A 251,129-nucleotide genomic window follows, 5' to 3' on the forward strand; every position below is an offset into this window, starting at 1 on the left:
AGCTCTCACCGCTAGTGCAAGGCTCTTCATCTCTGAATAACTGGTGCAACCTACATCGATTTGAATTTAATTATTATACTTATCCCTTGGTCTCTCTCTACAGTTCTTGCTGCTCCCCACATTTTCCTCCATACGAAACTGATGGTTCCTTGATGCTCCGAGATGTGGCTTTAAACTGATCCCTCTCAAAAGATACTCATTTTTTTTTTTTTTTTTTTTTTTTGCTGAACTTGCTTAGCGTCCTCATTTCACATATGTTTAAGGCTATGCTCCAAATACTTTTTTTTTCAGAGACACTTTTCTTGCTGTAGTCTTTGCGCGTTTTATATCTTCTGCTCTCATCAGTTACTTTGCAGCCAGTTAGTAAACTCATCTACTATTTTTACTGTCTCATTTCCTAATTCCTCAGCATCACCAGATTTAATTTGACTACATTCCACTGCTCTTGTTTTACTTTTGTTGATATTCATCTTGTAACCTCTTTTCAAAATATATCCATTCCATTCGTCTGCTCCTGCAGTTCCTTTGCTGTGCCTCATCGTATTACAAAACTGATAGTAAATATCGAAGTTTTAATTTCTTCTCCTTAACTTTTATTCAGTTTACAAATTTGTTCTTGGGTTCCTTTACTGCTTGCTCAGTATACGCATCGAATAATAGAGGAGACAGGCTACAACCTTGTCTTCCCTCCTCGAACACTGATTACCTGTCATGACCTTCGACTCTTATAACTGTAATCTGGTGATGGGCAATTTGTGAATAACCGTTCGTTCCCTGTGTTTTATCTCTGGCATCTTCACAATTTAAAAGAGTGTGTTTCGGTCAACGTTATGGAAAACTTTCTCTAAATACACAAACACTATAATCGCAAATTTGCGTTCAAACATGAAAACGTAACGAACGAACTGGTGGTAATTACTAGGTGATTCATCCGGCGTAACAGTCCAAATAATCTAGTACAGGAATGCAGCAACTGATGGATTCTGAGGTTGAGTAAACATCATGTGAAGTTTCAGTAATGCATAGAGACATAACCTAGCACGCTTTCTCAATTGAGTTCGTATAGTGTCATCCATAACCTTAATCTCAATGTAAATCACAATTCGCCATTAGTTTTAAAGGAGCACTTTATATATGTTGCGAAAACGTTTTACATATTTTTTGCTTCTTCAATCGATTAACAATAATCATTAAAAAGGGTCTGCAACAAGGTTTATGGTCTACAAAATTAAATTGTATTTAAATATGGCAGCACGATAATTTACAAATGACATCAAGTAACAGTAAATAAAAATATATACGACAATAACCAAACTGAAATGTGCTGCAGGTTGTAACAAATATCTTCCGTATCTTAATATTTATTTTGTGTTCCAATTAGTTATTTCTGGGCAATAGGACATATTACAAAGTTTGCGTTAACAGTGAGTACAAATTGGATAATCAGTCTGATTGTGATGTGTGACGCAAACTTGCCTCGTATTTTATAATTTCAAACTTTTACTCTTAATGAGTGATTGTAGTTTGAGTAACACAGTTCACAAGCGCAACTGAATAATAAGTTCACCTACACACGATGAGACAATGGCCTCAACTTACTTTTGCCCTATCTATCGGCGAATCGACTTTCCGCGAGAAATCATAACTAAGTGACACAAAGAAATCTGTATGTGACCACGGTAAACAAATGTCTCCTTGTTGCCTCAGCACTGATACTAACAGAGCAGAATACGACAGTGACCTACTTAAGAGTACGATTAAAGTGTGCTGACAGCAATATTGATGTTATTTCTGTGACATCGTTCCAAAACAAAATTTCATTTATCAAAAAACAATTGTTACACAAAAGAAACTTTTTCAGCTCTTTTTAAAATACTCGAATGTATTGTCATCTGATGATAAAGACAAAATATAAGATACAAAAAACGTGAAGTGTGGGTTTTGAGATACACATACATCTTTATCTTTTTTTGTCACGATAACTGTTAAAGTAGAGGTACAGGTATTGCACATAGATCACTGTGGCACACGAACGTCCTGTTGTGAAGCTTTCAAGCGACATCAGAATTATTAAGTGACTTCAGATCTGTGGATTCGTTGGTATAGCTTCACAAGAGTTTTGCCTCCACCGATATACAGGGTGTATCATAATTAATGGCGTAAATGCAGACAGTTGAAAGTACACAATACTAGAAGCAAAAAAGTCTCAGCAAAAAAGGTCGAAAACTCACACCTTAAGAGCCATTAAAAAATGATCATGTTCGGTACTGTGAAACAAATCTCTTCTACTGCAAGTTCTTTGCTTCCCATATAATGTGAAGTGGTATGGAGCAAAATAAGAAAAAAATGTCCAGTAAGCATGTGCTCTAAAACGCATACATTAAAAGTTACGAGCACTTTATCATTAGAAGAGTTGTGTTTCAAAGTAGCAAAGATGAACAAGTGCTCATAACTCTTAAGAAATTCATTTTAGAGCACATGTTTACTGGACTTTTTTTTTTAGGTTTTGGTCCACCACTTCCCAAAATATGGAATTCAGAGAACTTGCAGTAGAAGAGATTTGTTTCACAGTATCGAAGATGAAAAATTGCTCGTACCATTTAAGGTATGCATTTGCGACACTATGTTTACTGAAACGTTTTTGCTTCTAGTATCGTGTACTTTCAACTGTATGCATTTACGCCATTAATTATGATACATCCTGTATTTATAAAGAAATCTGGAACATTTCAGCTGCTATGCTACTACTTTTTGCACATATTTGTAAGTTGCTAGACGTGAACTATACTTCATTTACATCTACATCTACATTCATACTCCGCAAGCCACCTGACGGTGTGTGGCGGAGGGTACCTTGAGTACCTCTATCGGTTCTCCCTTCCATTGCAGTCTCGAATTGTTCGTGGAAAGAAGGATTGTCGGTATGCCTCTGTGTGGTCTCTAATCCCTCTGATTTTATCCTAATGGTCTCTTCGCGAGATATACGTAGGAGGGAGCAATATACTGCTTGAGCAATATACTGCTTGATTCTTCGGTGAAGGTATGTTCTCGAAACTTTAAGAAAAGTCCTACCGAGCTACTGAGCGTCTCTCCTGCAGAGTCTTCCACTGGAGTTTATCTATCATCTCCGTAACGCTTTCACGATTACTAAATGATCCTGTAACGAATCGCGCTGCTCTCCGTTGGATCTTCTCTATCTCTTCTATCAACCCTATCTGGTACGGATGCCACACTGCTGAGCAGTATTCAAGCAGTAGACGAGCAAGCGTACTGTAACCTACTTCCTTTGTTTTCGGCTTGCATTTCCTCAGGACTCTTCTTCAGATGTCTAAATTTGGTGGCTGTTGTTAAATATCTCTTATGGTGTGTGAATTATTCAAGTTATTCAAAATGTGTTACCCCACAAGGTGCCTCAGTACCTCGTAAGCGATTCGGCACTAACACAAAGTCGAGCAGTCTAAGGCGTTGCAGTCATGGACTGTGCGGCGGGTCCCGGCAGAGGTTCGAGTCCTCCCACGGGCGTGGGTGTGTGTGTTCGTCTTTGGAATAATTTAGGTTAAGTAGTGTGTAAGCTTAGGGACTGATGACCTTAGCAATTAAGTCCCATAAGATTTCACACACATTTGAACATTTTGAACTAACAAAGCAATGGAGAGTCAGTTTCCGTGATAAGTGTCATGCAGAATGACATGAAAGCAACCCTCATAACCAGAACAAGTGTTTTAAGAGTATGAGTTTCTTATTTGACTGCATACTGAACATCAAGCTACTTTTATGTCTCAGTGCAAGACTCATTACGCCGCTGACAATCGCTAAAAATATTCCCCTATGACTTCTTTCTTTCCTTTCGAAGGGATATCGAGCAAAACTGTCAAAATTTTTACAGTTTATCAATAACCGGTTCCTTGTTAATGGGCAACTCGTAGTAACAAATGTACTGTAACAAGGATTTTCTGTGTTCTACTTCGAGGAATGAAATAACTGTGAAATATGTTACCAGCGACGAAGAAAGAGCAATCAGTTCACAATTCTTTCGATTAGAGCGGTAACAGCGCGTCGATAGGTGAGGCGGGTCTGGGAATATCTTTCTGCGCAAGCGCACTGCCTGTCGCACGTGAGCCGCCTAGCGGGGATGAACGGAACCTGACCCTGCGTGGCCCGGCAGTCGGGCTGCAGCGGTGGTTGTCAGAGGGTGGGACAGCACAGCGTCCGTCTGCCCACGCAGCAAGACGCCGCTGTAGTCGGTCTGTCGCCAGCACACGTGTAGCTCAGGTGGGTCTCTTTCGAACACGGTGCACTCTATTCTCCTGTAGCGTGATAACTGCTATTTTTTTTTGTATTACTCCGCGCACAAAGTAGAATAGATTTTCACATAAAAACCTCTAATATTGTTTCTGCAGTACGCGTTTCTGTGCTGTTGTGTTTGTAGGTTTCTCAACATGAATATACGACAGCTGATTGATCACTGATTTACCTTTCTGCACCTTTATTGATTGTTAATTTTCAGCCTGTCATTATTTATTCGTCTCTTATCCATCCTAGTTTATCTACAGAGTTAAAATTACTTAAAGGCGAATAAAATTCTGTCGCACGCAGAAAGAGAGTGAACATTTTATTAATATTATACGTTACATTTTACTGCCCTTAGTGACATACACGTACTCGTAAAACAGATTTTCATTAAGCGCAACAATAGTTCATACAATGTATTTCCAGAATTAGTTGCAACATAAATATGCAGTACAGTAACTAACTTTAACATTAAAGCTGCATTTATGTCGTGACTCTTACAGTGTGATAGCTATATTTGCCGTAACCAGCTACTTGAATAAGAGCACATGTTCCAGCATGTAGTGCACAGAAACTTCTATCAGAATTCAGCTGCTTGGATGGACAGATAACAAGAAAGAGAACCACGTAAGTAGCGTGGGGTCTTACCGTAAGCCATCCAGTGCTTAACTGAATCCTGGTAACGCTACTATGTGCCCGTTTCGGTAGCTTTACGGTCAACAGGTTGTTTCTCTTTCACATCTGAATTCACTGACGAACGTTTCCACAGGTGCTTAGATACGCCAAACGTAAGGTTTCACATTTTTATTGTAATTAGTTTCCAACAAGCCACCATAATTTGAAACTGAATAGTTATGCACAGTTGGGTGTGAAGCGAAAATCAAATCCTTATGTACCACCTTTGTCGAGACTGATTGTAATACAAAAAATTGAAGTACTGAAGTGGTATAGAAAAGAACTTCACACCACTCTTGCGTAAGAAAAAATATATGTACATGTCGAAAGTATTTGGATATGGCGACTCCTCTGATATCTGTGTATTACACAAAAGCATTAAATCTTTTGAAAATAAATAAATTAGTATCCAGTGACTGAAAAAGTAACACTGTGACAGATCGATTTTGGAAAGTACTCTGCTGCTATTGACAAGGATATTATCAAGTGAAAATATAAATTGGCACTGAGGTTTTCGGTTCTACCCATTTGTAATTAATGATTCTGCGGAGTTTTCGTTGCACGGGGAATGATGAATTACTTATTAAGACCATTGTTATTGAATAAGCTTAGTTATAGTTGAAGCACTGAACTGTAAGTTTATTTATTGGACAAATGCACAGATCTGAAAGGTAACGCAGATGAAATGTAAATGATAATTGCTAATTATTAGTCACAGGTTTTCAAAAAGATAGAATCGTTAGCCATGATATTGTAGCAGTAGCATTGTTGGCATTTTCGGGTGACTCCTGACCACTATTACACTGCTCTGACTAAGCAACAACTGTACTTTCTTGAAAACATTTCATTACATTGTTTACAGATTCGTTAGAATTTTTTCTAGCTTGAAAAGATTCAGTCTCTCGTATATTAAAAAGACTCCTGAAGTCATTTATTGTTTCTTTCCAGGATTGTTCTCCATTTTCCTCTGATGGGGAAGCATAAGTTTGCTTTAAATTTTTGTAGGAATGCTCTTCAAAAGAAATGTACTATGAACCATTCGTCGAGCAGGAAGGCCAGAAAAGTTATTACTGAGTACTTCGTATATATCGAGCTGTAACGCTGGACAGTAAATGGAAAATTCAACTTCTGATAGTGCTCTCTTTCAACACCCTTTTATAATGCAACTCAATATGCCGAGTATACCTTCTGCCATGTTTAACATTAACTGATACAAGCTTTCCAAACAATGCTAACCTTGTGAACACGTTGGTCAAGGAGGTAGGAATGAGCCAAACGGAATGGTCTGCCTATCGGTCGGCATGAACCCCCCTGAGCATGGCTGACACCAGCTGAAACTTTGGTTTAGTTATTGTAATAATCGTCCGTACAAACTGAGTGAACCCAAGAGTATCACCTTCCAGAAGTGGGACGATTTGAGTGGCCAGTCTCGACGTACTTGTGTCAAGAATGCTGAGGAGCATCTTAGCAGCGTACTACGCTCTCGATGGTCTAACATGGTATTTCAATATTTAATAAATATTATCCCACAACAGATCATAATTTCGCTGATGTGCACTTTCGATCAGACTGCCTTTAGTTTGCTTATTAATTTGTTTTTATTTCACAGCGATGTTACATTTTTAGTGTCATGTGGCTTACATCTATACTCCATGCTCCCTCTGAATAGAAGACCACACGCATTTTTGTATTTAAAGGTGGTGCAATTGTTCTGAACAATTTACTCAATCATCAAACAAGAACAACTCTGTTTTCGTAGCAGGTAATAAATGTATTTGAGGAGAGCAAGTACCACGAGATTATGTAAGGAAACACTGGTGGACCTATTTCGTAATTTGCTGTAATTTACGCAAGAGCTTAGTGATTTATGATAAATCTGTAATACCGACATGATATGGATAAATTATTTTAGTAACAAAAGGAGGAGGGAGAAAGTTGTAGAGAGTAGATTTTGGTTTTTTGATATTATCAGCATGATACTGGAACAGGAAGATTTGTACCATATTGGAAACCAAAATGGACAAAACTGTCATAAATGGAAAACACTTGTATCAAAAAAAGCCTTCATACAGGGTGGTTAAGGATTAATTAATTGGTAATCACGGTCAAAATTGTGTTAGCAATAAAGTGGGATGAATGTGTAACTATTAACCATGTACCAAACATATATGTGCGGTAGCGTTCTCGCTTCCCGCGCCCGGGTTCCCGGGTTCGATTCCCGGCGGGTTCAGGGATTTTCTCTGCCTCGTGATGACTGGGTGTCGTGTGCTGCCCTTAGATTAGTTAGGTTTAAGTAGTTCTAAGTTCCAGGGGACTGTTGACCATAGATGTTAAGTCCCATAGGGCTCAGAGCCATTTGAACCAAACATGTACGATATTCAACTTCGCAGTATCTATGTGGTACACATGATGGTGAAGAAGTTGAGACCATTGTGTAAATTACAAATTAAGGTAAATTTATATTCATTGACCAGGTACATACCTACTATCTGAGTGGTGACGTAGTATGAATGACCCTACGTATATACCGCCTGACCAAAAAGGAGGGACACCCAGAAAGTGAGGAGGAAACGAAATGAAACTTCACTGGCTGAGAGGGTTACTGCAGCGTTTACAAAAACACGAGCCAAATTTACAAAAAAATGGCAGTCTGAATCAACTTTTTAATATGACATTGCATCCCCTCTGACTTCAATAAGTGCGACTGGAAAGGGTGTAATGAAGTCGTTACATTGTCTCCTGAAGCTAATTCACCCACATCTGTTTTAAATAGTCTTTGATATCCTGGATACCAGCACTGGGATAGGGTTGACCTCCGAGCTGGTCCCACACATGTTCTATAGGAGACAGATCTGGGGATCTCACTGGCCACGTGAGTACCTCAACATCATGTTGACGATTCACAGTGACACATGCCATGTGTGGACGAGTATTGTCCTTTTAATAAACAGCATAATGATAATTTTGGAAAGGGAGTATTACATGAATGCGCCGGATATCGGTGACGTAGTATTACACGATCAGAGATCGCTGAGTCACTACCAGCTGTGACCTGAAGTCATACCCGAAGGCTTCCCACTCCATGACGCCAAGAGCAACATCACTGTGCCTCTCCAAAATATTGGAAGAATGGGATCTCTTTCCACACCGCTGCCATATAATCATTGACGATGATCATACAGGGCAGTGCAGAACCGTGACCCATCGCTGAACACAGCGAGACGCCGGTCATCATCAGCCCATGCATCCTGGTCGTGGCACGACTCTCAAAGCAGCCACTTCTGCTGTGCTGTTAGCGGTAACCTTTCCATGGACAGGTAATTCCCAAGTCCAATTGCCACTGGTCTGCGACCAATGGTGTGCAATGAGTCAGAATGCTGCAGGTAGTCCATCATTTCTTCTTGGACGGCTGATGGAAGTATGGAGGAGTTACGATGTGCTTGGTGCAGAACACGGGTCCCATCCAAGAGTTGGTTTGCCCTCACGCTCGCAAGCAGTCCAACAATGGGCGACCATGACATCCAAATGCTCCAGAAAGCTGGACACACTTGGTGACAACATTAAACACGAACAACACTAAAGCTGGCGGGTTGCCGTTCTATCAAAGAGTCCTGCAACTGTAATCACTTACATACCTACCTATGGCTTATACGTGTGCCAAGTTACACTAACAATCCGACCATATCTTCCTAATGTTTTATTTATCTTATCAGCCAGAATATTGCAGGATATAATAAAAATACATCAACACATTTCTAGAGTTTATAGAGAGTATCGCGGGGAACTTATAAACCAACGGTAGGAACCCTTACCAGGAATGTCGTTTAACCCCGCCGCATAATGTCGCAGTTACGGAAGAAACGCCTGCCGCTAGACAACCCCTCTGGCAGAATACAAGAGTTGTCCCGCTGTCGGACCTCAGGACGAAAGCCATACATTCCGAACGGCCTCGACTTAATCCACCGTATGTCCTTTTTACCAGTATCAGCGCCAATAGCCTAAAGTCTACTATCGGCGACTGGATAGTTCGTATGTCTTGAAAATATTTTCAATGTAAAATTCAGCACAACAGCGTTACCCTTTGAAGCAGTAGGGGTCAGATTGGTAGATGCTGATGCAAGGTTCAAAGCATTACTAATGTCTCTAAAAGAACAAAATTCAATCCTACCAACCTGAGAAGAATATTTAGTCAGAAAGCCATCTAATATCCGTCAACATTGGCAAAATACTGTATATTCAATGCTCACTTTTCTCAGAACAATCAAAGACGAAAATAACTACATAACTCAGGGAGACAAATTGTACAGCGCAACGAAGTGGTACCATCATTTAAAAAAAGGTGAGGTTGTAACAGAATCGAAGCTAAAAAGCATCGTGTCAGTTGGATTGATGTCGGGATGAGCGTCCACAACTAAAGCTTATGTCTGCTGTTAGGATAACTTTTTATAAGAAATCAATGAAAGCTGTACTCTGTCCACCTTACAGATTCGCCATATTGTGAGAGATGTAATAAAGATGATGTACTTTTGCAGAGATTCACATGTGACAACGCAAACAGAATTTGGGAGTGAACACAACAGAACTTTCAATAATTTTCGGGTTTGCAACCGGATCTTATCAACATTCTGCCACGATATTTCAGCTCAGAGACGCCCAGAGACATCTATTCTCAGACGAATAGACGAAGTACTGAAGAGACCTGTTGTAGTCATGGTATTTATGGCGAATTCCGCGGCGGTTTACGGCACGTGCGTTAGCAGGTGACATGCGCAATGCAACCAAGTTGTGTGTGCTGCCCTCAGTGGTGAAGTAAGAACAAACTAATCGCTGAGTATCAACTGAGCATGTAGATTCCGTTGTGACCGCTTAATTTTAATAATTAGTTTCCAGTTTTTTATCTAGCTGAAAGCCTTTCTCACGATTCATTACATTATCAGCAAGACGTATTTCCACGGATCCTTTAATTGTGGCCGAGCTGTTCTAGGCGCTTCAGTCTGAACTGTGCGACCGCTACAGTAGCAGGTTCGAATCCTGCCTCTGGCATTGTTGTGTGTGATGTCCTTAGGTTAGTTAGGTTTTAGTAATTCTAAGTTCTAGGGGACTGATGACCTGACGTGTTAAGGCCCATAGGGCTCAGAGCCATTTCGTCTCTTTAATTGCAGAGTCCCACTAGCTGGAATCTGGTGCTAAGGTTTTGGTGTTATAGTATTCCATTGAATGTCCCATGGAATTGCAATGTTCTGGCACTGCTGATTTTAAAGGTTGCCGCAGTAAGGTGTGTCTTTCGTGTTCTACACAGCCTTCCTGGACCATTCGTGTCGCCTGACCTAGGTACGCAGAGCTACACTCACAGGGAATTTTATAAACGTCCGCCTTCTTGAATTGTAGATCGTCTTTAACGTATCCGACTAAGGCCTTGTTCTTTGCTGGTGTACGGAAGATGACATTAATATTATTCTTCCTAAGCAATCTGCCTATTTTAGAAGAGACGTTCCAGGCATACGGAAGGAACGCAGTTGATTCATAGTCGTAAATCAGTCTCCTCAGAGCGTTGCTTCTTGTTATTATAATTGTGCATTGCCTCCCGTATTCGACGCGAAGTGTAGCCATTCTCTTTAAAAACCTTCTCTAGATGCACTAATTCTTCGTGAAGGCTATCAGCATCCGATATTACATGCGCCCCTCCCTTACTTGGGATTGCATTGATGATGTAACTTGGAGCAAGACGGACTGGGTCCACAGGAATAGTACAAGTAAACAAGTTTAATCGTCTCGTAACACGTAAACGGCAAGAAGCCCTTTCTGGACTACCCGTTCTGACTCTCACGGAGAAATCGTTTGACGATTCGACGATGTCAGTGCTTGCAAAAGATTTAAACTTTGTTCCTGCACCTTCTTCATCTCCTTTAATGAATTTCATCAGTTCTATTGAGGAGGCTATTAGATCTCTTTCCGCGAATTTTGCAGACGAATGTCGCAGGGAATAGTGTCGCTTCTTGCTGAAATGTGTGCCGCAACAGAGTAACATCTCTCCAGCCGAAAAAGCTGCTCTTTTGCAATCTCCGTGAAGATTTTGGTACGGCCGGCCGGAGTGGCCGAGCGGTTCTAGGCGTTACGGTCTGGAACCGCGCGACCGCTACGGTCGCAGGTTAGAATCCTGCCTCGGGCATGTATATATGTGATGTCCTTAGGTTAGTTATGATTTAGTAGTTCTAAGCTCTAGGGGACTGATGACCTCAGAAGTTAAGTCCCATAGTGCTCACATCCATTTGAAACATTCTTTGCTTATTGGTACGTTCGTACTCCCTGCTGATAAGGCTAAAGCTGCCGTTCTTTTGACATGGGAAGCCTACCACCAAAAGATATATAGTCAATTAAGTGATATTATGTACTGCAAAATCGATGAGGACCCAACGAGCCGTATATACGGAAAAAACTGTTACTCTCTTGAACGATAGTTCTTTACCTGCACAAGTTATCAAGAGGCTGAGACCACACAATGCTGTTCCACGAAGCCTGTATGGGCTGCCCGAGATTCACAAGGATGGCGTTCCTCTACGATTGATAGTCACTAATATTGGTGGTTCTACTTATTCGACTGCAAAACACCTGGCCTCCTTACTCAAGCCGCATGTGGGTAAGTGCTTCCACCATATACGTAATTCCAAGGATTTTATCAATAGTCTGGAGACAGTTAATCTGAGCAGCTTGGATTTACTAGTGAGCTTCGATGTGGTCACACTTTTTGTCAAAGCGCCTATATTTGACTCGCTACATCTTACTGATAACTTGTTCAGTGATGATTTGACGGCTTTGTTTGAACATACTCTTTCCACAACTTATTTTTTATTTATTGACGAATTTTATAAACAAAAAATGAAATGATCTTGTAGCATTGATGGCCGGAGGGCCCCATTCGGGGAACTTCGGTCACCGTATTGCAGGTCCTTTTTAGGTGACGCCACCCCGGCGACTTGCGAGTCAATGATGATGAAAATGATGCTGAAGGACACACATCACCCAGTCCCCTTCCGGGAATCGAACCCGGGCTCCCTGCGGCAACGCTATCACTGCGCTAATGAGGCGGACTGTTGAACAAACTGGAGGTGTTGCCATTGGGAGTCCCTTATCCCCTGTGGTTGCCAATCTCTTAGTATAAGACTTTGAGGAGAAAGCACTTGAGTCTGCCGTCTTAAGTACTACGGTTTCGTGCCGTTACATAGATGATACTTTCGTTGTATGGCCTCATGGCAGACAATTACTGCAAAAATTCCTTTAACATTTAAACTCTTTGCATGAGAACATCAAGTTTACTATGCACATTGAGGAACATGGTACTTTACTCTTTTTACACGTATTAGTACTCCGTAAGAACGATGGGTCTTTGGGACATCCGGTAAACGGAAAACCCACGCATGCGTCCAGCTGCCGTCACCCCGCACAAACCGCCGGTGTTCTCAGTAATTTAATTCATTGGGCGCATGTAATATCGGATAATGATAGCCTTCACGAAGAATTAGCGCATCTGGAGAAGGTTTTTAAAGGGAATGCCTATATTTCGCGTCAAATACGGAAGGCAATGCACAATTACAATAACAAGAAGCAACGCTCTGAAGAGACTGATGACGACTATGAATCAACTGCGTTCCTTTCGTACGCCGGGAACGTCTCTTCTAAAATAGGCAGATTGCTTAGTAAGAGTAATATTAATGTCATCTTCCGCCCACCAGCAAAGAGCAAGGACTTAGTGGGATCCGTTAAAAAAAATGATTCAAATGGCTCTGAGCACTATGGGACTTAACATCTAAGATCATCAGTCCCCTAGCACTTAGAACTACTTAAGCCTAACTAACCTAAGGACATACAAGATAAGATACTGCGTGAAGAGTTTGACAGAATACTGAAAGACCTGAGTCGAAACAAGGCGCCCGGAGTAGACAACATTCCATTAGAACTACTGATGGCCTTGGGAGAGCCAGTCATGACAAAACTCTACCATCTGGTGAGCAAGACGTATGAGACAGGCGAAATACCCTCAGACTTCAAGAAGAATATAATAATTCCAATCCCAAAGAAAGCAGGTGTTGACAGATGACAAAATTACCAAACTATCAGTTTAATAAGTCACAGCTGCAAAATACTAACGCGAATTCTTTACAGACGAATGGAAAAACTAGTAGAAGCCGACCTCGGCGAAGATCAGTTTGCATTCCGTAGAAATTTTGGAACACGTGAGGCAATACTGACCCTACGACTTACCTTAGAAGCTAAATTAAGGAGAGGCAAACCTACATTTCTAGCCTCAGAGAAAGCTTTTGACAATGTTGACTGGAATACTCTCTTTCAAATTCTGAAGGTGGCAGGGGTAAAATACAGGAAGCGAAAGGCTATTTACAATTTGTACCGACACCAGATGGCAGTTATAAGAGTGGAGGGACACGAAAGGGAAGCAGTGCTTGGGAAGGGAGTGAGACAGGGTTGTTGTCTCTCCCCGATGTTATTCAATCTGTATATTGAGCAAGCAGTAAAGAAAAAAAAGAAAAATTTGGAGTAGGTATTAAAATCCATGGAGAAGAAATAAAAACTTTGAGGTTCGCCGATGACATCGTAATTCTGTCAGAGACAGCAAAGGACTGGGAAGAGCAGTTGAACGGAATGGGTAGTGTCTTGAAAGGAGGATATAAGATGAACATCAACAAAAGCAAAACGAGGATATTGGAATGTACTCGAATTAAGTCGGGTGATGCTGAGAGAATTAGATTAGGAAATGAGACACTTAAAGTAGTAAAGGAGTTTTGCTATTTGGGGGGCAGAATGACTGATGATGGTCGAAGTAGAGAGGATATAAAATGTAGACTGGCAATGGCAAGGAAAGCGTTTCTGAAGAAGGGAAATTTATTAACATCGAGTATAGATTTAAGTGTCAGGAACTCGTTACTGAAAGTATTTGTATGGAGTGTAGACATGTATGGAAGTGAAACGTGGACGATAAATAGTTTAGACAAGAAGAGAATAGAAGCTTTCGAAATGTGGTGCTGCAGAAGAATGCTGAAGATTAGGTGGGTAGATCACATAATTAATGAGGAGGTATTGAATAGAATTGGGGAGAAGAGAAACATGTGGCACAACTTGACTAGAAGAAGGGATCGCTTGGTAGGACATGTTCTGAGGCATCAAGGGGATCACCAATTCAGTATTGGAGGGCAGCGCGAAGGGTAAAAATCTTAGAGGGAGACAAAGAGATGAATACACTGAACAGATTCAGAAGGATGTAGTTTGAAGTAGGTACTGGGAGATGACGCAGCTTGCACAGGATAGAGTAGCATGGAGAGCTGCATCAAACCAGTCTCTGGACTGCAGACAACAACAACAACAACTGTAGCTATTAGGAGTAATGCAGGTTTAGGTTCGTTAGTACCTGTGCAGAGACTATGCCACCAACTGGAGTAGGCGCGCTGTCAGGGGCTCCATGTCACGGACTGCGCCGCCCCTCCCGCCGGAGGTTCGAGTCCTCCCTCGGACGTGTGTGTGTGTGTGTGTGTGTTTTTCTTAGCATAGGTTGGTTTACGTTAGTTTATGTAGTGTGTAAGTCTAGGGGCCGATGACCTCTGCGGTTTGGTCCCTTAGGAATCCACGCACACGTTTTTGATGCAGCATGCCATGAATGCTTATTTACTCCTGGGCAGCAGGTTATGTGTTGATGTTACTCTATACTGACAGGGGTAGCCCATTTAGTGGTGCAGTTATGACAGTGCATAAAACACAGGTAATAAATCACGCAAAGTGTTTGTGGGAAGACATAGAAACAGACAATAAGCAATCAACGAATTCAATTGGGCACATGTTAAGGTATCAATGATCACAGTATCTGTGCTTATATCCTAACACCCTGTATTTCTAATTGAATGTTGACGCAGCACATAGTAAGTAATATGTAAGGAGTTCTATACCACTTAAAGTAGGCACTATGTTTGGGCACCCTTTATAGAAGGTTGCAGCTCTGTTAAACTTCATCGACAAGGGATTGGTCCAATTACGTCTTAATCAAACCTTCGCTCGAAATGATGGATGTGATTAAAGGAGCACACTAGGCCATCTCATTGTTTGCAAGTATTTTCTGACAAAAAACCCTGTTACATTATACACTACTGGCGATTAAAATTGCTACACCACGAAGATGACGTGCTACGGACGCGAAATTTAACCGACAGGAAGAAGATGCTGTGATATGCAAATGGTTACCTTTTTAGAGCATTCAGTTGGCGCGGTGGCGACATCTACAACGTGCTGACATGAGGAAAGTTTCCAACCGATTTCTCATACGCAAACAGTAGTTGACCGGCGTTGCCTGGTGAAACGTTGTGATACCTCGTGTAAGGAGGAGAAATGCGTACCATCACGTTTCCCACTTTGATAAAGGTCGGATTGTAGCCTATCGCTATTGCGGTTTATCCTATCGCGACATTGCTGCTCGCGTTGGTCGAGATCCAATGACTGTTACCAGAATATGGAATCGCTGGGTTCAGGAGGGTAATACGGATCGCCGTGCTGGATCCCAACTGCCTCGTATTACTCACAGTCGAGATGACAGGCATCTTATCCGCATGATTGTAACGGATCGTCCAGCCACGTCTCGATCCCTGAGTCAACACATGGGGACGTATGCAAGACAACAACCATCTCCACGAACAGTTCGACGACGTTTGCAGCCGCATAGACTATCAACTCCGAGAACGTGGCTTCGATTACCCTTGACGCTGCATCACAGACAGGAGCGCCTGCGATGGTGAACTCAACGACAAACGTGGGTGCAAGAATGGCAAAAAGTCATTTTTTCAGATGAATCCAGGTTCTGTTTACAGCATCATGATGGTCGCATCTGTGTTTGGCGACATCGCGGCGTACGCACATTAGAAGCGTGTATTCGTCATCGCCATACTGGCGTATCACCCGGCGTGATGGTATGTGGTGCCACTGGTTACACGCCTCGGTCACCTCTTGTTCGCCTTGACTGCACTTTGTACTGTGGATGTTCCATTTCAGATGTGTTACGACCCGTAGGTCTACCCTTCATTCGATCCCTGTGAAACCCTACATTTCAGCAGGATAATGCACGACCGCCTGTTGCAGGTACTGTACGGGCCTTTCTGGACACAGAAAATGTTCGACTGCTACCCTTCATTCGATCCCTGCGAAACCCTACATTTCAGCAGGATAATGCATGACCGCCTGTTGCCGGTCCTGTACGGGCGTTTCTGGAGACAGAAAATGTTCTACTGCTGCCCTGGCCAGCGGATTCTCCAGATATCTCACCAATTGAAAACGCCTTGTCAATGGTGGGCGAGCAACTGGCTCGTCACAATACGCCAGTCACTACTCTTGATGAACTGTGGTATGGTGTTGAAGCAGCATGGGCAGCTGTACCTGTACACGCCATCTAAGCTCTGTTTGACGCAATGCCCAGGCGTATCAAGGCCGTTGTTACGGCCAGAGGTGTTTATTCTGGGTACTGATTTCTCAGTATCTATGCACTCAAATTTTGTAAAAATGTAATCACATGTCAGTTCTACTATAATATATCTGTCCAATGAATACCTGTTTATCATCTGCATTTGTTCTTGGTGCAGCAATTTTAATGGCCAGCATTGTATAATGAATGTTCTGTCCAAGACAGCTTAGAAGAAAACAGAAGAATCTCTCGTCAGTTAAACATGTTAACAAAAACGATTGCTGAGTGACTAATACCCAAGCACCTGAGAGCCAAGAGTCGTTGCGGAATACACCAGAAGGCGGGAACTTGAAGTTTAGCGTCCTATTGACGTTTTGGTGGTAAGGGACAGAAAACAAGCTGCAAGTCAACAAGAATAAGGAAGGAAATCAGCGGCCTTCCTTTACAGTCAATCATTCCGTCATTGATCTTAAGTAATTTAGGCAGACAACGTAAATTTTAAATCTTGGTGGCCGGAGAGCTCTAAAAAAATTTATTCGTTGCACGCTCACCCATTGGTTGGATCGAAACTCGACAGCCTCAGACTGCACCATTGCTGCACCGCAAAATGTTTCAGACAAGATGTTCGTTGACGACGGCGATAGATTGCTCCAACACCACAGCTAGAGACCGTAGTCAAATTCTAGCTGCATTATTGTGGATGAGGGCTGACGTAGGTACATATAGCTATGCAGGAAGAGGAGGCACATAATTAATCCAGATTGACTGCAGTCTTCTTCGAGGATGTGATTTTTATCGGAATGCACACCTGTTCAAGAAGGTAATGAACGATAGTAGCCGAAGAAATTTGGCTGGAGACACGCCGAATGCAGCCATGTCGTGTTTTGGGAGTTAGGACAACGGAGGGGTTTACATCTGGAAAACATATGGGACACGAAACAGCACTACAGAGAAACATTATTATACCATGGTGGGAGTATTACTCGCAGTTAACTTCTACACTAAAATTCATGCGATCGAATGCAGTGTTTTAGTTGATCGAAAGTGACGATAGGTTTGGCTTCAGTGAAGGTAAATGCCCCAGAGAGGCAGTTTTGACTTTGTCCTTGGTAATGAAGGAAAGGCATCAGAAAAATCAAAATACTTTCATGGTATATGTCGACGACCTAAATCGCAAGACGACGTAAAATGATGCAATATGTTTAAAATTCTCAGAAAAAATCTGTACGCTAAACTACTGGGAAAGAAGAGGCAAAAACTAAGAGAAAGTAATAAGAATCGACACCCAAGAGCGAATTGCTTGGATTAAAAGGCTGAACTGAGACAGTTCAGTAGCGATTTGGTGGTGCACTGTATTTCTGAACATGAAGACCGTCTGCAGTGTGTTGTAGAGGAACAAAGGGATACACGTAATTCGTAAAGCAGGTTTCTGTATCGTTCTGTGGTTCAAATGGCTCTAATCACTATGGGACTTAACGTCTGAGGTCATCAGTCCCCTAGACTTAGAACTATTTAAACCTAATTAACCTAAGGACGTAACACACAACCATTTCCGAGACAGGATTCGAACCTGCGACCGTAGCAGCACCTGGATCGGCTCGGCCACAGCGGCCGGCTGTCGTTCTGTGGTGAGAGAGAATGCCAAGCGTACCAGTAACCCTATTTTGTACTATGTTAAATTACCATACTTGATCACGTGGATGAGCAGTCTTTAGCTGACAAGTGGGATCTATGGTTTTCGAAGCACCCAAACCTATTTATTGGCCAAATGATATAATAATGAAAGAACCACAAAGGAAATGTCTTATTGACGTTACAATATTGCCCGTGTTAAGGACATTGGCTTGAGTTGCGTATGTAATTTATCTTGTTGAATGTGCATCATATTTCGGTTAGTTTCATGAAAAAATAGACTAATAGTGTTCATGCTTTTTCGCTATAATACAATTTTCTGATTATGATTTTTCTAGTAGAATCTGGTGGCTAAAATAGTTTTCGTTGAAGCAATAGAGTATCCTGTTAATATTTATCGGCTGTGGGGCATCACCTACATGATATTAATTTTGAACAATCGTTTTCAGCACAAACCATTTATGAGAATGCTGTAAATTCAGTGCGGAATAAGGACTCTCAAACTCGAGGTAAACAGTACAGTGTTCGCCCCTGTAATGAAAGCGCAGCGGATGCGCTCAAAACCGACTGGGCGCCGTTGTTTTTAGAACCGTGGCGTCGGCGCTCGCACTTGTTTTGTCGACGATGCAGCGCAGTGAATTGGAAGACAGCAGCCAACGAGTCGTGCTGTCTGCCGAAGGGTGTCAAACAGGTGACCAAACCGCACCGCGGCAGCCTCGTCGCAGCTTTTCTGCCCATCCTAGCGTGCTATAATCTTATCTCCCAAATCCCACGTCGAACGTAGCAAGTTGACCACTCCGGAAGATTTCCACCCGAAACTCCCTACTGCATTGGTGCCCAAAATTGAAACAACTAACGACTGCTTCCCGTCATTTGTATAATTCACGATATAATCATACACTCTGTCGACAGGTGTGCATACAATCTCGTTCTGCAAAAAAGATGCCATACAAATGCTAGGAACGTAGGTTTGCCCTTCCTTAATCTGGCTTCTAAGATACGTCGTAGGGTCAGTATTGCCTCACGTGTTCCGATATTTCTACGGATCCAAACTGATCTTTCCCGAGGTCGGCTGCTACTAGTTTTTCCATCAATGTGTACAGAATTCGTGTTAGTATTTTGCAGCGGTGACTTATTAAACTGATAGTTCGGTAATTTTCACATCTGTCAACGCCTGCTTTCTTTGGGATTGGAATTATTATACTCTTCTTGAAGTCTCAGAGAATTTCGTCTGTCTCATACATCTTGTTCACCAGATGGTAGAGTTTTGTCCTGGCTGGCTCTCTCGAGCCTGTCAGTAGTTCTAATGGAATGTTGTCTACTTCTGGAGCCTTATTTCAGTGTAGATCTTTCAGTGCTCCATCAAATTCTTTACGCAGTATCGTATCCACTTTTCATCTTCATCTACATACTCATCCATTTCTATAACATTGCCATCAAGAACATCACCCTTGTATAGACCTTTTATGTACTCCTTCCACCTTTCTGCTTTCCCTTCTTTGCTTAGAACTGTGTTTCCATTTGAGCTCTTGATATTCATACAAGTTGTTCTTTTTTCTCCAAAGGTCTCTTTAATTTTCCTGTAGGCAGTATCTATCTTAACCCTAGTGAGGTAAGCCTCTACATCCTTACATCTGTCCTCTAGCCAACCCTGCTTAGCCATTTTGCACTTCCTGTCGATCTCATTTTTGAGACGCTTTTATTCCTTTTTGCCTGCTTCACTTACTGCATTTTTATATTTTCTCCTTTCATCAATTAAATTCAATATTTCTTCTGTTACCCAAGGATTTCTAGTAGCCCTTGTCTATTGACCTACTTTATCATCTGCTGCCTTCACCACTTCATCCCTCAAGGCTACCCATTCTTCTTCTACTGTATAGCTTTCCCCCATTCTTGCTAATTGTTCCCTTATGCTCTCCCTGAAACTCTGTACAACCGCTGGTTCTTTCAGTTTATCCATGTCCCAATTCCTTAAATTGCCACCTTTTTGCAGTTTCTTCAGTTTTAATCTACAGTTCATAACCAATAAATTGTGGCCAGAGTCCATGTCTGCCCCTGGAAATGTCTTAAAATATAAAACCTGGTTCTTAATCTCTGTCTTACCATTATATAATCTATCTGAAACCTGTCAATATCTCCAGGCTTCGTCTATGTATACAATCTTCTTTTATGATTCTTGAACCAAGTGTTAGCTATGATTAGGTTGTGCTCTGTGCAAAATTCCACTAGGCGGCTTCCTCTTTCGTTTCTTACCACCAATCCATATTCATCTACTATGTTTTCTTCTCTCCCTGTTCCTACTAACGAATTCCAGTAACCCATGACTATTAAATTTTCATCTCCCTTCACTATCTGAATAATTTCTTCTATTTCATCATACATTTCTTCAATTTCTTCATCATCTGCAGAGCTAGTTGGCATATAAACTTGTACTACTGTAGTAGGTGTGGGCTTCGTATCTATCTTGGCCACAATAATGCGTTCACTATGCTGTTTGTAGTAGCTTACCCGCATTCCTATTTTCCTATTCATTATTAAACCTACTCCTGCATTACCCCTATTTTATTTTGTGTTTATAACCCTGTAGTCACCTGACCAGAAGTCTTGTTCCTCCTGCCACCGAACTTCACTAATTCCCATTATATCTAACTTTAACCTATCCATTTCCCTTTTTAAATTTTCCTAACCTACCTGCCCGATTAAGGGATCTGACATTCCACTCTCCGATCCGTAGAACACCAGTTTTATTCCTCCTGATAACGACATGCTCTTGAGTAGTCCCCGCAGTTGTAGACTGAGAGAAAGCTTTTGACAATGTTGACTGGAATACTCTCTTTCAAATTCTGAAGATGGCAGGGGTAAAATACAGGGAGTGAAAGGGTATTTACAATTTGTACAGAAACCAGATGGCAGTTATATGAGTCGAGGGACACGAAATGGATGCAGTGGTTGGCGAGTGAGTGAGACAGGGTTGTAGATTATTCCAGATGTTATTCAACTTGTATATTGAGCAACCAGTAAAGGAAACAAAAGAAAAATTCGGAGTAGGAATTAAAATCCATGGAGAAAGAGACAGCAAAGGACCTGGAAGAGCAGTTGAACGAAATGGACAGAGTCTTGAAAGGAGGATGTAAGATGAACATCAACAAAAGCAAAACGAGGATGTTGGAATGTAGTCGAATTAAATCGGGTGATGCTGAGGGAATTAGATTAGGAAATGAGATACTTAAAGTAGTAAAGGAGGTTTGTTATTTGGGGAGCAAAATAACTGATTATGGTCGAAGTAGAGAGGATATGAAATGTAGACTGCCAATGGAAAGGAAAGTGTTACTGAAGGAGAGAAATCTGTTAACATTGAGTATAGATTTAAGTGTCAGGAAGTCGTTTCTGAAACTATTTGTATGGAGTGTAGCTATGTATGGAAGTGAAACATAAATGATAAATAGTTTGGACAGAGCAGAATAGAAGCTTTCGAAGTATGGTGCTACAGAAGAATGCTGAAGATTAGTTGGGTAGATTACACAACTGACGAGGAGGTACCGAATGGAATTGGAGAGAAGAGTAATTTGTGGCACAACTTGACTAGAAGAAGGGGTCGGTTGGTACGACATGTTCTGAGGGATCAACGGATGACCAGTTTAGTATTGGAAGTCAGCGTGGATGGAAAAAATCGTATAGGGAGACCAAGAGATGAATACACTAAGCAGATTTGGAAGGATGTAGGTTGCAGTAGATACTGGGAGATGAAGAAGCTAGCACAGGATAGAGTACGGACAGCTGCATCAAACCAGTCTTTGAACTGATGACCACCCCACCAACCGTGGGCCCAGATGTCGTATTGCTGGACGATAATGCTCGATATCATAGAGCACACTCTGTTGATGTTTTCTAGGAAACTGAGGACACTGCATGGCGTGGCCTGCTGGCTGTCCCGATTTCAGTCCCATAGAGCACGCCGGATGCCCTAAGGACATGGGTTGCATCAGGTGTTGGATGCACCAACCACTCTCCATGACTTGCATGCAGCGCTGCATGAAGACTGGGCATTATTGTCTTAAAGTGACACTGATTACGTCATTCACAACATGCCCCGTAATTTGTCAGGTCTGTATTGCTGCTGGAGCTGGCCACACCCCATACTGAGCACATTAACCTGTTGTCTGACTGTGTGTGTAAATTCATTAAGTTGGAAAAACATTAGAAAAAAACCAAGATCATTTTTGTCTACCGTTATGTATGTTGCAGTTGTTTACGTTTTGGATTCTTTATATTGTTTCTGCTAGGGAGGCCCTCGTCACACGACATTTCATTTCATTTCATCTGGTTATAATGTTTTGTGGCAAAATTTCGGTTTGTTGTTTTAATTTTGGGCACCAGTGGAGTTTATAACTATGTGACGGAACAATGGTCTGGCAATTGAGCTCTCCGTGCACGAATCAAGGCTCTCACTCACGGCTTTAGTTTCTCCAGTATCTCTCATCTACTTCCCAAATTTCGCAAAAGTTGATACACTGCGGCACTAGAACTACGAGAAGAAAGGATATTGCCGTGAAACGACTTAGCCATCTACTAGCGAACTGTTTCCCGAATGAATCTCGTATTCTACCTCGGAATGTGCGCTGTAAAGTTAAGAAACTAAGGAAAAGGGACATATTGAGCTGAAGACGTGACGACAGTCCGAAAGCCGTCCATGATACACAGTGGATGGACAAAGATATGGAAACGCCGAGAGAAATACACTATGTAATCAAAAGTATACAAACACCCCCCAAAACTTATGTTTTTAGTATTTGGTGCACTGTGCTGCCACCTTCTGCCAGGTACTCCATATCAGCGACATCAGTAGTCATTAGACATGGTGAGAGAGCAGAATGGGGCGCTCTGCGGAACTCACGGACTTCGAACGTGGTCAGGCGATTAGGTATCACTTTTGTCATTCGTCTGTACGAGAGATTTCCACACTCCTAACCATCCATAGGTCCACTGTTTCCAATGTGATAGTGAAGTGGAAACGTGAAGGGACACGTACAGCACAAAAGGGTACAGGTCTACCTCGTCTGTTGACTGACAGAGACCGCCGACAGTTAAAGAGTATCGTAATGTGTAATAGGCAGACATCTATCCAGACCATCACACAGGAATTCCAGACTGCATCAGCATCCACTGCAAGAACTGTGACAGTTAGGCGGGAGGTGACAAAACTTGGATTTTATGGTCGAGCGGCTGCTCATAAGCCACAAACCACGTCAGTAAAGATGGAGGTGGGGCAGTGGTTAGCACACTGGGCTCGCATTTGGAAGGACGACGGTTCAATCCCGTCTCCAGCCATCCTGATTTAGGTTTTCCATGATTTCCCTAAATCGCTTCAGGCAAATGCTGGGATTGTTCCTTTGATAGGGCACGGCCGATTTCATTCCCCATCCTTTCCTCACCCGAGCTTGCGCCCGTCTCTAATGACCTAGTTGTCGACGGGACGTTAAACATTAATCTCCTCCTCCTCCTCCACGTCGGTAAATGCGAAACGCCGCCTCGCTTGGTGTAAGGACCGTAAGAACTGGACGATTGAACAGTGGAAAAACGTTGTGTGGGGTGACGAATCACGGTACACAATGTGGCGATCCTATGGCAGGGTGTGGGTATGGCGAATGCTCGATGGATGTCATCTGCCAGCGTGTGTAGTGCCTACAGCAAAATTCGGAGGCGGAGCTGTCATTGTGTGGTCATGTTTTTCATGGAGGGAAGTTGCACCCCTTGTTTTGCGTGATACTATCACAGCACAGGCCTACATTGATGTTTTAAGCACCTCTGGCTTCCCACTGTTGAAGAGCAATTCGGGGATGGAGATTGCATCTTTCAACACGATCGAGCACCTGTTCATAATGTACGGCCTGTGACGGAGGGGTTACACGACAGTGACATCACTGCAATGGACCTGCCTGCACAGGGACCTGATCTGAATAACAGAACACCTTTGGGATGTTTTGGAACGCTAACTTCGTGCCAGGCCTCATCGTACAACATCGATACCTCTCCTCAGTGCAGCACTACGTGAACAATGGGCTGCCATTACCCAAGAAACCTTCCAGCACCTGATTGAATGTATGCCTCCGAGAGTGGAAGGTGTCATCAAGGCTGAGGGTGTGCCAACACCATACTGAATTCTAGCATTACCGATGGAGGGCTCCACGAACTTGCGAGACTTTTCAGCCAGGTGTCCGGATATCTTTGATCACATAGTGTACGTGATGGTAGCCAAGCCTGTAGGTTGCGCTGTTGTATTTGTCCGTGAGTGGCACCTCTAAAATGCCCCCAGTACGTTGGAAATGTCAGCCGTGGTCAGAACAGCAATCCGTGCAGCTGTGAGTGCATTACATCGGAGATAAGTTAATTCCAATGTGAACAAATTGTTGGCGCTCGCAGGGGAGTGTTTCAAGAGGCGCAGTATACCGATACAGTGAAAGCGGGAAAATATCATCCGCTATGTCACAACGCGGACAAAGTGTGCGTTGAGTGATCGTGGCGGTCGCTCACTGAAGAGGATTGTGACGAAAAATAAGAGGAAGGTTGCTGTAGAAGTATCTGAAGAACAGAATGTCGGACCCGCGAACCCTCTCGGTACCAAAATAGCATGGAGGGAGCTGCATGAGCAGAGATTTGTAGGGCGAACTGGAACTCCAAAACCATTCGCGAGTGACGCAAATGCCCGAAACAGGGGAACGTGGTGCCGAAGCTATAAAACCTGAACTGTGGAGCAATGGAAGAACGTCATTTGATGAGTCTTGTTTCACATTGTTTCCGTCATATGGCTGTGTGTTATGTACCAAGAGTGATGATTTGAGCAGCCTTATGTGGTATTCCATGATCCCCATGAGTACTTCGCAATATCACATTAGTGTCATCGTTTGAATGACTGTTTTTCCTGGTCAAGCCCACACCGTGGTACAGTCTATGTTCCCCAGTGATGATGCTGTGTTCCAATACAACATTGCCCCTGTTCACACAGCTAGCGTCGTCCGTAGCTAGCTTTGTGCGTACAAGGATGAATTTTCGCATCTTCCATGGCCGTCATAGTCACAAGATCTCAATGTTATTGAGCCTTTGTGGTATGCTTTGGACGGAAGCACCCGTAATCCCTACCCACTTCCAACATTATTACCTGAACATGTCGCTGTTTTGCAGCAAGAATGATATACGATTTCGTACATAGGACCTTTTTATTCATTTCGAGGCGACTGTAAGCTGTTTTGAATGTCGATGGTTTTCAGACGCCGTATTAAGCAAACTAGTGTGCTGTGTTGCTGATATTCCCAGATTTTCTCCACCCCCTCTACATCAGTAACGTTGCTGTAATCCAATCACCACGTTGGGTACAAGCGCTTCTGTTACTGTAATCCATCTTCAAGAACCACGCAGTCGGCGTACATTTTGGACATAGCATTTATTTTTATGCAAGTTGTTTATTGTTATTACGCTTGTCAAATGGCTCGAAGTGTATATGTGGAAGACGTGTATGCATATACCACCATATATGTTTGGATTCAGGCTGCTAAGAATTACGAGTACGTAGCAGGACATCCAGACCTAAAATTTTAGAGTGGGTTTTAGCGTCCTACTGTGCTCGAAAACGACATAGTGCCGAAACTGCAGTCGCAATACATTTTTAGCACCCACAGGGGCAATGACTACATTCAGTACTTAATTTAAATATCTACTGAAACATTGTTCTAGGAAAACAGTGCTGTCAGTTATATCAATAAAATTCAGTAAGAAATACATTTTATTTAAACTGGTGACCGGTTTCTATCTATTGTACCTAGATCATCTTCAGACTTGTACTCAGCAAATAGAATAGTGAACCTGCTTGGAGGCAAAGATGATTATAATAATATAGTGAAATACTTACAAAATATGATTAGTATGAATAGTACACCCATGACGGTGAGAGGAGCTGGGCTGACTGAGCAGGATGCTCCAGAGATATGTAATCGACTGCTGACTGTGGCTCAGCTGTTCGGGGTTACACCGTGATATCCCATCCCCCTGCCACCAGCTGCCAATAGCTGTGAATTGTCAGTAAAAGTAATAAATGCTACTCCTAAAATACACTGATTTTGTCCATTAAAATAAAAATTGAGAGCAATTATCCATTCTAAACTAAATCTTCATATATAACTGTTAAAATGTGAATAAAAACTTCGTTAGCCATGATGCTAGTCGTGTGAGCGTTGTCTGCCCTCTGCAGGTGACAAACGGATGGTGGGAAGCCAGCTCCGTAACTATGGAAACGACAGTTTACGTCGAATCCTCTGTAGACCAAAGAGATCCCTAATGTCAACCAATGAACTAGCAGTCCACAACTAGCGCCAAAGTAAAATTTTAATTCATATAAAATATATAGCCTTGTGAAAACAGATAAATTGTTTTGAAACTCACTGTGGTAAGTGTGCTGATTTTAGTTTTGCTGGATATAACATGTGAAGTCGTAATTTGGTATGTATCGAAATAAGTTATATGCTTCTCAGGAGAGACATGAGTTGTTGCGGAAATTCCGCAATATTTTGTCGGCGCAACTGACCGACATCTTCAGGTGCGGAATACAGTGCTCCTGGTGTGACCGAAGCCTCCTGTTTATCACAGTCAGAGAGGAAACTTCGCAGACGTGATCGCGCCAGATTTAGACGACCAATAGTGCAGATATGCAGATCGTTAGCGAGAGAGACACCTACGCCCACCTGTTGTCCAATGTATGACATCCCGCAGTTACAGGGTTTCTTATAGACACCAGGCATTCTTAAACCAAGATCATCCTTCACTGAGCCTAAAAGAGTTCTGAGTTTCATAGGCTGACAAATGACGCATTTAACTTTATGTTTCTTCAATAATATTCCGGTTTTCGTAGAAACACCGAAGACGTATGCCAAAGCGACTATTCCTCTTTGTTCTTCAATATCTTCCAGCTTCTTACTTTGTCTAACACTCACCGGGTGTAAGGCACTGCGAATCTCCCGCTCAGAATACCCATTCGGACGAAATCTTCTGTGAGGCGAATGTGGTGCTCACATTTTTCCACTTTAGCCAGTTCGTATGCTGGGGCCCCAGTAATGCTAGCTATTGGTCGAAGAGACACAGTATCCTTGTGAATCTTAGGCTGTCCGTATATTGCGGGTGGGGGGCAAACAGATGCCACATACTCAGAAACTGTGTTCTTCTTGAGAATTTCTAAGGTTCTTCGTTGTATTTTGGTCATGGGGTCCTTGACAAACTACCTATTGGCTTCTGTCTCGTGTTCTTCGGCCGACGTTCATCTAATGATTTTACTGACGTTTCGCCAGCACGAGTGGCTGGCCTTGTCAAAGCTTCACCCTCCATGGCGAAAACCTGGGACACAGCGTGTATTGAAAACGGACACACACCGACCGATACCTGCAACAAACTATCAAACCACCACCCGAGCCAGAATAGAGGCATAATTAGTAAGCTCGTAACGCGAGCAGGACGAATATGTGAACCGCAGCACCTTAGACGCGAAATGCATCTGGAAAGTGTTCTGAGGGGCAATGGGTACTCCACAAATGATATTTAAGTGTAACAGAGCCAAACACTCGGCGAAGTAAGGAATCAGAAAAAGAAATGTCGGGTACGGCCTTTCTGCCAGACATTCCCAGAGTGCCGGAGAGAATCGGCCGTATATTGAGCAAACATGGTGTAAAGACGATTTTCAAACCGACAAGGAAGATCAAAAAGTGTCTTAGATCGACAAAAGAGAAAAGGGACCCGCTTGCAATGTCGGGAATATACCGTATACCATGCACATGCGGAAAGGTTTATGTCGGAATGACTGGACGATCAATCAGCACCAGGATCAAAGAACATAAGCGACACTGCAGGTTGGGGCAGGTGGAGAAATCGGCCGTGGCAGAGCACGCACTGAGAGACCGACCACGTAATAAAATTCGCCGACACGGAAATTCTGGCTGTAGAGAAGCACTATAACACGCGCTAGTTCAGAGAAGCTGTAGAAATAGAAAAACACGCGAGCAGGCTTCAACAAGCAAGAGGAAAGCCTTAAGGTAAACAAATTCTGGCTTCCCGTACTGCAGCGAACGACCGTCGCAGGCAGCAAGAGGAGAACTGTACCGGAAATGACCGCGGAGAAGCCCTCGGACGTTGGCGCGCCAGGTACATATAGTCTGCGGCCGCGAGCTCGGCTCCAGTTCGCCACCAGCAATGGAGGGTGAAGCTTTGACAATGCCAGCCACTCGTGCTGGCGAAACGACGGTGAAATCATTAGATGAACGTCTGCCGAAGAACCCGAGACAGAAGCCAATAGGCAGTTTGTCAACAAGTGGCCACGAAAGCCTTAACAAATTTGGGCCAAGTGGTTCAAATGGCTCTGAGCACTATGCGACTTAACTTCTGAGGTCATCAGTCGCCTAAAATTTAGAATTAATTAAGCCAAACTAACCGAAGGACATCACACACATCCATGCCCGAGGCAGGATTTGAACCTGCGACCGTAGCACCTAGAACCACACAGACACTCCGGCCCCGGCCGGCTAACAAATTTTGCATGGGGTCCTTGTTTAGAATAGAAGACGATATGCAGAGTCGTCCAACAACTGGTTTACCTTCGTTAAGTACATCTGTTTGAAGAGGATAACAGTTGCATTGCCTTTATGCGCCGTTAAGATTAAAATATTAGGATCATCATATAGAGATTGAAGCTCAGACCTCTCTGCAGACTACATATTGTTCTTGGGAGTTTGGCGCCCAAGTCACAGCGTGGCAAGTCTCCCGTAAGACTTCCTCGCAGCTTCCCTAGGCAATTTAAGAATTCCCTGTTCAACAGAGCTAATACCAAAACAAGACGTGTCTTCTGGGTGTGCGCGTGGACCAGGCTCTTCTCCAAGAACGAAACCGCCATGTCAGGCAGAGATTTTTCCGTAAGGTTGCACCCAGTCCGTCTGCGAAGTTGGGTAATCTGGTTTTTCTTCTTGCAGAAAACGGTGACTCAAGCGATGAAATTTTCCAATCTAACGAGCTGTGTCTTCACTCCCAGTCGGAGACCTACCACGTGGAGCTATCAACCCACTCCCAAGAATCGTCTGAAAGTGATCAAGAAATCTTCATTTCAGGGCCTGTAGATCTCTGGGTACGTAGTCCAGTTGCCACCGAGTATGATGAGTCTTCTCTCTCTGTTGGCGGCTGCACAGTTCATAAATTGCGTAGCCTTCGTGAAAGTCGGAATAATTCAAAGAATTTCAGCAAGGACGTAAGTACACATAACAGTCTGCTCTTCTTATTCCGAAGTCTATCAAACTCATTCACTTTTTTCACCATCTTCGCCGATTACAGGTAGTGGGTGTGTTACTTAAGTGTGCGGCCGATCTCGGCGGAGGTTCGAGTCCTGCCTCGGGCGTGGGTGTGTGTGTTTGTCCTTACGATAATTTAGGTTAAGTAGTGTGTAAGCTTAGGGACTGATGACCTTAGCTGTTAAGTCCCATAAGATTTCACACACATTAGTTACTTGAGACTTTCGCGATAGACTAGTCCGTCAGGAAAGTCTCAAGCCATACATCTTTTATGTTGTGTTTTGCAGTCAGGATCGTAAGTATCTAAAATTCTCTGTCCCAGTAAATATCGGATCCCCAACTTACAGTGGGGCACCTTGTAGCACTCCTATGGAAGGAACCGCCACGTATGATTCTTCGCTGTTGACTTTTCACGCTGATTTTCTTTGTATTTCTATGGTAGGTTCCACGCTGTTAGCACCGTCTTAACTTCAGACTCTGCCACTCCTCAGATTTCGCTTTCATAAGCGAAAATATCGATCCGCTTTCGCATTTCTGTTCCTTGCTTGGATGGCACTGTTATCCGCTGGGCTGTAAAGAGCATATACTTGTTGCTCACGTATCAGTCACTCTTCGTTTGTCCAACGTGATACAACGCAAAACGTTAATTTTAACATAGTGAGTACTTAGCTTCCTTTATATGTTCGTACCGTTAAACGTAGAACATTTTTGTCGAAAAAGAGAACTAAAATTTTGGTGGAATCCCCATACATATTCGCATTTAATATTTATTTCCTAACTTGTTAATAAGGAGCCATTGTGTTTCAATCACCTTTTCTGCTTATTATGACTGTGATTATTTCGTGCCGGACGCTGTGGCTGAGCGGTTCTAGGCGCTTCAGTCCGGGACCGTGCCACTGCTACGGTCGCAGGTTCGAGTCCTGCCTCGGGCATGGGTGTGTGTGATGCCCTTAGTTAGGTTTAAGTAGTTCTAAGTTCTAGGGGACCGATAGCTTCAGCTGTTAAGTCCCATAGTGCTCAGAGCCATTTGAACCATTTTTTTTACTATTTTGTTTGTTTATTTATTCAGTGACAGATTAAACCCTTTATAAGAGACTCTCTGTTTACCAAGGATCCGACACTGTCATTTAATACCTGGACATTTCCCTGACAGACTGACACCGTAATCAGATTATTTACGTATTTTGCAGGGTGTTAACCACAGAGTTACCGTTTTTTAAAGTTTTGCCTGCCATGTATGTGACGTATTTAAATCAACTCTGCATAAGTCAATTTAAGTCAAATTTGTCTTAGCAGGATATCCACAACTTCTGCTCATCCACATTAATGGATTCCACTGAAGTGCAAAAATTATTTATTTCTAAAAAGGAAAGCACAACATGGTTTCAGTACCTGTGTACCATTTCCAGGTGCATACTAAAATGAGTGTAAATAAATGGTTCATTTCTGAGGCTAAAATGTAGTACGTTGAAATACACTGAAGATGGTTCAAATGGCTCTGAACACTATGGGACTGAAAATGTATGGTCATCAGTCCCCTAGAACGTAGAACTACTTAAACCTAACTAACCTAAGGACATCACACACATCCATGCCCGAGGCAGGATTCGAACCTGCGACCGTAGCGGTCACGCGGTTCCAGACTGAAGAGCATAGAACCGCACGGCCACAACGGCCGGCTACACTGAAGAGCAAAAGAAACTGTTACACCTGCCTAATATCGTGTAGGGTCCCAGTGAGCACGCAGAAATGCCGCAAAAAGACGTGACATGGATTTGACTAATGCCTGAAGTAGTGATGGTGGGAAATTACACCATGAATGCTGCAGGGCTGTCCATAAATCCGTAAGAGTACGAGGGAGTGGAGATCTCTTCTGAACAGCACGTTGCAAGGCATCCCAGATATGCTCAATAATGTTCATGACTGGGGAGTTTGGTGGCCAGCAGAAGTGTTTGAACTCAGACGTGTGTTCTGGAGCCACTCTGTAGCAATTCTGGACGTACGGATCGTCGCATTGCCCTGCAGGAATTGCCCAAGTACGTCGGAATGCACAATGCACATCAATGGGTGCAGGAGATCAGACAGGATGCTTACGTACGTGTCACCTGTCAGAGTCCTATCTAGACGTATCAGGGGTCCTCATATCACTGCAACTGCACACGACCCACAGCATTACAGAGCCTCCACAATCTTGACCAGTCGTCTGCGGATATGTAGAGTCTATGGATTCATGTGGTTGTACATGTCCATCGGTTCGGTACTATCTGAAACGAGACTCGTCCGACAAGGCAAAATGCTTCCAGTCATCAACAGTCCAGTGTCGGTGTTGGGGGGCCCAAGCGAGGCGTATGCTTTGTGTTGTGAAGTCATCAAGGGCACACTAGTGGGCTTTCGGCTCCGATGTTCCATTGAATGGTTCCCACGCCAACACTAGTTGATGGTTCAGCTTTGAAATGTACAGCAATGTGTGGAAAGGTTGTACTTCTGTCACATTGGACGATTATTTTCATCGTCATTGGTCCCGTTGTTGCAGAATCTTTTTCCGGCCGCAGTTATGTCGGAGATTTGATGTTTTATCGGATCCTTGGTATTCAGGGTACACACGTGAAATGGTCGTGCGGGAAAATCCCCACTACATCGCTACCTCGGAAAGTCTGTGACTCGGGCGCCGACTATGACACGTTCAGACTCACTTAAATCTTGATAACCTGCCATTGTAGCAGCTGTAACCGCTCTAACAACTGCGCCAGATACTTGTTGTCTTATATAGGCGTTGCCGACTGCAGCTCCGTATTCTGCCTGTTTACATATCTCTTTATTTGAATACCCTACCTACACCAATTTCTTTGGCGCTTCAGTGTATATTACAATAGTGTAACGTATTGTAATCTACTATATTTCAGCCTCAGATATGCGGGATTTGTAAACTTACATTTTCATATGCACCTAAAAACGGGACACAGATCCTGAGAATGGGTTGTGGTTTCCTTTTCAAAAATAAATAATTTTTGCAACTGTAGAGGGTTTCATCATTAGTAACTGAAATTTGTGTCAATTTTGATTTAGGAACGTCCATAGTTTTGCGGTTGGATGCAGCATGCTATAACCAGTTGGCTACGTCGAGATAGGATGTTTCGGTGGCGAATGTTCGTTTATGTGAGCTGTTCAAACGAGAACCAGTTTTCCTGAATGCAAAACGGTCTGCGGACGCGATATAAAACTGCTAGTATTAGGTAGCGACAAATCGTGTTCGGGTAGATTGCAGAATATATCCTTACGTTATCGTACACGTCAGGTCGGTACCCCCAAATAAACGAAATTCAGTCTACAGCGGATCCTGAAGTGGCATAAATTTGGCTATACATCGAGCGAGTACGACGTAACGTTGTTGTTGCTCGGCAAATACTGACACGATGCCGGTGAAGCAACCGTGGTGTATGTCGTGAGATATCCTGGTCCGAAGGTCATTTACAAGGCGCTTTGTGTTGTGCATAGTGGGCACTCGTTGGAGCACCTCACTGAAATGCGCATTCCGTCACCAGTATATCCACCTGATCACAGCCAGTTACGCACATAATGTTGCTTCCATCCTCAAATTGGAGCGTTTCTGCCTTGCTATTTAAACTAATAGAAACGTTATTTAAATTGATTAGTACAGAAATGCTTAAAATACGTCAACTGCGTGAGTCCGCCCCCGGTAGCTGAGTGGTCAGAACAACACTGTGTCAGTTCTAAAGGCTCGGGTTCGATTCCCGGCTGGGTCGGACATTTTTCTCCTTTAAGGGACTGGATGTTGTGCTGTCCTCATCAGCATTTCATCCCCATCGCCACGCATGTCGCCGAAGTGGCGTCAAATCGAGAGACTTGCACCCGGCGAACGGTCTAACCGGCGGGAGGCCCTAGTCACACGACATTTTTATTTTTTATCTGTGTGATAAAAACTTGCAGCCCTTTTCAGGTTATACCTCGCTTCCGTTATTCTCTGGATCATAACTAAATAAACTATATTCGTAACTCCGCAGCTATTGAAATATTTCTTACGTTTACCTATCTACATGACCTTTACTTTCACTTACTGTTTTGTAAGAAGAACGTTATCTGCAACAGACTGTATAAAACTTTTTAGTAATCATAGTTGTCGCCTTTGAATGTTAAAATTACTACCACGCTCAACACCTCATGCACTGAAATTAACCCCAAAGAACGTTTTTCCATTCCTTTCATAGGACCCATTTCGTATCAGATTGAGCGGATGCTTCACAACAAATACAACTGCAATGTTGCCTTCTCTACTAATAATAATCTAAAGAGAAACTTCATTCATAACTTGAAATCCATTCGCTCCCCTACAGAAAGTTCTGGCGTTTATAAGATCATCTGCGATACCTGCTCCTCCTATTATATAGGGCAAACTGGACGTGCTTTCACCATCAGATATAAAGAACATCTTTTGAGAAAGAACGGCACCAGTCCCCTAAATTCATCCTTTGCCGATCATCTCTTAATTACTGGGCACGTGCGTAAAGCAATAGGCGATAACAATATTCTGCATACCGAAAAGAAGGGGCGTAGTTTAGATGTTTTAGAGGAATTGGAGATTTTGAAACATCTCTCTCGTCATGTTGGCCTCATTCTCAACGAACAGCTGCAGCTGCGAAATAAAAACTTTTTCGACTGTATAAAGCCATTGCTTGATCTTTGATTCAGATTTCCTCATGCAGTTTACCGAAATGTTGTTTTCCTGTTACATCTTTGCTGTTTTCTTGTATGTCATAACTAACGTTACAAAATGTATCTGTGTTTAAAGCAGATAAATATGTAACTTCATCCTATTATTATTATTAGTGCCTACGTTATGCCTGAATCAGCTGCATCACAATTTCATGTGTCTAATTTTGAATGTACAGTAGCCTAGTTGTTTCTGCGGCTACTAGATGGTGCTCGTAGCAACACCATGTTTACTATAACACTTTCTAACGTGGGCACCTCAGTCTTGTTGCAACTCTTGTTCACTAAAGTACGAGCAGCCTTCAGCGGCTCGCCATCTTCCTTACAACTATTCATGACGTCGCCTTTCCGGCTTAGATGTTTTTTAATATGTGACCTGTAGGTACTGCATCTTTTCCAGTCAGTACAAACTTTAATTTTATTAATGTGTTATATACCTAATATGTTTCGGAACAGTTAATCAAATTCTGAAGACGGCGCTCATAGTAGCGTCGAAACCTGGTCAATTTCGACTTAATATTTGTGACCGAGGGCATATTTGTTCTAATGTAATTCTGACACGGTCACTGAACCTTAGCAGCTATGTTCAAAGTTTAATTTTTGAAAACCCAGGATTGCAAATGCAGCCTCAAAATCTAGACAGTGTAAGCCGTTGAATGCTTGTGTTCTACTGCTATAGGCTGGAATCTGCAACCCAGGATCTTATGGCTGAATGACTGTAATACTCGCGGGTACTTCTGAAGAAACGACGCCGCAGCTCGTTCCAGCGCCCTGTAGCCCAGCGCAGCGGCGCTCCAGCCCCCCCCCCCCCCCCCTGCCGGATATTGGTGGTCTTCCCGGCGCCAGTGGCAGCTCGCGGCTTCCGCGGCTGCCGGAAATTGGCGCCAGCTTCCGGCGGCGAAGCGGTGCTGGCGCGCCAGTTGCCTTCCAGAAGGAAACTCTTCTAGGAGGGGAAATAGTGCCGGCCCCTTTCTTCCGGAGAACGGTAGTCTGTAGCAGGCCTCGTGGAAATGGGAGCTGTGCAGGTGGAGGCTTCTTCGTTCGGACTGTGTTCTCTTGGCTGTCGGCTGTGCCGGTGATCCCGTACCAGGAGCATAGGGGCACGGATAGTTGAGGGTAGAACACGAGAGAGAGAGAGAGAGAGCGAAGAAAGATATCGAGAACCACTGAACATACGAATGAAAACTAATGTCCCATGTTACTAGCCACTCCTAATATCTGTTTCTGACCAGGACTGAAGACTACTGTCAGTTGCTTCACATTGCACGCCAAGTGATGAATACACTTTATGTCCTGAAGTGCACCACCCAGCACACACCACAGGCAGTGAATGTGACATAATACAATACTGGCCATTAAAATTGCTACACCAACAAGAAATGCAGATTATAAACGGGTATTCATTGGACAAATATATTATACTAAAACTGACATGTGATTACATTTTCACGCAAATTGTGTGCATAGATGCTGAGAAATCGGTACCCAGAACAACCGCCTCTGGCCGTAATAACGGCCTTGATACGCCTGGGCATTGTGTCAAACAGAGCTTGGATGGTGTGTACAGGTACAGCTGCCCATGTAACTCCAACACGATACCACAGTTCATCAAGAGTAGTGACTTGCGTGTTGTGATGAGCCAGTTGCTCGGTCACCATTGACCAGACGTATTCAATTGATGAGAGATGTGGAGAAGGTGCTGGCCAGGGCAGCAGTCGAACGTTTTCTGTATCCAGAAAGGCCCGTACAGGACCTGCAACATGCGGTCGTGCATTATCCTGCTGAAATCTACCATTTGGCAGGGATCGAATGAAGGGTAGAGCCACGGGTTGTAACGCATCTGGAATGTAACGTCCACTGTTAAAAGTGCCGTCAATGCGAACAAGAGGTGACCGAGACGTGTAACCAATGGCACCGCATACCATCACGCCGGGTGATATGCCAGTATGGCGATGACGAATACACGCTTCTAATGTGTGTTCACCGCGATCTCGCCAAACACGGATGCCAACATCATGATGCTGTAAACTACAATTTGGATTCATCCGAAAAAATGACGTTTTGCCATTCGTGCACCCAGGTTCGTTGTTGAGTACACCATCCCGTGGCGCTCCTGTCTGTGATGCAGCGTCAAGGGTAACCTCAGCCATGGTCTCGGAGCTGATAGTTCATGCTGCAGCAGACGTCGTCGAACTGTTCGTGCAGATGGGTATTGTCTTGCCAACGTCCCCACCTGTTGACTCAGGGATCAAGACGTGGCTGCACGATGCTTTACAGCCATGCGAATAAGATGCCTGTCATATCGGCTGCTAGTGATACGAGGCCGTTGGTATTCAGCACGCCGTATCGTATTACCCTCCTGAACCCACTGATTCCATATTCTCCTAGAAATCATTGGATCCCGACCAACGCGAGCAGCAATGTCGCGAGATGATAAAGCGCAATCGTGATAGGCTACAATCCGACGTTTATCAAGGTCGGAAACGTGATGGTACGCATTTCTCCTCCTTACACGAGGCATCACAACAATGTTTCACCAGGCAACACCGGTCAACTGCTATTTGTGTATGAGAAATCGATTGGAAACATTCCTCATGTCAGCACGTTGCAGGTGTCACCACCAGCGCCAGCCTTGCGTGAATGCACTGAAAAGCTAATCATTTGCATTTCACAGCATCTTTTTCCTGTCGGTTAAATTTCGCGTCTGTAGCAGTAGTGTAACAATTTGACCTGATCGTTTGGCTAAGGAGAGGGGGAACTCATTTATGGCTTAACGCAAGGAGGTAAAGTTATTAGGAATTAATGCTATTGAATGTTGAACATCAACATGAAGTGCTAACCATATAGCACGCAACCTACAGGGATGTCAAATCTCACTTTACGGGTCCGATTTGTGCAAGGATAATTTTTTTGTCGTCTGTTACCTGCGTTCTCTAATAACCTGTGACCATTTAGCATATGTAGTGAAGACAGTGATTTGGAGTTACTTGGTCATAGCAACAAGAAATCCGGCAATTATTGCATCAGCTCCAACTTATCTCGTTTGCCGAAAATCTTTTGAAAATTACAAAATTATGAAATTCTAGAAGGGGACACGGGCAATGTCGCCCTGAATGAAGTGCATTTGAAATTCAAAAAACACGCCAGCCCTTCAAACTACGTAAGAATGCATCGATCTCATCGTGATGTCAAAGTATGCTGGTCGAATGTAGGCAAGTCCACGTTACGGAAATTCGTCATTACAATGAAGTAGGTGTCGATTAATGAGTCTGCGAAGTTGAAATGCAGCAGAAAAACGATATAACAGTATAATTTACAAGTGGAATATGCATACAACTTCGTCATGGTGTCAATGAATAAACATGGAGTCAGAGTATCTCACATTCGATCCGAACAACATTTCAGAATCACAAAAGGAATAACATTGTAAATCACAAACGCCGTCGCGAGTCGAAGAAGCTGCTTCTAAATCACTTGAATTTCCAGATGACTAGCACCTAGACGGACTCAGATCAACACCTGTCGATGTTTTGCAGGTGAAATCCGCACCCACGCAAAAACGATCACACTGTATCTAACTTGATAAGTATCGCGGTTTTACGACATGGAAAAGCTAATACAATGCTTGCGGTTTCCTGCGGTCTCACCGTGACATCAGAGTTTCCTGGTCGAATGCTTTAGGGCCAACACACGACAAATATCTGCAAAATCGTTTGCTACAACATACTGCTGCAGGCGAAGGACAAGGCTGACGTGTCTTTGTACTGGAGCTGACCAAAACACTTCCCTCTCGGTAAGGTAGGCTTACACTTCCTTGTTATGGCAAAGATACCTCGCACTAGCAGGAGGTGTTGACTCGTGATTTAATCCCTATGAGTTACGCAGAGCGTCATGCAGTTCTGCTACGCACGGGTCCTACTGAAACGGCAACCTTTCGACCTGCGAGGTGTCATAAGGTTTTAGCACCTGGAAATAATCAAGCTGCGAGCATGAAAGTTAATGGTGGTGCTAATCCTCATGTGTACAGAGTGATTCCATGATCGTTCTATAGAAGTTCAGGGATGATAGAATAGCGTAAAGGTATCAAGGTAAGGGACCATGGATCGCTAACGACAGAGCTAAAAGCTATGGGCGAAAATCGTTATGATACGTATGACAGTGAACCTCTTCCGCTACAAGTTCTTTGCTTTGTTATGGAGGCCGAAACAAGAAAAAATATGCAGTAAACTTGAGCTCTGAAATAGATAAGCTACTTTAAGAGATATAACCACTTGTTACTTTTTCCTGCTAAATAATACATCTCTTCGACTAAGCAAGTGCTCACAGCTCTAGAGATGTTTTCTAGAGACCGAGAAGCTTGCAGTATGTTTTTGGAAACCATCGCTCGTGCGAAACTCAGATTGCTGTTCTCTCACATGATATACTGCGAACTATTGATGTAGGCCAACAGGCAGATTCCATATTTCGAGATTTCCAGAAGGATTTTGACACGGTGCTCCATTGCAGGCTGTTAAAAGAGGTTCCAGAATGTGGCATAGGTTCACAAATATGTGAGTGGCTCGAAGAATTCTTAAAGATTTCGCGGCCAGAGCGGGGAACAATCTGAAGTTGTTTGCTGATGAAGCTGTGGTGTATCGTAAGGTGTCGAAGACGGGTGACTGTAGGAGGATGCAAAATGACTTAGAGGAAGTTGCTAGTTGGGTGATGAATGGCAGTTAGCTCTAAGTGCAGGAAAATTTCAGCTAATGCGGATGAGTGGGAAAAACAAGCCAGTAGTGTCCTGTTTGACGTTGCGAAGCGATGTGAAATGGACCGAGCGTGAGAGGACTGTGGTAGGGAACACGAATGGTCAATTTCGGTTTATTGGGAGGATTCTAGGAAATTGTGATTCATCTGTGAAGGAGGCAGCATATAAGACGTTAGTGCGACCTATTCTTGATTACTGCTCGAGTATCTGGGATCCGTACCAGGTCAGATTAAAGAATGACATTTGTTTCTGGTAGGTCTGAACAACAGGTAACCGCTTTGGAGATGCTTCGGAAACTCAAATGGTAATTTATGGGGGGAAGGCGACGTTCTTTTCGAATAATAATATTGAGAAAATATATAGAACAGGTATTTGAAGCTGACTACAGAACGATTCTCTTCCCTCCAACATACATTGCAAGTAAGGACCATGAAGATGAGATACGACAGATTAAGGCTCATTCGGAGGCATAAGGACAATCGTTTTCCCCTCTTTCTCTTCACGAGTGGAACAGGAAAAGAAGTGACCAATAGTGGTACAGGGTACCCTCCGCCACGCATCCTACGGTGGCTTGCTGAGTATCGATAAAGATGTAGATGAGCACGTTTTAGAGCCATGGCAGTCATATCTGTCTGAAGAACGGAGAATCTTAAGAGAAGTGTATCTTTTGGTGCTCAGAGATTGACGTCTCACAATCGAGGCAATATTGTAACAAGTGAAAATCAGTCATGGGTCAATTTAAAAACTCTTGCACGGCGTTTTGAGTGTTGCATGGGTCGCCACCCGCTAGCTTACACAACTGCTGATACACATTAATGGTGCAGCACAAATGTTGCACGTATGTCGGTCATATGCGTATGACTTCCTTAGTCGCCTAGTGACCAATGCTGACTGTTGGTGTATAACTATAACCCCATGGCAAAGGAGCAAAGCCATTAGCAAAAACATGTGCATTCACCACTACTGTTGTTGTTGTCTTCAGTCCTGAGACTGGTTTGATGCAGCTCTCCATGCTACTCTATCCTGTGCAAGCTGCTTCATCTCCCAGTACCTACTGCAACCTACATCCTTCTGAATCTGCTTAGTGTACTCATCTCTTGGTCTCCCTCTACGATTTTTACCCTCCACGCTGCCCTCCAATGCTAAATTTGTGATCCCTTGATGCCTCAAAACATGTCCTACCAACCGATCCCATCTTCTAGTCAAGTTGTGCCACAAACTTCTCTTCTCCCCAATCCTATTCAATACCTCCTCATTAGTTACGTGATCTATCCACCTTATCTTCAGTATTCTTCTGTAGCACCACATTTCGAAAGCTTCTACTCTCTTCTTGTCCAAACTAGTTATCGTCCATGTTTCACTTCCATACATGGCTACACTCCAAACAAATACTTTCAGAAACGACTTCCTGATACATAAATCTATATTCGATGTTGACAAATTTCTCTTCTTCAGAAACGCTTTCCTTGCCATTGCCAGTCTACATTTTATATCCTCTCTACTTCGACCATCATCAGTTATTTTACTTCCTAAATAGCAAAACTCCTTTACTACTTTAAGTGTCTCATTTCCTAATCTAATTCCCTCAGCATCACCCGATTTAATTTGACTACATTCCATTATCCTCGTTTTGCTTTTGTTAATGTTCATCTTATATCCTCCTTTCAAGACACTGTCCATTCCGTTCAACTGCTCTTCCAAGTCCTTTGCCGTCTCTGACAGAATTACAATGTCATCGGCGAACCTCAAAGTTTTTACTTCGTCTCCATGAATTTTAATACCTACTCCAAATTTTTCCTTTGTTTCCTTTACTGCTTGCTCAATATACAGATTGAATAACATCGGGGAGAGGCTACAACCCTGTCTCACTCCTTTCCCAACCACTGCTTCCCTTTCATGCCCCTCGACTCTTATTACTGCCATCTGGTTTCTGTACAAATTATAAATAGCCTTTCGCTCCCTGTATTTTACCCCTGCCACCTTTAGAATTTGAAAAAGACTATTCCAGTCAACATTGTCAAAAGCTTTCTCTAAGTCTACAAATGCTAGAAACGTAGGTTTGCCTTTTCTTAATCTTTGTTCTAAGATAAGTCGTAAGGTCAGTATTGCCTCACGTGTTCCAACATTTCGACGGAACCCAAACTGATCCTCCCCGAGGTCTGCATCTACCAGTTTTTCCATTCGTCTGTAAAGAATTCGCGTTAGTATTTTGCAGCCGTGGCTTATTAAACTGATAGTTCGGTAATTTTCACATCTGTCAGCACCTGCTTTCTTTGGGATTGGAATTATTATATTCTTCTTGAAGTCTGAGGGTATTTCGCCTGTCTCATACATCTTGCTCACCAGCTGGTAGAGTTTTGTCATGACTGGCTCTCCCAAGGCCGTCAGTAGTTCTAATGGAATGTTGTCTACTCCGGGGGCCTTGTTTCGACTCAGGTCTTTCAGTGCTCTGTCAAACTCTTCACGCAGTATCGTATCTCCCATTTTTTCTTCATCTACATCCTCTTCTATTTCCATAATATTGTCTTCAAGTACATCGCCCTTGTATAAACCTTCTATATACTCCTTCCACCTTTCTACCTTCCCTTCTTTGCTTAGAACTGGGCTGCCATCTGAGCTCTTGATATTCATACACGTGGTTCTCCTCTCTCCAAAGGTCTCTCTAATTTTCCTGTAGGCAGTATCTATCTTACCCTTAGTGAGATAAGCTTCTACATCCTTACATTTGTCCTCTATCCATCCCTGTTTAGCCATTTTGCACTTCCTATCGATCTCATTTTTGAGACGTTTGTATTCCTTTTTGCCTGCTTCATTTACTGCATTTTTATATTTTCCCCTTTCATCAATTAAATTCAATATTTCTTCTGTTACCCAAGGATTTCTAGCAGCCCTCGTCTTTGTACCTACTTTATCCTCTGCTGCCTTCACTACTACATCCCTCAGAGCTACCCATTCTTCTTCTACTGTATTTCTTTCCCCTATTCCTGTCAATTGTTCCCTTATGCTCTCTCTGAAGCTCTGTACAACCTCTGGTTCTTTCAGTTTATCCAGGTCCCATCTCCTTAATTTCCCACATTTTTGCAGTTTCTTCAGTTTTAATCTACAGGTCATAACCAATAGATTGTGGTCACAGTTCACATCTGCCCCTGGAAATGTCTTACAACTTAAAACCTGGTTCCTAAATCTCTGTCTTACCATTATATAATCTATCTGATACCTTTTAGTATCTCCAGGGTTCTTCCACGTATACAACCTTCTTTCATGATTCTTAAACCAAGTGTTAGCTATGATTAAGTTGTGCTCTGTGCAAAATTCTACTAGGCGGCTTCCTTTTTCGTTTCTTACCACCAATCCATATTCACCTACTATGTTTCCTTCTCTCCCTTTTCCTACACTCGAATTCCAGTCACCCATGACTATTAAATTTTCGTCTCCCTTCACTATCTGAATAATTTCTTTTATTTCATCGTACATTTCTTCAATTTCTTCATCATCTGCAGAGCTAGTTGGCATATAAACTTGTACTACTGTAGTAGGTGTGGGCTTCGTATCTATCTTGGCCACAATAATGCGTTCACTATGCTGTTTGTAGTAGCTTACCCGCATTCCTATTTTCCTATTCATTATTAAACCTACTCCTGCATTACCCCTATTTGATTTCGTGTTTATAACCCTGTAGTCACCTGACCAGAAGTCTTGTTCCTCCTGCCACCGAACTTCACTAATTCCCACTATATCTAACTTTAACCTATCCATTTCCCTTTTTAAATTTTCTAACCTACCTGCCCGATTAAGGGATCTGACATTCCACGCTCCGATCCGTAGCAAGCGCGTACTGCCGAAACCTGCTGCCGAGATCGCAGGAGACTGGCAAGACGAAGCGTTCGAGGGAATGTTTTTTCCTCCGCAACAAAGCCCCACTTCACTGTGCACAGCACACAGTCAAACATGTGGCTTCTTCATATCGCGTCCGCCCGGGTACTGCGTGTCTGTGTTGTCCCCATCATTTCATCATCATCATGATTTGTGAACGTGGCTAAAATTGGACTGTGTAAAGATTGGGACATTGTACGGGCTCAGATGACCGCGCAGTTGCTCTATCAAATTCTGCCCCACCTCTTCTCCTCCCCACACCCTCGCCCCATTAGCGTATTCTCATTACAACGCAGCTAGTGAACTTTTCCTCTATCCTCAGATGAAGAAGTCATTGCGTAGAAAGTGATTCCAGAATGAAAACGAGGTGATTCTCGAGCATGAACTTTACCTAAAGACCAAAACTACATACATCTACAACCAAAATCACCATCAAGTTATCTATAGTTGGTAAAAATGCCTCTCATTTAAGAACGAAGATACAGGGTGATTCTGTTATGCTATTACAAACTTCCAGCGATGATGTACACTAATGTCCGTTAAAATTGCTACACCACGAAGATAACGTGCTACAGACGCGAAATTTAACCGACAGGGAGAAGATGCTGTGATATGAAAATGATTAGCTTTCCAGAGTATTCACATAAGGTTGGCACCGGTGCTGACACGAGGAAAGTTTCCAACTGATTTCTCATACACAAACAACAGTTGACCGGCGTTTCCTGGTGATACGTAGTTGTGATGCCTCGTGTAAGGAGAAGAAATGTGTATCATCACGTTTTCGACTTCGATAAAGGTCGGATTGTAGCCTATCGCGATTGCGGTTTATCGTATCGCGACATTGCTGCTCGCGTTGGTCGATATCCAATGACTGTTAGCAGAATATGGAATCAGTACGTTCAGGAGGGTAATACGGAACGCCGTGCTGAATTCCGACGGCCTCTTATCACTAGCAGTCCAGATGACAGGCATCTTATCCGCATGGCTGTAACGCATCACGCAGCCACGTCTCGATGCCAGAGTCAACAGATGGGGACTTTTGCAAGGCAACAACCATCTGCACCAACAGTTCGACGACGTTTGCAACAGCTCGGAATATCAGCTCGGAGACCGTAGACGTATTGCCATTCGCTCACCCAGGTTCGGCGTTGAGTACACAATCGCAGGCGCTCCTGTCTGTGATGAAGCGTCAAGGGTAACAGGAGCCATGGTCTCCGAGCTGACAGTCTATGCTGCTGCAAACGTCGTCGAACTGTTCGTGCAGATGGTTGTTGTCTTGCAAACGTCCCCATCTGTTGACTCAGGGACCGAAACGTGGCTGCACGATCGGTTACAGCTATGCGGATAAGATGCCTGTCATCTCGACTGCTAGCGATACGAGGCCGTTGGGATCCTGCACGGCGTTACATATTACCCTCCTGAACCCACCGATTCCATATTCTCCTAGAAATCATTGGATCCCGACCAACGCGAGCACCAATGTCGCGAGATGATAAAGTGCAATCGCGATAGGCTACAATCTGACCTTTATTAAAGTCGGAAACGTGACGGTACGCATTTTTCCTCCTTACACGAGGCATCACAACAACGATTCACCAGGCAACGCCGGTCAACTGCTGTTTGTGTATGAGAAATCGGTTGGAAACTTTCTTCATGTCAGCACGTTGTAGGTGTCGCCATCGGCACCAACCTTGTGTGAATGCTCTGAAAAACTGATTATTTGCATATCACAGTATCTTCTCCCTGTCGGTTAAATTTCACGTCTGTAGCACGTCATCTTCATGGTGTAGCCAGTAGTGTATATCCCCACACATGGGAACATTTTAGTTGAAAGTCGCTTGCCTGATGTCGGCGGATAAATGCGATATTGCAGTGCCTGTGATATTACGAATTACGGTGCAAAGTTCATTCGGACATGCGTGCATAACACAGGATTCATTGCTGTCATTCCATCATACAGGTGATGGCGGCACATATCGCAACTGGGAATGCATTCTTGTATTTCATAACGGACGGATGCACGAAAAAAATTCGTAATAACACAGTCACTGTAATGTCGTATGCTCTTTTCTAGTTACTTGTACTGGTAGTTTGGTACTAAACAACATCTTCCTCAGTGAATGCTGTAGAGAGCACCGATAAACCGTGCTTAGCAAAGAATGGATGTACCATGTTGTCGATGTGGTCTTTCAATTACAAGATTCGTGCCTTGTACCTTAGGTGTTATTTGATTTGTGTCCCTATCGCATTGTACCCTTGACACAGCGTCTGCAGGAGTTCCTCTTTGGGCCAAGTATTCCTTCCATATTTACAAATATGGAAATATGGTGTTCAAAGTCGGTATTGTAAAAGACCTTTTGGACGAAACAAATTAGACGTGCAGACTTACGCGGGCAACACAACGTGAAAGTGGAGAAATACAAACAACGAAACGTATGTGTTACTGGTCGTGTTGATTACTGTAACGAGCAGGAGTTTTTAAAGTCGTTATAAAATGCTGTAGCAGTTGCTCGTTTCTGATGAGGGGAGGTTTTTGTTTCAATTTTGTATATCTGTGTATGGATAAGTTAATTCTATTTCCTTACCTGAAAATGTATATTCATTAAATTGTTTGTGTATGCTTCTGACTCGAGTAAATAAATAAAGTGTTACAGAGAGTACAGCATGATTAAAAATTATGTCATAATTTTTAGAGAAAGTGTACGTATGACGGGATATGTGGCTGAAATTGGTAGCATACAGTTAGAATGCAAGAAAAACAATGTCGATTATTTTCTTCAGAGAGGAAATCTTAGAGCAGTCCTACGTGAACTACCTACACGTTTGCTCATTGGCGCCATCGAGGGCTTTTTTTAAGGTGTCTTCAGTGAGTTGTATAACATATCGCGCTCGGTCCTTTGCCGCCTTTTGTGTCTTTAGTTAATCCAATTGCTTGAATCGCCTGTCTTGAACTTACATTTCTCAACTTCATTAGTTTTTCTAAAGTCAGTCCGAGACATTTGTGTGCATTTAAATGTTTTGTCATATACACTGCTTCATGTGGAGATTTGAATGTCATCTATATTTGTAGTTTCTCTCAAAAGATGAATCTGAATAACATCTTCATTTATGCCTTTAGCAAAAATAGCTAAGTTGAGTGAAAACTGGTCATACCATCTGCTCGCCTTTTTTACTAGCCTCCGTTCAATTTTGTCATTTATTCCTGTTTCTTGTGGAGCCCTCGCCCATCTTCGAATAATTTTCTCCTGGACGCAGTTGAAGAGCACAGGTGACAGGCCTTACCTCTGTCTCAGCGAAATTTCTATTTCGAAATATTGTCATATTTTATATTTACAAAATCATCTTTGGAGTAAGAATTTCTTAAGGGGCTGGTTGATAGACTTTAATTGTTTGTAATTTACCTTGAATTCACAGAATATGCGGATCGGTATTGAACTAACTTTAGGATTTCTATCAGAGGGCATGACAAAGTATTTCATCGGCATACAGTGTCTGCTTACTGAGTTGAAGATTTACCCGATCTGTTTTCTATTCCTCCCTTTATCGATTCCTCCTTGATTTTACTTACCTGTCCATCTACTTGCTTTTCTAATTTATGTAATATTGCACAGGTAGCATATTGTACCTTAATCATTTGAGTAGCTGTTTCTACCTGTGTCGTTCCAGTTTTAGTCAAGTTGTAGGATCAGTCCATATTTCGAATCCTTTGATATTAATTCTATTTATTTATTCCTTATTTAGTATGAACAAGTTACGACATTAAAGTGCTCTCTAACATATGAGCAGGCGTAACATAAAAATACATTGTTAATGTTCCACATAATAATAATAATAATAACAATAATGATATAATGAAAATTATAATAATAATAATGGTACTAATAACAATTATAATAATAACAATAACTGAAACTAATAACTGTATGAAAATAATAATACGAGTACTTAATATAGCAAATGGTTTGTACACCGAAGCGCCAAAGAGACTCGTATAGTCATGCATATTCAAATACAGAGATATGTAAACAGGCATAATACGGCGCTGCTGTCGGCGACGCCTATATTAGACAACAATTGCCTGGCGAGGTTGTTAGATCGGCAGTTTATCAAGATTTAAGTGAGTTTGAATGTGGTGCTATAGTTGACGCACGAGCTATGGGACTCAGTATCTCCGAGGTAGCGATGAAGTGGTATCTTCCTGTACGACCATTTCACGAGTATACCGTGAATATCAGGAATCCGGTAAAACATCAAATCGACGTCATCTCTGAGGCCAAAAAATGATCCTGCAAGAACGGGATCAACGACGACTGAATACAATCGTTCAACGTGCATCTATTCCGCAAATTGCTGCAGATATTAGTGCTGGGCCATCAGCAACATTCAACGAAACGTCATCAATATGGGCTTATGGAGCCGAAGGCCCGTTCGTGTACCCTTGATGACTGCACGACACAAAGCTTTCCGCCTCGCCTGCGCCCCTTCAATGCCGACAATGGACTGTTGACGACTGGAAACATGTTGACTGGTCGGACGAATCTCGTTTCAAATTGTATTGAACGGATGGACGTGCGCGGGTGTCCATAAAACCTCGTGAATCCATGGACCCTGCTTGTCAGAAGGGGACTATTCAAGATGGTGGAGCCCCTGTAATGATGCGAAGCGTGTGCAGATGGAGTTATATGGGACCCTTGATACGTCTAAATATGACTCTGACAGGTGAAACGTAAGTAAGCATCCTGTATGATCACCTGCGTCCATTCGTGTCCATTCTGCAATCCGACGGACTTAGGAATTTCAGCAGAACAATGCGACACCCCACACGTCCACAACTGCTACAGAGTGGCCCAGGTAGACTGGGTTAAAACACTTTCGCTGGCTAACAAACTCCCAGACATGGGCATTATTGAGCACATCTGAGATGCCTTGCAACATGTTGTTCAAGAGAGATCTGCAACCTCACGTACTATTATGGACAGCCCTGAATTATTCATGGTGTCAGTTCCCTCCAGCACTGCTTCGGACACCAGCAGAGTCCACGCCACATCACGCTGCGGCACTTCTGCGTGCTCGCGGGCGCCCTACACGATGTTAGGGAGATGTACCATTTACTTTGGCTCTGCAGTGTAGCATGGTCACATTAGCGTAACACATCTGATGTCATGTTTGGCACTGTGCCCTAAACGTTGTACAGCCCTTTGTTTAAGTTTGGACGGTCAAATTTCTACTTCTTTTCGTGTGCGCCACAAGTCGTCTGGCTGGTTTGATATGGTTAGCTAGGTTTTCCTCTCTTCCTCCAATCTCAGTATCTCATCAGAGTGACGCCTAATTTCTTAATTCTCAGTTATTTGGTGGATACATTAAAATCTGTAACTTCATCGTGACGTTTTGTTTTTTGCAGTTGCTTCAAATAGCATGGCAGTTATTCCCTGATATCTCAACATATTTTCTGTCGCTCTGCCCTTCTTCTAACTGCTATTCTCCACACATTCTGAAACTATAAGGGGCTAAGTTGGTGAGTGGTAAAGTGCTGCATCAAGTACACTGATATAATTTCAATTAGTTTCCTTCACAATAATATAAAAAATCGAAAACAGCAAGAACTTTTAGGTTTGGAAAGTTGTTTATAACCTATCAGCTTTTCCGCACTGGTAAGCACTCATTATTATGAAGGCACAAACAATAAAATGTGGTAAATAATTACTACAATTAGCTACCTTAAAAGGCAATAGAGTAAAGGAACACAGCAGTTACCCAGGCGCCCTCACGGTGACGAATGTGTTTCAGTACATTTTTAAAATAGTTACAATAAATAGCTCGCCTTACAAAGGTAAGTTAAAACAAAAAATAAAAAGTAGCATTTGGCAACTAGCCCAGTCTGACCCCCGAATATCGGTCACGTTCAGAACATAGGGTCTAATGGAGATACGTAAAGAGTGGAACATTCTGAGACTTTAGCCGTCCATGACTTAACAGGCGGTTTCCCACGCTCGTTTAAGGAAATGCGAGACTTTTCCTCAATCTCCACTTTAGGAAATACGACACAAATCGCTAAAATACGATACTACGCGTACAAAAGCTTATACGATATACAGACGGACGGTGCTCACGATCTCTCCTCTTTTAAGTTACGCTAACGGCATACCATCGCAAGTAAAAATAAAAATAAAATTTGGCAGATCATAAAGACAGAGGACGCCGTGTAACCAGATAAATGTTAGGAAAGGGAGATACGGTTTTCTTTTGAAATATCTACTGATGGAAATAATTACTATTTTCTTAACTTAAATTAATATTTTACGATAGGTAACCATAATTTTTATCTAGTATATTTTGTATTTCATGTTTCTAATATGTCGTGAATAGTAAGTTTTGCTGAGTATATTTGATGTTGCCATTGTTGTCTTTGCCATGCTGTGCGCTGTTATGGGTCAACGACACATTATCCCGCATGCACTTTGATGTTGGACTGCTTTATTTGAAGACTTCCGAACTTGTAATGATTTTGTTCTAACTCCTCGATGTTGAAGTATGCAAAAATGGTAGACTGCACTTCCAGCGTGAAAGACGTATGTGTGTGCATAGTACTGGAGCATGAAACTAGTATTAAAAAATAATTCTATGCAATCGGCAGCCATTTGCTGAAACCGCAGAGCTATCAGATAAGCACTGGAGAGCTTCTGCAAAATAATCTCCCGTTATCGCCACCTGGCAGCTAGGGGAAAGAGGACGTACGCACACTTTCTGTTCCCAGTAGAGGACGCTTCCAGATGTTTTTGCTGTTCATGGAAAGGTCACCCTGATTTTTTGCTTATTCATAGTGTAACTCTTCATAATGGGCGTAGCCTATGTTACCACGATGGTGTGGTGATTCTTATCGCATAGTTGACATAGGAGTGACTGGAAGACAAAAAATATCTCTTATTGCCTAGCCGGCTTAAAATCTTTTCACTATAACGAGGACTAGCTTAGCACCCGCTGCTTCCCTCTTGTAGCCTCTATGGTCTACACTTTTTTTTGTTTTTCCTTAATTGAATTTTTATGCACTTCACAAACAGAGAACGTTCTAAACTTTTCACGCTAGGTACGGTCGTAGAAGCATGGCCTTTTCCGAATATGCTTCTGATCAAGAAGCGATTCTGGTAACTGGAGCCCAAGGCTTTTGTTAATCACGCCTTTTGGGTTTTTGTCATGATATTTTCGTAGGAACTTCCATCCCCAAACACTTCTTTCTTTACATCTAAGAGATGAGTGAAAAACCAGTTTTAAGATATTTAGCGAATTTTTTTTAATACGAGATATTTTCTTAAAACTTTCATCCCCTTAGAGGCTGAACTTCCAGAAACGGCAAAAAGCTATTTTTTTTATTTTCAAGCGAGAAACTAAATACAGTCTTTTTTTATAGATTTAACTTTGAAAATGCTTTCATACTAAAAAATGTCATAGAACATTTTGTTCCCTGTTTAATTCCCATAGAAGGGCTTAATTTGTAAAAACAGTGAAACATGTATTTTTTTTAATTTCTGATAAGTCAAATAGCTGTGTAGCTTTAAAAATGCTTTAGTAGTTCATAACGATTTATATAAAAGAATTCACCTACTATTGTACCCCCTTGGTGACTGAATTTCCAAAAACGCTGAAGACGTATTTTGTTGTTACTGACTGAGAAACCAGATTCAAATTTTCGTAGCTCTAACTTCAAAATTGCCTTAATATCGACATATTTTCAAGAAACATTTCATTCCCTATTTCACTCCCTTACGGATGGAATTTCGAAAAATCGCTTCTTTAACGAGGACTGCTGTGTAAGATGAACAACCTCTGCAAATTTCATGTTTGTATTCTTAGCAGTTCGGGACGGACGATAATGAGTCAGGCAGGACTTTGTCTTTTATATTCACGGGGCGGACATTAATAAAACCGGAAAGCTACAGGGACGGATTCGTGAGTGGAAAAAGAGTAAGAAAGGTCCGAAGAACATGTGTCCGGAATTGCATCGTTGTCAGGGCAGATGGCGCTGACGAATGACAGTTACCCTGACCACGCACGGGTGTGTTCGTTGTGTGTTACAAAGTGTCTGACTGAGGCAGCGTAGTATAATCAGCAGAATGGTCCGGTATTCATATGGGTAACAAGCCGAGATCGTGTTTGTGTACGCTCCGTCAGATGGAAACGGTAGAGGGGGAGCTTGACTGTACCAAAACAAGTACCCTCACAGACACCAATCGCATCACACAACATTTCAACACCTCTTTGGGCATTTGTGTGATCGCGGGTACCTTCAGACAGTCGAACATGCAGGGAGGCGGCGGACTGTGTATACATCAGATGTGGAGGACAGGATGGTGCTTCTCAATCGTTTCCATGTGCTTGGCCCTATAGAAAAACCAAGTTGGCTTCTACTGCTTACAATACGTTGCGTCAATCACACAACCTGCAACACACAAGGAACACATGGACGTGGTCAGAGGAACTCCCATTCGTCATCGCCATCTAGCATGGCAACGATGCACTTCCGGACACATGTTCATAGGACCTTTTTCCCCTCAATTTCCAGTCAGAAATCCGGCACTGCTGCTTGTCGGCTACGTTAATGTTCACTTTGTATAGCTTCTAGAAGTTGTTCGGAATGCTTGGAAAAAATTTGGAAAATTGTGGTAAGGTCTTATGGGAACAAACTGCTGAGGTCATCGGTCCCTAAGCTACCTAATCTAACTTAAACTACCTTACACTATGGACAACACACATACGTGTGCCCGAGATAGGATTCAAACCGCCGACGGGGGGAGCCACGAGGGCCGTTACAGGGCGCCTCTGACCGCGCGGCTGGAATGCTTGTTGCAGTAGATAAAGTAGAGCCAAATTAATAAGTACCTCTGCGGTATCAAAATATGTGTGTGCGAGAATTATAAGACATACAGAAAATTGGCACGTACCGAGTTTGGATTCGTAATATGCTTAGTGGTGCAGTTAACGTTGAGACGTGCCATACGGTGCATACTGTGCCTGAAGATAGGCAACCCGTGGAACAGCTTAGCAAAAGCGACTGCTGCGTCACCACCACCTCGTTGTCACTCGTTCCCGGGATATGTGTTTCAGTGACTTCACACATCTAAAGACTTTTCTCGCACTACGAACGGTGCCCAGTTTGTGCCCATACTGAACACCTGCCATACGCGTTAAAACATCGAGAGGTACAATATGTGATCAAAATTATCCGGACACCCAAAAAGAAAATTTTTCGTATTAGGTGGATTGTGCTGTCACCTACTGCCAGTTACTTCATATCAGCGACCTCAGTAGTCAGTAGACATCGTGAGAGATATCAGAATGGGGCGCTCCGCGGAACTCACGGACTTCGAACGTGGTCAGGTGATTGAGTGTCACTTGTGTCATACGTCTGTTCGCAAGATTTCCACACTCTTAAACATCCCTAGGTCCACTGTTTCCGATGCGATAGTGAATTGGAAACGTGAAGGGACACGTATACCACAAAAGAGTAGAGGCCGACCTCGTTTGTTGACTGACAGAGACCGTCGACAGTTGAAGAGGGTCGTAATGTCTAATAGGCTGACATGTATCCAGACCATCACGCAGGAATTCCAAACTGCACCAGGATCCACTGCAAGTACTATGACAGTTAGGCGGGAGGAGATAATGGTCGAGAGGCTGCTCAAAAGCCACACGTCACGTCGGTAAATGCCAAACGACGCCTCTATTGGTGTAAGGAGCGTAAACATTGGACGACTGAGCAATGGAAAATCGTTGCGTGGCGTGGCGAATCACGGTAGACAATGTGACGATAAAATGGGAGGGTGGGGGTATGGCGAATGCCCGGTGAACGTCATCTGCCAGCGTGTGTAGTGCCAACAGTAAAATTCTGAGGCGGTGGTGTTAGGGTGGGGTCGCGTTTTTTCATGGAGGTCTCTTGCACTTGCGTGGCACTATCCCAGCACAGCCCTACATTGATGTTTTAAGCACCCCCTTTCTCCCACTGTTGAGGAGCAATTTGGGGATGGCGAGTGCATCCTTCAACACGATTGAGCATAATGCACGGCCTGTGGCTGAGTGATTACACGACAATAACATTCCAATAATAGACTAGCATGCACAGAGTTCTGACCTGAATCCTATAGAACTCCTTTAGGATGTTTTGGAACGCCGACTTCGTGTCAGGCCTCACCGACCGGCATCGATACCTCTCCTCGGTGGAGAACTCTGTGAAGAATGGCCTGCCATTCCCCAAGAAACATTCCAGCACCTGATTGAACGTATGCCTGCTATAGTGGAAGCTGTCGTCAAGGCCAATGGTTAGTCAGCACCATACTGAACTCCAGAATTACCAATGGATGGCGCCACGAACTTGTAAGCCATTTTCAGCCAGGTGTCGATATACTTTTGATCACATAGCGTATGTGTCTGTTTTCTGTATGGCATGTGACATGGACTTGTGTCCTGACGCCATGTAGGAAAGTCATAATATTCTCTCTGTGCCAACGTTTATTTCATTGTAAGTGTCATCAATATAGAGAGCGATATGTTTCGCAAAATTGTTACACAGTAGTTAGAGCACTTAAACAGTTTCGAGGATAGTCGCCTACGGGCTGTTAAGTAAGAGTTTGGTCGGCACTACACACAGTCAGTAAAAGACATCGTCTTAGTTCTTTCACAGACGAGTAGAGGGAACCTTTGTCCTTCATACAATGTCCATAAAGCATTAGTTTACTTTGAATTCTTCCCTGAGATACACAAGAAGAGATATGAGTACAGCTTATGTGTCGCGTTTCGATTCGGTTTTTCTCTGCAGGCAGCCCGAAGGCCCCAAAATGAGTCATGCTACGGCATCTAAATACATGGGGAAATCAAAGGCATTTGTGAGAAAGTGGGTGACATGCTATAAATTGGATAAAAGGATGACTTTGAAGACTGTGGCTCTGTCGGTAAAGCGACTTCAGAAGTGGAAAGAAATGATTATCATACCTTTTTTCGGAAAATTCATTCTTAACAAGGTGTCAAGAGTAAGCAGAGTTCACTTTTAACCAACTGTGAACAAAGATTCGACGTATTTGGAGGTCTTGTCCACGTGAATACACAGAAAACCAATATTCAAGGAAGGAAATAGGACTAACCCATTGAATTACAGACCCATATCACTGACCTCAATTTGCTCTAGGATTTTGGAGCATGTAATGTACTTGAACATTATGAATCAGCTTCAAGAAAATGACTTATTGGTACATAACCAACACGGATTCAGAAAATATCGTTCTCGACCAACACAGCTGGCTCTTTATTCCCATGAAGTAATGAGTGCTGCCGACAAGATATCTCAGTTCGCTTCCATATTCCTAGATTTCCAGAAGGCTTCCTCACAAGCGACTATTAATCAAATTGCAGTTGTGTGACTGGATTCGTGATTTCCTCTCAGAGAGGTCACAGTTCGTAGTGATAGACAGTAAATCATCGAGAAGATCAGAAGTGATATATGGCGTTCCGCAAGGTAGTGTCATAGGCCTTTGCAGTTCCTGATTTATATTAATGATCTAGGTGATAATCAGAGCAGCCCCCTTAGATTGTTTGTAGATGACGCTGTAATTTACCGTCTAGTAAAATCATCAGAGGATCAATTACAATTACAAAATTGTCTAGAGAGAATTTCTGTACGGTGCGAAAAGTGGCAGATTGCACTAAACAAAGAAAAGTGCGAGGTCATCCACATGGGTACTAAAAGAAATCCGATAAATTTCGGGTATACGAAAAATTGCACAAATCTAAGGGCTGTAAATTCGACTAAATACCTAGGAATTACAATTACGAGCAACTTAAATTGGAAAGACCACATAGATAATGTTGTGGGGGAGGCGAAACAAAGACTGCGCTTTGTTGACATAACACTTAGAAGATGCGACAAACCCACTAGAGAGCCAACCTACATAACACATGTCCGTCCTCTGCTGGAATATTGCTGCGCGGCATGCGATCCTTACCAGGTAGGATTGAAGGAGGACATCGAAAAAGTTCAAAGAAGGACAGATCGTTTCGTGCTGTCGCGCAACTGGAGTGAGAGTGTCACTGATATTATACGCGAGTTGGGGTGGCAGTCACTGAAACAAAGGCGGTTTTCATTGCGGCGAGATCGATTTATGAAATCTTAATCACCAACTTTCTCTTCAGAATGCGTAAATATTTTGTTGACACTCACCTACGGAGGGAAAAATGATCATCATAATAAAATAAGAGAAATCAGAGCTCGAACGGAAGATTTAGGTGTTCCTTTTTCCCACGCGCCATTTGAGATTGGAATGGTAGAAAAGTAGTATGAAAATGGTTCGATGAACCCCCTGCCAGGCAATTAAGTGTGAATTGCAGAGTAGTCATGTAGGTGTAGATGTAGATGTTCAAGCATGCCTCAGAGTTGCCAAGCAGTTATCTTCTACTGGTTAACGCGACCACGGTTTTATTTAAGAGCCTGTACATCGTAAGGATAATGGAGGGTCATGAACATTCTGCTATATCGCACTTTTCGCGTTCGATGAACATGGACATCGTTCGCTGCTGACTACAATATAAAAAGACAGTCAGGAAATGAAGATACGCAGCACAGTGCAGATTACGAGAAACAACTAGGGAGCAAGCAAAACGTTTGGTAGACAGAAGTGCAAAGAGTATCTAACTAGATGCCGACTGTTGTGACAATGGACCACAAGAGTGACCTACGGTAATAGAACTACGCAGAATGGCAGCAGGTTTCTTCTAGTGGTGAAACTGGTAAAAATGTAAATGTCGTGTGTCTAGGGCTTCCCGTCGGGTGGACCGTTCTCCGGGTGCAAGTCTTTCGATTTGACGCCACTTCGGCGACTTGCGCGTCGATGGGGATGAAATGAAGATGATTAGGACAACTCAAAACCGAGTCCCTAAGAGGAGAAAATCTCCGACACAGCCGTGAATCGTACCCGGGCTCTTAGGATTGACATTCTGCCCACTCAGCGACCGGGGACGGACGTGAAACTGCTATTCTTACGGGACGTGAGTCAAAGTAGACGGTTTGTTTTCAGATGTCCCGTTAGCTATATTATATACTTTGGTGCGTCATTTCGTGTGATGCTCGATCACTAGATGTTTCAGATCACAATCGTAAGTCGTCCTGAGAGACATAGATTAAGCCAGTCTGTTAGACGCAGTACTTTTTGACTTCTGCAAGCACTTGGCGCAGTATCATGTCCACGTTTTTTTTAGGGAAAGTGCGGTCATATGGAGTATCGAACGAAATTTGTAGCTCGATTGGGTATTTCTTTGAAGGTACTAAGCAGCATGTTATACTATTTCTCTGTAAGGAGAAAGCAGCAATTCATGTTGAACGGAAAATGGACGGCAGATGTAAGTGTAACTTAAGATGATGCTCATGTTTAGTATTAATGATCTGTGTACAATAATAATAGAAACTTCAACATCTTTGTATGCTGATATCTGAAATGAAGTACTATCTGAAGAAAGTAGCATAAATACACTACTTGCCATTAAAATTTCTACACCAAGAAGAAATACAGATGATAAACGGGAATTCATTGGACAAATGTATTATACTAGAACTGACATGTGATTACATTTTCACGCAACTTGGGTGCATAAATGCTGAGAAATCAGTACCCAGAACAACGACCTCTGGCCGTAATAACGGCCTCGATACGCCTGGGCGTTGAGTCAAACAGAGCTTGGATGGCGTATTCAGGTACAGCTGCCCATGCAGCATCAACACGATACCACAGTTCATCAAGAGTAGTGACTGGCGTATTGTGTCGAGCCAGTTGCTCGGCCACCATTGACCAGACGTTTTCAGTTGGTGAGAGATCTGGAGAATATGCTGGCCAGGGCAGCAGTCGTACATTTTCTGCATCCAGAAAGGTCCGTACAGGACCTGCAAAATGCGGTCGTACATTGTCCTGCTGAAATGTAGGGTTTCGCCGGGATCCACCGAAGAACAGAGCCACGGATAAAAAAAAAAAAAAAAAAAAAAAAAAAAAAAAAAAAAAATGGTTCAAATGGTTCTGAGCACTATGGGACTTAACATCTGAGGTCATCAGTCCCTTAGAAGTTAGAACTACTTAAGCCTAACTAACCTAAGGACATCACACACATCCATGCCTGAGGCAGGATTCGAACCCCAATCGTAGCAGTCACGCGGTTCCGGACTGAGCGCCTTAACCGCGAGACCACCGCGGCCTGCAGCCACGGATGGTAACACATCTGAAATGTAACGTCCACTGTTCAAAGTGCCGTCAATGCGAACAAGAGATGACCGAGACGTGTAACCAATGGCACCCATACCATCACGCCGGGTGATACGCCAGTATGGCGATGACGAATACACGCTTCCAATGTGCGTTCACCGTGATCTCGCGAGACACAGATGCGACCATCACGATGCTGTAAACAGAACCTGGATTCATCCGAAAAAATGATGTTTTGCCATTCGTGTACCCAGGTTCGTAGTTGAGTACACCATCGCAGGCGCTCCTGTCTGTGATGCAGCGTCAGGGGTAAGTGCAGCCATGGTCTCCGAGCTGATAGTCCATGCTGCTGCAAACGTCGTAGAACTGTTGGTGCAGATGGTTGTTGTCTTGCAAACGTCCCCATCTGTTGACTGAGGGATCCAGACGTGACTGCACGATCCGTTCCAGCCATGCGGATAAGGTGCCTATCATCTCGACTGCTAGTGATTAGAGGCCTTTGGGATCCAGCACGGCGTTCCGTATTACCCTCCTGAATCCACCGATTCCATATATAACAGTCAATGGATCTCGAGCAACGCGAGCAGCAATGTCGCGATACGATAAACCGAAATAGCGATAGGCTACAATCCCATCTTTATCAAAGTTGGAAACGTGATGGTACGCATTTCTCCTCCTTACACGAGGCATCACAACAACGTTTCACCAGGCAACGCCAGTCAGCTGCTGTTAGTGTATGAGAAATGAGTTGGAAACTTTCCTCATGTCAGTCCGTTGTAGGTGTCGTCACCGGCGCCAATCTTGTGTGAATGCTGTGAAAAGCTAATCATTTTCATATCACAGCATCATCTTGCTGTCGGTTAAATTTCGTGTCTGTAGCACGTCATCTTCGTGGTGTAGCAATTTCTATGGCCAGTGGTGTATTCGGTCAGATATCTACAAGGTTTCAAAGTTGTTCACGGATGACAACTAGCTTCAGAGGTATTGAAATGTACGATAGTGCTTTCTACAAGACACGGAAACGTAGTACCCTTTAACTACATTATCACATTATCAGTGAATCAGAACTGTAATTAGTTAATTCATACAAATTTGAGACTGTAATAATTTATGGGAATATGGACAGGTAAAATGTAGCCAGGACTTCGGTTCACTGATAGAATTCTAGGGAAGTGCAATCAGCCAGTAAAGAATACCGCATACAAAATATTCGTGCGACCCATCCTAGAATATTGCCCAAATCCGTGGGTCTCATACCAGACTGGACTAACAGAAGTCCACCTACGTAGATATGCGCCCTTCTCGGACTGAAGATGTCTGTATTACACTACTACATCCCATATCCCGTAACATTGTCAGACTGAAACGCCCATCGACGCGGTGGCCCACAGTTTGACATCATGTACCTCAGCCTTTCTTTCCGTCCAATGTCCGGGCGACACGGTACCTTGTAGCACGTGAAAAATTCACAACAAATCAATGTCTTCAAGCAGCTGGATTGTCCAACACTCCGCTTTGTACAACTGGTCACCACTTGTCTTGTGCTGCCACCTGCGACGTCTGGAAGCTGGGCTGACAGATCGTTGCCTGCCACCTCCGCATCCCGCCGCACTCGATAGTCCCGTTGACTTTTCACTATCCTGAGAACGCTTATCTTCCCACCACCACAAATCACGCTATTGCATGGATCAAGGAGTAGACGACCAGTTACCTGTTTACTGATGGCGATAAATCATGCCTTGATTTCTTGTAGTACTTGCAAACCGACCACAATGGAATCGAGCACTGACCGCGCTATCGGCTTTTCATTGCCAATCACCTCTGTGGGATCTTTACGTCACTCGCGTTTGGTACTGGCGCCCTTCCTGCTGGCGTCTGATACCCCCCAGTCTATATTTCTCTATTGTACCCCACAGCACGGCAGGCACGTGGCCACGCGCCAGTTTCTTTAGTCCACTGTACCAGGCCAAGCCGGGCATTCACCCAGTTGTACTGTCCCCCTTCCACTGATTTCTCCCTCCTTTAGTTGTCTCCCGTCCGGTGGTTGTTACAGAGACAATGCGACCAGGCCTCGCGTGTTGGCCACTGCCCACTCTGCCCCCACGCCCTTCCCGCCGAGCAGGTCTTGTTTACGAATAGATGTATCGATGGTAGGCAATGGAAAACTCGTAACTGCATTCTGATGAATTTTAAAGAAGCAAAAATGGTTTGTTAAAAATACATGAAGTGTTCAGATAAAGCTGCTGCATATGTAACTACACTCCTGGAAATGGAAAAAAGAACACATTGACACCGGTGTGTCAGACCCACCATACTTGCTCCGGACACTGCGAGAGGGCTGTACAAGCAATGACCACACGCACGGCACAGCGGACACACCAGGAACCGCGGTGTTGGCCGTCGAATGGCGCTAGCTGCGCAGCATTTGTGCACCGCCGCCGTCAGTGTCAGCCAGTTTGCCGTGGCATACGGAGCTCCATCGCAGTCTTTAACACTGGTAGCATGCCGCGACAGCGTGGACGTGAACCGTATGTGCAGTTGACGGACTTTGAGCGAGGGCGTATAGTGGGCATGCGGGAGGCCGGGTGGACGTACCGCCGAATTGCTCAACACGTGGGGCGTGAGGTCTCCACAGAACATCGATGTTGTCGCCAGTGGTCGGCGGAAGGTGCACGTGCCCGTCGACCTGGGACCGGACCGCAGCGACGCACGGATGCACGCCAAGACCGTAGGATCCTACGCAGTGCCGTAGGGGACCGCACCGCCACTTCCCAGCAAATTTGGGACACTGTTGCTCCTGTGGTATCGGCGAGGGCCATTCGCAACCGTCTCCATAAAGCTGGGCTACGGTCCCGCACACCGTTAGGCCGTCTTCCGCTCACGCAGTAACATCGTGCAGCCCGCCTCCAGTGGTGTCGCGACAGGCGTGAATGGAGGGACGAATAGAGACGTGTCGTCTTCAGCGATGGGAGTCGCTTCTGCCTTGGTGCCAATGATGGTCGTATGCGTGTTTGGCAACGTGCAGGTGAGCGCCACAATCAGGACTGCATACGACCGAGGCACACAGGGCCGACACCCGGCATCATGGTGTGGGGAGCGATCTCCTACACTGGCCGTACACGTCTGGTGATCGTCGAGGGGACACTGAATAGTGCACGGTACATCCAAACCGTCATCGAACCCATCGTTCTACCATTCCTAGACCGGCAAGGGAACTTGCTGTTCCAACAGGCTCTAGAAGGTGTAAATCAACTACCCTGGCCAGCAAGATCTCCGGATCTGTCCCCCATTGAGCATGTTTGGGACTGGATGAAGCGTCGTCTCACCCGGTCTGCACGTCCAGCACGAACGCTGGTCCAATTGATGCGCCAGGTGGAAATGGCATGGCAAGCCGTTCCACAGGACTACATCCAGCATCTCTACGATCGTCTCCATGGGAGAATAGGAGCCTGCATTGGTGCGAAAGGTGGATATATACTGTACTAGTGCCGACATTGTGCATGCTCTGTTGCCTGTGTCTATGTGCCTGTGGATCTGTCAGTGTGATCATGTGATGTATCTGACCCCAGGAATGTGTCAATAAAGTTTCCCCTTCCTGGGACAATGAATTCACGGTGTTCTTATTTCAATTTCCAGGAGTGTATATAGTAGAAACATAGCTATTGGCAGATTAGAGAAATCTGGGCACTTTGAGATCTCTTTCTGATAATGGAGATACTGGTTTCAGGAATCAAGGGTTTCCACGGACAGATGGAGTTATGAGGTTTTCATTGCTTACCATAGGTACGTTTATTGCACCCATACTGCGTTATTAAACATTTTTGTATGCCTCGTTCCCAATAAGAATAAAAAGAATAATGATAGTATGGTCGACTGTCATGCAGAGGATCCGGATTCGATTCCCGAAACTCCCAGAGATTTTTCCTTAATCAGAGGACTGCAACGTGCTGAACTCAGCCTCAGGATGCCAGTTCAGGATATGTTTGAGCGAGTAGTGAAGGATCGATGTCACTAAAACTGATAACGACCGGGTGAGCGGGGTGCTGACCACACGCCCCTCCGTACCACATCCAGTGACACCATTGGAGGAGGACGACACGGCGGTCAGTCGGTACCGACAAGCTCAGCAGCGTCTGTGGACGGAGTTTATGTTTTTGACGGATATTAAACGTAAACGAAGAAGAGCAGCAGGAGTGGGCACGGGGTAATTTGGGTCACGGAAGAGCATCACGGTAATGCTATTGGTTCAAACGGCTCTGACCATTACCGGACTTAACTTCTGAGGTCATCAGTCCCCAAGAACTTAGAACTAGTTAAACCTAACTAATCTAAGGACATCACACACATCCATGCCCGAGGCCGGATTCGAACCTGCGACCGTAGCGGTCGCGCGGTTGCGGACTGTAGCGCCTAGAACCCCTCGGTCACTCCGGCCGGTGGTAATGCTAAGAAACCTTATAAGCCCTCGCGGATGTTGTGTACATACATAGTGTGTGTGTGGTTGCGTAATGTTGTGTGCGCAACGCCTATAAATGATTAAACAGCCCTGCCCTTGACAAACTACACCTAGAGGAGCACATTAGATAAGGTATCTAGTCTCGATGATATCCAACTCACGGTTATTTATGAGGTCGATAATGTTGAACACATATGATACTGGAATGAATACAACTAGACACCGTCAAATTATTTATTTTCAGCCAACAAAATAACTCTTAAATATGAAATAAATACAGAATTATAGATCCTACTGTTAATCCAGTCTTGAGACTGGTCGAACATCTGTGACCTTCCTCAAAATAGGGTCACCGTTTACAGACACAATAGACTGGCTGATACTAAGTAGCCAAAAGAAACAAAAGATCTACACCCTAATTGGCATTGACAGTAAAGAGATCAGAGATCAAGAAAATGGAACTCAACACATTACCTGGGATTATTTTCGTATCTGGTGGCGCACAGTGTGTATATCACCGATTACAAATCTTGGAGGCGTGGAATTACAGCGTCGATCTACTGGGTGTCATTGGTCGCCGTGCAGAAGACGTACGCTGCACACTTATCAATTCTGTGTAAACAGTGTATATAATATACAATCCACAAACTCCAAGAGCTGAAATTACTTCAGTGCGGCACAGAACATGAGTCGAGATTTCTATTTGCTTATAATCCAGGAGCAGGAACTCAACCATTCGTTCATAAATGAGCACTTCAGTGTGACTCACACTCCACAGAGAAGCAAAGAATTGACACTCTGTTTACAGAGAAACGACTTAGCTCCCAACTAATGGCGAGAACTACACTTTGCAAAGTCTGACAGTAAGACTCTTCACTGATACTCTTGTCAGCAAGGTCTCTTAGTCGCTCGCCGTGCAATGTGTCTCCTATCAACACTCGCAGGAGAGTCCCCTTTACAGGCCGTACGCTGATTTCCAACAAGGCTCGCGGGGTCTGTGTATGCCCTTCATGCGACGAATCCCTATGCCCATTACAAAAGCAGTACTTCCCACTTAATGGGTCATGAAACTGCCAGCCAATCGCCTGCAGTTCATACCCCGTAAAGAACACTGTTCTAGAGCATGTTGAACCTCCCCTTATTATTAAGAACTCCGCCAGTCATATTCACTTCTCTGCTGATTGGCGGAAAATGTGGCTCTCTGTGTCCCATGAGAAGATCGGTGAAGGGTCAGCTTGCGCCCACCGTTCGTAGCTCCCACACATTCCCTGTACCAGAAGGATACCACTTCCTCTGGTAAGATGCTATCGCTCTCGACCGTCAGCTTCCAGCACCTCGCGTCTTTCACCGATTTTTTTCGCAGTAGGAGAGCGTCTCGCATCTGGTCACTGGCCTCACAACCATAGGGTCACCATAAGTGCTGTAAATCCGATGCCTCCACTCTGTTCTCCTTAGAGCAGCAAAACATCCCTCTCGGTCGAACACGACACACCGTCTTTTCTAACCTCCCTTCTGCCGATTGCCGCTTTCACAAGAACGCATATGAGTCACTGCTCCCTGCTATCAGCGTCCGACTCAAATTGATTCCCAGGCCTGCAACACTACAGAAAATGTTAGTACGTGGTGCTACTCATCATCAAGCAAATAAATAAGTTATCCGATCACCAAGCATAAATCGCGACCTCAAATCGAATGAAATATGCAGGGGAACAGGTATAATATTACACCTATGGAAGCAAAATATTGCCGACTTACAACTTGAGCTGTCATATGCATGAAGATAGACGTCAGTTGACCAGTGAAAGTTTTAAGAACCCTGATAGATATCAATCGAGTAGGAAACGCCAAGGACAACCAATTGCTCCACTACATCTACATATATACTCCGCTAGCCACCAAGCGGTGTGTGGCGGAGGGCACAATTCGCGCCAAAATCATATTTCCCCTTGCCCCCTTCTTCACTCACGGATCGCGCGAGGGAAAAACCGTTGTCTGAACACCTCAGTACGAGCCCTAATTTCCCTTATCTTTGAACGGTGATCATTGCGCGATTTGCAAGTTGGTGGTAACAATATATGCTCTACATCCTCGGCGAAGATCGGATTTTGGAATTTAGTGAGCAGCTCCTTCTGTTTAGCGCGTCGTCTATCTGCAAGTGTGTCCCACTTCAAACTTTCTATGAGATCTGTAACGCTCTTGCGATGGCTTAATGTTCCAGTCACGAATGTTGCCGCTCTTCTTTGGGCCTTCTCAATCTCTTGAATCACACCCAACTGGTAAGGGTCCCATACAGACGAACAATACTCTAAGATTGGAGGAACTGAAGTATTCTAAGCAATTTTCTTTGTTGAAGGACTGCATCGCTTCAGGATTCTAACAATAAACCGCAATATAGAGTTCGCCTTACCCGTTGCTTGTGATCATTCCATTTGAGATGATTTCGAATAGTCACACCCAGATACTTGACCGATGTTACCGTTTCCAAAGACTGGGCATTTATTTTGTACTCCTACATTAATGGGGATTTTCGTCTTGTTATACACAATTGGTTACAGTTACTAATACTGAGAGATAACTGCCAGTCATTACACCACGCATTTATTCTCTGCAAATCCTCGTTGATTTGTTCACAACTTTCGTGTGATACTACTTTCCTGTAGACTACAACACCTCCGGAAAACAGTCTACTGCCGCTGTCAATACCATCAACCAGATCGTTTATGTTAATCGTAGAAAGCAGTGGACTTATTACTCTTTCCTGGGGCACATCTGAAGTTACGCTTGTTTCTATTAAAGTCACCCCATTCAGGACGACATACTGCCCTCTGTCTGTTAGAAAACTTTCTATCCTACCGCATATGTCATCGGATGGACAGTAAGTGCTCACGTTTTGGAGTAAGCGACAGTGCGGAACTGAGTCGAACGCCTTTCGAAAGTCGAGAAATATGGCATCAACCTGGAAGCCGGTATCTAGAGCTTGTTGTATATCACGCACAAAGAGGGCCAGCTGTGTCTCGTAAGACCGCTGTTTCCTGAAACCGTACTGGTTTCTGCAGCAGATGACTTCTCAGAGTCTGGAAAGGTCATTATGTCTGAACACAAAATACATTAAAATTGCTACACCACGAAGATGCCGTTCTACAGACACGAAATTTAACCGACGGGAAGAAGATGCTATGATATGCAAATGATTAGCTTGTCACAGCATTCACACAATTCACGTACAACATGCTGACATGAGGAAAGTTTCCAACCGATTCCTCATACACAAACAGCAGTTGACCGGCGTTGCCTGGTGAAACGTTCTTGTGATGCCTCGTGTAAGGAGGAGAAATGCTTACCATCACGTTTTCGGATTTGATAAAGGTGAGATTGTAGCTTCTCGCGATTGCGGTTTATCGTATCGCGATATTACTGCTCTCGCCGATCGAGATCAAATGACTGTTAGCAGAATATGGAATCGGTGGCTTCAGGAGGGTAATACGGAACGCCGTGCTGGATCCCAACGGCCTTATATCACTAGCAGTCGAGATGACAAGCATCTTGCAGCCACGTCTCGATCCCTGAGTCAACAGATGGGGACGTTTGCAAGACAAAACCATCTGCACGAACAGTTAGACGACGTTTGCAGCAGCATGGACTATTAGCTCGGAGATCATGGCTGCGGTTACTCTTGACGCTGCACCACAGACAGGAGCGCCTGCGATGGTGAACGACAAACCTGACTGCACCAATGGAAAAACGTCATTTTTTCAGATGAATCCAAGTTCCGTTTACAGCATCATGATGGTCGCATCCGTGTTTGGCGACTTCGCAGTGAACGTACATTGGAAACGTGTATTCGTCATCGCCATACTGGCATATCACCCGGCGTTATGGCATAGGGTGTCATTGGTTACACGTCTCTGTCACCTCTTGTTGACATCGACGGCACTTTGAACAGTGGACGTTACATTTCAGATGTGTTACGACTAGTGGCTCTGCCCTTCATTCGATCCTCGCGAAACCTTACATTTCAGCAGGATAATGCACGACCGCATGCTGCAGCTCCTGTACTGGCCTTTCTGGACACAGAAAATGTTCGACTGCTGCCCTGGCTAGCATATTCTCTCAGATCTGTCACCAATTGACAACGTCTGGTCAATGGTGGCCGAGCAACTGGCTCGTCACAATACCGCAGTCGCTACTCTTGATGAACTACGGAATCGTTTTGAAGCTGCATGGGCAGCTATACCTGTACACGCCATCCAAGCTCAGATTGACTCAATGTCCAGGCGTACCAAGGCCGTTATTACGGCCAGAGGTGGTTGTTCTGGGAGCTGATTTCTTAGGATCTATGCACCCAAATTGCATGAAAATGTAATCACATGTCAGTTCTAGCATAATATATTTGTCCAATGAATACACGTATTTCATCTGCAATTCTTCTTGGTGTAGCAAATTTTAATGGCCAGTAGTGTATATTCCATGATTCTACAACAAATCGACGCCAGTGCAATTTGGCCGGTAATTACGTGCATCAGATTTCCTACCCTTTTTATAGATTGCTCTGACCTGCTCGATTGCTTGCGAGCACCCGCACTTGTACCCTGTTCTCCCCTATTTTTCCTGTATTTGTGGCTACTCACCCGTTACTAGAAGGCCAACGGAACGTACCACGAATGGATAATTTGTAAGACGATGTAGGACGATCGATCGTAATGCTGTTTGTAGCTACAAGTCCGTAGAAACAGTGGTAAAATGTGAGATTTAGATGTGACGAAATATCGCAGGATACCGTTAGCGATTGTCATCGACACGTGTTACGAGTGGCTGGGACACAGGCTGAGGACAGCAGGAGCGCCCGTCTCCTCGCACTCGGCTTCGCCACGCGATGCCTCGAGGCAGTTGAGGAGGCATCGCTAATGAGGAGCGACCGCAACACGATTTGTGGGTCGGCGGCCCCCGTGGGAGCAGCCGCGGCTTCCCTGATTAAGTCAGATCCGATTATTGGCTGCGGCAAACTGGCAGGTGGGGCCAATCTCATAAAGAAGGCAGAGCATCTCGAAAACAAGAAATTAATGTGCTCCTCCATCACAACTTGTTTGCGTCGAAATGTTTGCCACTCTCGCGGACTGGAGATGCGGCCGCAGTTCGAAAATCGTTGAGTCCTCTTTATCGGAAACTGATATTGCTCACATTCCATGTCACGTACAGACTAGTGCAAAACTGTGGAGCAGTGATCGTCAAACATTTGCTCAAGAGTCAATACTGACATTCCGGGAGACACAACTGGTCGCCTATGTATCGATCTTGTTATTAATTGATAACCTACATTAATTAGCGTATCATGAGTTCGCAGTAGATAAGATATACACTGAAGCCCCAAGCAAACTAGCAAACTAGTATAGGCATGTGTATTCCAAAACACTCACACTCACGCACACACACACACACACACACACACAGACACACACACACACACATATATATATATGATTAGAACCTGCGACCGTAGCGGTCTCGCGGTTCCAGACTGAAGCGCCTAGAACCGAAATATATATATATATATATATATATATATATATATATATATATATATATATATATATATACAAGCAAAATATGAACCTGCGGTCGGAAACGTCTACATAAGACAGCAAGTGTCTGTCGCAGTTGTTAGATCGGCTACTGAAGCTACAATGGCAGGTTATCAAGATTTAAGTGAGTTTCAACATGGCGTTACAGTCGGCGCATAAGCGATAGGACGCAGCATCTCCGAGGTAACGATGAAGTGGGGATTTCCCCCTACGACCATTATTCCATGAGTGTACCCTGTATATCGGTTACTCGGTAAAACATCACATCTTCGAAATCACTGCGGCCCGAAAAAGATTTTGCAAGAACGGGACCTACGGCAGCCGAAGGGAATCGTTCAATGCGGCAGCATCCATTCCGCAAATTGCTGCAGCTTTCAATGCTGGGTCATGAACAACGTCTCAGCCATTCAACGAAACATCACCGATATGGGTTTTCGGAGCCGAAGGTCCACTCGTGTACCCTTGCTGACTGCACGGCGCAAAGCTTGTCGCCTCGTCTGGGTCCGTCAACACCGACTTTGGACTATCGATGACTGGAAAGTTGTTGCTTGGTCGGACGAGTCTCGTTTCTAATTGAATCGAGTGGATGGACATGTCCGGGTATGGAGACAACCTCATGAATCCATGGACCCTGCACGTTAGCAACGGACTGTTCAAGCTGGTGGATGTTCTGTAATGGTGTGGGGTGTGTGCAGTTGGAGTGATACGGTACCCCAGATGCGTCTTCATACGACTCTGACAGGGGACACGACCTAAGCATCCTGTCTGACCACCTGAATCTATTCATGTCCATTGTGCATTCCAATGGACTTGGGCAATTCCAGCAGGACAATGCGAAACCTCCTATGTCCAGAATTGCTACACAGCGGCTCCGGGAAGACTCCTATGAGATTAAACACTGGCGCTGGTCACCAGCCACTCCAGACGTGAACGTTATTGAGCGTATCTGGGATACCTTGCAACGGGCTGTTCAGAAGAGATGTCCATCCCCTAGTACTCTTACGGATCTATGGACAGCCCTACAGTATTCATGTTGTCAGTTCCCTCCACCTCTACTTCAGGCATTAGTCGAGTCCATGATACGTCCTGTTGCGGCACTCCTGCGTACTCGCGGGGGTCCATCACGACATTAGGCAGATGCACAAATTTCTTTGGTTCTTCAAATGGCTCTGAGCACTATGGGACTTAACGTCTGTGGTCATCAGTCCCCTAGAACTTAGAACTACTCAAACCTAACTAACCTAAGGACATCACACACATCTGTGCCCAAGGGAGGATTCGAACCGGCGACCGTAGCGGTCAAGCGGTTCCAGACTGTAGCGCCTAGAACCGCTCGGCCACACAGGCCGGCGGAATAACTTCTGAGGTCATCAGTCCCCTAGAACGTAGAACTACTTAAACATAACTAACCTAAGGAAATCACACACCTCCATGTCCGATGCAGGATTCGAACTTCCACCTACGGTTGTGATCATGGTTTCCCAGAGTAAGGATGAAAGGATCGTTCGGGTGTCTCTAGTTCCTGTATAGTCATGTGGCCTGTTTTTTGAATACTTACTTGAGGGTTTGAAGACGGTATTCATTGTGAAGATCCACGGTGCGTGTGTTGCGTGGAGCGTTGTTACTCATTATTAGTACTTTGTTCTGAATGATCTGAAGGCGGCGCATGCATGTAGGAGCTGCATATCTCCAGATGGGAGCTGCGTACGTCATCAGACGTCTAAGCAGTGTCATGTATATAGTCCTCGACGCCTCCTATTCAGTGTACTTTACATCTTGAGCATTGGGTAGAGTTGTCTGAGCCTCGCGCCCGCTGTGTTGGCAACGTATTCGATGTGGTCTCCCCATTTAAGTTTCCGGTCCAGCCAGACACCGAGATATCTGACTTTCTCTCGGAAACGTATTGGCCGTGTATGTAGTGATATCTGTCTACTGTTTTGATGTATGCACAGTAGTTTCGGTCTGTGTGTAAACAGAACTGCTTCTCGCTTGTCAACGATTACTTTAATACGCTATCGTTCCAACCAAGGTTAGCCAGTTCTGAGTGCCGTCTGTATTCGTGAATTAATGTTCGAGGTTTCCACTATTGGTGACGAGAAATGCTGCCTTTATCTAACACAAGGAAAAGGAAGGGAAGGCTGAGACCAAACAAAGCAGCGCTTCCCCGTACAGACACCTGTGAACATACACATGTGACAATGCATCTGGTGGAACAGCGACTGTGTGGAGTATCACGAATTGCTTCCCCGTAGTGTAACCATCACAGCTGGCATTTGTTGTCAACAAATGAGGCCTCTTGAAGACGCAGTCCAAGAACAACGACCAGGAAGACTGCGTGAAGTGATGCTATTCCACGGTAACGACTGCCGCATTCTGCTAGACTGATAAAAAAAAAACTATACAGAAGTCGGGTTGCGAAGTCATTCCGCATCCACCTAATTCACCCCGTCTTGCTGCCTCAGATTTTCACCTTTTTCGCTCTCTATCGAACAACCTTCAAGGAACCTCCTTTCTGGATGAAAATGTTCTCCGAAAATAGTTCGACGAGTTCTTCTCCTCAATATCAACTCATTCATTAAGGCGCGGAATCGAAAAGTTACACTGTAGTTGTGACACTGTTGCAAATAGTGAAGGATAACCTTTTATTAATGACTAACGTCTCTCTTATGTGCATCTATTGTACTTATTAAACTTATGGAAAGACGCTAGGAACTTACGAAGCAAACCAATATTTCAACACTTATCGTTTATTTTCCTGTCTCAGTTGCACATTTATTCTTAAGATATGACTATTTTCGATCGAAGTTGACCGTCTTCAGATCTGTCTAGTTGCAGAAGCACCCGTCGTATCCAAACAGAACAACACTTCTGAATGCTAGTAGGAGTAGTTCTATACAGTAGTTCCATGCAGCTTCATAGATCCGAAGATGATAATCTTTTATCGCAGTTAGCAATCATTAAAATAAACCTGCAACTGAGACGGCAAAATAAACGATAAATTTTAAATAACAGCGGAGTTGCGGAATCCTTCGCGAAGAATATGTCGACAATAGTGAGTTCGGTAATCTCTATAGATATGAATCACCCGACTTCGTCTAATCACCATAACTGGTAACCAAACGTTCTTAGAACACTAGCATACGAAGCATGTCTGCTTTTGTCTTGATGCGAGAATATAATAATTTCCTTTTTTTAGTCAAAGTACGTGTTACCATAATCAAGTAAAGATAACTAACTTTTATGGTGAGAACAAAGTTTCTTAAGGAGATATACAGGGTGTGTCAAAAAAGGATGGCGCAAACTTACATGGCTGAAATACACGATAATAGGAGCACAAATGTCAAATAAACATCTGCTCTAAAACGCGTACCTTAGGAGCTATGAGATATTCTTCATTTTCAACATTGTGAAACAAATCTCTTCTAATTCAAGCGCTTTGCTTTCCATACTTTGTGAAGTGGTAGTATGGAAAAAACAAGAAAAATGTGTTCAAATAATTTACGGGATTGCTGCCGGGTGACGTCGCCGACCACCGCCTATATTTCGACAGGAGCACACCCTGCCATTCTCGAGGCACAACTACAAGGAGGAATCAATGTGCATTGTGATATGGAACTCATCCTAAGCTGAGGATGACACGGCGGTCGGAAGGTCCCAATGGGCCACTCGTGGCCTGAAGACGGGGTCCTTTAACACCGGTTAAAGAACGATGAAAGAATGTTGTTCATGTGGAAGTTACCTGGAGACACAGGCAGGTTTCAGACTGAGTATATAGAAGTAAGACAGAAATATCGGAACCACATATTAAATTGTAAGACAAGTTCATGAGCAGATGTGGAATCCGACCCCAATTTATCTCTTATGAACTGTAGATTAAAACGATATTGCAAAAAAGTAGGAAACAGGGAGACGGGATGTAGAAAGTCGAAAGAAGCAGGAGTTGTTGATAGTTACAAAGGGAACATTGGGCAGCGATTGTCTAGAACAGGGGAAACAAAATCAACAAGAAGAAGGATGGATACCTTTAATAGATGAAATAGTAAAGGCAGCAGAGAATCAAGTAGGTAAAAAGACAAGGCCTAGTAGAAGCCCTTGGATTACGCAGGAAACACAGAATTTTGTTGATGAAATGAGAAAATATGAAAATGCAGCAGATGAGGCAGGTGAAAGGGAATACGAATGTCTAAAAAATGAGCGACAGGAAGCGCAAAAAGTTTAAGTAGGAATGGCTAGATGAAAAATGTAAGAATATTTTACTAGGGAAAAATATATACCGCATATAGGAAATTAAGGAGGGCTTTGGAGAGAACAGAAGTAGCTGTATGAATATCAAGAGCTCAGATGAAAAACTAGTGCTAGTCAAAGAAGGGAAAGTTAAAAGATGGAAGGGGTATACAAAAGGTCTATACAAAGGAGATGACCTTGTAGGTAGTATTATAGAAACGGAAGAGGATGTAGATGAAGGTGAGATGAGGTACATACGGTACTGCGAGAACAATCTGACAGAGCTCTGAAACACCTAAGTCAAATAAAGGCCCTACGAGTAGACGGCATTTAGTGAGAACTGCTGATATTTTTGGGAGAGCCAGCAATGCAAAAGTCTACCACCTGGTGCACAAGAGGTATGAGACAGATGAAATACCCTTAGACTTGAAGAAGAATGTAATAGTTCCAGATTCAAAGAAAGCAGTTGCTCATAGGTGTGAAAACCATTCGAACGATTAGTTTAATAAAACATGCTAACAAAATACTAACACGACTTCTGTACAGAAGAATGGAAAAACTGGTAGTAGCTGCCCTTGGGGAAGATCGGTTTGGATCCCCGAGCAAGGTAAGGAGGTCCGAGGTAATACTAACCCTATGACTTATCTTAGAAGATAGGTTGCGGAAAGACAAATCTACTTTTATAGGTTTTGTATACTTAGAGACAGCTTTTGACAATGCTTTTCTGAAAGTAGCAGGACTAAAATACAAAGAGCGAAAGACTATTCCCAACTTGTACAGACACAAGACGGCACTTACGAGAGTCGAGTTGCATGAAAGGAAGCAGTGACTGAGAACGGAGTGAGACGTGCTCATAAACCATCCCCGATGTTATTGAGTTATTCAGTCTGTGCACTGAGGAAGCAGTGAAGGAAATGAAAGAAAAATTCGGTGTAGGAACTAAAGATCAGGAAGAAGAATTGAAAACTTTGAGGTTTGTCGATGACATAATTCTGTCAGAGACAGCAAAGGACTAGAAACAGCAGTTCAGCGGAATGGACAGTATCCTGAATGGAGGATATAAGATGAATATCAACAAAAACAAAATTAGGATAATGGAATGTAGTCGATTGAAAGCATGTGAAGCTGAGGGAATTAGATTAGGACATGAGACACTTAAAGTAGCAGCTGAGTTTTACTATTCGGGCAGCTAAGTACGACCGAAGTAGAGAGGATATTAATTGTAGATTGACAGTGGGGAGAAAAGCGTTTCTGAAGAAGAGAAATTTGTTAACATCGAGTATAGATTTAAATGTCAGGAAGTCGTTTCTGAAAGTATTTGTATGGAGTGTAGCCATGTATGGAAGTGAAACGTAGACTGTGGGGCGGCGAAGAAGTTGTCGAATGAGTTGTTTGAATGTTGATTTCACGTAACAGACTATTGCCGATGCAACATATGTGGGACGGCGAAGAAGTCGTTGTTTAATGTTGAATGAAAGTTGAACATTGCCACCTTAAATCACGCGAGCCTGGCAACTAATTTGGTGGCCAGTCAGAAAGCGAAGGGAAACTTACTGACCTTAGTTCCCAGTCTGCACGGCCACATTCCTGTACAGCCCAGCTAAACGAAAAATATCCATAGTTCTTCACGGGATTAGGGCTGCTTCAATAAAATTTAAAGTTCCAAACAAGATTTTATTATCTTAAAGGCTCACACAAATTACTCGAAACTTCTGAAAATGCTAAAGACATTAAATATTGTTAATTCAGCCAATCGTTTAATAGTTCAGAGGCGACTTCTACAGCAAGTTCCTCCCGAATAGTTCATTACTCTAACTAACGGTGCTCTATTAATAGTTCGCAATAATGTTAAAAAAAAAGATTAATGCTCGCCTTAAAAGTGGAGTTAGTCACCACTTGCCACGCGGAATTATACTTCACACGGACGGCACAATAACAGTTTGTTACCGAAGTCTAAACGATCCAGGACGGTGTACAGTCCTCGCGATTTTCAATGTCCGTTTACATTGCTAAGTACGCACATGTCACAGCCCGCTATGACGTCACCCGAGGCGAGGCGCGATCGGACGTTAAGCTCGCGTGGACTAGGCGTTGGTCTAATGCGGAGTGAGCTTCCTACTGCCTCTGCCGCTCTTTTTATATAGCTCCGGCGCGTACCGCCAAGAGAGCATCTGTTCTTTTCGTTCCTATGTAGATGCCTGCAGCCTCCAAATGATCGCTATCTCAGGCACATAATCTTAAATATCACATTTAATAATAGCTTTACAAACTTCTCAATTTTTGTATACATACATCTGAGCAGTACAGAAGCACGTAGAAAATCTCAGCCCGCTAAAATTAAAACTTTACTCTCTAGGATTTTTACAATGGAACTAACGGTAGATTGTTACCTCTGAACCATAGCTTTATCAAGACTTGTATCAGCTGTTAATTATGCTACAAGACTAAAACTTGGTGTAGCTTTGTTAATTGTCCTATCTGATCATTGGTCTTAAAGAATTTGTTTTATCATTAAAATTTAAAGTACTTAATCTATAATGCTTATGTACATTTTACTCACAAAAGTAGTTTTTACTAAATTACTAAAAAACTAGAAGAGGTAACTGATTGTGGTATTTCCATTATTATTATTAGGGTGAACTGAAGCATCCTACCAATTTTCAATATTGTAGCTCTATTATTTCGCGCCTCTGATTTTTCCGGAAAACGCGGATTCTGGAGTCAATTTTAGTTTTATGGTTTTGGAAACCAGCACCACTCATTAATGACTTCTTACTGCACCTTCTCACCAAATTTTGGCTTCCTAGCGTCATTATTTAGCGCCTCCTATTTTTCTTTCAAAACGTGATTTTTACGTTAACTACTAATTTTATAACATTAAGATTTGTTACCTGAAACATTATTACATAGAACTATACTTTAACAAAGTTTTACACACAAATCTTAATTTTTACTTTTATGTTAAATGTGGTGCAATACTATATGCAGGCGCGTTACGATGACGTGACGCTACTAGCAGTGAACTAGGGTAAGTCCCGTGCACTCGCTCGCCTCTGTGTCTTATACATGATACAGCGCTTGCTTTGCTTCATCACCCCCTTTTTAATTTTCGTGAAAATCTATTTTTGAACAAAATTAAATTTCTAAAAGAACAAACAAGCGATGGATTACTTTAGTATACCTCTTTCAACTTAAGTTGCTTCTTCTTAGGAAATTCCTTATTACTACATACACAAAATAACCATACTCATATACACATAGAAAACCTAGTACAGAAGACATTCACAAATTATTTACATACATTTACATGGAAATATAAATTTTTCAATGGTTACAAAATAGTTATTTTTTTTTCTTTAAAATCAGTCTCTTCCTGAAAAAGAAAATACACACGACTTTTATCACTGCAACGCACTCACATTTTTCTTTTACTATAATACTCGGCACTGTGGTGGGTGTCCTATTGTAACACTCATTTAATTTCACTGATTGACAAAATTGTGGGAGGAAATTGTATTCAGTGTGGTTTGCGTCTCTACTTCCAATCTCCCTACCGCTTGTTGTCAGTCATTCATGCAGCCTGCATGTCCCTGAGAAACAGACAATACAGTCTAAGTTTCTGTTTTCAACTTATATCTAAGGTAGGACAAAGTACATTTTATAGTTTATATTCTGGCACTATTTTACTAATTGTGAAGTTGTCAGAAAGACATTTAGCACTAAGTCGTATCTGATACAATAGCTCCTACTTTCTTCTTTCATAAATAATCTTTTAGGTTCCTAAATAGTGAAAATTCTTTTAGCAAATTAATATATTAAGATCTTGCTTCAACTTAGAAAATTGAGTAACCTTTTAGTTTTAATGTACTCTGGCTTAATTATCGTATGGATTAGTTCATCAAAGAAGTCATTTGCTGACCAGCACTTTGCTTTATTGTATGAATTACTAAAGAAATTAGTTATTTTCAGTATACCGATTCCAAATTTCTGCATTTTCCAATATTTGTGTGTTTCTGTTGTCTGTTTAACTATTTATTTGCCTCAAGCAAGATTTAGCGTTTTTCACCATTTCACGAGACGTGAGGGAATTATTCTTTAATCCTACATCATTTACTTCAATTTACTTACTTCACTTCTTCACCTTATTCATTTTCTCCCTTTTCTTCCAGATTCAAAATACTTCATTTCTCCACTTCTTTCTCCCTTTTCCTTTTGTCAGCCTATTGACGTCCTGTTTCTATATATTTGGTGCGATCCTCACACCACTTCCACACATCTCCATTTATTTAATTCTAAAACGCCATTGCTTGCCTCTATGAGCATTACCTTCTTACGCTGTTTTCCTTCAGACAACCTTATTTCTAGCAACATACTACCTTCTGCATAATCTCATGGATTATTCATATTCATACCGTACTTCGTATACTGCAAAGTGTCTCTCTTAGTTGTAGTTTCTAACCCTTTACAATTACATGAAATATATTAATTTATTTATTTTAGCCATGTTTGCCTCTTATTGGTACTCAGACTTTTGTTTTGCCATTCACTAGGTAGATCCTTACTAAGAATACTTAAAACCTAATAGCATATATACAACATGAAGACATATGTGATTCTTACCTGTTATGATAGACCAGAAGAAGGGAATGAAACTTGAAAAGGAAATAAAGTTTCACCCAGCTGGGACTGCACGGTACGCCAAACCGTGTATCCGCCAAAGAGTGGCAGACTCCCTACAGTAATTAATTACTGTTAATTTTAAATTCCTTTAGATCCACAATATTTCTTAGACCTAGTTCTCTCTTACTCTTTGGATATTCCAAACGATAGGCATTTGCATGAGGTTTACTTACTATTCTAAATGGTCCATGATATACATGCATAAACTTTTTAGTTTCTGCAGAAATTTTCTTTGATTTTTCTTTTGTTTTGACCAGCACTAGCTCATTCTCACTGAAAACCAAATTTTCCTGCAAGTATCCTTTATTCTTTATTATTCTAATAGGCAGTTCCCAAGTTTCATTACTACCGCCTATATGACTTCCTATAAAAGACTCTCTTATCACTTTAGAGTCAGGTAAAGTTAAAATTAAGTTGTTCTGACCAAAATTGATCTTTCCCTGGTACTTTGATAAGAAATCAGTACCAATCAACATATCAACACTTAAGCCTAGCACAATCAAACAAGGATGATCTATTACTACGTCATTTATACCAATGGGTATCAAAGCTTCGTGTTGAACTGGTCTAGAGACTTTTCCAGTAGCACCTATAATCTTTAAGCCACTTACTTTCATAACTGTTAACTTCTCTTTATTGGGTATGGTGTCAAAAAATGTTTGAGATAAAGCACTTGCTTCACTGCCACTGTCAAGCAGACAACGCACAGTGACTCCTGATATGTTTACTTTGATAACAGGGTGAGTTATTTTACATTGAACAGGTTGCTCACACACCTCGTCTAATAAATCTCGTTCTATGTTCTTCCAGCTAAAGTAATTCTGATCAGTTGCAATTACATTTACATTTACATCCTGGGGCTCATCATGCTCTATAATCTTAGCTGCTTTCTCTAATCTGTCCACTAACTTTAAATCGAAGCATCTGACGACTTTTTCTACTTTTGTTTGCTGCACATCAGCCAAACTATCCTCTACCTCTGAGCAACTGCGTCCCTGCGCAATATTGCTGTTCATAAGAATGTCGTCACCTTCAACCATTTGTGGCACGTTTACACAGCTACTAGATTCTTTCACCTCGTTACTATTTCTACCCCCTTCATTCATCATTTCCTCCTCTCTAAAGTTTTGCAGTACTGATTCTACTTCTGCTACTTCTACTTCAGCTTTTAGATTGCCATTTTCATCGAAGATGTAAGCTTTTACTTCATCATTATTCCCATCAGACTCAAACCCATTATCTATTTCTTCCCCATTATCTACCTTGAGTTCCTGTTCTTCCTTGACCCATTTTTCTAGTGTATCCAAAATACTATCCACTATTTTGTGAGAGTGGCTTAACACATCACTGGTATTATCTGTATTTATTTCGTCATCCATGTTGTCTGTCTGTGTATGTTGGCTGATTGTCTGTGTTTCCGTTACTGGCTGTGTTACTGTTACCGCCTGGTGAGCGCCAGTTTCCTCATAGACGGGATTTAGTTTCCCACACGCGGCCTGTTGTGTTCATCTGTGACACCACTAGATATAGTAGCATCATGACTCCCTTCTTGTCTTAATGGCATAGGATTTACTTCTCCACTTTCGTCATAGTAGTTGTTACGAAAGCGTGGTGAGTATCTACCCCCTCTTCCTCTGCCACGGCTTTGGTTTCGATAGTTTGTTTTGGTGTGCCTAACTTCCATATTTCTAACGTTCACGTTTCCATTATTTTGTACGTGATTGTTAGAAGATTTGTTATTCTGCTGCACCTGCTCCTCAGCAGCAGCTACTCTTTCCACTCTTTCCAGATATTCAATAAATTTGTCTATATTATCTCTAGGGGCGGAAATGATCCTCTTCTGCCAGTACCACGGCAGCTTACCTTCTAAACCCATAATGATCATATCTGGCTTCATCTTTTCTGTCAAATGTGACAGTCTTGAAACCCACTTCCTAGCGAAATCCTTTACTGATTCACGCCCTGGGAAAAACTTCTTACCACTCCAGAATTCCCTTAACACATCATTTTGTTTGTTATGTGACCAGTATTCGTTGAGAAATGCAGACTTAAATTCAGATAAAGTTTTACATTTGATCATTACATCCGCTGACCATCGCAAAGCATCACCTGACAAATGACTTCTTATAAATGAAATTTTTTCTCTTTCTGACCACGTGTTGGGGAGAACATCCTCAAAGTCATTCCAAAATTCAAGAGGGTGAATGTACTTATCAGGATCAAAGCGCAAAAACTGTCGACACCCTATAAAAGCGGCGTCAACTGAAGTCACATGCTGTACAGTAGAATGACTAGAATTAACAGAGGTTACTCTATTTTCTAGGTTAGCAATGTTAGTATTTAATTCCTCTACTTGTGACTCTACTGCTTCTATCCTGGCAGAACATCTTTGTTCCACTGCACCACGCATTTCGGTACAGGTTTCTTTTACTTTCTCAATGTTTTTCTGACAAGTATCTACTTTAATTTGTACCTCTTTAACTTTGTCAGAGCAAAGTTTGGACTCGTTGCTCAATCTTTCGGACAACCTCACTTCCAAAAGTTCATCTGCCTCTTGATAATTTTTTTGAATTTGATCTATTTCACATTTGAAAGTACTATGCATTTTAGTTAACTGTTGCCCTACTTTTACTTGAATGTCATGATGAATAGCATCTATCTTATAATTCAAACTATTCCATTTTGATTGCAGTTCTTCTTTTAGTTCTTTATTACTATCCTCAATTTTATTCTCCAACCCTTTATTACTATTTTCAATTTTAGCCTCAATTTTATTATGGTTTGATTCGAGTTTGGCAAACAGTATTTGCATCCAATCCGGAGCTTCTACCTTGATACTTTGTATCTCTTGACTTGACTGAGCTGGAGATATATTGAGCTCAGTTTCACTACCTGACAAAGTTAGCAACTCTACTGGCTCCCTTTTGACTTCTATTTCACTTATTGATTGCATCCCTGCACTCTCATTTAAATTAAAGTCATAATTTACTGGTGACAAATTACGTTCTAGTTCAATATTTGAGGGATTAATGGAACCATCCTCATTAAACTCAATTCCTGATCGTGAGGATTCTTGGTCAGAGACCGGTTCCCTTCTGAAATGTACACTACTTTCCATATCTTTTAGTTTGTTAGCAGCAGTTAATAAATATTTTAAAAGTCTTTGACTTAACTTAAATGCTTGATTTCGACGAATGATGTCGTCGCGGTGTACCAGCAATCGTGATGCGACGCGTCGCGACGTATTGAAGGCAGCAGCAGCAGCCGTAGCGTCGAGTACCGCCACAGGAATCGCCTACTGCAATAGCTCCAGGGGGGGGCAGCAAGGCACCGTTGACCGCTCGGCGCAGCCGGCAGCTGTCTCGCAGATCAGCGCAGCTCCGCGATGACGCACCGTCTTCCTTTAGTCTCAGCGCCGTCGGCAGCCGCGATCCAGCATCGTCGCCTTCCTCACCATCGTCACTAACCAACGTACAGCGGTAGACACTTATTGTTTATACACTACACCTGCCTTTACTGGTAACACTGTTCCCACACTAGTTCAATTCAGTGTCCTGTTATTGCCTACCGAGTTCGTTAATTTATACCAATCGCTTTCACACATCGAGCACTTTTATTTGCTTTTAATTCAGTTTTCCCGGCCGATAAGCACCATATGTGGGGCGGCGAAGAAGTTGTCGAATGAGTTGTTTGAATGTTGATTTCACGTAACAGACTATTGCCGATGCAACATATGTGGGACGGCGAAGAAGTCGTTGTTTAATGTTGAATGAAAGTTGAACATTGCCACCTTAAATCACGCGAGCCTGGCAACTAATTTGGTGGCCAGTCAGAAAGCGAAGGGAAACTTACTGACCTTAGTTCCCAGTCTGCACGGCCACATTCCTGTACAGCCCAGCTAAACGAAAAATATCCATAGTTCTTCACGGGATTAGGGCTGCTTCAATAAAATTTAAAGTTCCAAACAAGATTTTATTATCTTAAAGGCTCACACAAATTACTCGAAACTTCTGAAAATGCTAAAGACATTAAATATTGTTAATTCAGCCAATCGTTTAATAGTTCAGAGGCGACTTCTACAGCAAGTTCCTCCCGAATAGTTCATTACTCTAACTAACGGTGCTCTATTAATAGTTCGCAATAATGTTAAAAAAAAAGATTAATGCTCGCCTTAAAAGTGGAGTTAGTCACCACTTGCCACGCGGAATTATACTTCACACGGACGGCACAATAACAGTTTGTTACCGAAGTCTAAACGATCCAGGACGGTGTACAGTCCTCGCGATTTTCAATGTCCGTTTACATTGCTAAGTACGCACATGTCACAGCCCGCTATGACGTCACCCGAGGCGAGGCGCGATCGGACGTTAAGCTCGCGTGGACTAGGCGTTGGTCTAATGCGGAGTGAGCTTCCTACTGCCTCTGCCGCTCTTTTTATATAGCTCCGGCGCGTACCGCCAAGAGAGCATCTGTTCTTTTCGTTCCTATGTAGATGCCTGCAGCCTCCAAATGATCGCTATCTCAGGCACATAATCTTAAATATCACATTTAATAATAGCTTTACAAACTTCTCAATTTTTGTATACATACATCTGAGCAGTACAGAAGCACGTAGAAAATCTCAGCCCGCTAAAATTAAAACTTTACTCTCTAGGATTTTTACAATGGAACTAACGGTAGATTGTTACCTCTGAACCATAGCTTTATCAAGACTTGTATCAGCTGTTAATTATGCTACAAGACTAAAACTTGGTGTAGCTTTGTTAATTGTCCTATCTGATCATTGGTCTTAAAGAATTTGTTTTATCATTAAAATTTAAAGTACTTAATCTATAATGCTTATGTACATTTTACTCACAAAAGTAGTTTTTACTAAATTACTAAAAAACTAGAAGAGGTAACTGATTGTGGTATTTCCATTATTATTATTAGGGTGAACTGAAGCATCCTACCAATTTTCAATATTGTAGCTCTATTATTTCGCGCCTCTGATTTTTCCGGAAAACGCGGATTCTGGAGTCAATTTTAGTTTTATGGTTTTGGAAACCAGCACCACTCATTAATGACTTCTTACTGCACCTTCTCACCAAATTTTGGCTTCCTAGCGTCATTATTTAGCGCCTCCTATTTTTCTTTCAAAACGTGATTTTTACGTTAACTACTAATTTTATAACATTAAGATTTGTTACCTGAAACATTATTACATAGAACTATACTTTAACAAAGTTTTACACACAAATCTTAATTTTTACTTTTATGTTAAATGTGGTGCAATACTATATGCAGGCGCGTTACGATGACGTGACGCTACTAGCAGTGAACTAGGGTAAGTCCCGTGCACTCGCTCGCCTCTGTATCTTATACATGATACAGCGCTTGCTTTGCTTCAAGACGATTAACAGTTTAGACAAGAAGAGAATAGAAGCTTTTTAAATGTGACGCTACAGAGAAATTCTGAAGTTTAGATGGGTGGATCCCGTAACTAATGAGATGGTACTGAATGGAACTGAGAAGCAGAAATTTGTGGTAAAAATTGACCAAAAGAAGGGATCGGTTGGTAGGACACCCTCTGAGACCTCAAAGTATCACCAAACCTTCATTGGAGAGAAGTATGAGGGAGTGAAAATCGTAGAGCGAGACCAAGAGATAAATACACTAAGGAGATTCAGAAGGGTGTAGGTTGCAGTAGGTACTGTGAGATGAAGAAGCTTGAACAGGATAGAGTAGCATGGAGAGCTGCATCAAACCAGTCTCAGGACTGAAGACCACAACAACAACAGTCATTAGGTCCTGAGGAAGACGATCGTAGAAATCCTGGAGTGTTACCCAGGTCTGATGCAACTAGAAACCAGAAAATGTCGTAACATCTTTCATTGTGGTTATTACTGACAAAACACCCTCACAGAATTCAGGGGAGATCAGTCTCCTCATTTATGAATGAATTGAAAAGTACAGTATCTGCCGTGTATCACTACATTTTTTGCTCGTTAAATTCGTTGCGAAAGTAAAATTTTATAAGACAGGAAGCATAAACGCTACAGTTGTCCACATCAACAGCATAAAAAGTTAACGTAAGAATATTCAAACTAGATTTCTACATTGCAACAGCGAATTTCAGTTTTATATCTGCTGTATTTTTCTGTTCGCTTTAGCATTCATACCGCGTGTCTTATTACATAGACAGTGGATGCGTTGGTTAAAAGTAATGACGACATAAAAGAAAATTGGAAGGCGAGTTTCTACATCTGAAAGATGGTGCCTATCCAAATGTGGCGCAGTCGCATAAGAGCCTCGCTCGTGTAGTCTGTATTGTCTGACAGATTTTTTTCTCTTCAATCGAATTTTTATGCTGTTCACACATTGCAACACCTTCTAAACTTATCTCATTAATTAAGACCATAAAAGCACGCGGTTTTCCGAATGTACTTCTGACCGAAAAGCGATTCTAGCTGGAGTCCAAGGTTTTTGTTAACCATGCCTTTTGCTTTGTTGTGGAGATATTTCTATAGAAACTTTGTGTGTGTGTGTGTGTGTGTGTGTGTGTGTGTGTGTGTGTGTGTGTGTGTGTGTGTGAGTGAATGAGAGAGAGAGAGAGAGAGAGAGAGAGAGAGAGAGAGAGAGAGAGAGAGAGAGAGATAGGTTTTAGTGGATTCCTTTTATAGTTAAATTTTTGAAACTGATGGTAAACATCTTTCTCTTGGATATTCCACAAAAATCTTATCACGCCAAGAAGAAATTAATGGTCTTCAATAGCTCACATAATATCTACTAGAAAGAGTACAGGAGGTGGACTTAAAATTTTTTTACATTGTGCAGATTTGATGTAAACACGTCACATAATTGTATTTTGCAAGATTTTGGTAAAAGAGGTCATGAGCTAACGATATTGAGTGTAAAATAAGGAAAGAAACAAGATAAAAGCACTATACAAGAGAAAGTTTTGTAACACCGTGCAAGAAATGAAATGGCAGTCAATGAGATAGAAATGGAAAAGCAACACCCTCAGAATGGTCCAAGTAGGGAAATAAGAAACAGCCAGTGCAGGAATATTGGCCATTAGTCAGGGATAGAGAGCTAATGTTAAAGCGTGGGCTCTAGAATAACTTAACGGGAATAAACTGTAACAATAACGGCACGCCCCCACTGACTGACACAGTATCCAAGACACTTCATGCCCGTACTTTGAGAGTGGACCGTGGCCCAGGAGTTTAAAGGAGAGTGCGAGCGGCCTACTGGTGTAGGAGGGACGGCGCACGGCTTAGAGGGCCGCTGTAAACGTCCCTCTGACGTGATGCTCACCAGACCACTGCTGTTGCATCTGGGAAGGCTCACCGAGCCGATGGAAAAATAAAAACAACGGCGAAGTCACTGATGACAGTGCCACTAAAGCAGAGTTATTAAATACGATTTTCCGAAACTCCCTCACCAATGAAGACGAAGTAAATATTCCTGAACTCAAATCGAGAACAACTGTTAAGACGAGAAAAACAGAAATAGATATCCTCGGTGTCGCAAAGCAGCTTAAATCACTTAATAAAAGCAAGACTTCCGGTCCAGATTGTGTACCAGTCACTTTCTTTTCAGAACATGCTGATACAACAGCTCCATATTTAGCAATTATATACAATTGTTCAAGTCACACCAATACCCAAAAAGGGAAGTAGGAGTAATCCGTTGAATTACAGCCCTTATTACTAACGTCGATTTGCAGTAGGGTTTTCGAACAATAATGTATTCGAACATTATGAAGTACATCGAAGAAAACGATTTATTGACACATAGTCAGCACGGTTTGAGAAAATATCGTTCTTGTGAAACACAACTAGCTCTTTATATTAATTAAGTAACAAGTGCTATCGACAGGGGATGTCAAATTGATTCCATATTTTTAGATTTCCAGAAGCCTTTCGACACAGTTCCTCACAAGCGTCTTGTAACCAAACTGTGTGCCTATTGAATATCGCCTCAGTTGTGCGCTTGGATTGGTGATTTCCTGTCAGAAAGGTCACAGTTCGTAGTAATAGACGGAAAGTCATCGAGTAAAACAGTAGTCATATCCGGCGTTCACCTGGGAAGTGTTACAGGCCCTCTATTCTTTCTGCTCTACATTAACAACATAGGAGACAATCACAGTAGCCGCCTTAGATTGTTTGCAGATAATGATGTCATTTACCGTCTTGTAAAGTCATCAGATGACCAAAGCGAATTGCAAAATGATTTAGATAAGATATCTGTATGGTGCGAAAAGTGGCAATTCACCCCGAATTAAGAAAAGTGTCAAGTTATTCACACGAGTACTAAAATAAATCAGCTAAGTTTCCATTACTCGTCAAGTCACACAAACCTGAAGACTGAAAATTCAACTAAATACTTAGGATTTACAATTACAAACACCCTAAATTGGAACGATCACATAGATAATGTTGTGGGTAGAGCTAACGAAAGACTGCGATTCATTGGCAGAACACTTAGAAGGTGCAACATGCCTACTAAAGAGACTCTTTACACTATGCTTGTCTGCCCTATTCTGGAGTATTGCTGAGCTGTCTGGGATCCGCATCAGGTGGGACTGACGGATGGCATCGAAAAAGTAAGAAGGAGGGCAGCTCGTTTCGTATAATTGCAAGTTGGGGAGATAGTGCCACAGACATGGTACGTGAATTGGAGTGGCAATCATTAAAACATAGGCGTTTTTCGTTGTGACGGGATCTTCTCATGAAATTCAATCACAAATTTTCTCCAGCGATTGCGAAAACATTCTCTTCGCACCCACCTACATAGGGAGAAACGATCATCACGATAAAATAAAGAGAAATCAGGGTTCGCACAGATAAATTTAAGTGCTCGTTTTTCTCGCGTGCCGTTCGAAAGTGGAACGGTAGAGAGACAGCTTGAAGGTGGTTCATTGAACCCTCTGCCAGGCACTTTATTGTGAATAGCAGAGAAATCACCTACATAGGGAGAAACGATCATCACGATAAAATAAAGAGAAATCAGGGTTCGCACAGACAAATTTAAGTGCTCGTTTTTCTCGCGTGCCGTTCGAAAGTGGAACGGTAGAGAGACAGCTTGAAGGTGGTTCATTGAACCCTCTGCCAGGCACTTTATTGTGAATAGCAGAGAAATCACTTAGGTGCAGACAGGCAGATGTAGAAAAAAGATATGCTTTCTAAGACCGCCTTTTCCTGGCCTGTAGTAGGAAGAGAAGCCTCAGAATATGTGGATTAAAGCATTTGGCAAATTCTTAGGTAAAATAAACGGCAGCGTTCATTTAGGAAACAAAATTTGAGCAGTAAGATACTGCAGGTTCTATTATCAACGAATATCTGCAACAATTGGTCTTACGTTACAGCAGTGAGCGGCTTTCGCTGGACACTCTGTGATGTTAATGGTATCGAGACGGAGGATAACGGATATAAGCTCGAAACAGTAAACACCTTTTCCCTTACCTGTTGTACCGACGAAACTTACACTGCGAGCAATCCGTGAACTGTCGCACGAACAGATATCGAAATACGAACTTTAATAGTGGAAACTATTTCTTAACAGCTCGTACAAAATATACACGTGTTTGAAAGTTCTACTGACATTCGAGGTAGTCACCAGCTTGTGTATAACCCGTTGCCAGCGATGTGGAAGTCGTAGGATACTCTTAGCAGTGCCTATTGTTTTGACAGTTCGAGCGGCGCGGTCTATTGCCCGGTGAATTTATAGCAGTTCTGAATCGAATGCCGTGAAGTGTTTCCTTCCGTTTAGAAATCGAGTTGAACTTACGAGGGCTTAAGTCAGGGAGTGCAGTAGATGATATAGCACTTAGCAGCCCTATAAGACAAACAAATCAGGAAGAGCTTTCACTGTACGTGTTTGTCCTGAAGAATGATATTTAGATCCTGCAGAAAGTGTCGTCACTTCTGTCTCTAAGCTGGTCGTAGGTTGTGTTCCAAAACTGAACAGCATAGAGACAGAAGTGATGACACTTTCTGCAGGACCTGACCACCATTGTCCAGGACAATGCTCAAGCACGTACAGTGCAAGCTGCTACTGATTTGTTTGACTGATGGGGGTGATAAGTGCTATACCACCTACTGCACTCCCTGACTTAATATCTCGTAAGTTCACCTTGGTTTCTACTCTGCAGGAAACAATACACAGTAAGAACTGCTATAAATCCGTCAGGCAATAGACCACGCCGCTCGAATTGTCAACACAACTGGCACTGCTAAGAGTCTCCTACGACTTCCACATCGCTGGCAACGGGTTGTACACAATGCTGGTGACTACTCTGAATGTCAGTAAAACTTTGAAACACGTATCTACTTTAGAACGTGTTGTAAATAAATATTTGCCACTATTAAAGTTCCAACCCCCGTATGTGACTGCAGGATAGGAAGGCAGCTGAAATCGCTCAACAGAGGAAAGACCACTGGACCTGAAGGGATGCCAATACAATTCTACATAGCGCACAGGAAAGAACTTGCCCCTCTTATAGCAGCAACGTACCGTAGATTGCTGGAGGTGCGAAGCATTGCTTGCGATTTGAAAAAAAAAAAAAATGCAGTTCATTCGTGTTGACTGGAATAATCTCTTTCAAATTCTAAAGGCGGCAGGGGTAAAGTACAGGAGCGAAAGGCTATTTACAATTTGTACAGAAACCAGATGGCAGTTATAAGAGTCGAGGGACAAGAATGGGAAGCAGTGATTGGGAAGGGAGTGAGACAGGGTTGTAGCCTCTCCCCGATGTTATTCAATCTGTGTATTGAGCAAGCAGTAAAGGAAACAAAAGAAAAATTCGGGGTAGGTATGAAAATTCGTGGAGAAGAAATAAAAACTTTAAGGTTCGCCGATGACATTGTAATTCTGTCAGAGACAGCAATGGACTTGGAAGAGCAGTTGAACGGAATGGACAGTGTCTTAAAGGGAGGATATAAGATGAACATCAACAAAAGTAAAACGAGGAGAATGGAATGTAGTCGAATTAAGTTGGTCGATGCTGAGGGAATTAGATTAGGAAATGAGACACTTAAAGTAGTAAAGGAGTTTTGCTATTTGGGAAGCAAAGTAACTGATGATGGTCGAAGTACAGAGGATATAAAATGTAGACTGGCAATGGCAAGGAAAGCGTTTCTGAAGAATAGAAATTTGTTAACATCGAGTGTAGATTTAAATGTCAGTAAGTCGTTTCTGAAAGTATTTGTATGGAGTGTAGCCATGTATGGAAGTGAAACATGGACGATAAATAGTTTAGACAAGAAGAGAATAGAAGCCTTTGAAATGTGGTGCTACAGAAGAATGCTGGAGATTAGATGTGTAGATCACGTAAGTAATGAGGAAGTACTGAATAGGATTGGGGAGAAGAGGAGTTTGTGGCACAACTTCACAAGAAGAAGGGATCGGTTGGTAGGACATGTTCTGAGGCATCAAGGGATCACCAATTTAGTATTGGAGGGCAGTGTGGAGGGTAAAAATCGTAGAGAGAGACCAACAGATGAATACACTAAACAGATTCAGAAGGATGTAGGTTGCAGTAGGTGTTGGGAGATGAAGAAGCTTGCACAGGATAGAGTAGCATGGAGAGCTGCATCAAACCACTCTCAGGACTGAAGACCACAACAAAAACAACATTTCCCATTTTCAGCAGTAGTAGTGGAGCAGACGCACTTAACTATAGACTTTTACCTCTGACGTCGGTTGGTTGCAAATTTTCGAATGAGGTTTGTGCTCGCGTATTGTGACATTTGTGGAAACGGAATATTTCCTATGTACGAATGAACTTGGGTCCCTGAAAAAAGACGATCGTATGAATCCCAGCTCGCTCTATTGGTCCACGAGATCCAGAGAGCAATGGATACCGGCCCCCAGGTTGAGACTATGTTTCTTGACTTTCAGTAAGCGTTCGATGAGTTCCGTACTGCCACCTGAAGAAAAAAGGCGACCTTAAACAAAATCAGATCAGCTTTGTGATTTGGTTGAAGGTTTTCTAGCAATCACATCACAACATATCATTCGGAACGGGGAGAAATCTTCGGACGTGAAAGTAATTTCAGGAGAACCACAAAGGAGAGTTACAGAACTGCAAACGTCTTGGTTGAGGCACTTACGATTCCAGGGTAGCAAATGGTAGACTTGTGTGGTGAAGAGGAGTTGAGGCACTGTGCGCCAATGTAGTAGCACTAGCAACGACGTATATTTATTCGAATTAAGCGGCAGCAACGAGGAATTCTGCGAACACAGAGTGTACAGTAACTCTAACTCGAGTACTCATCAATCTCTCGAGGACATTGGCTCCATTGCGGATTGTTCATGTAATCATGCAGGGGGAACAGACAACGGGCGCAGCTCCTACAGTGGCACCGGCCACCAGACTGTAGACTGCTCGTTCCTAGAGCACTCTCGTGGGCATCGAAAGGGTGTGCTCGAGCAAACACCAGCACATCAGCACGTGATGTAGATGGCAGTATAGAGTTATGGCAACCCTGTCCACCTCTCGCCATTGGACAGTGGTATCTGGCCATAGATGCAAGTGGAGGGCAGCACACCTCAGCACACCTCCCAGATGCAGCGGCAGGGTGACGCTGATCCAAACAGCGTCTGTTGAGCTCTCAGCAAGCCAGAGGTAGGAGCCCCGAAGACTTCACATCAGTGGATGAGATGCTGGCAGCTCACAGCGACCAGGATGGGTAGACCTGGCAGGCAACAGTCTCGAAGGTAAAAGTCATCTGGTGAATGATAGGCAGCACGTCACAGGGTCTGCTTCATAGCTGGTTCGCTGTAACTAAGGGCTTGGAAGTCTGAGTGCTGTCCGTCTGAGGCACTGATGTTATGCCTGGCTAAGAGCGACCACATTTGTCACCGTTTTCTGGGCTCACATCGGTGTCACAACAATCGCCTTTAGGGCTTCAGCTTGGTGTTTGTCCGCCATGTCAGCTGATTGATAGGCGTTCTTGTGAAACGTTCTTACTAGATCGTACTGTGCTGTCATAATGACGTTATGATCCCTCCTCAGTGTTGTCATATTGTTCAACTGACAATTCAGACTTCTTGCTCGAGTGAGGTGAAGCAATAGGTTCCACTCTATCAGTATCAGCTGTCTACCTGTTTGTCATCGTGATTTCTACACGACGTGTTGAACTGGTTTAACATAGTCTCTCGTTGGCTGGCGAAAACTTGAAGGAAATTTTGAATTTGCTGATGACATCTTTCTGCTGCACTACAGGACCAATACTTGTTACAGGATTCACTGGTGTGCAAAACTTAAGGGTGAAAAAAAGGGCTCTAAGCACTATGGGACTTAACATCTGAGGTCATCAGTCCCCTAGACTTAGAACTACTTAAACCTAACTAACCTAAGGACACCACACACATCAATACCCGAGGCAGGATTCGATAGATAGATAGATAGATAGATTAGTTTTTCGTTCCGTAGATCCGTGCTGAGGAGATCCTCGTGGATGTGGAACATGTCACCTTTTTTATTTTTTTATATATTCTTTTAAGCTGAAATAACAATACTAATAGTATAAATATATATAACACATCATTTGTTTCTATTAAAAAATTCGTCAATGGAGTAGAAGGAGTTGGCCACTAGTAAGTCTTTCAGGCTCCTTTTAAACTGATCTCAATTTTTGTAACTAAATTTTTTTATGTTTGCTGGCAAATTATTGAAGATGAGTGTTCCTGAGTAGTGGACCCCTTTTTGAACTAAAGTAAGTGCTTTTAAGTCCTTGTGCAGATCATTTTTGTTCCTGGTATTGTATGTATGAACTGAGCTGTTTGTTGGAAAAAGAGATATATTATTTAGGACAAATTTCACTAAGGAGTAAATATACTGAGAGGCAGTAGTTAGTATACCCAGTTCTTTGAAGAGGTTTCTACAGGACGTCCGTGAGTTTACTCCACAAATAATACGTATTACACGCTTTTGGACTCTGAAAACTTTTGTTTGACTTGAAGAGTTACCCCAAAATATTAGACCATATGACATTATGGAATGAAAGTAGGCAAAGTACGCAAGCTTTTTCACTTTTATGTCGCCTGTGTCTGCTAACACTAGAATTGCAAATACAGATTTGTGAAGGCGTTTCTGCAGTTCTGTGGTGTGCTCCTCCCAACTGAATTTATTATCAAGTTTTAATCCCTGGAATTTAAGACTGTCAACCTCTTCTATCTGCTCTTCTTCGTACTTTATGCATATGCTGGGTGGAAACCTCTTACGGGTTCTGAATTACATATAGTGAGTCTTTTCGAAGTTTAATGTCAGTGAGTTGGCGCAGAACCTGCGACCGTAGCAGCAGCGCGGTTTTGGACTGAAGCGCTTAGAACCGTTCCGCCACAGCGGCTGGCTGAAGGCTGAAAGTAAGTTCCACGTGATGTGTCACTGCTAAGTGAGGTTGATCAGTGAAACTTCGACCATACACAGAAATAATTGCCAAGTATGGCACAGAAAATTACTGAGAGAAATAGGCAAGGAGACGAACAGAAATGATACTTCTATTTAAAGACAATAATTACGCTGATGTTGCGATTCATGATTTGTAAAAGTAATATTCCAGCAGCCATTCATTTTGTGACAATTTATTTAGGCTACGATTTTCAACTCCTCAGAGTTATTTCAGTCCCTATACACTGAAAAATTCAATAAATCAGACAAATATACAATAAGATGTCAGTGCATACAGTAGTACTGTAAACAAACGAAACAAAGGGTACATGTTAATACATGTGAGTAGAAGAAAACTATTAATAAAGTAATACATTGAGAATACAGTCAAGGGCATACTATGAATATATAACTTAGTTTGTACACACAATGTATGAACACCAGTCGCCTATCAAAATTACCTCATAAACACAGCAGTGTTATTGCTGTCCAAACATTAATCCTACACGTTCTGAAATCCATAACGAACTCTTATACTTAGTTGCTGTGACACTAAACTAATGGTTAATAACACTAATGCTTATCTAATTGTATTGTTCGTGTTATGTAGTACTGACACCTATGTCTCACAACGTTCATTGGGTAATTATCGTAGTTATTTTGCCAGTATGACTATTTATTACTTTACATTCTTCTTTACACTTTTATCATTTCTTACAATTTTACGTAAGCTATCTGATGCTACTTTTCATTTTATTCCATTAAAAATCCTTACACAGTTTTAGACAGTAAAAATATAGGGTTAATGTTTGTGTTGCAATGACACTGCTGTTTCTTGAGGTATCTGTAGTAGGTGATGTACGTAAGTGCACTATATGTGAAAACTGTTATATATTAATGGTATTTCTTTGATTATAGTCTGAATTTATTACTTCATAACTGGTTTCCTTCTAATCGTACATATAAATATGTATCCTTTGTTTCATGTGTGTAATACTGTGTATGACATACTGTTATGTATTTGTCTGATGGACTGCAATTTAAGGTGAGGAAATGGGCAGGATTGTCCATTCGCCGTATATCCTGACTTTCGATGAGTTCCTCCGCCTGCGCAATTAGATACGGTCTCGCAATGTCGTCCATAAAAATGAAGTCATGGGAGAATGAAACCCTGAAACGATGCACGTGAGGGAGGAGTATAGGGTCACAATAGTGTTGACCAGTGAGCGTACCGTGTTCAAAGATTTGAAGGCCAGTACGCCGGTGCAACAATATGCCTCCTCACACCTTAGCACCTGGACTACCAAAACGGTATATTCGATAATGCTCGTGCATGCATTACGTGTTCTCACCTCTCACCATATGAGGGTACTTCCGTTGTGATTACACACACTATTAAAAATCATGTCCCACTTTTGTAATGTCCAGGGGACCATAGTAAATCGCTGGGACTTCAGTGTAATTATTGTCTTTGAATAAAAGTGTCATTTATATTCGTCTCATTGCGTGTTTATTACAGCTGAGTTCTGTACTATACTCTAGATGTTATTTCTATGTATGGCACAAGTTTCATAGAGCTATGCTACTTGGCAGTGACACGTCATCAGAAAGTTATTTTCTTTTGATCACCAGTGTATTTCCGCGGTCCATACAGCGTCCAGTTATAGACTCGATATTTATCCCTATAATTCAAGATTGTCACTTATATGGCCGCGTCCTCACTACCTTATTTCTTAATTGTTATACTCCATTAGACTGTCAACTGGGAAAGCAAAAATGCAGCTCTCTCTGTGGTCAGTGGAAACCATTGTTGTTCTACATGTCATTACATCATTATGATCCTTTTCTTGATTTTGCTGGCTTGTGGTCAAAGACACATGCGGAACCTGTGCTGAACGAATTAGTACCTTTTACCGGAATCTGTTTCACATTTACTTCTTCTCTATACTACTTTATTTTCGTGTGTACATTAACTGCTGTGTACGTATAGTTCAGTTATGGCACTATACGAACTAGACACTTTCCGGAACTAAATATAGGATAGCTATATTTTGTCAGATATGGACACGCTTTTGTGTAGATATTTAGACAGTCACAGCGGCTGTTCCGTTCTGATGTGGCTCATTCACAGAGTTTCCGAATGTGAATGTGTCTATATTAGCCAGGTATCGACAATTTTTGGTATAGGTATAGAGATTAAGTACGTATTCGAAGACCTGTTGTCTCTCCGCACATGTGTCAGCTAGTCCAATAACAACAGCAATCTCTTGTCGACTTTGCGTTGTTGCTGGCTGTTGCCAATAGGACATTCCCACTGGCTGAACAAGGGATAGAAAAAGAATCAAACCCGATTCGTTTCCTGGAAAGCGTTTGTGTATACTACGTAAACCAGATGCACAAAACTTTGGCATATCGTTCAGATAATGCAGCAATGCTTTACATTCTTAATGTCAAATTAGAATTGACCTACGCTTTCGTGTTCTTGCAGATAATAAGTTTCAGCGTGAAAATGTAGGCAAACAGCTGTACGAACAGGCTTTGCTGTCTGAAACTCTGAGGTGTGGTGCACTGGAGATGTGTGCATTAGTGGATCCTTAGTAAACCGAACTTTAAGAACAGAAAGATGTTGAACTTCGTTCTTTTGAAAAGCCGATGCTTTAGAAGCGCGAACAAGGGGAAAGTTTCATCAACTTCTTTGTCCATACCCGTTAATAATGCACTGACTTTTGCTTAGGTCCAAACTACAGTAACGCATTATCGTTTAAGGAATGAAGTGGCCGTTATTTTCAGAGTTTACTTTTTGCCTTAGGTAGCTGTACATCATACGTAACGTTTTCCATACCACGTGTTAAAAAACGGAAATCTCCTGGATTGAAACAGTTTAACATTCAGTTATAAACCTTCCCATTGAGAGACTGACAGCAGCGAAGTCTTCCGTCGAAAGTGAAATTATTCGAGACGTAGTTCTGGAATGGATGGTGCTTTCTGAAGTGCTTCGTTGCGGCGATTTTGGCATTATCTGTGTGTTGTTTAATGATACCAAATAAAATTCAAATGAATACTTCTGAACTGGCATCCCAGATTCTCAAGACGAAAATTGAAAATTTTTGATGTTTTCGTAACCACTTATTTACGTACTTCCTGCTCGATTTTCTTACGGGAACTTCGGACGACGTTTCTTCAGCGATTTTTCTGACGTTTCGCTAGCACGAGAGACTGACTTTGTGGACGGTTGACTTTCAGTAGCTGTTGGCGGACTGGAGAAAAGCCCGCGAATGGAGATTAAGCGTATCCTCGCGCCAACGTCTGAGGGCTTTTCCCTGGTCATCACCGATAAGGTTCTCCACTTGTCACCATCAACTGATATTCACTGCAGCTCGGGAATCCAGGACCCGTTTACCTAGAGGATTTCTTGTTTCTTGTTGAAAGTATTGTCAAGCTTATGAATTTCTCTGGCTTCTCGGAACATGAAGTGTTGATCGTAAGACCTAGTAGGGGTTGTTCGGACACCTGGTGCAAGATTTTCTGTTCCGCGCCATTTTGGCAACTTGTGCGTCGATGAAGACGAGATGAAATGATGAGGGAAACACAAACACCCGAATAGAACCAGGGACCGCTCTTTTTCTGTGACTCAACTTTTTTGTCTTTCGTTTTGCTTGTCTCTTTAGCCCTGTGATTAAACACGCTAATGTTCCTTGCCGATGACCACTACACTATGAACTGTGAATTCTGCTCTGGAAAGAGAAATTGTAAGGTGTCACCGTAGGCAGGCCATTTAGACTAGTGGTCCCAGTTTTTCATGAAAGCCTTTCCAAAGACAAGTGCTGGACTCTCTACCTTGTAAACCAACGATGCGGTACAGGTACAGTGAGGACACTATCCTCGTAAGGAACAATGGTGAGGAAGAACCCGGTGATATCCTCAGACATCTGAACGATCTCTATGCCAGCATTAAATTTACTGTGGTGGTAGAAACGGATCAACAGCTGTCCTTCGGAGATACGTTAGTTTAAAGGAATTGGGAGAACATTTCTGATAACATTTCTTCCCTTTTCCTTCATTTTCTTTTGTCAGTGGTAGTATTAATGTTGCTAGCGTGTAAATGCATCCTAACCATACCACTCCTTGATATGTTAAATTTTTACAATTCTCATTTCTACTGAACGATATATGGAAGCTGATCTGATGGTTTTCGATTTGACGCCACTTCGGCGACTTGCGCGTTGATGAGGATGAAATTATGATGATTAGGACAACACAGCACCCAGTAACTGAGCGAAGAAAATCTCCGACCCAGCCGGGAATCGAAACCCTTAGGATTGACATTCTGTCGTGCTGATCACTCAGCTACAGGGGACATATGTATATGTATTCTTTTTTAGGATATGATACCTTACGCTTAATTGTTGTTTTTGTTGTTGTTGTCTTCAGTCCTGAGACTGGTTTGATGCAGCTCTCCATGCTACTCTATCCTGTGCAAGCTTCTTCATCTCCCAGTACCTACTGCAACCTACATCCTTCTGAATCTGCTTAGTGTATTCATCTCTTGGTCTCCCTCTACGATTTTTACCCTCCACTCTGCCCTTCAATGCTAAATTTGTGATTCCTTGATGCCTCCAATCATGTCCTACTAACCGATCCCTTCTTCTAGTCAAGTTGTGCCACAAACTTCTCTTCTCCCCAATCCTATTCAACACCTCCTCATTAGTTACGTGGTCTATCCATCTTATCTTCAGCATTCTTCTGTAGCACCACATTTCGAAAGCTTCTATTCTCTTCTTGTCCAAACTAGTTATCGTCCATATTTCACTTCCATACATGGCTACACTCCAAACAAATACTTTCAGAAACGACTTCCTGATACATAAATCTATATTCGATGTTAACAAATTTCTCTTCTTCATAAACGCTTTCCTGGCCATTGCCAGTCTACATTTTATATCCTCTCTACTTCGACCATCATCAGTTATTTTACTTCCTAAATAGCAAAACTCCTTTACTACTTTAAGTGTCTCATTTCCTAATCTAATTCCTCAGCATCACCCGATTTAATTTGACTACATTCCATTATCCTCGTTTTGCTTTTGTTGATGTTCATCTTATATCCTCCTTTCAAGACACTGTCCATTCCGTTCAACTGCTCTTCCAAGTCCTTTGCCGTCTCTGACAGAATTACAATGTCATTGGCGTATCTCAAAGTTTTTACTTCTTCTCCAAGAAATTTAATACCTACTCCAAATTATTCCTTTGTTTCCTTTACTGCTTGCTCAATATACAGATTGAATAACATCGGGGAGAGGCTACAACCCTGTCTCACTCCCTTCCCAACCACTGCTTCCCTTTCATGTCCCTCGACTCTTATAACTGCCATCTGGATTCTGTACAAATTGTAAATAGCTTTTCGCTCCCTGTATTTTACCCCTGCCACCTTTAGAATTTGAAAGAGAGTATTCCAGTCAACATTGTCAAAAGCTTTCTCTAAGTCTACAAATGCTAGGAACGTAAGTTTGCCTTTCCTTAATCTTTTCTCGAAGGTAAGTCGTAAGGTCAGTATTGCCTCACGTGTTCCAGTATTTCCACGGAATCCAAACTGATCTTCTCCGAGATCCGCATCTACCAGTTTTTCCATACGCGTTAGTATTTTGCAGCTGTGACTTATTAAACTGATAGTTCGGTAATTTTAACATCTGTCAGCACCTGCTATCTTTGGGATTGGAATTATTATATTCTTCTTGAAGCCTGAGGATATTTCGCCTGTCTCATACATCTTGCTTACCAGCTGGTAGAGTTTTGTCATGACTGTCTCTCCCAAGGCCATCAGTAGTTCTAATGGAATGTTGTCTACTCCGGGCGCCTTGTTTCGACTCAGGTCTTTCAGTGCTCTGTCAAACTCTTCACGCAGTATCGTATCTCCCATTTTGTCTTCATCTACATCCTCTTCCATTTCCATAATATTGTCCTCAAGTACATCGCCCTTGTATAAACCTTCTATATACTCCTTCCACCTTTCTATCTTCCCTTCTTTGCTTAGAACTGGGTTGCCATCTGAGCTCTTGATATTCATACACGTGGTTCTCTTCTCTCCAAAGGTCTCTTTAATTTTCCTGTAGGCAGTATCTATCTTACCCCTAGTGAGATAAGCTTCTACATCCTTACATTTGTCCTCTAGCCATCTCTGCTTAGCCAATTTGCACTTCCTGTCGATCTCATTTTTGAGATGTTTGTATTCCTTTTTGCCTGCTTCATTTACTGCATTTTTATATTTTCTCCTTTCATCAATTAAATTCAATATTTCTTCTGTTACCCAAGGATTTCTAGCAGCCCTCGTCTTTTTACCTACTTTATCCTCTGCTGCCTTCACTACTCTATCCCTCAGAGCTACCCATTCTTCTTCTACTGTGTTTCTTTCCCCCATTCCTGTCAATTGTTCCCTTATTCTCTCCTTGAAAATCTGTACAACCTCTGGTTCTTTCAGCTTATCCAGATCCCATGTGCTTAAATTCCCACCTTTTTGCAGTTTCTTCAGTTTTAACCTACGGGTCATAACCAATAGATTGTGGTCAGAGTCCACATCTGCCCCTGGAAATGTCCTACAATTTAAAACCTGGTTCCTAAATCTCTGTCTTACCATTATATAATCTATCTGATACCTTTTAGTATCTCCAGGATTCTTACATGTATACAACCTTCTTTTATGAGTCTTGAACCAAGTGTTACCTATGATTAAGTTATGCTCTGTGTAAAATTCTACCAGACGGCTTCCTCTTTCATTTCTTAGCCCCAATCCATAATCACCTACTATGTTTCCTTCTCTCCCTTTTCCTACTGACGAATTCCAGTCACCCATGACTATTAAATTTTTGTCTCCCTTCACTACCTGAATAATTTCTTTTATCTCATCATACATTACATCAATTTTTTCATCATCTGCAGAGCTAGTTGGCATATAAACTTGTACTACTGTAGTAGGCATGGGCTTTGTGTCTATTACGCTATCATGTTCAGGTATTTGGAGGTTCGATTGTTTCTTCGATTACTTACATATTATCTATCCTCTATGTTCCAAATTCTTCGAGAATTTTAAATATAGTCAGCCTGTCTATAGATCCATGAATGTACACCAATATTTTCTAATTCTTTCAATGATATCTTGAGCTATTATCTCCAGGTTACTGATTTTTTTCTGCACATCACCTACCAGTCTCAATCCCTGTCTCAGTGTCCTAATTCTGCTCCCAGCCTTTCTTCAGTACTTCTTTGAAGTTCTGCTGTGAGGACAGATACAGCAATATCTGTTGACATCTGTTTTGTCCCCTTATTTGTGTAGTGGGTGGATTAATGCTGCTTTTTAGTTATTCGGAAACTTTCCTTCTTCCCAGATATTTTGATCAATTTAACTAATGTTACTCGTGTTTTTCTTATATCTAACTGAAAATATCTGCTCTTCTATTCCCTTTATTTGGAGTTTCGATTGTTTCTTCGATTACTTACAAATTTTCTAATCTTCTTTCAGTTCCTCACACTTTAATGATTTCTCAAAATATCTGGCCCAAGTTTTGCACTTATTTCTGTCGTTCATACCAGGACTACTTTCGTAGTAATGTAAACATAGATTACAGTTCTGAAATTTCCTTGATTTTTTCTTAAATAACTGATAAAATTTTACCGTTATTTTTCTTGAATATCTGATACATTACTCATCTTCCTGTACTTTCTCTTAATATTTCTTACAATACTGTTCGTTTCCTTTACGATGTTAAATTTTTTTTTGTTTTCTTTCAGGCATGCAGTATGTTTAAACACAATTTAGTCATTCTCCAGTGTCAGACAATGGCGTTATATTATTCTTTGCACTAGGATCATTTCATCTACTCCAGAAATTAATTCCTCTTTTATTTTTCCCTAATTTTCTGAATCCAGTTGTCTCAGGATCCTGACAAATTCTTCATCTTCTTTATGTTTCAGTGCCACTATTTTTTAGTGTAAATTTAGTACTGAGTCAAATATTGATTTTTAAACTATGAATTCAGCCTCTAGGTGTGACGTAGCATTCATTTCCTTTCCATATTTCCCTTTGAATATTCTATAATTATTTGAATCTTTCTTCATCTGTGTATCTGTATTTATGTAACATTAATATTCTAATTCGTTATGAATTGAAGACTAGTTATTTATTTGAGTTTTCCAGCTGTTATTAGCGTTTATTTAATTAACGTGTTGAACGACAATATCATTTTGGATTGGATTTACGAGTTTCATCTTCACGTCTTCTTTAAGGATCCCCACAGTCCAAATACAGACACACATACACTTGTGGTGATCCTATATTCAGCACTTTGTAGAAAACATGGGGTACTTATTTTTACTGCAGATATTTTCCGTTCGCTTATATGATTAAGACCAGTTTGCTTGGAAGTTGTTATTATTATTAATACATACCATTTACTGCAGCTCTACACTTAAAGAATTACATCTTTTTCAATCACTTTCTTACTATGTTTAACACACGCTACTGTTTGTTATACGCTGTTTTCTGCCAGTGTCGTCAGTAAACTGCTTAACCGATCGAGTCTATAAAAAGTTTTGAAGTCTGGAGGACACACTCCACGGTCAGGATGCTCCTTGACTGGAAGGTGATGTCAATCGCGTTAGATAGCAAGATAGAGCACACCGAAGCCCTATTCTAATCGTGAGGTATCGCAGCCAAAGGCTTTTCTTCTATACCATGCGTTCAGGTTTGACTGCATTATTACGTGCTTACAACTCACAATTTTACGTTACTGGAGTAATAAAAATGTTGTTCAGCGATGGAGACTTGACACAGTTAATACATGCTCGTAGACTTACAGCGGTTTCAGGTCCCTAATACGATTATAGATACTGGTTGAGTGTTTGGATTTTTTCGCTTAGTGTGAGAAGTAATGAGCCAAAGAAAATGTTGGAGTATTTATATATCTCCTGGCGGTACCGACGTGTAGCGAGGACGACGTAAGATCAGGCAGGAATCAAGAAGAATTTATTATTTTTTGAAGGTGACATAAATACTTAAATCATTTCAAATTTTTATATCAGAATAGAACGTAATGTGCCTGAGGGAACTATTGACTGTCACCAAACGTTGTCTCTTACAATAGAAGAAAGCATATTGAAATCTGCATGTCTCAGGATACAACATCATTGATATATTTAGGTCACGTGCAAGAGTTCGTAAGTATGATACGGATTTCGAAATATTTGTTTGTGTATATTGATTACAGTGTATAGAGGAAAAATTGACTTACGTCTCAGTTCAGTTACTTTTACTCTTCGTCTCATAGAGAGAAACAAAACAGCAAGTTAGCGTACTTCGCTTACTTTCATTCAGTAATTACATATGAAAGTATCTTTTGGATCGTAGTGTGTTTAAAAAGAGAAGTCTTCATTGGAGAAGAAGTCTTAGGAATAATATGTTGCGTTTACTGCAACAGCTGTTTCATCTGTACACCCCTCAAGGCGTTTTCGATGGCGACTGCATTATGGATCTCTTATTATCCAGCTGGAAAATGCCATTTGCTACCCTGGTGGCGAAGAGAGAGCAATCAGCCTTCCTTCAACAATTACCAAATAATCAGTCCTACTGTAATATCACATTTGATGCCAACATAGATTCTAAGAGTGGAGAGCTCTGGAGTCGAGAATCGCTGCTTCGTATGATCTTTCAGCAGGTCGTTTACAGACAAGTTAACGTCGGTCTGGCCGCAACAAACGAAGCTAGACTCATCGCTGAACGTTACAGATTGCAGCCAGTATCCCAGTGGACTGTCTCTACATCATGAAAGTCTCTATTGTGTGTGGTATGATAACAGCGGTAAACGACACCTAGCAGCTTTAGATATTAATTCAGGATTCACTGGTACGTTCCGGACAGTTCTACATTTACATTTACACCGATATTACGCAAGCCAACTTACGGTGCGTGGCGGGGTGTACCCCGTACGACTACTACTCATTTGTTTTCCTGTTCCCTTTGCAGGTAGAGCGTGGGAAAAAAGACTCTCTGTATGGCTCCGTATGACCTTTAATTTCTCGTATCATACCTTCGTGCTCCTTAAGGGCAATGTATCTTGGCGGCAGTAGAGTCGTTTGGCAGTCAGCTTGAGATGCCGGTTCTCTAATTTTCTCGATATTGTTTCTCGAAAAGAATGTCGCCTTCTATCCAGGGATTTCCACTTGAGTTCCCGAAGCATCTCCGTGACACTTACCTGTTGCTCGAACCCACCGGTAACAAATGTAACAGCTCACCTATGAACTGCTTCGATGCTTTCCTAAACCGAGGTGGTACAGCTCCAAAACTCTCGAGCAGTATTCAAGAATATGTGCGCTCTCCTTTACAGTTGAACTACGCTTTCCTAAAATTCTCCCAATAAAGCGAAGTTGACCGTTCGCCTTCCCTGCCACAGTTTTCAGATGCTCGTTCCATTTCGTATCGCTATGGAATGTTACGGGTAGATATTTAAACGACTTGACTGTGTCAGGCGGAATACTAGTAATGCCCGAACGTTAGAGGTTTGTTTTTCTTACTCAGCCGCATTAACTCAATTTTTCCACATTTAGAGCCAGCTGCCGTTCAGCAGACCAACTGGAAATTTTGTCTTGTATCTTCCTGTAGTCACTCAACTTCGACATCTTACCGTACACTGTAGCATCATCAGCAAAGAACCGCAGATTGCCGCGTACCCTGCCCCCCCCCCCCCCCCCCGCTCCCCTCCAAAAAAAAAAATTATCTATACAGAGAACAACAGCAGTCCTATCACGTTACGCTGAGGCACTCCTGACGAATACTCGCCGTCGAGGACAGCATATTGGGTTCCATTGCTTAAGAAGCCTTCGAGCAGCTCGCATATTTGTGAACCTGTTCCATACCCTCGTGTCTTCGTTAACAGCCTGCAATGGGGCACTGTGTCAAAACCTTTCCGAAGATCTAGATATATGGATTCTGCCTGTTGCACCATTCATCGTTCGCAGTATATCATGTGAGAAAAGTGCAAGCTAAGTTTCACACGAACGATGTTTTCTAAAACCGTCCTTATTCTTGGACGTAGGCTTCTCAGTCTCAAGAAAGTTTATTATATTCGAGCTGACAATCCGTTCAAAGATTCTGCAACAAACCGAAATTAGAGATATTTATTTATTTAACCTGGCAAGATTAGGGGCATCAGGCCTTCTCTTACATCTAACCAACTGCATTCATACGTTTCAGTAGGCATGTTAAACTACATCTAATACAAAAAGCGAAATAAACAATTACGAAGGCACACCTGGAAAAATACATACATATAGAGTTTATATTCGTAGATGATAAGTACTGTTATAATTAGACATTATGAAAGAGACAGATTTTAGATAGGAGTGCTAGCAGCAGGGAGTATGAGGGAGACTCATGGTGAAGGGAGGAGCAGAATAGAGACATGGTGTAACATAATTAAGGAAATATAAAGGAAAAGAAGATTGCGTGGTTAACAGAGGTAGATGAAGAAGAAGAAGAGAAAGGAGCAAGATAGGAGACACTAACTTTGCAATTTCACAGAGGAGAGGATTGGCCTTGTACATTAATTTTGTGGGAAACGTTATGAGGATGATAGTAGGAAATGCTTCAACTTCTTCTTAAAAACAGCAGGGGATTGAATTTCACGCAAGGTAAGAGCAGTTTGTTCCAGAGGCGTACAGCGGCAACTGAGAAGGAGTTTGCAAAAGTTTTTGTTTTGTGAGTGGGCACAGCTAGGATACCAGATAAGAGTGACCTCGTGTTTCGATTATGATGGCATGAAAGGTGTTTAATCTCCGAAGGGAGATACTGGGGTGCTTGCGCGACGAGGAGTCGGTGAAGTAGACATAGAGTGTGGTAGTCACGCAATTGGTCCGGCGGCAGCCACCCTAGCTGGGAGTATGAAGCACTAATATGATCATATCGGCGAATGTTGCAGGTGTAACGAACACAGATATTAGTCCGTAATAATGTGAGTCCGTTCTTTTCCCATCTTATATACTGGAATCACCTGCGCTTTTTCGGAAACGCTTGGGAATTCGTGCTGGACGAGAATTCACGATAAATGCGGGCTAGGTAAGGAGCCAGTGCCATAGAGTAGCTTTCGTAAAACTGAACTGGGGTTCCAGCCGAACCTGGCGACTTTTGTAATCTCTACCGACCGTTGGGGCCGAGCGGTTCCAGGTGCTTCAGTCCGGAACCACGCGGCTGCTACGGTCGCAGGTTCGAATCCTGCCTCGGGCATGGATGTGGTTGATGTCCTTAGGTTAGTTAGGTTTAAGTAGTTCTAAGTTCTAGGGGACTGATGACCTCAGATGTTAAGTCCCATAGTGCTCAGAGCCATTTGAACCATTTGAGAAATACGAACGGCCAGTAAAGGTTTCGACCACTTGTGGAAAATTAGTTTGCTTTCGACCAATAAACGCTGATCTCTTACAGGATGTATCAGAAGGGAAACGGAAAGTTAAAAAATCCTTCATGCAGAAGAAGTATTATTAGTTTATTAGAGATCTGACGACATCTACTTGCCTCATTTGTTAGGATCGTCTGTATACGTCTTCGCTCACTGATGATCTTAATGACTGAGTCCAGACATTCGACGACTGAGATACTGGCGTGGAACGGTGCGCACGCTTACGATGTAAGCTGCCACAGACTGACAAACACTATGACTACCTCTGACGAATACTCGTACAATGTCGACAAGCTCTTGTATTCCTAAAAGGCGGTGTAGCAGCTCACACCGGGCTTAACCGTCTTTCAGAAAACAAACTGAGCCCCCACTGCTGCAGCCTTATGCTCCATAGTACAGAGGCAAGATCCAGTAGCTGTCTGCACTGCAAGCAATTAAATTTACTTTTCAATGGCCACAGGCTAATTTCCAAGAGGGAGAAACAGACGGCTGTAAGATATGTTCCACTATTTAGATACCCCCATATAACAATAGCTAATTGATTAGTCTTTCACCCTTGCCGAACGCTCCGAGATGTACTGAGCGAAAGCTAATTTCTCTGCTTAAGATAAAATACGAAATAATAATGAATTTATTCGTTTAACTACTTATGGTTCTATATTAGCTGCATACCCCTCCACAACGTGATCCAGACCCAGGAAATTTGGTCATTGGTAGCTTGCCAACAATCTTTCGTCCATTAGTAAGATTGTTTGATGGGATACTGCGATGTCTAGGGTAACTGTCCTTACTGTAAACTTCTCTTTGCCTCTACTGTTTTTCAATTCTCTCACCAAATCAGGATGAGGTGGAATGACAACGGCACATCACCAATCTTTCGCTGAGAGCATTTATTATGTAGTGAGTCAGATCCATATCTGAACACTGCATAAACTAAAGCCTCGCAACGTCCTTTTTAGTTTGTATGTGAAGGCTAATTTCAGGAACTACTGTAGGGAGTTTGATGCGGTTTTCACTAAATGACTATCTAACCAGGGAGGTTTGTGTGTAGCGCTACACGTTACACGAAACTCGTCCGACCGAAGGTACTGGTGCGAGGCCGAGGCTGGGTACTTGTACGAGAGCTACTTTTTTATTATTTTTTGGAGCTCCGATCGGTAGCGAAAAGTCGATGAGGCTTTGCACTGATGCAATGGTAACACCGGTTCCTGTCACATCACCGACGTTAAGCACTATCGGGATGGGCTAGCACTTGGAGGTTGTCTTAAAGTAGAAAGAGCAATAATTTTCTTTAAATCAGATTGAAAATTAGCGCCCAATCACCCGGTATGACGAGCGCTGTTGGCAAGTGGAGTGCACTCAGTCCTTGCGATGCAAACTGAGGAGCTACTTGACTGAGAACTAGCGGCTCTGGTCACGAAAACTGACAACAACCGGGAGAGCGGTGTGCTGACCACATGCCCCTCCTTATCCGCAGCCAGTGACGCCTCTGTGCTGAGAGGATGACTCGGCGGTCGGTCGGTTCCGTTGGTCCTCCCAAGGCCTGTTCGGACACAGGAGTTTGCACTGATGTATTGCGCGGTGTCTCTAGTCTGTTCGTCTATCACATCACGTATCAATTTTCACTTCTAAGTGCACAGTGAGCATGTAAAGATGCCCGGAACTATAGACTCTCCCGCCAAGTATAAGAGTGAAGTGCGTGCAGCCTTTCTGTTTCTTCATGCCGAGGGGTTCCGCCTGATTTCACGCAGTCCACAACACGAAACTCTCATACGTTTCCTTGTTCATGCCAACTGTCGGCCGCACACTACATATACGACAAAGTTGGTCCTGCAGCGTTTTCGGCGGTGTTTGATCACCTACCATACAGTCCGCACATGGCGCTCTCTGATTTTCATCTCCTTGCTCACATGAATCTCTGGCTGTGAAAACAGTATTTTGGCATAAACGACGAACTGCACACTATCGTAGAGCATTGGTGGAAAGCGCAAGCGGTTGCCTTGTATGATGAGCCTATTGGTAAGTTGGTACAACGCTACAACAAACGTCTGATTCGGAGTGACCAATATGCAGACAAGTAATCGGAAGATGTAGCTAAATGTTAAAAAGACAACTTTTTTGATTCTCACTGTGGCTTACATTTCACTATCGACAGGAGCCTGAAAAGAAATAGCCCTCGTAGTTTGAAAAAATTAAAATTATAAAATTGGTAACTGATTTTAAAATTGTTGAAACAGCCGTTGGTACAGTGATAATTTTAAATAATACATGTTTTTTAAATGCAGTTTTATGACTTTTTTTTTAGTCATTACTCTTCTGACTGGTTTGATGCCGTACTTAACGAATGCCTCTCCCGTGTCAAACTCTTACTCACAGAGTAGCACCTGCAGCGTGCACCCTCAGTTATCTGCCGGGTTTATTCCCATTTCTGTTGTCTTCTACAGTTTTTACACTCAATAGCTCCCTGTAGTATCATGGAAGTTATTCCATGATGTCTTAACAGATGCCCTACCGGCCTTCAGTGATTTACATGTATTCCTTTCTCGCCGATACTGCAGAGAACCTCCTCATTCTTTTTCCTTATCAGTCCACCTAATTTTCATCTTTATTCTGTGGCACCACGTCTCAAATGCTTCGATTCTCTTCTTTCCGGTTTTCCCACATTCCATTGGAGTACAATGTTGTACTCCAAACGTACATTCTCGCAAATTTCTTCTCAAATTATGGCCTGTGTTTGATCCTAGCAGACTTCTTTTGGCCACGAATACCCTTTTTGCCGGTGCTCTTTTGCTTTTTATGTCCTTGTTGCTCTGTTCGTCATGGATTATTTTCCTGCCTAGGTATCAGAATTCTTTAATTTCATCTACTTCCTCATCACGAACTCTAATGATAAGTTTCTCGCTGTTCTCATTTATCCTATTTCTCATTACTTTTGTCTTTCTTCAATTTACTCTCAGCCCATATTCTACACTCATTGGATTGTTCATTTCATTCAACAGATCCTGTAATTGTTCTTCAGTTTCACTGAGGATAGCAGTGTCATCAGCGAATCTTACGTTGACATCTTCTCCCGTTGAATTTTAATTCCGCTCTTGAACCTTTCTTTTATTTCCGTCTTTGCATCTTCGGTTTATTCACATGTATTGAACAGTACGGATGAAAGGCTACATCTTTGTCTTACACACTTTTAATCCGAGCTCTTCGTTCTTGGTCCTCAAGCCGTATTGTCCCCTCAATTGGCTATACTCGTCTTCCCCTATAGCTTACCCCTATTTTTTCGGTATTTAGAAGATCTTGTTCTATTTGACATTATCTAAAACGTTTCCAGGTCGACAAATTCCATGAACATGTCTTGATCTTTCTTTAGTCTTCGTTCCGTTATTAGCCGCAACTTCAGAATTGCCTCTCTGGTGCCTTTACCTTTCCTAAAACCAAACTGATCATCATCTAACACATCGCCAATTTTGTTTTCGATTCTGCTGTATATCATTCTTGTCAGAATGTTGATGCAGGAGTTGTTTAGACAATAGTGCGATAATTCTCGTCCTTGTCGGTTCTTGCAATCTTCGGAACTGGGTGGATGACGGTTATCCGAAAGTCAGATGCTATATACCAGAGCCATACATTCTAGACATCAACGTAAGTGGTTGATTTCCTTGACCGTTCCCCAATGATTTTAGATAGTACCAGGCGATTGTCTGTATAAAAACGGTACATTTCCCTTTAACGAAAGTGAAGGACAGTGTTTCAGAAAATAATGTGATTTGCAGCAGTAGGAGGAGGAAGTTGAAACAAGCGTTGGGAAATCAAGGAAAGAAAGGGGATTGAGAGAAGTATTCTGTTAAATGTGGAATAACTGGTGCGTGCCTTGACAAATTTAGTGATCAGGAAGGGGGAGGTGATTAAATTTCCGTGGGGGCAGGATGTGGAGTGTGTTTAGCAGTAAGGTTGGGGAGGATGTGCTGGTACAGGGACCACAGAGTGTTAGGGTTAATAATAAAGATGCAACAAATTATGTGGTGGGTTCATGTTTGCATAAAGTACAGAAAATCCGTAGGTGTTCAGTGTGAGGGAGGAGAGAGGGGAACTGATGAATTCGTATACGATCAAAGCGGAAGGATAGGGTATAGAGGGCAAGGTAGGGAAGAAGGTTTTCGCGGGTTTGGAGGGAGAGGTATAATTCTTTGGGGGAGTGCTACAGCTTTGGGGGAACAGAAATTCGAAAGACTTTGGCACCCGAGACGATTGGTCGGATTAAAGCTTTATAGTTTTGAAGTATGGTAGAGCGATGCAGTCGCCATGTTCGGCCGCTTAGAAATTTTAGTCTGTTGTGGTCTTTTTGTCTGATGGTCAGTAGATGTGGTTTCCAGATTAATTCACAATCGAGAGTAACTCTGAGTTATTTTAATGTATTAGTTAATCGGATACGACGGTTGGGAATAGCGAGATAGAAATTGTAGGAGCAGGAGCTCCAGCTGGCTTGTCCAATAGGTACTACGGGCGTCTTGAAAGGTTTGATTTGAAGGAAACATTGGTTGCATCAGGATGTAAAGTAGCTGATATGGAGTTCAAAGGGTCGTTCGGGTTAGTGGAGGGTGTGGCGTAGGGCTTGGTAGACAGTGTCCGCGGCGTACTTCAGGAGGTACGCTATCTGATAAAAAGTACACTATGTAGTGTGGCACTAACAGCTAGATGTCACGAGAGGAAGGCATGACAGTGTAGAAGGAGGCGGGAAGTATTTTGCAGGCAATAGAGAAGCAGTAACTCCGATATAAAGCCGATTAGGAGAGCTCAATGACTTCGAACGTGGAGTAGTCATTGCATGTCACGTAAGCGACAAGTCCATCAGTGACATTTCAACCATTTTGAAGCTGCATAAATCGACTGTTGGTGTTGAAAATTCAGAGGAACGACCACGGCTCAACCAAGATGAAGCAGACAATATTTACTGACGATCAAGGCCCATCGAGCATTGAGGAGGATAGTTGTATAAAATTGGCATGATACCAGTGGAAGAAAGCACCCGTGAATTCCGAAGTGGTACTAGCAGTACCGATAATAAAATTATAGTGCGCAGAGAGTTGAAATGGATAGAGCACAACGGTCGAGCAGCAAATCATATGTCACAAATTTCTGTTATCAGTGCTAAGTGGCGCTTGAGATGGTGTAAATAGCAGCAACGCTGGACAATGTATCAAAACGAGTGATTTGGAAAACTGGATCACGCTTTATACCGTGGTAAACCGATGGAAAGGTTTGAGTTTGAAGAATACATGGAGAACGTTACCAATCATCACGTTACCATCATCAACAGTAAATAACGGAGGAGATGGAATTACGGTATGTGTATATTTTTCTTGATCAGGCTGTGGTTCCCTTATTGTGCTTAAGTAAACGCCAGATGTGGAAGGAAATGAGCGCATTATACGACAACGTTTACTGTGTACAGTGGAGGAGCAGATTAGGGAAGGTGATTGTTTGTATCAGCTTGACAGTTCATCCCGTCATAAAACAGCATGTATGAAGCAATGGTTTGTGACACTATAAATTTCTTGAAGTGGACTAACCTTCTTAGAGCCCGGCTGGCTAGCCACGCGGTTTAAAGCGCTGCTTCCCTAGCGGGAAGGCGTGCCGGTCCCCGGTACGAATCCGCCCGGCGGACTCTTGTCGAGGTCCAGTGTGCCGGTCAGCCCGTGGATGGTTTTTAAGGCGGTTTTCCATCTACCTCGGCGAATGCGGGCTGGTTCCCCTTATTCCGCCTCAATTACACTATGACGCTGCGCAAACACTGTCTCCACATATGTGTACACCGTAATTACTCTATCCCGCGTACATTTGGGGTTAGACTCGTCTGGCATGAGACGTTCCCGAGGGTGTGGGGGTGGGGGCACCGCACAATAACCCAGGATTCGGTGCGGGGCAGCGGTAGAGTGGGTGGACTGCTGTGACCTGTTGTGGGGTTGTGAACCACTGAGGGCTGCGGCTGGACGACGCCTCTCCGTCGTTTCTAGGTCCCCGGTTCAATATACACACACCCTACTCAGAACCCCGACCTGAACCCAATGGAACACCTTTGGGATTAGTTAGAACGTCGACATCGTCCTAGAACCCGGCTGCCAACATCATTATGTTCTCTGGTTTCCGCTTCTGAGGAAGAACAGATTGCCATTCCCCCACAGACATTCAGATATCTCTCTGAAAATGTCCTCAGCAGAGTTCAAGCTGTCATAGAGTGGAAGGTTGGACACACGCCATATTAATATCCAATAATGGGTATCCAGATACTTTTGATCACATAGTGTAGAAGTGAGAAGGAGCAGCTATAGGCATGGCGCTGTGGAGGACATACAAGAGTGAAGAAAGAATAGAGTCTTGATGCACGCCTGGAGTGGGATGGAAATTGCAAAAGTCAACGATTGTTTACATTTACATAAGATGGGTACCGCCAGTGATACCTAGGCCACTCCTCAATTGCATCACAGAGGAACTAGATATCATTCAGTAGATTTCGACAGGGTGCCCGACAGTGATCCCGAGATACACTCACGGATCTAAATCGACTGAAGGAGCTTTATTTGCATAATAGGTTTCCACTAGGAAAAGTTTTTAGCCTCAACGCTTAGTTCTTAATCTTCCAGTCTTATAGTCCCCTCTCGGTTCCTTCACATATTGTATATTGCCCATCTTTCACCATTAGGTCCTCCAAAGCTCTATAAATTTATAACTGCTGGTTCCCCTCACTCACTCCTGACCCTTCTTCTACCACATCATCACAAATGTCTTCTTCCTCATAGGGACCTTCAATGTACTCTGTCCACCTATTCGCTCTCTCCTCTATATTTTAATAGAGGAATTCCCCTTGCTCTCTTAATTTTACCGGCCTTTTGATTTCACCTAAAGTAGTTTTGACTTTTCTGTATAATGAATCATCCCTTGTGCTAATCATTTCTTTCCCGATTTCTTAACATTATAAATGCAGCTATTTAGCCTCAGATACCTGCACTTCCTATCTATTTAATTAATAAATAACTCATATTTCTATATTCCTGAATTTACCTGAATATTTTGTACTCCCGTCTTTCATCAATCAGCTTAAGTCATGTTATAATACGTTATTTGTGTTCAGTTTTAATCTCTTGCTCGATTATGTTAATCTCTTTCCCGATTATTTTTATTTCTAGTCGTTAGTCCCATAAAATTACTAGACTGAAGTATGAATGCCATTTATTAACGTTCTCAGAGGAAGACTTAGGAACATTTTCTGGAGTTATTTGGAGTCATAATATTTAATGAAGAAATATTGGGATGTATTAAAATCCACTTTTAGTGTGACAAATGAATGCGTAATTTAAGAGCAGAAATAGAAAACATTCTAGGTGTCAAATCTCACATTTTTCTGGAAAAAAACATAGGATTTATTTTTGTACATTAGTTTTTGCGTCGAGAAAAGTGAAAAGTACTCTAATACTGTCTATCTCATCAGTGCAAAAAATAATGAGACGAATTACAAAAAAAAAAAAAAATATTAAGAACGTTCCAAGTGCCCTACCAGTAAACTAACTGTCTCTAAGTGGCAAGAAGGAATTTTTTTTTCGAGTGTCATTAATGAAGAGGCATTTCGTTTTATTAGTGATAATACAAGCACAGAAATACAGCAGTAATGTTTTAACTATTAGAACTGCAGTCAACAAAAGCCATTTCTCATTTCATTTCAATATTTTTACAACAAAGTAATAAATATAAATTCAAGAAAAATAATCTCGTAGCATCGGCTTCTGTTTCTTACACATCTCCATTCTTGAGATCAGATATTGGAGAAGTTCATTGTAAAACTCCTTGTTCTGTTGCAGAAGAAATGGCAACATCGTCAACATGTCTTTCCGTTTTGAAATTGATAAACGTTGCTGGTCTCTGAGATGAAATATACATTTTCCATGGTCTTTCCCTGACATCTTTGCGTTCTTCAGTTCCAGAGTAAGAATTTTTGACGGCTATTTAAAATGAATGAGTATCAGATACTCAGTCTTACACCCCTGCATTGACAACAGCGTTCGAGCAACATTTTTACAGCCAAAGAATTAGTTGTATTACATAGAATGGGGTCATAGTGCTATGAGTAGGTCTTGCCCCTACCGATGCAGCAACCAACAGCACATCCGAGGGAAGCGGTCACATAACTCACAGGGTCCTGCGTTCCCGTAGACTGATGCAACCCGCCCACGGTCCGCCCGTCCATGAGACAGCACCCTAGGCGCTGACAGCGGTCGCTGGCCCTAAGGAGCTATTCTGGTCCTCAGGCTACGTGGCTGAAAGTAGTGCCTACGGTATCCTGTCACCCGGGCTGTATTTAGGCCCCCGCTCGAACCACGAGAGGAAGCGGTTCACTCCGAGTGGACTTCCTGGGCAAGGCGTGAATGTAGTTGCGTCCCATGAGTCAGGAAGGCGCACTGGAGCCGCCGCAACTATAAAGTCGTGTTTCATTGGACTTGTAAGCTGTCTTGACTTTGTTATTACCCTGACAGTGTTTTGTCACACTGGTTTGTTGAAACTGAACTGTCCTTCTGGACTCTAATTCGTACTGTATAATATTATAACTTCGAACTGTCCCATCAGGACTTAAACTTTGGCCATGAGGCTTCATTTCGATGCACACTTATCAGCAGAGTGAAAACTTCATTCTGAAGTAACTGTCTTTGTTAAGTGATAAACTCTTACGTTGTCGTAGAACGCACACTATTAGATGTCATCCCTCTTGTTAAATAAACTTGGTTTTACTAAATGTACGTGAACTTTTCCTGTCTGTCACACCCTGTGTACACTAGACACAACTTTAGCTAACTCAACAATCTTGTATAAATCTAGCAGAACAAAGGCCTTTCTTACCTTTCTTCGTTTTTCTATATCTGAAATACCTTCCTTTCATTAAAAAGGTGTTTTATTGATTCAAACTAAAGCTTAGAGTCACTCCGCTTATCACAGAAGCGGTGTATCAGCTGAATGGAGAGAACCTTGACGCATAGCAGTTAAAAGAACTTAACAGACAGGAATAATTTGCCACAAAGACCACAAGGTATCTAGTACATATACATCTACATGGATACTCTGCAAATCACATTTAAGTGCCTGGCAGGGGGTTCATCGAACCCCCTTTACAATTCTCTATTATTCCAATCTCGTACAGCGCGCGGAAAGAATGAACACCTATATCTTTCCGTACGAGCTCTGATTTCCCTTATTTTATATTGGTGATCGTTCCGCCCTATGTACGTCAGTGTCAACAAAATATTTTCTCATTCGGAGGAGATAGTTGGTGATTGGAATTTCGTGAGAAGATCCCGTCGAAACGTAAAACGACTTTATTTTAAAAATTTACAGCCCAAATCCTGTATCACTTGTGTGACACTCTCTCCTATATTTCGCGATAATACAAAATGTGCTTCCTTTCTTTGAACTTTTGCGATGTACTCTGTCAGTCCTACCTGGTAAGGATCCCACACCGCGCAGCAGTATACTAAAAGTGGACGGACAAGCGCAGTGTAGGCAGTCTCCTCAGTAGGTCTGTTACATTTTCTCCGTGTCCTGCCAATAAAACGCAGCCTTTGGTTAGCCTTCCCCACAACATTTTCTATGTGTTCTTTCCCATTTAAGTTGTTCGTCATTGTAATACCTAGGTATTTAGTTGAATTTACAGCTTTTAGATCAGACTGATTTATCGTGTAACCGAAGTTTAACGAGTTCCTTTTCGCAGTCATGTGGATGACCTCACACTTTTCGTTAAGCTTAATAATGAGTATCTGAAACATTTTCTCCGTGATTTAGCGCTTACAACAGGTGTAGCGACATGCAACAGAGTACCGAGAACGCAATAGGACTGGAAACGGATTTCGTGCAGAAGAATGGCACTCTTCATGCATACTTAAGAAATGATGAGATGTGTAGAAAATTGACAGTTAACATAACAAATGAACAGGTAATTGTAAATATACAGTCATGTTCAGATAGTCAGAACACCTCGCGGGGGTTCTAGTCCTCCATCGGACATGGGTGTGTGTGTGTGTGTGTGTGTGTTGCGCTTAGCGTAAGTTAGTTTAAGTTAGTGTGAGTAGTGCTTAAGCATCCTAGGGACCGATGACCTCAGCAGTTAGGTCCCATAGGAATTTATTATAAATTTCTAATTTCCTTGAGCGACTACAGACAGGACGTTCATGTTCACAGGACATTCACATTAGTATGTTCTGCAGAAATGATTAGCGTCTTAATCATGTCGGCCCGAGGGCTCAAGGTCAACATCGATATCATGGCACAACACCACCTCCCGCTAAAGTGTGCCTGCGCCTCTCGTTGTCACTGTAAACCGAAGGTAGTGGATCAGAGAGACTTAAGCAGACGTGCAGGATGCCTCGCAGACGTATGCACGAATTGACAAATCCGTGAGTTTCAAAAAGGGCGCATTATTCACATGAGAGAATGTGATGCTGCTAGTGTGTGACGAAGTGTTTCGGCAGTGCAACGGGTGTGTAGAGATTGGCCCACGGAAGGCCGTAGAACACGACGAGATTGCTCAGGCAGCACCACCCAGACCACGTCCCAAGAAGATCGACTCCTCATCTGCATGGTATTGCAGGACAGATCTGCTACCTCCTCGTGTCTGGCGCAACAGTGGAACATTGTGACATACCGTACACTATCAGGGGTGACAGTCCGTCGCAGTTTAATTACGGCATGGGTTGCGTGCGGGTCGCCCACTTCTCTGCCTACCATCGACTAATGCGCAGGAAATGCCGCGTACAGGAGAGCGGCATTACAGTGACTGCCTTCACACTACATGTACAGCATCAACTCAAGGCCTTATGGTGTGGGGTGATATTGGGTACAACCACAAATCACAGATGGTGAGTGTCCACGGTCCTGCGTCCAGTGTGTCCTATGTGAATGACGTCCTGCGACCCGTAACTGTACCATTTATGCGTAATACCCCAGGCGCCATTTTCAAGCAAGACACTGCTCGGCCACATGTTGCTGCACGAACACGTGCATTGTTGTTGTCACAGCATGTCAACCTTTTGCTCTGCCCCCTAGATCACCACACTTGTCGCCAAGCGAAAATGTGTGGGATATGGTGAAAACATGGGTGCACTGCTGGTACCCAATGCCAAACACAACAGATGAACTTTGGAACCAGCGTGGATGGCTATACCAAAGGACGCCAATCGCACCTTAAACGCGTCGATGCCATCACGCTTCAGGGCCCATGGCATAACCCTGTGTCTGGCAGGCAACAGGACACATCCTGAACCGAGGTGGCTAAAATGCTAATCACTTCTGCACATAGTCCTGTGAATATGAACTTCCTATCTCTAGTCGTTTGACAGTGTTGACTGGAATACTCTCTCAAATTCTAAAGGTGACACAGGTAAAATACAGGCAGCGAAAGGCTATTTACAATTTGTACAGAAACCAGATGGCAGTTATAAGAGTCGAGAAGCAAAAAGAGAAGCAGCGGTTGGGAAAGGAGTGAGACAGTGTTGTAGCCTCTCCCCGATGTTATTCAATCTGTATATTGAGCAAGCAGTAAAGGAAACAAAAGAAAAATTCGGAGTAGGTATTAAAATCCATGGTGAAGAAATAAAAACTTTGAGGTTCGCCGATGACATTGTAATTCTGTCAGAGACAGCAAAGGAATTGGAAGAGCAGTTGAACGGAATGGACAGTGTCATGAAAGGAGGGTATAAGATGAACATCAACAAAAAACAAGGATAATGAAATGTAGTCGAATTAAGTCTGTTGATGCTGAGGGAATTAGATTAGGAAATGAGACATTTAAAGTAGTAAAGGAGTTTGCTATTTGGGGAGCAAAGTACCTGATGATGGTCGATGTAGAGAAGATATCAAATGTAGACTGGCAATGGTAAGGAAAGCGTTTCTGAAGAAGAGAAATTTGTTAACATCGAGTATTGATTTAAGTGTCAGGAAGGCGTTCCTGAAAGTATTTGTATGGAGCGTAGCCATGTTTGGGTTTGAAACGTGGACGATAAATAGTTTGGACCAGAAGAGAATAGAAGCTTTCGAAATGTGGTGCTACAGAAGAATGCTGAAGATTAGATGGGTAGATCACATAACTAATGAGGAGGTATTGAATAGAATCGGGGAGGAGTTTGTGGCACAACTTGACAAGAAGAAGGGACCGGTTGGTAGGACATGTTCTGAGGCATCAAGGGATCACAAATTTAGCATTGGAGGACAGCGTTGAGGGTAAAAATCGTAGAGGGAGACCAAGAGATGAATACACTAAGCAGATTCAGAAGGATGTATGTTGCAGTAAGTACTGGGAGATGAAGAAGCTTGCACAGGATAGAGTAGCATTTATCACACCAGTCTCAGGACTGAAGACCACAACAACAGCAACATCTCTAGTCGATCGAGGAATTCTGCTTCTACGGAACTTGAGTGTATTAAATAACAGTTTAATCCGGTAAGTAGCTGGGCAGCTAGACCACAAATAAATACAACGACAAAAAGTCAATGATGCCATGGTTTCGCGTCACTCACCTGTGAAGGGATAGGTAAAAACATCTACCGTCTTACAGTTCCCCATTGAAAGTTCATCCGAATGTCTTCGGCGACAGAGTGAGATGTTGGGCCGAGTCGATCTTCCCTACTGGTTCTAAGCATGCACGGTTTCTCGGGGCTCCCCAGCGCCTGGAGTGGTGTCCTCACGTCCGCTTGTCCTGGCTGTTGCAGCGGGGGCTCGATGCCCGAGGCGAGCAGCAGCGCTATGGCGGAGGCGGCGGCGCTCAGCGACGAGCCGGACCTGAGCACCTTCGAGAACAAGTCGGGCCTGGCCGAGGACATGAAGTTCCTGGCGTCGATGCCGGAGCTGTGCGACGTCACCTTCCTGGTGGGCGACACGCGGGAGCCCGTCTGCGCCGTCAAGGCGGTGCTGGCCGCCAGGAGCAGGTCAGTGGCGGCGGGGGGCTCCAGAGCTGAGCGGGCGGTGGCTGAGTGCAACTAGCGGTCGTGAGGGAACAGCTCAAGTACGATCGTACTGGGTATCGGGCGAAACTTGTGACTGGTTTGAGGAGTTCCTGGCCGCGCGGTTTGGGGCGTCATGCCACGGACTGCGCGGTCCCTTCCACCGGAGGTTCGAGTCCTCCTTCGGGCATGAGTGTGTGTGTTGTTCTTAGCATATGTTAGTTTGAGCTAGTTTAAGTAGTGTGTAAGTGTAGGGACCCATGACGTAAGCAGTTCGGTCCCTTAGGAATTCAAACACATTTGAACATTTTGAACTTTTGAGAATTTCTCGGTAAGAAGGACGCAGCATGTTACCTTGGACAGAGAGTCATCGACAGGTATCAAAGTTAATTCAGGAGTGCTCCAGAGAGTGTGTGGCACTCTCGCTGTTCGTGCTGTACATTAAGGCCTGGTTGTCATTCAAATGAGGAAAAACTAGGCAAAGTTTGGAAATTTTTTTGAAACAATGAAAAGGTATACGAAGGATATGATTGAAGATAATCATACTCTGAACTTTTATTTTAGATTTTCAATAAAAAAAAAAGAAAAAAGAAAATGGTGCGTGTGGTTATGGTTTGATCAAGGGCCTGCAAGTTTAAAATATGCAAGTGTAGCATCTCACGAGTTATCTGAAATTATAAATGGATAACATCAGCCGATACTACATTAAATTTATGGGAGCTTGTACCTAACCACTATGAAATAACGTTAAATTTGACGATATGGTGTTAACGCTAATTTCAAGTTCGATTTTTGTTGGTTTGTTTCACTCTTCATGGCTTTTCCAAAAATTGTTAATATTAACAAATTTCATATATGGTAAGTATAAAAAACTTTACATGTATTATTAGTTCAGTTGCATGAAAACTACAAGTTATTAGATATTTTTTATGCCGTTGAACACATATCTGAAATCATTTTTTGAAAACTCAAAACGGCTAATGCAACATGGCGGACCAAAAATTATGTTGTGACCAACTGTGACCAAAATTTGACCGAAAAAAATGTTTTTGTTACTTACATTTGGTCTGAATTTCCAAGACCGAATATCAACTCTTCCTCAAACTCGAATTGTTCTTGGAGACCAATTCCCTCGTTCTTCTTGGCGAGAAATGCCAATGTGGCTGAGACGGAGATACTGCGTTAGAAGTCCTGCACACGTTTTTCGTCAGCTTTGTCGGTGAATTTGTTTGCATGCATACTGCAATATAAATCATTTTTGAACCTGCGTCAAGACACGGCAAGTTTTCTACCTGAGCCGGGCGCTTCGACTGTGAACGTACCGTGGTGGCTGTGACACAGCTTCGAACAATGGGGTGTAGAAACTTTTGAAACTCACGGGTTCAAACAGCTTTCTTCCCAACTTTCTAGATATATATACCTTTCAAAAAATGTAATAAAATAAAAATCGAGTTTTCGACAATTTTGATTGAGAACCTGGCGTTAATGACCTTGCAGAGAATATCAGTAACAGACTTCATGCAGATGATGCAGTTATATATAAGAAGTACACGTTGGAAGAAAGTTGCTAAAATATTCAGTCTCATCTTCATAACTTTCCATTGTATCCGTCCGGATAATAGAGCACTTTAAAAAAAAAAAAAAAAAAAATGGCCCTGCGCATGTACATCTACATTTATACTCCGCAAGCCATCCAACGGTGTGTGACGGAGGGCACTTTACGTGCCACTGTCATTACCTCCCTTTCCTGTTCTAGTCGCGTATGGTTCGCGGGAAGAACGACTGTCTGAAAGCCTCCATGAGCGCTCGAATCTCTCTAATTTTACATTCGTGATCTCCTCGGGAGGTATAAGTAGGGGGAAGCAATATATTCGATAAGTCATCCAAAAACGCGCTCTCTCGAAACCTGGCGAGCAAACTAGACCGCGATGCAGAGCGCCTCTCTTGCAGAGTCTGCCACTTGAGTTTGCTAAACATCTCCGTAACGCTATCACGCTTACCAAATAACCCTGTGGCGAAACGTGCCGCTCTTCTTTGGATCTTCTCTATCTCCTCCGTCAACCCGATCTGGTACGGATCCAACACTGATGAGCAATACTCAAGTATAGGTCGAACGAGTGTTTTGTAAGCCACCTCCTTTGTTGATGGACTACATTTTCTAAGAACTCTCCCACTGAATCTCAACCTGGTACCCGCTTACCAACAATTAATTTTATATGATCATTCGACTTCAAATCGTTCCGCACGCATATTCCCAGATATTTTACAGAAGTAACTGCTACCAGTGTTTGTTCCGCTATCATATAATCATACAATAAAGCATCCTTCTTTCTATGTATTCGCAATACATTACATTTGTCTATGTTAAGGGTCAGTTGCCACTCCCTGCACCAAGTGCCTATCTGCTGCAGATCTTCCTGCATTTCGCTACAATTTTCTAATGCTGCAACTTCTCTGTATACTACAGCATCATCCGCGAAAAGCTGCATGGAACTTCCGACACTATCTACTAGGTCATTTATATATATTGTGAAAAGCAATGGTCCCATAACACTCCCCTGTGGCACGCCAGAGGTTACCTTAACGTCTGTAGACTTAACTTCTAAGGTCATCAGTCCCCTATAACTTAGAACTACTTAAACGTAACTAACCTAAGGACATCACACACATCCATACCCGAGGAAGGATTCGAACCTGCGACCGTAGCGGTCGCGCGGTTCCAGACTGTAGCGCCTAGAATCGCTCGGCCCCCCGGCCGGCCATGAAGACGAGCCTGGATGTGGTTTTCCCAGTTTCCCATAATCTAACAAGGCAAATACAGGGGTGGTGCACACGTCCGCCTCAGATACAAATAACGCAAACATTTAGAAAACATTCTCACATTTGACTATGAGATTTACTCTATAAGCGTACAAATGGGACACGCAGGTTCTCCGCCACAGGGTGGTGGTGGCGGAGAGGATTGGGTGAGATGTGGCGCCAGGAAGAGCATCCGGTTGTCCACAGTCACAAACATTGCCACAACACGTGGAACAATGTTGACCACTTAGAGAAGCGGGAGAAGGCTACGATAAAGAAGACTTTGATAAGATTTCAATATGGAGCAAAACTGACAACTTAATTTCAACGTACGGAAATGTAGGATTGTGCATTTCATAGAAAGCCGGAATTCCGTAAATCAGTGAATTCGAATTGGAATCAGTCTACGCATGAAAATATCTGCGTGTAACAATTTCTAAGGATATGAAATGAAACGGTCACATAGTTTCCTTTGTAGGAATACTTTCGTAATATTTACATGCTGAACAACCTACTAGTAACAAACCATCAGTATGTTTTTCGATTTCTTCGACGGCTTCCTTTAATTCGACTTCGTACTTCGAAGGGGAATGGGCGTTCCCAAACAATAATAGTACTCAAGAATGTGTCTTTAAAGGTCCTGTACATGGTCTAATTTACAATAAGATAAACTGTCCTACAAATTATCCTAGTAAACTCAATTTCACGTCGTTTTTCACTGTTAAATCTACATACTTATTTTACCTCACTGTGTCAAGCAGAACATGGCTAATACTGTATTCGACATTATAGAATTGTTTTTCCTACTCACCCTGTGTATTTTGCATTTTTTTTTACACGTTGTCGGAAACCTGCCGTCCATCACACCAAATACAAATTCTGTCCAAGTTATCCTGTATCTTCCTACAGTCACTTAAATACGTCACTGCACCTTACACTACAGTATCATCAACAAACATTTGCAAATTTTTGCTCATCCTACCTGTCAGGTCGTACGTGAGCCGGGATATACACACTGACGGAAAAATATTGCAGAAGTAATAAATGTGGGGAAATGAAATTTTGCCAATACACTTGTCTAGGTAACATATTTGAGTGATTAAGATTGCAAGATCGCAGGCTCTGAGCACTATGGGACTTAACACCTGTGGTCATCAGTCCCCTAGAACTTAGAACTACTTAAAGCTAACTAACCTGAGAACATCACACACATCCATGCCCGAGGCAGGATTCGAACCTGCGACCGTTGCAGTCCCGCGGTCCCGGACTGAGCGCCTAGAACCGCGAGACCACCGCAGCCGGCTCACAGGTTATCGTAAGCGCGATATAAGCCACAGAAAATGAGAAATGTTGGTACATTAAAAACCGATGTAACCACCAGAATGTTGAAGCAAACATCCAGACGTGCATGTATTGCGCTTTAGAGGTACCGAAGGTCAGTTTGTGGGACGGTGTTCCATGGCTGTTGCCCCTCGTCGCTCAATACAGGGACGGTTATTGTTGTTTGTCGATGACGCTGGAGTTATCGTCCGATGATGTCCCATACGTGTTCGATTAGAGACCGATCTGGTGATCGAGCAGGGCAAGCCAACAGTTTGATACAACGTAGAGCATGTTGAGTCACGATAACGGTATGTGAGCGAGCATTATCCTGCTGAAAAACACTCCCTGGAGTGCTTTTTATGAATTTTAACCCAACAGGTCAAGTCACCAGATTGACGTACAAATTTGCAGTCAGGTTGAGTGGGCTAACCACGAGAGAGCTCCTACTTTCATACGAAATCTCACACCGGACCATAAATCCATAACATCTACATCCATTCTTCGCAAGTCACCTGACGGTGTGAGACGGAGGGTACCTTGAGTACCTCTATCGGTTCTCCCTTGTGTTCCAGACCTGTTTGTCTGCCAGTCATGAACAGAATTCCATAGGTGTTGTCCAAAAGGTTAACGCTCGCCCACATACCGCTGTTGTAAACCAACATTCTCTGCAGAGTGTCAATATACACTCCTGGAAATGGAAAAAAGAACACATTGACACCGGTGTGTCAGACCCACCATACTTGCTCCGGACACTGCGAGAGAGCTGTACAAGCAATGATCACACGCACGGCACAGCGGACACACCAGGAACCGCGGTGTTGGCCGTCGAATGGCGCTAGCTGCGCAGCATTTGTGCACCGCCGCCGTCAGTGTCAGCCAGTTTGCCGTGGCATACGGAGCTCCATCGCAGTCTTTAACACTGGTAGCATGCCGCGACAGCGTGGACGTGAACCGTATGTGCAGTTGACGGACTTTGAGCGAGAGCGTATAGTGGGCATGCGGGAGGCGGGGTGGACGTACCGCCGAATTGCTCAACACGTGGGGCGTGAGGTCTCCACAGTACATCGATGTTGTCGCCAGTGGTCGGCGGAAGGTGCACGTGCCTGTCGACCTGGGACCGGACCGCAGCGACGCACGGATGCACGCCAAGACCGTAGGATCGTACGCAGTGCCGTAGGGGACCGCACCGCCACTTCCCAGCAAATTTGCGACACTGTTGCTCCTGGGGTATCGGCGAGGACCATTCGCAACCGTCTCCATGAAGCTGGGCTACGGTCCCACACACCGTTAGGCCGTCTTCCGCTCACGCCCCAACATCGTGCAGCCCGCCTCCAGTGGTGTCGCGACAGGCGTGAATGGAGGGACGAATGGAGACGTCTCGTCTTCAGCGATGAGAGTCGCTTCTGCCTTGGTGCCAATGATGGTCGTATGCGTGTTTGGCGCCGTGCAGGTGAGCGCCACAATCAGGACTGCATACGACAGAGGCACACAGGGCCAACATCTGGCATCATGGTGTGGGGAGCGATCTCCTACACTGGCCGTACACCTCTGGTGATCGTCGAGGGGACACCGAATAGTGCACGGTACATCCAAACCGTCATCGAACCCATCGTTCTACCATTCCTAGACCGGCAAGGGAACTTGCTGTTCCAACAGGACAATGCACGTCCGCATGTATCCCGTGCCACCCAACGTGCTCTAGAAGGTGTAAGTCAACTACCCTGGCCAGCAAGATCTCCGGATCTGTCCCCCATTGAGCATATTTGGGACTGGATGAAGCGTCGTCTCACGCGGTCTGCACGTCCAGCACGAACGCTGGTTCAACTGAGGCGTCAGGTGGAAATGGCATGGCAAGCCGTTCCACAGGACTGCATCCAGCATCTCTACGATCGTCTCCATGGGAGAATAGCAGCCTGCATTGCTGCGAAAGGTGGATATACAATGTACTAGTGCCGACATTGTGCATGCTCTGTTGCCTGTGTCTATGTGCCTGTGGTTCTGTCAGTGTGATCATGTGATGTATCTGACCCCAGGAATGTGTCAATAAAGTTTCCCCTTCATGGGACAATGAATTCACGGTGTTCTTATTTCAATTTCCAGGAGTGTAGATACTGTCGTTGAAATAAATGTTACATATTACTGAAACTTTAACACTAAACGTAATTCAGAAGTACGTTACTATATCAATACACTTGTTCGTTTCTAGTTACTGTAGCGCAAACGGTCCATGTTTCTACCGTAACGAGGCGGTATGGGCAGTCTATGACACCAGCGTTACCTGTGAACTTTGCAGTGTTTGTGATGTATATCATTACGAGAGCTGTGGTGCTTCACGATGTTTCGGACAACAATAAAGCACAATCGGAAGTTCCGTATAGTCACTCTAATGGCGCATAGAATGATACACGTCGACGTCGCAGCGAATAACTTGAGTAAAAGTGATGTCTCTGGAACCTGGAACAAATTTTCAGCGACAGAATCTTTTGAGGATCGTGACAGATGTCACCATCGAAGAAAAACAACAGATGTGCATGACCGATATTTGCGTATGACGGCAAGCAGAAACCCTCAACACCATACGTCCAAGGCGGAGGTTCCAAACAGCTACAGAAGCGCAGGTGTCCCTACAAACGATACGAAACAGGCTCCATGAGCAGAGATTCGCGCCAGAACACTTCAAAGCTCCTCCTCTAAATCGGGATCGGAGAGGGTGTCGTGTCACGTTGGTGCGAAACCACTCTTTGGGGACTAGGTAGCAGTGGGACACAACGTTTTTTTTTCTAATTAGACTCGTGTTAGTCTTCACACTGACAATACTGATATTTGTGTGTGGAGGCAACAAGGACAGCGTTTGCACCCTGAATCAAGCATGGCCGCAGGACACAGATTGTCCCAGTACGTGGGGGGATCACCGGCGTGAAGTATCGCGAGGGCATACTTGGACGCACTGTGGCTCCATTGGATGATCATAGGAGTATTGGAACTGGATTCATGCTGAGGGACGATAACACACGCCACTGTTGTGACAATCTAACGAACAGTTTCCAAGTGGAGCCAAAATCAGTCGGATGGAATGGCCTCCATGTTCTCCAGATCTCAACTGCATTGAGAGTGTGTGGACCATTCTCAAATGAGCTGTCTGCAATAGTGCTTTCCCATTAGACGTCTTACAGGGCATCATAGAAACCACTTTGGTGGACCGGGTGAATATCCCCCAAGCTTATCTGGAAAATTGGTAAGTGGTATGCCTAAGCGCATCCAGAGTTGTCTCCCATTACACGGAGGGCCCACTGGTTCGTAAACTATGTGCTATGCAAGAAGACAATGAGGAGAAACTGTAGTGTTTGCAGTGGGCTCTTTTGTAAAGTATTCTTTTTGTTATTTTCTTTGTGTTTATCAAACGGAAATGTTTATGTTCTTTATTGTTTCTTTTCTTTTGACTGTAGGAAATCATTTTTGTTCCCGATTATGTCCAGTATTGACAAAAAAGCAATAGCGAAAATTTATTTTCACTAGTGTAAATACACTACCGGCCGTTAAAATTGATACACCAAGAAGAAATGCAAATGATAATCGGGTATTCATTAGACAAACATATTACACTGGAACTGACTTGTGATTACATTTTCACGCAATTTGGGTGCATAGATACTGAGAAATCAGTACCCAGAATAACCACCTCTGGACGTAATAACGGCCTTGATACATCTACATCTACATCTACATGACTACTCTGCAATTCACATTTAAGTGCTTGGCAGAGGGTTCATCGAACCACAATCATACTATCTCTCTACTATTCCACTCCCAAACAGCGAGCGGGAAAAACGAACACCTAAACCTTTCTGTTCGAGCTCTGATTTCTCTTATTTTATTTTGATGATCATTCCTACCTATGTAGGTTGGGCTCAACAAACTATTTTCGCATTCGGAAGAGAAAGTTGGTGACTGAAATTTCGTAAAAAGGTCTAGCCGCGACGAAAAACGTCTATGCTGTAATGACTTCCATCCCAACTCGTGTATCATATCTGCCACACTCTCTCCCCTATAACGCGATAATACAAAATGAGCTGCCCTTTTTTGCACCCTTTCGATGTCCTCCGTCAATCCCACCTGGTAAGGATCCCACACCGCGCAGCAATATTCTAACAGAGGACGAACGAGTGTAGTGTAAGCTGTCTCTTTAGTGGACTTGTTGCACGCCTGGGTATTGAGTCAAACAGATCTTGGATGGCGTGTACAGGTACAGCTGCCCATGCAGCTTTAAAACGATACCACAGTTCATCAAGAGTAGTGACTGGAGTATTGTGACGAGCCAGTTGCTCGGCCACCATTGACCAGACGTTTTCAGTTGGTGAGAGATCTGTAGAATGTGCTGGCGAGGGCAGGAGTGGAACATTTTCTGTATCCGGGAAGACCCGTACAGGACCTGCAACATGATGTCGTGCATTATCCTGCTGAAATGTAGGGTTTCGCAGGGATCGAATTAAGGGTAGAGCCACGGGTCGTAACACATCTACTGTAGAATGTGCCGTCAATGCGAACAATAGCTGACCGAGACGTGTAACCAATGGCACCCTATACCATCAAGCCGGGTGATACGCCAGGACGGCGATGACGAATACAAGCTTCCAATGTGCGTTCACCGCGATGTCGACAAACACGGATGCGACCAACATGATGCTGTAAACAGAAACTGGATTCATCCGAAAAAATGACGTTTTGCCATTCGTGCACCCAGTTTCGTCGTTGAGTACACCATTGCAGACGCTGCTGTCTCTGATGCAGCGTCAACGGTAACAGCAGCCACGGTCTCCGACCTGATAGTCCACGCTGCTGCAAACGTCGTCGAACTGTTCGTGCAGAGGGTTGTTGTCCTGCAATTGTCCCCATCTGTTGACTCAGGGATCGAGACGTGGCTGCAGGATCCGTTACAGCCATGCGGATAAGATGCCTGTCATCTCGACTGCTAGTGATATGAGGCCTTTGGGATTCCAGCACGGCGTTCCGTATTACCCTCCTGAATCCACCGATTCCATATTCTGCTAACAGTCATTGGATCTCGACCAACGCGAGCAGCAATGTTGTGATACGATAAACCGAAATCGCGATAGGCTACAGTCCCTACCTTTATCAAAGTCGGAACCGTGGTGGTACGCAGTTATTCTCCTTACACAAGGCATCACAACAACGTTTGACCAGGCAACGCCGGTCGACTGCTGTTTGTGTATGAGAAATCGGTTCGAAACTATCCTCATGTGAGCACCTTGTAGGTGTTGCCACCGGCGCCAACGTTATGTGAATGCTTTGAAAAGCTAATCATTTGCATATCACAGCATCTTCTTGCTGTCGGTTAAATTTCGCGTCTGTAGCACGTCATCTTCGTGGTGTATCTATTTTAATGGCAAGTAGTGTGACATTATCAACAGTGTCTGGTTGCGGTTTTATTGTTTGCAAGATCTGCCTGCTTTTTGGTTACGGCTGGCTCTGCCAAGGATCTCAATCACTCTGAAGGAATTGCATCTCCCGCTTTTGCAAGAGGCAATCTAAATATTACCGAAATTTCTTGGCGCCTCTTTTTGAAATGGTTGCCGAACGGGTATGGGCGACAGGCAGTGGCTGAAGTAGTGTGCGCCAGGGACGGCGGCGAGTCGGGCGGTCGCGCGTTTCGGCTGTCGCGGAGCGTCGGCGGCGTCGGCGGCGTCGGCGGCGTCGGCGGCTGCTCGATACGGCGTCAGCGAGCCGGGGCAGCGGGCCGCCGGTATCGATCGGCGCCCGCGGGGCGGCTGCCCCAGATAGCAGCAGCGGCAGAGGCTGAGACCGCGGGGGGACGCGCCGGCCGGACCTGTTGGTGTCCAGGTGCGGGCCTTATTGATCTCCGGTCAGCCCGGGGCACCTGTTGGGCTCTGCGCGGCCTCCTGCATGGCGTGTCCGGCACCCCGCGGAACAGCTGTCAGCGGCGACTACCGCAGCCTGCAGTCTTACGTGGCTTTATGCTTAATTACGGACTTATTACTACTTTATCAGTTGATTCGTTTTCACCACGTAACGCCCTCTGTTTACCTCCTTCTTCGTCGCTGAGCGACGTATCACTATTCGTTCTGACGCCGCAGCTCTTCCTTTCCTATATCTTTACTACTTTTTATCTATACAGGGTGTTACACAAAAGGTACGGCCAAACTTTCAGGAAACATTCCTCACACACAAATAAAGAAAATATGTTATGTGGGCATGTGTCCGGAACCGCTTAATTTCCATGTTAGAGCCCATTTTAGTTTTGTCAGTATGTACTGTACTTCCTCGATTCACCGCCAGTTGGCCCAATTGAAGGAAGGTAATGTTGACTTCGGTGCTTGTGTTGACATGCGACTCACTGCTCTACAGTACTAGCATCAAGCACGTCAGTACGTCGCATCAACAGGTTCATCATGAACGTGGTTTTGGATTCAGTGCAATGTTTACAAATGCGGAGTTGGCAGATGCCCATTTGATGTATGGATTAGCACGGGGCAATAGCCGTGGCGCGATACGTTTGTATCGAGACAGATATCCAGAACGGAGGTGTCCCGAGAGGAAGACGTTCGAAGCAATTGATCGGCGTCTTATGGAGCACGGAACATTCCAGCCTATGACTCGCGACTGGGGAAGATCTACAAAGACGAGAACACTTGCAATGGACGAGGCAATTCTTCGTGCAGTTGACGATAACCCTAATGTCAGCGTCAGAGAAGTTGCTGCTGTACAAGGTAACGTTGACCACGTCACTGTATGGCGAGTGCTACGGGACAACCAGTTGTTTCCGTACCACGTACAGCGTGTGCAGCCACTAACAGCAGCTGATTGGCCTCCACGGGTAGACTTCTGCGAATGGTTCATCCAACAATGTGTCAATCCTCATTTCAGTGCAAATGTTATCTTTACGGATGAGGCTTCATTCCAACGTGATCAAATTGTAAATTTTCACAATCAGCATGTGTGGGCCGACGAGAATCCTCACGCAATTGTGCAATCACGTCATCAACACAGATTTTCTGTGAACGTTTGGGCAGGCATTGTTGGTGATGTCTTGATTAGGCCTCATGCTCTTCCACCTACGCTCAATGGAGCACGTTATCATGATTTCGTACGGGATACTCTACCTGTGCTGCTAGAACATGTGCCTTTACAAGTACGACACAATATGTGGTTCGTGCACGATGGAGCTCCTGCACATTTCAGTCGAAGTGTTCGTACGCTTCTCGACAGCAGATTCGGTGACCGATGGATTGGTAGAGGCGGACCAATTCCATGGCCTCCACGCTCTCCTGACCTCAGCCCTCTTGACTTTCATTTATGGGGGCATTTGAGAGATCTTGTCTACGCAACCCCGGTACCAAATGTAAAGACTCTTCGTGCTCGTATTGTGATACAATACGCCATTTTCCAGGGCTGCATCAGCGCATCAGAGATTCCATGCGACGGAGGGTGGATGCATGTATCCTCGCTAACAGAGGACATTTTGAACATTTACTGTACCAAAGTGTTTGAAGTCGCGCTGGTACGTTCTCTTGCTGTGTGTTTCCATTCCATGATTAATGTAATTTGAAGAGAAGTAATAAAATGAGCTCTAACAAGGAAAGTAAGCGTTTCTGGACACACGTCCACATAACATATTTTCTTTCTTTGTGTGAGAGGAATGTTTCCTGAAAGTTTGGCCGTACCTTTTTGTAACACCCTGTACAAATAATGAACTATTGGTTTTGCCGTTTAACAACTTTTTAATAACTGTGGAACTATTACAGGCATCGGGTCCCACGTAATGTGTCACCTGCCCATACGTATTACATGAACCTTTCGAGACTCGGTCGATCTGTTTACAAAGAGAAAGCAGAATAACTCTTCCTTTGAAGTTGTCCAACAACGACCTAGGAAGATCGACGCCCTCACGGCCCAGGCTCTTCCATGGCTCGCGGTAGTCTGCAGCATTCCTTTTATTCCTTGCCCACTTGCCGCTACGTCGAACTTTCGTGGTGATCGTTGGGCAACGTCTTCCACATTATCTGCAACATAAATAAACTTTATTCCCACAGTATTTCTGAAAACCCAAAAACAAACTTAAAAAAACATAATAATAATAACTGTTCTTACAATTATTCGTGTAAGTCTTGGTCGATTTAATGAGGGGTGGGACAGGCCTAAGCCTTGTGACACCACAACCCGCTGCGAAAGCTTTCAGTTAACACTTGCAACTTTCACCAGCACATACGATAACATTGTACATTGGTAACACTATGATGTGTGTGAGGAAAGTAATGCCATTGACAACACTGGAGCGGTCTGGCAACGCTCTGTTGTTCTTCTTGTGTAGGCCGGCGTGTTCATTGTTTCCAGAGGCTGGGTCCGCGTTTAAGCTCCGTACAGCCATCACGTGATTTTTGAGAGTGCCATTAGTGAAGGTCTGTTTTTGTTGTGTGTTACTAAAATGGAACAGCGAAATTTAGAACGAAGTTAAGCAATCAAGTTTCATGTTACACTTGGAGAATATAAAGGTGGCAGGAGTAAAAAACCGGGAGCGAAAGGCTAATTACAATTTATACAGAAACCAGATGGCAGTTGTAAGAGTCGAAGAGTACGAAAGGGAAGCAGTCGTTGGGAAAGGAGTGAGACAGTGTTGTAGCCTCTCCCCGATGTTATTTAATCTGTATATTGAGCAAATAGTAAAGGAAACAAAAGAAAAATTCCGAGTAGGTATTAAAATCCATGGGGAATAAATAAAAACTTTGTGGTTCGCCGATATTGTAATTCATTCAGAGACAGCGAAGGACTTGGAAGAGCAGCTGAACGGAATGGACAGTGTCTTGAAAGGAGGATATAAGATGAACATCAACAAAAGCAAAACGAGGATAATGGAATGTAGTCGAATTAAGTCGGTTGATGCTGAGGGAATTAGATTGGGAAATGTGACACTTAAAGCAGTAAAGGAGTTTTGTTATTTGGGGAACAAAATAACTGGTGATAGTCGAAGTAGAGAGGATATAAAAAGTAGACTGGCAATGGCAAGGAAAGCGTTTCGGAAGAGAAATTTGTTAACATCGACTATAGATTTAAGTGTCAGGAAGTCATTTCTGAAAGTAAATGTATGGAGTGTAGCCATGTATGGAAGTGAAACATGGACGATAAATAGTTTGGACCAGAAGAGAATAGAAGCTTTCGAAATGTGGTGCTACAGAAGAATGCTGAAGATTAGGTGGGGAGATCACATAACTAATGAGGAGGTATTGAATAGAATGTGGGAGAAGAGGAGTTTGTGGCACAACTTGACAAGAAGAAGGGACTGGTTGGTAGAAGATGTTCTGAGGCATTAATGGATCACAAATTTAGCATTGGAGGGCAGCGTGGAGGGTAAAAATCGCAGAGGGAGACCAAGAGATGAATACACCAAACAGATTCAGAAGGCTGTAGGTTGCACTAGGTACTGGGAGATGAACAAGCTTGCACATGATAGAGTAGCATCGAGAGCTGCATCAAACCAGTCTCTGGACTGAAGACCGCAGCAACAACATTGGAGAATCCACGAGTGTTACCTGCTGAATTGTGGAAACAGGCAAGGGGGAACGTCCCTTACAAAGAGCACAAGTTTTTCGCTGTCGCAAATCATTTTTGGAAGGCCGAGATCACGTTGAAGATGAATCTCGCTCAGGGAGACCTTCAACTCTAAAAACCGCGTCCGTGCTCGTGTGAGGTTGTTCCTGCAGAACAAACTGTCAACCAAGTAATAATGTTTTCATACTTGGGGTCCACAGTCATAATATATTTCTTCAGTCAGAACCGCCATTAGACTAGTTTATTTAGAGTGTTACATTTACAATTACACAATCATGATTTTGACTTCAAAGTGCCGTTATGAAGTGTTTCAAGTGTTATAAATAGCCTAAAAATGCATACGGTTGTATTAAAATACACTATTAGAAACATTGTCTAAGAGTTGATATCTGAAGATGGTGTACTCGGTAATGAAACAAAGCAGTAGGTTCCGCCAGAAATATCGACTCTTAGACAATGTGTCTAATAGTATATTTTAATACGACAGTATGCCATCTTAGGTAATTTATAACACTTAAAAGACTTGATAATGGCACTTATAAGCCGAAATCATGATTGTGTAAGTGTAAATGTAACACTGTAAATAAACAACAGTGTAATGGCGGTACTGACTGTAAAGAAAAAATTGTCAACCAAGTGTTTTACAAAGATGTTCTTGAAAGGCACAGGAAGAGCGTGAATCGAGTGAAACCGGAATTGTAAACAAGTGAATGCTGTATCATTGCAATGCCCATGTCACACCGCCACTCCCATTAAGGAATTTTTTACCTTAAAAGTCATTCCTGTTGTTTCACAGAGCCCCATTCATCTGATGTGCGTCCTTGTGACTTTTATTTTCCAAAAAATTAAAATTCTATTAAAAGTACGTCATAATGGGACTCTGTAGAAAATTGAAAACAATGTGACTGACATGCTAAATGCCCCATCAGTTGATCCTTTCTGAGCTGCTACCAACTCTGGGATTTTTGTTGTTGTAATAAATAAAATAAAATCTTTGGTAGAGAAAAAAATCAATGTCGTTACCTTTCTGACACACCTCGTATGTGGACACTTTTACCTACTGTGTGGTGTCACTTGTGGTCAGAGCATACCCCTACCATGCACAAAAGAAAATTCTCGTGTCCAAGAAAATGGGGAACTACCCGAAATGTTCATGCAAACTAACGGAAGACAAGTATACTGCCACGCAATGGAAAACGTCTTATTTAAATGAATGTTAATAGGGCTGGTCCAATTGATCGTGACACAAATGGGTACCACACTAATCTGGTCTTGCGGTTCGATTTGAAAGACTACAGGTGACTGTAAGTTTACACCCTGACAGCAATAGCTTTAACTTGTAAGCCTCCCACTTGCCTAACTGGCCATCATCTGTTAAATTGATTCTCCCGTCTGACAGTGGTTATTATTGCTAGTCTGTACGGGAGTTTATCACTTGCATCATAATCTTAAAAAAAAAAAAAATCTGAACTCTGAGAGAATTTAATGAAATTGCCCTGTCATTAATGTAGTCAATTACTCATGGGTGATTGATATAAAAATGCAGGATCAGTATTTTATAAACACGGTAGGAGTTACTTAATCATAAAATAGGACATGTATCTTAAGTTAAGCGAGATGACGCAAAAATCACAAACTGTTGGCAAAACAAACAGAAGCAACAAATAATTAGCACTCCACTGGGTGGCTTTTGGTTGGCAAAGACTAAGAATTATCTGTGTAACCTGTTAGCTTGGCTCAAAACACTAATAACCCCCTAAATAGATTTTGGTGGATTTACTCTACACAGACGTTATACCACATTGGTGCAGTTGGGAAGAAGTGGCGAGACTGTTATTCTGTTTGGCATAACATACTAGAGCAGCAATGCCGCTCCCTTTTCTCGATGCGTAGGTCTGTCTCAGGAGACGGTCGTGATGCAAGCGCCTGCAGAATATCGATGTGCGGCGCCTGCAATTCGTTATCGTAAACACGAAATATGTAGAGTAGTTGGCAGTAGATCTGTTAGGAGGATCGCAATTACTCTCTAATGGAGCCCTGAAATCTCGACAGATTCCAGCGTGTGACACTCCCACTTTGCAGTGATACCATGGTCCGTGCACAAGGCGATCAAATGCCAAAACACCAGACCTGATACGAGTAAGATTGTCCTCGGTTCAGCGAGTTTTCTGCCCAGCCAGGACCAATGCCGTTGCAAAGTCACACTCAGGAAGTCTGTACCAAGTGCAACACACTCACAACAAGAGTCAAGGATCAGAATCTCTCGTCCAGACCAGAGTCTGAATCAGAAGAAGCATTACATCGCTCTCCCCCTTCCATCACAACCTGGTAAACCACGAAATCGACTCCTCATGGGTTTCGTATCAATCACAAGTCTTCATGAGCGCCACGTGTCCCCTCTACCGCATCTGCTCTACCTCTTCGCCAATCCTAAACACAGTTAATAATATTCATTTTCCTGTTGGAGAAGCAGCCAATCACTTACTTGTAAATTTCCACACAGGGAAAAATATTTCAAATGTGTGTGAATTCCTAAGGGACCCAACTGCTGAGGTTATCGGTCCCTAGACTTACACACTAGTTAAACTAACTTATGCTAATAACAACACACACACCCATGCCGCAGGAGGACTCGAACCTCCGGCGGGAGGGGCCGCTCAATTCGTGACATGGCACCTCTTACCGCGCGGCCACTTCGCGTGGCTCCACCCAGGGAGGAGAAGACGTTACGCTGCGAATTGTTTCCCATGGCCACTTTAGGCAGCGTATTCTGAGAGGTTTCGTTTAGGTCTCAAGTAAGCAACACATTTATAACAGTATTATCTTGATGATCCGAACGTTACAGCATGTCTGACCAGGGGCCTCAGCCAAACTAAGAAAAATGTTTTTGTTTCCTAACATAGGCCATTTCAGAGCCACCATAAATGTTGAGTTCCATCCTAAAATTCTTCCGGTTGCCCAATGCTTCCCAAAGATTTCGGCAGGCAGATGGATGGCACCGACTGATGAGTTTGTCAACAGCGTTGGGTCCAAGGCGAACTTGCAAACTCACGTATTTTTATGGACGCCAGTTTATTACACAATGGGTGTTTACGACATTGTCTAAATGCTTTTTCCAGGCGATCTACGTTGTCTCCTGTGCCCCTGTCCCTTCCGTGGCCAGAAATGCTGATAGATCCAGGTAGTCAGTTTTTCGCCTCTTTGGCTGAATGCATTGTCTGCACAGCAGTGCGAGAAATTCTGTCCCTAATAAATGCTTTGAGCTGTTCCTCTCCCTAAGAGCCGCCCGTGGCTTCCAAGCCCCGAATGTTCACCCCAGGATTTACAGTTAAAAAACCAAACAAATTGCTTGTTCTCAACCTCAGAAAATACTTTTGGAAGGAGAGCTACCAAAACACCCTCCATGCCTTAACAATACACGTGCTCCTATCAGTGGCTCCTCATGTTGATAACTTCCTGTCGTATGACAGAAAAGACGTCTTGGGTGTAACAACAACATTCACAATAGCCTTGAATATGAAGATAGATGAGAGTGTGACTTCTCCTCTCCTAATATTAATGCGGGGAGGCGTCTTTTAGCTATGAATGGAAGCAAATTGACAGTATAACAAATAGAATTATTGACTTTGAACATGAAAGTTTCTCTATGTCCATCCTTGTGATCGATGGCCTGTAGGACTCGTTCATTTACGTAACAAAATGAAACAACTGCAGCAGTGTGTGGCTGATGGTTGCAGATGCAACACTGCTTTTACAGTATTTTACGAAAACAAGTTCATCTGTGTTGGCCACGGACGGGATCATATTTACAACTAGAGTTCATCCCCACAGAGTCAGTAATGGCATGAAGATGGTGTACCGAGTCACCAAAAGTAGTTGTGATACAATGAAATGACACCAAAACGACGGCTGCAGGTGCATAATTTTATTGCGTAAGTGAACACGGAAGTTACCCATTGAAATCTTAGAAAGAACCATTAACAGTGGGATAAGGGAATACTCAAAGTATAACCTTGACAGAGATGAGTACGGAGGATAAAACACAGTTACATTAATAACTCGCAGACACGGCTAGTGAATGCATAAGTTGTTCACTATATGTAGAAAGTACGAGGAATGGTAGGACACTATTTGACTGCCAAAATGCGCATTGGGGGCAACAGGCTGGATGCATGACTTTAATATCGTAGACCCGCCTTCTGAGGGAGGCTTTGGTGGGCGCGACGATCTGCCGTATCAATTGTTGAGGGCGCACGGAAACAGGCTTCCGGCAGGCTCACCTAAAGCGAAGTATTTTCTCTAAGAGTCACCTCAAATTCATCTGTATTCGTGGCACAGCTGGGATATGCTTCCCAACGAACATTGAGGTTCCGAGTTCAGATGAATGAAAAATACGTAACAGTGTAAAACAGTCTCCGACTCTAGAACGAAATTTTCACTCTACAGCGTACTGTACGCTCATATGAAACTTCCTGGCAGATTAAAACTGTATACTGGGCCGGGATTCGAACTCGGCACCTTTGCCTTTCGCAGGCAAGTGTTCTACCATCTTTTCTCTTTCGCTCTTTTTTTGGTCTCATTTTGTTCTACATCATTCACTGAATTTGTTCGTGGCTGACGTCCGATGACATTCGTTCAGGTTCTCCGTTGATCCTTTTACTCAGTTTTATATAACAGAGGGTAGCTAAACCCTCTGTCCGAACATGCTGAGCTACCGCGCCGGCACTATCTGAGCTACCCAAGCACGACTTAGGGCCTCTTCTAAGAGCTTCAATTCAGCTAGTACTTCGCCTCCTACCTTCCAATCTTCACGGAAGTTCTACTGTCTGCCTGGCGGATGTTTCCATGATGAAAAGATGAAATTTTCACTGTGCAACGGGGTGTGCGCTGATATGAGGTTCGCAGGAGAACTTCTGTGAAGTGTGGAAGGTAGGAGATGTGGTACTGGCAGAATGAAGCTGTGAGGACGGGTCGTGAGTCGTGCTTGGGTAGCTCATATGGTAGAGCACTTGCAAACGTCCAGAGTCCGGGTCTCGCTCCGGCAAACAGTTTTAATCTGCCAGGAAATTTCTTTCTCTTGCTCTTTTCTATCACATTAGAGCTCAGCTAGTGTCTCAGAGGCGGGCAGCTAGAGCTAGGAGATCTCTCCTACTCCAAGACGTAATTCTGAGATGGACAGATGAGAAGGTCTACAAGTAAGCACAGCGCAAAAGCGAGGGCACTGCAGAAAATGACAGCGTGGGCCAAGCAGAAGGCTGTGTTCTAACGTTCAAAATGGACAATAGGAACATTCACAGATCTCAAGAGAAACCACACATGCTTAGGTATCTCTTACCTGGCTAAAAGGACTTTATTGGAGTAACCAAAACTGACGGAAGAAAATCGCAACATCAAAAGTAATTATTGTAGAGTAACAGAATTTCACGAATCCATTTGTCTAGGTAACATATGCAAATTATTGACATTGCAAGATCACAGGTGAAACCCGCAGGACAGGATAAATAGAATAAATTGTGGAAATTGGCCAAAATAAGGGTCTGTCAGTTACACTCGAACATACAACTTTATTATTTGATCAAACATTACAACAGCCTCAAATTTTTTTTCAAACCACAGCCTTCATTTTAGGACTTAATTACCTGCAGAAAGCCACTTTAATTTAAAAACGGCTGAAGGCCAATAACTTAAAACGGAAGCATAATCAGAACTTTAAAAGACAAACTTTATCTGAAAACAGTTCTTTAGTTAGGCTGAAGTAAACAATTTAAATTCAAATCGGCTGAAGGGCGAACACTAAAAAACTCCAAAACATTACGTGAAACAGTTCTTTAATTTAGGCTGAAGGCCTTAAGAACATTATGTTCGAGTATAATGTCTTTTCTGGAGACTAGAAATCTACTCTGTAGGAATCAGCATGGGTTTCGAAAAAGACGGTCGTGTGAAACCCAGCTCGCGCTATTCGTCCACGAGACTCAGAGGGCCTTAGACACGGGTTCACAGGTAGATGCCGTGTTTCTTGACTTCCGTAAGGCGTTTGACACAGTTCCCCACAGTCGTTTAATGAACAAAGTAAGAGCATACGGACTATCAGATCAATTGTGTGATTGGATTGAGGAGTTCCTAGATAACAGAACGCAGCATGTCATTCTCAATGGAGAGAAGTCTCCCGAAGTAAGAGTGATTTCAGGTGTGCCGCAGGGGAGTGTCATAGGACCGTTGCTATTCACAATATACATAAATGACCTGGTGGATGACATCCGAAGTTCACTGAGGCTTTTTGCAGATGATGCTGTGGTGTATCGAGAGGTTGCAACAATGGAAAATTGTACTGAAATGCAGGAGGATCTGCAGCGAATTGACGCATGGTGCACGGAATGGCAATTGAATCTCAATGTAGACAAGTGTAATGTGATGCGAATACATAGAAAGATAGGTCCCTTATCATTTAGCTACAAAATAGCAGGTCAGCAACTGGAAGCAGTTAATTCCATAAATTATCTGGGAGTACGCATTAGGAGTGATTTAAAATGGAATGATCATATAAAGTTGATCGTCGGTAAAGCAGATGCCAGACTGAGATTCATTGGAAGAATCCTAAGGAAATGCAATCCGACAACAAAGGAAGTAGGTTACCGTACGCTTGTTCGCCCAATGCTTGAATACTGCTCAGCAGTGTGGGATCCGCACCAGGTAGGGTTGATAGAAGAGATAGAGAAGATCCAACGGAGAGCAGCGCGCTTCGTTACAGGATCATTTAGTAATTGCGAAAGCGTTACCGAGATGATAGATAAACTCCAGTGGAAGACTCTGCAGGAGAGACGCTCAGTAGCTCGGTACGGGCTTTTGTTAAAGTTTCGAGAACATACCTTCACCGAAGAGTCAAGCAGTATATTGCTCCCTCCTACGTATGTCTCGCGAAGAGACCACGAGGATAAAATCAGAGAGATTAGAGCCCACACAGAAGCATACCGACAATCCTTCTTTCCACGTACAATACGAGACTGGAATAGAAGGGAGAACCGATAGAGGTACTCAGGGTACCCTCCACCACACACCGTCAGGTGGCTTGCGGAGTATGGATGTAGATGTAGATACAAATGTAACTCAAACCGGCTGAAGGCCGAAGACGTAAAAAGCGAAAAAAAAAAAAATTTAAATGGCAAACGGCTTACGTGAAACAGTACTTTGAACTAGGCTGAAGGGCTTAAGAGTAAAAATATTCTAATTAAAACACAAAACGCGCTAGAAACCATACAAGTACCAACAACAAGAGCAAATGAAAAAAATGCAGTCTACACATGGGCGCGCAGACGTTCGAGGGCCGGCCTGCAATTCAAACACAGACGCTCGCTTTGGTGAGACAGGCTCGGGCCAACCATTCACGATCCGGCGACAACCCAATCAACCGACAGTCAGCGGATCCTTCGACATGATGACTCCCACTTCACCCGACCACGGCACAACAGGGAGTTCAACGGAACAACGTAGAAGATATTGGCGCCCACAACCAATCATACACGGAGCTGTCAAAGTACACACCATGCTGGAAAGCAACAACTCGATGAGCAAACTACACTAACGGCCACAAGGCAGAAGATTCCGCAGGTACACTTCAGTTCAAACAATCAAAATCAGTTACCTTAGATGAACGTCGGCCGAAGACCTCGAGACAGAAGCCAATAGGCAGTTTGTCAACAAGTGGCCACGAAAGCCTTTAAAAATTCTGAAATACTGTTAAATTCCATCGGAGGGTGGCTTGAATTTTCCAACTTGAAAACCACGTTGTTGCTCGCGGAAATATCCCAACAGCCGACAACAAACTCCAGACGACACAATGTGAACTGTCTTGAATTGGTGGTAGGTTAAATTAAAGCTCAACTTTCGTGTCCAGCGTCGGTGAGCCACGGATCTCGTAGCAATGGCAACAGTTCCACACTCTCCGACAGCGCGTAGAGACCGCCAGCGGGCTCCTACCAACCTACTCCCCGCCGAGAATTTCTGACTGCTCCACGTCAACCGACCGACTCCTCAGAGCCAGTACGCCAACAGCATAACTTGTCAATCAAAACCACACAGTTTCACGAACGCTTGCACGAAGAACCAGACAATGTTAACGGCAGTGACTGTATAACAGCTACGAATCACGAATCGGCACACAGAGCCAACCCATAAGCGATCTCCGGCCAAATACACGTCGTCCGGCAAGATGACCGGCTGACGACCAACCATAGTCATCGCCACTCGAATCATGTGCGTCGGCAACCGTCGGGCGAGAAATGGCGGTCCTGACTCACTGCTGCCGCGCCGCGACTGATCATGTGCCGTCTGCCAACTCAAACAGTGCCAGGTCCGAACTAACTGTTGGCACGTTCCAACTGACTGGTCGACACAAGACGACCGGGAAGTAATAGCAGTCCATCAAAGATATATCGATAACTGCTGCTGCTGCCACTCACGGGCAGGCAAAGCAGCAACTCAGTGACACAAGTAACTGAAAGTAACATAACGAGGTGGCAGTACGGCAAAAACAGGATGTTAAATAAGAGATGGCACGAAGACGAGCCACGCACGGCGCAGCAGGTTAATGTAAGCGCAAGATAAGCCACTGCAGATGCAAAATGCTGGTACATTAATAACCGGTATAATCGCCAGAATGTTGAATGCAAAGAAGCAAACGTACACGCATTGTATTGTACAGGTGCCGAATGTCAGTCCTTGGGGGCGGAGTTCAATGCTCTTGGTCACTTAATACAGCGACCGTTAAAGCAGGTCCTGGGTGACGCTGGAGTTGTTGTCCGATTATGTCCCATGTGTTCTCGGCTGGAGACAGATTTGGTGATCGACCAGGCCAACGACATACACTCCTGGAAATTGAAATAAGAACACCGTGAATTCATTGTCCCAGGAAGGGGAAACTTTATTGACACATTCATGGAGTCAGATACATCACATGATCACACTGACAGAACCACAGGCACATAGACACTGGCAACAGAGCATGCACAATGTCGGCACTAGTACAGTGTATATCCACCTTTCGCAGCAATGCAGGCTGCTATTCTCCCATGGAGACGATCGTAGAGATGCTACATGTAGTCCTGTGGAACGGCTTACCATGCCATTTCCACCTGGCGCCTCAGTTGGACCAGCGTTCGTGCTGGACGTGCAGACCGTGTGAGGCGACGCTTCATCCAGTCCCAAACATGCTCAATGGGGGACAGATCCGGAGATCTTGCTGGCCAGGATAGTTGACTTACACCTTCTAGAGCACGTTGGGTGGCACGGGATACATGCGGACGTGCATTGTCCTGTTGGAACAGCAAGTTCCCTTGCCGGTCTAGGAATGGTAGAACGATGGGTTCGATGACGGTTTGGATGTACCGTGCACTATTCGGTGTCCCCTCGACGATCACCAGAGGTGTATGGCCAGTGTAGGAGATCGCTCCCCACACCATGATGCCAGATGTTGGCCCTGTGTGCCTCTGTCGTATGCAGTCCTGATTGTGGCGCTCACCTGCACGGCGCCAAACACGCATACGACCATCATTGGCACCAAGGCAGAAGCGACTCTCATCGCTGAAGACGAGACGTCTCCATTCGTCCCTCCAATCACGCCTGTCGCGACACCACTGGAGGCGGGCTGCACGATGTTGGGGCGTGAGCGGAAGACGGCCTAACGGTGTGCGGGACCGTAGCCCAGCTTCATGGAGACGGTTGCGAATGGTCCTCGCCGATACCCCAGGAGCAACAGTGTCGCTAATTTGCTGGTAAGTGGCGGTGCGGTCCCCTACGGCACTGCGTAGGATCCTACGGTCTTGGCGTGCATCCGTGCGTCGCTGCGGTCCGGTCCCAGGTCGACGGGCACGTGCACCTTCCGCCGACCACTGGCGATAACTTCGATGTACTGTGGAGACCTCACGCCCCACGTGTTGAGCAATTCGGCGATATGTCCATCCGGCCTCCCGCATGCCCACTATACGCCCTCGCTCAAAGTCCGGTCAACTGCACATACGGTTCACGTCCACGCTGTCGCGGCATGCTACCAGTGTTGAAGACTGACGGCGGCGGTGCACAAATGCTGCGCAGCTAGCGCCATTCGACGGCCAACACCGCGGTTCCTGGTGTGTCTGTTGTTCCGTGCGTGTGATCATTGCTTGTACAGCCCTCCCGCAGTGTCCGGAGCAAGTATGGTGGGTCTGACACACCGGTGTCAATGTGTTCTTTTTTCCATTTCCAGGAGTGTATATTGACACTCTGCAGAGAATATTGGTTTACAACAGCGGTATGTCGGCGAGCGTTAACCTTTTTGACAACACCTACGGAATGCTGTTCATGACTGGCAGACAAACAGGTCGAATTATCAGACTGAGTTACAAATTGGCAGTCAGGTTGCGTGGGATAACTTGAGAGTACCCCACATGTCATACGAAATCGCACGACAGGCCATGACTCCAACTGTAGGTCCAGTGTGTACAACATGCAGAAGCCGCGCGGGGTAGCCGGGCAGTTTAGGGCGCCTTGTCACGATATGCGTGACTCCCCCCTCCACCCCCCATTGCAGGTTCGAGTCCTCTCTCGGGCATGGGTGTGTGTGTTGTCTTTAGCGTATGTCAGTTTAAGTTAGATTGAGCAGGGCGTAAGCTTAGCGACTTATGACCTCAGCAGTTTGGTCCCATAAGATCTTACCACAAATTTCCAACATGCAGACAGGTTAGTTTGAGGCTGTCACCTCCATGTAAACAACACACGGCCATCACTGGTACCGATGCAGAACCAGATTCCATCAACAAACACCGCAGCACTCGACTGTGCTCTCCGATGAGCTCGCATTTGACGTCACTGAATTCACAAACGGCGGTGGTTTGGGATCAGTGGAATGCACGCTACAGAGCGTCTCGCTCGAAGCTGTAATTTCAATTTTGTAACAGTTCCTCGTGTCACTGTGGTGCCAACTGCTGCTCAAATTGCTGTTGGTCCTTGCTCTCGATATAACCACACAGCCCTCCGGCACCCGGTCTTCTTTCGACCGCACATTCTCGGCTCCACCACTGCTAGCAGTCTCGCACGGTGGCTGCACTCCTGCCAAGTCTTTCCGCAATATCGCAGAAGAAACATGCTGGTTCTCATAGCCCTATCACAAGACCTCTTTCAAGCTTAGAGAGCTGTTGATAACGGTGTCTTTGTCGCCCTAAAAGCATTCTTGAATAACATCAACTCAACGCGTTCAATCTCAAAAGTAACTAACTCTGATGGCCGACCGTCGCAAAGCGTATTTAAAGCAAACCCGATTTGCATCCTGTTAGTGACTCTAATAGCGCCACTGTTATGCGACTGGTGCGAAATTTGAATAGACATCACCTTTCAGTTGTAGAGACACGACTAACAACTTCATCTACATCTACATCTACATGACTACTCTGCAATTCACATTTAAGTGCTTGGCAGAGGGTTCATCGAACCACAATCATACTATCTCTCTACTATTCCACTCGAGAACAGCGAGCGGGAAAAACGAACACCTAAACCTTTCTGTTCGAGCTCTGATTTCTCTTATTTTATTTTGATGATCATTCCTACCTATGTAGGTTGGGCTCAACAAAATATTTTCGCATTCGGAAGAGAAAGTTGGTGACTGAAATTTCGTAAAAAGCTCTCGCCGCAACGGAAAACGTCTATGCTGTAATGACTTCCATCCCAACTCGTGTATCATATCTGCCACACTCTCACCCCTATAACGCGATAATACAAAACGAGCTGCCCTTCTTTGCACCCTCTCGATGTCCTCCGTCAATCCCACCTGGTAAGGATCCCACACCGCGCAGCAATATTCTAACAGAGGACGAACGAGTGTAGTGTAAGCTGTCTCTTTAGTGGACTTGTTGCATCTTCTAAGTGTCCTGCCAATGAAACGCAACCTTTGGCTCGCCTTCCCGACAATATTATCTATGTGGTCCTTCCAACTGAAGTTGTTCGTAATTTTAACACCCAGGTACTTAGTTGAATTGACAGCCTTGAGAATTGTACTATTTATCGAGTAATCGAATTCCAACGGATTTCTTTTGGAACTCATGTGGATCATCTCACACTTTTCGTTATTTAGCGTCAACTGCCACCTGACACACCATACAGCAATCTTTTCTAAATCGCTTTGCAACTGATACTGGTCTTCAGATGACCTTACTAGACGGTAAATTACAGCATCATCTGCGAACAACCTAAGAGAACTGCTCAGATTGTCACCCAGGTCATTTATATAGATCAGGAACAGTAGAGGTCCCAGGACGCTTCCCTGGGGAACACCTGATATCACTTCAGTTTTACTCGATGATTTGCCGTCTATTAATACGAACTGCGACATTTATGTCGTACAACTCCTTTCGGTGCTGCGATTTCTTTTCGTCGGTGTATGTGTCTTTCGAGAATTGAATGCATGTTCCTCCTTTCTTCTGCAGGTCGGAGTGGGGGAACGAGAATGCCAGGCCCGTTACCTGCAGGCGGGGCACCTCCCTGGAGTACTATAGTTTTGTAACCACATATTTCTCTTAACAGATCCTCAATTCTCGTCCATTAATCTTGTGCGTTTTCCACCACCAACTACATAAGAAAGACAGAAGTGAACCGAAAACAGCCACTGACAATGCTGACACATCTACAGTTATAGAGCAATGCACTGAACGACTGCTTCATCAAAGGAATTTGCACATCAACCTCTCATATATCTTACTGGGTTAGAGAACAGTTTCAGCAAAAGATGGCCTCGTAAAGTACCACTACTAATCATTTACTCACAGATAGATCGTAGGAGAAAACACTGTCTATAAGTATGCGTCCCCCCCCCCCCTTCGTATTATCTCCGATTTTCTCATTGCAGCCACTTAGCGAACCCTCTGTTGTAGGAAGTAATATTTTTCCGGTTTTTTTTCCGAACGAACAACGTATTGTGAATGCGCGTGTCGATTCAGTGACCTACGGATACCGGCGAACCGTGATTTGCTACGCACTGCTCAAACACAATTGACTCCCACCTACGCTTTCACCTTATGACCTTTCACACGACAGACTCGTCCAGAACGTATTCTCTCGCAATTTCAGTGCACTTGTAGAGAGCCTCATAAAAGATTTAAGCGAATTCAGAGCCGACAATCAGAAGCTGAACGGAGCGAAAATGAGCGTAAGCGGAGAAGCGTCTAATGAACCTGAAAGTAAAATTTTGCCAACCGATCTGACTAAATTTTTTCGGAAGGTTTGGACTGATATGAACTCAGTAAGCGGTTCCGAAATCATCTACTCAACCGTTCAGTGACCATACTGGCACCGAAACAGAGGGACGGCCAAAATACTGAATTTGATCTGCACTGTGAAATATCGTAACACGGTTCCGCCTTTGAACTACCGCACGAACGCCGATATCTCAGATACTGAGATAAGAGACCACGGAATAGAACAGAAATGATACAGGAAAGGCGTCAGGACCAGATGAGATACCTGTGAAATCGTGCAGCGATTTTGCGAAAGAACTTGCTCCGCTTCGAGCAGCAGTTTATTGACGGTCGCTGGAGCAGGAAGGGTACCAAGTAACTGGAAAAAAGTGCAAATGTGTGAAAAGGCTTTTCAAATACCATTCACAGTAATACAATTTACTGACTATTTCAATTATTTAGTTAGCAACATGTTTCGAGGTTAGACCTCAGCATCAGTCTACAGCGGCAATACGAAAATATTTAACACAAGTGCACATAGATAGTAATGTTTTACCGTATAGTCTGCACTTGTCTTAAATGTTTTTCTACTGTCACTGAAGACTAATAATGAGGTTAATCCTGAAATATGTTTCTAATAAAATAATTTACAATTTACGTAATAAACATATTTTGTGAGTGGTAGCGGTGTCTGAAAAACCTTTTCATGTTTTCGAAAAAGTCATGGTTTATTAACAGTCAATATGGTTTCAAAGAGTAGCTTTTTCTTGTTTTTACAACAGGCCGTAGGTCAAATAAACATAATTATTGGGCTATATCACTGACGTCAATCTGTTGTAGAATTATGGAGCATGTTTAATGCTCACATATTACGACCGTAGATACGATACTGTGTGAAGAGTTTGACAGAGCACTGAAAGACCTGAGTCGAAACAAGGCCCCCGGAGTAGACAACATTCCATCAGAACTACTGACGGCCTTGGGAGAGCCAGTCATGACAAAACTCTACCAGCTGGTGAGCAAGATGTATGAGACAGGCGAAATACCCTCAGACTTCAAGAAGAATATAATAATTCCAATCCCAAAGAAAGCAGGTGCTGACAGATGTGAAAATTACCGAACTATCAGTTTAATAAGCCACGGCTGCAAAATACTAACGCGAATTCTTTACAGACGAATGGAAAAACTGGTAGATGCAGACCTCGGGGAGGATCAGTTTGGATTCCGTCGAAATGTTGGAACACGTGAGGCAATACTGACCTTACGACTTATCTTAGAAGAAAGATTAAGAAAAGGCAAACCTACGTTTCTAGCATTTGTAGACTTAGAGAAAGCTTTTGACAATGTTGACTGGAATACTCTTTTTCAAATTCTAAAGGTGGCAGGGGTAAAATACAGGGAGCGCAAGGCTATTTATAATTTGTACAGAAACCAGATGGCAGTAATAAGAGTCGAGGGGCATGAAAGGGAAGCAGTGGTTGGGAAAGGAGTGAGACAGGGTTGTAGCCTCTCCTCCCCGATGTTATTCAATCTGTATATTGAGCAAGCAGTAAAGGAAACAAAAGAAAAATTTGGAGTAGGTATTAAAATTCATGGAGACGAAGTAAAAACTTTGAGGTTCGCCGATGACATTGTAATTCTGTCAGAGACGGCAAAGGACTTGGAAGAGCAGTTGAACGGAATGGACAGTGTCTTGAAAGGAGGATATAAGATGAACATTAACAAAAGCAAAACGAGGATAATGGAATGTAGTCAAATTAAATCGGGTGATGCTGAGGGAATTAGATTAGGAAATGAGACACTTAAAGTAGTAAAGGAGTTTTGCTATTTAGGAAGTAAAATAACTGATGATGGTCGAAGTAGAGAGGATATAAAATGTAGACTGGCAATGGCAAGGAAAGCGTTTCTGAAGAAGAGAAATTTGTTAACATCGAATATAGATTTATGTATCAGGAAGTCGTTTCTGAAAGTATTTGTTTGGAGTGTAGCCATGTATGGAAGTGAAACATGGACGATAACTAGTTTGGACAAGAAGAGAATAGAAGCTTTCGAAATGTGGTGCTACAGAAGAATACTGAAGATAAGGTGGATAGATCACGTAACTAATGAGGAGGTATTGAATAGGATTGGGGAGAAGAGAAGTTTGTGGCACAACTTGACCAGAAGAAGGGATCGGTTGGTAGGAAATGTTTTGAGGCATCAAGGGATCACAAATTTAGCATTGGAGGGCAGCGTGGAGGGTAAAAATCGTAGAGGGAGACCGAGAGATGAGTACACTAAGCAGATTCAGAAGGATGTAGGTTGCAGTAGGTACTGGGAGATGAAGCAGCTTGCACAGGATAGAGTAGCATGGAGAGCTGCATCAAACCAGTCTCAGGACTGAAGACAACAACAACAACAACAACATATTACGACCTTTTGGAATGCGAAAATTTCTTCATCAAAGATCGACATGGGTCCGCAGACAGAGATCTTCCGAACCTCAGCTCGCTCTGATCATTCATGAGATCCAGAACTCCACAGAAATCGACGCCTACTTTGACGCCTAGCTCCTCGAGTTCAGGAAAGCATTTCAACAGCTCCCCACTACTGTTTGCTGAAAATAACACGTTTTAAACTACTATCCGAGCGGATTTGCTTCCGGATTCATGAGTTCGTTGCAGACAGAACTTAATACATCAGTCCCAGCGGAACAGAATCGACAGTTGTAGTGGAATAGCACAAGTATGTGTGACGAGATAGTTACTGAAACTTCCTGACAGATTAAAATAGTATGCCAGAGCGAGACTCGAACTTCGGACCTTTGCCTTCCTGCCGGCCAGTGCTCTACCGTCTGAGCTACCCAAGCACGACTCACAGCTTCAATTACACCAGTACCTCGTCTCATAGCTCCCAAACTTCACATCTCCTACATACATTGCAGAACTAGCGCTCCTGGAAGAAAGGCCGTTGCGGAGACATGGCTTAGTCACAGCCTACGGGGGATGTTTCCAGAATGAGATTTTCACTCTGCAGCGGAGTGTGCCCACGGAAGGCAAAGGTCCCGAGTTTGAGTCTCAGCCTGTCACACAGTTTTAATCTGCCAGGAAGTTTCATATCAGCGCACACTCCACTGCAGAGTGAAATCTCATTCAGAAGATCTTTACTATTTGTAAAACACTGACAGAAAAAAAAAAAGTATACCTGCAAAGACGACATCGATTTTGATCCAGTGATGGCATATGCCACCTGGGGGATAGTAGGTGGACTGGTAATGGTTTCAGCGTCGTACACCAACAGATAAGAGTAGTGGTATAGTTAACAGAGCGCCATCTGTGTATATATTTTGATAGGGAATGCCCACAGCCAAAAGGCACAGTACGGTGCAGTTGTGTGAAGCAAGCAGGCAACCATACCACGGAGGTACACTCATGTATCCTACATCCAAACTGAGAGAGTTTGAAAGGTGTCAAATTATGGCTTTCAGAGTGATGATATGGTCCTTTCGGAGAATCTCCATACAAGATCCATGCGCTGCGTCACTCGTGCAGCGATGCTGGTATCGAGAGTCACGTGTCACGTGAACATTCTCACATATGCAGGCGAGGTACTGGAGGTCCGAGCAGCACAGACGTCCGCCATGACAGTCGTATTGTAAGGGCAGCAGTGGCAGACCGTACAGGTACCACAGCACAAATAAGAGGGATTGAGATCCGAGACATGCCAACGCAAACTGTTGCGCACCAGTTATTGACAGTGGGAATACAGGCACGCACACCTCTAGCCCATCTTCCACTCACGCCACACCGTCGACGTCCACAGTTCGACTGGTGCCGTCATGGAGTACTTGGAAGGTAAAATGGTCTAGAAAAATTTCCGCTACCAGTCACAATAAAAGGTTATTTATCTGTCACAGGACCGGTTAAGGGCTTGCGCCCATCTTCATGTGTTTATACATTCATGTACATGTTTATATGCTGGAGATCACTGTATAAATACGAAAATATTATTTGCTGGTGACTAAACAGATACAACTGGGAAAATTGTAAGTGGCAAGGCAGCATTTGTCGAAAATATGTCTGTACTTACATAAAGCTGAAGCATTATTATTATAGTTACGTTGTGATGACCGTTTATATAGTGATCTCCAGCATGTAAACATGTACATGAATGTATAATCACCTGAAGATGGGCGCAAGCCCGTAACCGGTTGTGTGACAAATAAATAACCTTTTACTGTGACTGGTAGCGGAAATTTTTCTACACCCTATAGACCTACTTCCATCGCTGAAGACCACGGCGCGTCATTTTATCTTCCAAGTAATCCCATGACGGCACCTGAAGATGGGCGCAAGCCCGAAACCGGCCGTGTGACAAATAAATAACCTTTTATTGTTACTGGTGGCGAGAATTTTTCTACATCCTATAAAAGAAGAGTCATGGAGTTCAATAGCATCCACTATGCATAAAATTCATGGAAGTAGATTCTGCCTGTACGCAGTTGATGGTCGTTTGTGCGTATGATGCAGACGTGGTCAGCGCTGTCTCATGGAGTCCATTCGTCTAAGATACACTGGCGTTATCCTCGCCTTATGGTCTTGGGTGCGACAAGCCACAACTCTCGTTCTCTTTTAGTTTGTCTGGGAGGGGTGCTAACCAGCGCTCGGTACGTGCAGAATGTTGTTATATTCGTTATTTTGCCAGTCTTGCAACAGGAAGATGGTGTGTCGTTCCAACAGAATAACGCTCGTCCACGCGTTGCCCTTGAAAATCATTATATTCTGCAAGGCATGCCGCAACTTCCCTGTCCAGCATGATCTCTGGACTTGCCTCGAATCTAACATGTATGGGACACCATTTACAGAACTATGTAAACAGGTGGAGCATGCGTGGCGTAACGTATCCCAGGACAGTATTCACCATCTGTACAATTGCCTGGATACCAGAATCAGCGCCTACATCATTGCCGCCCGTGGAGCCCACAACACACACTAATTAGGGTGTTTCAGCATCAGTCATACCTGACACCTAAGAACCGCTTGTGCTATTGATTTATAAATTTAACCATTTTATGTACTCCATATGCACTGTTCCAACAATAAATCTTGAGGGAATTGGAAATGTCTAAGAGGGAGTACTAATTTTTTATCCGCCCGTGTGTATGTAAATCACCTTGTCGATAACGTAAATGTTCCATGAGGCTGCTCTCAGATTATGCGGTTGCTATAAGAATTGAGCAACGCCAGAATACTGCAACGAACTGCAGAATGACCTACAAATGATTGATCACTGGTTCCGGGATTAGCATCTGACCCTGAATTACCCGTAAATGGACGAAGAAATTCATAGTGCACAATCACACAGTTGCTGAAAAATCACTGGAAACAGTACCGATGGTCAAATATGCAGCAGTAACCATCTGAAGTTACGTAAAGTGGAGTGACCGTGCACAAAAAGCTGTAGGGAAACTGATGTCAGGCTAAAATGCATAGGAAGAATCTTAAAAAAGGTTTATCCATTCACGATGAAGTGGCTTACAAAATATTTGTTCGGACGATTCTTGAGTATTTCTTATCAGTATGAAACCCTTACCGGGCTTAATTGATAGAAGACACGGACACGTTCCAAAGCGGAGCGGCGCATTTCGTCACGGGATTGCTTCGCCGGCTAGAGAGCGTTACAGAAAGGTTCAGCTATACTTCAGTGAGAGACACTACAAGAGAACAGCTTTGGAGGGAATACGTTACGAGGAGAGTGTAGAAGTGCGTTACTTCCTCCCCCATGTGTCTCGCTAATTGACCACCATGGAGATATACTGACAATTATTTTTGTCAACCGCCATTCGTGAATGGAACAGGTAGTTGGACAGGAAGTACCTCAGCAAGACACCGTAAAGACTCTTGCGGTGTATAGATGTAGATGACGTTACTACACATGTAAAACTCTAGAGGTATTGTTACCAGCGTACAGTTTTGTCGCATTAAAACTGACATTATAATTCCTTAGGTTCACAGGAAACAAAGCATCCAGCCACGTTTTGCCAGTCTCGATAATCAATGTCTTTAACATTTTACGGCGGGACTGGCTTAATCTGCCGGAAGTGAATTCGCTTTCTGATGGGACCAGAAAAACGTTCATTACCAGTAAATCTCTCTCTCTGTTTCCTGATGACATTACCGTTATACAGGGTCCACTATTTTCGTGAATCGGCAGATTTATTTAAAAGTTGATTCTGTATCTTATCATATCTTATCTGTTTAGATACCGCTATTTCTTAGTCGCACACTTATGTTTGTCACTTGCATTTGGCTAAACGAGTTTGGACAACTGCCTGAAAACCTCACTCAAGCTTGCCGGTATACTACACAGTCGGTCATTAGTGCGATCCGCAGATTTGATTCCTCCCTCACAATTTCGCAAGCTATCGTGCTGCGTGTTAAGTTTACGAGCAGATATTCACCACTAAGAAATTACAATGGAAAATTAGGCTATTTTCTGTAAATGATGCCGAGATCTCGTAAGAGTATTGCGCATGATTTTATCTTCCGCCATGTCTCTCCATATTAATTCGTCCCGTCTCATTTCTGTTAGCTACTTCACTGGTTACAAAGCCATCGTCTTCTGGGTTGTCTAACGCGTTCTCTTAATAACTTGATTAGCCATAGAGCAAATTTATTCTTGGTTGTCCAGCATCTCTTCCGCTATCAGGTTTTATTTCCCGTCTTGCTCTCACCTTCCCTTCTATGCCGTTCCAGTCAGATTTTACATTCAATACGCTGCGGTGTTAGTTCCTTTTCTAGCTTATATTTATCGAAAATCAATCAGCAAATACTCTCCGAGGTTAGAAACGAGTGCAGGTCACTCTTATTTACAAAACGGGTAATAGATCAAATATTGATGACGTCCGTCTTTTGCAGGGTCTTACAGCCCACTCTAGGCTGAAATATTATAACGTACCTGGAGGAAAACATGTGTCTCTCAACGAAACAGCACGGGTTCAGGAATAACAGCACCTCGGCAAGAGTAGATGTTGATGGTTTAAAGTTTCTATGTTACGATCATATTGTCATGCGTGTGTGGATTTATCGATCTGTGGAATCCAGCGGACCGCCACCTGCTTCGAACAGCTCAAACACAGTTGACCTCCACTTGCACTTTCACCTTTATGCCTCGTTATATAACGGACGCTCTCGCCAAACCACCTACAGCATGCGAAACAAATAAACTGTGCTAATAAGATCGTTACCCGATTCCCAATCCCAGCACGTAGCTATGTCAAGAGACCACATTTTTCCATTAATGTTATCGGTAACAAAATGGAATGTATTTCTCCCGTTACCTTTGTTGAAAGCGTTTTCGTATCTCAGTCTATTATTTACACTAAAACGTCTACGACACGAACCGACGCCAGTGGAGTCAAGCTGTGAAATCAAACTGAATCTGTTCTATTTTAAATTGCATTCGCTCTATTTATTTAAAAATGTTTTGTTACTTCGAGACAATTAGGTAAAGATAACAGTTACCCTATCAAGCCATCTGTGAAAGTGTAATCGGTTTTCCAAAGCCTGAAATATTGTAAATAATATTAAAAGTAAAAGTACCGGTGGGAAGAAATTCCTGCCCCTGACTGATGGCACGAACATTCACTGCGCAAACTGTTCTGCAGACCACACCACTCAAGAAAACTACTTTTTCTATCTAGCACATGTGAACCGAAGAGGCAGAACACTTTTTCATGGTTGTGCAGAGCAGACGAACGCAGGATAGTGTTCACACCAATATTTCACGAAATTAGATTATCTCCGAAAAAGTGTTGATTGCCCTGTAGACGTTCTACGGTCCAACTGGCACCGTGCACCTAAAAAGTACCAGAAATAAAGAGAAGATTACCAGAAATAAAAAGGGTCCCAGTTGAATCATTACAAGTCAAAATAATAAAGGAGAGTTATCTAAGTTCTTATTTGAGGACGACAGGACAAAAAACACACTGAAAATGATAAACCCATCTTTACTGAAACTGTATTCTCAGACAACGTAGTTCGACGATGACCATGCTATTAGACCAGTAGTAAATGACAGGTCATCTCTAAATTTTCGCCAGCCACGGTGGTCTTGCGGTTCTAGGAGCGCAGTCCGGAGCCGTGCGACTGCTACGGTCGCCGGTTCGAATCCTGCCTCGGGCATGGATGTGTGTGAAGTCCTTAGGTTAGTTAGGTTTAAGTAGTTCTATGTTCTAGGGGACTGATGACCACAGCAGTTGAGTCCCATAGTGCTCAGAGCCATCTGAACCAGTTTTTATCTAAATTTTAAAATAAGAAAAGGGAGCAACAAGACATTCCAAGCAGCGTATACCCTCCAGGAATCCTCCGATGTTAGGAATTACTGTGACTCTGTTGCATTTGTAACGAAATTTAACTCCCGGAAGGGGCAATGCTCTTGTCGTTTGATATCATAAACATTAATACAAATATACCTACTAATATCCTCAATTTTTGTAGCCCTGTCCTCGTCAGTTGCGTGTAATATTACGGTATATTGATAATTTTTTACTTTGTAGACCGTCTGTACAGTGACCAAAATGTAAATTAGATAGCAAATATATGTACATTTTCCAGGCCACTGAAGGCGCCTTGTAGAACATAAAGGCGAAACGCGTATGCCGCTAAAAATTGTGTTTTATTCAGTTGATGTCAGGCGGTCCATAAAGTAAAAATTATCAATATACCGTAATACCTATTAATGTTTCTTTTTGAATGATTACGGAAAATTATTAAAGTACGAGAAGAGTAGGAGATGAGAACCTACGGAGTTAATAGAATTTCTCGAGTTAGCGCTTTCTTTTGTCTGCTTTCGGTTTAACAACTGTATATATGAGAGCAGAGATGGATTAACAGTAGGCAAAATTTCTCAACATGAATAGCAGAGGATTTTATAAATGACCTAGAGATTTGGTTCTTTTAAGTAAGCCAGAAAGTACATTAGAAAATCGTGTATTATAAGAGATCTGTCGGTAACATAATTTTATTGTACAGAGGTAATGCTGATAAAATATAAGAAGCCACTATGAAGATGGAGACCACACCCAGTAAAATTAACTTCACAGTAGACCTAAAAAAAATGGAAGCGCAACCATTCTGGAAAGAGTGACAGGAGAAACAAAGCAGTCAACTTAGGAAAGCAAAAAACGCATATGTGATCATAAATAATCTGCCTCAAAAGTATTATTGTGCCTTATTAAGGTCTATGATACACAGACTTATAATATTACTTTTGGATCAGGATGAGGTTGAGAAAGCACACAAAATAAATGTGCAAATAGGTCGCACAAATGGATACAGGAAAAATGACATTATAAAAATGTATGAGGAAATTAAATTCAGGAAAAGTAGTCGACTAGGATTGTATCAGAATAATAATAGATATAACATTTAGTGGTTCGGTTTCAGAAAGCATTGGACACAGCTTCAAGAAAGCTAATGTCAGTTTCCAGACCAGATGGAGCCTGGGAAATACGACACCACAAAACTGGAAAGGCGCGATGTATACAGTAACTCAGGAGTGTACAACTAAGCTGCAACAGGAGCGAAATATTTTATTCAGAACAAACAGGGAGCGAATTCATGGAAAGGTTTAGGGAGCATTACTATGATTTGAACGGAAGCGCAGTGACGGCGCACTTAAAAACGCAGAAGTATTAGGTCAGATGAGTGAAACCATGGAAATGCTGCACAGGGCCCCAAAGGGAATGACTAAAGCGCACTGGAAGACCTAAAAATTTTTATCCACGAAAACAGGGCTTCACAAAAAGTTTTGAACGAGTGAAGCGAATTTAGCCTCAACTGGTTTTTTGAGAACTTTCTAGAACTACTGGTGTGATGTGTGCTGATCGTAGCCTGCTCTCCCACTATTTACTGAGCCACACATCACCCCGCCTCGGCTATACCGCAAAGAGCCCCCTGTTTGTGCCACAAACGGCCTTCTACTGGGAGCAAATTTACTATTTCTTCCGCAACATCGAGCTGTCCTCCAAAATAATCAGATTGTTTTGTTCTTTACAAGTTTTGCGAATTTACGCACTTTTATATATTGTTTGGCTATGCGTTAGACTATAGAGCACCGTTCTTTATTTATCGGGTATGCGTAATTTTATAATGAAGAGGGGCTCAGGCAACAGACTTGATGATTGACTGATTTGGCTGGTGTCTCGCGAAAGCCGCCAAACGCCGACTTCACACAACACACTGTTGTCGGGCTGGTTGCCGGCTCAGCCCCTGCGACTACACGACGCTCCGGCTCAGCCAATTGCAGCTCGACCTGCAGAGGGCTTTCGCGTACACCCGAACAAAGCACAGAGGGCGCGTGAATCTCAAGAGAGGTCGCTCCTGCCATGAATCTTTTGCTGCATCTTCCAATGTCACGCGGAGCGAATCAAGAGGAAGTGGACCTCCACCGTGCGGGTATTTAGCGTCGCACCTGCGCCGATAACTGGAGTTATGATGCAGCCAGCGAAGAGGAGAAGTCTGCGCTCCGACTGCAAGCTGCCTTCGCCACCACGGGACCTCAGCGATGTTCTCGCGGTCCTGCTGATATTCTGTCAGACTCATTTGGCAAGACGGTAGAAACTCTGAACTCGTACAGATTGTAACTACGTGTCAGTGTGTGCCAATGTGGCTCTGCTCAGAAAGGGCAAGGATTTAAACATTTGGTAGGCGAATTGGTGGAGAGAGAACTCTGTTGAAGATTTCATTGTGTTGTTTCCTCCACCAAGACTCATGTTCCATGTACCTAAGTTTAATTGTTGACTTATTTTGCTGTTGGGAACCAGTTACGACGATGGTTACCTGTTTGTGACGGTCGACGAAGACCATTTGTGTTGAATTCATTGCGTTCTTAAATATAGAGGATGAATACATGCTCAAGAAGTGTTCAAGGTGCAAGATACTTCACTGGCCTTGTAACATCAACCAAAGTGGCCTTGCTCTGCTGGTACCGCGAGCACCTGAAAGCAAAGAGAAACTACAGCTCCTACTTTTCCCGAGTACATGCTGCTCTACTGTATTGTTAAATCGTGATGGCTTCGGTAAAATATTCACTCAAATCTACAGACGGGGACTGTTGAGCAAGGAAAACGAAACTGGCGTTCTACAGCGAGTGGCTGCGTGAGGAAGTGATCGCCGACAATGCATGGCAACGGCTTCTACTTAGCGCCGATTTGCAATAAACAATTTTGTGTCCATTACTTCCTCTTGATATTTACACGGTGCCCAATTAACCCCGTAATAATACGTGGTCATAACAAATGATTCAAGTGGCTCTGAGCACTATGGGACTTGAGTTCTGAGGTGATTAGTCCCCTAGAACTTAGAACTACTTAAAACTAACTAACCTAAAGACAACACACACAGCCATGCCCCAGGCCGTAGCAGTCGCGCGGCTCCAGACTGTAGCGTCTAGAACCGCTCGGCCACTCCGGCCGGGTGGCCATAACAATCTGGTCTTCCAGTTAGGTACAATGTGCCGCTAGCATTCACTATTTCTGAGCCCTTCTGTCAGACTCTGCTGCACAAGTGCTCGCGAGCAGCGACAATGTTCCCTACTTGAAACATACGCTTTGACTGTTCACAATAGCGAATCACCAGTCAAAACCAGCATGTTTACTACATGTCATTAAACAAATCTTTTTCAGATACCGCATTTAAATTGCATAATCATATTGATTAATAAGAAAATATTTAGAAAATTGTGACAAAATATATTACATAAAAAATAACTCCATTACTCAAAAGTACAACATTAATAGTGCGAAAATTCCTTACGTTAGACACTGTTTTGGTTTGTTACGTACTGAATTACTCTTCCAGCATCCTCATGTAAATTTTCTATCTCTTCATCTGCTGTTTGCGACTTTGGCAAGTATTCCTGAAATATTTCTGTCGGTGTTGGTTTGCTGTCACTTCTGATGAGAACAATCTTATCACTGATCTGTTCGCAATAACTTACTCTCTACCTTACATTCCTATTCAAAACGAGTCCCTGTCCCGTTATAGCATTTTTTGCTCCTGTGGACTTTACCCTATACTCGTCTGACTCACTTCACTGACTCCTGCTGTATCCCAACTGAACCTTAACATTTCTCTTTCTAGATTTTCTAGCTTCCTTACCGCGTTCAGATTCCTTATATTCCACGCACCGGTTGGTAGAACGTTACCCCTTCGTTGGTTATTCAAACTTTTCTCGTGGTCACCTTTCCCCGTGGCAGACCCCATCCGATGAACGGAATGATGGAGTAGTCATGAAGACTTGTGAACGGAGAGATCATCATGATTCTTCTTCAATTACAGGCCACATGTCCTGTGGCTGCAGATTATGTGTGTATAATGCAATGCTTTTCATTGCCCTTTAAACCCTCATGTTGCCGATCATTGTTCGTTTTTCGGCCTTTCAGGCGTAGTTTCTCACCCCAAGATCAAGAGTGGCCCTCTGTCCTCTTTGATAATGCCACTGACAGAACGAAGGTGACTTCTCATGTCGGAAGTCCTCGGGTGTCATTGCTGATGATTTTTATTCAGAATTTAAGCAGTGGAGAGGTTCTGACTCGGAACCGAGGATGTTTGATTATTAGTCAAAGATGTATGTATTTATGTTAACCGCGGACCTAGAAACGACGGAGAGGCTCCGTCCCCGCGACAGCCGCACCCCACGACGACTACCGCAGTTCACTTCACCCCTCCACCGCCTCGCACCGAACCTAGGGCTATTGTGCCGCTCGGCCCCGGTGGACCTCCCCCTCCCCTCCCCTCCCCTCCCCTCCCCAGGGAACGTCTCACACCAGACGAGTGTAACCCCTATGTTTACGTGGTAGAGTAATGGTGGCGTACGCGTTCGTGGAGAACTTGTTTGCGCAGCAATCGCCGACATAGTGTAACTGAGGCGGGGTAAGGGAAACCAGCCCGCATTCGCCGAGGCAGATGGAAAACCGCCTAAAAACCATTCACAGACTGGCCGGCTCACCGGACCTCGGCACAAGTCCACGGAGCGGATTCGTGCCGGGGACCAGGCGCTCCTTCCCGCTGCGGAAAGGCATGCGTCAGACCGCTCGACAAACCGGGCCGCTTAGTCAAAGATACTATCCTTACGCTATAGATGTAATTCTCGAAGTAGAGATTCAAAAGAGGTTATTCACGAAAATAATAATGTATTAGATTTTGTGACATTTGTGGTCTTAAAGGAAAGCCTGCGACATAGCAGAATGGAAGAAGACGATTGAATTATTGATTTGAATAGAGATGAAAACGAACACAGCTTAATGATGTACGGGGTGTCCCAGAAATGTTGTGACATCCAACGACGCTACGGGCGCCGACACCCACCACTAGGTCACGCTTTCGGCAGCATATGTGACTCTACGCTGACGGACCTTAGGCGGTGGTCTCGCAGTGTTGTTGGTTAATCAGTGATTGCGACTGATCGCCACCGTGGGGAAGATGGAATTTGCTGCTGTGTAGGAAGGCTCTATCTCCACCGAATAAGACGCTTTGTTGAAGCGATGCCCTGTTGCCTTGATTGGTGTCGGTTTCGGGCAAGGGCTTCGACGTGCATTTTATTTTTCTCCTGTATACCGTAAATCACCGGAGATTTCAGAGGATTCCAAGAGAAAAATAAATTGTTGGCAATAACCCAAGTGCGTCATTCACCAAAGCAACAGAGCACAGCGTTCATAGGAAACAAAGCTTGTCTTAGCAGCATCTAGCTCTATCATCTTCAATGGTGGCAGTGCAAATCAGTCGCGACCACTGAGTAACGTTCCGCCTAAGGTCCGTCAGCTATACAAAGTCCCGTTTGCTGCTGAAGGGGCGATCTAGTGGGAAGTGCCGGCGCCTGGAACTTCGACTTTATGTAGCGTCTTTGGGTGACGTTTCTTGAGACGGCTTTGAATCCTCTATCCGATCCCCATTACCCTTTCTACAACTCTTCTAAGTTCGTCGCAACATTTCTGGGACACCCTACATAATAAGTAAAGCAAACCAGCACTTGTAAAACTGGAAACTCTTGAAATATGGCTCCATATTAAGAATGTTACGCGTATTTATGATTTTTATCTCTGTTGGCCAAATAGTACGTCGAATAAGTAGTGAAAGAAATTAAAGGGGACTAAAGGTGCAAGAAATATCTGAATTGCGAACACCTTAATCCTTATAACCAAAATACACTGTTCTCTGGAATATACAGAAGATTTAACACAGGACTGAGATAACGATAAGGAAAAAGAGTACGAAAGTAATGAAGAGGAGAAGAAAGGAGATTATTATTTAACTAAATATGAAACATGGGGACATCACACTGAAAGTAAGGAAAAGATTCTGCAGTGGTCAAATCAAAACTGCCGCGCAAGGAAAATGACAAAAACAGTATGGTAATGCCAAAAAAGTTTTTTTCATTAGAAGTTATTGAAGTTTGGCAATTCTAAGACAGAATTGCTGGAACAGTGATTTAATGTATTATAGGGATCCACAAAGATGAAACAGAATAATTTAATAATTCAACTGTAGGCCAACTCCACGAAACCGATTCAACGTCCACGCCTGCTGTGCAATAAACCACAGGATCAGGGTGCAGTCACTCTTGTTCGTTACTTCCTTTTTACGATAATTGCATTTCTCAGAAAAGAGCGGCATCCTACCCAGGCTTTCCAAAAGTGTATTTCCGCCAGGTCTTGGAAAAAACCTTCCGTCATGGGAAAATCGCTCTCCTTAAGGCAGCGCAATAGGCCCCGACCACAACACGTTTGGAAGGATTATGGAAACACACAAACCACTCACCTCAGGTTCTGTAAATCGAAACCGGAATGTTATGTTGTAAACCAATAACAAGAAGCAGAAAGAATTTCAATAAAAAAAGAAGCAGAAGAATTTTCGTAAGATTCTACAAATGATAAGTATATTTCATCTCCTTTGGTATAAAGTGTCTTGGAAATGTATGCAAAGTTGCAAACGATTTGATGCATGAAACCTAGATCTCCTGTTATATACAGAGTGATTTTGCTGAAAACGAGCAAACTGTAGTTAACGATCACGGAAAGAATAAGCATAAGAAAAGATCATATGGACGCATGGCCGCGAATGCGTTTCGACGGAGGTACGTGGTACAGCCACCTGAAGGTTGAGATGAAAGATCTTTGGCAGTTGCCCTGATATCTACACCAGGTAGGTAGACCGCCGCCACGGGAAAAGTCAGAAGAACGTTCTTCATCTGTTCTCTGACCAAAAGGTTTTTCTGTGACTTGCCCAAATTTTGCCTAAGTGGAAAGTTAATTGAGTCCTCTACAATACTCTTGAGTTTGTTACCGACCATTATTCCAGTTGGAGTTAAGCCTGTTCTTTCATGCGAGATGGAGTTCATGATTTCTTCTATTTCAGACACATATTTTCTGGACGTCCTATAGTTACTGTGAAAGTATGTCCTGGGATACTTACACAATTCACGCATACAGCGTTCTGATGGGCCACTTTTTGGGAGATATGCCGATATATGAGTAACCTCCACACCTTTTTCCTTTCCCTAATTCCACATTTTAGGTATAAACTGAAGTCTGTTGTCAGATAACATGCCTACAGTTTTCCAATACGCTTAAAGTAATCGTCTACCAGTTTACAAAATACTACTTTATCTGTGGCTCTTCGTAAAGTATTTGGTTTCATAAATATGGAATATCACTAATATGTATGCGTAATAACTGGTTGTCTTGGGTAGCATATCGTAAATGTCTGTAGCTAGGATTTCTAGATTATTCTTAGGTTGTATGCTTAGCATTAGAGACCGACTGGCCTCGTTTGCCGCACTTACTTTTTGACACCTGTCACAGGCTCGCACTCCCTCAGTTACGTTCCTAGTCACATTAACAAATGTTACCGACTCATATCTACACAATTTTCGGCCCATAGTGGCTTAGCCGAAAGGTAAATATCGGTCATTTCAGATATATATTGGGTTGGCCAATATATTCGCTATTCTTCCTTACTTTCGTACTTCCACAAATACAGTACGCCATGATACATTTTGCAATACTTTCTTAACTTATCACCTTCTTCGTCCTTCGCACCGAACTTAGTTTTCACTAATTTCAGACACTCATCCTCAGACAGAAACTGACACATGCTCCTACATACGTTTTATATCTTCCTTTTGCCAGCACCTTTCTTGAAGTACATCATTTTCAACATTACATCTGAATTTTTCTTATTGGTTGATCCTCCTGGATCAAATGGCCTAGACAAAGTGTCCCCTACATGGTTGTCTACGCCTCTTACGTAACAAATTTCGTAATCAGACATCTGTATAAACAAAGCCTACCTCGTCAGTCTGTCATGCAATAGACGACAATTCCGTAAAAATGTTTGTGCTTTGTGATCGGCATGCACTACTACCTTATGCTCCCATAAGAAAACCATTGAATTTCTGAAAACCCCACACGATAGCTAAAGCTTCTTTTTCCAATACGGTACAGTGTCGTTCGTATTCCGTTAGAGTCCTACTCGCTAACGCTAAAGAGTGACAGTCTTTGCTTCCCTCTACTCCTCTCTCTCGAAAAATGTGAACCGCGATACCGTAGTCAAATGAATCTGTACCCATGTAAAATGTCAAAGAAAAATCTGGGTGGTGCAAAATTCGGTTTTTTGTAGGTCCTTGTTAAACCTGTCTAAAGGTATTTGACACTTTTTCATCCAAACAAATGCACTATTTTTCTTCAATAAGGGTTTGGTATTAGGTCCTTTACTCTTCTTGATATACACTCCTGGAAATGGAAAAAAGAACACATTGACACCGGTGTGTCAGACCCACCATACTTGCTCCGGACACTGCGAGAGGGCTGTACAAGCAATGATCACACGCACGGCACAGCGGACACACCAGGAACCGCGGTGTTGGCCGTCGAATGGCGCTAGCTGCGCAGCATTTGTGCACCGCCGCCGTCAGTGTCAGCCAGTTTGCCGTGGCATACGGAGCTCCATCGCAGCCTTTAACACTGGTAGCATGCCGCGACAGCGTGGACGTGAACCGTATGTGCAGTAGACGGACTTTGAGCGAGGGCGTATAGTGGGCATGCGGGAGGCCGGGTGGACGTACCGCCGAATTGCTCAACACGTGGGGCGTGAGGTCTCCACAGTACATCGATGTTGTCGCCAGTGGTCGGCGGAAGGTGCACGTGCCCGTCGACCTGGGACCGGACCGCAGCAACGCACGGATGCACGCCAAGACCGTAGGATCCTACGCAGTGCCGTAGGGGACCGCACCGCCACTTTCCAACAAATTAGGGACACTGTTGCTCTTGGGGTATCGGCGAGGACCATTCGCAACCGTCTCCATGAAGCTGGGCTACGGTCACGCACACCGTTAGGCCGTCTTCCGCTCACGCCCCAACATCGTGCAGCCCGCCTCCAGTGGTGTCGCGACAGGCGTGAATGGAGGGACGAATGGAGACGTGTCGTCTTCAGCGATGAGAGTCGCTTCTGCCTTGGTGCCAATGATGGTCGTATGCGTGTTTGGCGCCGTGCAGGTGAGCGCCACAATCAGGATTGCATACGACCGAGGCACACAGGGCCAACACCCGGCATCATGGTGTGGGGAGCGTACACTAGCCGTACACCTCTGGTGATCGTCGAGGGGACACTGAATAGTGCACGGTACATCCAAACCGTCATCGAACCCATCGTTCTACCATTCCTAGACCGGCAAGGGAACTTGCTGTTCCAACAGGACAATGCACGTCCGCATGTATCCCGTGCCACTCAACGTGCTCTAGAAGGTGTAAGTCAACTACCCTGGCCAGCGAGATCTCCGGATCTGTCCCCCATTGAGCATGTTTGGGACTGGATGAAGCGTCGTCTCACGCGGTCTGCACGTCCAGCACGAACGCTGGTCCAACTGAGGCGCCAGGTGGAAATGGCATGGCAAGCCGTTCCACAGGACTACATCCAGCATCTCTACGATCGTCTCCATGGGAGAATAGCAGCCTGCATTGCTGCGAAAGGTGGATATACACTGTACTAGTGCCGACATTGTGCATGCTCTGTTGCCTGTGTCTATGTGCCTGTGGATCTGTCAGTGTGATCATGTGATGTATCTGACCCCAGGAATGTGTCAATAAAGTTTCCCCTTCCTGGGACAATGAATTCACGGCATTCTTATTTCAGTTTCCAGGAGTGTAGCTTACTATGCCTACTTTCATTCACTGATTTCGTGCGGCATCCTATTCTGGGTTAATTCATCGTTGAGTAGAAAAGTATTCATTGCTCAAAAACGTGTAATCAGAATAATTGCTGGAGCCCACCCACGGTCATCTTGCAGACATCTATTTAAGGATCTAGGGATCCTCACAGTAACCTCACAGTATATACATTCACTTATGAAATCTGTTGTTAATAATACAATCAAGTTCAAAAGTAATAGCAGTGTGCATAGCAATAACACCAGGAGAAAGGATGATCTTCACTATGCAGGGTTAAATCTGACTTTGGCACAGAAAGGGGTAAATTATGCTGCCACAAAAGTCTTTGGTCACCTACCAAACAGCATCAAAAGACTGACAGATAGCCAACTAACATTTAAAAATAAATTAAAAGAATTTCTAGATGACAACGCCTTCTACTCATTGGCTGAAGTTTTATGTATAAATTAAGAGAAAAAAACAATAACAACTTAAACATTAGTGTCATGCAATACTTTGTGTAATGTAATATCTTGTACAGACATCTTTTATTTACCTGACGCTTTCCACATCGTTACGAAGTGTCGTATTCATGATCTATGAAACAAGTATTAATCTAATCTAATCTAATCTAATCCTTCAAAGCTGACACACTGTAGCAAATGAAAACTGTGTTTCGGACCGCTACTCGACAGGATCTTGCCTTCGAGGGCAATGGTCTTACCGACTGAGTTACTCAGCCATGGATAGTGCTCTAAGCTCACGTAGCTAATTACAGCTATGTCTCTCTCTTGTACTTTCCAATTTAGTGTACGCTAGGTTGTGAGGCGTGAGTCATGCCTGAGTAGCTCAGTCAGTGGGAACATTGGCCTCGAACTGCTTGGTTCTGGGTTCCAGTCGCGCTCGGGAACGCAGCTTTAATCCGTCAGGAATTTCCAAAACGGTGCAGATATCGCTGAAGAACGAGACAGTCGTCCAGTGTTAGAGGATACGATGCATAGGGACACTCCGCACCCTACTCTGCACTCCCGAAGCACTTCCCCCGACTCATTTCAGCCACTTGAAGATACTTGCACTTCGTACACGCTACGTGCGAATGCTATGTCTAAGTGATGTACTTCCTGTTTGGTTATCAGGTTTCGTGGGACTATGCGCACCAATTCCACTTGGTCGTTTAATGAGACAGTACGAGGAGCGGTCAAAAAGTTTCTAGCCTGAGATAGTTACCGTAATGACTCACACAAACAACAGCACCTAGTTTTTTGGTGACCCTTTTTGGGCATTCAAGTGAAATTTCGCGGCTCCAACTTCATTAGTTTTGCCGCCAGGATGCGTTGTAAATTGCAGTGTAAGCAAAATGGCGAATATCGAGAGAATCAAGAACAGTGCTGTGATTCAATATCTTCATTTTAGGGAATTACATCCAACGAAATAGAGGAGTAAATGGTGAATACGCTTATGGAGAGTGTTCTGTGTTATGAAACAATGACATACGGGGTGACCGGCTTCACACGTGGAAGAACGAGTGGAAGATGCGCCAATTAGCGGAAGTCCTGTCACCGTTGCCACTGATGAAGCGGTGACCGCAGTTCACGATAAGATTTTGCTGGATCGTTGAACAACGTTTCAGCACATTAGAACCACGTTTATAATGTCTCATTGACGTGCTCATGACACTGTTGGGCATATTTTGGGAATGTGAAAGCTTAATCTCGGTGGGTCCCGAAAGAATTGAATGCAGATCAGAGACGGGAGTGTGTGCAGTGTTGCGAAGAAGTCATCGGCCAATTTGAAGAAGATAAAGACGGCGTTTATGCAAAGTATGTGACAATGGACGGAACGTGGGTTCACCACTTTGATATTGAGACAAAACAACAGTGACAGCAATGGAAATATTCTCCATCCATTGCACCAAAAATATTCCGGGTGGAAAAATCAGACGGTAAGGAGATGGCATCGGTCTTCTAGGATGGAGAAAGGTTAAGTATGGTGGATTAATTCCAAAAGGGCGTAGCTATCAGCGAGTCATACTATTGCATCCTTGTGAGCCGTTTGAGAGAAGAGATAAAGAAAACAAGACGCGAAAAATTGGCGCGTTGAGTTATTTTGCACCAGGACAACACATCGGCGCACAAAGTCCTCGCAACACTGGAAACTGCGTGACTGAGGGTTCTGATTGTTTCGTCATCCGCCATCTTCTCCAGATTTTGCTCCATCAGACTTTTTTCTTATTCAAAACCTAAAAAAAGGACCGTAAAGGATGACGATTTGACAATGATGATGCAATGACTGATGCTGTGAACGCTTGGATGGACTCCGAAGACCATTTTGATGCGCCAGCACAGCATGGAATTCAACTTCTACACAACGACACAAGCTCAGCACAGCATGGAATTCAACTTCTACACGACACAAGCTCAGCACAATAGGCTGTGGGGTTGTAGGACTGGACCAAGTGACACATCAGACAATCACCATCAACAGTTGCACTGAACATTTATTTGGCACATTTAAACAAGACAAATAACAAATAAAACCATCAATACATTTTTAAAATTACCATTTAGGTGCGAGCAAGTTACTTCAAAATTTAAACATTCATAAACCGCGGCACTTATGGCCTATTACACATTTAGTGTAATGAGCTACAAATTATTTACTCAAAAACTATGATCAACCTGAAGAATAATTTACTAAAATTTGACGAGGAAATGTAGTCTTTCGTTACTGCAGTGATTGGTATTACCAAAAGTACTTCAGAGTACAGGCAACAACAAAACCAGATACCATGGCACACAACGACGTTACTAAAATGGCAGGCACCCTACAATGTAGGATATAAAATGTCATGTGAGAAAGCAACCTCGTGGGATTCAACAATCTACGCCCAGAAGCGGACGCCCACCCACTCAGCTGTTTCCAATACCGGCTCTGCATGGACCCCCAAACGGGAGCAGTAACGGTCACGAATAGGCACGAAAAATTCCAGAACTAGTGGGTGTCTACAACAGACTGACATCTGCCTTAAGTATGTAAAAACACAACAATTCATTACAGCACATCATGTGTAGAATTAATCAACCTATTAATGAACATGAGGTAAGCAGTACAAATCTATTGTGTGTGTAAGGCCAATTATACATTAAGCCCTGAGCGTACTAGATACACGGCCAGCCGGCACGGGTGGGCAAAGCTCTCACTAGAACCTTGCGTACTAAGTAAGTTAAATTAACCCATTCGAGGACAGACTCAGTAGGAGCAGCAACGGCCGGCCAAGAAAATGAAGTCAACAGCACAGAACTCAATAGTCGATTCCGGCCACAATTTACAGCACAAACAAGGCCCTCACCCTCTTACTTGTCTGACGAAGCCAGCAACCGCAGATCCCGGTGCCAGGAGACACGCAGGAAGCGAAATACACCAACGGCTTCCCAGTAACGTGACTGCTTCCACGCCGGCGGTATTTGCTACGGCGCCGTCACCCGGGTAAACAGCCCCGTTTTTAGATGTGCTCTTCCTGCTGCCTCGCACGGCGCCTGTACTGTCCGCCAGACCTGGCAAACGACGTTACTGCTAGGCGTCCCAAAGCAAAATCCTCCCTCGCTACTTTCTAGAGCTTACCCCTCGCTCCCCGGTCGGACCGGTAGGTGGGGCAACAGCGCGCTCTGTGCACAGTCCCGGAAAGATGACCCATGCCGTCGGTGGGAATATCGCTGATCGAACCACGCGGCTCACTTCTATTTGAATGGTTTGCAGAAATTATCTGAGCATGCCCGCATGTGTATTACTGTTCACGGGTATTACAGTGAAAAATAAATTGGTATTATGAAATCTCTGTCATTCTTTATTTGTCAGGCTAAAAACTTTTCGACTCCCCTCCCCTTCGTACGTAGTTCACAGAATGCTAAGTATAAGATTTAAATAAAAGAAAAATTAACATTATTAGAATAGTTGGCCATTAAAATTGCTAGACCACGAAGATGATGTCCTACAGACGCGAAATTTAACCGACGGGAAGAAGATGCTGTCATATGCAAATGATTAGCTCTTCAGAGCATTCACAGAAGGTTGGCGCATGTGGCGACACCTACAATGTGCTGACATGAGGAAAGTTTCCAACCGATTTCTCATACACAAACAGCAGTTGACCGGCGTTGCCCGGTGAAACGTTGTTGTGATGCCTCGTGTAAGGAGGGGAAATGCGCACCATCACGTTTCCCACTTTGATGAAGGTCGGATCGTGGCCTATCGCAATTGCGGTTTAAAGTATCGCGACACTGCTGCTCGCGATGGTCGAGATCAAATGACTGTTAGCAGAATGTGGAATCTGTGGGTTCAGGAGGGTAATACGGAACGCCGTGCTGGAATCCCAAAGGCCTCATATCACTAGCAGTCGAGATGACAGGCATCTTATCCGCATGGCTGTAAAGCATTGTGCAGCCACGTCTTGATCCCTGAGTCAACAGATGGGGACGTTAGCAAGACAACAACCACCTGAACGAACAGTTCGACGACATCTGCAGCAGCAAGGACTATCAGCTCGTAGGCCGTGGCTGCGGTTACCCTTAACGCTGCATCACAGACAGGAGCGCCTGCGATGGTGTACTCAACGACGTACCTGGGTGCACGAATGGCAAAACGTCATTTTTACGGATGATTACACCATTGCGTCCCCGTTTGGCGACATCGAGGTGAAAGCACATTGGAAGCGTGTATTCGTCATCGCCATACTGGAGTATCACCCGGCGTGATGGAATGCGGTGCCATTGATTACACGTCTGGGTCACCACTTGTTCGCATTGACGGCACTTTGAACACTGGACGATACATTTCACACGTGTTACGACCCGTGGTTCTACCCTTCATTCGATCCCTGCGAAACCCTACATTTCAGCAGGATAATCCACGACCGTGTGTTGCAGTTGCTGTACGGGCCTTTCTGGATACAGAAAATGTACGACTGCTGCCCTGGCCAGCACATTCTCCAGATCTCTCAACAATTGAAAACGTCTGCTCAATGGTGGCCGAGCAACTGGCTCGTCACAAAACGCCAGTGACTACTCTTGTTGGACTGCGGTATCGTGTTGAAGCTGCATGGGCAGCTGTACCTGTACACGCCATCCAAGCTCTGTTTGACTCAATGCCCAGGCGTATCAAGCCGTTGTTGCGACCAGATGTGGTTGTTCTGGGTACTGACTTCTCAGCATCTATGCACCCAAATTGCGTGAAAATGTAATCACGTGTCAGTTGTAGTATAAAATATTTGACCAATGAATACCCGTTTATCATCTGCATCTGCATTTCTTCTTGGTGTAGCAATTTTAATGGCCAGTAGTGTAATAACTAGACTTTATTCCTGACCGACTGTTTGGGCATTAATCGTTATTTTCAAGTACGTGTAGGCGGATGTGACAACCGTATTACGTTGTTAGTGAACTGTCTTATATATTAATTACTGTGCAGACTAGCTTGATGGTTCTACTCGTAAGAGTGAACCTGTCAACCTACTGTTCCTAACCAATAGGTTAGACTCAGTAATGCCTCACACATGAAAGAATAAATAGCCCCCCGTTCAGCAGCTCAGACGTTCCACGTGCTGCTGACAGTGAATTCTGGCTCAAGCAAGCTGTTCTTGCGTTTCAGAGTGTTCCACAAGATGCTGTACCAGGCGCCGAGCCCGCAGCGCAAGAAGGAGCAGGCGCCCAAGGAGAACAAGTTGCGGCTCTTCCTCAAGCGCAGCAGTGAGCCACTGCTCAACCTGCAGAACGCCGCGCAACAGGTACGCCAGCGACTTCTGCCCGCTCAACAGGTGACCCCCGGTGCTCACTCAAGCACGATACGCCACTCCGCCACACCTCTCGTGCTGTCAGCTACGCCCGCTCCTCAACCCATTCATACGTTCGCCACACATTCTACGACTACCATTCTCACCGACGATGCCGCCTGTCAGCACCATCCCCATTTCTGAACAAACCCCTTCATCTCCCAGAAAGACCACCCTCAGAACACCCTAAACCTACCTCCACGATCGTATCCATTCTCCAGCATGCTTCGCATACTACAGTAAACCTTGTTTCAATATATACACAGTAATGTTTCTTATACAATTGTGAATGCAGATTTGAAGAGTATAATTGGCGACTGTTGTGTTGTAAGAGTCACAACCAATAAGCAATTGTGTGTGTGTGTGTGTGTAGTGTCCACAACTGTAGTACTGTTTAGGTTACCTCTTTCTTTATATAGCACCACTTCCCCACCATCAGCTATCGGTGATTTCGCAGCTGCCAGAAACATCTGTCAGCTATATTGTTCCAAGCAGAACCCTAGAAAAGACAAGTATCGAATTTGTACCGTCAGTGGACGAAAGAAATGAATTTTCTGTTTCACGTCACTGAGGCACGAGGTAGAATCCTCTGACGAGTTTATGTCCATGTTTTCACTGTTTTAGCGCTTTACATGTCTCTAGACGTCTGGTGATGGATACAAACGTCTGTTCACTTTATAAAGGCAGTCCTCAAAATAAACAGGTGGGATGGAAAGTGCTACACCATGGACAAGTTGACTGAACGCTTCCGACATGGTATTACAGTATTAGCATGTCTGTGGGAAAAGTTGATAAAAATTTTATCCTTAACCGAGCTAATTTTCAGCAAGGAAAGAGTCTGCCTTACAGATAATGATGAGAGTAGATGGTGGCTGTTGAATGCGTGTAACGTTACTGGAATTTTCAGGAGACTAACGCAACACTGCACACCCAAAGGACGTGCATATACAGCTTATCAGCATGTTTCAAATATTGAGAATGATCGAGTCATTGCCATGGCCGACACAGGAGCATCGAACCGACAGAGTGCACAGACATTTAACTGTGTGCTATGACTGCAAATGGAGTGGTAACGAGATGACTTAAGGACAGCAGTGAGATCGAGGAGTAGGCATATGCCATTCCAGAAGGATTACACCAGTATCGAATTTGTACCGTCAGTGGACAAAAGAAATGAGTTTTTCCTTTTACATCACTGAGGCAAGAGGTATAATCCTCTGACCAGTTAAGACTGTACGACTGCCTCTGACGTATGACAGACAACTGGAATCAGCACATAAATCACATGTAAACTGTCGCTACAAACACACTGGGCGAGGTTGTGCAGTAGTCACAACACTGGAATAGCATTCGGGAGGACGAGGGTTCAAATCAGCACCCGATCATCCAGATTTAGAATTTCCGTGATTGCCATGAACAGCTACAGTCATTTTCCAAGATGGTTCCTGAGAAAGCGCACAGCCGATTTTCTGCCCCATCTTTGACACTGTCCGGCATTATCCTCCATCCCTGATGATTTCGGTGTCGCCAGGACGTTAAACCCCATTCTTCCTTCCTTCCTTTCACAACAAACAAACACGAACAGGTTACTGGAAACATGGTTGAGATCTCGAATGGTCCATGAGTCATTTATCGCTGGTACTGTGCCATAGACAACAGGGTGCCATAGACAACAGGGGCCTTCATGATGGACGCCACTTTCGCTGACGCTTGGAATATTTACATCACGAGTGTGTAATGAACCAAGCGATAATTGTTGTAAAAACTGCCTTTTCTTATCCAGATTGCAACTATTTTTCGGCTGTCTGATTTGGTTTTGATTATGGTGTTGAGTGCAACTCAACAATACAACATATGCATGGTCAAAAGCAGTCGGACCTGATAGCCGAGCGAGTTATCACACCGCTTCTGCGATTCGTGAAGGCACGCTTGCGCTTGATAGAATCTGCCTGGCGAATCAGAGATGAGAGCTCGTGCGAGGGCCTGATTGGTAGTGGTTTCTGGCGGTTTTCCACGTCCGATTAGGTGAACGCCAGGCTGCCTTCCACGTTCCGCCCAAGTTACTCTAATCGCAAACACTTTGAAAATATTTTCACACTTTCACATTGGATAACACTAGACGCAGGGGTGCAGGGAGGGGAGGGGGGAGGAGGGAAATGGTGGTGACAGGAAGGTTCAAATGGTTCAAATGGCTCTGAGCACTATGGGACTTAACATCTGAGGTAGTCAGTCCCCTAGAACTTAGAACTACTTAAACCCAGCTAACCTAAGAACATCACACACACCCATGCCCGAGGCAGGATTCGAACCTGCGACCGTAGCGGTCGCGCGGTTCCAGTCTGTAGCGCCTAGAACCGCTCGGCCACTCAGGCCGGCGGTGACAGGCAGGATATTTGACCACGCTCCTCTACTAACATTGCCAAATCCAGGCTAACATGCCGACCTTCTGAAGATAAGACCAGTAAAGAGGAGAATAAGATGGTCAAATTAAGAGTTATTGGCTACAAAAATCCGCATTCTACATAGACAAATGGGTCTCTATTTCTTGCTACGTCAGGGTTGTAAAAGCCTAAACGAATGACTTTCCATCCCTACCAGTAGGCTGGGCCACAACCACTACCACCTCCAGTCTATACCCCCTTACCTGGCGGTCTTCACCTATTGTCGCACTGGAAGAAACTGATTCGTCGCAAAATAAAATTTGCTACGTTCGTGCCATTGCTACACGTTAACATCGGCTCTGAACATAACGCTCCTGTCAAGAAACCTGAAACGCGACTAAATTTCATGTGAGAAGCCATTATCAACACATTCTTACTTTATACTTCATCAGACGTTGCCTGTTCTGAGACGCCACAAACTTGTATCCTGCCAATCTTCATCCGACGGAGTTCTCCTTTCCACAGCTTTCCCTACAGCTCCTATCTACATTGTTCTCACCTTCCCTCAGCTCCCAACAAATACACAAGTGGAAGATGATGAATAATTGTTCCTTAACAATTTTGCAGTTGAGATATAGATGAGGAAAATCTAATAACTAAGTATGCGTTCCAGCCACAGATTGCATGAGTGACCGAGTTAATTAATGAAGTTAAGACAGTGTTTGAAATCACCCTTTGCAGTTGTATCTAGTCGAATAATTCACATACCTGCGATTCCATAATAAAACTGAGTTCGGCGATGTTGTGCCAGACAACTCCCTGATGTTGGTTCCCGTAAAATTTTGTGGAAGAAAGTTTACAGTTGGAGCAGAGGCAGCAATTTATACTAACTTATGGGAAAAATAGCTCGTAGGTATAAATCTCCATTATGGATGACGTATTCTCAAGAAGCATGGCAGTATTTAAACTAAATTCCGAGTCATCGCTGTAGCTTTAAGATCAGTTAATAAAATGTCCTTCCGGCTATATTGGTCATTTGTACAAGACCAGGGTGTCAGATGATATTTCAGCGGGATAATACAAGGCCCCACACAAAATTTGACACCACAAAAAAGTATGTACTGCTCCTCGACTGGCCTGATAGAGCACGTCTAGGAGACGATGGGAAGAACCATAATTTCATCCTACACTCAAGTGAGCAATCTTCATGAATGGCGCAGAATGTGTTTCAGACATTGCAAGAAATTACTCGACCTTTCGAGGCTGTTCGCTTCGATGCCACAGCAAATACAAGAATGTATTCGCCCAGCTGGGGGCACACAACATACTGATGTTGATGGGTCAGTTCTGAATGGCCTGAATGTTTTATCATTCAGTACCCATTATGCGATGAACGCCACCACAAAGTCTGTTAAATATACGACTGCCGCCTCTGGATGTAACATTTTCCATTTCCGCCAGTGAAATTTTGGGAGTTGAGATCGAAGACAAAGCAGCTGTAAGAAAAATGGAAGACCGCCTCTGCAGTTGAGTACGTGTTATTATTTGTCTGTGAGGCACTGTATCCATCTTCAGACGTGGTACAATTGTTGCACAATGCAGCGGGGCGCGATGCAGCAGGCAATAAGTAAGTGACGCGACACTTCGACATTTCCTGGCCTGATAGACGATACACAAAATGCAAAATGGTTCAAATGTCTCTGAGCACTATGGGACTTAACATCTATGGTCATCAGTCCACTAGAACTTAGAACTACCTAAACCTAATTAACCTAAGGACATCACACAACACCCAGTCACAACGAGGCAGAGATAATCCCTCACCCCGTCGGGAATCGACCCGGGACCCCGGGCGCGGGAAGCGAGAACGCTACCGCACGACCACGAGCTGCGGACAGTCGATACACACCTCACCCGCTAGTCGACCAGGCGATGGAAGTCATGTTGTGGAAAAATTTAGCCTCTGACACGGCTAGATCTCTCTTCAGGACATACGGGGTGTGTCCGTAAGAGCGTATGGAAATGTAATAGGAGATAGAGAGTGCTCCACTGAACAATTTGAGGTAGGGAACCGGGGGTCAGAGAAGCCAGCTTAAGGAGATATGGAACCAAATTTGTCTACCGCTTTGCCTAGCATTACTCTTTTCCCGCTTATTTACAACCAACATGCGTACAAGTTTACACATACTGTTCTGTTTATTTACACGTATATTATTTACATCCTGCAAGGAAACAAGGAGAACGAGCCTGATTATTAGGAAGTCATGATACAGATTTTGTTTACTTTACTCGTCCATAAGATCGCTTTGTTGTAATGTATTTACGTTGTTCCATGATAGAACGTGCTACCATTGTTCAAATGTGTATGAAATCTTATGGAACTTAACTGCTAAGGCCATCAGTTCCTAAGCTTACACACTATTTAACCTAAATTATCCTAAGGACAAACAGACACACCCATGCCCGAGGGAGGACTCGAACCTCCGCCGGGACCAGACACACAGTCCATGACTGCAGCGTTTTAGATCGCGCGGCAGAACGTGCTACCAATCAACGACAGACCCATTCTTTACTCAGTCACTGACGTGGACCTTGTGTATGGGGAAGTACGTTGAACTGATCTCTAAGCTGAAAGGCTGTACAGGCAACGATTTCCTAACAGGCATCATCCATCACGAGTGTTTATTTCTCACGCTAGACGAACGCAGATACTGGTTCGTTAGAAAAAAGAAATGAGCGACCTGGTAACATGAGGACCAACCGCACACCCGATGTTGAAGAGCACACCCTGGAACGCATTGTTGCGGACCCCACTACAAGTACACTCCTGGAAATGGAAAAAAGAACACATTGACACCGGTGTGTCAGACCCACCATACTTGCTCCGGTCACTGCGAGAGGGCTGTACAAGCAATGATCACACGCACGGCACAGCGGACACACCAGGAACCGCGGTGTTGGCCGTCGAATGGCGCTAGCTGCGCATCATTTGTGCACCGCCGCCGTCAGTGTCAGCCAGTTTGCCGTGGCATACGGAGCTCCATCGCAGTCTTTAACACTGGTAGCATGCCGCGACAGCGTGGACGTGAACCGTATGTGCAGTTGACGGACTTTGAGCGAGGGCGTATAGTGGGCATGCGGGAGGCCGGGTGGACGTACCGCCGAATTGCTCAACACGTGGGGCGTGAGGTCTTCACAGTACATCGATGTTGTCGCCAGTGGTTGGCGGAAGGTGCACGTGCCTGTCGACCTGGGACCGGACCGCAGCGACGCACGGATGCACGCCAAGACCGTAGGATCCTACGCAGTGCCGTAGGGGACCGCACCGCCATTTCCCAGCAAATTAGGGACACTGTTGCTCCTGGGGTATGGGCGAGGACCATTCGCAACCGTCTCCATGAAGCTGGGCTACGGTCACGCACACCGTTAGGCCGTCTTCCGCTCACGCCCCAACATCGTGCAGCCCGCCTCCAGTGGTGTCGCGACAGGCGTGAATGGAGGGACGAATGGAGACGTGTCGTCTTCAGCGATGAGAGTCGCTTCTGCCTTGGTGCCAATGATGGTCGTATGCGTGTTTGGCGCCGTGCAGGTGAGCGCCACAATCAGGACTGCATACGACCGAGGCACACAGGGCCAACACCCGGCATCATGGTGTGGGGAGCGATCTCCTACACTGGCCGTACACCTCTGGTGATCGTCGAGGGGACACTGAATAGTGCACGGTACATCCAAACCGTCATCGAACCCATCGTTCTACCATTCCTAGACCGGCAAGGGAACTTGCTGTTCCAACAGGAGAATGCACGTCCGCATGAATCCCGTGCCACCCAACGTGCTCTAGAAGGTGTAAGTGAACTACCCTGGCCAGCAAGATCTCCGGATCTGTCCACCATTGAGCATGTTTGGGACTGGATGAAGCGTCGTCTCACGCGGTCTGCACGTCCAGCACGAACGCTGGTCCAACTGAGGCGCCAGGTGGAAATGGCATGGCAAGCCGTTCCACAGGACTACATCCAGCATCTCTACGATCGTCTCCATGGGAGAATAGCAGCCTGCATTGCTGCGAAAGGTGGATATACACTGTACTAGTGCCGACGTTGTGCATGCTCTGTTGCCTGTGTCTATGTGCCTGTGGTTCTGTCAGTGTGATCATGTGATGTATCTGACCCCAGGAATGTGTGAATAAAGTTTCCCCTTCCTGGGACAATGAATTCACGGTGTTCTTATTTCAATTTCCAGGAGTGTATTTATCGTATTGCACCTGAAATGGGCGCTGCTCATACTAGCGTGTGTCGAGTACTCCATGGATGTCAATTACTCCCATATCACCCACAACGAGTGTATGCAATTGTTGTGACTGGCTTTGCACCAAGAGTTGCATTGTGTCATAGTTGCTCCAAGAATGGATTGATCGACTATGTTGTTGCTGTGGCCTTCACTCCTGAGAGTGGTTTGATGCAGCTCTCCATGCTACTATATCCCGGCCAAGCTTCATCATCTCCCAGTACTTACTAAAACATTCATCCTTCTTAATCTGCTTCGTGTGTTCATCTCTTTGTCTCCCTCTACGATTTTTACCCTCCACGCGGCCCTCCAGTCCTAAATTTGTGATCCCTTGATGCCTCAGAACATGCCCTACCAACCGGTCCCTTCTTCTTGTCAAGTTGTGCCACAAACTCCTCTTCTCCCCAATTCTATTCGATACCTCCCCATTAGTTATGTGATCTACCTATCTAATCTTCAGCATTCTTCTGTAGCACCACATCGACCATATTTCCTCCAAATTGTGCTGTTTACTGACGAGGCCTCATCTGATCTTGATGGCATTTCGAACAGCGATGTATGGGATGAGGAAAATCCTAGCATTGTGGTAAGGTCACACTATCAAGACAGTTTTGCTGTGAATATCTGGGCCGGCTTTGTAGGCGACAATCTCATCGGGCCATATTTTCTACCTAGACATCTGAATGGTCACCTGCACTTCATGTCCGTGCAAAGAGTCCTACCTGAGTTGTTGGAGAACGTAGCCTAGGTTGTTCGTGAGAGGTTGTGGATACAGCACGAGGGTGTACCGCCTCACTTCGGTGTGGATGTCCAAAACCATCTCAGTGCTGTATTTCCTTGCCGGTGCATTGGATGGGGAGGTCCTATTCCACGGCCTGAGAGGTCACCTGGCGTGAATCTCCTTTATTATTTATTATGGGGATACGTAAGTCACTTGTCTATGAGAGCCAATAGATATGGAGATGGGACTAGTTGTCAGTATTGTAGCTGTCTGTGATACGATTCGTAACACGCCAGAAACGTCTTCGCCGATGTCATGATTGCATTGAGGTCGGTGGCCGTCAGATCCAGCATATTTTGTAAGACATAATTCATATGGTAAGTTCGTTCTGTCAGTGATGGTATTTGCATTTAAATGTTACTAATGGAAATAAAAAAGTACAGAGTAATGTGATTTTATTTCTATTATCTCCTCAAGCTGGCTTCTGCGATCTCATACATCCTACCTCGAATTGTTCTCTGGGGCATCTTCTATGTCCTGTTAAGTTTTTGTACGTCCTTACGGAAACACCTTGTATGTGGCTATACGTATCAATAATCACACTATCACGTGGTCTGCAATGGGAAAGGAGTTTGTTCCCATCACAAAATCAGAATAATCCAATACAGTAGTCGCTAAATCTTTTTGCTCAGCAGCCAAAAATGGCATTGTGGGGCGGCACCTCCTGTAACAATTGATCATTAATCAGTAAGCTACGCACATTAGCAATTTATGAGCCCTCAAGACACTAGCTATACTAAGGGCGCGTTAAGTTTTCCCCTGGTCCCTAAGTACCGACCGCTAAAAGTCGGCACCATTCGGAACACTTCGTGTCGACTGTCCCCCTGTTTCACACTGCTGCCAACATCAGCGACCCCAAAGTCGTGACACTGAAATTGCCTGATGGATGCACCGATCGTATTTGGCACTTTATAATTGATCGCAGTTTATCAAATAATTCACAGTGTAGTCGGTTTCGACTTTCTGCTTAATGATTTGAAGATGGCTGAAACCTGTAACACTATGTATTATGCTTGTACAATAAATTATCGAGCAAGCTGGGCATTTATTATGGAAGAATTAGCTCGGTAGGCTATTCACATGATAAGTTGTCACCTCCATAACTTTTTGAGATTGATCGAAAAAAAATGAAACTGTAAATGAAGTGGTTGGGGATACTCAGTAATCCCCCTCACCAACGGCAACCCAAGAGAAAATTGTTAAGGCTTTCGTGGCCACTTGTTGACAAACTGCCTATTGGCTTCTGTCTCGGGTTCTTCGGCCGACGTTCATCGAATGATTTTTCCGACGTTTCGCCAGCACGAGTGGCTGGCATTGCGCAAACATGGCGTAAAGACGATTTTCAAACCGACAAGGAAGATCAAAGAGTGTCTTAGATCGGTGAAGGAGAAAAGAGACCCACTTGCAATGTCGGGAATATACCATATACCATGCACATGCGGAAAAGTTTATATCGGAATGACTGGACGATCAATTAACACCAGGATCAAAGAGCATAAGCGACATTGCAGGTTGGCGCAGGTGGAGAAATCAGCCGTGGCAGAGCAGGCACTGAATGACACGGACCACGTAATAAAATTCGCCGACACGGAAGTTCTGGTTGTAGAGAAGCACTATCACACGCGCTTGTTCCGAGAAGCTGTAGAAATACAAAAACACGCGAACAGTTTGAACAAGAAAGAGGAAAGCCTTAAGGTTAACGAATCCTGGATTCCCGTAATGCAGGTAGCAAGAGGAGAGCCGCACCGGAAATGACCGAGGAGAAGCCCTCAGACGTTGGCGCGCCAGGTACATATAGTCTGTGGCCGCGAGCTCGGCTCTAGTTCACCACCGGCAATGGAGGGTGAAGCTTTGACAATGCCAGCCACTCGTACTGGCGAAACGTCCGAAAAGCCATTAGATGAACGCCGGCCGAAGAACCCGAGACAGAATCCAATAGGCAGTTTGTCAACCCAAGAGAAGATACGGATTCGTTACCTTAACTGCTACAAAACATTAACCGCTAAGTAATCCAAAATATCCCAATGTAAACTGGAGTTTCCTTTGAAATAATAATCAGGGGAGAAAGATAGAAAGATCTTGGATATCTTCGGGCATGTTCCACTCAGCATTTGGATAAATGTATTCATCCAATGGATTATTTACAGCTCATAGAATATATATATTGTATTCAGAGCTCACTCAGATAATTAACTAATTAATCAGTGTAACGCAGTTCACAATAAAGTGCAACGTGATGCTAGCCAATACGATGGCTAGTGTGTCAATTTTGATGCCTTCTGTGTCAAAAAATTCTCATTTGGTTCTACTCCCCAAGCAGAAAAACTATGGTAGTATCTTAGGAGTCGTGCCCTGCGCTTTTGTGACAGAAACGGCAATCTTGAAAGTGTCCAGCCGGCTAGATGAATCACTGATGTACAGCCGACAACATAAATTCGTCAGCAAGTCTGAAACTAAATTGCTCTCTGACGCTCCGACTCTAAAGAAGGTGGCGTCTCTTGCTTTTGCCTGCCGCAGCGCGCCCTGGTAGGTGTGTGTTTAGTTTGGCTCCTGTGTTCCCCTGTGTTGAATGTGTGTCTGCCTCCGTGTGTGTGCGTGTCTGCGCTGCCCTGTCGCTCGCTTCACATGTGGTTGACGTGTTGCTTGCCTTCTACCCACAGCGAGGCTTCTCCCAGCAACTGGCGCCAATCCAAGAGGTAATTACTGGAGGGGCGTCCTCGGCTGGCGGGGACGCAGCGACGGTACCAAAAGTGACGCCAAAACCAGGCCCTCTCTGGTCACCGGCGAACCACCAGTTACAGCCGCGTGGGGCAGTCGCTGCCCAGTGTGGCAGGCGTTAGCGATACGTTACACTCCACGTCTCAGACCGGTTTACAGCCGTTCATAGTCTCTGCATGTCAAGTTAAACCAGACATGGGCCGTACGGTTTCTATATGCGTGTGTTTTTACTTTCTACCTTCAGTTCTGTCCGTCTAACATACCAGCTTCCCAACGAGAATGGCATATCTTCCAGGAGGGAAACGACAGTGAACGCCAAGCTATTAAGACAGTCCATCTTTTGATTTGCAGCTCCTTGTATTGGCGGTGTTTGCAATTACAAGTTTTGGGATTTCAGGTCCGCTAGTAACGCAAAATCCCGCGTATCCCAATACCCAAACATGTTTCGGCACCACTGTGCCATCATCAGTGGGTTTTCGTTTATATTTATTGTGCAATATCAACATTTTTATTAGATGATTATAAAATTGTGTGCATTTTTAGTTCAAGCAACAGATCATTTCTTTTTGTAAATACCTTTATATTTGGTGAGCCTGAATTTTCTGGACCACTTTTGCGTTAATTATCCTAAAAATATTTAAACAGTTTGCACACGTCCAATTGTGCTGTCACTGGTCTCATGGTTCTAGGAAGTATCTGTTGTGGAAGGGGAAGCTTTGTAGGTAAACTCTAGTAACGAGTTCCAAATGTTGTAGAAACTTAAATGTCTTTCCTGTGTTACCTCTTATTGGATATCGAGTAGAGCAAAATAGAAATTATTTTTCCTTTGGATACCCACTCTCAGCCCGCTTAAGATACATCAAGGAAGAGTGAGTATGCATTAAACATCATAGTTCCTGCTTACTACCGTCACAAATTTTTAAAAATTTTTTTTGTAATAAATAATGCTAAATTCACATTTTAAACCAAATAAAAAATAAAAAAATGTAAGGAATGAAATAATTTTTGACAGTCGTAAAGGGAAATGGCCATATTTAATAATGACGTGCAAAAAATGTTCAAATGTGTGTGATATCTTATGGGATGTAACTGCTAAGGTCATCATTCCCTAAGTTCACACACTACTTAACCTAAATTTTCCTAAGGACAAACACACACACACACCCATGCCCGAGGGAGACTCGAACCTCCTCCGGGACCAGCCGTACAGTCCATTACTGCAGCGCCTAAGACCGTTCGGCTAATCCCGCGTGGCAATGACTTGAAGACTGTGGCTCTATTCGACGTTCTTTAAGAATGACGAGTTTTTAACGTCATTGTGTCATTAAAATACTGAGCACAATCTCAGAGTGGCCAAAATCTGGGGCAGGAAGTCAGTACTCTCACATATCAAGAAAATCCTCACGTTTCCCTTAACTGATTTGTACCTCCGATTGCTGTGCTTTTAAATAACAAAGGAGGTCGGCAGAATAATTGTAGTTAGTGAAAGATACATTTATACATAGTATATTTAGATGTGCCATCAGCTGCTATTAGATTCAATCTACATGGACCACTTTCTGGCACCTGATAATGATGAACAAATTAGACCATGATGTCAATATCAAGTCAGTAAAATTTATAAAAATAATTTAATTAAAATTCTTAGAATATATTTCCTGAACCGTAGATCATACCGAGGTAGAGTTGATTGCGCGCCTCACCGATACAGATGGCCATAATGTAGCTGCAACTTATATTGGAAGAGACCAGACGAATATGTAGTTGTGAAGAGAGGCATCAGCCTTTTCAGCTCTTGCAGAGGTAACTCTGGATCACTCACTGATCTAGATTTGCAACATTAACCTACATGTTAATGTTACAACGCAAAAATGGTAGAAGCCGACATCGGGGTGGATCAATTTTTGTTCCTTAGAAATGTTGGCACATGCGAGGCAAAACTGAGTCTACAGCTTATCATAGAAGATAGGTTAAAGAAAGTCAAACCTACGTTAATACCATTTGTAGACTAACGGAAACATTTTGACAATCGTAACTGGCATACTTTCTTTGAAATTCTGAGGGTAGCAGGGGCAAAACATAGGTAGCGAAAAGATATGCACAATTTGTGCAGAAGCTAGACGGCAGTGGTAACAGTCGAAGGGCGTGAAAGGGAAGCAGTGGCTGAGAAAGGACTGAGACAGGGCTGTAGTCTGTTCCCAGTGTTATTCAGTATGTACACTGAGCAAGCAGTAAAGGAAAACCTGGAGAAGAAATTAAAGTTTGGGAAGATGAAATAAAAACTTTGAGGTTTCTTTCAGAAACAGTAAATGACTTGGAACAGCAGCTAAACGGTGTGGTCAGTGACTAGATAGGACGATGTAAGACCAACATCAACAAAATCAAAACAGAATGAGTTTTTCACTCTGCAGCGGAGTGTGCACTGATATGAAACTTCCTGGCAGATTAAAACTGTGTGCCGGACCGAGACTCGAACTCGGGCAAAGGTCCCAAGTTCGAATCTCGGTCCGACACACAGTTTTAATTTCAGAGGAAGTTTTCAAAAGCAAAACAGTGTTAATGGAATGAAGCCAGACGTAGGAGGGAGATGCGTAAGGAATTGGATTAGCAAATGAGACACTAAAAGCAGTAGGTGAGGTATGCTATTTTGACAGTAAAATAAGTGATGATGGCCGAAGTGGAGAAGATATAAAATGTAGACTGGTAATGGCAAGGAAAGCTTTCGGTAGAAGAGAGGTTTGTTGGCATCGAATATAAAAGTACTTGTTGGCAAGCTTTGTACGAAAGTGAAATTTTGACGATAACAAGTTCAAACAATAAAAGAACAGAAGCTTTTGGAGATACAAAAGTGTACTGAAAATTGGACGGTAGATCGATAACTATGAGATGTTACTGGCCAGAGAAAAAATTTGTGGCATAACTTGAATAAAGGAAACGGCTGGTTGACAAGGCCCGTTCTCAGACATCAAGGAATCGTCGGTTTGGTATCGGAGGAATCGTGGGTAAAAAAATGTAAGAACAGACGAAGAGACGTATACAGTAAACAGGTTCGAATGGAAGTAGGTTTCAGTAGTTGTTCGGAGATGAAGAGGTTCGCAAAGAATAGAGTAGCTTGGAGAGCTACATCAGATCAGTATTTTGCCCGAAGCAACAACAACAATAACACCTTTTTGCACGTAACAGACAAGCGGTCGTTTTAGCATCATGCTTTCTGATGTATTAAGCATAGCTGCCGTAATACTGACTTAAACATGCAAACATCAGTATTCAAAGGTTACTTTTGATAATTATACACATCGGTACTCTCACTGAAAAGGCGGCATGTACACTTCTTGGCCTGTGAAGTTAATAGTATATAATAAGCATCATAAAAAGCCCTAATGTTGGTCGTATATTCCAATCGCAACATCCTTTTTAGGTAGAGTCCAGATGTATCCTGTGTGTTTGTGGCATATGGGGTATCTCTCCTAAGGGTCGTCAGGCGCAGTTTATCCGGTGTTGCGGCAGATATTTCGAGATTCATTTTTGCTACGTGTAGCTGCGTTCAGCCCAGACAAATACTGCTCATCACATTTTTCATGTGACACCGGTGTCAAAGGAAAGCGTCGGTTTGTTTCCAATTACAAATAAAACCACGTTTAAAGTGGAATTTTGCGCTGCCATTCGATAATGTGGTCCCAATTATTCCAGTGCGATGTTTCTTTTGTCGATGTGAATTAATGGGGACAGTAAAACACAAAGAATAACCATTGATCCAGGAGCGAAAACTTCGCCCTGGCCCATGCTGCCTACTACAGCCGTGTAGCACCGCTACACAATCGCTGGTTGAGTACTGATTATTCGTCGTGTTTTACTGTTCCTGGTGGTACATATCGATGAGATGAATGACGCAGTAGACTAATTTGTGACCGCTCTGTCTAATGGGCCCGTAAAATACCACACTGAAAAATCGTTTTATGTCTAATGGCAAACGAACCGACGCTTTCTGTCGACGCTGGACTTCGTATGGAAGGCGTGATGAGTACGGTTTATTTGGCCTGACTCCGGCTAGACGTTGCAAAAACGAAATTCAAATGCCTGCCGAAACACAGGAGAAAATGAGTTTGACGGCCAAGGAGAGAGACCCAGTATAATATAAATACTGACAGTTCTTAATCCTTTGTTGTTCTTTTCTCTTCTCTAGTACATCTTCGTTGTTTCACTATGTTTCTTGTCCTTTCTTCAGACAACTTTGTGCTAGTTTCAGTTGCCTTCCTCCGTTTTAGAGCCCTTCCAGTCATAAAATATTTTTCTTCATTTTCGTTATTTCTTTCCACACCTTTCCTAAATTCTTGAATTCAAATGATTGTTAATTTTATTTTCCTACGGTACTGGAAAATCTACTTGGTGAGGCTGTTGCCATCCGTCCTGTAAATACGCCCAAAAAAAATTAATCCTCTCTTCCTTATTCTTTCTGATACGTTATGCAATATATTACAAGAATTTTTATGATTTTATTTACAAGTTGTATAGTGTGACATTGACATTATGGTCTATTTTATTTATAATGATCAGATGCCAGAAAGTGGTGGATGAAAACCAGCGCAAGTAGCACATTTCAGTGAAATTTGTACAGCTGCGGATGGCGTGTGTAAACTTGTCTCTCATTCAACATATGATAGCTGTGCAGCATCACCTTGGAAAAAGTAAGAAATAAATAAAAGCTGCAGTTAGTTTGCTGAGGCCTTGTCATTCGATTTTATTCAGTATACCCCACGAATCTGTGACGTCATCTTCAGGTGGTTGGACGTAATACTGTCACCTGAAGATGATGTCACCTGTCAGTTGTATCCAACTCACATCACTTTGTGTTATAACGATGTTAGGGAATGGTGCTTTAAACCTCTAACGTCTTGCCAGGAGGGTAATAAATATCTGTGATTAATCGCGTATGATGAGCAAACGTAGCCAACCATTTCAAATTACTGTCATCATTCGGCGATTTACCCGTATGTATTTCATGTCTCGAGAAGTCATCATTTATGTTGATGCACTTTGTGAAACTAAGCAACTGGTGACGAGCACATGAGGATGGTAGGCGAGGCCAGCTTTCTTTGTATTACGCCCCTCCACGACATGACTTTGTGTAACTAGAACGCAAAATATGCACATCAAAAAATGTTTTGCATCACGCCGGTTGCCAAAACTCGTAAAGATAAACGTTGACTGTGGTTATTGTATCACAGACACGGTCCCTTTGACTTTTCAGAGATGTCACTAAACCCGCCCAAAAATGTAAACAACCATGCACGTGCAGCCCCTATTAGATGGAGGGGATCCGACAGCCTATCAGTTCCAGACATTCCACCAGAAAGGAGGTACACGGCTCTTCTTGTGTGTAGTTCAACCATGTGTAGACAGTCAATACCGCAGTCTGATCGCGTCCGCATTGTTACTTTGTGCCAGGAAGGGCTCTCAAGAAGGCACTTGTCCAGGTGTCTCGGAGTGAACCAAAGCGATGTTCGGACATGGAGGAGATACAGAGAGACAGGAACTGTCGATGACATGCCTCGCTCAGGCCGCCCAAGGACCACTAATGCAGTGGATGACCGCTACCTACGCATTATGGCTCGAATGAACCCTGACAGTAACGGCAGCATGTTGGATAATGCTTTTCGTGCAGCCACAGAACATCAGTTTACGACTCAAACTGTGCGCAATAGGCTCCATGATGCGCAACTTCACTCTCGACGTCCATGGCGAGGTCCATCCTTACAACCACTACACCACGCAACGCGGTGCAGATGGGCCCAACAAGATGAAGAATGGACCGCTCAGGATTGTCATCACATTCTCTTCGCCGATGAGTGTCGCATATGCCTTCAACCAGACAATCATCGGAGGCGTGTTTGGAGGTAATCCAGTCAGGCTGAACACCTTAGACACACTGTCCAGTGAGTGCAGCAAAGTTGAGGTGCCTTGCTGTTTTGGGGGGGCATTATGTGAGGCCGACGTACGGCGCTGGTTGTCATGGAAGGCGTCGTAACGGCTGTACGATACGTGAATGACATCCTTCGACCGATAGTACAACCATATCGGCAGCATACGGGCGAGGCATTCGTCTTCATGGATGACAATTCGCACCCCCGTCGTGCACTTCTTGTGAATGACTTCCTTCAGGATAACGACATCGCTCGACTAGAGTGGCCAGCATGTTCTCCAGACATGCACCCTCTACCTGGGGTAGATTGAAAAGGGCTGTTTATGGACGACGTGACCCACAAACCACTCTGAGGGATCTACGCCGAATCGCCGTTGAGGACTGTGACGGTCTGGACCAACAAGGCCTTGGTGAACTCGTGGATAGTATGCCACGACGAATACAGGCATGCATCAGTGCAAGAGGACGTGCTACTGGGTATTAGAGGTACCGGTGTGTAGACCAATCTGGACCACCACCTCTGAAGGTCTCGCTGTATGGTGGTACAACATGAAATGTGTCGTTTTCATGAGCATAACGAGGGCGGAAATGATGTTTATGTTGATATCTATTCCAATTTTCTCTCCAGGTTCCGGAACTCCCGCAACCGAGGTGATGCAAAATGTTTTTTGATGTGTTTATGTAACATGTTTGGATGGGTGGATTTAACCCTCACGCCCCCTCTTTCCCCTTAGATTCATTGAGATCTGGTCGATATTAATTATGATCAGTTTACAATAGTAAAAGAACGCTGGGAGTGAAAACGGGTTGATAGTGGTGAACCTCTCGAGAAACGAAGTACCGGACAAGTATTGTGCTCCGGGGATACGGAAACGCAATACATGATGATGATGCCAATTTTCTTACTAACAACACAGAAAAGTAATCCAATAGTTTCTCCCGAAAATCTTTATTTGTGAGTATACAGTGACTAACAGGCCCTAGTTGCCAATAGTCCTACGTACTTGAAGTTTCAGTATTGAGTCAAGTAATGTACAGAGACGATGTTCATGCTAAATTTCCTTTGCGATTAGAACAGTTGACTGTATAAGATCATCGGCTGGAGTTACATGCGGGCAGTGGTGTTTCCATGAGTAGAAGGGAAAACGTTTACTTACTGACGGCGGCACTACACTTCAAAGTGACAGAGATACGTGACAACATTTTTCAGTATGGTAACCGCGATGATTGCAACCATCATGGAGTTTCACAAACAAATGTTCTAGGAGGAATGGTCAGTATTCAGGTATATGATAGAAACGATCATTTGAAGCAACAAGTTGCACTAAACGTGGACTCTAAAATACGTATGTTAAGAGCCATGAACACTTGTTCATCTTCGCTACTGTGAAACACATCCATTTAATGAAGGCACATAGCGCCTAAGGTATACATTTTATAGATCATCTTTACCAGACTTTTCTGCTTCGAATGTCCGTTCCTGGCATGTCCATGAGTACTGATTGTTTCCCCTCGATACTGTATTAAAACTGTAATCATGAAAAGAATTTTGACATGTCTCGTGAAAGGCCTTTCCCAATAAATTATCGTTGGTAACTACCATATGTTTGTACTTTTTTCCTTTTTTTTGAAAGTAAGGTTTCCACATCACAATTGCGCTGAAGTTTTATTATCTGTACTAAATGTTGTCTGACGTATTTTTATTTTGAGTCGCACTCAGGTTGCACGTTAAATAACGTTGTATCATTGCTTCATTCAGTGGCACAAGTTTTATTTTTCATGGCAACTGGAGATATATTGCTTTTCAATGTTGGAAACGTTTCTAAAGAAACTCCTAAACCGATACCGAACGATATGCGAGTAACTTTAGAAGAATGAAAGTTGACCTGTGACTAGTTTTATCCTTCTTCGTAAATTATGTGATACATTGTCAAAAACGCTTTTGAAAGCAATGGTCGTGACAAAGCTACATCCACCTCAGAAGTCAACTGTTCTCATTCCGCGGAGAATGTGGATTTCTATTAGTTTAACTTTTCGAATTCATTTTGTTACATATAAAATGGGGAACTTAAAATAGGGCCAGAACAAGCAACACGATAGTACAGCAAATCTTCGGTGTCGATTGAAATACTGAGAACAGAAAGTCGTTTATCGCCATGCATCCTAGGATTCAACAGAACATGCTGTGTATTCCAGTACGACAAAATAAATTAAATCTGAGACGGTTATTTGGGAACAGATCTTACAACAACACCTAAATGGTCTTATTCTCATAAGAATACTATACAGCCTTAAAGGTTTTATCTGAGCAGCAGTAAATCAACAAATCAAAACGTTTCCAATGTTAACCACCGTCTCCAGTTGGCCGTGTTTCTATTTATTATTAGTGCTAACACTGCCTATTAATCTTGTACAGGATGCTTATACTGGTTCATCAGTTTCAAAGCTATTTCAAAGCTTTCCTTGATTCGCATGCGTAAGTATCTACTTCTTATTTGGTCTTTCCTTTTTGAAATACGCAGGAGATACTATCTAAAGCCAAAACATTGCTAGCCTCTATTTGAAAATGAAAGAAACGTACTTTATAGCAGCTAATGAAAGCACAGTGAGATACTATAGTTTCAACAAAGGCAAGGAGCGCGTACAAGTACACAGCCCACATTAGGAGAGGAACTGGTTTTGGTGTCACTTCCTCGTTATACTCTAATTCTTCTTTCCACTCTTTTTCTCGTTTCGTTTGACAGATCTCTGCACAACTGAGATGTTTGGCGGAGGAGCAAAGCTCATTGTCTGTGTGCCTCACGCGTTCTGGTCGCTACAGACAGCTTTGTGTGCGCGCATGTGGTTCCGACTGCATGAGGAACCTGCTTCAGTAACGTAGCAGCGTGTTTCTAAGCACATACGATTTTTAATATAGGTTTAGCGACTACTCTGTACACTTGAATCTACCATTTTTTTATAGCTGTAGCAGATGTATTCTTGGTACGATAAGAAAATGGCATACCGAAATGTCAGAGTTATTGTACCTTGAATACTATATTGTTACTGTACTTCATTATTAAACGTAGAAATAAATTTAGAGCTACTTTAAATATTTATAGGGTTCTAAAAAGGTTATTAAATTTGGGTGCCCTTTAACACAATACATGTAATCCGTGTACATACTGCTAACCAAAATTAACCAAAGAATGCTGCATGTCCAGTTACTTCATCACCACAAGTAGTGATAAAGTACGATAGATCCTTTCTATTTTCACTTCAGAGTCAAAAGTAGTTTTCAAGGGGTACAATAGATGAATTCTATTTTCATTAGTCCTTGGCACATTCAGTTATTAACTATCGAGATATGATAAACCTTCCATTAAGCACCATCAGTAGTAATTATGTAAAATTACTCTTTAATTTTGAATAATTAGTCGATTGTGTATGTTAGTATCGGAAAATATGTTTCGTAAAACTTTTTGCGTATCAAATGAAACCAAAACATTCAAGATATCTATTATTTTTAATGCGTAATTCAGAAATAAGTTCACCTCTAGGTCACGTTAAAGTAGTTGTCTATAAATTTTTAACAATCTCTTTTGTCATTAAATAATGTATTTCGTCTCTAATTGTAAAGAATTACAGAGATGTATATTGTAACCGCACACACACACAAACACACACACACACACACACACACACAAATACGCACATATATATACTAGAATTAATAATCACACTAATTGTACTTTAATACAATAGCTATTGGAGACACAGAATTAATAATCATACGTAATTCTACGTTAATAGGATAGCTATTGGAGGGACAGAGACTGATACAACTGCCTCTTCCACTGTAAGATACAAAAGAAAAGTACCGATAAAAATGCTCATCCTGTTCCAAAAGTGGATGTTGCGATTGTTTCAGAAAAATACTAAAATGTGTGTCTTTCCTACGGGTGCAGAGAGTTTATACTCATCATTTTACTCTTGACAAGCTAGTGCGAAATTTGATTAAAAAAAAAAAAAAAAACAGAATGGCCTTCATATAGAAAGAACGAAGTAAAACAAAAATAGTGATAGAACAGTTTTTGGAACAACCAACCCCTTCTATTACCTAGAATTCATGGACATAGAAATTAAGCTTAGGTTATGTGAGGCAGGTGTGCGGTACAGCTAATAGAAACCTTAAAAACAAAACTAAGAAAGATCCTCAAACTAAATTCAGTTCCCACACTGCTCTGTGGAAGCCACATCTGGATGTTTACCACTAAGTAAGTAATCCGCATTCAGGCATAAGAAACGAAATTCCTGAGAAGAGTTAAAGATTAAACAATAGAAGACAGACGATGGAATCAAGATATTAGAGGAAACTAAAAAAATATCTAAATGATAAAATTCTAGGTTACCCTAGGTGCCGGAGCAGATAATTTTACTTAATACTTGAAAAGGAGAAGGAGAAGAAGAAGAGGTCAGTTTCTCTACGATTTTCTGTTTGTGAATAACATAACTAGTTAATAGCTAAATTAACGTTTGGAACGATACATGATTCCCATATGTAAAGGCATCGAAAGAGTCGTGAGGCTTACATCAAAGCTTGGAAGATGACGTTCAGTGGCCCATTATTTTAAACCTCTTCACGTTTAAGGGAAAGACGCAGATTCTAATTAGAGACAGTTCTTTCGTCGACTATTTATTCAACTGTTAAAATATTATCCATAATATGACTTTAAAACGTAATATGAAATATTAGATGAAACATATAAAGGTGACAAGTAGCGTAAACTTCCTAAAACTGGAATAAAATCAGAATCAATTATAATTATGTCTTTCTGATCCACAATTTTATTCTGCACTCGTTCTTACTTTTCTCACAGATTGATATTTTTGTACGTAAAACTGCACGGCTAACAGATGCAGTATTATCTGATTTTCTTGGTTTATTTATCCTGTATTAGTTTCACTTCAAAATAACACAAAGAGATGAGACCATATTACGCAGAAGGTAGGGAAGTACGCGCATTCTGCATGTCGAGCCGTCACATTAAGGTGTGACCTTAATACATGGGGAAACTCCGCAACTAAATAGAATTCCTTTCCTGCAGGCGGAGGAGTGAGGTCCCGGCTAAGCACCTCTTCTAAACTACTGAAACTGATGTTTTCACACAGATGTCGACTCATCAACAATCAGTCAACTTTATGCCTTTCTTAATCTTCATCCCATCAGTGACAATGAAAGTTTGAGTCACATTGGCGGCGTTTCTCAGATAACGTAGTGGTTCAGGCAGGTAGTAAGGTAACGTGGTTACGTCCTGGCAAATTTTTCCTGTGCCACGACGTATTTTGTTTCTGGTAAAATAACTGTCTGACGTTCAACATTATGTTATTGGGAGCGTTGTCGTAACAAAGGAGTTAATCTTTCCATTTCCCTACGCTGATCCTTTTTCATAGTATTTCACGTCGTCTGCTTGGGAAGATGGTTCGCTGTAGTGCAAATTCATGGTGAACTGTCCCCTTCATGTAAAGAAAACTAACAAATGTCACTTTCACGATGTTTCTCGGCTGTTTTACTTTACTCATCGTGACGATGAAGCACTTTCCTGTGAATAGCACGCTTGTGCATGTCTTCTGCGTCGCACCACTTTGCAACTCTCTGCTGGAATAGTGGTGACAAACCTTACTGTTGTTTCATGTCCACGACTGAAGTGTAGCAGAGTTTGTGAACAGCGCCTACGAAAAGAAGCACTGTCACTTATCTGATGGTTCCGCACCAATATGGCTTTGCCGTACGATTCAGATCTACATGTAGAAGAGAAACGTGACAGGGGACCCCATCAGTACTATCCCTCCACCTGCTCGAAAGAAACTCCATTTAATTTTCGTTCGCTAAACCCGCTCGTTAAACCTGGGCAATATCTGAAGATTAAATCAAGGAGGCGTTATCTGCTCTACAGACTTTCAGTAATTTCCTTTTTTGTACTAATCGGAAAGGATACGATTACTACGTCGAAGGAACGTGGGCCAACAGGGTCTCGTGCGATGCGGACCTGTTGAGAAAGGCGCGAACCTGTGTCGAAACTGAAGCGTGTCTGAGGAGGATTGCAGGTGGCGGAGGGCACTTAGCCGTGAGCTCGAAGGTGCAGCCGGCGGCGGCGGCGGCGGCGGCGGCCACCGGAGTGCCCCGCACGCAGGCAGTGCAGTAGGGCCTCACTGAATGCTGTGTCTGGTGGTGCAGGGCAACCAGCACCACACCCTCATCATCGAGGAGTTCGAGCCGGACGTCTTCCGTCAGCTCATCGAGTACATCCACACCGGCTGCGTCACGCTGCAGCCCAGGACCTTACTCGGTGAGTAGCGACCAACAACGTACATCTCACATCGTGGTTAGATAGCAAGCTCACCGGACGATGTGCTAGTCACCCTCTCAGAAGAGCGCACTGGTCACGTTAGGTGGTGTAGAAGTGGTACCAGGTTGTCGAGTAACGGTACAGAAAGGCTTCGGCGACTCGATATCATTGTTGCTGATGAGTCTTCCGGGTTGTACGGCCGTGGTCGAACGACCTGTCTGGTTCCTGACGTTTCGTGCGGAGTTGAGCCGGACATCTTCAGAGGCGCTCCTGGCGACGCTAACTCTTGTCGACTGACCAAGGAGTAACTCTGAAGATGATCAGTTTATTAATGGACTGAGATCCGCCTTCTGTTCTGAAGAAGGTGTAGTTATCTACACCGAAACCTAGGTAAACCCTAGGTGTTTTTTCGCAATCGAGGCGGATCTCAGTCCATTAATATATTAACAAACGATTGCTGACGCGCTGCAATGTTGAAGGTTCTTGAAGATGATCAGCGCAGCTCTGGATGGAACATCAGGAAACAAAAAGTTTCTTCGACCAAGGCCATACAGCGCGGAAGGTTCATCAGCAACTATGAGAGCAAATCAGAAAGTCTTTGATCCTATTTTTTACTAGCTGTTGGCTGTTTACATACAGGGTTGGGCTGTTTGGAGGTGGAGACCAAGCAGCATGGTCATCGGTCTCTTCGGAATATGGAAGGATGGTGAAGGAAGTTGGCCGTGCCCTTTTCAAAGGAACCATCCCGGCATTTACCTGAAGCGATGTAGGGAAATGACGGAAAACCTAAATCAGGGTAGCCGGACGCTGGCTTGAACCGTCGTCCTCCAGAATGCGAGTCGAGTGTGCTAACCACTGCGCCACCTCGCTCGGTTTTTTACTAGCCAAAGTGAGATTCATACATGTAATGACAAATATACATCCTAATCTACAATTCTCATACTGTCCCATCGCAGCAGTAAATTTGAGATGCCCCTGGGGTAGAATTGGACTGGCTGACTACTGAGCCACCGTCGAACTGCTCTGTTCTCTCAAGATGATCAGCGCAGCTCTGGATGGAACATCAGGAAACAAAAAGTTTCTTCGACCAAGGCCATACAACGCGGAAGGTTCATCAGCAACTATGAGGGCAAATCAGAAAGTCTTTGGCCCTATTTTTTACTAGCTGTTGGCGGTTTACATACAGGGTTGGGCTGTTTGGAGGTGGAGACCAAGCAGCATGGTCATCGGTCTCTTTGGAATATGGAAGGATGGTGAAGGAAGTTGGCCGTGCCCTTTTCAAAGGAACCATCCCGGCATTTACCTGAAGCGATGTAGGGAAATGACGGAAAACCTAAATCAGGGTAGCCGGACGCTGGCTTGAACCGTCGTCCTCCAGAATGCGAGTCGAGTGTGCTAACCACTGCGCCACCTCGCTCGGTTTTTTACTAGCCAAAGTGAGATTCATACATGTAATGACAAATATACATCCTAATCTACAATTCTCATACTGTCCCATCGCAGCATTAAATTTGAGATGCCCCTGGGGTAGAATTGGACTGGCTGACTACTGAGCCACCGTCGAACTGCTCTGTTGGATTCATTGTTGCTTGTCAAACGCTGTCTTGCCACAATTTGTTCAGCAGTTAGAAATCACTTGGGGGCGAGGTCTGTATTGTACTGTGGTTGGTCCAGAATACACCAGTGAAATTCCCGAAGCTTTTTGACGGTTCTGAATGTCTCATGTGGTCTAGCATTGCCACGGAGCATAATCACATTGTCCACACCGAGAAACCTTCGGCGCCTTCCGTTGATGGCAGACCTCAGACGTCTTGCTCGCACGTCGATCTCTTTCACCACTGCATCCACTCGGGCAAAATTGTCGTCAGTCAGCGACGAACGCGGCTTCCCAGACCTCTCATTGTCATGCAAGACTTGGCGGCCATTGTCGAACTCACAACACCACCACGCCACAGTTCTCAAAGCGAGACAGTTTTCTTCGTATGTGGGCTAAATTTAGTTGTAGGTCTCGACTCGCGTTCGTCCCTTTCTCCTTCTTCCATGCAATTTATGGAACAGTAAAGGGGAAAGACTAGCTCTCTACCTTGTCGTATATCCCTTTTATTGTTCCCTCCGAGTTATGGTACATATTGTGTATTATCAGCCTATTCCCCCCCCCCCCCCCCCCCCCCTCCCATGAACCATGGACCTTGCCGTTGGTGGGGAGGTTTGCGTGCCTCAGCGATACAGATAGCCGTACCGTAGGTGCAACCACAACGGAGGGGTATCTGTTGAGAGGCCAGACAAACGTGTGGTTCCTGAAGAGGGGCAGCAGCCTTTTCAGTAGTTGCAGGGGCAACAGTCTGGATGATTGACTGATCTGCCCTTGTAACAATAACCAAAACGGCCTTGCTGTCTGGTACTGCGAACGGCTGAAAGCAAGGGGAAACTACGGCCGTAATTTTTCCCGAGATTTACTGTATGATTAAATGACGATGGCGTCCTCTTGGGTAAAATATTCCGGAGGTAAAATAGTCCCCCATCTCCGGGCGGGGACTACTCAAGAGGATGTAGCTATTAGGAGAAAAAAAACTGGCATTCTACGGATCGGAGCGTGCAATGTCAGATCCCTTAATCGGGCAGGTAGGTTAGAAAATTTAGAAAGGATAATGGATAGGTTAAAGTTAGATATAGTGGGAATTAGTGAAGTTCGGTGGCAGGAGGAACAAGACTTTTGGTCAGGTGACTACAGGCTTATAAACACAAAATCAAATAGAACTAATGCAGGAGTAGGTTTATTAATGAATAGGAAAATCGAATGCGGGTAAGCTACTACAAACAGCATAGTGAACGCGTTATTGTGGCCAAGATAGATACGAAGCCCATACCTACTACAGTAGTACAAGATTATATGCCAACTAGCTCTGCAGATGACGAAGAAATTGAAGAAATGTATGATCAAATAGAAGAAATTATTCAGATACTGAAGGGAGATGAAAATTTAATAGTCATGGGTGACTGGAATTCGGTAGTAGGAAAAGGGAGAGAAGGAAACGTAGTAGGTGAATATGGACAGGGGCAAAGAAAGGAAAGAGGAAGCCGCCTGGTAGAATTTTGCACAGAGCACAACTTAATCATAGGTAACACTTGGTTCAAGAATCATAAAAGAAGGCTGTATACATGGAAGAAGCCTGGAGATACTGACAGGTTTCAGACAGATTATATAATGGTAGGACGGAGTTTTTGGAACCAGGTTTTAAATTGTAAGACATTTCCAGGGGCAGATGTGGACTCTGACCACAATCTATTGGTTATGACTTGTATATTAAAAGTGAAGAAACTGCAAAAAGGTGGAAATTTAAGGAGATGGGACCTGGATAAACTAGAAGAACCAGAGGTTGTACAGAGTTTCAGGGAGAGCATAAGGGACCAATTGACAGGAATTGGGGAAAGAAATACAGTAGAAGAAGAATGGGTAGCTTTGAGGGATGAAGTAGTGAAGGCAGCAGAGGATAAAGTAGGTAAAAAGACGAGGGCTAGTAGAAATCCTTGGGTAACAGAAGAAATATTGAATTTAATTGATGAAAGGAGAAAATATAAAAATGCAGTAAATGAAGCAGGCAAAAAGGAATACAAACGTCTCAAAAATGAGATCGACAGGAAGAGCAAATGGCTAAGCAGGGGATGGCTAAGCAGGGATGGCTAAAGGACAAATGTAAGGATGTAGAGGCTTATCTCACTAGGGGTAAGATAGATACTGCCTACAGGAAAATTAAAGAGACCTTTGGAGATAAGAGAACCACTTGTACGAACATCGAGAGCCCTGATGGAAACCCAGTTCAAAGCAAAGAAGGGAAAGCAGAAAGGTGGAAGGAGTATATAGAGGGTCTATACAAGGGCGATGTACTTGGGGACAATATTACGGAAATGGAAGAGAATGTAGATGAAGATGAAATGGGAGATACGATACTACGTGAAGAGTTTGACACAGCACTGAAAGACCTGAGTCGAAACAAGGCCCCCGGAGTAGACAACATTCCATTGGAACTACTGACGGCCTTGGGAGAGCCAGTCCTGACAAAACTCTACCATCTGGTGAGCAATATGTATGAGACAGGTGAAATACCCTCAGACTTCAAGAAGAATATAATAATTCCATTCCTAAAGAAAGCAGGTGTTGACAGATGTGAAAATTACCGAACTGTCAGTTTAATAAGTCACAGCTGCAAAATACTAACGCGAATTCTTTGCAGACGAATGGAAAAACTAGTAGAATCCGACCTCGGGGAAGATTAGTTTGGATCCCGTAGAAATGTTGGAACACGTGAGGCAATACTGACCCTACGACTTATCTTAGAAGCTAGATTAAGGAAGGGCAAACCTACGTTTCTAGCATTTGTAGACTTAGAGAAAGCTTTTGACAATGTTGACTGGAATACTCTCTTCCAAATTCTGAAGGTGGCAGCGGTGAAATACAGGGAGCGAAAGGCTATTTACAATTTGTATGGAAACCAGATGGCAGTTATAAGAGTCGAGGGGCATAAAAGGGAAGCAGTGGTTGGGAAGGGAGTGAGACAGGGTTGTAGCCTCTCCCCGATGTTATTCAATCTGTATATTGAGCAAGCAGTGAAGGAAACAAAAGAAAAGTTCGGAGTAGGTATTAAAATCCATGGAGGAGAAATAAAAACTTTGAGGTCCGCCGATGACATTGTAATTCTGTCGGAGACAGCAAAGGACTTGGAGGAGCAGTTGAACGGAATGGATAGTGTCTTGAAAGGAGGATATAAGATGAACATCAAGAAAAGCAAAACGACGATAATGGAATGTAGTCGAATTAAGTCGGGTGATGCTGAGGAAATTAGATTAGGAAATGAGACACTTACAGTAGTAAACGAGTTTTGCTATTTGGGGAGCAAAATAACTGACGATGGTCGAAGTAGAGAGGATATAAAATGTAGATTGTCAATGGCAAGGAAAGCGTTTCTGAAGAAGAGAAATTTGTTAACATGGAATATAGATTTATGTATCAGGAAGTCGCTTCTGAAAGTATTTGTATGGAGTGTAGCCATGTATGGAAGTGAAACATGGACGATAAATAGTTTGGACAAGAAGAGAATAGAAGCTTTCGAAATGTGGTGCTACAGAAGAATGCTGAAGATTACATTGGTAGATCACATAACTAATGAGGAAGTATTGAGTAGGATTGGGGAGAAGAGAAGTTTGTGGCACAACTTGACCAGAAGAAGGGATCGGTTGGTAGGTCATGTTCTGAGGCATCAAGGTATCACCAATTTAGTATTGGAGGGCAGCGTGGAGGGTCAAAATCGTAGAGGGACACCAAGAGATGACTACACTACGCAGATTCAGAAGGATGTATGTTGCAGTGGGTACTGGGAGGTGAAGAGGCTTGCACAGGATAGAGTAGTATGGAGAGCTGCATCAAACCAGTCTCAGGACTGAAGATCACAACAACAACAACAACATCAGCCTATTCCTAAAATTTACTCCTATTTTCCTAAAATTTTCGAACGTTTTACACAGTTACAGAACGCTGAACGTTTATTTCAGGTCGACAAATCCTCTGAAAATATCTTGATTTTTTATTAAGTCTGGCTTCAATTGTCAATCGCAACGTCAGAACCGCCTCTCAAATGCCCTCGCCTTTCCGTAAGAGAAACTGATCGTCACCTAATAAATTTTGTTTAGATGAGTGAGTTCTCTGAAATCTTTGTAATGTGATTATTTTCCTATAGTCAGTTTCAACTTGTTGACCTACAGACAAGCCGGCCGGGGTGGCTTAGCGGTTCTAGGCGCTACAGTTTGGAACCGCGCGACCGCAGGGTCGAATCCTGCCTCGTGCATGGATGTTTGTGATGTCATTATATTAGTTAGGTTTAGGTCCGCCCCCGTAGCAGAGTGGTCAGCGTGACGGAATGTCAATCCTAAGGGTTTGATCCCCGGCGGGGTGGAGATTTTCTCCGCTCAGGGACTGGGTGTTGTGTTGTCCTTATCATCATCATTTCGTCCCCATCGACACTCAAGTCGCCGAAATGGCGTCAGATCGAAAGACTTGCACCAGGCGAGCGGTCTACCCGCCGGGAGGCCCTCGTCACACGTCATTATTATTAATATGAGTTAGACTTAAGTAGTTCTAAATTATAGGGGACTGATGACTTCAGCAGTTAAGTCCCATACTGCTCAGAGGCATTTGAACCATTTTCAACCTAAAGATAAATAACTAGAGGACTGTAAATTAGGGTTAGCCTGAATAATAGAGAAGAACTTTTCGATTCACTTCAATTTCATCACTAATTCCTGAAATGTTCAAATGTGTATGAAATCTTATGGGACTTAACTGCTAAGGCCATCTGTCCCTAACCTTACACACTAAATTATCCCAAGGACAAACACACACACCCATGCCCGAGGGAGGATTCGAACCTCCCCGGGATACCAGCCACACAGTCTATGACCGCAGGGCCATAGACCGCTCGACTAATCCTGCGCGGATCATCACTAATTCTCTTGATTCTCTGTACTGATGAAAAAGTCGAACTCAAGTCTCTTCAGGAAGTTGTCCTGTTTCCGTCGGCTGCCTGCCAAAAGCTGTGATGCACCCATACGTCTCTGCATTGTATTTTGGGACGTTCCGATTTTTTTTTGGCTATAAAAAGCTCTCCCAAACGTTAATACTCGTACAGTCTGTAGCCAAACACCGAGTACAACAAGTAACTGTCCCTGAATTTACTGGATGTGTGACGATATGATTACCAGAGTCTGAGACGGAGTGAGGTGGCGCAGAGGTTAGCAAGCTGGACTCTCAGTCGGGAGGGCGACGGTTCAAACAGGCGTCCGACCATCCAGATTAAGGTTCTCCGTGATTTCCCTAAATCGCTCCACGCAAATGTCGGGATGGTTTCTTTGAAGGGGCACAGCGATTTCCTTTTCGATCCCTGACAGAACCCGAGCTCGTGCTCCGTCTCTGATGACCTCTACGTCGTCGGGACCTTGAACCTAATCTTCGATCCTTCCAGCGTCTGAGTCTTGGTGGATATGTGACGATAAGATTATCAGAGTCTGAGACGGAGTGAGGTGGCGCAGAGGTTAGCATGCTGGACTCTCAGTCGGGAGAACGACGGTTCAAACAGGCGTCCGACCATCCAGATTAAGGTTCTCCGTGATTTCCCTAAATCGCTCCACGCAAATGTCGGGATGGTTTCTTTGAAGGAGCACAGCGATTTCCTTTTCGATCCCTGACAGAACCCGAGCTCGTGCTCCGTCTCTAATGACCTCTATGTCGTCGGGACCTTGAACCTAATCTTCGTTCCTTCCAGCGTCTGAGTCTTGGTGGATATGTGACGATAAGATTACCAGAGTCTGAGACGGAGTGAGGTGCCCCTGAGGTTAGCACGCTGGACTCTCAGGGAGGACGACGGTTCGAACAGGCGTCCGACCATCCAGATTCAGGTTCTCCGTGATTTCCCTAAATCGCTCCACGCAAATGTCGGGATGGTTTCTTTGAAGGGGCACGGCGATTTCCTTTTCGATCCCTGACAGAACCCGAGCTCGTGCTCCGTCTCTAATGACCTCTATGTCGTCGGGACCTTGAACCTAATCTTCGTTCCTTCAGCGTCTGAGTCTTGGTGGATATGTGACGATAAGATTACCAGAGTCTGAGACGGAGTGAGGTGCCCCTGAGGTTAGCACGCTGGACTCTCAGGGAGGACGACTGTTCGAACAGGCGTCCGACCATCCAGATTCAGGTTCTCCATGATTTCCCTAAATCGCTCCACGCAAATGTCGGGATGGTTTCTTTGAAGGGGCACGGCGATTTCCTTTTCGATCCCTGACAGAACCCGAGCTCGTGCTCCGTCTCTAATGACCTCTATGTCGTCGGGACCTTGAACCTAATCTTCGTTCCTTCCAGCGTCTGAGTCTTGGTGGATATGTGACGATAAGATTACCAGAGTCTGAGACGGAGTGAGGTGCCCCTGAGGTTAGCACGCTGGACTCTCAGGGAGGACGACGGTTCGAACAGGCGTCCGACCATCCAGATTCAGGTTGTCCGTGATTTCCCTACATAGGTCCACGCAAATGTCGGGATGGTTTCTTTGAAGGGGCACGGCGATTTCCTTTTCGATCCCTGACAGAACCCGAGCTCGTGCTCCGTCTCTAATGACCTCGAAGTCGTCGGGACCTTGAACCTAATCTTCGTTCCTTCCAGCGTCTGAGTCATTGTGGATATGTGACGATAAGATTACCAGAGCCTGAGACGGAGTGAGGTGCGCAGAGGTTAGCACGCTGGACTCTCAGTCGGGAGGACGACTGTTCAAACAGGCGTCCGACCATCCAGATTCAGGTTCTCCATGATTTCCCTAAATCGCTCCACGCAAATGTCGGGATGGTTTCTTTGAAGGGGCACGGCGATTTCCTTTTTGATCCCTGACAGAACCCGAGCTCGTGCTCCGTCTCTAATGACCTCGATGTCGTCGGGACCTTGAACCTAATCTTCGTTCCTTCCAGCGTCTGAGTCATTGTGGATATGTGACGATAAGATTACCAGAGTCTGAGACGGAGTGAGGTAGTGCAGAGGTTAGCACGCTGGACTCTCAGTCGGGAAGACGACGGTTCAAACAGGCGTCCGACCATCCAGATTCAGGTTCTCCGTAATTTCCCTAAATCGCTCCACGCAAATGTCGGGATGGTTTCTTTGAAGGGGCACGGCGATTTCCTTTCCGATCCCTTACAGAACCTGAGCTCGTGCTCCGTCTCCAATGACCTCGATGTCGACGGGACCTTGAACCTAATCTTCGTTCCTTCCAGCGTCTGAGTCATTGTGGATATGTGACGATAAGATTACCAGAGTCTGAGACGGAGTGAGGTGGCGCAGAGGTTAGCACGCTGGACTCTCAGTCGGGAGGACGACGGTTCAAACAGGCGTCCGACCATCCAGATTAAGGTTCTCCGTGATTTCCCTAAATCGCTCCACGCAAATGTCGGGATGGTTTCTTTGAAGGGGCACGGCGATTTCCTTTTCGATCCCTGACAGAACCCGAGCTCATGCTCCGTCTCTAATGACCTCGATGTCGACGGGACCTTGAACCTAATCTTCGATCCTTCCAGCGTCTGAGCGGAGCGGCGCTCTGTTGCAGGGGTGATGAACGCGGCTGACTACTACGGTCTGGATGAGCTTCGGCGCGCATGCGCGGGCTTCGTGCAGTGCTGCATCAACGTGGACACCGTGTGCGCGCTGCTCGCGTCCGCCGAGCGCTACATCCAGTACAAGTGCACCAAGTCGCTCGTCCAGAAGGTACGGCGTGGGCTGACGCTGCGGCTGCGTCTCACGGGTCGGTAACAGCAACAGGTGTGGAACGTGTCCAGCACTGTGCATCCAGGACAAGGGACTGTGCAGTAGTCGCATGGAAAGCAGGTGCCACGTCGTGATTCACTGAAATAATACTCGTGATGGAGGTAGCTTTTAAAAGAAAAAAGTCAATTTGTTGATTCTTGGTTATAGCAGTTACGTCTGGGCCTCTAACCAGGTAAGATTATTAGACGGTCTAGAGAAGCTTATACGCAGAGGAGCTTGATTGATCACAGATTCGATTAGAAACTGTAACACTATAATTCAGTTCTTTTGGCGTAAGCTATAAGATAGGCATCTCGTAAAGAAGTTTATTGTTAAAATCCAAAGATATTTTGTTCCAAGAAGAGTGAGAGGATATACACACACTGACAAAAAAGTGAAGCACCTTCCGAGAATGGGGGTAGAAGACCACGTGAAACTTCACCAGCTGAGAGGGTACGTGATTTATTTCAGTAATTACAAAATCAAGTCAAATTTACATAGAAATTCTGGTCGAATGTCAAAGCGGTAGGTGGATCAAAACAAAGTGTCCAGACTCTCTGTGACCAAAATGGTACTGAAACAGAGGATGACAGACTAAAGGCGGAAATACTAAATGTCTTTTTCGAGAGCTGTTTCTCAGAGGAGACTTCTCTAGATTTTCGCACAGATGACTAAATGGTAGCTATCGAAATAGACGACAGAGGGATAGAGAAACAATTAAAATGTCTCAAAAGAGGAAAGGCTGCTGGACCTCATGGGATACCAGTCCGATTTTACACAGAGTACGCGAAGGAACTTGCCCCCGTTCTTGCAGCGGTGTACCGTAGGTCTCTAGAAGAGCGTAGCGTTCCAAAGGATTGGAAAAAGGCACAGGTCATCCCCGTTTACAAGAAGGGACGCCGAACAGATGTGCAGAACTATAGACCTATATCTCTAACGTCGACCACTTGTAGAATTTTGGAACACGTATTATGTTCGAGTATAATGTCTTTTCTGGAGACTAGAAATCTACTCTGTAGGAATCAGCATGGGTTTCGAAGAAGATGATCGTGTGAAACCCAACTCGCGCTATTAGTCCACGAGACTCAGAGGGCCATAGACACGGGTTCCCAGGTACATGCCGTGTTTCTTGACTTTCGCAAGGCGTTCGATAACAGTTTCCCACAGTCGTTTAATGAACAAAGTAAGAGCATATGGACTATCAGACCAATTGTGTGATTGGATTGAAGAGTTTCTGCATAACAGAACGCAGCATGTCATTCTAAATGGAGAGAAGTCTTCCGAAGTAAGAGTGATTTCAGGTGTGCCGCAGGGGAGTGTCGTAGGATCTTTGATATTCACAATATATATAAATGACCTTGTGGAAAACATCGGAAGTTCAATGAGGCTTTTTGCGGATGATGCTTTAGTATGTCGAGATGTTGTAACAATGGAAAATTGTACTGAAATGCACGAGGATCTGCAACGAACTGACGCATGGTACGGGGAATGGCAATTGAAAGTGTAATGTGCTGCGAGTCCATAGAAAGAAAGATTCTTTATCATTTAGCAACAATATAGCAGGTCAGCAACTGGAAGCAGATAATTCCATAAATTACCTGGGGGTAGGCATTAGGAGTGATTTAAAATGGAATGATCATATAAAGTTGATCGTCGGTAAAGAGGATGCCAGACCTAAATTCATTGGAAGAATCTTGAGGAAATGAAATTCGAAAACAAAGGAAGGAGGTTACAGTACACATGTTCTCCCACTACTTGAATACTGCTTACTGATGTAGGATCCGTACCAGATAGGGTTGATAGAAGAGATAGAGAAGATCCAGCGGAGAGCAGCGCGCTTCATTACAGGATCATTTAGCAATCGCGAAAGCGTTACGGAGATGATAGATAAACTCCAGTGGAAGACTCTGCAGGAGAGACGCTCAGTAGCTCGGTACGGGCTTTTGTTGAAGTTTCGAGAACATACCTTCAGAGACGAGTATATTGCTCCCTCCTACGTATATCTCGCAAAGAGACCATGAGGATAAAATCAGAGAGATCAGAGCCCACACAGAGGCATACCGACAATCTTTCTTTCCACGAACAATACGAGACTGGAATAGAAGGGAGAACCGATAGAGGTCCTAAAAGTACCCTCCGCCACACACCATCAGGTGGCTGTCGGAGTGGGGATGCAGATGTAGAACTAGGCAGTAGGAGCCCACTCTGGCCTGAATGCAGACACTGATTCGGTTGGGGGGACGTCATAAAGCTGTTGTATCTTCTCCTGAGACATGCTGACCCGCTACTGCTGTAACTATCGTTGATATACTGGATGCTGGCACTGGGATGGAATGTCATCAGCGCTGGCCCCACACGTGTTTGACGGGGACTTGCTGGCCACGGGGGTATCTCAACGCCACGAAGGCAATTCATAGAGACACGCGCAATGTGTCAACGAGCATTGTCCTCTCCAAAAATGGCACCACGATACTGTCGTATGTAACACATGAGGACACGGGATATCTGTGACGCAATGTTGTGTTGTCTGAGTTCCCTGAGTCATACCAGTCACAGCCCAATGGCTCCCCACACCATGGTGTAGGACCTCTCCGACATAAGAAGATGGGAACTTCTCCCCAGGTCGCCATTGCGCTAGCTGACGAGATCATCCAGGGTAGATCAGAGTTACGATTCATTGATGAACACAGTACGACACCCTTCATCAACAAGCGAAGCACTCTGGTCATGGCACCACTCCATCTCCTCCTCTTCCGCTGCCCATATCTACCTCCCTCTTCTCTCTACCCTCCACTCCTGTCAACTCTCTGTTCATCTCCTCCTTCACCTTTTTCTCTGCCCATTTCTTTCGCCCTCACTCTGTCCATCACCTCCTCCCCTCTCTCCCCATTCATTGGCCTCCTATCTCTGCCCAACTCATTTCCCTTCTCTCTCTTTTTATCTCCTCCTCCCCTCTCTGCCCATCTACACCTTTCCCCTCTCTCTGACTGCGTACTCTTCCCCACTGTATCTCTCCATCCTCACCCTTACCTGTTCATCACCCTAGCTCCACATCTCCCCCTCCACTATCTCTCTGTCAGCCTCCAGCTCATCCCTCTCTGTCCACCTCATCCTTCCTCACTCTTTGCTCACATCCTCTTTCCTCTCCATCTATCCATCACCTATTCCCCTCTTTCTGACCATGTCCTCTTTCGCTTCTCTCTAATTACCTCCTCCACTGCTCTCTCTCCTACTCCCCCCCCTCTGCCCATCTCCTCTTCCTCCTCTCTCTATCTGTCTGCCACACGCCCCTCTCTGCACGTCTCGTCCATCCTCTCTCTCTGTTCCTCTCGTCCTCCCTCATTTGTGCCCTTCTTTCATCTCTAGGAATGTTCATCTCCTCCTCACCCTCTCTCTGCCATATCCTTCTCCTGTTTCTCACTATGCATCTCCTCCCCTCCTCTATTCTAAAAGTGTTCATCTCCTTTTTCCTCCCCCCCCCCCCCCCTGTTTCTTTATTCGTCTCGTCCCTCTGTTGGTCCATCTCCTACTTCCCCTGTCAGTCTCCATCTGCGTGTCTCGTACAACATAATTTTTCAGGCACCTTCAGTCGTATGTGTCGAGTAGGGATAGTAGTAAAGAACTAATAAATTAAACTTGTTCTATCATGCAACATTTTTATCGCACCTCAGTGTTCATGACGTCTTGTGTCATGATCTATGTGTCACATTTAGTGGTTTAGGTAAAAAAGTCTCCAAAATGTGTTGTGAATAGAATTAGAACAGAAGATAAAATAAATGGTTCCAATGGCTTCGAGCACTATGGGACTTAACTTCTGAGGTCATCAATCCCCTAGAACGTAGAACTACTTAAACCTACATAACCTAAGGACATCACACACATCCAGGCCGGAGCACGGTTCGAATCTGCAACCGTAGCGGTCGCGCGGTTCCAGACTGTAGCGCCTAGAATCGCTCGGCTACTCTGGCCGGCAACAAAACAAATGTTAAGTCTGATGCTGCAGTTTTACTGCTTGAACATCGAAAATTTGGTAAAAGACCATTCTTTCTCATTTTAATGTTTTGTGGGTGTTGTCAGAGAGAAAAGTTACTTTTAAAACCAAAATGAAGAGATTTGATGGCAGATGCAATTAGGAGGTATGCTGTTGGGCTCGTAACGGAACACTATAAATTGTATGAATGTATAAGAGAGGTGGTGCTCTCAAGGAATTTACATAGAATTACTTGAAACAAGGTTGACGTCGTACTTGTGAAACCTAGTTGGGTAAATTCTGAGCAGTGGTACTCTGGGCGAACTGTACAACGTTTCTTATGCCTCCATGTTGAAACTCGTATGAATGACAAGAACATAGTACAGACGATGGCTCTAATGGAGAAGTACAGTGATTCATTCACTCATCCATTCATTCATTCAATAATTCGCTCCCACACTGTGTTGCAGTGGGCTCACGACAAAGCAGGGCTTTCGGGAATGTACGGTGACCGATGTTTTACATTAACGACCAGATGCAGCAATTTCAGGCTACTTTATAAAGTGAATTCCAAATCTTGTGCTGATATACTCTCGTCCGCGCAATGAAATGGTTGTCTCAGAAGTTGTTAAACGATGAATCGTTATTTAAGTGTACTCTTCCGTAAATTGTAAGAATATGATGATTTACACAAATGAATTCTTAACACTTCATTCTTATGTGTGAGGCTAAATAATGGCAAAGAAATCGCTTGCAAAATTGGTCACTGCAACCGACTGGGTTCCATGACAGTCGAAACAGCAGAAATGTACTGTGCAGGAGCTGCAGTTACACAGAGAATAATTAGCTGTAAAATTGAGGTGGGCGGGCGTGTACGCTAATAGAAGTAAATTATTCCAGTAAAAGGTGTCCGCAGACGAGCCGTTTCCGAGATAACTGCGACCACCACAGACGTCACTACGAAATAGTTTCCTAATAATTTTTTGGAACATTATCCTCAGTAAAAACAACGATCCGTAAAGTTGTATTAAAATTATTTCATTAAAACAGTCTTGATCGCATGTATGTTGGTTGTATGTACTTCATTTTGTGACCGGTTTCGGTCTTTTAGAAGAGCATCATTGGACGATTTTTTTACTTCTTGTTGACAGCAGGGAGCGTGGAGCAGGCCGCTCTGGAGGTATGTGGAACACTCCAGCTTTCCACACCAAGCAGTAAAAGAATGGTCTGATGGTGGTCTTATGAAAGACCGAAAAGGTTCACCAAACGAAATATATACAACACACATGCGTTCAAGGCTGTTTTGTTGAAATAATTGTAAGCGCTGTCCTTGTCAGTACAAATGTATTTTAAATGTAAGTTTTTTCATTAAGTATCCATTAGACTGGGAGCGAATTTCATCGAAGGTATGCTTTAACAAGAAATGTAGTAATACTTCAGCACATTATTAGTTAACATGTGCTGTACATTTGACCGTGTTTAAGTAGATGTTCTACTTGTCGTCTTCACATTTGTAGGCAATGCTGCACTCGTCTCTGCTGTGAATTACGTATCCTTTCAAATGGTCCCAGATCGTCCCGCAAATCTTGATAAGACTATACAACTCACTGCTCTTGTTCTTCAACCACATCGACGCAAGAGCTGTACACATCACTTTTGTGACGATCCCAGAGCGAAGAAAACCCTGAGTATTGGGGTTACGTGATCTAGAAGGTCAAAGTGCAAGCCCATTTTGGGCTCTCTACCTTGAACCATTGGCACGTTAGATGTCGTGTGAGGTAGTTCGATGCCCCATCCTGCTTCTGCTACATTCGCGAGTCATGGATTGTGGGCAAACTTTGAGCCTTTTAGACGGGACTCTAAAAGTTATTATTTCAAGTTAATTTGCGCTAATTACAGTGATATTTCATACTGAAGTCATTAGTGGCTCGTAATCACACATTCATAATTATCTCGCAAATGGCTCGATATTGGACCACGATTACTGGAACGTTTTTGTTTCCTTTATCATTTGATTTCGTCTTTCGCTGTTAATCGTAATACGCCATTTATACAGCTTCACCCATCTCAAAATTCAAATCAGTCGAGATGGCGCAGTGGAAAGCACACCGGACTTGCATTCGAGAGGACGACAGTTCAGATCCACGCCTTGCCATCCAGATATACGTTTTCCGTGATTTCGCTAAATCGTTTAATGTAAATGGTGGGATAGTTCTCTTAAAACCGTATTGCCGACTTCCTATCGCTTGCTAATCCGATATTGGGCTTCGTGTTTAACAACGTTGTTGTCATTTCTTCTTCGAGACACAGTTAATATGCCTTAGCTCTCTCACATCTTTGGAAAGCATTCGTCAACGTCAACTACAAAAATAATGAAAATACGTAAAAATAATCAGACGATACAGACAGCAATGACGAAAGAACTGCGATAGAAAAGTAAATAATTCAAAAAATACGCTAAATTCTTAATGAAGTTAGACAACAACGTAGTCCGTTCCAACGCATACTGAATATGTTAACAGAACATTCAGAAAATAAATGCAAATAAAATCTTACAGTCATAAAAATAAATAATATGGAAGCTTGGACTTGTCAGAGACATAGGTGCTTTATATCCAGTCGAGTAGAAATCCGAAAAATCTTAGAATATAGTGGAAAAAACAAGGAAGTGTTCAGAAATAGGAAGGAATACAGAAATAACCCACACCGAAGAATCAGAATAAATAGTTATCAAACTTAGGGTAAATACGATAAAACTAGCATCATGAAAATCTTCAGGTAGTAAAATAGCTGTGTACATAAAAAGTACAAAGGAAATAAAACAAATAATCAGAGAATCAAAATTAGTGTTAGTAAATAGAATAGAAATATTTGGCTCGAAAAACATCAATATTGAATGAGGGAGAAACTTCATTTGTAGCTGTGAAACATGCACAGAAGACAAATATTAAATGGGATACCTGGTACAACATGGGCTTTGTATGTTTACGTGGATTTTATTAATGATTTGTGATACATCTTTATTTATATATGAACTCCTTTATGACCATAATACCTTCATTTTGTTTCCGCATTGTCCCATAGATTGTTAGACTACAATTTAATTAACGCCCTGTTTCAAGTTAATTGATAACTGTCGAATAACGTAAAAATAAATTAACTATTATTAACAGAACCACCTCTAGGCTTTACAATCTAGAAAAGAGAGAAGAAACTTCTGTTGCTCTCCGTCAGAACGGCAACTAAATTTCATAACGATATATTGCCAACTAGTCGAACTTACTCACAAGTTACGGTGACACTTTCGTACCAGGAAACATAGTAAACATCTGTCGACATTTAATTTACATATTTATATTTTTACAAAATACATTTTGGAAATAGTACAACAGGTAAATAAAATGCATCAAACTGTCTTCACAGCTAATCAAAGACGTTAGCACTACACTTCCGTGGAACTTTTACTCAGTAAACCTCTTGGAGCACTTGAGGCGCGTCCTTAATCAGTAGCTTTAGCGAGCTGCCACCCATATCGCACTTAACAATACTATTTTGAATTGAGCCTATCACCATCCGTCGGATACCCCACCACATGTCAGAGCAACTCCCACTGTTGCGAGATACTGACTTAACATACTTTGAAAAGCCAAAGAAACAGGTACACCTCCCTAATACCGCGCAGGGCCCCCACGAGCACGTGGGAAAGCCGCAACGTTACGTGGCATGGACTCGACTAATGTGTGAAGTAGCGTTGGAGGGAACTGACACCATGAATCCTGTAGGGCTGTCCATAAATCCGTACGAAGGGGTGGAGATCTAATCTGAACAGAACATTGCAAGGCACCCCAGGTACGCTCAGTAATGTTAATGTCTGAGGAGTTTTGTGGCCAGCAGAAGCATTTAAACCCCGGATAGTTCCCGGAGGCACTCTAGCAGTTCTGGACGCGTGGGGTGTCATACCATCCTGCTGGAATTGCTGAAGTCCGTCGGAATGCACAGTGGACATGAATGGATGCAGCTGATCAGACAGGATACTTACGTCCGTGTCACCTGTCAGAGTCGTATCCAGACGTATCAATCACTCCAACTGCACACGCCCCACACCATTACAAAGCCTAGGGCAGCTGGAACAGTCCTCTGCTGACATGCACGGTCCAGGGATTCATGAGGTTGTCTCCACACCAGTACACGTCCATCCGCTCGATACAATTTGGAACGAGACTCGTCCGACCAGGCAACATGTTTCCAGTCATCAACGGCCTAGTGTCGATGTTGAAGGGCCCAAGCTAGGCATAAAGCTTTGTGTCGCGCAGTCATCTAGGGTACACGAGTGGACCTTCGGCTTCGAAAGCCCATATCGGAGATGTTACGTTGGATGGTTCGCACGTTGAGTATTTGTATTGAAATCTGGAGCAATTTGCGGAAGAGTTCCTCTACTGTGACGTTGAACGATTCTCTTCAGTCGTCGTTGATTCCGTTCTTACCGGATGTTTTTTCCGGCTGCAGCTATGTCGTAGATTATACGTTTTGCCGGATTCCTGATATTCACAGTACACTCGTGAAGTGATCTTACGGGAAAGTACCCCCTTCATAGATACCTCGGAGTTGTTGTGTCCCATCGCTCGTGCGCCTATTATAACACCACGTTAAAACTCAGTTAAGTCTTGATAACCTGCCATTGTAGCAGCAGTAACCGATCTAACAACTGCGCCAGACACTTATTGTCTTATATAGATGTAGCTGACCGCCATATTCTGCCTGTTTACATACCTGTGTGTTTGAATACGTATGCATGTATCAGTTTCTTTGGCGCTTCAGTGTATAATACAAAAAAGTCTGACTCCTTTCAATAGAAGTCTCTTATTTTCTTAAACTTTTTGTCACCTCAGGCCTTTCACTGCAGTAATAATTTCTAATTTAGGGTGAGTTATTACAAAATACGGTAGTGAAGCTTGTTAATATTCTGGTGGAACGATACAAGAACAGTAATGCAAAATAAGATGACACCGGCACTTTTATTGTCGGTTATAAATAGCAGCGGAGTCAATCGTGCAGAGAGGTAGATCCTAATGAAATGCTGTAAACCAGTAGCGAGAGTGATTAGGAAACCCCCTTCTCCGTCGCATCCCCTTCCCTAAAAATTAATGTCTTATTTACATGGTGGTGGGGGCGGCCCCTCTATAACACCACGTTAAAACTCAGTTAAGTCTTGATAACCTGCCATTGTAGCAGCAGTAACCGATCTAACAACTGCGCCAGACACTTTGTGTCTTATATAGATGTTGCTGACCGCCATATTCTGCCTGTTTACATACCTGTGTGTTTGAATACGTATGCCTGTATCAGTTTCTTTGGCGCTTCAGTGTATAATACAAAAAAGTCTGACTCCTTTCAATAGAAGTCTCTTATTTTTTAAACTTTTTGTCACCTCAGGCCTTTCACTGCAGTAATAATTCCTAATTTAGGGTGAGTTATTACAAAATACGGTAGTGAAGCTTGTTAATATTCTGGTGGACCGATACAAGAACAGTAATGCAAAGTAAGATGACACCGGCACTTTTATTGTTGGTTATAAATAGCAGCGCAGTCAATCGTGCAGAGAGGCAGATCCTAATGAAATGCTGTAAACCAGTAGCGAGAGTGATTAGGAAACCCCCTCCTCCGTCGCATCCCCTTCCCTAAAAACTAATGTCTTATTTACGTGGTGGTGGAGGGCGGCGACTCGCCGCAGTAAACGTCCGGGAAGTGCACCGAGGCTTAAGTTTATTGTGAGTGCGGGCACTGACATCCTTAGTTCATATGAGGCACAGTACGGTTGCTAATCTTAGTGAGAGCTGCCTACCGAGGATGAGGTCTGAAAATGCTAATTTTACCGTCTTACGAGTTGCGATATTGAACCTTGCTTTCAGAACCACTTCTGACGCCTTTCCGTGCTGTCAACAGGTGCTGGAGTTCGTCGACGAACACGGGAACGAAGTGCTGAACCTCGGGTCGTTCACGCTGCTGCCGCAGCACGTGGTGCGTCTGATCCTCGCCAGGGACGAGCTGAGAGCTGATGAGTTCACCAAATTCCAGGTCTGTGACTCCGAACGCCAGAACTTGAAAGTGTGACTGTAGCCCTACCTCTACTAGTGTAATTTGCTATGGTTTTTCTCTATGTTGTCACATGTAATATACCCCAAGAGAACAAGAAGACTATTCAATTCTTTTTCTAAGATTTTACCCAGCGGTTAAACAGAAATGCAGAATGAATAATATTATACTGCAGCTAGGACAACTCAGTTCCAATTTCATTTAGTGGTTTAAAGCATGTACTAAAGGTCGCCAGCCTATCCATGCTCTAAAAAAATGAAGTATTGGAATATCAGAAGTATGAATTTTGCCTACTTTCTTAGTACTGTTTGATTTTGTTCTACAAATGAATATTACTCCACGTAAACAATGTTGGTGCAGACACTGGAATGTCATTTCGACTACTACTCCCTTATACCTTACGTTTTTAAAAGAGAAAAAAGCATAGTACATAACTTCAGGGAACCTAAAAAAATTAGCGAGGGTGGACATATAGAATACCATTTTCTATAATAAACAAACTTAAATACTAAAGCACACATTTTTGTATTGATCATTTCACTTCACGAAAGCCTGTTCCTTACTGGAATTTACTCTCAAAAGCTATTATTCTTTAAACTAACTCTCTATTGTCATTTACCAGATTCTAGTGAATTCGCTACACTCTGATTGAAATTTACCTAAGCAAACTTTTACTATAACACTTTGCAATTGGTAAGAAAGCACAAAAAAACAATTTAAATGGTGCCTTTTTATATCAACTTGGCACTTCTGAAGTTTATAAAATAGGATACTCGGATTCATGAAACATCAGGAACGGACGCTATACAGCTGTATGATTAGGATGAATTAATAGCGTCAAACATTTTCGTTAAAGTTAAAGAATAATTATCAAAAATTTTCTATAAAAATGTATTGTCCGGTGGCTGTAGCTTGGGTGTGGCGAACAATTACCCACAGTACGCCCTGCAAGTCTCTTGATGTGTGGGCTTAATTTCTCTTCTTGGCGTCGTTCAATTCTACATACAGTACCCCAACAACTCGCAGCTGTGCCATAAGCTGTTTGCAGTCTCCATGCGAGGCATTTTGTGCGAATTTGCAGGCAAAGCTTCTCCTGCTCCACAAAGGTGTTGCCTCAACCACTACTGCCTACAGACTGTGTGTGAGTTAACTTCCCGCGCCTGCTCTAGGTAGCGCGCCTACTCGCCCTTGCCACCTTTTCCACTCCCCAGAGCCACTTCCGTTTTATAGCACAGCACACTTGCTTTTACATAACACCTATTTCTTATATTGTTGCTAAGCGTGACCACTTCTTAAATTGTGAAATTTACATTAACATGGATAATTTTTACACACAAAATATTTCTAAATATGAAAGATCATCAGAAAATTATTTAACATAATAAACAATTTACATAGTATTTTACTTACATTACTCACATACAATACAAAGGACTTCAACCTCCAGTATAAGACACTTTACATATGCAGAAGATATAGAAAATATAGTACCAATAGTGAAAGTAAAAAATTATAAAAAATTGAAATAAACAAAAAAAAATGTTGCGGTATCACTTCTGTAGCTTATATAACATGAAGTAAAAGCTACTGTTAATGTTACAACAGTGTTGTCACGATTAAGAAAAAAACGGCAGTACAAAATGTTTGCCCATATATTCACTTGCTCAAAATAAATCTGCTGGTTTATAGTCATTACGTATCTTGTGTGTGTGTGTGTTTGAGGTTTACGGGCGCTAAACAGCGTGGTCATCAGCGCCCAATTACGTATCTTAAACCAGCTTGCAAAACTTCCCTATGGCATAGCGTGAACATCTATCAGGAAAACTGGATAATTCAACTTGTTAGATGTCACAGTACCCTTGGGTGTATTTCAAGGGAGTGTCGCTGTCCATGATGTACTTACAGTAACGAGCCAAAACATTATTTATGACCGTTGCACGCCGCGACATTTGATGTCTGCCGGCGCTGTGGGCACCTGACGAGGTAAAAAAAGCATGCAAGCGGAGCAGACACTGACGAGGGGTCATGCTAACGAACATATGGGCTGCGAATGGGATAGAGACTTTGACAAATGTCGTGGGCATCTATTGGAAGATGTGAAACGACATCGAAGCTACCACTAGACGCTAAATGATTCGACGTCTGCAACTCTTCGCAGAGCTCCGTGTTCGGAGACTTGTCTGCTCTCTAAAGTAGGACAGAGTGTGATCTGTGGCATCTCTGTCGAACGAGCACAACGCCGGTGCACGCACAAGTGTTTCACAGCAACCGTTCAACGTACATTGCTGAACGTAGGAACTGCGCACCAGACCACCCCTACGAGTTCACTTGATGACCCAACGATATCGTCAGTTGGGACTGCAGCGGTCACTGGACCTTAGGGATTCGACTGACGATCAATGGAAACGTGTCGGCTCTTCGGGTGATACATTTTTGTTACACGAGGTCGACGGTCATGTCAACAAACGCCGTTCACCTCGATGGCTGGTGGGAGCGTTGATATGCAGTGGGAGATATTCTCCAGCACTTGCATGGAACTTGTGGTAGTAATTGCAGACACTATGAGAGCTGGGCACAATCTGTATCCGTTCATCCTTGATGCCTTCCCCGACGGCGATTTCATCTTTCAGCAGCATAACTGTCGGTGTCTCGGAGCCACAACTGTGTTACTGTCCTTTGGGGAGCATTCTACTGAACTGTCGCTGATGTGTCAGTGAGCAAATTCGTCTGATGTAAATCCTGTGGCACCCATCTTGTCGCTATCGGACGCTATCTTCGCGTACACATATCAGCGGCCCTTTATTTACGCATATTACGTGACTCCTGTGTAGATATCTAATGCCACATACCTCCAAAAACCTACCTACATACTGTCGGATCCCTAACCCGCAGAATCAGTAAAGCATTTCGTCACAAAGACGGACAAACAAGCTAGTAAGGAAGTGTTCGTAACTTTTTGGTTCATCAGTGTAAATCACACGTCTATAATGCATAATGTTCGGAACTTCATGATATTATTCTATATATAGTAGACACTGAGATCTGAAAGAAAGAGGTGCATTTGACCCTTCATCACTGCTCACTTTTATTCACCTCTGTATGAGACAAACAAATTTGAAGTAACATTTATAGGGACGAAATAATAGCCATAATTCAGCACTCAGTAACCGCCACATTCCGAAATGGAAACACCCGAAACCTCCAAATAAATTTAAGCTTCAACTTATTGCTGAGAAAGATGTGCAAAATCATTTTTGGGACTTCTATGGACCACTTCTGCAACATTACCAGACAAAGAGATGCCCGCATCTCGTGGTCGTGCGGTAGTGTTCTTGCTTCCCGCGCCCGGGTTCCCGGGTTCGATTCCCGGCGGGGTCAGGGATTTTCTCTGCCTCGTGATGGCTGGGTGTTGTGTGATGTCCTTAGGTTAGTTAGGTTTAAGTAGTTCTAAGTTCTAGGGGACTAATGACGATAATGTTAAGTCCCATAGTGCTCAGAGCCATTTGAACCATTTGAACCAAAGAGATGTACATAAACAATTGTCATAGTGGCGTACGGCGTGATCAGAAACAGTATGAAAGTGTGGTGCAGGGGAGGTTGTGCTGAGAAACAACTATTTAGAAATAAAGTCGATAAGTTGCTCTGTTTTCGAGTCTTCGTTTGGTTTCTTCAGCGTAGCTGTTGTTTATCTAGCTGAAATTTATCACTTCCGAAAAAGGCACATTTCAAGTGATAATTTGCATTTCAGCAAGTGGTAACTCAATGTCTGTTCATTGCCGCAGTTAGAGGAAGCAAGTACTTCAAATTATGTGCGCACAACTACATTGTGTGATCAAAAGTAAACGGACACCTGGCTGAAAATAACTTACAAGTTCGTGGCGCCCACCATCGGTAATGCTGGAATTCACTATTGTGTTGGCCCACCCTTAGCCTTGATGACAACTTCCACTCTCACAGCCATATGTTCAATCAGGTGCTGGAAGGTTTCTTGGAGAATGGCAGCCCATTCTTCACGGAGTCCTGCAGTGAGGAGAGCTATCGATGTCCGTCGGTGAGGTCCGGCACAAAGTCACCATCCCAAAACATCCAATAGGTGTTCTATAGGATTTAGGTCAGGACTCCGTATAGGCCAGTACATTAAAGGGATGTTGCTGTCGTGTGACCACTCCGCCAAAGTCCGTGGATTATGAACGGAAAGCTGGCTGAAACCAGAGATAAAGTGTGCCGAAATTTTTACAAAGGCACAGACGGTGTTTAGAAAGGATAGATTGTATGCAACCGGAGGTGGCGTGTTTGTCGCTGTTAGTTGTACTGTTCGAGCAGATTGTTGTTTCCTTGCAAACGTCCCCATCCTTTGACTCAGGAATCGGGACGTGGCTGCACGATCCGTTACAACCATGCCGATAAGATGGCTGTCATCTCGACTGCTAGTGATACGAGGCCTTTGGAATCCAGCAAGGCGTTCCGTATCACCCTCCTGAACCCACCGAGTCCATATTCTGCTAACAGTCATTTGATCTCGACCAACGCGGGCAGCAATGTCCGATACGATAAACCGCAATCGCGACAGGCTTTAATCCGACCTTTATCAAAGTCGAGAACGTGATGGTATGCATTTCTACTGCTTACACGAGGAATCACAACAACATTTCACCAGGCAACGCCGGTCAACTGCCATTTGTGTATGAGAAATCGGTTGGAAACTTTCCTCATGTCAGCACGTTGTAGGTGTCGCCACCGGCGCCAACCTTGTGTGAATGCTCTGAAAAGCTAATCATTTGCATATCACAGCATCTTCTTCCTGTGGGCTAAATTTCGCGTCTGTAACAAGTCATCTTCGTGGTGTAGCAATTTTAATGGCCAGTGGTGTATGATCAAAATTGTGTCTTGATTATTCTCGTCCATAATGATTAGCTTTGTGAACCGTGACTGTGTGCAATGATTATTTATTTCTAATTTCTGCTATCTTGGAGTGATATCTGACAAATTAGCAAGACTATTCCAAAAGACAGAAGTAAAAGTCAGCTTCAGCGCCAACAACAACCTAAGTAGGAAGCTTAGTCACAGTATAAAACCACCAGATACAATCCGCCCACCGTTAGCTGAGTGGTCAGCGCGACAGACTGTCAATCCTAAGGGGCCGGGTTCGATTCCCGGCTGGGTCGGACATTTTCTCCGCTCAGGGACTGGGTGTGGTGGTGTCCTAATCATCATCGACGCGCAAGTCGTCGATGTGGCGTCAAATCGAAAGACCTGCACCAGGCAGGAGGTCTACCCGATGGGAGGCCGTCGTCACACGACATTTCATTTCACCACCAGATACAAGCATTGATACATCTGGTATTTACAAAATTACATTGGCTAATGTAATGAATATTATATCGGCCAAACAGGCACAAATTTCAGAACCCGATTCAAAGAACATTTAGACTGCTACAGGCTTGGTAAATGTAACAAATCAGCAGTAGCAACTCACATTAAAGACACAGGCCACCCTTTGAAAATCGAAGAAAACCTCGAAATTTCACATAAAATAGGAAAAAGTACTTGAATGGATATCATGGAAGAAATGGAAATCTTCATACATAATACAAAGCATGGAGAAATACAAAGCATGGAAATAACATTCTTAATGAAATAACCGAATTCAAAAACTCAAAATTCTTCAACAGTCTTAAGCCAGTTCTAACTCAATAGATTCAAGATGTGTCAATATAAATAATTAACTACAAATCTGTCAGTATCAAGAATATCGACACAGAACACCTGATAATCGATACAGACTCACATGCTACAGTCAGCCAACTTGTGTTGTGTGCATAACTTTTTCACGTGTGTCGAAGCAATTTGTGCATTGAATTACGTTGGCAATCAGTGACAAAATACAATGCGCAATTGTGTAATGTTAATCAGCAGCTCCGCCATTACATCAGTGATGCAAGTGAAGGAGCAAGATGATGAATTGTAAGCGATCAACAGTCATATAAAAGCCTTTCACCCTATTTTCGTAACACATATCTGAAGCAAACCTATCTGCATCCTATACACGCTGTGGTATACATAGGCAACCACAAAGAAGAAAATCAGCAGAAGACATCACTGATTTCGATTTCCAGCCATCCACTGCCCTCCTCCTCTCCCCCCCCCCCCCCACCCACCACTTACACACACAGACACACACACACACACACACACACACACACACACACACACACACACACACACACACACACAAATGAAACACCTGCCGCTACAGTAACAAACAACGGACAAAGATTTCTAGATTAATCTAGTTTAAGACTGTTTATTTTTAAATAACATTTCTCAGTATGTATGCATGTATAAACGCCTGAAGATGAAGAGAAAATGTTCGGTTCGCGTTGTATTATGTTAGATTAAACATAAAATGAAAAAGTGACTGGTAGGAGAAATTAGAAATAAAAACATCTACATCTACATACATACTCCGCAATCCACCAAACGGTGCGTGGTGGAGGGTACCTCGTACCACAACTAGCATCATCTCTCCCTGTTCCACTCCCAAAGAGAACGAGGAAAAATGACTGCCTATATGCCCCTGTACGAGTTGGCGGCAGTAAAATTGCACGGCAGTCAGCATCAAAAGCTGGTTCTCTAAGTTTCCTCAGTAGCGATTCACGAAAAGAACGCCTCCTTTCCTCCAGAGTCTCCCACCCGAGTTCCTGAAGCATTTCCGTAACACTCGCGTGATGATCAAACTTACCAATAACAAATGAAGCAGCCCGCCTCTGAATTGCTTCTATGTCCTCCCTCAAAACGATCTGATAGGGATCCGAAACGCTCGAGCAGTAATCAAGAATAGATCGTATTAATGTTTTATAAGCGGTCTCCTTTACAGATGAACCACATCTTCCCAAAATTCTACCAATGAACCGAAGACGACAATCCGCCTTCCCCACAACTGCCATTATATGCTTGTCCCCCTTCATATCGCTCTGCAATGTTACGCCCAAATATTTAATCGACGTGACTGTGTCAAGCGCTACACTACTAATGGAGTATTCAAACATTGCGGGATTTTCTTTTCCCTATAAATCTGCATTAATTTACATTTATCTATATTTAGAGTTAGCCGCCATTCTTTACACCAATCGCAAATCCTACCCAAGACATCTTGCATCCTCCTACAGTCACTCAACGACGACACCTTCTCGTACACCACAACTTCATCAGGAAACAGCCGCACATTGCTATCCACCCTATCCAAAAGATCATTTATGTAGATAGAAAATAACAGCGGACCTACCACACTTCCCTGGGGCACTCCAGATGGGACCCTCACCTCCGATGAACACTCACCATCGAGGACAACGTACTGGGTTCTGATACTTAAACTGTGTCTGGTGCTCAAAGGAAGAGGTATTTATTTAATGTCAGAAAAATCTTGTAAATGGGGATTGCTTGCAATGAGAAACACTGCCGTTGTGCCAAATTATAAAAAAATGAGAATATGAACTTGTTGACTTACATCCGTGTTTCAGCGACTTGCAGTACTTCCCGTTGATTCCTGTATGTGTGAGCGACCCTCATTGTCGGGCACTGGTTGCAGGCGGCGCTGATGTGGAGCAAGAAGTACTGCGACAACAACCCCAACACGGCGCTGAAGGACGTGATCGGCAACTTCCTCGAGTACATCCAGTTCCACAAGATCCCGGCCAACGTGCTGATGCGCGAGGTGCACCCGCTGGGCCTGGTGCCCTACAGCATCATCATGAACGCGCTCGCCTACCAGGTGCGCAACCTCTCCCTGCTCTCCGCCAGTCCCGGGTAACCAGTCTTCACTGCGGACTCCTCCACAGTAACCTTATTTTCCTGTAGGCTACTGACGGTTTACTCTGCAAATATTCTTGCCTTCACCGTTGCTACCTTACACTACAATGGGACACTACTATCTGTATAAGCGTTTCTGAAATCGCGTTCGATAGTATGAGAGTGCGTAAACTTTCTCAGCGTATTTTGGTACAGAGCCGAGTGGAGCGTCTGAATCAGAGGCTGAGCCGGTTCTGCGACCGTGTGGGCTGCAGATTCCTCGACTTGCGCCATAGGGTGGTGGGGTTTCGGGTTCCGCTGGATACGTCAGGAGTCCACTACACGCAACAAGCGGCTACACGGGTAGCAGGGGTTGTGTGGCGTGGGCTGGGCGGTTTTTTAGGTACAGAAAGGGCAACAGCCTCAACGGGTGCGGGGCAAAGTCAGGACATGCGGGGACCAAGCAGCAATCGGTATTGTAATTGTAAACTGTCGAAGCTGCGTTGGTAAAGTACCGGAACTTCAAGCGCTGATAGAAAGCACCGAAGCGGAAATAGTTACGGGTACAGAAAGCTGGCTGAAGCCAGAGATAAATTCTGCCGAAATTTTTACAAAGGTACAGACGGTGTTTAGAAAGGATAGATTGCATGCAACCGGTGGTGGAGTGTTCGTTGCTGTTAGTAGTAGTTTATCCTGTAGTGAAATAGAAGTGGATAGTTCCTGTGAATTATTATGGGTGGAGGTTACACTCAACAACTGAGCTAGGTTAATAACTGGCTTCTTTTACCGACCTCCCGACTCAGCAGCATTAGTGGCAAAACAACTGAGAGATAATTTGGAATACATTTCACATAAATTTTCTCGGCATGTTATAGTCTTAGGCTGAGATTTCAATTTACCATATATAGACTGGGACACTCAGATGTTTAGCACGGGTGGTAGGGACAGAGCATCGAGTGACATTATACTGAGTGCATTATCAGAAAATTACCTCGAGCAATTAAACAGAGAACCGACTCGTGGAGATAACATCTTGGACCTACTGATAACAAACAGACCCGAACGTTTCGACTCTGTATGTGCAGAACAGGGAATCAGTGATCATAAGGCGGTTGCAGTATCCATGAATATCGAAGTTATTAGGAATATAAAAAAAGGAGGGAGGTTTATCTGTTTAGCAAGAGTAATAGAAGGCAGATTTCAGACTACCTAACAGATCAAAACGAAAATTTCTGTTCCGAAACTGACGATGTTGAATAGGTCAGGCGTGCACTACACTCCGGAAGCAGCTACGAGGGTAGCGGATTACGTGTGGAGTGCACATGGTTTTTTTTTAGGTTAGAGAATTCCCTCCCTAGGCCCGACAAGACGCCTCCTGAGACGCAGCAAGGCAGGAGTAGACAAAATGCAACAGGGAATAACAATATTAATGTGCTAATAGTAAACTGCAGGAGCGTCTATAGAAAGGTACCAGAACTGCTCTCATTAATAAACGGTCACAACGCCCATATACACTCCTGGAAATTAAAATAAGAACACCGTGAATTCATTGTCCCAGGAAGGGGAAACTTTATTGACACATTCCGGGGGTCAGATACATCACATGATCACACTGACAGAACCACAGGCACATAGACACAGGCAACAGAGCATGCACAATGTCGGCACTAGTACAGTGTATATCCACCTTTCGCAGCAATGCAGGCTGCTATTCTCCTATGGAGACGATCGTAGAGATGCTGGATGTAGTCCTGTGGAACGGCTTGCCATGCCATTTCCACCTGGCGCCTCAGTTGGACCAGCGTTCGTGCTGGACGTGCAGACCGCGTGAGGCGACGCTTCATCCAGTCCCAAACATGCTTAATGGGGGACAGATCCGGAGATCTTGCTGGCCAGGGTAGTTGACTTACACCTTCTAGAGCACGTTGGGTGGCACGGGATACATACGGACGTGCATTGTCCTGTTGGAACAGCAAGTTCCCTTGCCGGTCTAGGAATGGTAGAACGATGGGTTCGATGACGGTTTGGATGTACCGTGCACTATTCAGTGTCCCCTCGACGATCACCAGAGGTGTACGGCCAGTGTAGGAGATCGCTCCCCACACCATGATGCCGGGTGTTGGCCCTATGTGCCTCGGTCGTGTGCAGTCCTGATTGTGGCGCTCACCTGCACGGCGCCAAACACGCATACGACCATCATTGGCACCAACGCAGAAGCGACTCTCATCGCTGAAGACGACACGTCTCCATTCGTCCCTCCATTCACGCCTGTCGCGACACCACTGGAGGCGGGCTGCACGATGTTGGGGCGTGAGCGGTAGACGGCCTAACGGTGTGCGGGACCGTAGCCCAGCTTCATGGAGACGGTTGCGAATGGTCCTCGCTGATACCCCAGGAGCAACAGTGTCCCTAATTTGCTGGGAAGTGGCGGTGCGGTCCCCTACGGCACTGCGTAGGATCCTACGGTCTTGGCGTGCATCCGTGCATCGCTGCGGTCCGGTCCCAGGTCGATGGGCACGTGCACCTTCCGCCGACCACTGGCGACAACATCGATGTACTGTGGAGACCTCACGCCCCACGTGTTGAGCAATTCGGCGGTACGTCCACCCGGCCTCCCGCATGCCCACTATACGCCCTCGCTCAAAGTCCGTCAACTGCACATACGGTTCACGTCCACGCTGTCGCGGCATGCTACCACTGTTAAAGACTGCGATGGAGCTCCGTATGCCACGGCAAACTGGCTGACACCGACGGCGGCGGTGCTCAAATGTTGCGCAGTTAGCGCCGTTCGACGGCCAACACCGCGGTTCATGGTGTGTCCGCTGTGCCGTGCGTGTGATCATTGCTTGTACAGCCCTCTCGCAGTGTCCGGAGCAAGTATGGTGGGTCTGACACACCGGTGTCAATGTGTTCTTTTTTCCATTTCCAGGAGTGTCGTACTAGGGACAGGAAGTTGGCTGAAACCACATGTAAACCGTAATGAAATCCTATACTCAGATTGGAATGTATACCGCAGAGACAGGCTGGACAGTGAAGGGGGAGGCGAGTTTATAGCGATAAGAAGTGCAATAGTATCGAAGGAAATTGACGGAGATTCGAATTGTGAACTGATTTGGGTGAAGGTCACGGTTAAAGCAGGGTCAGACATGGTAATTGGATGTCTCTATAGGCCCCCGGGCTCAGCAGCTGTAGTGGCTCAGCACCTGAAGAATAATTTGGAAAATATTTCGAGTAGATTTCCCCACCATGTTATAGTTCTGGGTGGACATTTTAATTTGCCGGATATAGACTGGGGGAGTCAAACGTTCATAACGGGTGGCAGGGACAAAGAATCCAGTGAAATATTTTTAAGTGCTTTATCTGAAAACTACCTTGAGCAGTTAAACAGAGAACCGACTCGTGGCGATAACATATTAGACCTTCTGGTGACAAACAGACCCGAACTATTTGAATCAGTTAATGCAGAACAGGGAATCAGCGATAATAAAGCGGTTACTGCATCGATTATTTCAGCCGTAAATAGAAATATTAAAAAAGGTAGGAAGATTTTTCTGTTTTGCAAAAGTGACAAAAAGCAGATTTCAGAGTACTTGATGGCTCAACACAAAAGTTTTGTCTCAAGTACAGATAGTGTCGAGGATCAGTGGACAAAGTTCAAAACCATCGTACAATATGCGTTAGATGAGTAGGTGCCAAGCAAGATCGTAAGAGATGGAAAAGAGCCACCGTGGTACAACAACCGTTTTAGAAAACTGCTGCGGAAGCAAAGGGAACTTCACAGCAAACATAAACATAGCCAAAGCCTTGCAACCAAACAAAAATTATGCGAAGCGAAATGTAGTGTGAGGAGGGCTATGCGAGAGGCTTTCAATGAATTCGAAAGTAAAGTTCTATGTATAGACTTGGCAGAAAATCCAAAGAATTTTTGGTCCTATGTCATAGCGATAGGTGGATCAAAACAAAATGTCCAGACACTCTGTGACCAAAACGATACTGAAACAGAGGATGACAGACTAAAGGCCGAAATACTAAATGTCTTCTTCCAAAGCTGTTTCACAGAGGAAGACTGCACTGTGCTTCCTTCTCTAGATTGACAGTTGACAAAATGGTAGATATCGAAATAGACGACAGAGGGATAGAGAAACAATTAAAATCGCTCAAAAGAGGAAAGGCCGCTGGTCCTGATGGGATACCAGTTCGCTTTTACACAGAGTACGCGAAGGAACTTGCCCCCCTTCTTGCAGCGGTGTACCGTAGGTCTCTAGAAGAGCGAAGCGTTCCAAAGGATTGGAAAAGGGCACAGGTAATCCCCGTCTTCAAGAAGGGACGTCGAACAGATGTGCAGAACTATAGACCTATATCTCTAACGTCGATCAGTTGTAGAATTTTGGAACACGTATTATGTTCGAGTATAATGTCTTTTCTGGAGACTAGAAATCTACTCTGTAGGAATCAGCATGGGTTTCGAAAAAGACGGTCGTGTGAAACCCAGCTCTCGCTATTCGTCCACGAGACTCAGAGGGCCTTAGACACGGGTTCACAGGTAGATGCCGTGTTTCTTGACTTCCGCAAGGCCTTTGACACAGTTCTCTACAGTCGTTTAATGAACAAAGTAAGAGCATATGGACTATCAGATCAATTGTGTGATTGGATTGAGGAGTTCCTAGATAACAGAACGCAGAATGTTATTCTCAATGGAGAGAAGTCTTCCGAAGTAAGAGTGATTTCAGGTGTGCCGCAGGGGAGTGTCATAGGACCGTTGCTATTCACAGTATAAATAAATGACCTGGTGGATGACATCGGAAGTTCAGTGAGGCTTTTTGCAGATGATTCTGTGGTGTATCGAGAGGTTGCAACGATGAAAAATTGTACTGAAATGCAGGAGGATCTGCAGTGAATTGACGCATGGTGCACGGAATGGCAAATGAATCTCAATGTAGACAAGTGTAATGTGATGCGAATACATAGAAAGATAGGTCCCTTATCATTTAGCTACAAAATAGCAGGTCAGCAACTGGAAGCAGTTAATTCCATAAATTATCTGGGAGTACGCATTAGGAGTGATTTAAAATGGAATGATCATATTAAGTCGATCGTCGGTAAAGCAGATGCCAGACTGAGATTCATTGGAAGAATCCTAAGGAAATGCAATCCGAAAACAATGGAAGTAGGTTACAGTACACTTTTTCGCCCACTGCTCGAATACTGGTCAGCAGTGTGGGATCCGCACCAGATAGGGTTGATAGAAGAGATAGAGAAGATCCAATGGAGAGCAGCGCGCTTCGTTACAGGATCATTTAGTAATCGCGAAAGCGTTACGGAGATGATAGATAAACTCCAGTGGAAGACTCGGCAAGAGAGACGCTCAGTAGCTCGGTACGGGCTTTTGTTAAAGTTTCGAGAACATACCTTCACCGAAGAGTCAAGCAGTATATTGCACCCACCTACGTATATCTCACGAAGAGACCATGAGGATAAAATCAGAGAGATTAGAGCCCACAGAGAGGCATACCGACAATCCTTCTTTCCACGAACAATATGAGACTGGAACAGAAGGTAGAACCGATAGAGGTACTCAAGGTACCCTCCGCCACACACCGTCAGGTGGCTTGCGGGATATGGATGTAGATGTAGACGTAGATGTACCATCAGACTTCCGGAAAAATGTCAGCCACACAATTACAAAGATAGCTGGGGCAGATAAGTGGGAGAATTAACGCACAAGCAGCCTAACAGCTTATGTATCCACGCTTCTGATAATAATTGTATACAGAAGAATGGAAAATGAAACTAATGTTGAGTCCTGCCTAGTCGTCGAATATGGGGTGTCTAGGGAACCTGCTTTCTCGGATCACTAGACAAACAATTCAGGCAAGTCGTATTAATGAGTTTTATTCCAAAATGAACAATGACAATACTTAACTTTGACAATAACTCAGAAGTGTCGCAAGCAAAGGGTGACCTACGAAATAAACAACCGTCTTCAGTACACACAATGCCACATAGTAGTAGTACTGAATCTGCTGCAGTACTCCTAGAACTGCGCCGCGACCAGTCGGGAGCGTTGCTTCTCTCCCCTTCGCCTAGAGGCCGCTGCCGTTGCGTTGTCGTCCTGGAGAGGGGTCGGTCAGAGTGCAACTGGTTGACGTCTTCTTCATAGCCCTCTCCATTTTGTCGTTCCCGACTGACGTGCCGGCTCTTGACTTTACGCCGTCACAAGTTTGATGACGATCAGCTTGGCTTTAGGAAAGGTAAAGCCTCCAGAGACACAGTTTTCACGTGCCAAGTTCTGTCCAACTGGAGCCAGTTCGAGGGCGCTGCCCAAACGCTTTAGACGTTCTCAACTGGGGAGGGATCCGGCGACCGCGGTGGCCAGGGTAGGGTTCGAGAAGAACGAAGACAAGTAGTAAAAACTTTCACCATGTGCGAACAGACGCTATTTTTCTGAAATGTAAGCCCAGGATGGTCTGCCATGAAAGGCAACAAAACGGGCGAAGAATATTGTCGATGTACCGATGTGCTGTAAGGGTGCCACGGAAAGAAATGACACTCCAGACCATCCCTCTTGTTTGTCGGACCGAATGGCAGGCGAAAGTCAAGTTGCTATCCCGCCATTGTCCCGGTCGTATCTAGACATGTCTGCGCTGGTCGCTGGGAACATATTTCGTTTCAGTGACTTCATTGTTTTGATTAGCATATACCGTCTAGTTCACGTGGGATCTCCGCTTTTGATTTCACATATCCACAACAGTTTCCAGTGAACACTGTTTATGACCAACCCAAACTCTGAATCGCACATTTCAAGTATATATTACTGTTTATTTTTTGAATTTCTTTGTATAACCTTCAGCGCTGCTTCATCATACAATGCGACTTTTGACTTATACCTTTGTCGATCTGTTAAACACTAACATCAGTGAGAGAGAGAGTCAATACGTATACAGAACTGCAATTAACTGTCTTGAGACTAATGTCCGAGAAGTCGTACAAGGTATTAAAGAGGGTGTGCATTGGTGTCTACAATATAAGATCCTTAAAATTATTGAAAAATGTGCTTCTAGAGGAGTCTACTGTTTCATTTATTATTTTATGTTATAGTGTATTATGGTGTATGTACAGCTGACTCCTTCATTAGGCCAAATCTTTATCCCTCTTCGTGTAATGACAAGTGGCTAGTGGCCATTTGTCAAGCCTGGTTGGTTTATGTTGTACGTGGCTGTTCGCATTAACGTCTCGGAAGCAGACTAAATGTTCTTGAAAACGCTTTTTGAAATTTCTCCCTACGAGCTCTATTTAGTAACGAAAAGGTTTTGTCTTTATAAACTAATGTGGTATCGATAGTACCGATGCCACGGCGTAGGAGCAAGTTCATAAGTTGGCACTACGACAGACACCGACGATAGCTCCCTCTAGCCGGCGCTGTGCATCTCTACGAGTTCCGCTCCGGATTCAGCCCATTTGATTCCGAGGAGACTAGCTGGCAACACTGTTTCTGCACTCCTGGAAATGGAAAAAAGAACACATTGACACCGGTGTGTCAGACCATACTTGCTCCGGACACTGCGAGAGGGCTGTACAAGCAATGATCACACGCACGGCACAGCCGGCACACCGGGAACCGCTGTGTTGGCCGTTGAATGGCGCTAGCTGCGCAGCATTTGTGCACCGCCGCCGTCAGTGTCAGCCAGTTTGCCGTGGCATACGGAGCTCCATCGCAGTCTTTAACACTGGTAGCATGCCGCGACAGCGTGGACGTGAACCGTATGTGCAGTTGACGGACTTTGAGCGAGGGCGTATAGTGGGCATGCGGGAGGCCGGGTGGACGTACCGCCGAATTGCTCAACACGTGGGGCGAGAGGTCTCCACAGTACATCGATGTTGTCGCCAGTGGTCGGCGGAAGGTGCACGTGCCCGTCGACCTGTGGCCGGACCGCAGCGACGCACGGATGCACGCCAAGACCGTAGGATCCTACGCAGTGCCGTAGGGGACCGCACCGCCACTTCCCAGCAAATTAGGGACACTGTTGCTCCTGGGGTATCGGCGAGGACCATTCGCAACTGTCTTCATGAAGCTGGGCTACGGTCCCGCACACCGTTAGGCCGTCTACCGCTCACGCCCCAACATCGTGCAGCCCGCCTCCAGTGGTGTCGCGACAGGCGTGAATGGAGGGACGAATGGAGACGTGTCGTCTTCAGCGATGAGAGTCGCTTCTGCCTTGGTGCCAGTGATGGTCGTATGCGTGTTTGGCGCCGTGCAGGTGAGCGCCACAGTCAGGACTGCATACGACCGAGGCACACAGGGCCAACACCCGGCATCATGGTATGGGGAGCGTACACTGGCCGTACACCTCTGGTGATCGTCGAGGGGACACTGAATAGTGCACGGTACATCCAAACCGTCATCGAACCCATCGTTCTACCATTCCTAGACCGGCAAGGGAACTTGCTGTTCCAACAGGACAATGCACGTCCGCATGTATCCCGTGCCACCCAACGTGCTCTAGAAGGTGTAAGTCAACTACCGTGGCCAGCAAGATCTCCGGATCTGTCCCCCATTGAGCATGTTTGGGACTGGATGAAGCGTCGTCTCACGCGGTCTGCACGTCCAGCACGAACGCTGGTCCAACTGAGGCGCCAGGTGGAAATGGCACGGCAAGCCGTTCCACAGGACTACATCCAGCATCTCTACGATCGTCTCCATGGGAGAATAGCAGCCTGCATTGCTGCGAAAGGTGGATATACAGTGTACTAGTGCCGACATTGTGCATGCTCTGTTGCCTGTGTCTATGCGCCTGTGGTTCTGTCAGTGTGATCATGTGATGTATCTGACCCCAGGAATGTGCCAATAAAGTTTCCCCTTCCTGGGACAATGAATTCACGGTGTTCTTATTTCAATTTTCAGGAGTGTATTTCACAGTGGGCGAACCACTACTTGTGCGCAAAGTTAAGTAAAGGTGATTTTAGTTCACACTGCAGTGCCAGGGAGTTGACGTTACCTTCTCCTACTCGCTTCCCTCATTCCGGATACAAAAGCTGGCGACGAGGATGGGATCCAGCCTTTGTGTCCCGCCTGGAAGGCGGTGCGTGACCCGTCTCCTGAAAACTGAAAGGTTGCCCGAATGAAGGAAGCGAGTAGAAACAGGTGGGGTAAAACTCTCAGCACTGCAGCGTGAGCTAAAATCACCGTTACGTAACTTTGCGTACAAGTAATGGTTCGCACACTGTGAAATAGAAACAGTGTTGCCAGGTCGTGTCCTCGGAATCAAATGGCCCAAATCCGGAGCGGAACTCGTAGAGTTCCACAGGGAGGGCGATGTCGTCGGTGTCTCATAGTGTCAAATTATGAACTTTCATCCACGCCGTGGCATTGTTACTATCGATGCCACACCTAAAAAATGAAAGAAATGTTTTTTCATTACGTACAGAAAATGTGCTTTCTGTAAATTTTATAAAGGAATGAGGTTCACTAGAAAGTAGAAATCCATCTTTAGTTCGTAGTACCTCCTTAAAACAAGAGCATACACAGTTATATCTACCCAGAAAATGTAATACGCTATGTGATCATTTAAAATGTTCGTAATATGTTTATTTGTCTGACGTTGTGGCCAAGCGGTCCTAGGCGCTTCAGTCCGGAACTGCGCTACTGCTACGGTCGCAGGTTCGAATCCTGCCTCGGGCAAGGATGTGTGTGATGTCCTCCTTAAGTTAGTTAGGCTTTCAAATGGCTTTGAGCACTATGAGACTTAACATCTGTGGCCATCAGTCCCCTAGAACTTAGAACTACTTAAACCTAACTAACCTAAGGACATCACACACATCCATGCCCGAGGCAGGACTCGAACCTGCGACCGTAGCGGTCACGTGATTCCAGAATGAAGCGCCTAGGACCGCACGGCCACACCGGCCAGCTATGTTAGTTAGGTTTAAGTAGTTTTTAGTTTAGGGGACTGATGACCTCAGATGTTAATTCCCATAGTGCTGAGAGCCATTTGAACGATTTTTTTATGTTTCTTTACATGACCATATTTTGCAGCAGATATTATAACGACTTAGTGTTTCTGTTTTCCTGTGTTAACCTTACAGCAGTCACAGTATTTTTCACCTGACGTGTTTCGCTTTTATTTAAAAAGGAACTTTTGTGGTCACTCTGGAAACATTTGTACATAATATGCACGTATATTTTGGTTTAAAAAAATTGTAAACGGCGTTTCTTTATAAACTTGATGCCCAGTTTGCTTACCGATGTTTTGTCTCTTCTTTAAATATTCTGCAAACCACTGCTTTTTTCTTATTCGTTAGAGGAGGTGGAGGTCGAAAGACCCCTTGTTTTTCATTCACTCCAGGCAGTTTTTTTCCATTTTTGAAATCACCTTTTGCTATTCGCCATTGCCGTTACTTCCACTTTACTTCAATTTCTACGACTTCACAACAGAATCAGAACTGTGGTTTTACGTGTTCGTCACTCAACACTGTGTTTATGTTTATATCGGTGACTGTTTCTCTAGTGGTAATTTTGTCTTGGTGTTGGTATAAGCGTTCAGCGAAAGCTGAGTTATTTGTTTGTCATTTTCATGTTCCTGGCTCGAAATATACACCTTCTGTCAAATATATCACGTTTGACACAAGATAAGAGAGAATGTAAGAGCTCTGAGTGTGGAACACGCTAAAACACCATTCTGTTTCTGCTGTGAAGTTTTACAAATTGAGCTCAAGTGGGAAAAACGGCACTTCAGCGTTAAAAGAAGTGGTTTGAAAAAAGTCGAAAAGCTCTCAAGAGTGAATCTGAATCTAATTTACTCCCAAATGCAATCTCCCCTAACAACGAAGGAAAATGAAGTGCCGGCCGCTGTGGCCGAGCGGTGCTAGGCGCTTCAGTCTGGATCCTCGCTGCTGCTACGGTCGCAGGTTCTAACCCTGCCTGAGGCATGGATGTGTGTGATGCGCTTAGGTTAGTTAGGTGTTCCAAGTCTAGGGGAGTGATTACCTCAGATGTGAAGTCCCATAGTGTCCAAAAATGTTCAAATGTGTGTGAAATCTTATGGGACTTAACTGCTAAGTTCATCAGTCGCTAAGCATACACATTATGTAACCTAAATTATCCGAAGGACAACAGACACATCCAAGCCCGAGGGAGGACTTGAACCTCCGCCGGGACCAACCGCACAGTCCATGACTGCAGCGCCTCAGACCGCTCGGCTAATCCCGCGCGGCTAAGTCCCGTAGTGCTCAGAACCATTTGAACCAAACGAAAAGGATATGTACAAAAAATGGCTCTGAGCACCATGGGACTCAACTTATGAAGTCATCAGTCCCCTAGAACTTAGAACTACTTAAACCATACTAACTTAAGGACATCGCACACATCAATGCCAGAGGCAGGATTCGAACGTGCGACCGTAGCGATCTCGCGGTTCTAGACTGCTGCACCTAGAACCACACGGCCACTTCGGCCGGCAGAATATGTACAGAAGAGGCAAAAACATCGCAATTAATTGAATAAAGAAATACAGTTTTTAATCTATAAAGAAAAACCACAGTAGATAAAAAATTAAAGCGAAACGCGTCTGGTGTAAAACACTCATCAATTGCAGCAAGGTTAAGAAGGAAAAACCTGCCGATAACGACTGATTTAAAGTTATCAGTTCCACCTGCACGTGCAGCGGAAGTAAACCGGGTGTTAGACTGGGAAAAATTACGAAGCCACCTCGACGCGCAGCCCACGCCGTGCAGCGCTGTGCCACTCGGTAGTGCAGTTCCCCCTGCTTTTGTTTCAGGCAGACCCAACAAGTGTCGACCCCGGGAAGCTGTCCCCCAACAGAGTGAGGCGGCAGGCGCAGGGCCGCTCCATGTCGGTCCAGTCGTCGCTGGACCCGTACGGCAGCAACACGACGCTCAGCTCCAGCGGCTCCAGCGAGATGGCCAGCAGCGAGGGCGCCGGCACCAAGCACTCCTCCAACTGAGCGGGGCGGGGCGGGCCCCTGTCCCTCACCCTCACCCTAACCTTAACCCTACACCTCTCAACCCCGACCCTGCACCCAGCGGCCTCTACCCTACCCCTCCTCTCTGGCACTGCGCCGGTCACCAAGGGCTGTCGCGCACTTATCCATCTCTCTCCGTGCTTCTGGAAGCACTTAGCGATTCTGGTACGCCGCGAACAACAATGTGGGTCTGAGAAACCGGAATGCCCGTCGGTGGAAGGTCGTGCGTGACTGAACAGCATGCGTTTCTTGTATTATGTACTGTTAGCTGTGCTCAGAATAGGACGAGTTTCCCTGGAAGGTACAGGTTTGGCATATTAAAGTGCGAACTTGCCTGGAAAATCTTTCGGAACCTTAAGATAGGCTGCCCAACCTACATCATGTGTCCGCTTTGCAAAAAATTGTGTTATTAAATTTTTCATCTTATCCTTAGTTTTCTTTTGCCTTTGTTCCCCATCGGCTCAGGTTCGAAAGGATTTGGTATGGTTAATTCAAGGGGTAACCAATTGCCATCCTGTAGCTATCCCGCTACTCATGGGACAAAGTATGTGTACCCAACTGTCAGCGCGTAAAAGCGAGCGAAAATTTTCCAGATATCCTCTAATCATGTAACTGATGCTGGACTTAGGTACCAGCCCAGTGGGCACAAAGTGGGATGTGGGAAACCGCCTAAATACCACATCCACGTTTGCCAGCACACCGACACTCGTCGCTAATCCTCCAGGTGGATTCGATGAGGGACAAACGCAACTCCCTGCCGTTTTTTTAATACGCACAGTTATTCTGCCGGGTTTGGGTTGCCTATCTTAAGGTGGGTAAAACATTTTCTGGACAAGTTAAATTTTCCCCACCTGTAGATGCACCCTGCTCCCTCCCATTATCCCACTGTACCTAATCTCCATAGACATTATTTTGAAGGTAAATTTCGTGTTGCTAGGTTCTGAGAACCAACTGCAGCTTGAGCTATGCCTCAATATTAAAGGTTTCCAGGACGGGACACCAATCCAGATCATTCCTTTTCGCCTGAAGGGTTTCACTGTTCGAACAGCCTCACTAGAATATTCAGTATTCAGACTGCCACCAAATATTCAATCTGCCAGTGCTTCAGTGCGTTAAAACGGCACCTTTGGTCGGAAAGACATGGTGGAAAACGACTTACATAGAATGTCTCAGACATCAGCCTCGCAGACGTATTGTTTGATTGTTGATAAATGCACCATAATAATAATACGCATATCACAGGAGTTTGCATTTCCTTGTATTTCTACAGAAAGTATAGGTCATTGTTTATGGTGACGTTCCTTTCTGATATATATAAAAATAGATTTTAATCCACATTTTGTCCGGAAACGTGCTGCTTCCTACTTAATTTACAGCCAAAAATGCAAGTGGCTAGGAGAACTACTGGTTGTACGTTCGCGTCAGTTGCAGTACTTTATCGCAAATCAATACTACATTTTCGCTTTGACATCATTCTTCCTCCCATTGCAAACAGTAACGCATTATTTCCTGAACACCACTCACGTATGTTCAGGAAGAACAACATAACAGACGATGTCTTCTACCGCTTTCCGTAAAAATCATCCAACAGCTGTCTTGTCTTTTAACACGTAAACTTTAAAATTACCTCTTACCTCTGATTTAAGTGACAAAGAGTACCTCAGTCTTGAATGATTTCCATGTTTTACGATACCTATCATCCTTAATATGTGCAAAATTATCTCAAGAATGATCGGATTCCGTATCGTAAGCTTAATTGTAACACCATTTTGGTTAACAAAATTGCTATGCAGTAGAGTTGTTGGACACAACTAAACTTTTAGTCTTATGACACAGTTATTCTTTGTCTCTGCCTTTCACAGCCATCTGCGTAACACATTAAAAAAAAAATTATAACTTACATATGGCCTGAGTCTGTTACAAGTTGTGCACTGTGCTCATCGAAAGCCCTTGTTTTTTCTGAATATATTTCATTGTAGTTGGCACTGACAATTAATAATGTCTAGCGTAAAGCTTAGTGTTACTTTCGGGCTGTATCAGAAACAAAACATGTTAGTATTCTGGTATAGACTCCCAAAACTAGCCTGACGCAGCTCTCCACAGTAATCTATCCCGGGCAAGCCTCTTCACTGCATAACTGTTGCAAGTCACATCCATTTTAATCTGCTTACTGTGGTCAAACCGTAGTCTTCCTTTACAATTTTTAATCACACCTACCATTGCCTCTATTAACAAATTCATGATTTCCTGATACCTTGGGATGTGTCTCACCAACCGATTCCTTCTTTTAGCCAAGCTGTCCCTTAAACTTTTTGTTTTCACAGTTAGATTCAGTACTTCTTCCATTCTTATTGAATCTACCTATATAACCTCCAGAAATCTTCTGCTGCAGCACGTTTCTAAACCTCCTAGTCTTGTATTGTCGGAACTGTTTAGCTTCAAATTTCCACTTGCGGACAATTCTACACTACACGCAAATACCTCCAGAAAAATATTCATAATCTTTTGACTTTGTATTAGAAGTTAACAAACTCCTCTTTTTAAGAAAACCTTTCCTTGTTAATAACATTCTACATCTTACATCCTGTCTATTTCAGCCATTTTCAGTGTTATTGCTGCCCAAATAACAGAACTCATCTACTACTTTTCGTGTCTCAGTTACTAATGTAACACACTCATAACCACCTGGCCGTTGCCCCATTGTTACTTATCACTTTATAACCCATTGTCATATCATCTAAGATATCGGAGGTTATAGTGTTTCCACGCCTGTTGTCTGCTCCCAAGCCCCGAGGCGATTCACTGTATCTTGTAAAACCTAAACGCTGTTCGAAAGTAAGTTTAACTGAAAACTGTAGCTGACGTCGGATTATTTTTATTATTGCAGAGAATAATTCCAGATGGAGACAAAAGTCCTCTTCGCCTTCCGCATACGTTTTTTTCCATAAAAACCGATAGTGAGATAAAATTAAGGAAACACTTGGAAATATTCTTTCCGTGAGGAACGATACTCGTGCAATGCCCACCGAATAACGTGATTGAAATTTAGAAAAGTATGAGTGGAGATCGTCGATCGCTTGGAGATTTTATCTCCACCTGAGAGCTGCTCGAACAGTTAAACTGCTGAGGAAAGTTTTAGTCTGTTTTTGAGTCCTGCATTATTGTAATCTGATGGCATCCTTCATTTTGTTCCTACTCCGCACTGGTTTGAAAGGTCTTAGTTACTCATTCTAGGGAAATAATGGATATTAATTTTGTTATAAAACTTAGACGTACAAGGCATTTTTAGTATAGTGTAACGATTAACTTTTTACGTATTCACAAATGTACCGAAAACCACTTTTCTCTTTCTCTGCTAATATCACTTATGTTTAGTTCGTCCTATAATTTCAGCCCCCTCTTTCTCCACTCCTCATGTTATCTTCAGCCTTGCAAACTTAAGATCGCTTGATTCATCTAGAAATATTTCTTCGTTTGGTTACATAGATTTGAGAGTATTTTAAATAGATTTGAGAGTATTTGAGTGTGACATCTCGTGCCAACTGCTGCACTTCACAAATGATATAATACGAGCAAATTATAGCTGCAGAATGTTCTGTCTACTGTGTTGATGTTTCTCTTGTCTTATTAAACATTGCCGTACATAGTTTTCTAATCTTTTCTGTTCATCTTAACGTTTTGTTTGATGTTTCTTATCGAATTTTTCTTTTTCCTCATACTGGAGTCCCTTTGAAGTGCAAAATAAGCATTTACAGTTATGGATCCTGCAGTTATCATCGAGTGACCTCTACATAATCCACTTCCCCCAAATTAATGACTCTAGACTGAAATTTCAGTGTTCCAAATAAACTGATTTTTTGCGTTCATCGTATTTCAATATCACTCATTACCTTGCCATCAAATTTATATAAGAAAGTGTAGTGATATCATCTGCCATTTTCTTAATCGCTTCACTCGATACCCAATGCTTATAGGGTGTCTTACATACTGTGTCGCAGAGTTGCCTACTCAGAATGTTGCAGGCGAAAGTGGCAGGTTGCTCTACGCTTATAGCGGACGTATCATTCTTAAAAGCGGAAACTGACACGGATGAAAGTATACCATAATGAAAGCAAAAACATTTCAGCTAGCAGGGTATCCAAAATGATTGTCTTAGTTACGAACCGCCACTGAGCACAGTATGAAATAATTTCCTAGATTTTACCAGTTTATCTGAAATGCGATTTTTTTCGTTTAAGGCATCAATTTTACATGTAACCTACCTGAGCAAGAAATACAATACTTTTTCTGTACCTTACGAGTCGTAGTTTGCAGTAGATTAGTTTCTGTTGATCTGTTCCGTCTGTCGTCATCGCCTTGGATGCAATTCTTTACTCTTCTGTATGGTGACTTACGAATTCTTTCAAACACGATCGGATCATCTCGCAAAATCTGAGATTTGGCGAGGTTGCTGGGGGAGACATCACGTCCGTCATATCTCGCTGTAGGCACCTCAAATACACTGACCGGAGTCTTACACGTGATGATGTCACCTCTGCACAGTAGAAGCACTGATTGTGGATTCGCCGGACTCAGGGTCTGAATGGCTAACCGTAACGGTGTAGCTCGCACGTCTTTTGAAAGGATGCCATTTTTAATTCTAGCAATTTTCTTTGTGGAGGTTACGAAACACGTTTACACGATCACTTCTCAACCATCTGCACCGTGTGCACATTACAACAGTCTTAAGCCTGGCGTATCGCACCATATCTATTTCCAGTTACCTTTAACAAACTCTAAATGGTACCACAATTAAAGTAATAATTTATGTTCTACAGTGATCAACGAGATCTACGCCCGACACTCAATCGCTCACCTTTGGCGTCCCTTCGCGAATGCCACTTTGTTATCTTGATAAAGGGTAGGAAAGTGCTTCCTTGTTTTTAGGCCAATCACAGTCCTCCGTTGTGTTGCCATTAACTATGTTGTCTTCTGGGGTCGACTAATGACCGTCTTGTTACATGGCTGATGTAATGTCACGTCACCAGGGATGCTATGCAGGACGCTTCCTGTCCACCAGTTTATTTAGCGTCTCTCTCTCTCTCTCAATCCAGTGGTAACATACCGCCTCGCGCTGTAATCATAGGTATCACTCAGTGGGTACTCCCCTATTAACATAATCATAATTACCTGTGCATTTCGTCGCCCTATTTTTTGAATCTATCAACTGGCGTGCTGCACAGTTCTCTTTCGAGATGACACCCGACAGAAATATAGAGACGATTTAGACACATTACCTTTAATGCCAAGGTACAATCCTGCGCCCTCTCTATCTTTAACATTCCGGGCGCGTTAAAGGGCTGACACGAACAAGATGTGTTCGTACCCTAGCTCGCATATACCATATTCCCCAGTTACGGAAGTGGAATTCGAGCCGAATTAGACTGGTCTCAATAGAAAAGTATATAATTCAAATACATATGTAATAAATAGGACAGTACACCACACATAAGTCAGCAGCGACTTGTAAGAGCACGTTGGGAATCATCTCACACACGGCTCGTATGCAGACAAACATTTACTGGAATGTTATTGTCTCTGTACCAGTATATTTACATCCGTGACGGATTTCCTTCTCAATTTTGATACTCGCTGTATCATAATGTAATTATTCTATAGTCTATCATAGTGCGGAGATGTCTACGATTTAGTTAATGGTAATTGAGCACAGCTATTCAGAAGTTGGATGTGACAGTTGGATTAAATGTTAAAGGTGCAACAGACATGCTGTTTACCGTTTACTAGAGGGTCAGCCGTCTTGAGATTTCCCGAAGTTATTGCCGCAGAAAACAATCAGCTTTCCCGCAGGTTCGGGCGAAGCATATACTACAAAGATATTATCTCAGCCTGCTGCACTTTAACGTTCTAGAAATGCACATGTTTGATATACGTATATATTTTCTCGAATAGTTAGCACTTACTGTTCATCGAGAAAATCCCGTAAAACCTCTCGAAATTTGACATGCTGCAAAGCAATTCTAGTGGTTTAATTTTCGACAGTACTTTTATCCGCTTACGCTACAACGAAGAGAAAGAGATCATTGCCCTCCAACACCACTCTAGTCATTTTGAGTATGGCCCCTGTGTGATGTAATAATTCTCTCCAGGCATCTGTTTCTGAAGACTTCACTGCCAGTCGAATCGAAATGATTGATGAGACTGTTTCCAGCAAATTATTGTCTGACTAATCAACTTCCCTCGGACATTTTTTTCTGAATATATTAATATATAATTTTGTTATCATTGTTTATCTCAAACAGGAAATTGTTTTCTGACAGTTTTCACACACATTTTTGTGAAGATTCTGAGTCGAAAACCTTGTCGTCACCTGAGCACAAGAAACATACAGGGAATGTGTATTACGCCACGATTCGTGTAACTGAACCACATCTGTTTGCGGTGAAACGTAGAGTCCTTGACTGCAAAAAAAAAAAAAAAAAAAAAAAAAAAAAAAAAAAACATTTTTGTGACTTTCTCTTAATAATGTCTATGTTTCACTGATTATTTTGCAACCAACATCTTACAAGGACAGTAATCTGCTTTGTGGACTTCCAAACAATGGTTGCGTTGTTCTGGCGCTGACAGATTTGTTAAGCGCTGAAAAGGATATATCAAGATTATGTTAGAGGATAGTATTTGAACTAATCTTAGAGCTTATTACAAATTTTGGTAAGATGAACAGTCAATCTGTTGCAGATAAGAGCCTCTTGCAATAATTTGAAAAAATTATCGTATTGAGACACACAGACGATTAACTTCGCGAAAAAATTCCGTAGATGTTTAGGCTAGATTGTATCTAAAAATTTTTCTTTCAAAACTTCAGTCTTGATCACACAACGTATGCTTCAAGAACATAGGTGACCGGTTTCTGACATATCACATGACCATCATCAGAACCATGGCAACCTTCGAAGATGGTAGGTGGAGCAGTCTTCTCAGCTGCTGTGATGTCAACCATCTTCGAAGGTTGCCATGGGTCTGATGATGGTCATGTGATATGACCGAAACCGGCCACCTATGTTCTTGAATCATACGTGGTGTGATCAAGACTGAAGTTTTGAAAGAAAAATTTTAAAAAATTTTTGATCACTGTTCCAAAAATGTTTATTGGATTGTATCTCTTGATTTTATTATTCACTCATAATTTACAGCCCATGGTGAAGAGGATGAATCGTAAACTACTGGCGGAAGGGTCACTAAAGGCTCAGTTTTCTAAGACATGGAACAGAACGTTAATGGATGAACTACTGAATCACATCATCCCAGTAGCTTGAGGCAGTGACGAAAAATTATGAAATGTGGTTCTCTTAATTATAACATCAACCGCAATCTTCGTGTATAACTTTGGACTGGACTAAAAGAACCTTACAAGTACCGGTAACGGAATCGCACATCTCTACATAACAAGTAGTGTTTTCCGGGTTGCTGATCGCAGATGAGCAGGGGCAGGTTTCCATCGGTGCCCGGGTCGGGTCAGCGGTCTCGCCTCTGCTGATCGATAGTCTCCCGCATCCTGCGTGCCCAGGTTACGAGGAACCATTCAGATGCGAGCTATCGATCTCAAAGTCGGGCGTCGCGACCTTGCTAGCGCGTCGTCACAGTAACCTCATAACCGTTTTCTCGCATCACTTTCGTTGAAGCACAATCAAATTCGAAGACGCTAGCCTTAGGACCCGACTGCTACCGCGACACGGTGGCAGTAAGTTTTCCGTCCTCGGCGCAAGAGCAAGCCAAAAATAAGGTTGCTTTCCCCGTACTTCCAGAGACAGCTGGTCCGTTTATTTGCGTCCTTGTGAGGGTGGTGATCTTTATTCTCTTCGCATTATTTCGGCCACACCACCTTGCATTTACAAATTAGTTTTCCTGTAATACTAGCACCACTCGTTGGTATTCTTGTAGTGCCTAAGCACACCTTCGTCTACCCACCGAGGTTATGTACTTACAGTTAGTAATACTGCAGTACAATTAGCAGTACTGTACGTTAGATAGCGATCAGATGCGACAGTTTGCGTCATTAAACGTATCTCCAGTTCGTCGGTTTTGCAGAATTTTAATTAGGACGTCCGCTCCTTAGGGACTACAAAACGCCGCAATTTTCGCGTAGTGCAGAGGACACGATCGACAATACTCCGGTCAAATTACAAATAATTCTGTTTCTTGTCAACGAACACTGCTCTGAAGGAAAGCAATTTCACTCATTCCTATATGGTTTTTATAAACAGTAGATTCACTTGTTCAGAAGAGTAATCTTCGATACTGGTTGCTGGTAACAAAAGAAAGATGGGAATTTTTAACTGCTGCATGCATAATACATCCCGTTAGAAAAGAAATTTTTAGGTGGTCAGAAGTGATACGATAGCTCTCTGAGATGGGAGTTTCAATAACTTGACCAACATACTTTACGTGTCTTTAGAGTGTGAAATTTAGTCTAAATATGTAGCAACAGACATCCAGCATGTTTATTGTTGTAGTGTCGTGTGTCTTCTTTTTCATATACTGCTAGCTCAGTTGTGGGTTGATATATTTTCATTAGTTTTATGTCACCTTCCTTTTTTTCCATCTCTGACCCTTAACTATATTAGGAGCCAATTGTAGTTCCCTTCCAGGACGCTACATTGGTGATTATACCAAATTCACTCCAAAGATACATGTCATTGTCATTTTTAATTGCATTTCGTGACGCTTCCGTATGGTGCTACATCACACGTGCTGAGAACGCAGCTGTAGAGTATTAGCTGCTCTCCCCTCTCCCCAACCTCCTCCCGTCTTCCCTACATTAAATACAGCATGTTTTGTTCCCAAATTTGTTATAGTTAGTCAAGCGCATGAGGAGGAACGTGTTTGAGTGTTGGAAGTTTTGATGTTTAGTCTTTATACCTGTTTCACTCCTCTCGAAACTGTTGACAATCTCTATTGATGTTATGACACGTTGATGTAAATAGTGTTATTTCATTACGCGGCAATACGCCGCATTTTTAAACGCCATCTAATTTTAACATATTAGTCTAAGCTACGCGTCTGAGGTGTTACCCTGCCTCTTGTCCAACTAAATTCATATCGGAATTTAAGTCAGGAAATCACACTAATTTGCGTCACTGTCGTTTGCAGAGGTGGGGTAACAGCCGAGGGCGAATTCACACTAGTGGTTGCAGTACTAGGTATAGACACTGAAAGATCCTTTGACACGTGGTGATGCTATGGGAAGAAGAAAAGTACCCTGCAGCAAAAAAGCCGCAGTACTACAAAGTCAGTGTTAGGCCACATTGTCTGTGCCATTTTTATTATTAAAAACCAAATTATAATAATTTCTTTTAACATACTCAGTACAACGAGCGCTTCTCAACCGGTCGCTGCTGCAAACTAAATGATGAATTAAGTCGATAATTCTAAAAATTAAATATTAAAAACTATCTACATCGTCAGAGGAGCACACAGTGTTAGCCGAAATCTGTTTGACGCTATCCATAGCTCACTGGTTAACAAACTGCTCTTCCGGCCGACGAAGTCATATTTTGAAACTGAAGTCGGAACAAAAATTTGTGCTTATAGGTTAAATGCGTTGTGTCTCAGAACTCCCACAAAGAAGGTATTAGATCATTCCGGGTTTTAATGACCTATATTTTAAGGCAGAACGGAACTATATTTCAAACAATAAAGTGAAAGCACTTTCTACCTCTAGAAAATAACCAGTTATTATCCTAACGTGAGGGCAAAATAGGTTGCAATGAGTCAGAAAAGTTGAGCGGCAGATTAAAGAATTCTCAGTTACCCAGACTGGTTAAAAGCGCGCTTGTTGTACTTGGAGACGCCACTAGAGTATCGTAGATCATGAAGGAATAAATAAAATAACATTTTAAGGACTCAAGTCAATGACAATATTTCTATTGCAGTTTTGCTATAACGTCTGTTGAAAATTGTTCAGATATACTGTGTGTGTGTGTGTGTGTGTGTGTGTGTGTGTGTGTGTGTGTGTGTGTGCGAGAGAGAGAGAGAGAGAGAGAGAGAGAGAGAGAGAGAGAGACAGAGAGACAGAGAGAGAGAGAGTGAATATACGTGCGTGTACGTGCGTGGGTGCGTGTGCATGTATAAAATTGATTACTTCAAGAGATTCACATGTCGTATTGAAGCCTATGAACACCAGTTTTAATTGATATATTTCCCGAGTGTTCTTATTCACTATCTTTGTAGAAACTTTATAGCTCGTGGTAACAAGCATTGAATTAACAAGAATATGATATTCGATGTTAACAATCACTACAGAAAAGCCACGTGTCGATGAGATCCTGTTGTTAGGATTTATGAGATATTAACTTTAAACGTAATTTTGTCTGATATAGGCCGTTGAATGTTGCTTTCCCATCACGCTTTATGTTTAGTGATTGTAGGAGGAATCAGATTTTCTTGTCTTCGTGACTTCGCCTGAGTGTGATCTTCGGAAATCGTAATCGTACTGATCTTAGAATGCGCCAACGCGGATACCGTATAGTTGCAGCGACTTGGATGGTGCATCTGACAGCCTTTGGAGACCATGTCCGACTATCTAAAAATGGCCATGCCCTTCACCAGACCATTTCGCATATCAGTTTAAAGCCATCGCTCCATACCTGTAAACCTTAATGTATATCGACAGCCCAAGTTTCATAACGCAGTACAGTATCTGCTCAACAATGTTTGTATTATTTTCTCATGCGATTAATGTTTGCTGATGGAAAAGAGCACACGCATACACACACACACACACACACACACACACACACACAAATAAACGAACACATTCTGTACTGCAACTATGTTTCATAAAAATGTACTTTTGCTTTCTATCAGTTAAGTGGAATGAAGCAAATTAAAGTTCGATCTCAGTACTGCCTAGATCATACAAGGAGACGCTCCTCTAACATTTCAACTGGTGGATATAACTCATTTGGCTATCGAAGATAACTGACAAAAGAAAAAGTCGAGAACAATGTTAAAACACGAATCGATATAAGAGAAATATCGGTTTTGGTAAAAGTCATCACATTCTCTGACATCTGACCAGAATTATACTACGCCACACGCTACCAAAATTGACTAGGAATCGAAGATGAAATGGAGAAAGAGGGCGGTTAGAATACAGACTTGTGCCCTGGGAAGACTACCAGTTGCCTCCAAGTGCTATTAACGGTATGTTCAAAAGGATTAACTTAATGAGTGTAGTATTGCACTTACGTAGTTATGCATGAGCGAAATATTTACTAGATATTTTCCAAGGAAAATCACCAAACAGCCGTATCTTTTGAGATTTTATTCAGACAAACTGTTTCCGTATCTCAGTTATGCCATCTTCAGACACCTAAGCACTCCATGTATGGACAATCAGACATATCGATACCTGCGTAACTGGAGGTATCTGTATCTGGATTGCATGAATTCCTTTTTGGAGTGTTTACGTCGAAGACTTGATTTTGAGTTGTTGATAAGCCTTCCAAGTAAGCATCCTAAAAAGTAATTCACGGAATCCAGATAGAGATAGCTCCTTTTATGCAGGTAGCGATATACCTGACTGTATACACATGGCGTGCATAGGGGCCTGAAGATGGCACAATTGAGATGCCGAAACTGGTTGTCTAAATCAAATTACTTTTCAAAACATACGGCTGTTTACCAATTTTCCTCGATACGTATTTAACCACCCACTGTCCCGTATCCACAATGGACCAACAGAGTTATTAGAAAGGTGGGAATGGGAAGTCCCTAAAGGTAAGAAACCCTCAGCGTCTGCAACTCACAAAACAAAACAAAAAGTGTTCTCCCCAGTGCGTCAGATGTGTGCTGTCTGCAGATAAACATTTTCATCAGTGCTACTAATGCATAGAACCCCAATGCCATGGGCTGACAAGTCAGTGAGGAAGTATTTCAACTCGAGCAGATTCTGTACAGGCGCCACCCCCTTCACAGCCCCCCCCCCACCCCCCCAAGGTTGGGACCCGCCTCCCTCGCCAGTTCGGATGAGGCCTGCCACGGCTCCCACGCTATCCCCCGTAGCCTAGCTACTAGCTAGTAGCCAACTGGCAAGAGGAAGTCTGCCGCGGTTCCGCCAACTTCCGACCACTTTGCAAAACTTCCACGGCTTCCGTAAACTGTGCGTGTACTGAGTTATAGATTGGTGTACCACTTACAGTACTTCCTGGTAATATCCTCTCTTATAGTCATAAAAGTCTAATGGTAACCGTCGGACCCGTCCATAGTACCGTGTTTAATGTTTTTACAATGTTTTATATTTTTATCGCAAACTGAATAACACGTTTGAGAGGTTAGTCGAACGTGCCGTTTCCGATATCCTCTATTGCACAGTGATGTCACTGTAACTCTGCTGCTGCCATATGACTTCTAGCAGAAAAGATATTGGACTCTCCTACTTTTGTGTCGATAGTGTTCCATTTACAGCTTGTGCGAGATAGGGCTGTTCGATTGTGATTCGCTCCTGCTTCAGTTGATTTACCGGCAGGTCAGCTGGATCTGGAAGCCATCCGCATGTACGTTACCTCTCCGCGTAATTTTTATCTCAGTGGCTACTGGAGCGGTTGGATTCAGAGAACCGATCTCACAAACAACCGAAATCTGGTTAGACCTCAAGAACACCGCTTGAGTGGAGTACTCAGCTCACAGAACGTATGCTCCAACGCAACAGTTATCCAGATCAAAAAATTTCGCCAGCGTCACTACACTGAATGTAAAAATCCTTTGTAGTTTCCCTAATGATTGTGTGTTCTGACTGCGGTGGACGCAGTCTTTTGTGTCGTATGTGTTCTCACAACAAGGCACCTAAAATTTTAACAACATCTTCACAATACCTTAGGAGTATTACAGACTTTAAGCTGGAAACAGAATCACGCACATTAACAAAACACAAAATTTTGTAATACACTTTCAGCTTTGTGCGTTTCGTAGTGAACCTAATTAAGTAGCTTACTGTAACTGTAAAGGGGAAAAAAGCATTCATTCTGTAATTTGGGCGTTTCGTTCAGAATCAGCCCCTTTAGAAGTAGACACAAGCAAGACTTAAGAGAGAAGTGGACTGATTTTTAGTGGTTGCCACACAATCTTTTCTAAAATAGTACACCCAAACTGCCGCTACATTTCTTGGTGTGATCGTATTTCTGATAACCCTCCGACAATTCACTGTCATCACTTCCTCTTGCCAGATATAGTTCTAAATGTTTAACTGCTGACTGTTAGGTGCTGTTAGCTGTAATGGATTCTTAAATGTTCTCTAGCAAACCAAAGAGTTTGGCCAATACTTAAAGTAGATAGGAAGCGAACCATCCAGAACGCAATGATCTGGTGTCCACTGGGTTGCAGTCAGAAGGCGGCGGGAATGTACTCGGACTGGGATTCAAAGTTCATTAGATTCAACGTGCTATGTAGTTTTGAACAAAAAGTGCACTTGCTGAAAGATACCGGTATACCAAGAAGCTTTCATTTCCAACGCGACAGACGCACGAGCAAAGCATTAGAGCAACGGAGTCTGTCAGACAGGAACAGAATGGCTCTGATTATTGGAAGTCTGAGGAAACATCCACAGATTCCACGCAAATTTATTGGTCGTACACCTGAACTGTAAAATTCGTAATGATTCAAAGAGCTTCTACTAATTCCAGACAGCCGCAGTCCACCATAGCACTGTGTGTTTAGATCAACTGAAGACATATTTTCTTGTCAGCTAATTATTACTATAGCAGTCATAGCGGTGGGATCGGTTGAAGACTGAGATGCGTCACGTTAGTACTTCAGCAATGCACGGGCAAAACCTGTGTGGTAACGCTCGCTTCTGACTGCGACCTTTAGGTAGTGGCTGACGAGACAGACACCTCAGAGCGTAGACTCCGATTCCAGTGAACAAAATTAAAATGCTATGAAATGTGCTATTTTTCGTATAACAGTATACGTATATTTTTGTTTGTTATATTTTATATACCTGTCATTCTTTCTGTTTTTGCCTACTGTTGGTGTGTGTGTAAAAACAAAATAAACTGAGGATTTGAACTATGTCGACACTTATTCGTTTCCCACATGCATTCCATCTCCTCATAGTTCAAGTACTAAAGGGTACAGCACTCAGTCACAAATGATGTTTATTGCAGTACAGACGTAATCTATGATGGATTACTTGTACCCTTTTTAGAAAAATATCATATTATACTGATTACTGTATCCTTCGTGGAATAAACATCATTTACGTCTGATTGCTGTGCCTTTCATGCATAAAACATCATTGGAGACTAATTAGGGAAAGTTGCACCTTCTATTACTTGAAATGCATGCAGTGGATCGGCACAACTTTTCCGCTATGGAATCAAATCTGATACTCCTCACAGTATGAATAAACTCAACAGGATGTATTAATTTAATGATCCAAGACCCCTGGATCCAGAAACATCTCGGCACTGTTTTGTGTCTCCTACTTGCCAAATAGCGTAAGCTTTAAAATGTTAAAAAGTTTTCCTTTTTTAAAAGTGTTCCAAAGAGTTTCATTTCAGAGATGGGAAACATTCAGCCCCAATTACACTATTTCTTACGTTATTACTGACAAGTTTCGAAAACAGAATCGTATTTTCGAAGAAATTTGTCTGTTTGCTAAGAATTTTCTATGTGCTATAGTGCTTATGTAGTTTCTAGGATTTTACTTTGAACATCAACAAAAGCAAAACGAGGATAATGGAATGTAGTCGAATTAAGTCGGGTGATGCTGAGGGAGATGAGATACTTTAAGTAGTAAAGGAGTTTTGCTATTTGATGCTGAGGGAGATGAGATACTTTAAGTAATAAAGGAGATTTGCTATTTGGGGGGCAAAATAACTGATGATGATCAAAGTAGAGAGGATATAAAATGTAGACTTGCAATGGCAAGGAAAGCGTTTCTGAAGAAGAGAAATTTTTTAACATCGAGTATAGATTGAAGTGTCAGGAAGACGTTTCTGAAAGTATTTGTATGGAGTGTAGTCATGTATGGAAGTGAAACATGGACGATAAGAAGTTAGGACAAGAAGAGAATAGAAGATTTCGAAATGTGGTGTTACAGAAGAATGCTGAAGATTTGATAGTTGGATCACATAAATAATGAGGAGGTATTTAATAGAATTGGGGAGAAGACGAGTTAGTGGCACTACTTGACTAGAAGAAGGGATTGGTTGGTAGGGCATATTCTTAGGCATCAAGGGATCACCAATTTAGTATTGGAGGGCAGCGTGGAGGGTAAAAATCGTAGAGGGAGACCAAGAGATGAATACACTAAACAGGTACACAAGGATGTAGCTGCATCAAACCAGTCTTAGGACTGAAGACCACAACAACAACAACAACATACTAGCATATTCGATTTTTTCAATAATCCTATTCAAAAATAGGAGATCCACTGTACTTTAAGCAACTGTAAGTTCGCTGTAATTAATAGAATTCTAAAAATTCTAAAACATATTAAAAACTCTCCTGGTGTTTATGGAATTTCAAACACAATTCAGGAAAGATGTTCTAATTCATTAAATAATGTCCTTTGTGATTAATGTAATACATCACTGGCACAGAGGAATTTCTCCATACAGATTACATTACGACATTGTCAAACTTCTTCACGATAAAGGTGACAAGCACGACTTAAATAATCGTCATCCAGTTTCCTTACTGACGTCTTTTTTTCAAAAATATTCGGTAAGTGATGAATCTTAGTCTGACATTTTAGTGGAAAAAGTTTATGTAGCACATCATAGCTTATATTCCAAAGGGGTCGCTTGACTACGAATAGTATTTACACCTTGACTCACCAAATATTAAAAGTACTGAATAACAAAATATCTCCTGCTGGTTTCTGCTGTGATCTTTCAAAGGCCCTTGTTTGCGTATCTCATGTTACTCTCTCAGGAAATTTAAGTTATTGGGCAGAAACATACTTATCAAGCAGAAATCAGAAAATTATGCTGCATAATTAAAACAATGTTGGAAGCAGAGAAAGATTTTGTGACTCAAGCTCAAAGTTTCTGCTTCTGACGCCAGTGGATACTAAAAAATAGGAAACGGGTAAATAATGACTCTGGGCGACCGCGAATTTGTCTGATGTTCCGCTTAGTTAAAAACACAGGCAACAAGTATCGACCATCGATTATACAGAGCGAACACGTGAGTATCTAGTCCAACATAAACAGTGACTGTGAGGTTGCCTTTCGGATTTGAACTGTAGTTTTTTACCAAATAATTCCGGCTATTTCCGCTTGGTGCAGTTGTACATAATCACCAAGAAACCATTAAAATTCAGAGTTGCGTCTCTTAATTAAAATCTACCACCTTATAAAATTTCTGCTAAGCCAGAAACCCACTCTTCCGCACCGGATTGTACAAAGTTCAACACTGCGGCAGTCCGGTGACCAAAATCTGTCTCCGTAATTATTGCTAAACTTTCCGACTCACATAAACAAGCGAATTACAAGTAACCCCTGGATCACACAGAGTCCATCACGCAGTGTGCGGCGGCTGGTGCCGGCGGAGGTTCGAGTCCTCCCTCGGGCATGGTTGTATGTGTGTGTTTGTCCTTAGGATAATTTAGGTTACGTAGTGTGTAAGCTTAGGGACTTAGCAGTTAAGTACCATACAATTTCACACACATTTGAACATTTGTACTCAGTGTGCTTTGTCCACGTATTCCTGCACCCAAACAGTGCCTCCAAATCCCCTACTTTTAGCATACCATTGCAGTAAAGGAGATAGAAGCAACATCTGGTGTCCTAGATTAAAATTACTGGCGCTGCTTAAGAGCCGCAGCCACTGTGGCCAGACAAGGAAGTGTTCGCATTTGTTGTTCGGCTTCAGCAATCGTATACTAAATTTGTGTTATCATTAGTTGCTATACTTCGGTTAATTTAAAACAAATCATCAGGAGTTAGCATAAGCCTGTTGATTTCAACTACTTCTCCTGCTCTTTCCACTGGTGATGACCAATTGCCACTAAATAACAGATCAATATCCATATAATCGGTGTTCTGCATAATTCTTGAACGTATTTTAGTTTGGAATATAAAAAATTTCCTTGATACCAAAGAGCTCCTTCCACAAATCAGCACTGATTTACGAAGCATCATTCTTACGAAACTCAGCTTGCCCTATTGAGATATGATATCCTACGAAACCATCAGCGAAGAGCAACAGGCAGACTCCATACTCCTAGGTTTCCGGAAAGCGTTCCTCAAGATGCTCGACTTTCAGATTGCTGACGAAGGTCCAAGCATACGGATTAGGTTCCCAGATATGTCTGTCGATGTCTTCTTAAGCAATACAACTCTGAAGGACGGCGAGAGTCCCTCAGAGAGATGGTTATCTTGAAGAGAGCCCAATATTCAATTCAGGATCCACTCCCATTCCTTACGCCTGTTCAAAAATGGTTCAAATGGCTCTGAGCACTATGGGACTTAACATCTGTGGTCATCAGTCCCCTAGAACTTAGAACTACTTAAACCTAACTAACCTAAGGACACCACACACATCCATGTCCGAGGCAGGATTCGAACCTGCGACCGTAGCAGTCACGCGGTTCCGGACTGAGCGCCTTAACCGCGAGACCACCGCGGCCGGCCTTACGCCTGTTAACAACATTCCACTTTACATTTATTAAGTGGAATCAATACTTTTTGTAAATGATACCAGCATTATAATAGGTCCCATTAGAGAGAAATCTGCAGAAAAGATTATTAATGATGTTTTCCAAAGACTTATTGAGCGCTGTTTGTATCATTGCTAGTCTTGAAAACTAATAAAACAACCCGCTGACATATTTTGCATACTTCCACTCAATTTTGGGAAAACGTTGTACAACAAACAGAGTTATAGTTGATGTTGCACGTAAACAGAGACAGTGAACTCGGTTTATCACCATCCGTTTCCTGCTATGCTAACAGTTCCGTTGTATCTCCTTTCCCTGTGCTTCATTGTTTCCTTCTTTATAATGCTGTATATATTGCTGTCCATCACACCATCCAGTGTCTGAAATCTCTTCCTCTCTCACCTCCCTTTCCCTTCTGCATACCGTGCTATGTTTTAATAAACCTTTCCTCCTTTCTTAATATATGCTCAGTCAATTTCCTTTTCCTTCATTTTACTACATTCAGTAATTAACATTTGTGTCCATTGTCCTTAATAGCTTTTCATTTTTAGTTATGTGCTTTGCATCCTCTGCCATGTTCAAATGTCCAAAGCCTCCAGTCTTGATCTCTCTTCCACAAGATTTCAGCACATACAGAAGGGCAATCCATAAAAAAATATTTTATTAACCTTTTCCGAAATCTTCTCCTTTTCTTACAAGATGGTTCTTTAGCCATTATTATCATGGTTATAATTTCAGTGCTCTTGTCTACTAAGTATTTAAACTTTGCACATTTCTAATATTTCTCCATTGAGCATTATCTGTATCCTTTTTCTCCTCACAATTCCATTGCTTTTATTTTCTTTGTGTTGACTTACGTTCCATACATATTTCATTTACCTTCAGTGGTACCCAGTATACTAGTAAACAGGGTGGAATGCTCAACTATTTTTGATGTACATATTAATGTTTGACTGAAAGAAGAATATTACTCAGCTCCTCAAGCAACTAAGTTCATCTACTTTTGCTCTTCATGTAATTGGCAGACTTGGAAACTAATGAGTCAACATCCTGACTAATTTTGTATATTTAAACTCAGTAATGTCTTATGGAATAATTTTGTGGGGTAATAAATCACTTAGGAGAAAAGTATTGCTTGCACAAAGGTGACCAATAAGAATAATATGTTGCGTTCGCCTGTAGTTGTTAAGTGGGTACTTCTTCAACAAGTTAGGCATTTTTACTGCACCATCTCATACGTAATCGCTAATGAAACGCATCGTAAATAATCCACCACAATTTGAAGAGAATAGCACTAGAGTAAAAAATTACCTTCACACCTATTATTGAAGCTATAAGTGGCTCAAATTAAGTTCAATATGCAGTAACAATAGTTCTTGATCGTTTGTCCAACAATATTAAATTTATGAGATGTAGGATGAAAACTAGATTTAAGAACAGTTGCATTAGTAGAATTAAAAATAATATTTTTATTTATGTTATCACTAATGTTGTGCACATATCCTGTAAACTGACTCGTTCCACATAATTTCGATAAAAGAATTGTTCAAATGCTCTCTGGAACATGCTATGAAGAATTTTGTCTCTCATTTTCAGATAAGGCATACAGAAGTTTACAGTGTATTACTTTTAGGATGACGCTGGGTGGATAGTGGAAGGTGTTTCACTGCGAGATGAAAATAGGAAAAAATTTAATGTGTCGCTTTGTGGATTAGGTATATGGCAAGTTGTGTCGAAAAACGAATTTCATTACTTTATTGGGTGGTACGGACAGCGTTAGATCCAGTTGGCAGCTAATACTGCGATTGCCAGTCAGACACAGAATTAAGCATCATTCATTATTATCCACCACTTGTGAAAAACTCTGTTACCAGAAACCGTCCAGTATCCACAGTATACTCACATATGCGACAAAGAATGCACGACGCTGTAACAATTTTCATTTTGAAATGACGTTTAGGTTTTGGGCACATACTATATGGTTAAGTGCCAATAAAGAAAGGAAAAATACTTGATGCAGATTGATCTCAGAATGAATGTTGAAAAAAAGTAAATCTAGGATCAGAAAATTGCATTTATTATATGTCTTTTAGGCTGATGGTACTAATTTAAGGCTCATTTTAGGCTATCATTTATTCGGATCCGAGAGCTAGTTTTATCAATATGCTTTTGAAAATTCACGAAATCAGGAAATGCACTTGGAATACATTTAGAGACACAGGAAGATATCAGATGGATAACATCAGGATGAGGAAGAGACTTCGAAATCAGGTATTTCACTGTGATACGTTGCCAGGATCAAATATAAACGTTTCACAGTTTAGTAACGACGACAGAAGTTCAAGCGAATCGGTGTATAAAGAAGTGGGATACAGACGTACTGGAGAATGGTGAATTGCATTTAGAAACGGACAACTCTAAAGTGGGAAATCGCAGAAGATGGATGAACAAAGAAAGGTACAAAGGAGGTACGAAGTGATTCCCGAGATTTAAATTGGTAGGATTTTGGATTCGTGAAGCACTTCAAGGACGATAAAAAAGGAGAAGGCAAAATTATTTTAACAATTAAAGTTATTGTTACTGCTGATTATATAAATTTTTAATGAAGTCGGACTTACTGAACTTTCCGCCTTAAAAGACGAAAATTAAATTAAGGCAGAGATGGTCATTGTTGACTAATGACGTATACGTAGTCAGTAGACAAAAATGGAAATTACTGTATAATAAGTTAATCGTACATCACGTAAAGACACACTTTCGACTTTCAAAGGAAAAAGTAATCAGCGATAGAGCGACTACGGCGCTCTGCCTTGCGTCACCAAGTAAATCGCTTCCAACCTAAATCAAAACGCAAAGTCACATGTTTCGACAATTAATAGAGGAGAACTGAATGACTGATCATTTCACAAAATAAAACCCACTTTTGGAACAAAACGATCCATTTGTTATTGCCAAACATTTTACGACTAACGCACATACCTTCGTTTTGTGCTGCTGCAGAAAAGGGGAAGAAGCGAACAAATTCACATCGAGTTTTACGTATTCAAAGATATTATAACTTCACAGAGTAAAGGTTATTGTTTTATAAGAGGTTTTTAAAAGCCTTTGTCTTTTATTAGTACATTTTTTTATTGTTCATTTAGCGTAACTGCTACTAGTCCTCATACGTCTTAATTGAGATTATATGAGGAGCTATTACACAAGCAGTAACATTTCTTTCCGTTTTCAGGATAAGGTGCGTTATACAATCCCTAGACTCATGCGGACTCAGTGCTCATTAATGCGACTTGGCTCTCAGCATCCGTATACATATGACTGACTTCAGTCGTTACGAAGAGTCTTGAAAGACACTGTAAATATCAATCCTTGCACACCATAATTAATTACATAATGTTCATTGTAACAGAATATTCAGCTGAATACTATTGCATACTTCCAATGTGCCGGATGTTATAAGATAACAACTCTTATGGAATTATGATTCAAAAAGGCAACCAGAATTAGGAATTTAATAGATATTTATTCAGTTGGTGACCGCATTCGGGTTAACAGTCATCTTCGAGCCAATCAAGGCTCGCAAAGTGGAACTACAGTGATGTTCACTTGCGACCAGACGTTTATGTATAAGCATTATTTATTGCTATTTTTTACTTACATTTAATTGAGTAGACATCTGTTTTATTCGAAATTTTGGTTGTATTTTAACATTAACTGAAATTGCCTTTCTACACATGGAAGAGACACTTGATAATGTTATCTGCCAACAGATATTCAGAGTGCTGAAGGAGACAGATCTAAATTAGAAAGACATGCTGACGATATATAGTGTCTAAAGAACTAAGACGCTGTGATTAGAAATTTTTATCGGAAACAAGAAGCAAAAATCACAAAAGGTGTGAAACAAGGCTGTGTTGTTTCTCCGCTTACACTCAGTGCTGACATCCTGGAAACTACAGATAAAGTTCGTGAAATTGCTGACGTAGTGATCAAAATCGATGGGCGCAGTCTAAGTATATTGCCTTACGCAGGAGATATTGCTGAGGTCAGATCGAGAGAATGTCCTCAGAAAAGTAGCAAGAATTTGCTGTAACAAATATCATGACAGAATAATAAGGCGAAAGACATAAGTCATGGTACGCAAGGCCGAAGAAGAATATGAACTTCCGAGATTAGAATTGGAATAGAGAAGCTAGAAATGATAGAGGAATTTATATATTTGTGAAGCAGCATTCCAAGGGATGGTAGAATAAGTAAAGAAATTGTGAGCAGAATGCAACAGGTCAAAACTGCGTTTAATTTAATAAGCAACTTCACCAGCAAGAACATCAGTCTGGAAATAAGGACAAGAGTTATGAAAGGATCTGTCTGAAGCGTTGCTCTGTGAGTGTGAAATGTGGGCTATGAGAAAACAGAAAAAGAAGACAAATAGATGCCCTGGAGATTTGGTACCCCAGAAGGATGATGCATATCAGTTCGAGAGACAGAGTTACCAATGAAGAGAGGCTAGGGAGAGTATAGGAAACCAAAGAAGAAGAGACAAACTAGGAGGACTCATTTTAAGACACAATAACATCACTAGAATAATAGCAGAAAGAGTTTTTGAGGGAAGGCATTGTTGGGGACAATCTTAGATGCAACAGTGTATGAATGACATTGGATGCACTATATACTCGGAAATGAAGAGGAAGGCAGACAGAATAGTGGAATGGCGTTCTGTTTCAAACCAATGACCGCAGCAAACCAACCTCAGGACTGAACACTACAAAGAAAGATAAGGCTTTAGACAAAGTTCACGTACGTCAAACGGATTACTAAAAGTACAATTATAGTGTTGAATAAGGCATTCGAAGAAATTTAAATAGTGTCCTTGAGCCGCAAATATACATTTGTATTCAAATCTTTTTGTTAGAAAAGAAATAACTAAATTCTTCGAAGTTCTTTACATTACAGTCTTAATCAAATCAAGCACTTTTCTTAGAGTATGGGATAATAATCACACATTAGTGTGTAGGTTAGAACAATTTGATTAATGAGTTTTTATGTTTTGAATCGTAACTGTCGGCGTATGTATTTCCAACTTGACGTTAGATGAACTGGACCCTAAATTGGAAGGAAACATCGGTCGTCAACGAGATCATCATTTGCAGAGAGGTAGGGATCCAGACAGCGTGGGTGATGGGGTGGTATGCAGTTACAGGGCTCAAGGTAGGTCGATTTCATTGCAAAGAGACATCAAGTGAGTACTCAGGTGTGGAAAACATGAAACTAGTGTACATTTGTATCAACAGCAGATAACATAATACCTACATTAGGTTGTTCTC

At 43.4% G+C, this 251,129-nt stretch overlaps 1 protein-coding gene across 1 annotated transcript; it reads left to right on the forward strand.

Moving 5' to 3' along the window:
- The first annotated feature begins 4,184 nt into the window (after positions 1-4,184).
- LOC126355819 (serine-enriched protein) lies at positions 4,185-242,204 on the forward strand. The gene is made up of 8 exons (XM_050006265.1): positions 4,185-4,272; positions 115,432-115,647; positions 166,393-166,528; positions 188,875-188,986; positions 198,118-198,275; positions 208,228-208,359; positions 215,966-216,148; positions 227,940-242,204. Exons 2-8 carry the CDS (start codon positions 115,442-115,444, stop codon positions 228,123-228,125), a joined length of 1,113 nt encoding a protein of 370 aa, XP_049862222.1. The 5' UTR covers positions 4,185-4,272; positions 115,432-115,441; the 3' UTR covers positions 228,126-242,204.
- The last annotated feature ends 8,925 nt before the right edge of the window (positions 242,205-251,129 follow it).

Source organism: Schistocerca gregaria, chromosome 3 (genome assembly GCF_023897955.1).
Source record: "Schistocerca gregaria isolate iqSchGreg1 chromosome 3, iqSchGreg1.2, whole genome shotgun sequence".
NCBI classification, from domain to species: domain Eukaryota; kingdom Metazoa; phylum Arthropoda; class Insecta; order Orthoptera; family Acrididae; genus Schistocerca; species Schistocerca gregaria.

Coding starts and splice junctions, on each gene's coding strand:
- LOC126355819 (XM_050006265.1), top strand. CDS start 115,442: ATGCCCGAGGCGAGCAGCAGCGCTATGGCGGAGGCGGCGGCGCTCAGC. Junction 115,648..166,392: donor GTGCTGGCCGCCAGGAGCAG/GTCAGTGGCGGC, acceptor CTTGCGTTTCAG/AGTGTTCCACAAGATGCTGT. Junction 198,276..208,227: donor CCAAGTCGCTCGTCCAGAAG/GTACGGCGTGGG, acceptor TGCTGTCAACAG/GTGCTGGAGTTCGTCGACGA.